The sequence below is a fragment of the Pteropus medius genome, unplaced genomic scaffold (assembly GCF_902729225.1).
Source record: "Pteropus medius unplaced genomic scaffold, Ma_sr-lr_union100, whole genome shotgun sequence".
NCBI classification, from domain to species: domain Eukaryota; kingdom Metazoa; phylum Chordata; class Mammalia; order Chiroptera; family Pteropodidae; genus Pteropus; species Pteropus medius.
Window position 1 is genome coordinate 6,895,403 of NW_024340701.1, and position 252,533 is coordinate 7,147,935.

The following is a 252,533-nucleotide window of genomic DNA, read 5'->3' on the forward strand; positions in this document are numbered from 1 at the left end:
TTTTTCCCACTGCACTTACTAGCTTCTAACGCACTATTTCATTTATTTCCTTATGTTTATTGTCCAATTCCCTGCCCCTCCCCCCAACACACACACTAAAAAGTAAGCTCCATGAAGACAGGGAATTTTATCTGTTCACTGATGTATCCTCAGTCCCTCTGTCCCAAGTGCTCAAGCACTTTTTCCCGGCCTCCAGGCTCTGTCTGGCAGAGCATTCCACCTCAGCGAGCCCAGCAAGTCCTCATGGAACCCAACCCGCCCCTCCGCACCACACACAAGGTCGTCGGTGTCCCCAGAGAGCCGCCCCGACGTGACCCCTGCCCGTGACGCCTTCCAGAGTCCCTCAGAGGTCGCTCACGTGCGCCGTCTGACCCTCGCCTTTCTTTATGAGCCCCAAAGTGTCCCCAGGCCGCGCCGGCGGCGCTCACCGTCCGGGTCCTTCTCACGGTAGCATTGATAGTTGCACTCCACCTCCATGTTCTCCAGAAACGACTTCACCTGCTCCTCGTCCTGGAAGTCCACCACGCCCGCCATGACTCTTGGTCGCCTAGGAGAGATTATCCGGTCCCTCCTACCCAGGCCGCGCCGCTCTCCCGCCCCACGGTCATGTGAGCCAGGGCGGGGCGGGGCCTGGGCGGGGCCTGGGCGGGGCGTGCCTCTGAGGTTTGCGCTTACCCGCTCATTCCCCAAGGCCAGGAGCTGCGAACCCGGGCTTCCCCTCGTTAGCAGTCAAATCTCTTCCTTTGGTCAGCCCATTCCTAAAACTGCAGCACTTTATCTGTGCCAGCTTTGTGTCCTTAAATGATTCTCTGCCTGCAGTCTTTCATCCCTTCATCCGTCCATTCATTCATTAGTTCTGTAATCCCTAAGCCCCCACTGTGTGCCTCACCAAGTGCTTGGTGTTAGTAATTCAACAACTAGGAGGTATGGTACCTGCCTTTAAAGAGCTCGCAGTTCAGTAGGAAGACATTTATGCATGCATTCAGCAAGCATTTTGAGTACCTACTATGTGCCAGATGGAGCTGGATAAACCAATAATACTCCTAAGTCTGTACAAGTACAATGAGAAGTCTGACTCATCTTCATATTCCTCCCAGAACCACCCGTCCGCCTCCAACATTAATGACCTAAGGAATAGATGACTGTGGGAGATGATGACTAGAACGCAGCAGCTGTAGAAGTTGTAGTAATAATTCTGTTATAATAGCTGTTTAAAACGGATTGAACTTTGTTCCAGATTCTAAGAGTGTTATAAAGATTCTCATTTAATTCTCACTATGACACTCATTGTGATACTATGGGGTAGGTATTATTATATTTCTATTCTGCAGATAAGGTAACTGAGGTACACAGAGGTTAAGTAATTTGTCCAAGGTCACACAGGAAGTGAGAGAGTTGTACAGTAAATATTTTTTTTAATAAAAGAATGAATGAAGTGCAAGAGGAATGTGTCAAGGAGATGAGGGAGAGGAAAGGAACTTCACCTGTTTTTCTTTTTATTCTGCTCGGAATCATCAGTTCTATAATGATTAGACTGAACATTCTTCAAAGACAGTCAGTTCCTATTCATCTTTGAGTCCCAGCCAGCCCTAGTCTAGAGCCCTCAGTGGAGTTCAATCCATGGTTTCCCATCACTTATAGCAGTGCTTCCCAAATAACTCTGCTATTAACCTATCCCCAATGGCATTGGAGAGTGGACTACTTGCAAACACTTCCTCGTTGGGAAGCAGATTACTTCAACTGGGAAATGTCTTTGAAATCCTAGTTTTATTTTTTTAAATTCATATAATTTTACATTCCATTCCATCATACATCTTTCATAGGAAAACATAAGAGCCTTTGAGGAAAATTGAAATTCCAGACGATATGCCACATTTACCTATGGGCTCTCATAACCTTGGATGGGCTCTGATTACCTTGGGCAATCCCTCGGTACATATGTCCCAGGTAGGGAAGCCCTGACCTTAGATTTTGAGCCCACCCTCCTTAGCCTGGCCTTCCCAAGGCCTTGTATAATCTGATTCTAGCCTTATCTCCTGTTTCTGTTCCCCCATACCCCACTCAAACTTCTGTTTTCTGAATAGGTCCCAGGTTTGTGTCTGCATTTACTATTGCTCTTGATGCCTGAACCGCTCTTCTCTGCCCAAATCGGAGATCATCTCCTCTGTAAAGTCTTCTCAGGTATAACAATCACACACCCCAAAAGCAGATTTAGATGCTCCCACTTCAGTATCCCACACCACTTGGTTTATTCTGGGGTCAAATGTAGTTAAAAAGCACTGGCTTTGGAGAGCAGACAGATCTTAATCAGAATCCACATGTCATGTTTAATAAATTGTGATCTTGAATCAATTATATTTGTGAGCCTGATTCCTCTTCTGTAATGCAGCTTGTATGGCTGTCAGTAGGACTAGAAGTTCATGTATGCAATGTGCTTAGCAGAGTACCTGGCTCAGTCATTCCTGTTCCAGAAATGTTTCTTGTTATGCCCATGATGGCATAAAATCTGTGTCCCCCACCAGGCTATGAGCTCTATGTCCCTTGTGCTGGTCACAGAACCAAGAATAGAGCAAATCTTGGTGAGAGTGACATAGATAACTAAGGTCAAGGAGAGGCCACAAATAATACTTTTCCCTTAATCATATTTGCTGATTCACTGTATGCAAAATGAGAACACCTGAGCAGTAGAGGACGATAGAAAGTTGGGGAAAAAATGAAAGAGAGGCTGGGCCAAGTTATGAAGTCACATATTTTAAAAGGAAATTTAAGGTCATTCAAAAATTAGCCAGTCTATGGCCATGTTACCCTGAACGAGCCCGATCCCATCTGATCTCGGAAGCTAAGCAGGGTTGGGCCTGGTTAGTACTTGGATGGGAGACCACCTAGGAAAACCAGGCACTGTAGGCGTAAAAAAATTAAAAAATAAGGAATTGTAAACTGACAAGGTCTTTGCAATCTGTGAGGTCAACCAAAGGTTGCCTCGCCTAAAAAAAATAAAAATAAAAAGTCAGCCAGCTTCTTTTTCAGTCCTGTCCTTACCTTTGTAGGTTTAGTCTACTTATTCTTATAGATGTTTGCATTTACTTTTTCAACTTATTTGTTTTAATTATTCAAATAATACATGAATATGTGCTTATTGTAAATAAATCTCATATTTTTCAATCAATAACTCTTTTCAATATGCATAATGCAGCTTATAGACACTGTTCATACTGTTGCAGAGAAAATGAAGGTGAGAGAAATTAAGTTATTTACCCTAAAACACACAGTGAGAGGATCAGGAGAATTCAGGTCTCTTAGAATCCCAGAGTTCACAACAATCATCTCAGGCCCTGAAGGGAAGAGTTCAAGAGCATTATAGCACTCATCTCCTGACTCCAGACTTAGATTCAACTAATATTAATTGATTACTAATTATGAGTTAAGTACTTTAGATACAACGTTACTTTTAATTCATTTAACAAGCATTCCCTGGATGCTTAATAATGACAAGGACTGAAAGGATGCAAAATTGAAAAGTGCGAGGTTTCAGTAAGAGCATGCTTTTTTAGAAGAGGAAAATCACTGGTAAATAAACATGATGAGATGCTTCTCTTAGTGATAAAAGGAAGGCAAATTAAAAACAGTGTGATGTCATTTTTCATCTCTTAGATTAATATCCTTTGTTTGTGAGGGTGCTGAGAAACCAGCATTCCCATATGCTGTTGGTGAGACTATAGCCTGATGCTTCCTCTTTGGTGAGTAATTTGATAATATTCATTACCATTTAAAATGTGTTTATATATTTATGGGGTGGGTGGTGGTGGGAGAAAACATTTGCAAACTATCCCACAATGGACTTGTATCCAGAACATATAAAGAACTCCTACAACTCAACAGTAAGGAGACCGTGTTTAATAAATGGGCAAATATTTGAGTAGATGTTTCACCAAAGAAGTCATATGGATAGGCAACAAGCACACAAAAAGACACTCAACATTTGAAAATGCAAATAAATTTTCACAATGAGATACCACTACACAACTACTACAATGGCTGTAATCAAGACAAACAATACCAAGTGTTGATGAGGATTTAAAAAAACTGGAACATTTATACATTTCTGTTTGGAACCCAAAATGCTGCAGCCACTTTGTACTTTTGCTTTGAATTTCATTTTATTTTGGTAAGAACAGTTAACATGATATCTACCCTGTTAAAAGATTTTTGAGTGAACAATATATTATTGTTGACTATAGGTACAAGGTACAGTGTTATGCAGCAGATTTCTAAAGTTTATTTGTCTTGCCTACCTGAAACTTATGCTCTTGATTAGTAACTCCCCATTTTCCTTCCCTCAGCCCCTGGCAACCACCATTCCACTCTTCAGCCTATGAATTTGACTATTTTACATATTTCATAGAAGTGGAATTAAGCACTATTTGTCTATGACTGGTTCATTTCTCTTAGCATAATGTCCTCAAGGTTTATCCATGTTGTAGCATACCGCAGAATTTTCTTCTTTTTAAGGCTAAATAATATTTTATTGCACGTATATACCACACTTTCTTTATCTATTCACCTGTCAATGGACATTTAGGTTGTTTCTACATCTTGATTACTGTGAATAGTGCTGCAATGAACGTGGGGAAGCTAATAAATTTTCAAGATGCTAATTTTAATTATTTTGGATAAATACCCAAAAATGGGATTGCTGGGTCATATGGTAATTCTATTTTTAAATTTTTGAAGAATCACCATACTTTTTCTATAGTGGCTGCACCATTTTGCATTCCCTTCAACAGTGTGCAAGGATTCCAATCTTTCCATAGCCTCAACAACACTTGTTGTCTTTTGATTTTTTAATAATAACCAGCCTGATAGATGTGAGGTGTTATCTCATTGTGGTCTGATTTGTATTTTCCTAATGATCGAGCATCTTTTCAAATACTCATTGGCCATTTGTATATCTTCTTTGGAGAAATGTCCACTCAAGTCCCTAGCTCATTTAAAAATCAGGTTATTAATTTTTTGGTATTGAATTGTAGGAGTTCCTCACATATCCCAGAGATTAACCCCTTATCAGGTATCTGGTTTGCAAACACTCCCATCCAATCTATAGGTTATCTTTTCATTCTGTTGTTTCTTTTGCAGTGCAGATGCTTTTCAGTTTGATGTAGCCTTTCTGTTTATTTTTGTTTGTGTTGGTGTCATTAAAATGTGCTTATGTTTTTTACCAAAAATTCAACTTCCAATAATGTATCCTACAGAAATTCTTACACAAATATTTGCTGCAGTTTTTGTTGCTGCTTCTGCTGCTGTTATAATAGAAACAACAAATATTCAAGAATAGGGGATTTGAATACAATGTAGACATTAAAAAGTGAAATAGGTCTAGTCATGTCAACACTGAAAGGTGTTCAAATTCATTGTTAAGCGAAAAAAAAAGTTGTATAGTATAACTTTGTTTAAAAAGTAACCTTTTGTATAGTTACAGAAAAAAATATATTGAACCGTTAATAGTAAACTATATGCTGGGACTAGTGTACAGGGCACTTCCAGGGCCTCTAGCCATCTTTATTTTTATAATAATCATTTGTTATTTTCATAAGCAGACAAAATAATAAAAGAAGTTTTTAAAGACAAGATGTCTTCCCTAGACTTGTTCATTGCCTTATGGGTCCTTACAGAATACATATTAATATCTCCATTTTGAAAACAAGATTCAGAGATGTAAAGTGATTTCTTCAAGGTCACACAGCCCGCCAAGCCTCCCCAAAGGTTTTGCATCCACAAGCTGACAGGATCCGCCCAGTGCGGAAAGACGAGACCAATCACGTTTCCTGTGAGCTCACTTTGAAGGCCTGGGATTGGTGTTCGTGCCTAAACTGAGCGCTCGGTCCTCAGCAGCAGGGGCGGCAGCGGAAGGAGGAGGCTCGGTATTTAGGATTTCCCGGGATTGCCGCGGGGTAGCCTCTGCAGGTTCCCTGGGGAACTTCAACATTAAGTGGATTAGTCGTGGAGGAGCCCTGCCCTTCTTGATGTGGCCAATCCCCTAAGCAGGTACCTGCATAGCCTCTAGCCCTCCCTTCTTGCACCACTCCCACCGAAAACAGAGAAAGTCCACGACAGATGCCAGCCCTGCTCAGACTACTCTTTTGGCAGCCTGAATGCACATCGCGTAGTCCCTGCATCACCTGCATGGCCTCGAGCCAGCTCAACGCAATCGGAAACAGGATTCAATGCAACCTCTACTTCCCTGCCTGTCTTTGAGGCTCCTGGGCTGTGCGTCAAGCGGGAGAACTCCTGCTTTATAGAGAAAAGGCCCAAGGTCCAGAGAGAAGAAGAGGCTTGGCCCAAGGCACACGGAAAGTTAATGACAGAACCACGGATCCCACAGACTCTTCTTTTAGAGCAGCAAGTTGGATGGCAACATTTCCAACTTTATCTTCACCTCCATCTGACAAACGTCCTCCCTCCTTCATGCTTCTAGTTTTTTCTGTGTCCCTTGCTCATATGTCATCATCCAAGGCAGCAAGGTTTACCAAGCATAATAAGGACTTTGGAATCATAGTAACCTTGGAATTTCACACTTGCTGTGGGACCTTGGACAAATTCAGTTACTTTTCTGGCTTTATTTTCCTTATCTGCCATGGGATATTAATCTCTATGTACCTGATAAGAATAAATGAGAACTTGGGAGGCCATTTGATATAGAGCAGTGGTTTTCAGAGTATGGTCCCTGGGAAAGCGGCATCAAAATCACCTGGGAATTTGTTAGAAATGAATATTCTCTGGGCCCACCCTAGTTCTACCCATCGAAACTCTGGTGTACAGCAATCTGTGTTTAAACAAACTTTCCAGGTGATTCTGACACATGCTAAAGTTTGAGAACCATTGGAATACTATGGTCAAAACCATTGGGTTTGGAATCAGACAATTCTGGGTTCTTCTAAAAATGTCTTAGTTCTGCCTTATACTATTTAGGAAGCCTCGAGCAGAGCATTTTACCTACCTGCTCCTTAGTTTACTCATCTGTGAAATGGGAGTAATAGTCATAGCAACATAACATAACAGAGTTGTTCATTCAACAGTTTTTAGGGGCTTATTATGTGACAATCACTATTCTAGGTTCTAGAGATATATCAGTGAACAAAATACAAAAATCTTTGCCATCAATTAGTAGTCATTCTAAGGAGATTTTTGAAGATTAATTAAGACAATTATGATAATAAAGTATAAAACTTTGTACAACATTGGCACACATTAAGCACCCAGCAAATGGCAGCTATTATTAATGATGGGAAAAGGGCTTGTAAACATTGAAATGCCATATTAGATTAAGCTGTGAGCTCTCTGAGAATTGTTTGACTTACACTTGTGTCATTAGAATCTAATATAGAGCCTGGTACAGATTAGGGCTCAGTAAATATTTGATAAATGTATGTACAAAAGTCAGAGGTTAATACTGATATCTCTCTTGTCTGAATGGGTTTCCTTTATAATTTATCTTTAGAGCTAGCATCTCAACAATAAGCCACAGTCTCCAATAAGCCTTCCTCTTCTCCCTACATATATATATATATTTCACTCTTTCCAGTTATTGAAAGGTAACTTTATCCACATTTGTGTGTTGTGACGAGTCTGAAACGTAGTTGGTGTATGATAGAGCTGTGTTGTGTGAGCGAATAGATACCTGAAGCAGCACAGAACTATGCTGGAAATAGTACTGGAATAGGGATCAGGAATCTTCAATTCTAATTCCTGTTCTGCTACTTCTATATTTTTTGGCCTTGGCTAAGTCTATTTTCTTTTCAGAGCCTCAGTCGTCTCAGCTGTAAAGTGAGATTCACAATCCCCAGCCTGCCATGTTGCTGGAAGGAGACAGACCAACATTAATACCTAAATTCTAAGGATGCTTCACACAACCACTAATGTGTTGCCTGTGTTATCTTCTTATCTTACCTTTCAGGAAGAATTGCAGGAAGCAGTAAAAGGGGATCATGTAGATATATATTTTCGTAAACCTTCAAACACTACAACTTATAGTGTTTACAGGTTGGAAATGACTAAATCTTTGCTACTAAAAGAGTGATCTGCAGCATCGGCATCATTTGATATCTTGGTTGAAATGCAGACTCCTAGGCCCTACTCAGACCTACTAAACCAGAATCTATATTTAAACAAGATCCCCAGGGAATTCGGATGCACGATAAAGTTTGAGACACACTGCTTTAAATCAGACTCATAGGACACATGCACTAAAAGATTTTGAAGATCAGCTTCCTCATTTTACAGATGAGTACACTGGGGCTCAGCAATGAAAGTGGCTTGTTTCATTAAAAAGCAGATATAACCATGTCACTCCTATGTTGGAAAACAATGCCCACATCCTTAGCTCAGCATTCAAGGCCTTCTCATCTGGCCTTTGCTTGCCACTCCACTTGATACTTCCCCACCTATATGAGACAAGCCAATCACTCTGACCCTCTCCTTTCCTTTGAACTCCTTAGGCTATTTTCTCTGTGTGGGCTGTCCTTCCCATTTCTCTCTAGCCTCAGTTCAGACTATGACACCCTTGATACCAGCTTAGACGTGACACCCACAGTCTTTGTTTAGGACACCTTCCTTTTACTGTTTGACAGTGGGCTGTGGTTAGCCAGCTGTGGTCTCCTCCACCTCCCGAAGCACTGAGATCACTACCTGTTTTTATACCTCTTTTACTAGACTGTGAGCTCCTTAATGGGAGAAATCATGTCTGGGGTCCTCACACAGAGTCAGGCACTTTGTAAGAGTTCAATTTATCCCATGTGACTAATGACTTTTAACGTGTCTTCCAGGTCTAACTTTTTGCATGTTGAGACTTTGAGCTCCTACGGAGCAGGGACTTAATATTCTCTTCCTTCTCCACCTTACTCATGACGCTTCCTGGGCCTGAGCACAGTAGGCACTCATTCACCATCCAGGCTGACTAGTTCAGCTGTTGCAATATAGTCATTACCGTATGTGCCTGCCAACCTGGTTTACTGCAGCATGCTCAGAGAAGTCCAACTGACCCAACAGGTTACAACAACAAGGATAAGGAAGGGAATCAGGTTTCTGGATAAATGATCTCGAGTCTGGGCAGAGATTCAGTGCCTTCTAAAAAAGCTCACGAGATTTCAAGCTGTGACCCCAAAAGTCTATTCCTGGGGCCTCCTGTCCCTGCATAAGAACTGATACAAATAGGTGCTCAGTACACAGTGAATAAGTGAACAGGTAAACTAATCTGGACTTCTAAATGTAACTATTTTTTTCTGACTATCAGAAAAAAAGCAGTGGTGCAGGAAGAAAGTTGTAACCAAATGTCACATAGTGTTAAAGATGAAGTATAAACTCCTTACCTTTACCCGGAAGCCCTGCTGTAATCTGCCCCAGCCTGCCTTTCCAATTTTTCCTCTTCCCTTACCCCTACATATCCCTTTTGCCTCATCCTAAACTGCTTTCACGAAACATATCATCTGCTGTCATGCTCCAGTGCCTTCATACGTTTGGTTCCCTATACCTAGAATACTCTTTCCTCGCCTCCTAATTTAGGTAATTCTTATATGTCTTTCAAAGGCCACATCAAATAGAATCTTTTCTAGGAAGCCTGCTCTGACCCCTCCACTGGGCTGGATGCCTCTTCTGTGCTCTGGTAGATACCATGCTTCTTTTATAAAAGTGCTGATCTTTCTGCCAATCTTTTCTCCCCATTAGACTTGAGCACCTTGAGGGCAGGGACTGCATCATATTCATTTCTGGGTCCTCAGTGTCCAGCATTTGGCATGACAAAAGGAAGAGGCACATGGTCCAATGGAAAGAATGTAGAGTAAAAGAGTTATTATTAGTCAGGGAATTTGCCATCTGTAGAATTCCAGGTTTAAGAAGGGCTTTGCAAAGCCTCATTTAATATTTGTTAAAAAAATAAATTATTTACATGCATATGACCTTTTAGGAAAGGGCTAGGACAGTGAATAGTAGATGACCAGCAAGGATGCCTGGGGAAGTAGAATTTACACACACACACACACACATACACACACACACACACACACACACACACTCTGTCCATGGCAGATGCATCATTTGTAGTACCTAGACAGATGATCCTCTACAGAAGGGTACCCTGGAGACAATTCTCCAATAGTCTGATTGGGATAACTGTTCCGAACTACCTGTCACTTCTTCCTTTCTCCCACTCCACCCTGACAGAAAGTGCCAGAAGGGTTCAAGATCTCAAGTATGAGATCTGGATCAGTTACCAGGCCTAGGAGTCAAGTTAATTTTATAACCTGCAGAAAGTCACTCCTCTCTCTAAACTTCGGTTTACAGTTTCTGTAAAATAGGATTAAAAATATCTAGCTTTCAAGATTGGCAGGAGGATTTTATAACAATAGTTGTACTTATATAACCCTTATATCCCACCACATCCTGTTCTAAGAACTTTAAATATATAAGAACTTAATTAATCCTCATTAAAACTCTATGAGGTAAAAATAATTTTTATATCAATTTAATACATAAAGAAACAGACACAGGCATGTCATATAACTTTTCAAAGATCATACAGCTACTAAGTATGGAGCTGGGAGCGAAACCCAAACAGATTGGCTTGCTCGAGAGTCTATGCTCTTGACAGGTATCATAGTCTGTATTGCTTCTTCAATAATATAATTCTGTGAGAGTGAAGGTGTCTAGTCCATAGTAGTGCATAACAAATATTGACAATAATAAAGGTAACTAGAGACTGTAGTTGATGAGATGGCCCCAAATGAATCAATATTAATACATTATTAATATTACTCCTTTTTAAAATGTCTTATTTTCAATCATTACATACTTCTATGATTAGAAGAAGGTTTTCTGTATGAGTAGTCTGGCCTATTTTAAGATGCCCTGAAGGTAAGCTAGCTTTGCCTTCTCCTGAGGAACTGGAACAAGTTCTTAGCCCTTCAGCCAGAGGGCATCTGAGGGACATGAAGCTTCCATGATATTAATTCCTCCAGTCAGGCCATATTCTGGGCCCAGAAGACAGAGCTAATTTGAATCCAGTCAATGCTCTCAAGGATCTCACAGCCTAGTTGGGGAAATAAGTAAAAGACACAGCTCCAATATAGTACTGTTGTGGAGGGAAGTTCAGAAGGGACATCTAACTTAATTATGGAGGGATTAATCAGGAAAGGACTTTCAGAAGAGGAGACACATGAGTCTGGTATCAAAGGGCAATTGGAAGACATGTTTTAAAAAAACAAGAAGGGTTTCTTGGCATAGGGAATGCTATGAGTAAATGTACAGTGAATTCAAATAGCACTGTATATTCTAAGAACTATCAGTGGTTCAGTATGGCCGGAACAGAGCTAGGACATATGGAATGGAAGTGTTGTTGCCTAAGACATAGACAGAGGCTAGGTGGGGAAGTGCCACCTAGTGGGGAAGTGTCAAATTAAAGGGTTTGGTCTTATCCTGTAGGAGATGTAGAGCCATTGAAAAGTTCCAAATAGGGGTGTAATATGGATTAGAAAGATAATTTTGGTAGCAAAAAGAGGTCGAATTATAGACTTAAAACTGGAGACAGCTTTTAAGCACATGAAAAGATGTCCAACATCATTGGTCACTAGGGAAATGCAAATTAAAATGGCAATGAGGTACCATTTCACACCCACTGGAATGCCTATAATAAAAAAGATGGACAATAACAAGTGTTGATGAGGATGTAAAGACATTGGAACCCTCAAACATTGCTGATCGGAATGTGACATGGTGCAGCTGCTTTGGAGAATGGTTTGGCAGTTCATCAAAAAGTTAAATATAGAGTTATCATATTACCCAGCAATTCTACTCCTAGGTATTTACCCAAGAGAAATGAAGATATGCTTTCACATAAAACCTCTTACATCATATTCATAATAGCCCCAGAATGGAAACAACCCAAATGTCCATCAGCTGATGAATGGATAAACAAAATATGGTACATTCATACTATGGAATATTATTTAGCCATAAAAAGGAATGAAGTCCTGATACATACTACATGAATGAAGTCCAGACACAAAAGACCACATATCATATGATACCATTTATAAAAAATGCTAAAAAAAAAATGCTCAGAGTAGCCGAATACATAGATATAGAATATAGATTAGTGGTTGCCAGGGACTGGGATAGGAAGGAATGAGGAATAACTGCTATTGGGTACAGGTCTCTGGAATTAATGGTGATGGCTGCACAATTTTTTGAATTTATTAAAAACCACTGAATTATACACTTTAAAAGGGTAGGTCTTATAGCATGTGAATTATATTAAAAAAAAAGACTCGTGGCAGAGTGACCAGTGGGTCTACTGAAACGATCTAAGCATCAGGCTTCACACAAGGGGACTCACACCTCTGGAGGTTCATGAAGACTTTCCAGGAGTAATACAAGCATGAATAGCCTCTACATCCTTAACTTTTTTGTGTACACTCTTTCCTAAAGTTAATCTGCTTGGTAATGTGCCTTTTATTTCTCCTCTTTCACAGTAGCATCTCTCTAATCTTCAAAGGAAAGATATACCTCTCACCTATTCTGAATATTAATATGAGAGTATTGCCCTGGGGGTAAAAATATCTGGAGCACCATGAAAGGGAGAGTTTGAACATGCAGAGTTTAAGGCAGGTCCCAGGATAGCAAAGCAAGAACATAAAAAGTAGATGTCAAATTAAAAATGTGTGAGGAGGACCATATTTTCTCAAAATTCTTCTGGAGTGTACCAGAGGATAAAGCCTAGAATTAACTTTATCTTAGAATCATCTGGGGTTCTTAAAATGAAAAACTCCAGTTCTTGTGGTACATCCAGACAATGAAATGTTATTCAGCACCAAAAAGAAATGAGCTGTCAAGACATGAAGAGACATAGAAGAAACTTAAATGCTTATCACCTCTACTAAGTAAAAGAAGTCTATCTGAAAAGGCTATGTACTGTACAATTCCAACTATATAACATTCTAGAAAAGGCAAAACTATGGAGCCAGTAAGATCAGCAATTTCCAGGGGCTTGAGAGGAGGGAGAGATGAATATGGGAAACAGTTTTTAGGGCAGTGAAACTACTCTGCACGATACTATAATGGTGCATACACATCATTATACATTTGTCCAAACCCATAGAATGAATAACACTAGTGTGAACTCTGTGGACTTTAGGTGATTATGATGTGTCAATTTAGGTCCATCGATGTAACAAATGCACCACTTTGGTACCTCTAGTGTGGGATTTTAATAATGGAGGAGTCTACACACAATGGAGGAGTCTATGCACGTACGTGTGGAGGCAGGAGATATTTTGGAAATCTCTGTACTTTCTTCTAATTTTAAAACTTTCCTTAAAAAAAAAAAAAGTTTTAAAAAAGGAAAACTCCTGTTCTGGAGCCCCAGCCCAATCTGGTTAAATTAGATTATTTGGGTAGTGGACTAAAACTGTGTAGTTTTGAAAACTTCCTAGATGATTCTAATATAAAGTCAAGATTGAGAACCACTGATCTTGAGGAGGAATACTGCAACTTAAACACAGGCACTGATGATAGGAGTATCAAGGAGGAGGGAAAACATTTGAGGAATCACCCATAGATTCTTGGTCTGGGAAGGGCTTTGCAAGCCTCAATATCTGTTGAAAAATAAGTTAATACCTTACATATGACCTCCTAGGAGGTAAAATTAGTAGAATTGGGGTGATTTCTTAATTATAAGGGGTGAATGAGAGGAAGGTATCAAGGATGACCCCTAGGGGTTCATCTGTGGGCATCTGTGCTCCTGAGATAGGGAGCACAAGAAGGGTGAAAAGTTTTGGGGAAAGACAGGGAGTTAATTTTTGAACCTGTTGCTATGAGGTACCAGTGGGACATCCAGGTAGAATCTGCATTTAGCAATGGATGTGGAGATCAGAAGCTTGGGAGAAAGATTTGGAAGAAAAATTTTGGACTCATCAGAATGTGGGGCTGGCCTCTCCCTGAAGCCATCGGAGAATTTGTCATCATTCAAGGAAAGCACAGAGAATACAAAGATAGAAAGACTGTGATGCACATGCAGGATGTTTTCAGACTTCAGACATGAATGAATTTCAAGTTCGACAAGATGGGGACGTGGGAATGGATGGCTGAAGTGGAACAGAGAGTCATTAGAACTAGGAGGTCAAGAAGCAGAGAGGCCAGAGAACCAGACTGTGGTGAATATTGAAGTCACTCGAGTTGTAGAATTGCAATAGCCCGGTGGCTCTCAGACCTTAGTATGGATCAGAATTAGCTGGAAAGTTGTTAAAGCTTTCTGGGTCCTACACTCAGAGTTTCTGATTCAGCTGGTCTTGGTGGCCCAAGAATTTGCACTTCTAACAACTTTCCAAGTGATGCTGATACTGGGGACCACACTTTGACAATTGCTGCAACAGAGTGAAGACTGGATCAGGTGCCAAGGTCTTCTATGAATGCGTTTAATGGATGAGAGCAACAAAGAGGGAGAGATACCAGTCGTAAAAAGGTGAGTGAATATGTGGCCCTGATACTTGGACACTTCACCTCATGGTTAGTTTTTTGTCCACTTTGGGCACATACTCTTCCTTGTCTTCTATACTAGAAGTTTGGGCAGCCTTTATCTCCCTTCCTTGATTTAAAGTTGTTTTTGTTTGTTCATTTGCATATCAAAGATGCATTTTTATTTTTATTTGAAAACAACTTAAATTTTTAGACAAATGATTTTAGTATATATATTTGAGTTTTAAAGTTTTAAGCATCTTAGGACTTTGATTCCTTGTTCTGTGCAATATACTTCACCTTGATGTTTGAATCAGAAATAGTTAAAGGAACCTTTATGCTAAACCAGCAACTTCAGGGGGAAAAAGAAGGCTGAACTACCAAACTGCTTTCTACACCCAGAGGTTTCACTGTGTGTTGGGGAATGAAGAAAGGAGAAAGAAAAGAAAACACTAGAGAGGCCATTAAAAGATTAGATGAATAATAGCAGGCAGATTTCTCAAACTCACACTCTTTCTCACAAACTTATTTTGTGCCTTTATGCAACTCTGTAATACACATTTTACAAGATTTTGGAGATAACCTTATCTATGTACATTAAAAGTCAGGAAAATACAGGAAAAATTTGTAACATATTAAAAAGCAGAGCATGATAACACATAATCTTACTGGAGCCCTCTGCCTCAGCCTGATTATGTAAGAAGGTTCATTTTACATCACTGTACTTATAGGTCCAAGGAGTTTGTTTCCTTTCTATACGAACTCTCTGTTCGTTGTTCCTTTTTAATTAAGGTAAGACAAGAAGATACTTAATTGATTTTTAATCCACATTTCTCTTCTCTGAAGTCATAATTTCTGATTCAACAGTCAGGAGCTTTCCCCAGCTCCCTCATGAGGTCTTGGAGCCATAATATGAACAGTATTTCCCAAGCACACTCTGATTTCTCAGAGTTCTTGTGGCTCATGTTAAATATTAGCTACTCTTTTGTCTACCTAGAGGCATAGGTACTTAGAGAAATCAAGACTCTGACTAGATAAATACAGAGCCAGAATGTTAGAACTGGTAGAGACCTTGGAGGTCACTCTTTTTGATGATTCATTCCCTCAGGACATTTTACAGATGATCAAAGGAATGATTTGACCAAGGCCTGAGCATCTCAGGGACCAAGTGGCCTTAATTAAAGGTATCAAATCCCACCTCCCCCGTGTCAGAGCCAGGGGCTAGAATCAATCCTCTGACTCCCAGTACAGTGCTACTCAGTTTCATCTTAGACAGTACACTTGTGCCTCAGCAGCAGTCCAGAGAGGTGTAGAACCCTTCTGTTTGTCTGCTCAAATTGTCCTTGTTTGCCTTCTGGCATTTGACAGAAGACGCTAGGAAGGAAATACAGAGTAGGAGAGTGGCTCTCCTAGTGTCTTCCTGGACCAACATTATCAGCTTCTTTCTGAGAACGTGCTAGTAATCCAAAACTTTGAGCCTCAACCTTGACCTAATGGATCAGAAACTCTGGGAAAGGGACTTGGCAAAACTGATTTAGCAAGCGCGCAAGCTGATTCTGATAGACACTAAAGTTGATGATGGATAGTAGTAAAAAATTCTACATTAGAAAGATCTATTCACTCAATCCTTCCTATCCTAGAGGAAAATTTCAGTCCTCTCCAAGGCTGTGAGGTAGTGGAATGAGCTCTAGGGTCAGATTTAGCTCTTCCATGACTGACTTGTGAGGTTTCCTGTCTGAGCCTGTGTTTTTTCATCTATCAAATGGGATAATAACTCCTTTACCAACCCTAGGGGATTGTTGTGAGGATTAAATATGAAGCTGGCTGATAAACGGCTTTCTAAAAAACTGTCTGCTGTGACTTTGTGATGAATTGTTATAGTTAGTATCTGGACTGTCCTTAAAAAATCCCTTTGATACTGCCTAGCTCTAGCCAACCAACCAGGGTGAACTTCTCTAATAGATGATGCTTATTGGAAAATTTTACCCCGAGTCTTGGGTTCCAATGAGTGGTTGGGATGGAACTCAGTAACTCATGCTCAGGAGTAGTCAGCTGAAATTTCATCATACTCAGTAGGATCGTTTTCCCCCTTATTAAATTGCTAAGGAGGAGCTTGTTTATTTTTAACTGGGAGTCTTTTTCATTATCCGACAAAAGACAGTGGACTTTTAGAATGGTGCCCTCCCTTAAAGATTCAGGGCACTGAATATTAAAAATAGAAAATCTTGCCTCAGAAATAAGTGAGTTGTATTGAAATTCATACTCCTATGCCTTTGCCTTTTCTCATTTAACTTTCTTGAATCATTGACTTTTAAAATTAGAAGGAATCTACAACAAAAATAATAAATAAAATAAAATAAAATTAGAAGGAATCTGAACAATCTTCAAAACCATTTTTTTTAAATGCCAGTTTATTTTTTCATACTATATGTACATAATTTTTTTAATTTAATTTTTTTATTTTTCCCCTCCCCCCTCCCCCCGTCTTCTGGTAACCACTAGTCCATAGTCCATGTCCATGAGTCTCTGTTTGTTTGTCCTGTTCATTTGTTGCTTTTAGGTTTTTATCCCACATATGTGATTTCATGTGATTTTCTGTCCGGCTTATTTCGCTTAGTATGATTATTTCAAGGTCCATCCATGTTGTCACAAATGGCAGTATTTCATCTCTTCTTATGACTGAGTAATGTACCATTGTATTTATGTACCACAGCTTCTTTAGCCAATCATCTATCTTAGGACACTTCAGTTGCTTCCATGTCCTGGCCACTGTGAATAATGCTGCTGTGAACATCGGTGTGCAAATATCTTTTCGGATATGCGTTTTCAAGTCTTTGGGGTAAATACCCAGTAGAGGGATTGCTGGATCATATGGTAGACCAATTCTTAGTTTTTTGAGGAACCTCTATACCGCTTTTCACGGTGGCTGTACCAATTTGCAGTCCCACCAGCAGTGTATGATGGTTCCTATTTCTCCGCATCCTCTCCAACATTTGTTATTACTTGTCCTGTTGATTATAGCCATTCTAATAGGTGTGAGATGGTATTTCATTGTGGTTTTGATTTGCATTTCCTTAATAGCTAGTGATGTTGAGCATCTTTTCATATATTTGTTGGCCATTTGTATGTCCTCTAGGGAGAAGTGTTTGTTCAGGTCCTCTGCCCATTTTTTGATTGGATTGTTTGTTTTTTGTTGTTGTTATTGAGTCGTATGAGTTCCTTGTATATTTTGGATATTAGGCCTTTATTGGAGGTGTTGCTTGCAAATATATTTTCCCATTCAGATGGTTGTCTCTTTAACTTGTTAACAGTTTCTTTTGCTGAGCAAAAGCTTTTTAGTTTGATGTGGTCCCATTTATTTATTTTTGCTCTTACTTCCCTTGCTTTTGAGGCCAAATTCATAAAATCCTCTCTAAGCCCAAGGTTCTTAAGTTTAGTTCCTATGTTTTCTTCTATGCATTTTATTGTTTCAGGTCTTATATTCAGGTCTTTAATCCATTTTGAGTTAATTTTGGTGTGTGGTAATAGACAACAGTCTAGTTTCATTCTCTTGCAGGTGGCTTTCCAGTTTTCCCAGCACCACTAATTGAATATTTTTGGCAGTTTTGTCGAAAATTATTTGTCCATATAAATATGGGTTTACTTCTGGACTCTCGATTCTATTCGACATGTCCGTGTGTCTATTTTTCTGCCAGTATCATACCATTTTGATTACTGTCGCTTTGTAGTATAATCTGAAGTTGGGCAGAGTGATACCTCTAGCCTCGTCCTTTTTATTCAGGATGGCTTTGGCAATTTGGGGTCTTTTGTGCTTCCATACAAATCCGATGATTTTTTGTTCTATTTTTTTAAAAAACGATGATGGGATTTTGATGAGGATTGCATTAAATCTGTATAATGCTTTAATTTAGGTAATATGGTCATTTTAACTATGTCGATTCTTCCAATCCAAGAACACAGAATATCTTTCCATTTCTTTGTGTCTTCGATTTCTTTTAATAGAGTCTTACAGTTTTCATTATATAGGTCTTTCACATGTTTCGTTAGATTTATTCTTAGGTATTTTATTATTATTTTTTTGTTGCAATTGCAAAAGGAATTACTTTTTCCACTTCTTTTTCTGACACTTTGTTATTAGAGTATAGGAACGCTATGGATTTTTGAACATTGATTTTGTATCCAGAGACTTTACTGTATTTGCTTATTGTTATAGTAGTGTTCTTATGGAGTCTTTAGGGCTCTCTATATAGAGAATCATGTCATCCACAAATAGTGACAGTTTGACTTCTTCATTTCCTATTTGGATGCCTTTTATATCTTTCTCTTGCCTGATTGCACCCGCTAGGACCTCTAATGTTATATTGAATAACGGTGGCATCAAATCCATTTTTAACTTATAGAACTCCTGTCTGTTGTATCCCCAACATTTTGTCAATAGACCCCTTTTCATACAGCTCTGGTGACCAGGAGTTTACTGCCTCATAAGTAACCCATTGCATGCGAGATAGTTCTTGCTCTTAGAATGCTCTTCCCTTTGTTGAACTGAAATCTACCTTTCCACCCTCTCTTTGCCTCTAACTTTACTTTCTAGAGCAAAACAGAATTGATATTCTCTTTATAATAATAATTGAAGTTATCATTCAAGATTATTAAGGAATCTTCCAATTTCTGTATAAACAATTGAGTTTCTGGAGAAATAAATTATTATAATCCTTGAATACCAAAGGCCATAAGCCTCAACAGCAGGAATTTTTAAAGGAGACAAGTGTTCTGAGATGGCAGAGCACTGAATTGACCATTAATTTCAGTTTATATAGGTAAGAGATAAGGATGGTGTATAATTGTATAACATTTATCATTGAATTTAAGTTAAAGCTATTCTGTCTCTGACTCTTTCCTCATAAAGTTGAGTTTCTATGTTTAACAAAAAGAGCAGAACTTCTCAATAATATCTAAAGGTTTAATTTTGTAGTTCCAAAGAATCTCAATTTGTAATCTTGAGATTATGTGTTGTTATAGGAAACTACATTTGTTAGAATATTTACTGTAGAAAACGATATTTGTTCACTTAAAGTTCAAAGTTCTGTTTGCCAAAGGAGATTGATTATATTCACTAAATTTATGATGAGTAACTACCCATCTAGTTCTAATTAATTCAACAAGAATAAAAGACTACAGAATCTTTTAAAATTAGGAACATCGATAAAGGCATTCTTTATTGTAAAAAAATTGTTTTCTTGTAAAATAAATAAGTGACTCTAAGTGACTACCTTTTAAATTTCTATTTATTTACTTTTAGAATAAGTAATACATTTTCATGATTAAAAAATCAAAAGATACAAGAAAATTATGCTATGAAAAGTCTCCCTTCTACCTATCTCCTGCAATCCAGTTGTCCTCTCTAGCAGTAATCAGACAACTGATTATATTAGTTTCTGTTAAATTTTTCCAGGGATATTTTCTGCAATATAAGCAATTATAAATATATATATTGCTACCACTATTTCTTGCAGAACCAATAGTATGCAATACACATTGTTGAGGACCTTGCTTTTTCACTTAATAGATCTTGAAATTATCAGTATACAAAGAACTGTCTCATTCTTTTTTATGGTTGCAGAGTATACGCAGAAATACACTGTTATTTGACCTGTTTATTAATAAATGTTTCCAATCTTTTGCTACTACAAACAAAGATTAAATTTTTAGTGGTGGAATTTCTAAGTCAAAGGGAATGTCCATTTAAAATTTTGTTAAATACCACCACCAAATTGTCCTCCATAGAAGTTTTCCAATTTACATTCCCACAAACAAAATAGGAGAGTACCTGTTAAACTTCCCCTCACCACACTATGTCTTATTAGTCTTATAGATCTTTGTCAATGTGATGCATGAAAAATAATACTTCAAAGAAATTCTAATTTGCATTTCTCTTTTTATGGGTAGGAGTGAGCATTTAAGAACCATTTCTATTTCTTTTTGTGTGAACTATTAGTTCATGTCTTTTGTACGTATTTCTGCTTGGATTTTGTCCTTATTGATTTTAGCTCTGAAGGTAAATATAAAAATTACCCATCTTCCTATGATATGAAATGAAAGCATATATTTATAGTTGTTTATCATCTTACTCTTCTTAAGGTGATTTTTGCCCTACAGATTTTTTTTTTATGTGTAGTTGAATTTATCAGTCTTTTATAGCATCTAGGTTTTGTTGTGTACCCTGTACCTTAAAATACTCTCCAAACTTTGACATTATATAAACTTCTCCCATGATTCTTCAACTATTTTTTTTTTAATTTAAATCTTTGATGTATTTGAAATGTATCTTGGTGAATAGTGTGAAGTGCAGAGCCAAGTTAAATTTTTCTAGACGGCTATCCAGTTATTCTATCACCAAATATAATTCCTTTTTCTTTTTTTTTTTTACTGATGTGAAATTAAATTCCTAAGTACATTTGGATGTATTTTTGGACTTTCTATTCTGTCTCATTGATTACAGATCAACTGTGGCTCCATTCTTTCTTGATGACAAAACCCTGATTTTTTATTTTATGGTGATTTTTCTCCAGTTCCTCAGGGAAGGTGATTCCCAGATCAGACAGAGAGTAAATCATGGTTGGTCTAAGCTACTATTGGTGGTCTTATTCTCTTTGCTATCTATTTGTTTATTCTTGGCCAATAGGACTTGAAGAAAAGTTTATTGGGTGGCTGCTAGGAATAAATCTATTATACATACAAAGAAAGATGTTTAGCTGTCAGTGAACATATAAATCTGAAATTCAGAAGAGAGGTCTAGAATAGAGATATAATTTGGGAGATTATCACTACATAGATCATACTTAAAGTAATGTGATGAGATAAGACTATCAAGGAGTGAGCATAAATGGAAAACGTTAAAAGGTCAAAGTATTGATTGGAGCACTGCAGTATTCAGAGGTCAGAGAAATGTGGAGAAGCCAAGAACGGCCAGTAAGATAGAACTAGGGGAGGGGAGTGTCATGGTAGTCAAGGAGGAGAAAATAATCAGCTGTATTTAGCGCTCTTGATTGGTCAAGTAACACTGAGAATTGAATGTTGTTAATAAATGGACATCACTGGTAACCTTGATAAGAGCATTGCAGCAGTGTGGTGAAGGTGAAAGATTAACTGAACAGGGTGTCATAGAAACTGGGGAAAAGGATGTCAAGACATTGTGTATAGCACAGTTCACCTTTGTGAGACATTTTGCTGTAAAGGAGAGCAGAGAAATGGAGTAGTAGCTGGAGGGTCAAAACTGGGTCAAAAGAGAAGTATTTTTTTATTTTTGAGGTGGAACAAATAAATTCATATTGGTATGTCAACGGGAAAGAAAGACAGAAAAATGACTATGTAGAACAGAGGAAGAATTGCTGGATAGATATCTTTGAGAAAGTGGAACAGTATGGGACCTAGCACGGTGCTACTCAAAGTGTGATCTGTGAACTAGTGATGGTCTAGGAACAACTTGTCACCAGTTTGTGTCAGAAATTGAGAGTAAATATATATTTTATAATAATTTGACCAAAAAATTTATGTCTGTTAGGTCTAATAATAAAAACATCTGACCTAAAGTAGTCAAATTCATAGAGACAGAAAGTAGATGGTGGTTGTCCGGGGCTGCAGGGAGGAGGCAATAAGGAGTTATTGTTTAATGGGCACAGAGTTTCAGTTTTGCAAGATGAAGAGAGTTCTGGAGTTCATGGTGGTGATGTACCACAGTAATGCCATTGAACTGTACATTTAAAAATGGTTACAATGGTAAAAAAATCTGGGATTACATTTTTATGTCTGTTTTTAAATTTAATTTTCTAGTAGTTAATTTTTATCATATTTTACAAAAATGTAGCTTTGTGACTAATTGTGAATAAAAAACCAAACCACAGATATTTTGAGAAAAACTGAGGAAGATTTGACCTCTGCCAAAAGAAAAATCATTAGTAGTAAGGAAAGGAAGGCAGAGGATAGGAGCAGAGTTACAGGCAGAACAGACTTAGGTAGTTGGTAGTTGGAAGTCATGGTGGCTGGTAGGAAATTATAGATATTCTCTTTTTCTGCCTCATTTTCTCAATGAATTGATAGTAAAATCATTAGTGAATTGAGGATAAGGGAGGAAAGTTTGAAGAGAGAGATGTTAAATAGTTATTTACTAGGGTGAGAGAGTGTTTAAAACTGGAGAGATATAGTATAGCCAAGCTTTAGGGGCCTATTTGAGGATAATGCTATCAAATTTAAAAGGAGACCAGTCAGTATGGTTTTGGGTTTTTCTCCATTCTCCCCCGACCCCGTTTTGCTGCAGGTTCAGGATTAGAGTTTTGTCAGTTGAATACAAGGAAAGGAAAGTCAAACTGGAGCAATGAAGATTAAATACCTGGGAACGATTTTCATGATGGACCATAGAATCTAAGCTGTTTAAGGAAGGAAGTGAAGACATGGCGTAGTGTGAAGAATAGTGAAAAAGAGGTAGCAGGATCAGTGGATTTTGAGTCTTGGTGGAGTTGAAGAATTTTTGGAGCTGGGTTTTAGAAGAGAGCTAGAAAGGAAGGAGTTTGTGGTGGGAGAGTTGAAAGATTAAAATTGGGATTATGGAGGGGTTACAATTTTTGATTAATGAGATCTAAGGTATGAGCACGGAAATGAGAGGCTGAGGAAAGGGTTATCCCTGGAGGAGAGGAACCTGAAAGGACAGAGCATTGGAAGAATTATCTAAGAGAACTGAAATTATCAAGAATTATGACAATAGTAATGAATGACAGTGAACTAGAGCACAGAGGTCTATAGGTGACTGGAACGAGTGAGTGTTCTAGTCTACCGTTATGATGTAATATACAAAGCTCTTATTTTTTAAAAGGATAGGATTTGAGGGGTTATGACTCTTAAGAATCCAGGAGGGAGAGAAGGTCCGGCGAGGGGGTTGAGACTCCATCGCTGAGTCTGCGCAGTGAGAGTGGAGGCGGGGCCAAGCTCAGGCTCGAGGGCGGGGGCGGGGTCTCACGGGGGGGTCGGAGTTAGCGCTGTGAGCCCCGCTGCGGCTGCGGCTGCTGCACTTCAGCTTCTGAGAGAAGGAGGCCGAGGCCTGGGCCAAGCCCGGAGCCGCCGCTCGCCGGAGCCTCCTGGAGCCCCCGCGCCGGCTCAACCTGGGGGCGGGCTCAGGCCCAGCCCGCCGCCGAGCCCAGGACAGAGGCTGCATGCCCGAGGACCAGGCCGGCACAGCCATGGTGAGGGAGCAAGGCCTGCTTGAACCGCAGCCGCCCGCCCTCCTGGCCCCCGCAGCCTCCCCCTCCCTAGCTCTGGTGCCCCCTCAGTGCCCTGCCTTTACCTCACCCCCTTGTTATCGCCCCCTAGGTGGCCCGCTCCTCCCTCCCAATGATCCTCGGCCACCTGCTGGGACGACGCTACCCCTCATCTCTCTCCTTCCCGGTGACACCCTTTTTTTAATCACCACCAGTGACAGCCTCTTTCGCGTTCCCCTTTGCCGCCCTCTCCTCGTCCTTTAACCCGACCTTTTTTTCTCCTACCATTTTGCATTTTTCTCTTATTTGGGATCTCCTTCCCTCTTTCCCTATTTTTCGTTCCTGCTCTTTGCTCTGGCTTTTTACCCCTTTTCACCATTTTATCTCCACTGCGTCCTCCTTTCCCTATCATTTCTCCCCTTCGTCCTTTGCCGCCCACATTTCCCTTATCGGCCATCTCCGCCCTCGACGTCCTTCCCCTGCTCCCTGCCGTCTCTGCTCTCCCAGCTGCCCCCATTTCCTTCTACGGGCTTCATGGGTCTAAGCAGGAACAATTTGAGGGCGATTGTTTCCTAGGAGCTGTAGGGAGGGCAGACGAGGATTCGTTGGCTTTCTTCTTCCTTTTCTTTTTGTGGAGAGGAAGGGGGGAGATTGGAGGTATTGGAGAGAGCCTCGAAGCGTTATTACCTAGTGTCATTGTAAATCTGACTGATAGTGTGTTTTAGAGTGATGGAGTGAGGCCGGCATGCATACTGTGACTTTATAAGATATTTAGTCTTTTGACAGAAATAATTAAAAATGTTTTGGAATGTATTTTGAGCATCTTTGAAATGTAGAAGTACAGTTTTGGAAATTTAAAAATATTCATTTACAGGCTTGACTATTATTACTCAGAACGAATGGTTTGTTTTTGTTGAGAGGCAGAGACCAGGGCTTCTGAAGACTGAATCAGCTTGGCAGTCTGATTGTGACAGTTCACTTCAGTACCTTATAATACTTTCATTTGTTTTGCCCTCTCTTTCTTGAGTTGGAAGACGCTTATATTTGCAAGTTGTCTCTTTCCTGTTTCAAAATAGGTTGAGGCTTCAGTTGGTTTTTCATTGAGTTGGGTCACACATAGTTTGCAGTATATTTAATGAACACATTTCTCCATCATATACAGCAGTTTAAATTTTGGTCTCTGAGAGAAAGAAGACATTCTAATCAAATCTAAGTCCTGGTAATCAATCATGTTGTCCTGTCCTGGAGGTTAGTTAATTTTTATTTTTCCCCCCATCTGTTTTTTCGGAAAGTTGTTTATAACAAAATACTTTAATCTTTGAACTTTCCCTAAGTCTCTGACTCTGCAGTTTGGAGTTGCCATTCTCCTGTGTCTGCCTCCCCAACAACACTTCACATTTGCAGTCCATCACATTATCATTGTATATTAACCTGTTTCTCCTCCTGAGATGTGACTTCTAGGCAGCAACTATGCCGTACTCATGCCTGTTATTCCTAGTGCCTAGGCCGACTAGGTAATTGAATGATTCACTTTATGGTCTCATTTTCCTATCTGACAAGTATAATCTTAAACTGAAATTTGAGGCAACTAGTGAACTACTTAGAAAGACTGAGTTTGAGAATCTTATTTTTGGTGCAAAAGGGAAATTTAGTAAGATATGATGATTTTCTCTTTAGAATAAAGGGCTGTCCTAGGTAAGACATCAAATGGCTATATTTTTGGAAGTGTTGGCCCTCCCATTGAAAATGAATGTATGAGTACGGAGGGAGATGTTATGAACCCCTTTTTGGGTATTTAGGATTCAAAAGTATCATTTGAGCTGGGCCTGAGAGATGAACAAGATTTATGTAGATCATTTTGGGAAAGGGAATAATGCTTTGTTGTGAATGTGAGTAGAAAGTAATTGTATTGTAGGTAGTAGGATTACCTTTATATATCATGGTGGGAGGGATGCAGGAATGAGCATGTGTAGCAGGAAATGAGACTGGAAAGATGTATTAGGCATGATTATGGTTTAGACTTTGCCTCTAACTAACTTGATTTTTCCTTGTTAAATCACACATACATACGGTAGTTAGAGTATATGTGAGAGAAGTGAAGAGGAGTCAAAATATTAGCTTATTATGCGCTGAGAATTATCTGTAGAGGTTAATTTTTAAAAATTTCCTTATGCAATTGTGTAGTAGGCACTCAGTAAATAGAGTTGAACATTATTGTAAAGCTTTTTGTATTTTATATTTTCCAATTTTTCTGTTATTTAGTGTTTTGAATGTAGTCATGTGCCACTCAATGATGGGGACATATTCTGAAAAGTGCATCATGAGGTGATTTTGTTGTTGTTCGAACATCACAGAGTACACTTACACAAACTTAGTGGTATAGCCTAATACATGCCTAGGCAATATAGTATACAACTGTTGTATATGTGGTCATTGACTGAAATGTTGTTATGCAGTGTAAGACTAAGTGGCCTATAATCCCTCCAGGTAGGCTAAGATGCCTACCTGGAGGGATTATAGGCCACCACTTCCAGAGTTTGATTTATTAGGTCTGGAGTAGGGCCTGAGACTTTGTATTTCTATCAAGTAACCCATGTTGTGCTGATGCTTCCCGTGTGTGAACAACAATTGGAGAACCACTGGTCTGAGATATAGTCCATACTTTTTATTCATCTAACAATTTTTTTTGAGTGCCATTGACTGTGTTGGCATTGGGATATTACAAATAATAAAACAGATGTGGTCCCTGCGTTTTTATATCTTATGTATATAAAGACATCAAACAAAAAAGAGTAATTTTAAATGTGAAAAGTACTAAGAAAGGAAAAGTTGTAGGCTCATGGTATGGGATAGTCAGGGATGGCTTCCTAGAGGATCTTACTTTCAAGAAGAAAACTGAAGGATTAAATTATAGGAGTTATGTTGTGGAAAACCAAATAGAAGGAATAGCACATGTGAGTGACTGGCGGTGGTACTCTGTTGTGCCTGTTTACCTGTGCATATCCTGGATATTCAGCTCAAGGAAACTTCATCTGCCCTGCCTACGCCTTAAAAAACCCTAGTCACACAACCTCTGTTATATAATCCTCTTTCGTAAAATATATATATCAATTGTAATTTTATATTTCTTGCTGTGATTCTTTGGTTAATATCTGCCTTCAGTCTCAGACTGTAAAAATCATTTGACCAGCTGCTAAAGGCCATGTGATATTCTGGGCACTGGGGTTAGTTACAGTTATTTATTGAATGTGACTGTATAGGCCCTGTTTTAAGTGATTTACATATTTTATCTCATTTAATCTTCATAGCAACCCAGTAAGATAAGTACTAGCTCTATGAAGGTAGATACCATGTTTATTTGGCTCATCATTGACTCTTTAACACCTACATAGTACCTGGTGCATAAGTACTCAGTTAATATTTGTTGAATGAATGAATGACTTTGAGGATGATCAGAAAGTCAGGGAGGCTTGGTTGAGAAGGGGACATTTGAGCTGGGGGTTTTAACAAGTGGGGTTTTATTGGGTAAGAGTTTGGGAAGGAAAGCCATTTTTGGCTAAGGGACCAGCTTCAGCATAGAAGCTGAGACAGAAGTAGCCATGATGTATTCTGGGAAATGTATGACTCTAGCATTGAGGGTGCAGTAAGAGATGAGACTAGGTGAGCCTAAGGTCATATCATGGAAGACCCTGAATCATAGGCTCAGGAGTTTTGGCCTCACTGAAAAGACCCTTGGTACCTTGAAAGGTGTGTGTGTGTGTGTGTGTGTGTGTGTGTGTGTGTGTGTGTGTGTGTGTGTGTGTGTGTGTGTGAAGGAATGTCATAATTAAGAGATTTGGAGGATGGTCACTTTAAATCAATATGAAACATAGTTTGGAGTGGGAAGAGCTGTTATTCTAGTCAGGGTGAAAAGTATGTGAACTTTTCTCCTTAACCTTGATGTGGTGGTGATGTAAATTGGAGGAGGGAGAACAGAGAGAAAAGAAATATGAAGATACGGCACACCACTTTTTGGCTAAGTGAATTATCCATAGAGATATTACTGCGGAGTTGTAGAATAAGCACAGAATCAATAAACAGCTTTGCAGTTTTGCTCACTGCCTTTAGAGATTTGTGAGACTATTAAAACAAAGTAAATTTACTATACTAGAATCCTTTATAAACAGTAGGTCTCCCAAAAGTATCAGGTCATGTAGAGAGAGTCAGTACTTTCCAACCTCATTTAATTTTTAAAAAGATTTTTGTTTGGTATGAGAAAAGAGTGATTTTAAGTAAATATATATTTTATTTTTAAATTATATATATAATTTATTTAATAATACATTGAACAAAATACATTAAAACAAATTTCAGCCTTTTTCTATTTAACAAATGACACATTAACATGAGATAAATCTTTATTTGTCATTTGTTAAAATGAATATATCTTACAATGTAGATTGAAATTAATTATGTTTATGGCATCAAAATAGATAATAACCGACTTTTTAATCTTAAATTTAGAATTCTTGCACTTTTGTACTTAAAAATCCACAGGTTTTTAAAATTGTTCTGTTTCTAAATGACAAAATGGAATGGCTCCAGGCTGCTACTTGGAAGCTTGTTTCCACTAATAAAACACTGGAAGTATGAATAGTTATTTTTGATAAAGAAAAATACAAGTTGGATATAACACCACATTTCTTTTTTTTTTTTTTTAATGCTTAAAGAATACTGATACCTTGATGTAGTACCATTTAAGAATCCTGATCAGATAAATGCATTCATTTACTTTAATTTCATCATCAGTGTAACTTCGTTTTCTTTAACCATAGTTCAGTATAAGAATAAAAGTAATTTTAAACTGTGATGTTCCATGTTCGGACGAAGTTATAACAATGGAGTGACTATAATATCAAGAGCCAGTCTCCTAATTTCCACTAATTCACATATATGCAGTAGATAAAATTTTGGATACTCTCAACCTATTCTGTTTTTAAAGGAGAAAAATTTAATTATTCTATTATATGGTCAAAATATACAAATTGAAATAGACATCAATATTGAATTTAATAACTTGAACCATTCGTGAATTACGAAATACTGGCTAGACCACTATTTTTTTTCATAGGTTGTAAAGCTAGCCCTTAAAAACACAATTAACCAATAAGTGGCAGAAATAGTCATTATTTAGAACGGACTAAAAAACATTTTTAATGCTAGAAGTAATTAAAATAGAAAAAAATAACGTTACAACAAAACTCTTGCATTATGAGACATTTATTTAGAGGAGCATGATCTCAAACAATAGCTTTCATTTAGTGAGCACACTATGTATCAGATAATGTACTAATCTTCACAGTTCCTATGTATTAAAGTCAGGTTGATGATGTTTTCTCGTTGTACAAATAAGAAAACTGAGGCTTTGAGAAATCAAGTAACTTTCCTAAGGTCGTATAGCTAATAAGTGACAGAGCAGATTTTAAACATGGGTTTGTCTGACCTCTGTTTCAAACATTTTCCCTGGACTCTTTTGAGGTTGTAGGAATCTAAACTGAATTCTGGTACTTAAAATATTTGTATTATTGTTTACATTATAAAAGTAATTTATATTTATTGAAAGAAAATTGGTCAAGGGTGTTTTTATGTTCTTGATCCATATTTCTAAATTGCCTTCTATAAAAAGCACTTGAAGCAGAATATCAGATGTCGATGGTATTCTGTCTTTAGCATTTAGATACCTTTTTAATGTTGAAAGCTTGATATGACAGGAATATACTTTCAGAATATATTAATTGGGGGGGAAGAAAAAGGCTGGCAGGAATTCAGTGTTTTAGAATGATACTGCTCTTAATTTTAACAGCATCTATTTTGCTGTTATTTCAAGATATTGTGTGTATTTCAAGATATCGTGTGTATTTCAAGATATCGTATACAGAGCATACTTGGTGCGCAGGTGGATTTGTGGGCCTTTTATGATATTTACGGAGCCTATAGTTTAAGCTCCACTAATTTACACTATCTTTATATGGCTGCTGCAGCCACACAGGTTGTGCTGCACAACTCAAGTGGCAGTCATGCACATGGACAGCGATGAGATTACAAAGATCTGTATCTTGTATACTTGACAGTGTCTGGCACATAGTAGAGACTCAGCAAATAATTGTTGATTGAAAGCGTTTTGCAAAGTATACTAGGACCCTTATGATCGAATCATTTAATCTAATGATCTAATTATTTTATGAGGAAAAATCCTTTGCATTTTATCCTCTGTAATACTGAGCGCACATTATGCTGTTTTTCCTGCCTCTAAGTTTTGCTTACATTGTTTCTTTTGCCTAGGATGCTGTCCCCCTTCTTGACTTCTTGACTATTTAACCTTCAAGTGTTTCCTCAAACTTTACTTCCTTTCTGAAGCCTTCAGTTACCTCTAGGCAGCTTTAGGTTACTTTTTTCCATATGCCTTTCCTGTACTTTGTATATTACCTTGGTTATGAATATGCCTTGATTGCTGCAATTATCTGTGGTGGTGGTATTGTTTGTTAATGAGGCTGGCGATCTCTCTAGATGGTGAGCTCTCTGATGGCAAGGACAGAACTGTGTTTTATCAGCTTCATGTCTTAAGCACTTAACATGATGCTGAGACATAGAAGATAAATACTTGTTCAGGGAAAGAATGTGTGTATTTGTAGAGAATAGAATATGGTGATGTTAACTGAGATGTGAGTTACAAAAGAGGGCCAAAAAAGGTGAACACTCTGTCCATGTCCTCTGAGGGAAAAAAAGATGTTTGTTTGATAGATAAGAAATGTTGGATCAGATCGTTTCTCTTGCTGGACTAAACGGTACTTTTGACCTAGGATACATGTTTTTGTCCAGAAGGGGTCAGCTTAAAGAGGTGAGAAGGAAGCCAAGTGATTTCAAGATAAATTGCAAAGCAATATCCCTTTGTATAGATACTTGCAAATTACTTGTTCATAATTTGTGGAGATGTCTTTCCAGAAAATGTAATATTTAAACACAGATAGTAAAGAATCAGTTACAGGTAAATCTAGAGGGGGTGGTTAATCATTTAAACATTTTGTTAGCTCTGTAAAAAGATCTTCTGTTTTTTTTTCCTATCTACAGTTATCTTTTGTATAGACATTTTTTCTTAGCTCTCCAGCATCTTAATTCTTGTTCAATGTCGCATTCTTCTTTCCTCAAGGCATTTTTAAAACATTTTAATGTTCTTGGTTATGTAATATCAGTTTCTTTTTATGAGCCTTGTAACCTTTGGCAAATCATTTCACCTGTATATGCCTATAAAATGAAAAGATTGTATTAAATCCTCTGTGATTCCTTCCACCTCTTAGAAAACGTAGTAAAATTCTAGCAAGTTAAAAGTAAGTTTTATAGTCAAGTAGGTATGTTCTATTAACTTTAGTATTCTGGGATGATGGCAAGCTGCTTTTATAACTTTAAATTTTGTATAAACGTGAGCTCTTACCTCCGTGAATATATTACACAACTTTTCACACCAGAAAGTATTCATTCAGTTATGTTAATATTTTCATAGTACTTTAGTATTTTAAAGGCATTCTCATACACATCCCATTTATTCCTTACAACCATCTTGTGTAGTAGTCAAGATAGAAGTTTAGCATCAATTTTATAGATAAGAAAACTGAGAAGTTAATTTATTTTCTTAAGGTCACACAGCTAGTAAATAGCAGATCCGGGACTGACTGCAGGCCCAGTGTTCTTTCCATTATTAACCCAGCTTCTCTGTTTACCATATTATATTTCAAAACTCATGCTGGTAGTTAAGAGGAAAATAATGCTAAAGTATCTCTGAGTTAGTGATTCCTGTGATCTGCTCATTAGGTCAGTGATTAGTGACTCGAATTTTTGTTCTGTTTCTTGGAACGGCTTTGTTACATGAGCTAAAATGGAAGGGAAGGGGATTTACTTACCTTTCCAGGCCTCCATCTCTTATAGATAGAACTCTAGCTTCTTGTCATTTAGCACATAGCCATTTGACACACTGGCCAGCCCTTGAAGTGATACATGCTAGAAGCTTCTCTTACCTTCATTATTTCACATCTAGGGATCTCTGAAAGTAATTGGCGGTTTTTAAGAAAGAAAAACAACTCCCCACACAGTCCATGCCAAATAGTTCAATATATCTGGACCCTTGAGCACAATTCATGTATGCATTTGGTACTACCTTCTTGACCTTCCTCATTTGTAAAATGATTGCGTTTGCGGAAGGAGAAGGTAAAGGGATCAGATCATATCAAAAGGTTTTTATATTAGGTGTTTATTCCTGGAAGTCTGACTTGATTAAATCAGTAGTAGAAAATAGGAGGAGAATAAAAAAGCCTGTAAATGAAGGAGAGATTTCCTATGGAGTACTACAAAAATGAGGAGTCAAAGATTGTTTAATATCTGAAGTTTCTTATATCATTGAAGTCAAAACGGCAACATTTGTCTGCCTTTCAATCCCATTCTTTAATTTTAGGGCTGGACTCAGGAGTTGTATTTCTCTCTGGACATATAGTCTTTTTCTAGGGGCAAGTTAAGTATTTTAAATATACCTAACAATAAATTTGTGCTTGACCGTTCATTTTTCATTCAATAAACATTTAGCGTCCACTGTGTAGTAGGCATTATTTTAGGTTCTGTGAATCCAGCAGTGAACAAAACATATTGTGTGTTTCATGGAGTTTATATTCTATAATAATGGCTAACATGTTTTGAGTAATTGGTATATGCCAGTCACTGTTGTAAATGTCTTGCACTTAGAATTCATTTAATTCTGACAATAATCCTACGATACTGTTTTTGTCTGCATTTCACAGATCATGAAACTGAGGTCCAGGGATATTAAGTACTTTGCCTAAAGTTACATAGTTTTGTAAGTAGTAGTGCTGGCATTCTAATCCAGGTAGTCTGACTCTCAACCTCATGCTTTTCACCATAGTATTGCATAGTCCTTCAGAAATGTATTTCTAATCATAAAATTGTCAAGTTTGTAATCTTTATAGTTACCTGGTTTCTGGCCCAATCTTTAGAAAAAAATCATTCAGGGATACAAAAAATAGAGAACTATCAGAGCCATTATCTTTCATTGGAGGATTTGTCAGTCTTAGGAACATTTCAGATAGCAGATGAGATTTTGAACTTGATTCATAGGAGTTGGAACTGAGACAGCTACATAAAACCAGGACCTTAAAATGCCTGCATCCTTTGTGAAAAGGTAGATTAAAGAATATCTGCCCGATTGTGTAGCGAGACAAAGAGTCTTGTTTGTCTTTATACAGATGGACTCCGGATGGCAAAAGTCTTGAGGATTTACAGTTGTGAATCTGCTGTCCCATACGTCTGAAACTTAAATTTGTATTAGTTGCGCAAGATCATAGCTAGTAAGTGGGAGGGGAATATTTACTGAGTAATTACTCTGTCAGGCATTGTGCTGGGGGCTTCGCACACACATTCTCACTTCATCTTAACAATAACATCATGAGGTAAGTACTAATATTATCCCTATTCTACAAAGGACAGAACTGAGGGTCAGAAAAGCTAGGTATTTTGCAGTGTTAACACCACTAGAATTCAAATCCATATCTAATATTCTTCCTACTAACCACAAAGTCTCTGGAAAAGAGAGACCTCATTATTCAGTGATTCTAGAGTCCTCAAGGTCTGTCTTGAGGAATTATGGCAATTTAAAATTTTTTTATATTAGATGTAATAGTGTAATAGTGTAATAGTGTCATGAGGAGAAATAAAATGAGTTTTGAGGCAAGTAACCGTCTTGTAATTTACTAATTGACTGAACAAATAATTTATTGCTTGCATTTTATAGGGTTTCAGTTCCCAGATACAAGAGATGCCTGATCTGAGAGGATCTTTTCATTTTTTGTCATATCAGCAGCAATGGAATCCCCAGTCCCTTCTAACAGTAGACTACAATTGTGATATGTAGTCAATTCCTAGTGTCCCCCACCCCTCCACTTGATAGAAATGGATGGGCCACATCTCAGAATGTTGAAATGCTTCTTTGGCATAACCCCGGCAATACAGTAACACAATCAAGCTTTTCAATAATAAAACAATAGATAACCAACAAAATAGGTAACTACGTCATGGGAAAAGAACTGAGAATGCCTCTAGCTGGGTGTTGCATAAATGACTAAACACTTGAAGGAAGGAAAGTATAAGAAAGCAAAAAAAAATTATAAGATTTATTAAAAGAAGGCCATGAGAAAGTTTAGACAAGGTTAATGAGTATCGATATGAGGTTCTTCAAAGACAGACCCTCTGGCCTTTAGAATGTGAGTAACGAGGTCTCTCTTTTGGTTACTTATAAGGAAAAATACATTTTATGTATGATGCTGGTAATAATATAGTAAACAAAGTATATTCATATCTTTTATTTCATTTGCTACAATAACTTTATGAAGTGAAAGGAAAAATATATAAATTTCATTTTACAGATAAGGAAGCTGAGGCACAAAAAATGAAATGACTTTTTCGGAGGCATCATGGTTAGTAAATGGAGGAATCCTGGACCTAGATTTTAATGAATGATAGATAAGTAATCCTGTTTGTGGGGGAGGTAAGGAACTGGGTTCTGAAGAAATAAAAAGGCAACTGAAAAGATATATTGCTATAACGGTATGTGTAGTGGGGAGGATTGACCTCTCTGCTGGACATTTTCTTGCTATTAGAAATCAGTACCTGCCACAAAAAAATAATAAAGTGAAAAAGCTGTTTGAGGAGCTATTCTCCTTTTTCTTTTTTGCTCTTTCTTCATTGCTTCATGCCCCTAAGTGTGCTCTGTGTTCTTATAAAAAACAGTGGTTCAAAGTCAGGGAGTCTGCTTATAGGTAGTTCATTTATTCACTTATTCAATAGATACTGAGCATTTGCTGTGTGCTAAAGTAAGGAATACAGAAGTGGATAAGGCTTGGGTCTTAACCCTAGTGGTTTTCAATGTGTGGGACACAGAACTTGATATAATAATAGCCATAATTTGCTTACCATTTTTATGGAGGAGTGGACATATGTACTGGTTCTTCTGTATGAATAGGAATTTGATAGATGGACAGGTATGGAAGAGCATTCTAAGGAGTGGGAACAGCATATATAAAAGGGAGGCATAGCTACCATTGTTAACATTCCTTCTCTGAACTTCAGTTTCCTCAACAAAAATAACCTCTGTTGTCCTTACTTTACAGAGTCATGATTGTTTTGAAAAGGCTTTATACATTAAAGTGCTAGACAGATGTTTAATGAGAAAGATTCTCCTTATTATTACTTTTCTTTATTTTCAACATTTGGGAGGCTTCTGTGTCTCCCCTAGGTGGTGTCGTGTCAACACCTCTCCTGTCCTTCTTTTAGTCTAGTCATTCTTTTCTTGTTTTTGTTGTTGTTCCTTCAAGGAAGGCTCTGTTCTGTCATATTTAAAGGCAGGAGCTTTAATAGCTTTAATAGCAGCAGAAATTCTTTAATTGCTATGTATTTTAAGTTGTGACCTATGCAGTCTAGTTTCAGAGCAGTGTTATAATCCATGGAACATAATCCTGCAGCCAAAAGTCATTTAGAAATAACTAAGTTTTTATTTGCAAATTTTAGAACATTGTGAAATAGAATAGAGTTCATAAATCTTCTCAAAATTCCCTTATTATTTTCTACCTACTTCCCTTATTATACATCATAGCTGCTCCCCTGCCTTTCTCCTGAAAACCCTCTCAGTCCATTATTATCAGATGATAAAACCTCTGGAGAATGTAAGACTGCATAGGGAAAGGATGTAAGAGTACTGGTGAGAATGGCGAATTTAGTAAAAATAAAAGTATGTATGTGTATGTGTCTGTATAGATATATGTATATACATGTTTTCATTCAAAATTAAAATAATTTATTGAGTGTAATAAAGTGTCTGTTCTTACTAGTTTGAATACATATATTATTAAAATATGACAATCAGTGATAAAATTAATACTGTTTTTTGGTTATCTTATAATATTTGAAAAGCAGAAACATGAACACAGCTTTTTATTTTCATTTCCAAAAATTTTTATTTTTGTCTTTTTTCTATTTTTAATAATTTGGTATATTCAGAAGACCAAATGAAACATTTATGTAAGCCATGGAATGTAATAAATAAATATCTAAAGTTCCAGTATCCAACTTAAGAAATAGAACATGACCACTGCCATTTTTTAAAATTTTAAATCTTACCTTTAATCATTTTTATAGATTTGCCACAACATATTGTTTAATTTAGAGGTAACTTTCTAACCTTCTGAAATAACTTTTCAGGCAATATCATTTCCTGTGCCTATATAAAGTTTAATTAAAATCCTGTTGTGTGTATATATATATATATAGTTTTTCTTTAGCTTAGATTAATATTTTATTCTTAGCATTTTACCATGTCATTAGAAGTTATTCAGAAACATATATATTGCTGTGTAATATTTTATAGAGTTGATATAATAATAACCATAATTTGCTTATCATTTTCCATTATTTTAAACTTTTGTATTGTGGAGTTTTTTGGGTTTCTTTGGTCAGAAAAACTGATTATTTGTGTAAATATCTTTGTTAATATCTCTTGATTATTTCCTTTATTTCTCTTTTTTTTGTAAATTCCTGGGTGAAGAAGTACTGAATCAAGAGTATGGGTGTTTTTAAGATTATCATTAAATCTTTCATGTCCAGAAAAATTGTTCCAGTTTACACTAGACCTGCAGTATTTGAGAGTACCAATTTGGGCAAACTTTATTCTAATATTTCACAATGTCAGAATTATATCCTATTCTAGAAAACAACATGTTAATAAAAAAATAAATAAAGGGCTATGTTGTTCTTTCAGACTGGAGTTTTCGTTTTTTCTATTTGCCATAGGATATTTTCAGTCATTCTGCCTGCTGTACTTTGTGATAGTTAATTAATTACAGGGTTTAGTTATCTAGAGTTTATCTAGCTGTTACCACTAGAGAGTGACACTTAAATATAATCTGCTCTATAATCTATAATCTGCTCAGTTCTTTCACTAAAGCATTACTTCCTCTTCTGTACTTGCCTAAGCAAACTCTCCATGACCATGACAAATTCATTCGAAGAAATAATCCCTTATTAGTTTTGTCAGTGAAATTATGGGAGTATCAATCACTATTTTGTTTTTTATTTTTATTTTCTACCTTTTTTTTTTTTACAATTTCCAACTTATGAAATGTTGCAAAAATAATACAAAAAATTCTCATTTAGAATTCAACTTATTTCCCCCAATGTAAGCATTTTATCCTGTGTGCTTTGTTGTACTCACTCTTTCTACACACACACACACACACACACACTACACTCTTTTTTACCCTGGTTAACTACTACTATAAATCTCAGAGTTATTTTTTTATCTCAACTTCCCCTTCCTCTGCCCTTTCCCCTCCTTTACCTGGAAAGGCTATATGGATTAAGAAAAAGGGTGTGGTATTTGGAATTAAATATCTTGGTTCAAGGCCCATTTATGCCACATTCTAATTAGATGAATTTGAGTACGTTCTTTCTGAGCTCCAGTGTCCTCATATGCAAAATTGTGTCTATTGTACCAGGTCCACAAGACTGTTGTGAGGGCCAAGGTAATGTATGTCAAATATATGCCAGATGAATGTTGGTCAGTCCTTCAAAAAACACTTGCCTGTCTAGCAGAGTGCCAGGCATTGTGCTAGGTACCGGGGATTAAGAAAAAAATTAGCATCTATTTCCTATTTGCTCACTTACTGCATTTTGTCAATTCTTTCTTCAAATTATTTTTCACTTTTGATTTTTTTTCCCATTTTCATTGCCTCTACCCTAATCTATAACATCATCACCTCCTGTCTGAGCCACTGTAGCAACCAGCTGGTGTCCAAGATGTTTTCTGGCATTTATATTAATGCCAAACTAATCATTGTTCTGAGAAATGGTATGGTATAGTAGAAAAGGTATGAACTTCATAATCAGCAGATCTGGGTTTGTATCTTGGCTCCGCTTTTTACAAATATTGTGACACTGAGCAAAGTCCTTTTACTATTTTCCTAATTTGAACTCATTTTTTTTTTTCTTTTAGCAGATAAATATCAGGGACTGTGCTAGAAGTTAAGGATATAAAGAAGGGATTAATAAGTTCCTTGAACTTGAAAAGTGTCATAGTCTAGTGGGGTTATAAATTACAATGGTGTAACATGGAGTTGTAAAAGGAAACTGGCTTAGGAGTCTTATAAAGGGCAGCTTGTGTATTGGTAAAAACAGATTTTACTCTAGAGTCAGATTGCCTGGGGGTCTAATCCTGAGTCTACCATTTGTTAGCTTTATCATGCGCAAATTATTTAGCTCCTCAAAGCTTCAGTGTCCCCATCTTTGTAGAATACTCATAAAATTTAACTTACAGAATTCTTATGAGAAATAAAAAATTATATATGTAAAGCACTTAGCATAGTTTATAGCATGTAGAACATAGCATATATCGACAAACAGTATGAGCTCAATAACTGTGATTATGATATTATTATAGTATAGTGGTTAAGAACTTAAAAATGTAGACTTCGGCCTCATCCTTGAGTTGGAGTTCTAGTTTAGCAACATGCTGGCCACGTGAGTATGGGGAAGATGTTTAACTTAAACCTCAGTTTCCTTGTCTTTAAAATACATATTGTAACAGGTGCTTGACTCATAGGATATAGAAATCGAAAGAGCTCATGTATCTAAAGAGCTGTGAACCAAGACCTGAGTCAGTGTTTCATGAGAGATAGGTGTTGTAAGTTTTATTCTTGCTCTGCCATCTGCTGGCTGTTTTGTCATTGATATGTAAATTAATCTTTCTGAGCCTCAGTTTACCTACTTTGTTCTAAACAAAGTTGTTTGGAAGATTGCAAGTCAGTTAACCCTTGAACAACGTGGGGTTTAGGGGTGCTGACCCCCACTGTGCAGCCAAAAGTTTGGGTATGACTTTTGTCTCCCCAAAATCTTAACTACTAACAGCTGATTGTTGCCTGTTAGCCTTACTGATAAACAGTAGATTAACACATATTTTGTATGTTATATATATTATATACTGTATTCTTACAATAAAGTAAGCTAGACAAAAGAAAATGTTAAAATCATAAAAATCATAAAGAGTAAATACATTTACAGTATTTATTGGGGGAAAAAATCTGTATAAATGGACTCCCACAATTCAAACTCGTTTTGTTCAAGGGTCAATTGCACATATAAAGTTCATGGATTAGTACCTGGCACCACACTGCTGTCATGCAGTACATAATAGCTATTGTTAATGGTGCAATTTAATTTTTTAGGTGCTGAGAGTAAAATTATTTCAGCTTTGGAAATTAGGAAAGTCATCACAGAATTAGTGAGGTTTGACTGAATTTTGAAGAATGTGTGCGATTTTGCCACAGAGAAGGACTAATTGAGAAAAAAGGCTCAGAGGTTCAGTGAAAATGCCTGTTACAGTGCTTAGGAAGGTAGGTTGCATTAAGGAACACTCAGTTTAATATATCTGGTAGTAGTATGTTTGGAGGGAAAAGGTGGGAAATGAGACTAGAAAGGAAGGTTGGAGCCAGTTAGTAAAACATTTTGAATAACCTTGCTAAAGTTGTTGACGCTAATTCAAATTTCTTGGTAATTGTGTTTTATCTTAAAATTCATGCAGTATTTGCCTTCTACATAACATATGTATTTCACTACAAAAATATTTTAAGTTATTTACTAGTTATATAGCTTAATTCTCTCTGTTTCAGCCTCCCATACTCTCATCCCCTTAAATAATCTTTGAGTATGCTTGATGCTCTAAGATGTGCCAAATTCATTCTGTAGCTTTAGTCCCTGAGCACACCTCTGCTGGGAATCCCTTGCATATGTTTCCAGCATGAGAACTGTGGTTATAGATGATATGGAACTTTTAAAATTTTTTTAGAAAGAGAGTGATAGAATAAGAGCTGTGCAATAAGAAAGATCTGGGTTGTGCCAGATTGAGTAGAAGTTTTGTTTCAATTTATTAAAAAGAACTTTCTTGATTATTCTTTATAGAAATTGTTAGCCTTTGAACTGTGTGGATTACTTTATGATCCAAATGAAGTCAAACCTGACAGCCTCTGTCTTCTGCTTTTTTAGTAGGAGCTTTGTTTTTACTCTACCTGGCATATCCCTAATTGGTAAAGAGAAGAATCTCTGAGTAGGAATTTCCAAGAGATGAATTATTTAGACACCAAATTCCAGCTTCTGCTTTACCCTTTTTTGTTTGTTTGTTTGTTTGTCTTTCTGTGATGCTGCTGTTTTTTTAAAAATGAAATAGGAAACATTGATCTCTCAATACTTTCTGTGTTAGCTTAAATTACTGGAATTTGGGGAATCACAGGTGGCAGTATAGGTTTTAGAATAGATCTCAGATAACCTGAGTATAGTTCTAGTTCTGTCACTTGCTTGATATGTAACTTCTCTTCTTCATCTTTAAAGGGAGATCATTATCTTTGTTCAAATCACAAACCCACTTTGAGTATCAGGTGAGATAATATATTGGAAATTGGTATATAAAGTCGGAAAGGTAACATGTGGTGGTGGATAAGGACGTAGGCTCTGGAGCCACATTTTCTAAGTTCTCCGGTTCCTGTTCTATGTCATTTAATCCTCTAAACAACTTTGTAAGGTAGGTATTACTATTATCTTTACTACAAGATGAGAAAACTGAGGAACAGAAAGGTTAGGTAACTTGTATACTGTCACACAGTTAGCAAGTGAAAGTTGTGATTTGCACTCTAGCTCTAAAGCCCAGGTTATTAACTATTAGGTAGATGAACAGCTGCCTAGAAAAGCCTTACTAATAGGAATTACCAGAAATAATAGAGAGTTTCTTTGAAAAGGAAAAGTTTGTGGGGTCCAAAAGCCTGCTTTTGTTCCTTGCTGAATGTGTTTTACCATTAGGAAAAATTTTTTAGAATGATTAATTAAATATTCTAAATGTTCAAATATTACCGCCTAGGTTTGTTCTGCTAAAATGACTTCTAAAAATTATATGTTCAGAAGGTTACATATCTCTCCTCTGACAGTTACCCAACTTTCATTTTTCTCTTCTGCAAAATAAATAGGTTAATTTGAGATGAAAGGACAGCTTGTTTTATCTGAGCGATGAATTTTAAACATTGAAGAATGAAGAGTAGATAAAGCAAAAAATAATTGATTGTTTCAACTCAGGAAATAAGAGGCAGACTTCTATGAGGCAGAAGTTGAATTTGATTAATTGTTTCCTCTGAACTTTTTCTACTGTGTTTCAGCTACATCTAGCTGTAGAGGAGACTGGGATATGTGGTCTTTATTATAGGTGTTTATATGCTCAGGTAAATATAAAAAGTTTTATTAATACGGAAGAAGAGAAAAAAAATATTAGAGTTGGCAGCTAGCTAACGGTCTCTGCCACATTGGGCCAACCATTTAACTTTTATGAAGTTTGTTTCCTCATCTATAAAATAATGTATTTGTTACTTACCTTACTCAGTCATTAACAATATTAAATGTGTCTATGTGAAAGCATTTCGTAAACTGTAAAATTGCATGTACATATTTTAATGACTTTATTGATTATAGAAATAACATGCTATATAGAAAGTTTGATTTATTCAGAGAAGAAAACTAATAGCGCATCACCCAAAATTAACTGCTATTAACTACTACATTTTGATGCATTTATTTCCGTCTTATATTTAGTTTTACAAACTATTTTTAATCACAGCCTTATTGAGATATAATTCATATACCATAAAATTTACCCACATAAAGTGTGCTTATTAATTCATTAGTTTTTAACATAGTCATAGAGTTATGCAATTATAACCACAGTTAGTTACAGAACGTTTTCATCACTTACCAAAAAAAAGCTCTGTAACCATTAGCACTGACTTCCCATTTTCCTCCAACCCTCTCTCCCCTCAGCCGTAGGCATCCACCAATCTACTTTCTGTCTCTATAGGTTTGCCTATTCTGGATAATTCATATAGATGAAATCATACAATATGTTGTCTTTTGTGACTGGTTTCTTTCACTTAGCTTAATGTTTTCAAGGTCTATCCATGTTGTATGATGTATCAAACTTTTCTTTTTTTGATGAATAACACTCCATTGTATAGATATACTATATTTTGTTTATTCACTCACCAGGTGGTAGACATTTGGGTTGTTTCTACTTTTTAGCTATTATGAATAATGCTTCTGTAAGCATTCATATACACGATTTTGTGTGACATGTTTCATTTCTCTTAGGCATATATCTAGGAGTGGAATTACTAGGTTATATGGTAATCACTGGAATGTTTCCCAAAGTGACTGCACCATTTTACATTCCCATCAGCAATGTATGAAAGTTCCAGTTTCTCCATATCTTCACTAATACTTATTAAATGACTTTTTGATTATAGCCATGCTAGTGGATATGAAATGTTATTTCCTTGTGATTTTGATTTGCATTTCTCTGATGATTAATGATGTTGAGCATCTTCCATCAGATTATTGGTCATTTGTATTTCTTTTTTTTTTGAGAAATGTCCTTTCAGACCTTTGTCTATTTTTAATTGTCTTTTATTATTGAGTTGTAATAGTTCTTTATGTATTCTAGATAAAAATCCCTTATTAGATATATGATTTGCAGATATTTTCTCTCATTCTTTGTGTATCCTTTTCACTTTCTGATGATGACCTTTGAAGCACAAAGTTTTTTATTTTTGTGAAGTTCCAATTTATCTTTCTTTTGCTTTGGTTGTGCTTTTGGTGAAATATCTCTAAGAAACCATTTACTAATCCAAAGTCAGGAAGATTTATATCTATGTTTTTTTCTAAGAACTTAATAGTTTTAACCTTCATTTAGGTCTTTGATCGATTTTGAATTAATTTTTGTATATGGTGTGCATTCTTTTGCATGTACATGTCCAGTTGTCCCACCAACGTTTGTTGAAAAGCTTGTTCTTTTGTGCATTGAATTGTCCTGGCATCATTATTAAAAATTAGTTGACAACAGATATGCGAGTTTATTTCTGGACTCCGAATTCTATGTCATTGAACTGTATGTCCATCTGTTCATCCTTATGCCAGCACCACACTGTTACTCTAGCTTTGTAGTAAGGTTTTCAATTGAAAGTTGACTCTTCCAACTTTGTTCTTTTCTTTAATTGTTTCAACTATTCCAGGTCCCTTGTATTTCCATATGAATTTTAGGATTGTTAATTTCTGAAAAAAGGTAGCTGGGATTTTAATAGGAATTGAATCTATAGATCAATTTAATAATATTAAATCTTCTGATCCATGAAAATGGATGTCTTTCTATTTATTTAGGTCTTCTTTAGTGTTTTAATTTTACAGTTCTTTTGTTAAATTCATTCCTAAATATTTTACTCTTTTTGAAGCTATTGTAAATGGGATTGTTTCCTTGATTTCATTTTCAGATTATTCATTATAAGTATATTGAGATATAATAGATATTTTTATATTGATCTTGTATCCTACAACCTTGCTGAACTTTTTGTTTTGTTTTGATAAGTTTTTTTTGTGTTGTGAATTCCTGAGGATTTTCTTCATATAAGAGTATGTATATCACCTGCAAATAGAGATAGTTTTTCCTTTTTCTTTCCACTCCGTATGCTTTTTATTTCCTTTTCTTGCCTACTTGTAGGACCTTCACTACAATGTTAAATAGAAGTGGTGAGAGCAGACATCTTTGTCGTATTCCTGCTTTTAGGGTGAAAATATTTAGACTTTCAACATTAAGTATGAAACTAATTGGGCTTTTCATTGATAACCTTTATTAGGTAGTGGAAGTTCTATAAATATTTTTTATACTTTACCTTATATTATGAGTATTTTTCTATGAGGTTAATATATCTTCGAACTATAATTTTTAGTGGCTGCATATTATTCAGCCATTAAAATGTCACATGTAGTATATGATTGAGAGTTGTGCTTCTGAGTCAGTTTTTAATTTGAAGCCATACTTTGTTACTCACTACGTGTGGAATGCTGAGAAAAGTGTTATACTTTTGAGCTGGTTTTCGGTTATGCAAAAGTGAAGGTAATGCTTGACTACTTTGTGAAATTGGGGTAAGGAATAATGAAATAATGGATAATTCATGTAAAACACTAAACACGGTCATATTGAAAGTACCTAATGGAGAGTAGCTACTATAATTATAATAGTATTATTGTCATTGGGGACATTTAGAGTATTTATTTCTATAATTAAAACTGTTACACTTAAATTTTTGTGCTTATTTGATTATTTATTCCTCAGACTAGAATAACTAGGTCAACCTTTATCTTTTTTGAGGATGCTAACACCTATAGAAAATTCTTTTACCCTAATAAATTTATCATATATTTGAACTATAGGTTGGGATGAGGATTTTGTGGGAAATCGAGTTGGAAAGTAAATTAGGGCTAGATTTTGGAAGTATTCAGGTAGTAGTCTGACAATCTAAGAATTTTGTCTTTTGTTTTCAGGCCCATGGGATGCCATAGAAGGTTTGAGCAGGGGAGGGGTCATGGGTAATAATTTAGGAAAATTGTTCTGCTGTGCCTCTCTCATCTTCTTTGACCATCCTTGACTTATTAGGGCACCCTGCTATGTGATTGATTATATCCTACCCAATTTGTCCTCTATTATAGTATTTAAAAGACCTTATATAAGTATTTTTGTAAATGTTTCTCTTCTCCTACTTCTTGAGAACATAGATCACATTTTGTATTGCCTAACATAGTATCTAGCATAGTAAACACTGAGTAAAAATACTTGTTGAATACAAGATTGTTTTTTTCTCTACTTTTCTGGAAACTAACTTTTGTGTTCTCTTTATGTTTCTTCCTGGGCTCCAAGGAGGAGGCATCTCCCTATTCCTTACTTGATATCTGCTTGAATTTCCTGACTACACACCTTGAAAAGTTCTGTTCAGCAAGACAAGATGGAACATTGTGTCTGCAAGAACCTGGAGTATTCCCACAGGAGGTGGCTGATCGACTGCTTCAGACTATGGCTTTTCATGGTAAAGATAATATAAACAGAGGAAACAAAAATTTGTGCTATTAATTAGTATTGGATTTTGAGGTGCCATTTAATTATTTTCTTTGAAATAACGGAATAGGCCAGATGAGTCTGATTCTAAGAAAATGAATTCATTTATTTTGCCTATCCCGCCACTTTTGTGTAATTTGGAATAAGCATTTTTCTTTTCTACTTTGAGCAATTTACTTTTTTTCTTTCTTCTGTTAGTTTTGAGAAGCTGTTCTCATGTTAAAAATAACTTCTCCAACTTCCAAAATATCCATTTAGAAGTCTCCTGGTATAAAATACCTTACATCTTTATTTAACATTAGGAGAATCAATGAATACTATTATAGAAAAACTAATTTCTGCTTTTGACCTTTGGAAGTGAAATTATAGCTAATTTAGTACTTCTGTTTTCAAAAACAAGTTCGAAAAATAAATTGGGAAAGTCTCATCTGTGAAATTCTCATTATGTATATTGAGGATTTTTCTTCTGTTTAACTTTTAAGTTGAAAGAGATGTAATATCTTTATATATTTAGGGTTTATAAACTCTTACAAGTAGGAAATATAATTTGTCTATATAATTCTACTATAAAGTAGAATGAAAATGTGGCAGTAATACTATTATATGCCTGGCATTTTATATATAGATTTCCTTCAACTTTTCTCAAAAACTATAAGGAAGCTATTTTTATCCCATTTGTATGCAGATAAGGAGGCTGTGGTTCAGAGAAGTAACTTGTTAAGGGTCACACTGCTAGTAAATGGTGGAATCCTGGTTCAAATGCAAGTCTGAGTCCAAATCTATGCTCTTTCACTGTGCCATACAACCTTCCTACATCTACATTTGTTTGGGACTTTTTCACTCCATGAAATTTTGAATTTTTTGAGTATTACAGGACGTATCTCTCTCTATTTCTCTCTCTTTTTTTGTATCTTTAACATTTGGTAGTGTTTGACTTATAGTAATTGTTTTATAACTGTTCAATGGATGGAACCCCACTATGAAATTTACTCCCCTGAAACAAAGTTCAGGTAGTTTAAAAGACTATTTCTAGAATAGCACTGCCCAATAGAAATATAACATGAGCCATAAAAGTGAACCACATATGTAATTTTAAATTTAAAAAGTAAAAAGAAACAGGTAAAACTAATTTTAATAATTTTATTCAACCCAATATATCCAAAATACTACTTCAACATCTTATTCCAAAGATGGGCTGGGAAATATAGTCAATATAAAAAATTGTTAATGAGAAGATATTTTATGTCTTTTTGTATTGCATCTTCGAAATCTGATGAGTGTTTTACACTTATAGCATACCTTAATTTGGACTATCTGCATTTCAAGTGCTTGATAGCTGTGTGTGGCTAGTGTCTACTGTATTGGAAAGCATAGCTGTAGAATAATGGAATTCTTAAGATAGAATCAGTCATTTTTGTCTATTGTGACAGGTTTTGTAAAGGTTTTTCTTGATTTTAGCACTTTAATGATAATTAAGTTTTCAAAATCCACTGGAGAGCAGTGCTTCCTTTAAAAAACAACTTCAGTACTAATTTAAGAATGATTGGCTGGTTGCCTGAGCTATATTTTTAGTATGAGTCTTCTGAGGTGCCACTTAGAATTCTTCCCTTGACTCCAGGCCATTTATGTGTCTGGTCCCAACTGTTCACTCACCCTATACTTTTCTTAGGCTACTTTTTATTGACATGGCTGTTACTTCTTTCATGGTAAGTGTTGTATAGTTGATATGTGATATTGTTGGGATAGATGTGGCTCCAAAACATCATCTACTCTGGCACTATTAATTAGTAGTCAGGTAGATCTCTAAGGGACTTCAAGAGGTTACTTTGTTCACTCTATTTGAATTTATCTGACAAGGAAGGACTATAACTTCTAGATCCTTTTAATAAGATTTCAGATCTTATTAGCTAGTGGTTTAATAAAGAACTACAGACATATGTGTGCTAAATATATTTGTGTGTAGATATGTTTGCGTGTATAATAATGTTATAGCAAATTTAAAGGATGGGTTAAAAATGCATTGGAAACATATTAATCCCCAGATCTAGTAGCTTAACACAAAGTTATCACCTCACTCATGGTGCATAAATGCTGCAAGTCCATGGAGGTTTCTGCTCCATGGTCACCCTAGGATCCAGGATGATAGAAGCGCCATTCTTATAAAACTATATTATCTAGAACTTGAAGGCTCCTCATTTGTCATAGAAGGAAAAGATAGCATTGAAAATCATGGACTGACTCTCAGGTGCTTCAGCCTACAGCCTATTGGCCAAAACCAGAGACGCGACCCCATCTAATTCCAAAGGTGGGCTGGGAAATATTGTTTTCCATGTGGCCAAGGAGATGAGGAGAACCAAATGTTAGTATCAGTAATGTCTCCTACAGTCCTGATTCTGCCACTTGCTAGCTCTGTGATCTTGGAAAACCACTTTTCTGAGCCCCAGTTTACCCATCTATAAATTGTAGATAGTATTTTTACCTAAGTCAGTTTTATATATATTAAATGAAATACTGTTACATGGGAGTGCTTTGGAAATGTAAAGTATGCTGATAATTTTAGCTATTCTTTAACCATTTTTTGAAGTTAAAGTGCTGCTGCGTTTTTTTTCCAGGTCTACTGAATGATGGAACTGTGGGTATTTTTAGGGGCAACCAGATGCGCTTAAAAAGAGCTTGCATTCGCAAAGCCAAGATCTCTGCTGTTGCTTTCCGGAAAGCCTTCTGCCACCACAAGTTAGTGGAACTTGATGCTACCGGTGTGAATGCTGACATCACGATTACAGACATCATCAGTGGTCTTGGTAGTAACAAATGGATCCAGCAAAATCTCCAGTGCTTAGTGCTAAACTCATTAACTCTGTCTCTTGAAGATCCTTATGAGCGGTGTTTCAGCCGGCTTTCTGGCCTTCGAGCATTAAGCATCACCAATGTTCTCTTTTACAATGAAGACCTGGCTGAAGTTGCCTCATTGCCAAGATTAGAGAGCCTGGATATTTCTAACACCTCAATCACAGACATCACAGCTCTGCTGGCCTGCAAAGACCGACTCAAGTCTTTAACCATGCACCACTTGAAATGTTTAAAAATGACAACTACCCAGATACTGGATGTTGTTCGAGAACTAAAACATCTGAATCATCTTGATATTTCAGATGATAAACAGTTTACATCAGACATAGCTCTTCGCTTACTAGAACAAAAGGACATCCTACCCAACCTTGTCTCCCTGGATGTTTCTGGGAGAAAGCACGTGACAGATAAAGCTGTTGAAGCCTTTATACAGCAACGGCCCAGCATGCAGTTTGTAGGTTTGCTGGCCACTGATGCTGGTTACTCTGAATTCCTCACAGGCGAAGGACATTTGAAGGTTAGATGTTAAAAATGTATTATTTTGTCAGGCTGACCAATCTCTTAGTTACATAAGACTCCATTAAGATAAATGACTACTCTATGGAATATGTTCGTGAAACAGGGCATTGTATAGTGGACAGACCTTGCTTTAGAGACAGAATCCTAATTAAAATCCTAGCTTACTTGCTTTATGACACAGAGCAAGCTATGATGTAACTTTTTTGAGTTTCTGTTTCTTTATTTATGAAATAGATATCATTCCTACCTTGCAGAGTTCTTCCAAAGATTAATAATTGTATCTGTAAAGTGCAAGTCACATAGTAGGCCCTGGATAAATGATAGTTCTTATGATGATATGTTTAGATATTTTGAACCATTTTTTTCATGGATCACTTCAAAGAAACTAGGGATACTCTTTATTAATTGCATATCTAATGGGAAATCAAGGTCTCCAAGGAGAACTCTACTGTAGAAATGCTATAATTTTGCTTTTCTTAGGTTTCTTATGCCTAATGGTTTAAATTCAGTTTAGCAGATATCTATTTGGCTTGTTATAGCTTGGGATTCAAATATGAAAAAGATACAGAATCTACCTCCCAGGACCTTAGTCTGATAGAAGTAGTGGTGATATGATCATAAAAAAACCCATAAAGCCAAGGATCAATATATTTGCTATAAGAGAGTAGGAGAAATTTCTTCTAGTTGGAGAATTTAGGGCTTGATGGAGAAGAAGATATCTGTGTTAGACTTTAAACGATACAATTATGGCAAGTTTAAGGAAAAGTAATACATTTTAACATACACCGTATCCTCTAGATGCTTTATATCGATAGGTGTTAACCCCATTTAATAGATGAGAAACGTAGACTCACAGAAATTATTGATTTACTATTAGTTAGAACCAACATTTGAATCTATATCTATCTAGTTCTAGAGCCCCACCCCCCACCTCTCATCCCCTACCTATACCACTTAAGCAGAAGCATTCTTTGATCCTACCTGGAACAGAGTTAGGGGTGGCCTAGAAGTGCATATTGTGGCCAAAATGGCAAGGTATCTTTTTTGAGCAACTGTCACTGATCTCAAAAAAGGAGAAGGAAAGATTAGTTATAAACATCTTATAAACATTTCAGTTCTTAGGTTATTTTTAAATTTAGACTTTAGAAAATAGAATATAGAAACAATTTTGAGTTACCCTTTTATTAATTCATTCGATAACTATTTTATCAAGTGCCTCTGTTCCAGCTATTGTGTTGGACGTAGCGATTTGATGGTGAGGCCAAACAGATATGATTTGTCCTCATGGAGCTTGTAGTTTAGTAAGGTGTCAGACAATCAAATATGTTGTGTGTGGGAGCACACACATTTCAAATATATATATTTAGTTCATATACATGTATATTTATATGTTATATATACACGCACGGATGTATAACCTATAAACTGTATAGTTACAAGATATACAGAGAGACTTGACTTAGTTTAAGCCTTCTCTGAGAAATTGACAAATGAGTGGAGATCTTAAGAGTGAGTATCTTGGTAGAGAACATTTTGGACGGAGAGAATAATAGATGCAAAATATGTGTGGTAGGAAAGATCGTGGTACATCCAAGGAACTAAAGAATCGCTGCTGTAACTAGAGCTTAACAGTAGAAAGTCACAGAGCTGTGAGACGAGGTGGAGAAAGTAGGTGCCAGGGCTATACGTGGCAAGATCACATAAGCTAGATGCAGGGCAACAGGAAGTGTGAGGAACTTCACTTGTTATGGAACAAGCTAGATTTCTAGCACAGGGCTTGTTGATGAAGGAAGCACAATAATGTAAATTACTATTTTAATGTCACTTAACTGCTTAACAGATGGGTCAGACAGTAAAGAATTGTAAAATTAAAGGGGAAGAAATCCCTGTGTGCTGGGAGTTGAGGACAGATTTCTCAGAAGAGGTGAGCTTGACCTGCATCCTGAAGGATGAAAGGAATATATCCCTGATACATTAACCTACATTAACCTAAATAACCTCAAGGTAAAGATCCTATAATAGTTGTGACCCCAGAGCAGTATGATTTTTACTAATTCTTTTTACGACCAATAGACCTTAGAGTGAATTAGCCTGTTTTAAAATCGAGGCTAGTAGGACATTTGTATTCCATGCCCCTGAAACAAGCTTGATTTCACAAATGCAGCTGTTATTACGTCGAAATCTTGGCCCTAGGAAATACTTCATTTGCTATCATTATCTAATTTCTACCTCTATAAATTTGAAACAGTGATTCTCAACCTTGACCACAATTAAAATTACCTGGAGTGTAATTATGTGAGATGATGGATATGTTAACTAACCTTACTGTTGTAATCATCTCATAGTATATACGTGTATCAAATCATCATTTTGTATACCTTAAACTTACATAATTTTATATGTCAATTATTGTTGATAAAGCTGGAAAAAAATTCAATTAAAAAAATCACCTGGGGAACTTGAATAATTAAATTAGAATCACAGGGAGGTGGGACCCAGGCTTCAGGATTTTTTTTTAAAGCTCCTTAGGTGATTGCAATATGCAGCCAAAGTTGAGAATCATTGTTTTAAACTATTTTTTTTTTAAATAGAGATCATCAGAGCTTTGCCCTTTATTCAGCTATATACAAAAATTGATGTTCCATTTAAATTTTTTGTTTGACTACTGATTTAAAAGTTGAAAAATAATACTTCATGTTAAAAGAAGAGAGCTGAGATCTCCCTGTCTCCCTTTTTAGAATTGTCTAATTTAGCAGTTGATGAAAAACCTGTCTGAAATTATTGTCTTAGTGTTGTGATGCCTCAAATTAGTTTAGATTGGATTTTTGGCTTTACATTCCTCAGTTTTTTGGGCCACATTAAAGAATGCAAGATATAGAGGCAATGTGACTTCTCGGTATTCTTTAGAAGGTATTACTTATATGGTACTCTGAGTGGGTGGTTATAAGAACAGTTTAGGTTTTTTTTTGTAGTTACATATATATAATATTTATTTTGATCTCTTGACTCTGTGCAGTATTATTGTCCTCAGCGAGAGGGAATGGCTTTCCTTAGGGTCACAACCAGATGACATTAGAGCCTGCCCCTGTACCCTTAGACTATTTCATTCCAAAGCATGTGTCCTTCCTACTACATATCTTTACTTCTATTTGAGTAGCTTAGTTCTTTACTTTCCTCTCAGTTTCTGGTCCCAACACAGAGGGTTTTCCTACCATAGAATTGCCAACTCTGTCATCACTATTTCATCACAGTTATTCAATAACTGCTTATATACGTGAATACATAGTCAAGACTAATGCGTATGTATGTTATACATGAATAATTTAAAAAGCATTTTGAAAAGAAACTAACATTGTTATATCTACAATCTTACAAATGCTTAATATATGCCTTTGTGTCACTTGGCACATATCTGTACTATAGTCTAATTGATGTAGCATAGCATATCAATGGTTGAAATGTCAGCCATGATGCAGCCCTTCATTTCCTCAAAGCTGCACATTCCTACTTGAATATTATATGTTCATATAAAACCTAGTTACTGAGCAATATATTTTTGAAGTATTTATTTTTGTGCCACCCTATATAATGCTACTGCCAAAAGATTTAGTCTAACAACTTAATGAGAGGATTATAGCTCTCTGAATGATAAGGGCTTTTTAAAAAACATGTTTTTAACCTTTTCGTAAGATCAGACAGATACAAAGACCACAAATAACAAATGTATAGCTTAATGAATAAAGCTATACCATCACTCAGGTTAACAAAAAGAACTTTGTCAGCGAGCCTGAAGCTCTTCTGTGTGTCCCATCCTGATCCTTTCTCATAAAAGTAACCTGTATCCTGATTTTAATTATAATCACGTCCTTGCTTTTCTTTATAGTTTTATGACCCAACTGTTTATCTCTAGGAACTTAATCTTGCCCATTTTTCAAAATTGTCTTTTGAGTATTTTTTAATTTACAGGTTCCCCCTCTATCTCTTTCTTTTCCTTATGATTTTTCTATTAAACAATCCAGCCTTTTTGACTTTATAGTTTTCCTCAATCTGGTTTTTCTTGATTTTATGTACTTTTGGTACGTATTTCTCTGTTTTTGTATTTTCTGTAAATCGTTAGCTGGATTTGGAGGTTTAATCAGACTCATGTTTGATACCTTTGGCAGGACCCTTAGGCGTTGTGCTCTTTCATTAAGGAAGTACATAATGTCCGGTCGATTTTTTTCTGTGGTATTAGCAGTTGTTGGAACTTAACACCTAATTGTATTAATTCATTGGGGATCATGGTGCTATTCTAATAATTGCTTTTTCACTTATTAGTTTGATTCCTTTAATAAAGAACCACTTCTTGTTCTATATACTTGGTTATTCAATGGTACATGAAACAGTTTAAGTGTGTTAATCTGTATAAATGGGAAATTCCCAGATGGACTTAATTTTGAACAGAACCTCTTGATGCTGAATGGGAATTTGATAAATCTGGGAAAATTAATATATTTATTTGATGAATATGTACTGAATGCTTATTGTGAGGCACACATAATGCTAGCTATTGAGATACAGTGATGAATGGGTCAGTCTAGTGAAAGGATTATGATAATGGCTAAAATATATCTTTTTAACACATGTACACCTCCATAGGATGACTGTTCTGGATAGATGGAAAGTAATCATTCACATTTGTTTTAAGCCTTACATAGCTATTCTGGATGCTATCTATACAATTGATGTTTGGATAGAGGAAGTTAGAGGGTTGAAGAGAATCCTAAAAGTGAATTTTCTGGCTATGTTCAAAGGTATCTGGAGAAGCCAATGAAACTCAGATTGCAGAAGCATTGAAGCGGTACAGTGAACGGGCATTCTTTGTCCGGGAAGCTCTATTTCACCTTTTTAGCCTGACTCATGTGATGGAAAAAACAAAGCCAGAAATTTTAAAGGTAAGAATTAAGAAACTGAATATGAAAAATTTGAATTTATGTGCCTGGACAGATGATGGTTTTGTGAAGAAAATTTGTGAAAATTTGCATTTAGTCTTCGATTTTTTTTTTGTAATAGGATTAATGATGTGTGATTTCAGTTATTAGCTGTAAATGAAAATGAGAGAAGGTAGGTTGCTTAATATTATTGAAGTTTTATAGTAGTCTCATTAAGCAATATAAATGCCTTCCAGGTCGTATTTAACTACCCAAAACCAGTGACCAGTGTGATATATTTTTTTTACCAGTTGTAGTAAAAAATAGAAGTATGTGATTGGAAGGACACTGCATTGTACATTAGCTCTGTGTTGCTTCCATAAGGCACTTTTCCATGCCATTTATGAACTTCCTGTGCTTTCATAACCAAATAATTCATGTTATTCCCCAATTAAGATATTTTAACCAAGACAGCTTTTGAATGGCAAGAAAGGAAGATTCTTAATTTTGTTTATTGCTTGGGGTAGTTTGTCAGACTTGTCCACCACAAGTCTAGAATGTTGCATATTTTAAAAAGCATATTTGTAAAAAAAAATTAAATTAAAAAGTAAAAATAAAAAGCATATTTGTGAACCCTACCCCAAGAAATTTAGATTCAATAGGCCTAAATGAGATAAAAGAATCTACATTTTAATAATCCCTCATGATAATCTTTATGCACATTCAATTTGGAAACCAGTGAGTGTAGGACTGTATTATCTTTGGTACCTCACTCATATAGTGGACACAACAATCCCAAGAGATAAGTTTTATTTTCTAATTCACAGATTGTGTAACTGAGGGTCTGTGAGGTAAAGTAATAATTAGTGGCAGAGCCAGAGATGCCTTAACCTCCAGGTACCTTAAATTTTGAGAATGGGGTGCTTGGATAGGAACCAGTAACATTTCAGTAACTAGTAACATTTCAGTCCCAAACTTGTCACTCTCTCCATGCATACCAGAGGATATTGGCACTTGATATATGCGTTATCTTTTTTTTTTGGTATTGGTTACCATGAACCTGAGTAAAAAGAACTAGACCTCTAGTCCCCATCTGAACTATTTATTCATTTATTCAGAGAATGATGCATAGAGAATGAAAAGAATATAGGCAGTCACTTTAAGGAGTTTTGCTGCAAAGGGGAGCAAAGAAAAAAGTTGGTAGTTGCTTGAGGAAGTGGATTTGTTTGTTTTTTTAACATGAGAAACAAAATAGTTGTTCATGTGCTGATATGAAAGATTCAATACAGAATTTAAAAAATGATGTAAGAGTGAGACGGGAGAAGAGCTGAAGTAGTATCCTTGAGTAGACAAGAAAGGAAAGATCTAGCCCATAAGTGGAGGGATTATCTTTAGACAGGACCCCCCCCCCTAAAAAAAGTCATTTATGGTAACAGGCAGAAAGGCAGCACATGTATGTATGTATGCTGGTAAGAGGGTATTTATATTAGTAAGAATTTGATGTTCTTTCTGATTGCTTCAGTTTTTTCTCAGTATAGTTGGAAACAAGGTCTTCAGCTAATAATGAGGCATGGGGAGGATTTGTTGGGGATTTGAGGAGAAAGGAAAAGGTGAGAAATAATTATCTAGGCCAGAGGGAAGTAAATGGATTTTATTGTACTCTGACTTTAGCAGTATTTCAAGAAACTGAATGTTGGGATTTGAAAGTGAAGTTTGCCACTGGTTTACTCTATTCAAGCTGGTAGGAATTTATTTAGTGCTTAGCATATAACAGGCACTGTACTAGGTCTTGGAAATACAAAGATGAGTTACCTGAATAGAAAAGACTCATTAGCCTTACAGAAAAATCTCTGGATGTGAATGAACAGCTTGATACCTATCTCAACCAAGTGTGCAGGAACTAAGTATTAGAGAGTAACTGTTATGTCCTGGGCTCTTTGCACATGAGAATAAAAAAGTTACTTAAAACATCTTAGAAATTATTATAGATTAACAAAATAATGTTGCTATGTGAAGAAGGTTTATATTTATAAGGTAGATTAAGAGAACTATTTTTCCCCCCAGCTTGTGGTTACTGGGATGAGAAACCACCCTATGAATTTACCAGTGCAACTTGCTGCAAGTGCCTGTGTGTTTAACTTAACCAAGCAGGATCTTGCTGCAGGAATGCCTGTCCGACTCCTGGCTGATGTGACCCATTTGCTGCTCAAAGCCATGGAACATTTTCCTAATCACCAACAGGTAAGCGTGTGGGAATCTCCATTCAAATATCCTTTTAGTGTCTCCCACTCATCTCCTACGTCCATAGTTCAATTTAGTAGACCAAGGCTAGAAATTCAGATGCTTTTGGAGCTGACTATAAAGTAATAAATTTGTGATATAACTGAGTGTAGGACAACACAGAAGTAGGAAACTAAACCATGCATATTTCCTGCCTAAAAAGTATGTAAATCCAAATGTTGAGAGAAATAGTGTAAGCCATATAAAACTCATCTTCAACCTACATCTTGAGTCTGTGATAATTTCAGCAACAGGCATAGAGCATCTGTTCTGGGCCAGGCACTATCAAGCCTGGGATACAGAAATGAATAAGACATGGATATTCTATTTCTAGGAGTAGACCACATAACCTATCCTATCCTCCATGTAAAAACTAAAAATACTGCTTGAATGATATTTTTAACTCTTAAAATTTAGCAGTGAGTTGACAAGTTAGTAAATACTCAGAGTTCCAAAACCAGCTAAAAATGGCAACCCAGATTGGTGAGTGGATCATTAAACCCATCTTCCCTCATTGGGGGCCACTGCCAAACTAGATGAACTTTAGGCTTTGTTTTTCATAGCCTCTGGAAGCTAGGTGGACAGAAGACAAAGTAGGACCCACCCAAAGTCTACCAGAACAGAGGGTGGTTAGCTGGAATTATCCAATTTATTATCCTATTTCCTATTTAATGGAAAAGACAAATAAAATTATGTGCAAGTAAACTTATCTAAATCCCATGGAAATCAGTCTTTCACTAGTAGGTGGGCAGAATAAAGGTTATAAGAAAAAAAGTGGTATTTCATCAGTCATCTTCCTTTTTTTATAGAGGCAACCCTGGATGCAAAATAACAAAGCAATATTTTATTTAGGATTTTTTTCTCTCTTTGTTTTTTAGTTACAGAAGAATTGCCTCCTTTCACTTTGTAGTGACCGGATCCTTCAAGATGTTCCATTTAACAGGCAAGTAATTGTCCTAGAACTTAAAATGAGACAAAAGAGAATTTTAGAAATCTGCCTTGAGTCATTTCTTATCAGTATATTTCTTTTGTACAATTAATAAAGTAGATGAGATTGTCTGTTGCCTTATAGAATGTTAAATTTACTTTCTCTAATTTAGTGCTTTGACATTCATGATAGCAGATTGGTCCCAAAGTTAGTAAGTGGTGGAGGTGATATTTGAATCCAGCTTGACTCCAAAGTTATGATGTTCTTAATGACTTGACTGCATTGCCTCACATGACAAAATAATTTATTATCATCATTAACATTAGGTAGAACTAGAATTCAAACCCCAATATCCAAAGAACATCAGAATCTGTGCTTTTAACTACCAGACTGTATCACGTCATAATTGTGGGCAAGTTCGAAGACTGATGAGCAGTTCACTTTGCAGTAAGCATAGCGTAGGCAGGAAAAAAGAAGATTTGAATAAATGGGCCAGTTGCTAAATACTGTGAGTACAGGAGTGATGTCATACCTAAGTCCTCAGACAGATTTATTTATTACCAATGTATAGGCACAAATTGAAGGGAAAGCAGTGGAGGGAAGGCACATTAGAAATCTGGAAGAATTCTGGTTTATCTAAAGAAAACAGCACTAATTTAAAAAGATATATGCCCCCCTATGTTCATTGTAGTGTTACTAGTAATAGCCCAAATATGGACGCAACCTAAATATTCATCAATAGACGAATTGATAAAGGAGATGTGGTGTGTGTATATGTGTGTAATGTACATATACACACAATGGAATATTATTCAGTAATAAAAAAGAATGAAATCTTGCGATTCGTGACATCGATGGACCTAGAATGTATTTTGCTAAGTGAAATAAGTCAGAGACAAATTACCATATAATCTCACTTATATGTGGAACCTAAAAAAGCCAAAATAATGAATAAACAAAACAAAATAGAAACAGATCCATAGATATAGACAACAAGCTGATGGTTACCAATGGGAAGGGGTGTAGGGTGGGAATTAAGAAACAATTTATTTTTAATGTTGGCGGACTGATTCTATCAAGGCCTACCTAACTTTTCGCGTTTGCAGCTTACCTTTCCCCATAGCTGATGTCCCACCGGCTTACTTAATCCTCAAGGCTCAGCCCTATGACGTTCCCTATCACCAATCCTGACTGTAGTAAAGCTATTTAAGGAGTCCTAGATAGCTCAATGCCTTCTGACAAGGGAGTACAACACAATCTATAAAGTAGTTTGCCCCCAAAAAATCAAAAATAAATCTGATTAAATTTCTAAATCAAAGTATCAATTTATAGGAAATACAGATGGTAGAAGAACACGTTGGACAAAGAATCCAATTTCTTCATCAAATAAATTGCAAGCGGGTGGGAAGGGGAGGAAAGGGATATAAACAAAACCTGTAGATTAAAAGGCACTTAAAAGACATATCAATCTACCTCAATGATCTGTGGGCAAAAAAAAAAAAAAAAAAGAATTTCAGTAATGGGCTTGATCAGAGATGGCCTTGAATAGAAGAGAAGTAACTAAATTTGAAGGAAGTTGGAGAGGAGTCATTTACATCAATATAATCATTCAGCCAACATGTATTAAACACTATGTGTATAAAGCACTGTATTGGGTTCTTGGCATAAAGACTAAATAAGGATACAGTCCATTCCCTAAAGGAACTCACATGCCAATGGAAGATTCTGGTGAGTCTAAAGATAACCACAGCTCTCTGAGAGAGTTACACACAATTGCCAAGGAGTAATGAGAGGGCAATAACAAACTTGTCAAGGAAAGTTTCTCATAGGAAGTGATATTTGAGCTGAGTCTTGAAAGATGAAATTATGGGTAAGATAATAAGATAATCAGATATATTTCTTGGTGTCGTCCTTGACTTTTTTCCTTGTCTCACACCCCACATTCAATCCTTAGGCAATTCCAGCTCTAATCTTCAAAATATATATGAAATTTGACCATTTGTCTTCACTTTAATTTCTACCACTTAGATTAGACTAAAAATGATCTCTCCTGAATTATTGTGGTTGCTTCTGAACTGCTCTCCTTCTGTCCTTGACCTCCTGAAGTTTATTCTAAATACAGCTGATAGAATAAAACTATTAAAAATATAAGTCAGTTCATGTCATATCTCTGCTCAGAATCCTTCCATGGCTTTCCACCTGATACAGAGTAAGAGCCAATTCTTTACTAAGACTCTATGATCTCACTCTCCTGTTACCTCTGACCTCATTTCTTAGTACTGCTCTTTCCTTTGTTCTCTGCTCTGGCCTCACTGATCTCCATGCTATTTCTCAAAACCTTCAGGAACACTCTCACTTCAGGGTCCTTGTGTTTCCTGTTCTCTCTGCCTGGAATGCTCTTTCCTTAGATACCCACATGGCTAACACTTTACTTTGTCAGAAGTTTCAGTTAGGCCTTCCCTAGCTACCTTACATAAAATTCCAACATTTCATATCTTCCCTTTCATTGCTTTATTTTTTTCTCTTTAGCATATGTCAGTACCTAATCATGCCAGATATTTAACTTATTTATCTGATTTATTGTATGTTTTCCCTACTAGAGTATAAGCCCTATGAGAGTAGAGATATTTTTATTGTGCTCACTATCTCTAGCACCAAGAACTATATCTGGCACACAGCAGAGGCTTATAAATGTTTTTAAACAAATGAGTTCCTGTTGTGCTAGGTACTGTGAGGAACCTAGAAAATACTTAAATTATTATTACAGTTTAGAAATCACTACAGAATAGAAATATAGAATAGAAATACGTTTTAATTCTAGAAGATGAATGCCAAATAGTTTTGATTCTTGTTCTTTACAAAGTATTATCATAGTTAATAGTGAGATACTGTCTCTAGAACACTAAACATAACTGTTATTCTCTGTCAATTAAGAGGAACGTTCCCTTTCCTTCTTACCTACCTAAATTATAGCATCACTTCTCACCTGGGTCTCTGAAACTGTGCCTGGGCCTCCAGGATTAATTCATGGAACGCTTTGTGTGTCCTCAGGTTTGAAGCAGCCAAACTTGTCATGCAGTGGCTCTGCAACCATGAGGATCAAAACATGCAAAGGATGGCAGTTGCTATTATTTCCATCCTGGCTGCCAAGGTACCTGAACGCTTTGTTTCCTGTTACAGTTATTGTTTTCCCCAAAATCTGTGTGCCATAATGTTAGTAAGCCTCTCTGCCAGCCTGCTTATTCAATCTGTATTCAATAGTGCAGATTTCTAGGTTGATCAGAGATTTTAGTCTGACCTTTGGAGTCTGTTACAGTGAATGATGTTAAACTTACACTGCGTTCTTGGATATTTACTTTGTCTACTTGCTTGCAGCTTTCTACAGAACAGACTGCACAGCTTGGTGCTGAGCTCTTCATTGTCAGGGTAAGTCTGTTATCTCCTCTATACAGATCACTAGACGATATTCAGTTTCATTGTGTATCTTCTGATGTTTTATATTACAAAAAATTATTTTTGTTACTTCCAAGTGAGTGTATTTATTTCTTTTCATAGAGGCAGCTTTACTCCTTAACAGAGATGGAAAGAGCCCTGAACTCGGAGTCAGATGACCTAGGATCTAACTTGTAAACTCACTTCATGAATTTAAACAAACCACATATACTATTGGGGCCTACATAGGCCTTACCATCCTATCTAGTTGTAAAATTCTGTGATTTTGTTAAATTTATGAAGAAAATATAAAGACTCTATTATAGGCATAAGATTGTGCTAGATGCTTTGGGAAAGAAGAAAATTTAAGTAGTTGATATGTGCTTTTGCTTACTTACACTCAGTTGGAGAAATAATATAGTGAACAATGGAGAGTTAAAAAAGCTTAAAAGAGAGTAAATATGAATAGTGTCTTAGGGAAGACTGAAGGCAAAAAGTCCACTTAGGGGCTTCCTGTTACAATCCTGACATGAGGTGTTTAAATAATATTAGCAGATGGAAAAGTCAAGTGAGAGACTCCCTTTTACTATGACTTACAAATTATGTATATAATGAGAATGTAAGTCATTCGTTTGATAAATATGTCTGCAATATTCATCAGGTACTTACCACATTTCTAGATGTTAGGGAGTCACACTGAATTATATCTATAATTCCTACCCTTAAGAAATTCACAATATAGCAGAGAAAATAGCTACATAGAGATAGTTGTAAAATAATCTAATAAGTATAATAGTAGAGATATGAATGAAAAAGTAATGTAAAGAGAAGAGAAGGCTGTGGTGGTATAATGGAAAGAGTAGGAACTCTTAAATTGACATATCTGAGTGTATTCCTAATTCTGTAACTAGCAGTGTAATTTGAGGCAAGTCACATAAATTTTCTTAAAGGTTACAAAAAATACTTTATGTGGTTGTTATGAAGACTAAATGAAAAGGAAAAAAATTAATTGAAGGAATATATGCTAAGTGCCTAGCATAAAATATAATATGTATTAGATGAGTAGAGGAGGCAGGTTTTATTTATTTTTACTATTTTCAGTGATGACATTTTAGTTATAAATATGGCTTTTTATTGCTGTATGTGTATTTCAGTAATTTTGGCTGGAGATATATTCAAAGATTTTAAGGAAATACTTCACTCATATATTTTGGAGGAAAGTTAGACTTAAGTTAAGCAGGAATTATTAGTAGTAGTGGTAATGATGATGCTAGCTTGCTATTTTTTTTGAGGGATGGGCTCTTAATTATCATCTGCAATTTACAGATGAAAAAACAAACAAATTAAATAGACGGCAGAGATTATATTTAAGCTCAGGCAGCCAGATTCTAGCGCCAGATTCTTAGCCACTATGCTTTTAAGTTAACTTTTGTTGTTTCTTAAAACTTTTTTCCTCAGTTGTATGTAACTTTAAGTAATAGCGTTCATTATTGTTTACTTGTATCTGTTTTAGCAAAGCTTCCTTTTACCCCCAGAAGTATAATCTAAAAATGGAAATATGGATACCTTATGTAGAGCTTAAAACATTTATCTTTCAAACTTTAAATTTCTTAGATTAAAGCTATGACAGAAATAATTTACAAGTTCAAAGCGATTTCCTTATTTAATTAAATCAAATCCAATATAGACTTTAATTCTCTTACTATTGTTATTTTGTTTGGCCTTTCTTTTTTTCTTAAGGAAAAGTTGGAGTTAGGTCTTCCAGTTCTTACTTTCTCTTACTAAGTTGACTATGATCAAATTACTTAATATTTCTAAGGCTCAATTTCCTCTATTGAAAAATGGAAATAGCAATACTACAATTTGGGATATAATTTGCCAATACTTAATGTTTGTTTCATTTCTCACTTTTCCCCTTCCACTCTTTTAATCCCAGGATCTGAAATGAGTATATGTTGTGACCAATTGGGTAAAATAGTTGGTCCTAAGCTTTAATCATTTTGCTTTTTATTTTATTTATCAGTGATTAGATTATAAGTATGATCAGAATAATGTAGAAGTATTTATGAAGGTCCTATACTTTTTCGTTGTTGAAGGAAAAGTCTTATTTGAGAGGCTGTTGTACTTATAAAGTCTTTATAGGAAATGTTTTAAGCCATGAAAGTAATCTTCATGGACTTGTGGTTATTACCACTAATTGTAATAATTCAATAATGAGAAATTAATTCCATTTTCCTTCTTTCAGCAACTTCTTCAGATAGTGAAGCAGAAAACCAATCAAAATTCAGTGGACACTACTTTGAAGTTTACTTTGAGTGCACTTTGGAACCTCACAGATGAATCTCCAACCACTTGCAGACACTTTATTGAAAACCAAGGGTTAGAACTCTTCATGAGGGTTCTAGAGGTTAGAATGGGAATTTACTTGTAATTTTGACATTTATTGATTGATTGACTTAAGCATTTATTTATTTATTTATTTACTATATTTGGTTCTTTAGGAAGTTATACTTTTCTGTTTTTTTTTTTTTTTTACAGTCCTTCCCAACTGAATCATCCATTCAACAGAAAGTTCTAGGACTTTTGGTAAGATATAAGCATTTCCTGCTAAATTTAAAGCTATAATTATTTTCTGACTGAAGTAACACATTGAAGTTGCTACTCTATTTGTAAACACTTAATGACATTAGAAAATATCTACAATATAATTAAGTTAAAAAAGTAAGGTACAAAATTACATATACATATTAAGATTTTCAGCACATTAAAATGTAAATTACATACTTTATATTTTTTGGTATAGTACAAAGCTTCACTGTGATCATGTTTTACTTTTATAATCAGAGAAAAAAAGATTTCATTAAAAAATGTCACTACCTACAAGTGTTCTTAGATGCTGTGTTTGTTAATTAATAATTACTATAAAAGACTGCTTAACAAATCAGATATTCTGCAGATATATTGGATAGAGGTTAAAGCGAGCTCTCTAAGATTTTTGAGACAAAGATGAAGGATCAGATATTTTATGGACCAAAGATGAAGGATCAGATGTTTTAATCACTGCAATAGGCAAAATGCCCACATGGTAAAAGCCATTTTAGAGCAGACTTCTGTTCTTGAGGAATTAGATGATAGGAGGCATAGGTTAGTGAGTTTAAAAAAATGTAGATTTGTGTCTGTTTTCCATATGGAAGACTGAGATACTGAGCAATGAGAGATGGATTTTTGGGAAAGCGGAGGGCTGGCATTTAAGGAAGGCTTATCAATTATAACTTTAGATATAAAAAGTAGAAAATGTAAAACCACCTAAATGCCCAGTAATAGGGAAGTATTAAATAAATTACATTGGATTATTAGATATAGAAGTTGTCTCAAGTCACTACAAGAGGAAAAGGGGATCTCATAGGGCCTTAAAAATGCTTTTTAAAATTTTCTCAAAAAGAACATGTGTACTGTAACTAGTGAAATAGTACAAAAATATATTTTAAAAGTTTAAGACTTTATCCCCATCCTTCCATCATTTTCATTTCCATGAGGCAATTAATATAACCTGATGTGCTTCCTTACATCTTTCTTCATTACTTTGTGATTAAATTTTTCAATAATATATGTTTAGATATTAGTTATAATTTAATTTTTTGTGATCAGAGGACCAACTTTGTTTGATTTGATTTTTTTTTTAAATTTATTGAGGCTTGTATATGGCCCAGAACATGTCTGTCCTGGTAAATGTTCTACGTGCACTTGAGAAAAATGGGTATTCTGCTGTTATATATATGTGTTCTATAAAGGTCACTCAGATCTATTTGGTTGATTTTATTCAGCTGTACCATTTCCTTTCTGATTTTCTGCCTACTTGTTCTAGCAGTTATTGACAGGGGTTTCAAAATCTTCAACTATAATTGTAGATTTGTCTCTTCTTACATTTCTATCAACTTTTGCTTATGTATTTTGAAGCTCGGTTATTAGGTTCATACACATCGTTATGCTCTCTTGATTAATTGACCCCTTTGTCATGTGAAATGACCTTCATCCCTAGTAATATTCTTTACTTTGAAATTTCCTTTGTCTCATATTAATATAGCCATTTCAGCTTTCTTTTGACTAATGTTAACATGGTTTATCTTCTTCCATCTTTTTACTTTTAACCTATATTTGTCTTTATATTTAAAGTGTGTTTCTTTATACTTTGCATCCTACTTTTTTCTCTAGTCTGAGAATCTCTGCTTTTTATTTGGACCATTTACATTTAATGTGATAATTGATATGGTTAGATTTGGTTCATAACCTTGGTATTTGTTTTCTGTTTGTCCCATCTGTTCTTTGTTTTTTATTCTTTCTCTGTCTTCTTTTGGTTTGAGTATTTTTTATGATTTCATTTGATCTCCTTTCTTTATTCTGGTTTATTAGCTATTACTCTTTGCTCTGTTACATTAATGATTGCTTTTGGGTTTATAGTATACATAGACTATGTGTAAGTTATATTATAGTAAACTTAATAAATAGTAGACTTCCATTTCTGTTGTTCTTTCCTTTATGCTATTGTCATGCATTTTATTTTTACATATGTTATAAAACAGGGGTCCCAACCCCTGAGCCGCGGACCAGTATTGGTCTGTGGCCTCTTAGTAACCGGGCCGCACAGCAGGAGGTGAGTGGCGGGTGAGTGAGCAAAGTTTTATCTGTATTTGCAGCCGCTCCCCAGCGCTAGCATCAGCACCTCAGCTCAACTTCAGATCATCAGGCATTAGATTTTCATAGGAGCACTGGTCCCTGGTGCCAGAAAGGTTGGGGACCACTGTTATAAAACACACAAACATTGTTATGTCAACTATCTTTTCGTTTAAGCAATTTTTAAGACTTGTTTATCCAAATAGTTACTATTTCTGATGCTTTTCTTTTAATTATTCTTAAAATATTCTTTCCTTTATAGATTCACGTTTCCATTTGTATCATTTTTCTCTGCCTAAAAGACATGCTTTAATATTTCCTATAGTGTCGGACTGCTGCTGCTGAATTCTCCTACTTTTCTATGTCTGCAAACATCTTTATTTAACCTTTGTCTTTAAAAGAAGTTTTGCCAGGTATAGAATGCTAGGTTGACAGTACATTAAAGATGTTGATTAGCTTTTTTCTGACTTGCATCTTTCCAATGAGAAATTTGATGTCATTGTTATCTTTATTCCTCTGTACATGATTTTTTCCTCTGGCTACTTTTAAGATTTAAGATTAACCACATTTGCATAATTTAATTATAATATGTCTTGATGTGATTTACTTCATGTTTCCTGTATTTGAGATTCATTGAGCTTCTTGGATCTGTAGGTTTATAATGTTCATCAAGTTGGAAAAGGTTTTGGCCATTATTTCTTCAAAAAAATTTTTTTGCACTCTCCTCCTTCCCCGAACCCATTGGAATCTTTTGGAGACTACAGTTTCTCATGTATTAAGCTGCTTGAAATTATCCCACAGCTCATTGGTGCTCTTTTAATTTTCTTTGTTTTTTTTTCTATGTTTCAATTTGGATAGTTCCCATTGCTATGCTTTCTATCTAATTCAGTAATCGATCCTTTCGCAATGTCTCATCTGCTGTTAATCCCATCCAGTGCATCTTTCATCTTAGACGTTGTCATTTTATTTTCTAGAAGTTCGATTTGGGTCTTTTCTTTTTTTTTATATCTTCCATGTTTCTACTTAACTTTTTGAACATATATTTGTAATAACTGTTTTACTGTTCTCTGCTAGTTTTAACATCTGTGTCAATTTTAAGTGATTGATTATTCTCCTTATTTTGAGTTGTGTTTCCTGCCACTTTGTATGTCTGGTAGTTTTTGATTGAATGCCAGACATGAATTTTACATTTTTAGGTGCTAGATATTTTTTTTCCTATAAAATGTTCTTGAACTTTGTTCTTGGATATAACTAACTTACTTTTAAATAGTTTGATCGTTTTGGATCTTGCTTTTATAATTTACTAAGAGAGTTTAGAATAGTGCTCACACTAGGGCTAATTATTCTGTACTACTGAGACAAGATCTTCCCGAGTACTCTACCCAATGCCCATGAATTAAGAGTTTTTCCAGACTGGATGGTGAGAGTAAGCAGTATTCCTGGCCCTGTGTGAGTGCTAGGAACTTTTCTCTAATTTTTTTGATGGTTCTTTTTCTGCTCTCAAATAAGTTTCCTCACAGTCGTGCTCTGATCAACACTCTGCTGAACAGAGTGGTACTTTCTGCAGCTTTCTGGATCCGCTTTATGTGCAGTTCTCTTCTCTCTAATATTCTGTCCTATGAATTGTCTTGGTGTCCCAGGACTCTCAGCTCTATCTCTTCCACTATAGAAATCCACTGGGCTCTGCTTCAGTTCTATATCCCTGTGCCACAGCCTGGAAACTCCCTCAAGGCAGTTATCTCACCTCGTTTGTTTTCCATCTCTAAAGGTCACTGTCCGAACATACAATAAATATAAGAAAGCATAAAAAAATAAATAAAAGTCACTGTCCTTTATTACCTAATGTCTAGTATCTTGAAAACTTTTTGTTTTGTGTCTTTTTAATTGTTTCAGACAGGGAGTGAACAGTCTATTAACAATGAAATGGTTCCTAAGAAATGGAATCAATGTGATAGAAAGAGAATTATGATTTCATAGTAGATCAAATGAAGTTTTAAAAATGAGGATTCATTGAAATAAACTCATGACGTGGTCAGTTAATCTATGACAAAGGAGGCAAGAATATACAGTTTATTCAATAAATGATGTTGGGAAAACTTGACAAATACATCCAAATAAATGAAACGAGGCCACCTTCTTACACCACATATAAGAATAAACTCAAAATGGATTAAAGACTTAAATGTAAGATCCAAAACCATAAAACTCCTAGAAGAAAATATAAGCAATAAAACTCCTCAGGCAAGAGAAACAAAAGAAAAAATAAACAAATGGGACTATATCAAACTAAAAAAGTTTTGCACAGCAAATGAAACCATCGACAAAATGAAAAAACACCCTACTAATTGGGATAAGATATTTGCCAATGATATATCTGATAAGGAATTAATATCTAAAATTTATAAAGAACTCATACAACTTAACACCAAAAAAAAAAAAAAAAATCCAATGAAAAATGGGCAGAAGACCTGAATAGATATTTCACAAAAGAAGGCATACAGATGGCCAATAGACAAATGACAGGATGCCTAAAATCACTAATCATCAGAGAAATGCAGTTTAAAACCACAATGAGATATCACCTCATACCTGTCAGAATAGCTATTGTCAACAAATCAACAAGTGTTGGCGAGGATGTGGAAAAAGCAAACCCTCGTGCATTGTTGATGGGACTGCAAATTGGTACAACCACTGTGAAATAGAATATAGAAGTTCCTCAAAAAATTAAAAATAGAACTATTTTATGACCCAGCAATTCCACTTCTGGGTATTTATCCGAAGAAATCCAAAACACTAATTCGAAAAGATAAATGCACCCCTGTGTTCATGGAAGCATTATTTACAATAGCCAAGATATGGAAGCAACCTAAATTCCTATGAATAGACAATTAAATGAAGAAGAAGAGTAATATTACTTGGCTATAAAAAAAAAAATAAAATCTGACTATTTGTGACAACATGGATGGATATGTAGAATATTATTTTAAGTGAAATAAGTCAAAGACAAATATTGTATGATCTCATTATATGTGGACTCTAAAGAACAAAACAAATGAACATACAAAGTAGAGCTGACTCATAGATACAAAGAACAAACTGATAGTTATTGGATGGGAGGAGAGTTGGGATGTTGGTTGAAAAAGGTAAAGGGATTAAGAAGTACAAATTGGTAGTTACAAAGCAGTCATGGGGATGTAAAGTACAGCATAGGGAATATAGTCAATAGTATTGTAATAATTATGTATGATGCCAGGTGGGTGCTAGACTGATCATGGGGATGATCAGTCCCCATGATCAGTTATATAAATGTCTAGTCACTGTGCTGTACACTGGAAACTAATATAAAATAATATTGAATGTATAATTGAAGAAAAAGATTAATTAAAAATTTTTTTAATTAAAAAGAATGAGGATTCATCTTTAGAGTAATGAGATAAATTGGATCATAGATCCTTTGGGAGAACATCAATTATATAAATTGGAAACCCCTCAATTGTTTCTCATGTGAACAGAATTCTTCCTTATGTACTGCCAAGGGAAGCCACCACACCTCAAGTCAAGTTGAAACACCTACGTTCTGTAGGCCAACAGGCAAACTTTGGCAATCAGTAGAGATTTAAGGCTATGACATTTTTAAGACACACAGTCACTATATTGCTCAACAAATGGATTCTTTATGTCTTTATCTTACTTGGGCTCTTCACATTATTCAGAACTGCTAATCTTTTCATCTTTTTGATACATTCACCCCTCTGCTTTCTAGATACCAAATTTTCCTGGTTTTCCTCCTACTTCTCTTGCTGTTATTGCTCAGCTTGGAGTTTCTCCAGACCACACAACTAATATAATTTGAATCATAAGGGCAGGTGCCTAGTTATAAATTACAAGGAAAGACTTCTCCTTTTAGGCCAGAGGCCATATTACAATAGGTTTATTTCTCATGTATCTATGTCAGTCCACTCTTTTATTGAGGTGTAACGCTTTGAAAGTCCTTATCTTTATGTGAAGTCTTAGTTCCAATTTTTAGCCCTTACCTTGTGCCCTAGCATGGCTATTAAAACCCAGTTCTCTGTCCCTACATGTTAGTGATGGCCTGTTACTGCTCCAGTTTGGTTCCGTTTGCTTTTTATCCCAGCAAATAATGTTACAAATTTAAAGATTTTTAGCTATTTTTCACCCAGCATTTCTAGATATTATATATCAGGAAATTTTTAGGTTATGTATTTTACCATTTTGCCTGAAAAGGAACTTACTATTATTTATTTATGATTGTTTAGGAAAGAGAAAAAAATCACCCATAATCTCACTGCTAACGTAGCAAGTCTTCACTTGTTGTCTATATGCAGATACATGTTTAAATCATTGCAATCTCTATTGTTTCTTAGAATACGAAGGGTCATTTACTACACATATTACTTTAATTTTTATATCTTCTCTTTCTTTCCAGAACAATATAGCTGAAGTACAAGAATTGCATTCTGAATTAATGTGGAAGGATTTTATAGACCACATCAGTAGCCTCCTACACAGTGTTGAAGTGGAAGTCAGTTACTTTGCAGCAGGAATTATTGCCCATTTAATATCTAGAGGTGAACAAGCTTGGACTTTGAGCCGTAGCCAGAGGAATTCTCTTCTGGATGATCTGGTAGGGTCATTTGGTGTTTTCTAGAAGCATAGAAACAACATTGATGTGGTTAAACTGTCAGAGCCTAATGCAGTAATGCAATGCTAAATAAGTATTTTAATCCTTTCTTGTGTGTCTTGTGTCTTGCAGCATTCAGCTATTTTGAAATGGCCAACTCCAGAGTGTGAGATGGTAGCATACAGGTAATTAACAAGATAATTAATATTAAGTCAGTAACCTATCCATTTGGCTTGTCTAGAGGTCATTCCTACTGGATGTATAATTTTTTCCTCAGGCATCTATCTTCCTTACTGGCTTTGAGTAAGACATGGTACCTGAACACAAGAACCTTACAGCCTAGTAAGGGGAGCCAAATGCGATCAGCTATAACTCACTATTATGATAATTTTGTGCATAGAATACTATGAAATTAAAGATGAAGTTACTTAAATCTGCACTGGAAAATGTGAAAAAGCTTCCAGAGGAAAGTGAAGCTGAGTTTTGAGAGATAATTAAGTAGGGGCAGAAGATTTTAGGAATAGGAAACAGTATATTAATGCAAGGAGGTCTAAAGCAGGATGACACTTTGAAAGAACTAGAAGCAGCACCAGATTAGTTTGGGAAACAATTTGTAATAATTTATTAAAGTGCATAGTGGATGCCTAACTCTTTTTATAATCATTAAGGTGACTTGATAGTTAAGTTACTAATTAACTGAGGTATTCCAGATTGCTGCATAAATAATATTATTACAAATTATTTTTGTTGTATACTTCATAAATGTTGATGCTGCCAACAGTTTTGAGTTCCCCAATTTATATTCTACCCATTTTTATGCAAAAGACCAATAGAAATAGAAAGGCTAATTCTAGACCTCCTTCATGGTGTTCTATCAGTTAGTTACCAACTAACTTCTCCTTTTCTAAGTTTTCCAACCAAGGTATGCTATTCTTCAAATATTTATCTTCAATACCAAAAAAGTACTTTTGGAAAAAATATTTTTCTGTGTTAGTACCTTATCTGGTCACCTTCCATCTTCTTTGCCAAGACTTGTCAGAATATGATCCTTACTCAAATGGCTAAGACAAAGGAAAGGTATACTATAGCTCATTTATATTAGTTTAAGAATAGTTGAATGAAATTTCTAGAATGAAAAGCTCAGGAATTATTGCTTTAGAAAATGACACTAAGATAGGATGTAACTTATTTTCTTTTGAACTTTTAGGTCCTTTAATCCATTTTTCCCATTACTTGGCTGTTTCACAACACCAGGAGTCCAGCTATGGGCTGTTTGGGCCATGCAACATGTCTGCAGTAAGAATCGTATGTACCAAAAAGAAACTATGTTTTTCTTTTCCAAGAGAAATTTTCCTTACATAGGAAAGCCATTTCTGAATCGTGTATTGAATTGATTTTTAAGGACACTGACTTAAAAAAAAATACAATGTAAGAGAATCTTAGGTTATAAACTAAATTTATGCTTTCGGAATGAGCTTGGTGAAAGTAGATACTGAATGACAATGTTGAAGGAGATTTACACTGTTCTAATCTTACGGGATCTAAAGATGAGCCTACAGTGAGTTCTTTTGTTCAGCAGGTCTTAAGGAGATCTGATGTTTATGGTACCTACTTTCTTGCTTCCCTGGCTTATTTCGTGTATGTTAAATGGAATTTATGTCTCAATTTCCATGTAAAAGTTGTAATGAAAGCTGCTGATAGCTTTTAATAATTACATAATGGGTAAGAGCACACAAGAGTCTACTGGACCAAATCATGTTCTATTTACTATATATGCCATCTTGAACAAATTATTAAGCCTGGGGCCTCAGTTTCCACATTGATTAGATGGGAATAGTACTACCTTTTTCACATGTTATAATGAGCATTTTTCTATATTTTAGAAAGTTTTTGACAACATGATTTGTGATAATTACATAATCTTTATTATATGGTATATTAGTTCCTAGAGTTACTGTAACAAAGTACCACAGATGGGTGGTTTAAAACAACAGGACCATTTTGCCTCTTAGTTGTGGAGGTTAGAAGTCTAAAATTAAGGTATCAGTAGGGCCATGCTTTTTCTGATGACTCTAGGGAAGAATTCTTCCTTGCCTCTTCTAGTTCTGGTGTTCGGTGACAATTCCTTGACATTCCTTGGCTTGCAGATGCATCACTCTAGTCAGATGGCCATCTTCTCCCTATGTATCTTCACATCATCTTCTGTGTGTGTCTGTTTCTGTGTCTAAATCTCTACTTTTCATAAGAACACCAGACACATTGGATTAGGGCTTACCCTGATGACCTTATCTTAACTAATTACATCAGCAACAACCCTATTTCCAAATAAAGTCACGTTCTGAAGTATTTGGGGTTAGAACTTTAACCAATCTTTTTTGAGAGACACAATTCAACCCAAAGCATATGGCTATATGCTCATTAAATGAACTTATCAGTAATATATGTAGCCACATTCCTCTTGATAAACAGTTAAGTAGTCTACCTTTAATTTTAAAATTATACCCAAATGCTTATTTTTACACCATTATTTTGCACCATTACTTATAACAGCAAATAATTCTAAATAAACTAGAGATCGAGCAATATAGAATGTTAAATAATGTTAAAATATCCAGGTAGTGAAATATTTACATATCATTAAGAAGATATGATAGAAATTTATATAAGCAGAAATTTATACTCTGGGCCATGAGTAACTGGTACCAGACTAGCCCTTAGCCATAACGAGTAAAAAGCTGGGGGAGAAACTTGAAATTTTTTTCTAGACATTAGACAAAAGGTACCAAAGATTCTAATCCCCGATAGGAGGGAAAAAAAATAAAATGAGCTCTACAGTTTCCCTGGCTTTCTTCCTAGAGTCATTTACTAGACCCTGGCATAGGGTAAAGGAACCAAGTACAGCACAGCAATTTTATTGTACTGAGGAGACAGAAATCAGAGTTTGGCGAGACTGAGGTTTCTGGAATTTGTGGAGCAGAGTAATGCAGAGGTGCCAGCTATATCTAGAAAGAACTCTGGAAATCTCCATAAGAGTTTCTTGAGCCTTTGGCTGATTACTAAGTTGTGGATACCTAGAATGAGACTCCTTAAGTCCTGAGAAAGAACAAATACCAAGTAGCTGCTAACTGAACAACACTTGGAGCTCACACAGGGTGGAAAATATTCAGTTCCAAACAGCGGAACAAACTTAATACCCAGGGCATTCAATATAGACACCAGAAGAGATTAAACTAGCCCTAAAATAAAGCTCTCTAGGGAAACCTTAACAAAGTTTAAAAATAAGTCTTGAAATGGTCAAGCTGCTCTGCAAATAAATTATCTGTCTACCAGAGAAAAACTAAGCAATCTTTAAAAAAAGACAACAAAATCTAGACACTCAACATGTTTAGTATCTGATAAAATTGCTAGATGAAGGAAGAAGCAGGAAAATGTGACCCATAACCAGAAGAAAAATCAGACAATTGAAACAGACCCAGAAGTGATGGTGATGATGGAATTATCAGAAAAGAAGTTTAAAACATATTTTTATAGATATGGTCTAAGATTTAAAAAAAAAAAAAAAACAACTATTAAGAGGAGAAAAAAATAAAACAAAAAATAAGTAAAATAGAAGTACTAAAGCGAAAAGTTTAAATATTTCACATAAAAAATATCTGGATGAGTTTAAGAGTAGATAACACAGAGGGAGAAAAAATGTGTAGGTGATAGAGACTTTGTTCATTCCTCTTGCAATTGAATTAGAATTGGGACAGAAACAGGGTGCAAACAGAAAAGAAAGTCACCTGGGATCTAGATGAACAAGCCCTACAACTAGTCAGAGATAAGAAATCACCATGCAATGGGAGGAGGTAGGACGGGGTGAAGACATGAGGCTGCCCGGTCCTAAGCAGCTGAGTGGGATAGAGGCTGCAGCAGTGACAACTGGCAGCTGCAGATGCCTCTAAAAGGGCTGTGTCTGCGAGTGGACTTTTGCAGTGATGGAACTGCTCACTCTGAGCACCAGCGCCGGGTCAGCTGCTCAGGGTGGTGCCAGGGGCTTACAGGGGAACACTGAGTTGTTGGAGTGAGGGCTGGAGGCAAGAATCTCTCCCAGACAGAAGTGCAGCAATATCCATTGTTGCTCTTTTGAGCCCTACCTGCTCCCAGTGCGCTCCTGCAGCACTGCCATAGCTGAGAGGTGATCAAACTGCATTACAGAGGTTGCTCCGCCCAGAGGATTCCCTGAAACTTCGCCTCCCCTGACTCATGGCCCCACCCAAGCCACATCCAGGTGTGCCCTCCATGAATCAGGTGCTCCTTGCTGAGCAGCACCAAGACTCACACTGGCGGCAGCTAGCCTTGGTTTCTGGTGTGGTTTCTTGAGGCAACTATAAGGCAGCATCTGTGGATTGCTTGCTCAGTCTTAACAGGTGGCCCTGGAGGGGCACAGTTTGGGGCTAAACTTGGCCTGCAGTTGGACCCCTCTCAGGACTGTGCCACCAGACACCTGCTACACAAAGCCATGCTAATAAGACCAGGGGACTTAGGAGTTTTGCTTAGTACATAGAAACAGACAGAAAGGCAGCCAAAATGGGAAGACAAAGAAGCAGAAACCACATGAGAGAACAGAGATCCAGGAATAATGGAGTCAAGCAATCTAACAGATGCAGAGTTCAAAACACTGGTTATAAAGATGCTCAATGAACTTTTGGTTAAATCCAGTGAGAACTTCAACAGAGATAAAAGACATCAAAATGGAAATGGAAATTATAGGGAACCAGTCAGAAATGAAGAACACATTATCTGAGATGAAGAGGATATTAGATGGAATAAAGAGTGGATAAGGAAGAGAATTGAACCACTGATATAGAGGATGGGGAAGCCAAGGACACTCAATGAAAATGGCAAGAAAAAAGAAGCCAAGACTATAATAACTTAAGGAACTTATGGGACACTATTAAATATGAAAATATCCATGTCATAGGGGTACTTGAAGGAAAACAAGACTTTGAAGAACTATTTGAAGAAATAATGATGGAAAACTTCTCTTACCTGGTGAAGGAAGCTCAGTCCCGAGAAAGAGGAACCCAAAGAGGCCAACACCAAGACATGTCATAATTAAAATGGCAAAGATTAAATACAAAGAATCTTAAAAGCAGCAAGAGAAAAGCAGTTACCTACAAGGGAGCACCGATAAGGCTGGCAGCTGATTTCTCTAAAGAAACTATGCAGGACATAAGGGCTTGGCACAAAATATTAGACATGATGAAAACCCAGGATCTACAACCAAGAATACTTTATCCAGCAAAGCTATCATTTAGAGTTGAAGGACAGATAAAGAGCTTCCCAGACAAAAATAAGCTAAAGGGATTTATCAACAGTAGGCCAGTATTACAAGAAATGTTGGAGAGACTTCTTTAAGAAGAAAGAACATGTATCAAAAACATGAATAAAGAATGGTAATATCTACATTTCTATCAACAAGTACCTCAAATGGAAAAGAATTAAGTACTCTAACCAAGAGATAGAGTAGCTGAATGAATAAGAAAACAAGTCCTCTACATATGCTGCCTACAAAGAGACTCACTTCAGATTAAAAGACACACACATACTAAAAGGAGGGAGATGGAAAAAGAAACTGCTTTGATGGACTTAGAGGGTATTGTGCTGAATAAAATAGGTCAGATAGAGAAAGACAAATACTGCATGATTACACGTACATGTGGAATCTAAAGAACAAAATAATAACAAAAGCAGTCATAAACTCATAGATACAGAGTACATTTTGAGGGTTACTAGATAGTATGGGGGTTGAGGGGAAGACAAAAAAAGGCAAAGGGATTAAGAGGTACAAATAGATAGTTGCAGAATAGATGTGGAGATGTAGAGTATAGCATGGGGAAGATGGTTAATAGTGTTATAAATATGTAGGGGGAAGAAGGGTACTAGATTTAGTGGGGTGATCACTTCATGAGTTATGTGGATCTCTGATCACTAGGGTGTACAAATGAAACTGGTATATTATTGTATGCCAACTAAAAAACCTCATTGAATTGTACAATGTAAATATGAGCAACTAATTGTCTATTATAATTCAATAAAGCTGGGAAAAGAAAGAAAAAAAAGAGTAGATAACACAGAAGAAAAGCACTGTGAAATTGAATATATAGCAAAAGAAACTATCCAAACTGAAGCTTAGAAAGAAAGAAAGCTAGAGTGGGGGGAAAAGAGAAAGAGTGCCAGAATTACCCTGATAGCAATATGAGTCAAAGACATTATAAGAAAGTTACTGAACATAGATGAGGAAATTCTTAACAATTTTTTAACAAATGGAACCCAACAGTACATAAAAAGGACAATTCTTAACAATTTTTTAACAAATGGAACCCAACAGTACATAAAAAGGACAAGAGAGGTTATTCCAAGAAAGCAAGGTTGGTTTAAATATTTGAAAATCAGTGTGATTCATTGTATTACCAGACCAGGAAAGAAAGGTAATCTGACCATCTCAACAGATGCAGGAAAAGCATTTGACAAAATTTAACATACAGCCCTGATAAAGGGCATCTAAGGAAATCTTACAACTAACATCAAAATTGACAGTGAAAAATTAAATATGAATGTTTCTCCTGCTCCCAAAATCAAGAACAAGGCAAGGATGTTGAATCTCACTACTATTGAACATAGGAGATTCTATCCAGTATGATCAGGAAAGAAACAAAACGCATCAGATAGGAAAGAATAAAGTAAAACTTTTTGTTCACAGATGATATGATTATCTGTATAGAAGAATCCCATGAAATCTGCAAAAGGCAACTAGTCTAATTAGTGAGTTTAGCAAGGTTCCAGGATACAAGATCAGTATCCAAATCAGATGTATATGTGTATACTAGCAACCACCAATATAAATGGGAAAATGACATTTACAAGTACGTCAAAAACTATGAAATAGGGGTATATCTAACAAAGATGTGCAAGACCTGTACACCGAAAGAAAACAAAGCATTGCTGAGAGACATTAATTAAGACCTTCATTGTCACAGGTGGTAAGAATGGCATAGTGTAAAAACTCTCCAGTTTCTCATGACAACATGAGATTCTTTAGTGACAGACCTGCTAATCTGTGACACCAGACAGGCACTACTGGAATGGGACTTTTTCAGCACCAAGAAGACAGCAAGGTTGAAATGACAAAGGCCATTATGGACCAGGACCCCTCATGACAAACTCCTTTGAAAGCTGGCACAGTCAGACAAAGGGCTTATTAGAGCTACAGCCTATTTGGCTGTCCACCAGATTCATGCAGTACATGCATCCTCTGGTTGGCGGAGACTAGAGAGAATATTCTCAATGGTCATAAAGCCACAAGCTCTCGAGACATAGAACAAGACAACAGAGACAAAAGGAAACAATGACCATCTCTGGGAAGAAAGTGATCAGTAGAAAACAAGAATACTTATAACAAATTTTTACCAAAGTCATTATACCCAAAGAACTAGTTCACAGAAATTTTCTTCTGCCAATCTAAATTTAGAAAAAGAAAAGGACTGTCACCATTCTAGATTCCATCAAATCCTGCAGGCAGAGATCTAGACCAATGTGGTAAGAATTCTTACCTTAAGCAGTCTTTTGTCAGAGGTCTCACGATCTCTCAGTTGAAGCAGCCCCAGAATGAGTAGTGCCCAGCCAGTGAAGGTCTCTTTGTGATTGCCAGAAGTGTTGGGGAACAAAACTTTTCCTTCAACTTTCTAGGTTCTTTAACTGATCTAATGATCGGATTGATATAATACAGATTAACAAGAGAAAAATTAAATTTTATATATACAGGAACACCATAAAAGTATGCGACCCAAGAGCAAGTTGAGCATGAGGCTTATATGCCATCTTGAGCTAAGGAACGGGAAAGTGGCCTGGGGCTTCAAAGGGAGGAGGGTATTTCAAAGGATAATAAGAGTAGATGTTTGCCCTGCCATACAGATAGGTCATTCAGATAAAAAGTTATTTCTAATAATAGCTCTCTTTCTGATCCAGACCCTCTATCTAAATTCCTTTTGGTAATTGAGAGGTAAAAAATCTTTCTTGAGTCTACTGGATCTTGATTGCCTTCAGCTCAAAATAACCCACATGCCAAAGGGGTACATGGAGTGGCCCGCTTGGCTATTCTCCAGTATCATCCCTGTTTCCAGCATTTGTACTCATAGACTTGGTTCTATGACCACTGCATCAGGAAGGGGAATTTTAAAAAGTTGAAGTGATATGGGAAGAAGAAGAGAACAAAAGATATAGTTATTATATCAGTATCCTCCCTTGACAAGAATTACACACTCATACCAGCATCCTTTCCCAGTCCCTTTTCCCCAGATCCACCAGAAAAACAATATTTAGCAGGGACATTCTTTTAGCCCCACTCATATTGTGTGTGAGCATATACTCATGAAAGCATGTAAGCTATCCCTTTTGGCCTATCTCTCCACTCCCCATTTTAGACAACCAGTGTTTTTCCTTTTTAAAAAAAAATTTTTTTAATTAGTTTCAAGTATATAGTACATTAATTAGACATCTACATAATTCGTAAAATGGTTCCCCCTCCGCAATTGCTCCCTCCCTTCCCTGATTCTCCACCTAGCCAACATATCCATTCTAATTGCATTCCCTATGCCATGCTCCCCACCCCCATGTCCATCCATCAGCTACTAATTTGTACTTCTTTAGCCCTTCACTCCATTCTCCCAGCCCCCTCAATTCCCCTCCCCTCTGTCCACCAAATTGTCCACTATATTTGTGAGTCTGTTTTGATTAGTTTGTTCTTTTTATTCACAACTTTGATTTGGTTGCCAGAGGGATGAACAGAGCCTCTATCATCTACATCATTTTGGTTCTTCTCTCCAGATAACCACTGCTTTAATTGCCATTTCCAATTCTCTGTCAAACTGTTAACTCTGAGAAGGATATCTCTCTGCCTGTTGCTGGACATTGCAAGGGGGATAAAGTTTTCCTTGACTCTGGCAATTTGTGCCTCAGAGGGTATAAGAGGAATATTTCTAGATTCAGTCTATTTCTGTATTGCTGCAAATACCCCCATATCCTACTCATTTCATGGATCCAGGTGGTTCACCTCAAGTGAGTACACAGGTCTGAAAATTAAACTAACTAAGACAGCTTTATAGGAGAAAAGCTTACAAATTTCATTGAATTTTTTTATGTTCATGGGAACATTGTGAAGACAAGAGAATGAAGACCCGAAGAAGTGACGCTTTTATACTTTTTAGATAAAGAAACAATAAATTTTTGACAAATTGATAAGACAAAGGTGTTTAAGTTGGGGGTGGTAAATGGTGAAGAACACAAGAAAAAATTGCTGACTTGGACTTGATCAAACTTAAGGACTTCTGCTGTTTGAAAGACACTCTAAAGAGAATGAACAATTCACAGAGTGGGTCAAAATATTTGCAAATCACATGTCTGATAAAGCTCTTGTATTGAAAATATATAAAGAACTCTGAAAGTTTAATAATAAGAAAACAAGTAAAAAAAATGGACAAAAGAGTTGAACAGATCTTTCATAGATGGTAAATAAGCACATGAAAAGATGTTCAATATTATTAGAATAGACATGTAGATCAGTGCATTAGAGTTGGCAGTCCAGAAATAAATCCACACATCTATGGTCAATTGGTTTTTGGCAGAGTGCCAAGACAATTCAGTAGAGGAAAGAATATGTTTTTCAGCAAATGGTGCTGGGAATACCGAGTAGGCACATATAGAAGAAGGAACTTGAGCCCTTACCTCATACCATATATAAAAATTAACTCACAATTGGCTATAGGCCTAAATGTAAAAGCTACATTTCTATATACATAAGCACATAAAACTTTTAGATAAACGCATAGGTATAAATCTTTATGATCTTGGCTTAAGCAATGGTTTCTCAGGACAACAAAAGTATAAGTGACAAAAGAAAAACTAGTTTACTTGTATTTAATTTAAAATTTTTAAATTTTTGTGTTTCAAAGGACACCATCAAAGAAGTGAAAAAACTCACAAAATGGTTGAAAATATTTGAAAATTATCTGATGCAAGACTTGTTTTCAGAATATGTAAAGAGCTCTTACAATTCAATAATAAAAGGAAAAATAACCCTGTTTAAAATGGACAAAGGAAAGGTGCAGGGAGGTAGATAAAGGTAAAGGGGGTCAAATATATGGTAACAGAAGGAAATTTAACTTTGGGTGGTGCACACACAATGCAATATACATAAGACATTATCGAATTATACACTTGAAACCTATGTAATTTTATTAATAAATGTCACCCCAGTACAATTAATAAAAAATTGGAACTCATATAGATTCCTTAAAAAATAAAACAATAAAATGGACAAAGGATCTGAATAGACATTCCCCAAAGGAAATATACAAATGGCCGATAAACACATGAAGAGAAACTCAACATCATCAGTCATTAGAGAAATATAAATTAAAACCACAATAAGATACCACTTAACACCTACTAGAAAGGCCGCCTATAGTCAAAAAGATGGACCATATCAAGTGTCGGTGAGGATGCAAAACAATTTCACATTCATTGCCAATGGGATGGAAAAATTATATAACCACCTTAGAAAACAATTTGGTGATTTCTTACAGCATTTGCTCAAAATTCTTCGTATCTCCTCAAGATCAATAAAATGAAAAGTCCACCAAAAACCTTACACAAGAATGATTATAGCATTTTTATTCAATATAAAGAAATACTGGGGGAAAAACCAATTCAACAAATGTCCATCAGTACAGTAAAATTAAAAATATGCGGCATATTCAATACAATGGAATACTTCCCTGCTTAAAACAAGAAACAAAAAACTACATATGCATAACAACATGGATGCATCTCAAAAACATCATGCTGAACAGAAGTACACACAAAAGAATACATACTGTATGCTTTCATTTACATGAAGTTCTAGACCAGACAAAAGTAGTCTTTTTCATAGAAATTAGAACAGTAGTTGAATGGGATGAGGAATGCAGGGGAGACTGACTGCAAAGAGGAACAGTGAAACTTTTTTAGTTGAAAATTTTCTATATCCTGGTTGTGGTGGTGGTTACACAAGTATATATATTTGGCAAAACTCATCAAAAAATAGATGGAATTTGATTTTATTTTATTATGTGTAAATTATACTTTGATAAATATGACTAAAGTTAAAAAATCTTTAAAGGTCATGTGTACAAAAAATAAACATTTTTAAAAAGAAAAGGCCAAAAATATGTAGAAATAAAGAAAATTACATGTACAGTATGAGTTCCATTAAATTTTTTTTAAAAATAGGAAATGCATAAAAGTTTAACAGCACTTATCTTACTTATGATTTGGGGCTAAATAAATTTTCTTTTCCAGACAGTGTCTTAAGGTTATGATTAAAAAGAAAATATATATATAAATAGTATGCATATTATTTATGTGTGGGGCCTTACAGTGTAGACATAACATCATTACAGAGATATTTATCAAGCTGTAGCATGTTAGTGGTCAATAACAAAACACCTAAAATTTAAGTGAAAAAATAACTTTTTGTGGAATAATTTTTTAATGCCTTTTAAAATTTTTTAATTTTATTATTAGTTTCAAGTATATAGTACATGTTTAGACATTTATATAGTTTATAAAATGATCCCCTTAATTGTTCTTTCTCTCCTCCCACTCTGCACCCAGCCATTACAATAATGCTAACTCCATTTCCTATGCATCCTCATCCCTGTGACCATCTATCAACTACTGATTTGTACTTCTTTAACCCTTCACTCCTTTCTCCTACCCCCCAATTCACCTTCCCTCTGGCTATCACCAGATTGTCCTCTATATTGTGGACAATCTGATGGTGAGTCTGTTTTTGATTAGTTTGTTCTTTTTGTTTCTTAGATTTATGGAATAATTATTAAGTATTTTAAGAAATGCTCTTTCTCTTGTTTTATTTCAGCCTCAAGGTATTGCAGCATGCTGATTGAGGAAGGAGGGTTGCAGCATTTATACAACATCAAAGAACATGAACAGACTGATCCCTATGTCCAACAGATTGCTGTGGCCATTCTGGACAGCTTAGAAAAACACATTGTACGCCACGGGAGACCACCTCCCTGTAAAAAGCAGTCCCAGTCCAGACTAAATTGATAGCCATAGGTAATTGGATAATAGAATCACAGGAATCCTTTTTTGTGATAGGTTAATTTTGAATATTTTACCTTCTGTGACGTTTTGGGGTTTCAATGACAAGAGTCATAGATTAGTTTGAGATTGACAACATATAGTACTGCCCATGTGAACAGTCTCTAATTTGTCTTGTGATTTTTAACTTATGAGGCAAGAAGGATCTCTTCCTTCATCATTGTCTTTTAGGAAATTTTCCACATCTTTCAGTGTTTAAACTTACCTATGCTTGAAATTCTACAGTTTTATGATAAAGTTTGCACGAACCCTTAGGCCAGACTTTTCTGATCCTAAAGACCCTTCCAGTCAGTTTGCAGCTTCAGATAAGCTGTTAACTTGATTTCTGGCACTGCTTCAGTTGTAAATTTTATACTGCTTCTGTATAAAATGCCTTCATTCTCTGTCTGTGTACCTTTTATATGATGTCCTTCTTAATGTAAAAGAATGGAAATCTGAATCTTCTCCTTGCAAAAGCTACTCACTGGCTGAAGCCTGGGTGGCTGGCAGAAAAATATATTAAAAAGAAAAGCTATTAAGGGAGAATAGGATTTAGAAACTGGTAAAAGGTCTGCTCTTATGGTATAGTTTTTAAATTGGGGCAGCTATCCTTCTGGAGCCCACCGCTCCTGAGGCAGTGAGCAGTAATTTGTTTTTCATGTTTATTCCTGGAAGCATGAGCTGCTGCTTCCAATATAGACTGCTGGTTATTCTCTAGAAATATTTCCCCAAGCATCACAGTGTAAAATAATACAGCATTCTGTGTTAAAGATTAACTGTCTAAATCTGTATATGTCACATTGTTGTGAAAATGTGAATTTTTAAAATGTCTCTTGTTAAAATCAACCATTCTTTTCCCTCTATTTCAAAGTCATTTTGTTCAGTGGAATAGAGATTACACATGGTGTTACCTGCTCAGTTAAAATACAATTAACAACAGTAAATTTTGCCATTAGAAGTTAAATTTTCTTTTGTTTAAAAATACATGTATCTTAAGGTTTTCATGTTAGAGAAAGATGTCCATATTTTATTGCCAAAAATGAAAAAGAATTAGACTATTGTTAAATGTAGTGATTCTAGTTGCAGTGCATAAAAGGAAATATTTGGGGGATTACTTTTTAGACAAGTGTCTTTCATTTAAGATACTATTACAGTATAATAAAAAATCAGTTATCATTATATCAGTAATGAAAGTTGGGAAGCAGCAAGTCAGCAAGAAACTTAATTCCCATTTAAAATTTTAGTTTTTGAATAAGGTTATTCACAATTTCAGATTACTGCATTATTTTCATAGATGGCCAAAATGTTTCAATAGAGATTTTAAATGGTATGTTTAAATTACAGTGATTATTCAGAAGCATTTTATTTAGAAAGGAGCTGGTTTACTAGTATGCCGATAACATTTTTGACATATACATTTCATACCACTATACAGTAATCATACTTGAATTGTTTGGTTTTCCTCCACAGGATGAAAACTTAAAAAAAAATAGATATTTAGAACCATTAAAAACCAATTAAATTGTGGGTTAATTCTCACTTTATTGTTTAATAAATTTTTATAAGTACAGGATAAATTTTCACAGATTAAATCTATCTCAGAGGAAATGAAAATTTTTTTTTAAATTTTTCCCTTTTTTTCTGAATTTTAATGTGTAGGCAAAACGTGAAAAATAGGATAGCCTACAGTAACTTGAAAGTTGCTACTAGCTATATTGACCATTTCCAGGTCTCTTAGCTTGTATAATTAAGGGAAAGCCTATTTGAGAAGTTTGGCTTCAAGTTTCTTTTATATTCTGTTCAACACAAAAGTGCGTGTTCCTTATAGGCTAATCCTAGATTTTTGTCTTTACAAATTGTTTTCAGAAATGGCTAAAAATGTATAGAAAACAATAAATCTTTTCATCAGTCAGAATAACTTGTTGATAGATTAAGACTCAAAAATATTTAAATTTTCTACTTTGAACACTGGTTGGCCAGATACCTCCGAGTCTTAAAAGCAAAATAAATTAATCACGTCCCAAATATATAAAAATTGTAGTGCCTTAATGGTTAGGACGGTTCTTAAAATTGTGTATCTAATTAAGGCACAGGATTGTTTCTAAGGTCTTGAATCTGGCTAAAACATATTTAGCCAGATGTATATATTGAAATTATAAGGCGTAACTGGCCTGTTTCTACAGTTAGAATCTTTTAGGCCTCCACTTTGCATTTGTATAATAGAATGTAACAGTACTTGGTGCCTTCAAAGGTTACCTCTTCAGTGGCTTAGAGGTATTGTTTTAAGCACAATTTAGACAGGTCGAACCACTCACTGCTCAAATCATAGGTGCGCCCAGATATTGTAAAATATCACTGTAACAATCAACAGCAAGGTTTAAATCTACTAAAGGAAATGGAATTAGACTTTTTAGAGTATAATGATGCCTGTTGGTATCATTGAGTAAAACAGGAACAACCTGAAATTAAAGCAAAAATAATTAAGCCATCTCATCCTTTCCATCAAGTAAGTTTGGCTGTGGTCTTTGGACTCTAAAAAATCATTTTTTTTTTTTTTTGCAGCTGAAACAAATCAAGTAGTAATAAGGGTTTCGTTTACCCTCTAGCCAAGGACTCAGTGGCTACTGATCTTACTTGAGGATTTTTAAAATCATATCTGACCCACAAATCCAGAAATTGACCTTAAATATTGCTGCTCCTCATTTCTGGACAGAAATACTGTTTAGTGGCACCTGTCAACTAAAGTGAATTACCCAAAGTGGAAGTGAGTCACCATAAGGGTGCTATGGGAATTTAATTTTATGATCTCTTTTGAGTGCAAACATCCAAAGAATCAGGGATTCAAGCTTAAAAAACATCAGTCCTATGTATCCAGTTTAGGAAGTTGCTTTTACTACTAATGGGATCTTTTGAGTTAGCCCTTTTTCTCTACAGTCACTTTCATTTGGCTATATTTTAATTATGCCATGAGTCAAGATAGCATTGGGCCATCTTCTAGCACTTTGGAGCACATTTTAATGAAAACGTTTTATGTGCTAAATTAGGGTAGATTAGATTAATGAACCATGGTTTGGGCTTTATGTTTCAAAATGCATGACACCCCTCCCCAAGTTTGAAAAGAGGTCTTGAGTAGCAAGGAGAACAAACTTAAACTGGTTTGTATATGTTGAAACCCAGCCCTCTACTGCCCTCTAATGATATGTTTACATTCTTTGGTTATTGTGCAACATTTATCTTGGGATAAACAGTATTATTAAACTGAAGGTGTAAGTTAAAGGCACTATCAGACTGTCAGCTGATGTGGGCAGTTTTATCTGTATGTTACTTATTTGGGGACTTTATGGATAGAGCCTCAGAGTAGTGTTCTAAGACGGCTTACAGAGAGGTTTGCAAACTTACGGTTTCCCTCTCAGTCCATTGTAGCAGTTTCAAATGATTGTGTGAATATGTTGAATGTTTAATCTTTATCATTTGCTTTGTATTGACACATTTTTAATTTTTAGCATTAACTCATAAACTGTTTGTTTTAGTAATAATGCAAATCCAGCCTTTATTCAGTGATGACAGTAGCAGTATGATAGGAAAATTTGTTGAATGTGATTTAAATGAGTAATTGCTTTATATTTTTTAGTATTTCATAGACTTTGCATGACATGGTACACTCCTAATTATACATTCTTTGGTTTCCAAATCTTAACCTAACATTCTGTGTTAACTGATTGGTAGCTTAAGAAAGAGCTTTCTCTGCCCGTTTCTTCCCTCCCCCCAATTTTTTTGGGTAAATTATGGAAAATCAGTGTTGTTTCTCATTTCTTTAGATAAAGCAGAGTTCTTTTGGACAGCACAACCTAACTTCGTAGCTAGACAGAATGACTATTAAGAATATTTAGAAAATTTATCCAAATTTATCAAAATTATTTTATGGGAAATTATAAATCTAGTTCATTAATAGTATCTGCTCAATTTTGGACTTACTTTTGGGGAAACTTCAAATTGGATTCTTTAACCTTATTTTAATCAATAGAAGCAAGAAGCCTTGCTTAGTTAATGGAAGCTGAGACACTTTCATAAAAGCAGGAAATTCTTAAGAACATTTTTTTCCCTTTAAAAATGGGAGGATGTTATATCAAGATTTTTACTCTCAGATAATCTGCAGGAATAAAATTTAAAAATCTCTACTTTTGTAGAATTCCCACTGTCAAATTCTCATTGACTTGTGAGTGTGAGAAAAGCTATCTTTTGTTTAAATTCTGATGGATGCATTTAACTCCTTTCAAAGGATATGAAAAATTCATTGGAAATTATAATGTGTATACATTTCAAAGGCTCTCAGTTATCTGAACTGAAGGCATTGTTCTCACTTCAGCCAGATGAATGGCAGTGTTCTGTACATGAATCATGCTATCTTTTAAATCAGGACATCACTTAGGTATTAATATTGTATGTACAGATTTTTGTTTTGGGAATTTTTTTTGCCTAAATAAATGTTATAAATTTTATGTAAAGTGTGTCTTGTCTACTTTGATTCTAGACATTTGCTTTAAAATTTAATACTAATACAAGATTCAGATTAGTTATCCTCTTGTAACAATTGTTTTCTGAAAAAGGCCAATGGTTTTTTTACTGCAAAAGTTTTCGAGTACTGGAACTCCATTTACTCATTTCATTAAATACCTGTGTTAGGTTATATTTAAGTGTTGAACTTATATCATTTACAAATTCTTCAGAGAACTTATAGTTTTGTGAAGAAGAAGAAATATTAAATCAACAGATAAATAAGTATTATTGAAGATTATATTACGACCAGTTCACAGTGTTTGTTATAGGGGCACAGAGACCACACCTAATCTAAATTGTGTACCCATTAGACAGTCCAAGAAGACTTCCTAGAGAATATCATATCTGGGTTGACATTTATTCACACAACTATTGAGATAATTAATATAGTGTATATTGTTTAAGTGCATTTAGTTGGGGAGATTATCGAAAAACTATAATATAAGGACCTTATGGCCCAGAAGAATCCTTAGTGATTTTAGTTTAAGAAACCTCATTTTATAGTTGAAGAAACTAAGCCTTAGGTAAAATGAGCTTGCCCAAGTCACACAGACTACAATTCTTATTCCCCAAATTCCAATCCAATGGGTCTCTTTGCCACCCCTCCCCTCTCCCCGCCGCACCCGCCCCGCCACACACACTATATTGTTGCATAATTACATGAGATTTCTCAGATTTAGGCAGTGCAGTTGGCCCTCTGCATCTGAGGTTCTGCATCAGAGGATTCAACCAACTGGGTGGAAAATATTCAGAAAAAAAGTTCATTATCGCTGACTATATAGTTAGGCCTGTGATGGTTTTGTCTGTACTGAATATATACACTTATTTCGCTTGTCATTCCCTAAACAATACAGTATGACAACTATTTACATAGCATTTACATTGTATTAGGTATAAGTAATTTAGAGATGACTTAAAGTATAGGAGAGGATGTACATAGGTTATATGCAAATACTATGCCATTTTTTTTTAAAGGACTTGAGCATTCATGGATTTTGGTGTCTGTAGGGGTGGATGAGGGTCCTGGAACCAATCCCCACAGATATCTAGGGACAACTGTATGTGATTAAGCATCAAATGAATCGTACAGAAAAGAATGCACCAAAAGAATGCACCAAACAGTCAGAAATTAACTGTTCTTTGAGGATGGTATTATTGGGCGGAATTAGTGTTTAGATGCTATAGCATTGTTAATAAATGGCCACTACAAATACTACTGCTTCACCAATAACATAAACATGAGATTTGATGTATTAGAGTGACAGGGTTTTTAAAAGTTTTATAATTTTTATTATAATTATTAGCTTTTCTTAATTTTTATTGTCTGTCCAATAATTCAATAGTAACATGATATTACTATGGGCCATACATACTGAGGAAGACAAATACCTTTGGCTAATATTTACACATGTTGAGCTGTGTTGTGTATAGCACACACTTCAAAAATTAAAAATTAAAAGCCTTCCTCCATTATTCCCCTTTCCCAACTTCTCCCACCCTTTCTGGTGTTTTTATTATGTAGATTTTATTATGTAGAGTCGCTCTTGGGTCATTTCTTCCTTTCCTTATTACCTTTCCGTCTCCTATTCCCCATTCTTATTCTGCATCATAAGAGTCCAATGAACTGGTCTCACTAACTGCGGTAACTCCTCAAACTGAGAGGGAGATGGCAATGGCAGAAACCATGAACACTCATATTAGTCATTTTCGTCTCTCATAATTTAAGATTCTAATGCAGTCTCAGAATTCAGCCTTTACACAGTCTCCAGCCCATGAAAGAGTCAGTCATAGGGTGGGAGTACCCAAACTGAGCTCTCAGCTTCCAGAAGTCAGCCTCTGGAGCAGTTCTGGGGAAATGTCACCAGTGGCCAAAAGTTGCAGATGAATAACGTATTTCCATGCATTGAATAAGGCAGCTGTTTAAATTGTCTTGCAATGACTTAATCAAGGGCCATCTCTAATGAATATCTCTCCTAGACTGGGATGTGAATACAAGAGCTAAGAACAACAAAAAAAATCTTAGCTGTCCTGTCACTTTATATAAATAAACATAAAAGGAAACGTTTTCACAGAGAACAATTTGATGATTTTCATCTGGGATGGGAGAGGGGGGTGGGGGGTTGGAGGAATGAGTGAAAAAGATGAAGAGATTAAGAAGCACAAATGCCCAGTTATAAAGTCACAAGAATGCAAGTACAGCATAGGGAATATAGTTATTATATTGTAATAACTATGTACGGTGTCAGATGGGTACTAGATTTATTGGGGTATCACTTTGTTAGTTATATAAATGTATACTCACTGTGTTGTAAACCTGAAACTAATATAATATTGTCAACTGTAATAGAAAAAAATCTTTAGAGGAACCACTTTCAATCACATACTTAGAATGTGATTGTCATATTTGAACATGAAGACTGAGTTACCAAACACATTTTCTACCTAATTCTTTGTCTCATCAATTCAAAACTGCAAATACAATGAATAATGAACCAAGTATTGTGTTCAATCTAACCATCCAACATCTTGTAAAGGAAGAAATTATCTCCTATTTTACAGATAAGGGGAAGCCTCATGAGGTCAAATGACTTGCCTCAAATCACAGTAAGTAGAACTTGTAGATTAAATCTAGATGCTATTTAACACCAGCGTCCCCACTATTTGTAGAACTCTTGCTGCTTTGAACAATTCTCAGTAGGGATGTCTTTGAATGTGGAAACAATTATAATCAAAAGTCCTCTGAAACTGGTTCATGAAATAAATCACATTATTGTTTGTGGATACCAGCAATGGATTTAAAGACTCTTTGCCTTTAAAGACCTATGGGAACAGAGCAAGTATTTGGGGTTGCTAAAAACCAAAATTCAATGGAGTAAATTTATGAAGTAATTTGTGAATTGGGCAGCATCCTACCTAGCACTTCAAAGCGAGCTCCAAAGAGGTTGCACAAAATGGAGTTTTTTGGTATTTATTTATTTATTTATTTAGGCTAGGCAACCCTTGGTTGACCTCACAGATTGCAAGGACCTTGTCAGCTTACAATCTCTTATTTATTTATTTTTTAAGCCTACAGCACCTGGTCTTCCTAGGTGGTCTCCCAACCAAGTACTAACCAGGCCTGACCCTGCTTAGCTTCCTAGATCAGACAGGTTTAGGCTTGTTCAGGGTGGCATGGCTGTAGACCAAAAGGAAGTTTTTATAGGAAGAAGGGTGAGGTAAGAGAGCTATTGAAAAAAAAAAAAGATTGTATTTAGACCAGGACATCTTTTGGGGAGAGAGAATGGAAAGGATTTTTATTATGCAGATTGCCTCTTTCTATTGGGAGTGAGGGGCAGGAAATGGAGAGGGCCTGTGTGACAGATTACCTCAGTAGTGCTGACCAGAAAATTCTAGACTGGTTGATTAAGATTATGTTTCTGTGAGAGGTTGAAACAGCTATTAGGTTAGGTATTAAATCCAAGTTTGGTATCCTGGGCTTTTGCACAAATGATCATGTGCCTATGGTTTTCTCTTCAACAGGGTCAATCAGCACTATGGGCCAAGTATGATTGCACGGGATCTGCAATTTCAAATACCACTACTTGTTTAGTAGATTCCAATGGTTGACTTGGAGTTTCAATGTAGCCAGAAAGTATATCAAGGCAAGCACTATACCAAGCCTTATTTACATATATTTTCTCAGCTAAGCTTTGCAACAACCTTGAAAAAAAGATAATTATTCCACTTTATGGATAAGGAAATTGTGAGTTATTAAATAACATTGCCATGGTCACAAGCTATTAGGTGTCAAGGTCACGCAGAAGACTCTGATCTGTCAGCCTCTGAAATCTATGCTGTTAACCACTGTGCTATAAAGGGGAAAAATTCAATTTAACCATAAAGGCCATTCCCGTGCACCTTTTTGGCCTGTCTCAAAGTACTGAGCCCATTGACAGCTTTCCAAGTTAACAATTTTTAAACCTCATTGGCTCTACAATAAAACATGATTTTATATATTTGGAGAGAAAATTTCACCCCTAAAATATGAGGCTAAAGAGATTAACAACCCACTAAACTGGTAAAGAGATTATTTCTATGTGAAAACATCAGAGCTACAGAAGTTACAGAAAGAAATCTTATCTGACATCCTTTATCTGATTAGAACAGATCTTTATGAGAGTCAACTGCCACAAACCCCACCTACTTCCAAGGAGGTCTCCAGTCAGAGTGGTGCTGACCTTGGGCACAAGGACATTCCAAAATAATAGTATAAACAACACTCATCAGAACCTTCCATCCTTTGAAGCTCTAAACCATCCCCCCTGCCTTATTAAACCAATATATAAACCTTTACCCCTAGCTGTTCTGGGAGCTATTCTCTCTATAATTTGCACCTAAATTGGTAGAGGAGTTTTTCCTCCCAATAGGACTCATAGTAAGTTCATTTTAAAAAAATTATTAACACCAATATATAGGAAGACATCACGTGAGAATAAAGGACAGTCCTTTAAATGGATGAATTTAGTTTTATATCTATTACTTGTCCCTATTTTGCTCATTTCTGCCTTCTTGTAATAAGGACAGCAAGAGTCTATGGATCCTATATCTGAAACTAATATAAAATAAGTCAACTCTAACTGAAAAAAAAAATCTATGTATCAGCTTAGGGAACCATTTCTCTAGATAATTTGGTTCCCCAGGAGCAGTTTCTTTTTCTTCAAGCTCACTACTTCAGTGTGTTACTTTTACTCATAATCTTCCAGGGAGACCTCACCCCCAGGCTGACTCTTTTCAGTTTAGGGCTGCTAACACTTCATACTCCTCTGAGGTTCCTGTTCCTTTTTTTATTTCCTAGGCAGACCCTTTCCACAATAAAGGTTTTACTGCTGATCACTACAATGGGAGAAATAATTCAGAGCTAACATATAACTAAGCCACAAATCTTAATAGCCAGTCTTTGTGTTTTTTCATGTCCAGAAAGAAAGACTTGCTGAAAGTCGCAGGGCATTACATGACCTTTTCCCTTAGAAAGCATCCTATCTACTTGAGAAGACAAAAATAACGCATCAGGTGTTAGACAATCTCTTCGTTTTTGAAATTCTGCTGGTTTGGTATTATATATCTCATTTTCTAGAAGAGGAGATTGAAGCTCATAGGTTGAATAACTGCCTGAAGGAGAGGTGGAGATGAAATTTGAATTCAGGCTTTTTTGACATCAAAACTCATGATCATTCCCTTAAATTTCATGGCAACAAAGCTTAAAATGTTTTACAAAGTTCTTAAAGTACTCTGACCATGATTTAAAGAGATCTTGACAATGGTTTTCCAATTTCATTTCAGAAGTTAAATTTCTTTAAACTTCTCAATTTATCTGTATCTGCACTAACCTTACCCAACCTGTTCTTTAGAATTGGCCGGAAGAGGCGGGGATATGTCTGTGAAGGCTTTCTAGAGGAAGTGAGATCTAAGTGAGATCTGAAGGATTCATAGCAATTTATTAGCAGGAGGCGGAGTGGACAACAATGAATGTGCAAAAGTACCTTTCTAGAACTGAAACAATTTCAGTACATAATGGCCAAAGAAAAGGTTATAATGAGAATGTTGATGATTTAAACTAGAGAGGTAACCAGGAGTCAGATCATGAAGGCCCATTTAAAACCATCCTAAAAGGTTTATATTTCCTTTTGAGGACAATGGGGGACCATGGAATTGTTTTAAACTGGGGAGAAAGGTGATCAGATTTGTGTTTTAAGTAGAGTACTCACTAAATAAGTAAAAGATTGGAAGGGATAAGTCTTGTAACAGATCAATTAAGAGCATGAACTAATTGACTAAAGAAACGGTTTGTTAAATTGAAGTGAAAAACTGAAGAATAAGTGGGTGATAGGTATAGAGGATATTAGGGAAGGAAGGGGTAGAGGAACAGGTTATCTCAAAACTTGCCTTTCCCTAAATGGATGCAACCTTGTCTCTAATTTTGGAGAGAAAATTCTGAAGGGCTTGGGTCTGGGTAACCGTGGTAGAAGAAGTAAGACATAGTCTCTAGATATATTTTGAAGATCCAACGTGATTTTCCAACAGATAGGATATGGGATGTAAGAATAAAAGAGGAGTTAAAAATGATCCCAATGTTTTTGTCATAAGCAACAGAAAGGAAAGAGTTGCCATATACCGAAACGGGAAAGACTGGCAGGAGGAGCAGGCTGAGGGGAGGATGTTGGGAATTTATTTTTGGATATCTTAAGGCTGTTCAGATAACTAGATGAATATGTTGAATAGACAGCTAGATATATGAATTTGAAGTTTAAAAATCAGGCTAGACATGGAAAACAGGCTAGACATGTAAAATCTATATACATGAGCATATAGATTGCTTTTAAAGTTATGAAACTAGATAAAATCACCACAAGTAATAGAGAATGGATAGAAAAGATGTATACAAGTACTGAGTCCTGGGGTACACAAAAATTTAGAAATTCTGGTGATGAGGAATCGAGGGGATGAGAAGGTACCGCCAGTGAGGTAAGAGGAGAAGAGGACGAAAGAAAAGGGATAGGGGAAAGGGGTTGGGGGGAATGTATCCTGGAAACTGAATGAAGAAAGTTATTTTCGAGAAGTAATCACCTGGGTCAAATGCTGCTGAACAGTCAAATAGATGAGGAATGAAAAATGACCACTGAATTTAGCAACTTAGAACTTGACAAGAATGGGTTAGTGGAGTGCCACAGGTGAAAGAAAATAATAGGAGAAAAATTGGAGACAGCAAGTACAGACCACATTTTGGAGAAGTTCTGTTGTAAAAGGTAGAAGAGATATGAGGGCAATACCTGAAAGAGAAATTAGGTCAAAAGAAGTATTTTTTTCTTTTTTAATTATGGGAAAATTATCACCTTGTTTATATGCTGGTGGCAAAGATCCAAGAAACGGAAAAGATGATAATTCTGGAGAAAAAGAGGATGTTGCTGGATGATGTCTTTGAATAAGGAGGACAGGATGAGATTTAGTGCTCAAGTCTAGGGCTGATCTTAGGTAATAGTATAAATCGTTCATAGTAATAGAGAATGCAAAGACAGAGGACCTGTACTGGTGGGTAGATGTGATAGTGGCTGTTTGGGATGTTCTTTTTGGATTGCTTTCTTTTTTCAGTAAAAGAAGATGGTGAGGAGAGGAAGTGCTGGAAGAAGTTTGAAGATAGAGAAGTTATGAAATAGTCCTCTTTTTTAAAAAAGAATATCGATTTGGATTTGGAGTTAGAAAAATAGATTTTGACTGCCAGGTTCTCCACTCATCATGTGGGTAAAATTTAATTTGTCTGTTCGAACTCTCAGGTATTCAGTTTATTTGTGGGTAAAGTGGAGACTGCCCAGGATTTTTTTTTTTTTGTATGAGGCTTAAATAAAAAGATAAATGTGAAAGAAAAGCATTTTGCAAAGTTATTTGTACTTAAAAATAATTTTAACATTTGAATCTACTTTTCAAGGACTTCCTTTGCGTCAAGCATTGTCATGTTTTACATACATTATTTTATTTAATCCTTATGTTAACCCCTGAGGTAAGGTATTCTCATCCCATTACCTTTCCCCCCCTGCGCCCCCCGCGCCTTTTTATTGTTGGAAAGTTGAGCGTCGGAGATATTAAGAATCTTGCCGAAGGTTTACAAATTAGTAGAAGGCTGAGCGGTCATTCCAATCCCGGATTCAAATGCAAGGCTCATACTCTTAACTATCCTTTTCCAAGACATATTTTCTCTTAAATTAGCTAAAGTGTACTAATTTACTGCTTTCTTGGAGCAAGTTATAAATGTCCTGGTACTTTTTAGGGCACAGAAAAGCTGAGTAGCTCATTTTGTGTATTTATGAGGGCAGAAGTGGTTTTGACATTCGATTCATCCGATGTCAGTAGTAGGAGTTGAAACAGATGTGCTGTTGCCGGATTTTTGGAAGAGTCCTTAAAAAATATATTTTAAATACATATTTTATTTCCAAACTCCATAATCTGGCCCGCCGTTCATGCCTCTGAGGGGCGACGGCATCGTGCTATCAATCCCTGAGGGGTGAGTTTGTGGGCGGTTGGTCTCAGAGGGATGAGTAGGAGTTAGGCTAGTCTTTGGGCAGGCATAAGGTTGGTCTCTGAGGCGCTGCGGCGACGAAAGCAGGACGGCTGGGCCGGAATGGAGGGGGAGGGCAGTCGATGGGGGTGGGGGTGGGGAGGGCTCCTTCTGGAGGCGGGGTCTGCCGCGGGACGGCCTCTGAAGGCGGGGGTCGGGAGGTGAGGCTGCGGCGGGCGCGTGCGCGTCGCTACGCCGGGCGTTTCAAAAGTCTTGAGGCCGGGACGGAGAGCGGCGCGAGGGCTGCGTGCGCTGTCCACGGACGCGGCGCTGCTCGGCTGCCTCCCGGTGCGGGTCAACTCCACCTCTCGCGGGATCCGTCCCAGCTCGACGCCCCTTTCCTCACGCCCCGCCGGCGGGGGTCGCCATGGTTCACTTCTTGCACCCGTGCCTCTCGCCCCGCACCATCGTCCCTCCCGACGTTCAGAAGGATGCCTTGGGCTGCTTCGTGGTGCAGGTGAGCCCTGGAGTGGGGGCGGCGACGCAACCCCGGCCAGACACCGCGTGCCCGGCGAGCGCGGCGAGCCGTCGGGGGTCATGCGGAAGCACTTGTTGGTTCGTTCGGCTGACGCGTGAGTAAAGCCTCAAGAGATGGAGCTCTTGCCAAGTTCCCGTCGTCGCCGGGGAATTGCAAACTGGAGGGGAGTTTTCTGCCTAGGGTGTCCAAGCCTCAGGGCCGAGCGCTATAACCTTGTGCAGCTGAGTGGAGGCGCCTGGAGAGTGAGTCCCGCCCCTGCCGCGTGACCTTGGGCGTGTCCTCTCCATAGGTCTCGGATTCACCTGTGCGTGCCGAGGGCCTGCCGTCTGTTTTACAGAGTGGTCTTAAGTTTAGACATAAGTGGTGGGCATAAGACTAGGCCTGCCTTGTAGTAGACGATAGTGCTTATTGTAATGAACCCAAATGTCCCAAACCTCGACGGTTCTTCCGCGTATGTTCTGGACGCTGTACTACTCCCCAGAGGCTGTGACTCTTCGGCCACTACTACCCGAAGCTCTGGGCCGGGAGACCGTAAACGGAAGACCCTTAGCCCGCTGGGGGAACTGAAACCCCAAAAACTGAAATTCCTTCGATTTCACGCGTTTTTCTTTCTTTTTTTCTTTTTCTTTTTCTTTTTTTTTTTAAACATAGAATGTTTATTAAACTAAACAGCGAAATGCAAACCAAAAGAGTATTTGGCGTCTGTGGGTTAAGTAGTATCGCATTTCTAAAGAAAATCCGGTAATGTTATTTTTTTTTTTTCGGTAGGCATTTATAGTCTCCATTTTACTGGTGTGTAGGTAAGTTGAGAACCCTGATAGTTAGATTTACTTATGAACTTGACATCGATGTTATGATGTCAGAGGCCACATTCTACAACAAACACCCCAAGGGACCACCCTCTTAGAACTCAAAATCTAGTGAAGACTTAATCCCAAATTAGTACAGAGGGAAGGAAATAATTCTGATTGAGGCTGTACTTAACATACTAACGCCTTGTTGAAGGGCTTTTGTGCCTTTCAAAGATCTAGCCTGTACTTTTTATATTTATTTAATTTTTTTAAAATTATTTTTTTATGGTGACATTGCTTAACGAAATCCAATAAGTTTTAACTGTACACTTTAACAGTAAGGCATATATATATTTACACTGTGTGTTCACCTCCCATAGTTAGATTTCTTTCTGTCACCACATACTCCCTTTACCCCGTCTATCCTCCCCCTCACCCCACTCTTTTTAGTACTGTTTTGGACTCACTTTTAAAAGCTGCTATATAATTTGTAAATTAGTAGCTATTCGGGACACGAGTTTTTAAGTAGGTAGTATTTCAAACACATTTTTTTGTTGTTGCCATGTTTTTCCTTATGATATGTACTTCTCCATTTATTTATGTCTTTAATTTTATTTAGCAGTTTTGTAGTTTCTGATGTAAAGGTCTTTTAAATATTTTGTTAAATCTATTCCTGTTTTTGATACTATTGTATTTTTAAAAACTTAATAAAACCCTTTTGGTATATCGATCATGTATCCTACAACCTTGCTAAAGTCATTTATTTTCTCTAGTCGAGTTTTTTTTAATTTTCTTAAGATTTTCTTACAATAGTGTTGTCTGCAGATAAAGACAGCTTTAACTTATTGTCTTTGGCTTGTGCTTTTTATATCCTTTTTTTAAATTGCATTATCTAGGACCTTTGTTTAATGGTAAAGTGGTGAGTGGTGAGGGTAGACATCTTTGTATTGTTCTAGATCTTTCACCTTTAAGTATGATACTTGTTTTAGGTTTTTCCATAGATGCCTTTTATCAAATTAAATTTTCTTCTGTTCCTGATTTGCTGAGAGTAGAGGTTTTTTTTAAAATCATGAATGTGTTGAACTTCGTCAAATGCTTTTTCAGCATTTATTAAGATCATGTTTTTGTTCTTCTGTTAATGTGGTGGATTGTATTGATTGTGAATTTAACTACGTTTTGGGAATAAATCCCACTTGAGCATGATGTATTATTTTTATATATTGCAGGATTTTATTTGCTAATATTTTGTAAAGTAGTTTTATGTTCCTGTTTATGAGGGAATTGCTCTTTAGAAATATTTTGTCTGGTGTTAATATCAGGATAATGCTAGTCTCAAAAATTGAATTGAGAATTGTTTCCTATTAAATTTTTTTGAGTCTGTGGAGGATTGATATTGTTTCTTTCTTAGATTTTTAATAGAACTCAACCAGTGGTGCCACTGAGAATTTATTTTGGGGAAGGTTTTTAATTACATGTATTTTTTGAGGGAAGAATTTAATCATATAGAACTATTCATATATTTTATATTTATGAGTCAATACAGCAAGCCATAACATTCCTAAATGTGTATGCATTTACAGATTGTCGGTCTTTGTAGTTTGTTATTCAAGGAATTTGCCCATTTCACTTGAGTTATCAAATTTTTTGGCCAAATTGTTCATACGATTCCTTTATTATCCTTTAAATGTTTATAGGATCTCTTTTTTGTTCCTAGTTTTGGTCATTTGTGTTTTCTCTTTTTTTTCCTTCTCTTGGTCTTATACCTAGAGATTTAGTAGTAGTAATCTTTTTGAAGAACCTTTGATTTATATCCATTGTACATCTGTTTTTGTTATTTCTGTTCATATCTTTATAATTTACTTTTTTATGTTTACTTTGGCCTTTAACTTTTTTTATCTTTTAAGGTGGAAACAGGTCATTAATTTTATATATTTTTTGAATATAAACATTTAGAACTGTACATTCTCTCTAACATTGCTTTGGTTAACATCCATAAATTTTTATATATTGTTCGAAATATTTTCTGCGTTCCATTATTTTTTTGACCCATGGGATATTTATAAGTGTATTGCTTAGTTCCCTAATAGTTGGGAATATTCTACATATCTTTTTGTTTAATTGACTTCTAGTATTGTCAGAACATACTCTGATGTCAGTCCATTTTTATTTATTGAGATTGGTTTTATGGCTCAAATATGGTATATCTTGGTGCATGTTTATGTATATGTACTTCAATATGTATAATGCAGTTGAGTATAGTATTCTATGAATGTCAGATCAAGTTAGTTGATAATGTTAATCTATATTCTTACTCATTTTCCATCTACTTGTTTTTTTCAGTTACTGAAGACAAGTATTAATTTCCAACTGAAATTGTAGATTTTTCTTTTTATTTAGATTTTACTTCATGAATTTTGATCCATTTTGAGTTTATTTTTATATGTGGTATAAGAAAGTGTTCCAGATTCATTTTCTTTTGTGTATCTCTTCAGTTTTTATTGAAGAGATTGTCATTTCTCCATTGTATATTTTTGTCTCTGCTCCATGAATTTCGAAGCTGTTAGTAAGTGCAAATACATTTAGGAATTACATCTTCTTGATAAATTGACCCTTTCATCATTACGAAACATCTATCTTGATTTCTGGTAATCTTGCCTTGACATCTTCTTTTTCTGACATTACTATGGTCACTCAAGTTTCTTTATGAGTAAGGCTTAACAACATTACTGTGCTGTTATGTATAAAGCACATTTCTTGTAAAAGCAGTCTTAACTTTTTTTTTTTTTATCCAGCCTGACAAGTTGTGCCTTTTAGAGAAAATGTAATTATCAAAATTGTTGAGTGTAAGTCTGTTGTGTTGCTATTTGTGTTCTATTTTTCCTGTTGTGTTTCTTCCTTTCCTGACTTCTTTTGAGTTGGCTATTTTTAAAGTTCCATTTTTTATCTTACTAGTTTTGCTTCTCTCCTTTTCTTTCCTTTTCTCTTTAATGGTCACTCAAAGATAGCAGTTTTTAAATTGTAATATCAGGACCTCTGGGGTTCCTAAAAACTCCTTCTCTTCTTTTAAGCCACATGTTAGTGAAATTTGCAAGAATGTAAAAGCAGTGTTGCTGTTGTCACTAAACTTTTAAATATTGTTGAAAATATAGCTGTTTATTTCTATTTTAAAATTTAGCTGTTTTTTAAAAAAGTCACCTTGCGATTAGATTTTTAACTTTATTCTAAATGAATTAAAATATATTTTAAAGATTTCTTAGTTTTTACTTATAATGCAGTAAATGTTTAGATATAACCCAGTTTTTAATAATCCCCAAGATTATAAAGGAATCCTAAGACCAATTTGAGAGCCATGGCTCTACTTTCTAATATACAGATTTACCAGTCTACTTTTAAATCTGTTACTTCATCTTACAACAGTATTCCTTTATTTTCTCCCCTTACCCTCTCCTTTGTGCTATTGAAATAATACATTTTATTTCTCCATGTTATAAATTGTACAGTATACTGTTTTTATTTTTGCCTTGGTCAGTTAGTCAATTTAAAGAAATTCAGAAAATTTAAAAAATGTTTTGTATTTATCCATGTGTTCTTGTTTTTCGTACTCATCCTTTTTCTCTAGATCCCAAATACCTAGCTTGTATCATATTTCTTCAGCTTAAAGAACATTTAACCTTTCTTATAGTGTAGGTATGCTGGTGAAAAGTTTACTCTTCTGTTTGCCTGGAAATATCTTTATTTTACCTTTATTTTTGAAAGATTTTCATTGCATTTAGTTTTTCCTTCTGTTGCACTTCAAAAATGTTATTTTATTTTCTTTTGGCTAGCATTGATTCTGATGAAAATTTGGTTTTCATGCCTTATTTTTTTTAAAATTGTGTCCACTCAAATACCTTCCCCTCTATCTTAATATTTTTCTCTTTATCATTGGTTTTTAGCCATTTGCCATGTTGTATTGTCTTTTTATTTCACTTTGGGTTTTCTTCTGGGATCTGTATCTAATTTGAACATTGTTGGACTTTTTTTTTTTTAAAAGAAAGCCATCAAATTTGTTTTATTCTTTGTATCCAGTAAATTAATTGTGTAATTAAGTAAATATTAAACTGCAAAACAATTTCATAAATACCAAGTATAGGAAATTATCCTTGTTGACCATTATTTCTTAAAATATTTTTTCTTTACCGATACCACTTAAATTCTTCCGGAGTTTCAATTACCCATGTATATTAAACTGCTTAAGATTGTTCCTTAGGGTTCTATACTTCATTTTTCCCCCAGCCTTTTTGTTTGAGTTTAGTTTCTGTTGTATTACCTACCTTCAACTTCACTAATGTCTAATTTTGTAATTTCTAATCTGTTGATAATGTCATTTCATGTGTTATTTATTTTAAATAATATATTTTTTCAACTTTAGAAGTTCCCTTTGGTCTATGGCCATGCTACCCTAAACAAGCCCTATCCTGTCTGATCTTGGAAGCTAAGCAGGGTTGGGCCTGGTTAGTACTTGAATGGGAGACCACCTAGGAAGACCAGGTGCTGTAGGCGTAAAAAATAAAAAAATAAGGGTTTGTAAACTGACAAAGTCGTTGCAATTTGTGGGGTCAACCAAGGGTTGCCTTGCCTTAAAATAAATAAATAAATTAAATAGAAGTTCCCTTTGGGTCTTTTTCAGATCTTTCATTTCTCTGTTGAGATTCCATATTTATTCCTTTATATGGCATGTGGAGTAAACTTATTATTGGAGAATTTTGATTATGAAGAGGATGTGGGAGTCAACAGAGGGTTTCTTGTTTTTAAGGCTAATAATAAAGCATAAATTGTATATTCAAACTTCTCAAATGGATTATTTTTAAGATGTATGCATGAATGAAGAAATAACAGGAAGGGCAAAGGCAAAAAGGATGGATTTCAGCTAGCATATGTGGAAATTTTGTTCTTTGCAAGGAGGTACACATTTTCCATATAAGAGAATAAGTAAAAGATGCATGCAGTTTCCAGCTATGTTTGATGGTGAGATGGCTTCATTTTTCACAGTGAACTGAGTCATATTCTGATAGCAGCTTAAAATGGGTTTGAAGAACAAGTAGAAGTCATGAAATAATTCTTGCCCGACGGTGGGAGAGTGCCCTTTCTAAAGAAACTTTGTAGGATTTCCAGCTTTTGAGGGCTCATTTGAAGTTAAAGATTATGAATTTGTGCTGACATGCTATGTTGTGTGAACCTTCCTTCTCTTCATAAATGATTAGCTGCTGGCTGTTGCTACAGGAAAGGTGGATAGTGAAATCCTTCCAGGAATGGCATTTTGTCTGGAGAGTGTAAAGGAGGAGGGAACAAGGAGTTGAGGGTATCTGCAAACCAGTAATTAAACTTTGGACCATGGATGGAATTTAATCAGTTGAAAGTGGTGTGGAGATCAATGAATTATTGCACATTGAAGCCTTTGATGGCAATCTGTTTGGTTTATCACTGTCTCTTTGTGTCTTAATATGGTGCCATGCCTTTGAAATATTTGTTGAATGAACAAATCTCCCTTACAGTCTCACCTCTGTTCTTACTCTTTTACAGCACCCTCAGTGTAGTAACCTTCTTTTTACGTTGTGAATACTTTTGAGGGTAAGCACAGGCAGGCCTTCTTATCCTCTGGCACATAGTAATTACTGAATTAGTATTTGTTGAATGAATGACCATGTGTTCTTTGCTTGAATAGTCTATTATATTGTATTGGAATTGTTAAATTTCTTGGTTGTATTCCCCATTGAGCTGTTAGCTCCAAAAGGATTAGAACTATGTTTTACTCATCTTTTGAGTGCCTGGCACAGAACAGGTGATAAGTGAAGGATTGAGGGAACTTAATATTTTTCAAGATACAATGGAAGTTACAATAGATGAAGTCTTCTCTTCAGTTAAAGTTAGAATAAAGTGGTTTCATTATATAGTTATATGTAAATCATTATTAGAGTAAGTATACTCTATCTTCAGATATCTTCATCAAGTAGTTTGATGTAAAGCATGACCACTTTTATGTTGAATTTTTGTACATGTTTTCTAACAAAATTTGTTTGGGGGTTTGTTTGCTAGGAGGAGGCATCTCCCTACTCTTTGGTCAACATATGCCTGAACGTCCTGATTGCTAACCTGGAGAACTTGTGTTCTGAAAGATCTGATGGAACATTGTGCCTTCCGGAGCATTGGCGTTTCCCTCAGGAATTAGCTGATCGATTCCTTGGGGTGATGACTTGGCAAGGTAATGACTTGGCAAGGTAATGATAAGGTTCCTTTGTCGTGTACTCTTAAAGCACTCTTTTGAATTCGAAAAGCACTTTCACATGCAGTTCCTATTTTATTCCTCACAACAACCCAGTGAGAACTAGAGAAATTATTCTCCTTTCATTTATGTGGAAGCTAAATCTGAGTCATTCTGGGATCCGTTGGTAGAAATTGTCTTGCTTCTAATTCTAGTTTTGCATTGCTGTTGGCTTAGCAGAGTAGCGGAGAACTAAGTCAAGTTACCACTCATCTATCTGTTCTCTAGCTACTGAAATGCCAGAGAGCAGATGGTTGCTATAGTCTTACCTCCCATTCTTTTGATTATAAATATGAGCCTTTAAATAATTTTTCTTTACCTCCCATTATAATAGGTTTTTCAAAGGGCTGTATTTACTGTGCTGTGGTACAGTTTTTTCTTAATGAAGACTTTTTTAAGTAACAAATTATTGAGCTATAATTCACATATCATATAATTCATCCATTTAAAGTTTACAACTCAATGACTTTTTTTAGCGTATTCACAGATTTGTGGAGCCATTATCAATTTTAGAACATTTTCATCACCTTAAAAAGAAACTCTTTACCAACCCCTCAACCCTGAGCAGCCACCTTCTACCCGCATGGATTTGCCTGTTTTGAACATTTAATATAAATGGAATCATGCAGTATGTGGCTTTTTTTTTTTTTGGTTTGGCTTCTTTCACTCAACATATTGATGTTGTAGCATCAATCACTACGTCATTTTTATGGCTGCATAATACAGGCATACTTTGGAGATAATGCGGGTTTGGCTCTAGACTGCCACAATGAAGTGAATATCACAATTAAGTGAGTCACACAAAATTTTCTGTTTTCCTCTGTATATAAAAGTTATGTTTATACTAGACTGTAGTATGTTAAGTGTGCAGTAACATCTAAAAAACAATGCATACAATTAATTAAAAAATACTTTTTTGCTAAAAAATGCCATCATCTGAGCATTCAGCAAGTCATAACCTTTTTGCCAGTAAAGATTTTTCTTTGATGTTCATGGCTGCTGATTGATGAGGTTGGTGGTTTGCTGAAGTTTGGGTGGCTGTGGCAATTTCTTAAAATAAGACAGCAATGAAGTTTGCCACATTATTGACTCTTTTTCTCATGAATGATTTCTCTGTAGCGTGTGATGCCATTTGATAGCATTTACCCACAGTAGAACTTCTTTCAAAATTGAAGTAAGTTCTCTCAAACCCTATAACTGCTCTATCAATTAAATTTATACAATATTCTAAATCCTTTGTTGTCATTTCAACAGTGTTCATAGCATATTCACCAGGAGCAGATTCCATTTCAAGAAACTACTTTATATCTGTTAAAACATTATCATGAGATTGCAGCAATTCAGTTACATCTTTAGGGTCCACTTCTGATTCTAGATCTCTTGCTCTTTCCACCACATCTGCAAGTTACTTTCTCCACTGAAGTTTTGAACCCCCGCAAAGTCATCCAGTAGGGTCAGAATAAAGTTTTCAGACTCTTATTAATGTTGATATTTTGATCTCTTCTCATGAATAATGAATATTCTTAATGGCATCTAGAATGGTGAATCCTTTCCAGAAAGTTTTTAGTTTCCTTTGCTCAGATTTGTCAAAAGAATCACTATGGCAGCTATAGCCTTACAGAATTTTTTTTTTTTAAATAATAAAACTTAAATGTTGAAATTATTCCTTGTCCCATGGGTTGCAAAATAGATATTGTGTTAGCAAGCATGAAAACAACATTAATCTTATTGTATATCTCTATCAGAGCTCTTGGGTGATCAGGTGCATTGTCAATGAGTAGTAATATTTTGAAAGGAATTTTATTTTCTGAGCAGCAGGTCTCAACGGTCTGCTTAAACTACTTGTAAACAATGTTGTAAAAAGATGTGCTGCTGTTCCATTTATAGAGCACAGGCAGAGTTAAATTTAGCATAAAATTAAGGGTCCTAGGATTTTAGGAATGGTAAATGAGCATTGGCTTCAACTTAAAAGTTACCAGCTGCATTAGCTCCCAACAAGAGAGTCAGCCTGGCCTGTGACGGTTTGAAGCCAGACATTATCTTCTCTCTAGCTCTGAAAGTTCTAGATCAGTGGTCCTCGACTTTTTTGGCACCAAGGACCAGTGCTCCTATGAGAATCTAATGCCTGATTATCTGAGGTGGAGCTTAGGTGGTGATGCTGGTGTTGGGGAGTGGCTGCAAATACAGATAGATGAAGCTTCGCTTGCTGGCTGCTTGACTCCTGCTGTGTAACCCTGTTCCTAACAGGCCATGGACTTGTTTGTACCTGTCCAAGGCCTTGGGGTTAGGGACCCCACCCCTGTCCTAGATGACATCTTCTAATGTAAGACTGTTTAGTCTACATGGAAAATCTGTTTAGTGTAGCCACCTTCATTAATTATCGTAGCTAAATCTTTTGGATAACTTGCTGCAGCTTCTACATCAGCACTTGCTACTTCATCTTGCACTTTATATTTTGGAGACTGCTTCTTAAACCTCATGAGCCAACTTCTGCTAACTTACTTTTCTTCAACTTCCTCATTTCTTTCAGCCTTTATAGAGTTGAAGTGAGGCGGGGCCTTGCTTTGGATTAGGCTTTAGCTTAAGGGCATATTGTGGCTGGTTTGAATCTTCTATCTAGACCACTAAAACTTTATTCATATCAGCAGTAAGGCTGTTTCTTTTTTATGATTCATATGTTCACTAGAGGAGCACTTTTCCTTCAAGAGCTTTGTCTTTGCATTTACAATTTGGCTGTTTGGTAAAAGAGGCCTAGATTTCAGCCTGTCTTGGCTTTTGGCCTATCTTGGCTTTCAACATGCTTTCCTTACTAAGCTTAATCATTTCTAGTTTCTGATTTAAAGTGAGAGACATATGACTCTTGAACACCATTCTAGTGTTATCCATTCTAGTGTTATCAATTGGACTAATTACAATATTCTTGTGTCTCAGAATGGGGAGTCCTGAGGAGAGGGAAAGAGAAGGAGCAGCAGCTGGTCACAGGGTAGTCACAACACACACAACATTGATTAATTTTGCTGACTTATATGGGCACGGTTAATCGCTCCCCCAAACAGTAATGATAGTAACATTAAGGATTACTGATCAGATAACAAATATAATAATAAAAAGTTAGAAATATTGAGAGAATTCCCAAAATGTAATACAGAGACATAAAATGAGCAAATGGTGTTTGAAAAATGGCTCTGATATGACTTGCTCAACTCAGAGTTGCCACAAACCTTCAATTTGTAAAAAAAACAACAAACAAACAAAAATCTGTGAGAGTACAGTGAAACAAGGTATGCCTGTATACTATTGTATGGATATACTGCATTTTATTTGTTCATCACCTGATGGACATTTGAAGTGTTTTTACATTTTGGCTATTATGAATGTGCTGCTATAAACATTTGTGTACACATTTCTGCACGGACATATTTTCCCTTTTCTTGGGTATTTACCCAGGAACATAATGGCCGAGTCAAGTGGCAACTCCACGTTTAATTTTTTGAGGAACTTTCAAATCGTTTTCCAAAGTTGCTGTACTGTTTTTACATTCCAACCAGAAATATATGAGCGTTCCAATTTCTCCGCATCCTCACCAGAACTTACTGATTTTTTGATTATAGCCATCTTGGTGGATATGAAGTGATATCTATTGTGGTTTTGATTTGTATTTCCCTAGTGACTAATGATATTGAACATCTCTTCATGTACTTTTTAGCTGTTGGTATTTCTTCTTTGGGGAAGTGTCTATTCAGATCCTTTGCTCATTTCTTAATTAGATTGTCTTTTATTATTTAGTTGTAAGAGTTCTTTATATATTTCAGATACAAGTCCCTTATCAGTTACATGGTTCGCAATTATTTTCTTCCGTTCTGTGGATTGTCATTTCACTTTGTTGATAGTGTCCTTTGACTTACAAAAGTTGTTTTGATCTTTGATCACAAAAGTCCAATTGATCTTGCTTTTGTTGCTTATATTTTTGGTATCATATCTAAGAATCATTGCCAAATCTAAAGTCCTAAAGATTTACACCTGTATTTTCTTCTAAGAGTTGTTGTTTTCACTCTTACAATTAGGTCTTTGGTCCATTTTGAGTTAATTTTTGCAGATCAGGTGTGAAGGGTGAGGGTCCAGCTTCATTTTTTTGCATGTGGTTATACAGTTGTCTGTCTCAACACTATTTATTGAAAAGACTATGCTTTCTCCATTGCATGGTCTTGGCACCCTTGTTGAAAATCAGTTCACCATAGATGCATGGGTTTATTTCTGTACTCTCAGTTCTGTTGCATTGATGAACATGTTTATCCTTACGTCAGTACCCACTATCTTTTTTTAAAATTTATTTATTTTAATTAGTTTCAAGTATACAGTACATTGGTTAGACATCTATATAGTTCATAAAACAATCCCCCAATTGCTCCCTCCCTCCCTTGACCCTCCACCTAGCCAACGTATTAATGCTAACTGCATTCCCTATGCTGTGCTCCCCATCCCTATGGTGTGCTCCCCATCCCTGAGACCGTCTATTAGCTACAGATTTGTACTTCTTGAACCTTTCACCCCATTCTCCCAGCCCCCCAACACTCCCTCCCTCTGTTCATCACCAAATTGTCCACTATATTTGTGAGTCTGTTTTTGATTCGTTTGTTCTTTTTTATTCCTTAGATTCTGCATATAAATGAAATCATATAGTGTTTATCTTTCTCAGTCTGAATTGAATACCTTCTAGGTCCATCAGTATCTTTTTTCCATCGTCTTCCTTTTAGTCCGTGTGTGTCTATTAATCTAAAGTGAGTCTTTTGTATTTTTTCTTCTTAAAGAAGTCCCTCCAACGTTTCCTATAATTCTGGCTTGGTGATGATAAATTTGTTAAGCTTATTTTTGTCTGGGAAGCTTTTTATCTGTCCTTCAACTCTAAATGATAGCTTTGCTGGATAAATAATTCTCGGTTGTAGATCCTGGGTCTTCATCCTGTCGAATGTTTTTTGCCAAGCTCTTCTGTCCTGAATAATTTCTTTTGAGAAATCAGCTGCCAGTCTTATAGATGTTTCCTTATAAGTAATTATCTGTTTTTCTCTTGCTGCTTTTAATATTCTTTCTTTGTATTTAACCTTTGGCATTTTAATTATGATGTGTCTTGGTGTGGGCCTCTTTGGATTCCTGATTTTTAGAATTCTCTGAACTTCCTGGGATTTTATGTCGATTTCCTTCACCAGGTTAGGGAAGTTTTCCATCATTATTTCTTCAAACAGCTGTTCAGCATCTTGATTTTCTTCAGTTATGCCAATCAGAGGAATATTTGGACCCTTAATAGTGTCCCATATGCTCCTTAAATTATTTTCATAGTCTTGGCATCTTATCTCTTGCCATTCTGATTGCATGTCCTTGGCTTTCCCGTCCTCTAGGTAGGGCACTTGATCCATTTCTTTATTCACTTTGTTTATTCCTTTGTTTATTCCATTTAATATACTTCTCAGATAATGTGTTCTTCATTTCTGACTGGTTTCCTTTTATATTTTCCATTTTTATGTTTTTTATTTCTTTGTTGAAATTCTCACTGAATTTATCTACACTTCCCAAAAGTTCATTGAGCGTCTTTATAACCAGTGTTTTGAACTTTGCATCTGTTAGATTACTTGACTCCATTATATCTGGATCTCTGTTGTCTTCTCTCATATGGTTTCTGTTTCTTAGTCTTCCCATTTTGGCTGCCTTTCCATGTCTGTGTCTATGTACTAAGCAAAGCTTCTAAGTCTCCCGGTCCTATTAGTGTGGATTTGTGAAGTAGGTGTCCAGTGGCACAGTCCTGAGAGGGGTTCAGCTGCAGGCCAAATTTAGCCCAAGCCTGTACCCCTCTGGGCCCACCTGTTAAGATTCAGCAAGCAATCCACAGATGCTGTGTTTATAGTTGCCTCAAAAGGCCACACTAGAAACCGAGGCCAGCTCCTTCCAGTATGTGTCTAGGTGCTGCTCAGCTGACTTGCTGAGGACACAGCTGGATGTGGCTTGGGTAGGGCTGTGAGTTGGGGAAGGCGGAGTTTCAGGGACTCCTGGACCGAGCGACCTCTGTCATCCAGTTTGATGACATCATGGCTATGGTGGTGCTGTGTCTGCCCCACTGATATGGGGAGGGCTCAACAGGAAACAGTGGATACTGCCGGCACTTCTGTCCAGAGTGAGGAGACTCGGCCCTCACTCCAGCGTCTCCCTGTAAGTCTGTGTTGCCCCCGCCACCGCCACCCCTCACCCCCCCCCCCGCCCCTGCTTGCAGCCCAGTCCGCCCTCGTGAGCAGGTCCATCACCGCGAAAATCTGTTTGCGGATGAGGCCCCTTTAAGAGGCTTCTGACGCAGCTGCAGCCTCTATCCCACTCAACCGTTTGAGACCAGGCAGCCCTGCGTCCTCGCTCGGTCCTACCTTCTGCCGTTGCAGGGTGATTTCTTGGATTTCTCCGTATTTGTATGGCTTTTTCATCAAAATCTTAGGCGATTTTTCCTTGCTGCTTTTTCTTGTTTCCGTCACAACTTTGATTTGGTCTCCAGAGGGATGAACAAAGCCTCTGTCATCTGTGCCATTTTTTTTTCAGTACTCAGTACCCCACTCTCTGGTAAGTTTTGAAACTGGAAAGTGTGAGTCTTTCAGCTTTGCTTTTTTTTAGGATTGTTTTGGCTATTCTGGGTCCCTTATTTTCATATATGAATTTTAGAATCAGCTTGTCAGTTTCTTCAAAGAATCCCCCTGAGATATGAATAGGGATCACATCAAACATGTGTATCAATTTGTGGAGTATTGCCATCTTAACAGTGTTAAGTCCATGAACATGATGTCTTTCTATTTATTTAGATCATCTTTCATGAGTATGGAATGTTTTTCTGTTTAAAATATTTAATTTCTTTCAACAATGTTTTATAGTTTATAAGTTTTACAAATCTTTGGTTAAATTTATTTCTAAGTTTACTCTTTTGATGGTATCGTACATGGAATTACCTTCTTAATTTCATTTTTGGATTGTTCATTTTTAAGGTACAGAAATATACAGTAGATTTTTTTATGTTGATCATATCCTGGAAGCTTGCCGAACTCATTTATTAGTGGATTCCTTAGAATTTTATATATGCAAGATTATGTCACTTGCAAATGGAGATACTTTTACTTCTGTCTTCCAGTTTAGATGTCTTTTATATAATTTTCTTGAATAATTTTCCTGACTAGAACCTCCAATACAGTGTTGAAGCATTGAACATTGAAGCGGATATCATTGTCTTTTTCTGATCTTATGGGGACAGCATCTAGTCTTTCACCATTAAGTATGATACTAACTTTAGGTTTTTCGTAGCTGCCCATAACAGGCTGAGGAGCTTCTCTTCTATTTTTATTTATTGAATGTTTCATCAGGGAAAGAGTGTTAGCTTTTTCTTTATCTGTTGAAAATCAAGGCTTTAGTTTCCTGGGATAACTTCCACTAAATCATGGTGTGTAATTCTTTTTGTATGTTGCTATGTTTTGTTTGCTGGTATTTTGATGAAGATTTTTGCATCCATAGTTTTGAGGGATATTGGTCTGTAATATTCTGTACTTGTGTCTTTATCTGAGTTTGGTATCAAAGTAATACTGGCCTCAATGGGTTGGGAAGTGTTCCCTTTTCTATTTTTGGGAGAGTTTGTGAAGAATTGACACATGTTCTTTAAATATGTGGTAGAATTCACCAGTGAAATCCTCTTGGCCTCTTTGTATGGGTAGTTTTTGATGACGAATTTAATCTATGTATTTATTATAGATGTATTCATACTGTCTATTTCTTTTTGAATAGTTTTGGTAGTTTGTGTTACTCTGAAAACTTGTCCATACAGTTGTTCACATTCCTTTATAATCCATTTTTTTTTTTTTTTTTTGCAAGGTCGGTAGTTCTGTCTCTAATTCATTTCTCATTCTAGTAATTGGAGTTCTCTTTTCTTTTTTTCCCCTTAATCAAGCTAAAGGTTTATCATTTTTATAGACCTTTTCAAAGAATCAGCTTTTGGTTTTATTGATTTTTTAAATAATTTTTTCTATCCCCCATTTCACTAATTTCTACTGTAATCTTTATTTAATTTCCTTCTTCCTGCTCACTCTATGTTTAGTTTGTTTTTTTCCTGTGTCTTAAGGTAAAGTTTAAGTTATTGATCTAAGATTGTCTTTTTCAAATATACAGAATTAGAGCTATAAATTTCCCTCAAGCACTGCTTTAGCTGCATTTCATTAGTTTTTGTATGTCTTTATTTTTCTTTCATCTCAAATTATTTTTTAATTTCTCTTTCAATTTCTTTTTTGACTCATTGGATTTTTAAGTAGCATATTGTTTAATTTCCACATGCTTGCAATTTCCCCAAATTTCTTTGTTATTGATTTTTTTTTTTTAGGCGAGGCAACTCTTGGTTGACCTCACAGATTGCAAGGATCTCGTCAGCTTACAATCTCTTATTTTTTAATTTTTATGCCTACAGCATCTGATCTTCCTAGATGGTCTCCCATCTAAGTACTAACCAGGTCCGACCCTACTTAGCTTCCGAGAACAGATGGGATCGGTCTTGTTCAGGGTGGCATGGCTGTAGACTTGATTTTTAATTTTATATTATCGTAGTTGGAGAACATAGTCTTTTACAATGTATTGAGATTTGTTTTGTGGCCTGATACATGGCCTATCCTGGAAAATGTTCCACGTACAGGAGGTCATTGAGAAAAATGTATATTCTCGTTACTGGGTGAGTTGTTTTATAGATTTCTGTTAGTTCCAGTTGGTTTATAATGTTCTGATCATCTATTTCCTTGTTGATCTTCTGCCTACTTATGTATTGAGAAAGTTTTGATCTTTTTTGTTATTTATGTTAAAGTAGGATATACCTGTACTCCTAACAGGAAAGAGGAAAAAAAGAGGGTGGTGATATCTTATGAAGGTACAGGTTGGGATAGGGATAGCATAGACCTGTTACACTCAGAAAGGAAAAAGCCAGTGAAGAGGGAAACATTAAAAATATCAGAGCTGTAAGTTGATTGTGCAAGGTCGTGGAGGTGACTTAAGGATTGGAATCATAAGCCCAGGTGAATAGGGATTGCCTCAGAAGGAAGAAATGACAGATAACTAAAAGAAGAAAGTAGTGAGGGTGGGAGAAGAGCTGTGTTTGGCATTAGTGGAGAGGAAAATCATTCTGAAGGACTCTTGGTTATTTGCTGGCTGAGGGGAAATGATAAAGGGAACAAAATAAAAATTTATTTTTCCAGTTGAGGTTGGAGATAACCAATTTATAAAGTGAGTGTTTATTGACTTAAGAGTTTATTTGTGATGGAGACAAAATAGATTTGGCGTTCAAGAATCCATAAGATAACCTCACAAGGGTGAAGCTCCTAGAAATTTGGTGATTGAGGCTGACTATTGGGAACTTTGTTTTGTGGTTTAATTGAGAGTTAATTAAGAACAAAAACCCCAAGAAACCATCAGTTTTTCCTAGTTGAGATGAGCAATATATTAGTCATGTTATTTAAATTTATATGAAGTAATAGCCTATTCATCTCTCCCTCCCCTTCCTGCAATCTTTTTAATGACCCATAGTTTTGCATATTTGGAATCGTACAGAATGTAGCCTTTTCGGATTGGCTTCTTTCACCCAGTAATATGCATTTGAGGTTTTCATGTCTTTTATAGATTGTTAACTCATTTCTTTTAGTGATGAATAAAACAGTCTATTTTCTGGATATATCACGGTTTCTTCATTCATCTGCTGAAGGACATCTTGGTTATTTCCAGGCTTTGGCAATTATGAATAAAGCTACTAGAAACATCTATGTGTAGGTTTTTGTGTGGACATACATTTTCAGCTCTTTTGGCTAAATAACAAGGAATGCAATTTCTAGATCATATGGTAAGAATATGTTTAGTTTTATAAAAAAACTGCCAAACTGTCTTCCAAAACGCCCGTGCCATTTTGCATTCCCACAGCAATGTACGAGAGAGCTCCTTTTGCTCTGCACCCTTCTCAACTTTTGGTGCTATCAGTGTTCTGGATTTTGTCTATTTCTAGCAGGTGTGTAGTGATATCTTGTTTTCTTAACTTGCATTTCCCTAATGACATATGATGTGGAGCATCTTTGCATATGCTTATTTGCTATCTGCATATCTTCTTTGGTGAGGTGTTCATTAAGGTCTTTGGCCCATTTTTTAATCTGGGTGGTTTATTATTATTATTATGGAGTTATAAGAATTCTTTGTATATTTTGGATAAGTCCTGTATCAGATAGGTCTTTTGCAGTTATTTTCTCCCAGGCTGGCTTGTCTTCTAATTCTCTTCATATTGTCTTTTACAGAGCAGAAGTCTTTAATTTTAATAAAGTCCAGCTTGTTGATTATTTCTTTCATGGATTGTGCCTTTGGTGTTGTGTCTAAAAAGATATTACTCTACCCAAGGTCATCTAGGTTTCATCCTGTGTTATCTTCTAGAAGTTTTATAGCTTTGCATTTTACATTTAGTTATATAATCTATTTTGAGTTAATTTTTGCGAAGGGTATAAGGTCTGCTTTTAGATTCTTTTTTTTGCATGTGGATGTCCAGTTATTTCAGCACCATTTGTTAAAGAAACCATCTTTGCTCCATTGAATTGCCTTTGCTCCTTTGTCAAAGATCAGTTGACTATATTTATGTGGGTATATTTCTGGACTCCCTGTTCTGTTCCATTGACCTATTTGTCTTATTCTTTCACCAGTACCACACTGTCTTTATTACTGTAGCTTTGTATTAAATCTCTAAGTAGGGTAATGTCATCCCTCCAACTGTGTTCTTTTAACATCGTGTTGGCTATTCTAGGTCTTTTGCCTCTTTGTATAAACTTTAGAATCATTATCTCAGTGTCCACAAAATAACTTGCTGGTATTTTTATTGAGATTGTCTATCTATAGATCAAGTTGGGAAAAACTGATATATTGACAATATCAAGTCTTCCTACTAGTGAACATGGAATATCTATTTATTCCTTGTTTCATTTATTAAAGTGTTATAGTTTTTCTCATAGATCTTGTACATATTTTTTCATTATTTTTGGGTGCTAATATAAATGGCATTTTCATACTTCGCCTTTTATCATTGGTATATAGGTATGCGATTAACTTTTATTTAGTAACCTTTTATCCTGCAACCTTGCTATAATCACTTATTAGTTCCAAGACTTTTTTTTTAGATTCTTTCATATTTTCTATATAGATGATTATATTATCTGTGAGCAAAGACAGCTTTATGTCTTCCTTCCTAATCTGTGTATCTTATTTTCCTTTCTTGTCTATTGCACTGGCAAAGATTTTCAATACAATGTTTAAAAAAAGTGGTAGAAGGGACATCCTTGGTCTTAGTGGGAAACCCTTTATTTCTCACTATTAAGTATCATGTTAGCTGTAGATATTTTGTGGATAGTCTTTATCAAGTTGAAGAAATTCCTCTCTTCTTATAGTTTACTAGGAGTCTTTATCATGAACAGATGTTGCATTTTGCAATGTGCTTTTTTTCCATCTATTAATATATTTTTCAGTCTTATGATGGATTAATTCATTTTTAAAAAATATTTTATAAATTATTTAAATTAGTTTCAAGTATACAGTACATTGGTTAGACATCTATAATGTTCATAAAACGATTCCCCCAATTGCTCCCTCCCTCCCTGGCCCTCCACTTAGCCATCATATTAATGCTAACTGCATTCCTTCTGCCATGCTCCCCATGCCCAACTATCAACTACTAATTTGTACTTCTTTAACCCTTTACTCCATTCTCCCAGCCTCCCAATTCTCCTCCGCTCTGTCCGTCATCAAATTGTCCACTATATTTGTGAGTCTGTTTTTAATTAGTTTGTTCTTTTTGTTCCATAGATACTGCATATAAATGAAATCATATGGTATTTATCTTTCTCTGTCTGACTTATTTCACTCAGCATAATAACCTCTAGGTCCATCTACGTCATTGCAAATGGTAAGATTTCATTTTTTTAATGGCTGAGTAATATTCCATTGTATATATGAACCATAATTTCTTTATCCAATCTCTGTTGATAGGCATTTAGGTTGTTGCATCCATATCTTGGTTTTTTTAAATTGTGCTGCCGTGAATATTGGAGTGCACAGATCTTTACGAATTATTGTTCTGATTTTCTTTGGATAAATACCCATAAGTGCAATTGCTGGGTCAAAAGGTATATTCATTTTTAATTTTTTTGAGAAACCTCCATACTGTTTTCCATAGTGGCTGTACCAATTTGCAGTCTCACCAACAATGTATGAGGGTTCCCTTTTCTACACATCTTTGCCAACACTTGCTGTTTTTTGATTTATTGATGATAGCCATTTTGACAGGTGTGAGGTGATATCTCCTTGCAGTTTTAATTTGCATTTCTCTGATGATTAGCAGCCTTGAGCATCTTTGCATATGTCTTTTAGCCATCTGTATTTCCTCTTTGGTGAAGTATCTATTCAGGTCTTCTGCCCACTTTTTAATTGGATTGTTTGTTTTTTTTGTTGAGTTGTATAAGTTCTTTATAAATTTTGGATATTAACCCCTTATCAGATGTATCCTTAGCAATATCTTCTCCCAAACAGTCGGTTGTCTTTGTGTTTTGTTGATGGTTTCTTTTGGTGTACAAAAACTTTTTAGTTTGATGTAGTCCCATTTGTTTATTTTTTCTTTTATTTCCCTTGCCTGAGGAGATATATGTGAAAAGAAATTCCTGTTAGTAATATCAGAGAGTTTACTGCCTATGTTTTCTTCTAAAAGTTTTATGGTTTCAGGTCTTACATTTAAGTCTGTAATCCATTTTGAGTCTATTCTTGTATACAGTGTAAGAAGATGGTCCAGCTTCTTTTTTTTGCATTATCTGTCCAATTTTCCCAACACCATTTTTTGAAGAGACTGTCTTTACCCCATTGTATATTCTTACCTCTTTTGTCATATATTAAGTGTATAGGTGTGGATTTATTTCTGGGCTCTCTAGTCTGTTCCATTGATCAATGTATCTGTTTTTATGCCAGTACCATGCTCTTTTGATTACTGTAGCCTTGTATAGTTTGATATCAGGTAGTGTGATAACTCCGGCTTTGTTCTTCTTTCTCAAGATTGCCATGGCTATTCGGGATTTCTTATGACTCCATATAAATTTTAGGATTATTCATTCTAGCTCTCTGAAAAATGCCATTGGTATTTTGATAGGGATTGCATCGAATCTATAGATTGCTTTGGGTAGTATGGCTATTTTAACAATGTTGATTATTCCTACCCACGAACAGAGTATATGCTTCCCTTTATTTGTATCTTCTTCAATTTCTTTTTTCAATGACTTATAATTTTCTGAAAACAGGTCTTCTACCTTCTTGGTTAATTCTCAGGTATTTTATAGTTTTTGACGCAATTGTAAATGGGATAGTTTTCTTAATTTCTCTTTCTGAAAGTTCATCATTAGTGTATAAAAAGTGCCACTGACTTCTGAATATTTATTTTGTAACCTGCTACTTTACTGAATTCATTGATCAGTTCTAACAGTTTTTTGGTGGAATCTTTAGGGTTCTCTCTATATAGTATCATGTTATCGGCAAATAACGAGAGTTTTACTTATTCTTTCCCAATTCGTATGCCTTTTATTTCTCTTTCTTGTTATATTGCTGTGGCTTAGATTTCCAATACAGTGTTGAAGAGGAATGGTGGTCTTGATCTTAAGGGAAATGCTTTTAGCCTTTTCCCTTTGAGTATGATGTTAGTTAGCTGTAGGTTTGTCATATATGACCTTTATTATGTTGAGGTATGTTCCCTCTATCCCTACTTTGCTGAGAGTTTTTATCATAAATGGATGCTAGATTTTGTCGAACGCTTTTTCTCCATCTGTTGATACGATCATATGGTTTTTATCTTTTGATTTGTTAATGTGGTGTATCACATTAATTGATTTGCAGATATTGAATCAACCTTGTATCCCAGGAATAAATCCCACTTGATCATGGTGTATGATATTTTTAATGTATTGCTGAATTCGGTTTGCTAATATTTTGTTGAGGATTTTTGCATCAATGTTCATAAGAAATATCGGTCTATAGTTTTCTTTTTTTGTAATGTCTTTGCCTGGTTTTAGAATCAAGATAATGGTGGCCTCATAAAAGGAGTTAGGGAGCCTTTCCTCTTCTTGAATTTTTGGAATAGTTTGAGAAGAATAGGTGATAATTCTTCTTTGAATGTTTGGTAAAATTCGCTATGAAGCCATCTGGTCCTAGACTTTTGGTTTTTGGGAGGATTTTGATTACTGATTCTATTTCATTAGTGGTAATTGGTCGGTTCAGATTTTCTGTTTCTTCTTGACTTAGTTTTGGGAGATTGTATGTGTCTAGGTATGTGTCCATTTCTTCCAGATTGTCTAATTTGTTGTCATATAATTGCTCATAGTATTTTCTTATGATCCATTGTATTTCTGTGGAGTCTGTGGTTATTTCTCCTCTTTCATTTCTGATTTAATTTATTTGAGTCTTCTCTCTTTTTTCCTTGATGAGTCTGGCTAAGGGTCTGTCAATTTTGTTTATCCTTTCAAAGAACCAGCTCTTGGTTTCATTAATCTTTTGTATTATTTTTTAGACTCTTCATTTATTTCTGCTCTAATCTTTATTCGTTCCTTCTATTCACTTTAGGCTTTGTTTGCTGTTCTTTTTCTAGTTCTTTTAATTGTAAGGTTAGATTGTTTATTTGAGCATTTTCTTGTTTCTTGAAGTAGGCCTGTATTGCTATGAATTTCCCTCTTAGGACTGCTTTTGCCATGTCCTATAAATTTTGAGTCATGTTTTCATTTTCATTTGTCTCTAGGTATCTTTTGATTTCTTCCTCGATCTCAGTAATAACTCATTCATTGTTTAGTAGCATGTTATGTAGCCTCTATGTATTTGTGTATTTTCCAGTTTTTTTCATGTAGTTGATTTCTAGTTTCATACCATTGTGATCAGAGAAGATGGTTGATAAGATTTCAGTCTTCTTAAATTTATTGAGACTTGTTTTGTGTCCTAACATGTGGTCTGTCCTGGAAAATGTTCCATGTGCACTTGAGAAGAATATATATTTTGCTGCTTTGGGGTAAAATGCTCTGAAAATAACTATTAAGTCCATCTGTTCTAATGTATCTTGTAGGTCCATCGTTTCCTTGTTGATTCGTTGCCTGGAAGATTGGTGTCAATGGAGTGTTACAGTCTCCTACTATGAGTGTATTACTATTGATCTCTCCTTTTATGTCAATCAATAATTGCTTTATGTATGTAGGTGCTCCCATGTTGGGTGCATATATGTTTACTAGAGTTTGATTTATTGATCCCTTTATTATGTAATGCCCTTTTTTTATCTCTCATTATAGTCTTTGTTTTCAATTCTGTTTTATCTAAGTATTTTTTTTTTCTATTTCTGTTTACGTGAAATATCTTTTTCCATCCCTTTACTTTCAGTCTGTGAGTGTCATTTGATCTGAAGTGGGTCTCTTGTAGACAGCATATGCATGGGTCTTGTTTTCTTATCCATTTGATTACCCTATGTCTTTTGATTGGAGCATTTAATCTGTGTACATTTAAAGTGATTACTGATAGGTACATTGTTACTGTCATTTTATTATTCATATTTGTTATTTCTATTTTCTTTTTTACTCTTTCTTTTTTTACAGAAGACCTTTTAACATTTCTTGTAATGCTGGCTTATTGGTGATGAATTCCTTAAGCTTTTTCTGTCTGGGAAGCTCTTTATCTCACCTTCCATTTAATCGAAAGCCTTGCTGGGTAGAGTATCCGTGGTTGTAGATTCTTGTTTTTCATAACTTTGAATATTTCTCGTCATTCCCTTCTGGCCTGCAAAGTTTCCATTGAAAAGTCAGCATACATTCTTATTATGGGGGTGCCCTTGTAAGTAACCAGCTTCCTTTCTCTTGATGCTTTTAAGATCCTCTTTGTCTTTAACCTTTGGCATTTTAATTATGATGTGTCTTGGTTCAGGTCTGTTTGAATTCCTCTTGTTTGGAACTCTGTGCTTCCTAAACTTGTATGTCTAATTCTTTTGCCAGGTTAGGGAAGTTTTCTGTCATTATTTCTTCAAATAGAATCTCAGTCCCTTGCTCTCTCTCTTCTTCTTCAGGTACTCCTATGATTCAGATATTTTTACACTTCATGTTGTCCCAGAGGTCTCTCAGACTTCCCTTATTTTTTTAAATTCTTTTCTCTTTTTGTTATTCTGATTGGATGTATTCAGCTACCTTGTCTTCCAATTCGCTGATTCAGTCTTCTGCTTCATCAAATCTACTGTTGAATCCTTCTAATGTATTCTTCATTTCCGTTATTGTAGTCCTCATTTCTGTCTGGTTCTTTTTTATGGGTTCTATGTCCTTTTTTATGTTCTCATTGTGTTCATCAATTCTCCCCATAAGTTCGATGAGCATCCTTATAACTATTATTTTGAACTCTGACTCTGGTAGGTTGCTTACTTCCATTTCATTTAGCTTATTTTCTGGAGTTTTCTCTTATTTCATTTGTGGCATGCTTCTTTGTTTTCTCATTTTATTAGCCTCTCTGTTCTTTTCTATGTGTCAGGAATATTTGTTGTGTCTCTCAGTCTTGGCCAGATGGCCTAATGTGGAAGATGTCCTGTGTGTCTAGTAGCGCACTCTCCCTGATCCCTTGTGCCAGGAGCTCTGGAGGTGACCTTTGTGTGGGTTATGTGTGATATTCTGCTGTCGCTAAGCCTTTATTGTTGTTAGTAGATCAGTGGGTGAGATTAACAGTTCAGGCAGACTAATTGTGGGAATCGGCTACACCCTCAGGATAAGAGTTGTCGTGTGGGGGCTGACCCCACTGAGTGCCCTAGAGGCTTGTATATTTGTTGCAACCACCCTTTGTGTGTATCACTACTGGAACTAGTTAGTCAGGGGTTGCTCCGTTGTGGTCTGGTGCCAGCCCCCAGATGTGTTGGTTTTGTGGCCCCTTGGGAGGGGCTCCCCTGTATACCAAGGTCAGCTGCTGCTTTTGATTGCTCAGGGCTATCCGGTGAGAACTACAAAGTGATCTGCTGATGGTTGTTGCTTATGCTGGATCTATAGGTAAATGGAAGAGACAACGCTGTAGGCAGCTCTTGGTTATCCCCTGTCCCTGGCTTATGGCAGTTTAGCAGAGGGACCAGTGCTCCTCAAGGCCTGATACTGCCTATCAGTTACCTGTCTCTGAAACTGGATGAGCCTCTGGGTGATATGTGTGTTGAGTGGCGCAGGGACCCGGGGAGTCTCCTGGGTCTAGTGAGTAAATTTCCCCCTGAGACTGCAGTGTCAGTTTACATGCCCACGCTGTCTCTGTGGCTCGCTGTACAAATTTCCATTCGTAGCAAGGTCAGCTGCTGCCCACTCTGGGCCTAAATGCGCTACCCCAGAGCAGGGGCAGCTGCCTATCAATGTGCAGCGGGCACTTTGTGTACTGGATGGGACAGGAGTCCAAGGAATTAAGGGCCATCAGGCCAGTACAGACCCCTGCAATCCCCTTAAGAGATATTGCAGCTCGTACAGGCAGCAGTGGTTTGTCCACAACTGTTTTCTTCGAAGTGTGTTCGTTCACTGCGCTAGCCAAAGTCTGTTGCCTGTGCTAACTGCTCAACCCCAGAGCCAAGCAAGAGGTTGCTTGTCAATGGGCTGCAGGCCCTTTTGTGACTTGGGAGAAGTGGGATCTCAAGTCTACAAGGTCCGTTCGGCCAATACAGCCTCAGTTTTGCTGCAACTTCTGCGCCTGGGCATTCCCGCTATAGACCCAGATCACAGTGAGACCAGCTGCCATCAGAGGTGTTCCCACAGACCCCTGTGCTCCCTGGACACAATATTGCAACTCTTACAGGCAGCAAAGTTCTGCCTGCCATTGAGTTCCGTGCAGTGACCACCCTGTGCCAGCCAAAGTTTATTGCCTGTGTGGATTAAGAGATCAGGGGAGAGTAAGGGCAGGGCTGTGTCAGTTCAATGACAATGGGCCTCCTGGGGCAATTTGTGGGTAGGGTGGAGAGGAGTCTGAGAGAGACAGTGGCAATCAGATCAATACAGATTCAGTCTTGTTGCAAAGTTGGTAACTGTTGTGAGTTCCCACAGAAGACCCAGATCACAGCAAGAGCAGCTGCTGTCTGAGACTGGCTCACAGGTCCCCAATATCTGCCCAAATTCGTGTTGGCAACAGCGATCTGCCTAACCCTACCGCTGAAATGCAGCTCATAGCACTGTTCACCCGCTGGGAATGGAAATGTAGTTTACAGGGCTGGCCGCTTTTTCTGGGATTGAAAAGTCCACTCACAATGATGGCTGCCCTGCTGTGGATACTTGGCCCTGAATCACTCAGAGCTGAGCTTGGCAGCCATCCAACAACACTTGCCCAGGGCAGTCTGCAGGTTAGGCAGGGCAAGCTGGTCTGAGCTGATCTCCTCAGACAAGTGCTTCCTAATGGCTCCGTGGTAGGGGTCTGCACAGTCAAGCTGGTGTGGTCTGTAGGTTACCCTGTAGGGGGGCTGGACTAAGGCACAATGGTGCCTTTCCAGCCCTCCTTCTGACGCCAGGTAATGGAGACCTTTTCAGAATGAATCCCGCACCAGCTTCTGACCCCGTGCCGGTGTCCTGGGTAAATGTCCGCAGGTCAGAAAGCCTTTGCATGGGTCCTTCAAAGGGACATCTAGGGGTTCCCTTCAGATGGCCAGACTCCCCTCTAATTTCTACAGTCAGAGTTATTGGAATCTCTTCTTCCCTGGGCCGGACCCTGTGCTGGAGAGCCCCCAAATGAGACCAGGAACCCCCTCTCCTTCAGGAGAGCCTCTGCAGCCTCACTCTCTCTCCCGGTGATCCTCCATCACCCACAGGTGCAGGTCCAGCCTGATTCGCAACTTTGCCCCTCCTACCGGCTTCGATGTGGCTCCTTTATATTATCAGATTCAGGTGATTCTCCACGTTGATTATTTTATAATTTGGTTGTAATTTCAATGCAGTCCTAGGAGGAGGCGAACCCCGCCATCTTCCCTCGACCCCCCAATTCATTTTTGAATGTTGAAACAGCCTTGCATACCTGGAATAAATCCTATGTGGTTGTGATGTGTAATTCTTTTTATATATTGTTGGATTCAATTCGCTAATATTTTATTGGGGATTTTTGTATCTGTGTTCATGAGAGATATTGGTCTAAAGTTTTCTTTTGTAGTATCTGTGTGGTTTTGGTGTTAGGGTAATGCTGTATGCAAAGAATGAGTTAGTATTCCCTCTGCTTCTATCCCCTGAAAGAAATTGTAGAAAGTTGGTATAAGTTCTTCCTTAAAAGTTTGATAGAATTCACCAGTGAACCCATCTGGGCCTGGTGCTTTCTGTTTTGGAAGGTTATTAATTATTTATTCTATTTCTTTAATAGATATAAGCCTATTGAGAGTATTTTTTGTGTGAGCGTTGGCCTATTTTCTTTGAGTCATTTCAAATAATCTGCTGTTCTGTGCCTCCATGTCTTTAGGTGTTCTTCCACCCTTCACCTATCTCGTGGCAAGCTAATATTTAGTCTTCACAACTTTCCCCAAACTTAACTCTATTTCACTAATTCAATACCTGTTATGAGTCACTACTGCATATAATATACTACTGTAATAATTTAACTTACGTGCATTCTTCGACTGAATTCCTTGTGGTCCCAGGGTTCTAATTTCCTGTGTGCCCATTACTTATCACAGGATCTCATACATAGAAGATGCTTAGTAAATCTCTTCTAAATGAAATCTGGTGCAACCCATTATTTTACAGATGAGGAAAATGAGTCCCTGAGAGGTAAGTGACTTGTCAAAGGCTAGCCACTGATTTGGTTAAAAGTAATCATTAATCATGTTATTTGCATGCTATGTATCGTGTACTTACCTATTTTATTTTGTTGTTTTTTTCTGTGAACATGATTACTATGGATAAAATTGGGCTCTGAAGTCCAGCTGGCTTTGATTCCTGATTCTGCAATACATTTTGTTTTTGGACAAGTTACTTAACCTCTTTAAGATTCAGTTTCCTCAGCTGTAAGATGGTAATAATAATTTCTTTATAGCATTGTTCCAAAAAGTAGATATATCTGAGTAAAGAGTTTAGAACAGTGTTTGGCACAGAGTAAGCCTTAAATGTAGTCGCTGTTATTATTGGCATCTGTTGTAGTTCATTGGCTGCTGTGCCTCCTGGAAAAAGCATAAGATTAATTGTTATTACAAGCTGGTTCTGTTTTGTTTTGTTTTGTTTTGTTTTTTCAATTAATTAATTTTTATTTTTTTATAGGCAAGCTGACTGATAGAACAGCGAGCATTTTCCGAGGCAACCAAATGAAGCTGAAACTGGTCAATATTCAAAAAGCTAAAATCTCTACAGCTACATTCATAAAGGCTATCTGCCATCACAGACTCATTGAACTGGATGCTACTGCAGTGCACTCTGACCTCCCAATCTCAGACATCATAAGTGGACTCTGCAGCAATAGCTGGATTCAGCAGAACCTCCGGTGTCTCCTGTTAGACTCAACAAGCATCCCTAGAGATTCAAGACTACTGTTTTTTGGTCAGCTCACTGGTCTTCGCATTTTAAGTGTTTTCAATGTTTGTTTTCATACTGAAGACTTGGCTAATGTTTCTCAGTTACCAAAACTGGAAAGCCTAGATATCTCCAATACTCTGGTCACTGACATCTCTGCACTCCTTACTTGTAAGGATCGACTCAAATCTCTTACAATGCACTATCTGAAATGCCTGACTATGACCAAGCCACAAATTCTTGCAGTTATTAGAGAACTTAAATGTCTGCTTCACCTTGATATTTCTGATCACAGGCAATTCAGATCAGATCTAGCTTTTCATTTGCTACAGCAGAAGGATATTCTGCCCAACGTTGTGTCACTGGATATTTCAGGGGGCATTTGTGTCACCGATGGAGCTGTAGAGCTATTTATACGGCAGCGGCCTGCGATGCAATTTGTGGGACTCTTGGCTACGGATGCTGGTTATTCTGACTTCTTTACTACAAAGCAAGGCTTGAGGGTTTGTTCTTATCTGAAATAAGTTTGTTTCATTTGTTCAGAACATTATTAAGCTTTTGTTGTATATTAAAATCTAGGTAATAGGGTTACAGAGATAGATAAAAAGTACTTAAGGAGCTTAGCAATTAATAATTATTGTGTAGCTACAATGTGGTGAGTTGTAGAAATATAACCTTAAACAAGATACAGCCCTGGCCTCTATGTCTCCTAGTCTAACTTCATGATGGTAGTGCAGTCATTTATACGTCAGCTCCTATGTGTCAGACATCATGCTGTGCAAGTTGTTTTCTACTTTAATCTTCCCATTTTACAGTTGAGGAAATGGAAGCTCAGGGAGGTTGAGCTACTTATCTACAATCATAGAACTATTAAATAGTGTAGCTGGGACTTCTATGCAAATCTTTGTTATTCTAAAACTTTTGTGTTCTTCACCCCTATTAATAGCTAAATATAATTAATAAGGCAGGTGATCAACATGGCCAATACCATTTTTGGTGAAGGTATAACAAAGAACAACTTTTTTTTTTTTTTGGCTATCATTTATTTTTATGTTTTAAAAATTTTAATTAGTTTCAGGTATATAGTACATTGGTTAGACATCTATATAGTTAGTAAAATGATCCCCCCAGTTGCTCCCTCCCTCCCCTGACCCTTCACCTAGCCAATGTATTAATACTAATTGCATTCCTTATGCGGTGCTTCCTATCCCTGTGACCATCCATCAGCTACTAATTTGTACTTCTTTAACCTTTCACCTTATTCTCCCAGCCCCCCAAACCCCTCTGTCCATCACCAAATTGTCCACTATATTTCTGAGTCTGTTTTTTGATTAATTTGTTCTTTTTATTCCTTAAATTCCATATATAAGTGAAATCGTACAGTGTTTATCATTCTCTGTCTGACTTAAATGCCTTCTAGGTTCATCGCAGCAATATCTTTTTCCATTCCCTTCCTTTTCATATGTAGGGGTCTTGTTTTCTTATCCTTTCAGCCATTCTATCTTTTGGTTGGAGCACTTAATTCTTTTCCATTTAAGGTACTTAGGAATGTAGTTGTTACCATTCTTTATTCCTGTTTTTGATACATGTTTTTTCTTAAAGAAGTCCCTCCAGCATTTCCTGTAATTCTGGCTTGGTGGTGATAAATTCCTTTAGCTTATTTTTGTCTAGGAAGCTCTTTATCTGTCCTTCAACTCTAAATGATAGCTTTGCTGTATAAAGTATTCTTGGTTGTAGATCCTGGGTCTTTGTTGTGTCGAATATATTTTGCCAAGTCCTTCTGTCCTGCATAGTCTCTCTTGAGAAATTAGCTGCCAGTCATATGGGTGTTCCCTTATATGTAATTATTTGTTTTTCTTCTGCAGCTTCTAATATTCTTTCTTTGTATTTAAACTTTAGCATTTTAATTATGATGTGTCTTGGTGTGGGCCTCTTTGGATCTCTGATTTTTGGAATCCCGTGAGCTTCCTGGGGATTTATGTCCATTTCCTTCACCAGATTAGGGAAGTTTTCTATCATTATTTCTTCAAACAGCTGTTCAGCATCTTGATTCTCTTCACTTACGTTGATCAGAGGAATATTTGGAGCCTTAATAGTATCCCGTATCCTCCTTAAATCATCTTCATTGTCTTGGCATCTTTTTTTTGCCATTCTGTTTGAGTGCCCTGATTGGCTTTTCTGTCCTCTAGATAGGGCATTTGATCCTCTTCTTTATTCACTTTGTTTATTCCTTTGTTTATTCCATTTAATATACTTCTCATCTCAGATAATTTGTTCTTCATTTCAGACTGGTTCCCTCTTATAATCTCCATCTCCATTTTTATCTCTTTGTTGGAGTTCTGCTACATTTCCCAAAAGTTTATCGAGCATCTTTATAACCAGTGTTTTGAATTCTGCATCTGTTAGATTACTTGACTCCATTATATCTGGATCTCTGTTCTGTTTTGTCATATGGTTTCTGCTTCTTTGTATTCCCATTTTGGCTGCCTTTCTGTGTCTATATACTAAGCAAAGCTCCTAAGTCTCCCAGTCTTAGTAGTGTGGATTTGTGAAGTTGGTATCCAGTGGCACAGTCCTGAGAGGGGTTCAGCTGCAGGCCAAACTTAGCCCAAGCCTCTACCCCTCCGGGGCCACCTGTCAAGATTCAGCAAGCAATCCACAGATGCTATGCTTATAGTTGCTTCAAAAGGCCACACCAGAAACTGAGGCCAGCTGGCTCCAGTGTGAGTCTAGGTACTGCTCAGTAAGGAGCACCTGACTCGCTGAGGATACACCTGGATGTGGCTTGGATGGTGCAAGAGTTGTAGGCAGGGTTTCAGGGAATCCTCTGGGCGGAGCCACCTGTTATCCAGTTTGATGACATCACAGCTATGATGGCACTGTTTCTGGCGCACTGGTAGCACGGGGAGGACTCAACAGGGAACAGTGGACATTGCTGGCACTTCTGTACCCTTGGCCCTCACTCCGACCCTGTCTTACGAGAAGTCCCTGATGCCCCCTGTGCGTAGCCAAATGGGCACTGGTGCTCAGAATGAGCAGGTCCATCACTGTGAAAATCTGCTTGCGGATATGGCCCCTTTAAGAGGCTTTTGCTGCTGCCGCTGCCACAGCCTCCATCCCACTCAACTGCTGGAGACCTGGCAGCCCCGTGTTCTCTCCCCGTCCTACCATTTGCCATTGCAGGGTGATTTCTTGGATTTCTTCGTGGTTGTATGGCTTATTCATCTAGATCCCAGGCGATTGCTGCTGCTGCTTGTTTCCATCACATCTTTGATTTGGTCGCCAGAGGGATGAACAGAGCCTCTATCATCTACACCATTTTTTTTTTCTCTCAACAAAAAGCAATTTTGAAAGAGCTTTAAGAAAAACAGTTTTGAATATTGTTTATAGTGCCTCAAGGTGCTATTTTTAAGGCAACATATATTTAAATATTATGTTCTGCAATATTCCTTTTTTAAAACAATGGTTCTCTTCCTTGATTGCACATTTTAATCACTTTGGGAGCTTTAGAATATACTGATGCCTGTGTCCTGTCCCTCTGTGATTCTGATTTAATCGGTTTAGGATTTGGTTCGAGCATCAAGATTTTAAAAACTCCCAGGTAATTCTAATGTGCAGCTAAGGTTCAGAACCACTGTTTAAAAAGAACCCTTTCTTTATCATTACACCTTAATTCTTCCTAGGCTGAACAAGTAAAGCGATCTGCAGTCACTTTCATATTTTATTCTTTTGATTTGAAAACAGCAGTTGTTGTATTTTAAAGTTTTAAAAAATTTCCTGGCCTCTATAATGAAGGTGGAAGCCATCAGTTACATCATTAGGCTTGAAATAGAGATATAATTTGAACTTTCAGATTAAATATGTATAGTAGAGAATTGTTATCAGATTGTACACCAAGTCCTGTTTAAGATAAATAGCTTTTAATGTCACAGTGATCAAAAGACCATAATGATTAAAAAAAAAGATTTTAGCATATAAACTCTTGGTATATACAATAATATAAGATGTGCTGAAATACTCTATAGATCACTAATTTTAAACATTTTGCTACATTTGTTTTATCCTATCTTCTTGCTATACGTACACACATTTTTTCAGAACCTTTTGAGGGTAGGTTGCATATCATGCCTCTCTAACCCCTGAATACTTAAGTTTGTATTTCCTAAGAGCAAGGATATTATCCTTAATGACCACAGTGCAGTTATTAAATTTTAGGAACTTTAACATTGATGCAATACTTTTATATAATATGTATGTATTTCCCCTGTCGATTATACAAACAATGCCCTTTATAAAATACTTTTCCTTTTAGTCCAGGATTATTTTTGTATTCAGTTGTCATTTCTTTATAATTTGGAAGAATTTCTTAGTACTTTCTATTTTTGTGACATTGATATTTTTGAAGAATACAGACCAGCTTTGTTTCATTGGCATTTTTGAAGAATGGTCCTCATTTTGACTTTGTCTGATGTTTCCTCATAAGTACATTCTGGTCCTTCATCTCTGGCTGAAATATCGTATAAGAGATGTCATATCTTCTCAAGAGTGTCACATCCTGAAGCACACAGTGCCCCTTATTAGTCATATTACTTTTCATCACATGTCAAAGTATTGTCCAGTTACTATATAAGATATCCAGGTATAGATAAAATATTCTCTATATAGTATCGTTTCTGCACTATATATTTTTCCTCTTGGGACTAATAAGTGATATATAGGATTACCTTTTTACTTTATTGATACTGTCTTTTGATGCATAGAATTTTAAAATTTTTCTTGAAGTTTGCGTTGTATATATTTTTTTTCTTTTGTTGACTGTGACTTTGGTGTCACATCCAATAAATCATTGCTAAATCCAGTGTCATAAAGCTTTTTGCCTATGTTTTCTCGTTAGAGGTTTATAGTTACAGGTCTTACATTTAGGTCTTTGATCTATTTTGAGTTAGTTTTTTGTATATGGTGTTCAGTAATAAGGGTCCACAACTTCATTCTTTTGCATGTGAATATCCAGTTTTCTCAGCACAATTTCTTGAAAAGACTGTTATTTTCCCACTGAATGGTCTTGGCACCCTTGTCAAATATCAGTTGACCATATATGTGAGGGATTATTTTTGAGCTTTCTATCGTTTTCCTTATTCTGTATGTCTGTCTGTATGCCAGTATCACGCTGTTTTGATTACTGTAGCTTTGTAGTAACTTTGGAAATCAGGAAGTATGAGTCCACCAGTTTTGTTCTTTTTCAAGATTATTTTGTCTATTTGGTGTCCTTTGCAGTTCCATATAAATTTAGGATGGGTTTTTCTATTTGCAAAAAACATCATTGGGAGTTTGGTAGAGATTACACTGAATATGTAGATTATTTGGGGTAGTATTGACATCTTAATTCTTTCAATCTGCGGATTTGTGTTCCCAGTTAATTTATGTCTTTCATTTCTTTCAGCAGTGATTTGTCTTTTTATTGTACAAATCTTTTACCTCCTTGGTTAATTTTGAAGTATTTTATTGTAAGTGGAATCATTTTTGTAAATTCCTTTTCAGATTGTTCATTGTTATTGTAGAAAATGCAACTGATTTTTGCATGTTAATTTAATTTTACTTCTTCCTTTGCAATCAAGATGCCTTTTATTTCTTTTTCTTGCCTAATTGTTCTGGCTAGAACTTCCAGTTCTTTATTCAGTCATGAAAGTGGACATCCTTGTGGTGTTCCTGATCTTAGAAGTAAAGCTTTCAGTCTTTCACTATTGAGTATGATGTTTACTGTAGGTTTTTTATACATAGCTTTTATTAAGTTGAGATAGTTTTCTTCTGTTTCCAGTTTGTTGAGTGTGTTTGCCATGAAAGGGTGTTGAATTTTATCAAATGCTTTTTCTGCCTTAATTGAAGACCATGTGAGTTTTTTCCCCTTTCATTCTGTTAATGTGTGTTACATCTATTGATTTTCATGTGTTAAACCATCTTTGCATTCCAGGATTAAATTCCACTTGGTCATAGTGTATAATAATCCTTTTAATATACTGCTGAATTTTGTTTGCATTTTGTTGAGGATTTTTTTAATTAAAAAATTTTATTTTTCAATTACAGTTAACATTAAGTATTTCATATTAGTTTCAGGTGTATTGTTGATGATTTTTGCATTACTTCACAAGGGATATTTAATCTGTATTTTCTTGTGTCTTTTTCTAGCTTTGGAATCAGTGTAAAACTGGCTTCATAGAATGAGTTAGAAAGTGTTCCTTTAACTTTTGTTAAACTTTGAGAAGGATTGGTATTCTTTCTTAAATGTTTGGTAGAATTTACTTGTGAAGCCATCAGAGTTAGGGCTTTTCTTTGTCAGATTTTTGATTACTGATTCAGTCTCCTTACTAGTTATAGGTCTATTTAAATTTTCTATTTCTTCATAATTCGATCTTGTTATGTCTTGTGTTTCTAGAAAATTTTCCATTTCATCTGGGTTATTCAATTTGTTGGGCTATGATTATTCCTAATACTCTCATAATTCCTTCCCCCCCTTTAGAATTGGTAGTAATGTTTCCATTTTCACTTCAGATTTCATATTTTAAATCTTCCCCCCCCAATCTAGCTAAAGATTTGTCAGTTTTGTTGATCTATTCAAAGAATTAACTTTTGATTTCATTAATTTTCTCTAATTTTTGTATTCTCTATTCCATTGATCTCTGGTCTAATTATTATTTCCTTCATTTTGCTAGCTTTGGATTTAGTTTTTTTTTTGTTATTTAAATTGTAAAGATATGTTATTAATTTGAAATCTTTCTTGTTTTTTAATGTAAACATTTATAGCTATAAATTTCCCCATTATCACTGCTTTCCATGGGTCTCATAAGTTTTGGTATATTGTTTTTGTTTTCATTTGTTTCTAAATATTTTCTAATATCACTGTTTCTTCTTCGATTCTTTGGTTATTTAAGAGTATGTTTAGTTTCCATAAATTTTTGAATTTTCTAGTTCTCTTGTTTCTAACTTCATCCCACTGTGGTCAAAGAAGATACTTTATATGATATATGTATATTTTTTAATGTATTGAGACTGAGATATGGCCTATTGTGGAAATTTTTCCATGTGTGCTTGAAAGAATGTGTATGCTGCTACTGTTAGGTAGAGTGTTGTTAATATATTTATTAGGTCTAGTTGCTTCATTGTGTTGTTTGTATATGTCCTGTTTCTGTCTGGTTGTTCTATCCATTATTGAGAGTGGGTTATTGAAGTCTCCATTATTGTAGAAATGTCTGTTTCTCCCTTCAGTTCTATCAGTTTTTGCATCATATGTTTTGATGACCTGTCATTAGTTACATAGATGTTTATATTTATATGTCTTACTGTACTGAATCTTTTATTAATATATAATGTCTAGCTTTTCTCTCTTGTAACCATTTTTAGGTTTAAAATCTGTTTTGTCTGATATTAGGATAGTCACTCTTGCTCTCTTTCGGTATATTTGCATGGAATATCCTTTTCTATCCTTTCACTTTCTATCTAGTTGTGTCTTTAGATCTGAAGTGAGTCTCTTGTAGACAGCATATAGTTGAATCATGTGTTTTTATTCAGTCTTTTTCTTTTGATTGTATAATTTAATCCATTTACATTTAAAGTAACTACTGGATGTCTCATTTAAAGTAACTAAAGGATGTCTGTCATTTTATTCTAGTTTCTATGTGCTTTGTAGTTTTCTTTGTCCCTCATTTCCTGTCTTACTCTTTTTTTTGTCATCGTTGTTGTTCAGCTGACTTTTTTTGTAGTGAAGTGTTTAAATCCTTTTCTCCTTTTGTGTATATAATTCTATAGCTATTTTCTTTGTGGTTACCATGGGGATTGCATTTAACATTTTAATTTATACCAGCTTAACTTGAATAACAAACAAAAACTCTGCTCCTTTATATCTCCATTTTCACCCCTTTGATTTGATGATGTTCCAAAATTACATCATTATATATTGTCTCCCCAAAGCATAAAGTATTTTTTAAGTTAAATTATGTAAAAAACAAAATTTAGAGTTACAAATATAAGTTATTACACCAACTTTTAGAGTAATATTGTTTTTTAAATGTTAGTTTCTTAAGTCATGTAGAAAACAAAAATTGTAATTACAAACCATTTAAAAACTATCACTAGCTCTTGCAATTGTCCATGTATTTACTTTTTTTTCTTCACATGTCTTCTTGTTACTGTCTAGTGTTTCTTCATTTTATCTTGAAGGACTTTCTTGAGCACTTCTTGCAGGGCAAGTCTAGTTGTAATGCACTTCCTTGGTTTTTGTTTATCTAGGAATGTCTTGATTTCTTCATCACTTTTAAAGGACAGTTATGCTGGATATTAGTTTCTTGGTTTACAGATTCTTATTTTGACACTTCGAATATATCAGCTCACTCTCTTCTGGTCTTCAAAGTTTTTTATGAGAAATCTACAGATCTCTTGTACAAGAGGATCGCTTATACATGATGATTTGTCTCTTGTTGCTTCCAAGATTCTCTCTTTGTCTTTGGCCTTTGAAAGTTTGATGACATTGTGGCTCGTTGTGGGTCTTCTTGAGTTCATCTTTCTTGGAGTTTCTTGAGCTTTTTTTTATGTTAAATTATTTTTATCGTCAAATTTAGTAAGTTTTCAGTGGTTTTTTTCTTCAGATAGTGTCTCTGCCCTTTTCTTCTTTTAGGACTCCTACATGTGTATTTTGGTCTACTTAATGGTATCCCACAAATTCCTTAGGCTCTAATTACTTTTTTCTAGTCTTTGCTTTCTGCAACTCCATCTCTGTAATTTTCATGGTCCTCCCTTTAAGTTTGTCGATTCTTTCTTCTGCTTGCTCAAAACTGCCTTTGAATCCCTTTAGTGAATTTTTTTTTGCACTTAGTATACTTTTCAGCTGCAGTACTTTTGATTTGATTTTAATGTTTTCTATTTCTGTAGGTTTTTCTCTTTTGTTTATATCATTTATTTGACTTTACATATTCCTTTAGTTCATTGAACATCTTTTAAAACAGTTGTTTTGAAGTCTTTGTTTAGCAGGTCTTTTACAGGGAGAATTTCAGTTGATTTTTTTTTCTTTTGAATGGGCCATACTTGCCTCTTTCTTTTTATGCCGTGTGTGTGTGTGTGTGTGTGTGTGTGTGTGTGTTTGCTGTTGAAAATGGACATTTGAAACTAATAATATGATGATTCCGGAAATCAGATTCTCTCCCTTCCCCCTGGGTTTCCTGTTTTGTTATTGTTTTGTTTGTTTGTTTGTTTTTGTTTTTTGTTTTATCTGTGCTGAGGATAAACCTGAGGTATAAACTTTTTAAGGTATTTTCTTTTTCCTGGGAATGTGCAGTTTAGAATTTTCTTTGGCAGTTTTTTGAACATCTCATCTTTAATGTCTGGATTGCCAAGTGTGAAAAAGAGAAAATTGAAGACTGGGGCAGGGGGAAGAAAGGACACAGGCCCTTTAAATCATCTAGAAGTCACTTTAGCTGGAGGGAGAGGGGCTTTGAACAATTAGGATGGTGCAACAACAGTGGCTGCCTACTTCTTTGCCTGCACCTTTTATCAGAAGCAGAAATTGGTGATCAGAGTATAGATCCCTGATGTTTGGAAGGCAGGGTCCTTTTTCCTACACTGGCTCCCACAAGCTACATGCAAGCTGCTCTAGAAGCATGTGCTAGTGGCTGGCCTGTGTGTGGGGTGGATAGCTGCTACTGTGTTAAGAGCTGAAATTGATGGAAATGAACCACAATTTACTGTCCAGTCCTTCCCCTGGAAGTTGCAGGCCTTTAAAAAACTCCAGAATTCCAGCCTAGTTACATAAGGCGGATTGCCCCAATGCACTAGGTGGGAAGACAGATCTATAATTAAATACATTAAAATGCTCATCATAGGTCCCTTTGCCAAAGTTTCTCCATTTGTCTCTTGGTTCTATGAAATTTACCCTCTAGTATATTTTTTAGTAAGGGAATTTGTGTCCATATTCTCTAAGTTCTTATTATTTAGTCTTTTAAAGCTTTGATATTTGAAAGTTAGCTTGGATGGCTATAAACTCTTGTTTGGTTCACCCATTTCATTCCTTGTTTCTTGAAAATACTCCACTTTTGCTTTGTAGCTGTTAAGTCCAATGACAATCTTATTCTGTTATTTATTTGACCCTTTTATGTGGAGGCCCTGATGATTTTTTAAAATTTAATTTATATACTGTGTCTCAGATTTGATGTGGGCCGGTTTTCCCAGGTACTCAGTGTGGGCCTTCAGTGTATTGATCTAGGTCTTTCTTTTCCCCCCTGGAAAGTTTTCCTTGGTAGTAGTTTTAAGTGTTAGTTCAGTTGTCCCCCAGGAACTTCAAGTGTATGTATATGGGATCCTCTTTGTCTTTTATCCATGTCAACACTCAATCTTCTATCCTTTTTACTTAGTTCTTATAATCTCTCGTTTGTTTTCTTGCATTTCTTCCCCTTAGTAAATTTTAATCAAATCTGTCCTTCCTTGGGTATGTAATTTTTTATATTCAGTATGATTTTGTCTTTTTCTTTCTTGAATTTAATCAACCCTTTCTTTTTATTGAAGGTGTGTTTTCATATCCCAGAATTCTTATTGAGAATTTTTAATTCAGTTTAAAGTGTTATGTAACAGTTTTCTTCTGATTTGTTGGTTCATAGGAAGAATTTTTCTCAGCTGAAATGTGTAGATTTACTTTTAAAAACTGCTTTATAGGAGTTTTATTTGGATTTGGTTTGAATCTTCTTATTTATTGATGTTTTTAATGGATAGGATTCCTAATTCAAAAGCATTCTCCTGTTAATTTAGTGATATGAGGTTTCTTCAATGGATAATGATGTTACTAGTCATGGTGGAATGGAGTAGGGTTGTTTTTCTTTCCATTTTCCAGGATCCTGAATTTTTCCTCTTTTATGTCTTTTCTTCACTACCCAGGGATGCTGAAAACAGGGTCATATCTAGTTTTGATTATATTTCTTGTTGACTTTTTTGGTTTGGATCAGGAGGGTACCATTATCCTTCAGACCTGAAGTCTATATATAGACTTTTTTTTTGAAATTTATTACTTCAATGGTAGCAAGGAAAAATTAATATTAAATAAAAAATAGGTAAAAATGATACTACTACTGAAAAAAGTCAACAGTTTTTTCATTTTAGTTATTTTATGTGGCCTTTTCCCTGTCTTTTATTGTCTAATTTATCCTATACTTAGGAGACATGCATTCATGGTTACTGGTTGTTTAAAAATTTACATGCTGTCCGTTATTCTGTTGAGGTCTTAACTGTAATATAGTTTCAGGGAGATGGTATTTGAATCTGGCTCTGCCACTTAATTGATTTATTATATTTAGCAGCATACTTTGCCTCTCTGGACCCATCTGAAAAATGAGATTAAGGAGAACTTTTACCTGTTAGAAATATTATTGAATGGGAGCAACATTGTAAAGCACATGGGACATTTAACTGAATACCTATTATTGTTTCAAGCACTTGAGGTCCCTAAAATCCTGTGCTTCAAGATGAAAGATGAAACCTATTGGTAACAGTTTTGTTTTTCAGATTGCTGGAGGAGCCAATATGAGTCAGATTTCAGAAGCATTGAGCCAATACAGGAATAGGTCATGTTTTGTGAAGGAAGCCCTCTACAGACTCTTCACAGAGACGTTTTCAATGCAAGTAACCATGCCTGCTATTTTAAAGGTAACTACATTTCAGAAAAGTAGTTTTTATTATTACTTCTTACTTTGTTCAATTAAAGTTGTTCACTAGACATACTGACTGAATACAATAACTTACAGGCCTTATTCTATAGTGAGTCAAAGTGCCCTCACAGAGAAAGGAAGTGTTAGGCTTAACTGCCAGATCATCTCTCATTTGATGATAAATCAGTTTGAATCATCCAGTGTTTTGAATTTGGTCTGAGAAAGGGATAATAGGACCATTATACTGTTTTTCCTAAAACAGGAGTTAATTGTTTATAAACATGACTTCATTGTGCCCTAATTGTTGTTTCTTATTTATTCGTTCATTTGTTCTTTAAATCTAACATCTGGTTTTCTGAAAGAAAACAATAACAGCATCCCCAATACTACAGAACAAAATAACAATGATTGAAGGTGGCCAGATCTCCCATTTAAAGTATTTTGTGAATGAAGTAAAATTACCAGTATTGATAAGACCAAACTTTGCTTTTGGTTTATAGAAACTTGAATTTATTTTAAATGTCATTGGAAGTATTAAGTGGTCTGGGAAAGAAAACTGAAATTATTTAAAATTAAATGTAACAGGAAAATGAAGAGTTTTAAAGTCACCTTGTCTTTTTTATTTGTAATTCTTTGCAGTTCTTTTAAAATATGGCTATTTCTATACTGTGGGAGATTAGCTTTATTCATAACTTAAAAGCAATACTGTGTAAAGGGAAAACTGAACCTTTGTTTCCCATCTCTAGTGAGGAGATTGAATTAGGTATTCTAAAAGTCCTTTTCATATCTAAGATTCTGTGATTTTTTGAAATTCATGTTTCTTTTGGTTTCTACATGTACATGTTGCAGATGATGACAATCCCGTGATATTGTGAGAGTAGTTTAGCAATCCCATGAAATTGTGAGAGTAGTTTAGCAATATGGAAAAAAGTCATTTTCCATAGTAGGTGTAAGTATCCCACCTACTATGTCTCCAGGCTCCATGAGTTCATGCAGCTATCAAAGTTGACGGGCTCTGGTCTCTTAAAATCATGGCTCATGCAAGTATCAGCAGACTTATCCCTGACATGGGTAGGAGTGATTATCCCTAATTGATAGACAAAAAATATCACATTGTTCCTGAATGTTAGAGCAGGTGTGATCTAAGTAACACCTTCATTTTATATTTGTGTTCTAGGTCTTCTAGTCTGTCTTCTAATTACTTTTATATATGTTTTACTCCTTTTCAAATACTTTCAGAATTCTTTTTAATTCAGATTTCTTCCTTCTCCATTTGTGAGTTCATCTCATCCTTTTGTCCACTTTGTGTTTTTCCCTATCACATCTCCCTTCCCTGGGAATCTCCATTCTATCCTACCTCCGTCTGCTTCTGTCTATATCCTGTCTGAGGCCTTTGCCTAAATGTTCTCTTGCAATGAAGCCTCTTGATTCCAGCCCAGAAATAATTGCTTTCTCCATAACTACCTTAGGCAGCACTTTATTTATACCTCTCTTAGGGTGCTTTTTTTTGTTTCATGTTTTGACATCATTCACAGTGTTATTTATATACCTTATTTTTTCTACAAGGCTTTATGCTAAGGAATAGGGTATAAGTGATTCATGTTTGTGTTCCCTGTAGTGCTTATCGCAATGCCTTATATGAAGTGATGCTCAATTAATGATTATTAAATCACAGATGAGGAAATAGTGGTCCAGAGAAGGGAAGTGACTTGCCTAAAGTCACACAGCTAGTTAATGGCTGCGTTTGGATTAAAAGATATTGCTGATGTCCTAAAAAATAAATGTGATGTCCTAAAAAAAAAAAAAAAAAAAGCTGTGGATAGGGAAAATCTATTACTTTCTCTCCCAATGAGCAGATATTTTTGCCAGCTGTCACAAACACAAAACAATATAAAGAATGCTAATGTTGTCATAAGCCACTAAAACAAGTTTATCTTCAGCTTGTGGCTGTGGGAATGAGGAATCATCCGTTGGATTTGCCAGTGCAGTTCACAGCCAGTGCTTGTGCCCTCAACTTAACACGCCAGGGCTTGGCGAGGGGGATGCCTGTTCGTCTGTTGTCAGAGGTCACCTGTCTACTTTTCAAGGCTCTGAAAAATTTCCCCCATTATCAGCAGGTAACTTAAATCGAATACTTAACTTAGCTTCTTCACGAAAAATATATGAAAAATATGTATTATTTAGTTCTGATTTTTCCATCTTATCTGAGTGAATTGAAAGGAATGCATGTTTGTTACAGAAAAAATAAGAAATATGGGTAAATAATATGGTTTAAATTTTTAAAATTTCTCAGAAAACAGTTACCCAGAAACATCTGTTAATACTTTGGTATGTCCTTATAGGTTTAACATCACATGTGAAAGTTAAATTAAATTAAATCATAGATCTAACTATAAAAGTTAAAACCATCAAACTTCTAGAAGAAAACATGGAAAATATTTGTGACCTTGGAGTAGGCAAAGTTTTCTTAGGATACAAAAAGTATACATCAAAAAAGAATAGTAAATTAGATGCATCAGAATTAAAAGCTCATACACACCAAAAAACATTAAAAAATGAAAAGGTGCTTACAAGCCATGGGCTGGAAAAAATGTTCATTTTGTACATATGATATAGGTCTTTTATCCAGAATATAAAGAACTCAATTCATTAACACAAATAAACCAATTTTTAAAAAAAGCAGAAGATTTGAACAGATATTTCACCAGAGAAGATATGCAGATGACAAATCAGCACCTGAAAAGATGCTCAGTATCTTCAGTCATCAGAGAAATGCAAATTAAAACCACAGCAAGTTACCACTACACAACCCCTGGATTGATTGAAATTAAAAGATAATACCAAGTGTTGGAAAGGGTGTGGAAAAACTGAGATTCTCATATATTGTTGTTAAGAATGTAACAACTACCAGTTTAACAGTCTCATAGTTTCTTTAAAATTTAGACATATACCTTCATGCCACCCAGTCATTCTACTCTGACAGGAATGAAATATACTTATATCTATATAAAGATTTATACACAACTGTTCATAATCTTTATTCATAATCTCCAAAAACTGAAAACTTCCCAAATGTCCAACAACAGGTGAATAGATAAACAAATTATAATATAGTCATATAAGGAAATACTATTTGGCAATACAAAGGAATGAAGTACTGAATGAAGTATATGGATGAATCTCAAAAACCTTATGTGCTGAACAAAAAAGCCAGACACAGAAGAGTAGATACTATATGATTCCATTTATGTGAAAATTTAGAACAGGCTAGTGTGTAATGACAATGTTATTTTCTGAGGCTGGAGTTTGCAAGGTCAGGATTTATTGGAAGAGGCACGGTGGAACTCTTTGGGGTGATGGGTGATAGTGGTTACACAGCTATATAAATTTGTTTAATTGAAGTGTATACTTAAAATGGGAATTGATTTTTAAAAATAAGGTGGTCTTTCCTCATTAAAAAAAAAAAATTTATTTCTACTTTCTCTTAAAAGTTGGAAGATCCTTTTCAATCCAGTCTTAATTCCTGCATAATAATCATGAGTTGGAGCTGAGTAACAACTGCCGTTTAAAGAGAGCATGAATTCTCCAGTTTGCCGTAATTCCTACCACTCCTCTGTTGTTTCACATTCAACCCTCTTCACTTGTTTATGTTACTGCCTAGTTCCTGTTGGCACTTGAGGTTTCTGACCCCGCATCATACACTATACTTTTGTCACACTGGGTTACGCATGGCTTTTCACAGAGATGTTGTATTTTTCTATAACTATAGCTTTCCCAGGAGACCTTCTGTCTTTTTTTCCCTATCTGTAAAGTCCCATTTCAAATCCTACCAATCTTAGGTAGAAAGTAGAAACTCTATCATAAGCTAGTTATGAAATCTGATAAGGACCTTTATCATTTAGTAGATGGGCCTGGCTTCAGGTAATTGATTTGGATTGACATACAGACAGGCCACTCTCCACACAGGTCCTTTTGGGTTTCAGGAAGAAGAGACCCCCTGCCCCCCTACCATCTTTTCCCAAAAACAGGGGAGGATTGTTTTTTTAGGCAAAGGTGAATATGAGTTTATTGGTAAGATTAAATGAAGAACTTGGAGAGGGCCAGGTGCTCAGTGAGCTCTCACTTAGAACTCATTTGAAGCACCTTCCACATGCTTAGAACCTTTATTTGGAATGGAGTATATACATTTGCTAAAAAATTTTTTTCATTATTTCTTAAAGTTACAGAAGAATTGTCTTCTCTCCTTAACCAATTCCAGGATTCTTGTGGATGTTCCATTTGACAGGCAAGTATAAAACTTGGTCATTTGACTTTGGGTTATTGACCAGTGTTACTCTGAGCATTGTTAACTTTTGGGTTATTAGTTTAGCAAGGGTGTTATTAAGGCTGGGATAGGTTTTTGGGGAGAATGTTCTTTTGAGCCTCTTCTGCAGAGGTGGTTATAACTACCCTACCTGCAAGTGTTGACTCCCAAAATGTGATTCCAGTTAAAGATAGTGAGTGGTAAGAACATGCCCCCCAGAAAGTCAAACATATTTTGATTCAAGTTCTCACTCTTTCATTATGTTTGTGCATAAGTTTCTTCCTTTGTAAAATAGTGACTTCTTATTAAGATTAGATATGGCGATGTTTGTAAAGTACTTATCACAGTGCCTAGCTTAAGAAGTACAGGCCCTTCTAAATATTAGTCGTTCTTTTTGTTGTTATTTTATTGATAATAATTTTTTAAAAATTCTCATCCTGGATTCCAGAGGTATTCCTCTTGAAGACTTTGTAATCTCCCAGATTAATGAGTTCAAAAACATTTGTAAAAGTTGCTGCCAACAGCAGGAAAATTAAGTACAAACCCACATGAACAAAGCGTGTGATTTGTGGGTGCTGGGTTTTAGGCTAAGCCATTCTCAAATTTAATTGAAATATGTACTTAAAATGGGAGTTGACTTTTAAAAATACAATAGGAAAAGTGGTCCTCCTCATTTTAAAACCTACCTCTATTTCTACCTTCTCTTGAAGAGTTGGAAGTTCTTTCTCCACTCAGTCTTCATTCCCATATGGCAATCATCAGTTGGAGCTGAGTAACAACTGCCCCTATAAAAGGGCATGAATTCTCTCTAGCTAATTGATTTGTTTGCTGTGGCATTTTAACACTATCTACATAAATTCAGATTATAGGTTACTGCCTCACAGGCAATAATTTGTAATTTGAATTACAAATTAGTAATTACATAGTAGAAACTAAATGCTAAAAAATAAGTCTTTCTTAAATCTTCCCATCTTTCTTTGAATCCTGTGCGTTTTGCTCACATTTGCATACTCTCCTCTTCCTCTGGATCTCTTCTTTTTGCCAAATGCTCTTGATTTTCATATCCGAGGCTTTAGAAGTTCAAAACTACCTTTGTTACAGGATTCGTTGAGGGAGGCTAAGTGATTTCTTCTCTCCTCATATACAGTTTTACAAACTTTATTGTGAGAAAAATACTACTTTTCAGGTTTGATGCTGCCAAATTTGTTATGAGATGGCTCTGTAAGCATGAAAACCCCAAGATGCAAACAATGGCAGTGAGCATCACCTCTATTCTAGCCTTGCAGGTATGTGATTGCTAAAGGCAAGGTCTCTCTAGTCTTGATGGAGCTTTGATGGAAATCTAATATTTCACTTTCAACTTTTTGTTTGCCCATAGCTCTCACCTGAGCAAACTGCACAACTTAAAGAAGAGCTCTTCATGGCAGTTAAGGTAGGTTGATTGTCACTTATATAACTTTTTTCCCCCAATAAAAGTAATTTATAAACACAATTTTAAAAATTAAATAATTCTAAAAGGCCTATAAAATTAAAAATCGGTAAGACCTGCTCCTCAGAAGAAATTACCATCTACTAAATAAAATATTTTTTGGAATTTCTTGATTTATCAGTTTTAGATGTTACCTAGTGATTCTCTTGCTATGGTAAATAAAAACTTAGCTCTCATACATATATCTCTGCAAATTACCTCCTTCCCTCATCCCCAGCAAACATCACAATTTTAATAAATTGATAATGAGGGTTTACATTATGATTATGCTAACATTACTTACTAAAAAATGTACATCATTGTTTTATTTTGTACCTCTCTTATTTTATGATGAGGCTTGAGCCTTTTTTTTTTTAAATTGTGTTTCCCGAGACTTGTCTATTCATGGCTTTTGTATGTTTTTCTTTTGGGTTGCTGCTTTTTTTTCTGATACGTAAGATTGCTTTATATATTAGGAATATAAACCTTTGACTCTCGGATGAGATGCATGTATTTTTCTCCAGTTGACTCTTTGTTTTTACTTTATTTATGACATGTTTTGCCATGTAATAACTTTTTTTTACTTTTAATGTGGTTGAATTTTTTTTTAATGCCTCTGTGATTGATAGAACACTTTGATTATTTTTAAAAAATAACTAATTTTTTTTTAATCTATGGTTTTTTCTTTTATTATGTAAATATTTGATTTACTTGGATTTTTTTTGAGATGTAGAGGTCTGTTTTTCTTCTCAATGTCTTCCCAGTTGTCTCTGATAATTTATTGAATAATACATCTTTTTTCCACTGTTATGCAGTGCCATCTTTATAATATATTAAATTCTCATGTATATTGGCATCTATTTCTGGACTTTACCCTCTTTTGTTAATTTGTATGTCTATTTACATGTTGGTGTCACATTTTTTATTTTCTAGCTTTATAAATCCTGATAGTTAAGATCTTTCCTTGGGTTTTTTTTCAGTTATTTTTACCTGTTTTATATGTGAATACTAGAATTGGTTTGTCTAGTTCTAAAAAAGCCCTGTTTTGGGGGGGATTGTGTCAAATTTATAGATCGACTTAGAAGAATTGACATCTCTGTGATACTGATTCTTCCTGAGAGCAGTGTATGTTATTCCATTTATTCAATCTTTCATGTCTCCCTGAAATATGTGGATGTTTTTTTCATATTGATAGTGTACACTTATTTATTCTTAAGGCTTTTACCTTTTGCATTGTCGTTATAAGTAGTATCTTGTGAGTATTTGGTATCTAGCCAGTAGGTTTGGGGGATAAAAATCAACAGTGATTTTGGATGTGTTGATTTCTGAGATGTTTGAGATGTCAAATAGGCAGTTTGATATATGGAGCGCAGCTCAGAGATGTGGACAGGGCTAGAGAAATAATTTGAGTCATCAGATCTGAAATGGGATGAAATCAACCTAGAAATTGTGGAGTGTGTATAGGGAAAAGAAAAGGGTTGAAATAGTAAGAGAAAAAGAAAAGGAAGAGAAGGAGAAGCCAGAAAAGGATATAAAAAAAGAGCATCTAAAACAAGTCAGAAAACCAGGAGAGAGTGGTGTCTTAGAATCCAAGCGAATTACTTCAAGAAAAATTGGGCAGACATATCTGGTGCTATTGAGTGGATGAGCGAGATAAGGACAGAGAGTTGACCGTTGAATTTGACAAGATGAAACTCATTAGTCATCTTAGTGAAGTAGTGGGACAAAATCTTACTGGAGCACAATGTGAGCAAATGGTGGGTGACAACTTTTGATACCTTTCAATGAGAAAACAGAAAAATCGAGATCCTATGTGGGGCCGGTAGGTTTGTTTTTCCATGATGGGTTACATTAAGATGTATTTTATGCTCATGAGAATAATTTTGAAAAGAGAAAAAATTGATGGCATAGACAAGACAGAGGGAAATAATTTTGGTGCCAAATCTTTGTGTGTGTACAGGAATTATATAGAGAGCAGAAGTAAAGATGTTGGCTTTAGATTGGAGCAGAAAGGAAGGCAGAGTACATTGATGCATGTACAAGTAGGTTGGTAGATTTTAAGAAGAATAGCTATAGTTCTCAGTGAAAAATTAGATAAAGTGGTCAAATGAGAGGAGTAAAAAGATGGCAGTTAAAGTTGAGAGAAAATTATGAATTAGTCTTTAGAGCAAATTCATTGAGAAATGTAGTAGGATTGCCAGGTACAGTTGAATACCCTTTTGAAGTTTTTCTTTGGTAGGTGAAAGGAGACTCAAGTCTTTTTCAATATTCAGCTGTTTGGCAGTGGGGCATGAAGTAGGGTTTAACTAAGGAGTTTTGCCAAGATACTGATACAGAGAACAAGTACTAAAAGTAAATGAAGGGAAGAATAGCACTGTAGTTGTTGGAGACACAGTTTTAGAAAGTACCAAAAGTTCAGGCTTTAGATGAAAACAAACCAGGTTTTCAGCCACTAGCCGTAAGACCTTAGATAATTTACTTATCTCCTCTGTGCCTCACCTTCTTCATCTGAAAAACCTGCATCATCTGAATAATGGATGTTTGCATAGGAGTAATATTTCAGTTATTTTGAGTATTATTAAGATAAAAATATGTAAAGCATCTAACCATGGGCGTGGCCACAGTTGTTTTGAGGGTAAGCCTCACTTCCCCTTCTCCCCCTCTGGCCTTGCTGCCATTCACTCTGTTGGCCATCTAGATGATGGCTGCCAGTGGTATGTGCTATCTTTTTATTCTCTTGGCTCTCACAGCTTTATTTTTGTGATGAACTCTCTTGATACATTCTCTCCTGGTTAGGTAAAATATTTGAGATGATCTCATTCCTTCTGAAAACAGACATTCTGATTTGTTGAGTGTCGTTATACTTTGTCTTCTTATTAGCTGGTTATGTGAAAAGGGCTGTCTATTTCCTCTCACATGACAGTCTGATATGCTTGAAAGAAAGCGTAAATACTAGGCTTAACTTGTCTAGAAATATTCTGATCTGAAATGGTATGCTGGAATCTGTAAAGAGAGCCAGTGATTTCTTCAAACTGTTAGGGCATATGGTTATAATATTAGTGTTACTCTCTAGCCATACTGACCTACTCAGCGGCCTAGTACAGCAAACTTTTTCTTTGTCTGGCATATTCTTTTCCCCACCACCACCTTATCCACTTTCCGTATGTCCCCATTCCTTGCTTGGCTGGATTATCCTCTGTCTTCTGTCCAGTTTATATATTATTTTTGTGTGGATGCTTCCCTCTTCCACCTTTTCTAAAGTAAATTCTTAGGCTTTTATGTGTTTCCTTCAGAGCATTTACTAAAACTTAAAAAATATTTTATTTAGCTGAGAAAAACCATCTAAATTTTGATCTCTCTTACCCGAATAAGTGCCTGACTTCCAGAAGGTACTGACTAGATAGTCTCAATAAATGAATAATGGAATAGCTGATATGCTCTTGACTATGTGATTTATTAACAAGCAGCAAGAATTAGATTAAGTGTTCATTAAACTTTAATTTTTTCCCCATTTAATCTTTATAAAAATCCTAGGAGGTAAGTGTAACTCATTTTATAGGGAGAAGTGGATCACAAAGCTTTTAAGTGGTAGAACTTGGGTTTAGAACCCAGGTTTTATTTATTTTTTATTTATGTTTTTAAAACTTTTCTTAACTATTGCTTTCCTTATCCTGGAATTGAGTTAGTCATTATAGCCTCTAACTCCCTGTCTGTTTGCTTTTTAGGAACTTCTAGCAATAGTAAAACAAAAGACTACCGAGAATTTAGATGATGTCACCCTCTTGTTTACTTTGAAAGCACTTTGGAATCTTACAGATGAGTCTCCAGCTGCCTGCAAGCACTTTATTGAAAATCAAGGATTGGCAATCTTCATCCAAGTCTTGGAGGTGGGAAGACGGGATTAATTTTACATGTCAAGTTCTTTTCTTCATGATAAAGTAACCTGTGCTTTCTTTTGACAGACTTTTTCAGAGTCAGCAATACAAAGCAAAGTACTTGGCCTTTTGGTAAGGTGAATTGTTTTGAGTTAATTATAATTACTTTAAAAAAATAGGAAAGTAACACTTATGTAGTACCTACTATGTATGCTAGGCACTTTTGTAAGCAATTGACATGTATTGACTCATTTAATCTTCACATCATCCCTATAAAATAAATACCATTATATATCAGTCATCTATTGCTGTGAACAGACTACAGCTTAAAACATCTGCCTTTTGATTTACTTATGAATCTGTGGGTCAGCAGTTTGAACTCAGCTCAGTTGTACAGTTATTCTGGTCTCTTGTGGAATTACTCCTATAGCTATAGTCATCTGGTGGCTCAGTGAGGGCTAGGTGCTGTAATATAAGATGGCCTAACACATCTTACAGTTGGAGTAGGTTATTAGCTGGGCCTTGTGTCTCCCTAGATTTCATCATTTGGCAGTTTCAGGAGCAATAAAAGGCAAGGCCCACTGCACAAGCACTTCCTAAACCTCTGTTTATGTCACATTTTCTAATGTTTCATTGGCCAAAGCAAGTTACATGCTTTGGGATGTTTTCCAACAACCACTTCTTCAACTGACACCATCTGGGTGTCCTGCAGTTCAGTTCAATTCAGTTCTGACACTAACAACCTGGAATTAATGTCAGATTCCACAAGTTAAAAGGCTCAGTCCACAAGACTACCTTCACTTTAGATGCCAGTCGTAAGTCCTTAGGCCACCTGCACTTCTGACTGACTATAAGTTGGGAGTTTCACAACCCCCTTAGGTAGATAATTTGTTAGAATGGCTCAGAATTCAGTAAGGCATTTTACTTGCTATTATCAATATATTATAAAGGATATAACTAAGAAACTGTCAAATGGAAGAGAAGAATAGGGCAAGGAAGGAGGAGTGCACATTGAGCTTCCATGCCGTCTTTGGGCACATCACTCTCTCAGAACCTTGATGTGTTCACCAACCCAGAAGTTCTCCAAACCCCATCATTTAAGAGTTTTTTTATGGAAGTTTCATCACATATTTATTAACTCATTATTAACTCAGTCTTCAGCCCAGAGTTTGCGGGTGGGGCTGAAAGTTCTGGGCTTCAAATTAATGTTTGATCTTTCTGGCATCCAGCCCCCATTTTGAAGATGCTCTTATCATTCCTATCACTTGGGAAATTCGAAGAGATTTAAGAGCTGTGTCAGGAACTGGGGACAAGGACCAAATAGATATTTCTTATTATGCCCATGATTAAGCCCAGATTAGAGGAGGTGGCTCTCCCTTGATAGGAGGAGCAGCAAAGTCACATTGCTAAGGGGCGTATAGACAGGGATAGGAAAAATTGTGTTCTATACTCTACCACACATTGTTATCTACATTTTATAGAACTAGAATCTGAGCCACAAGAGTGCCATTTACCCTGTGTTACCTAGAGAGTATGAGGAAGAATCAGAATTCAAACTCACGCAGTCTGGCTCTAGACCCTCTGATATTAACCTCTTTAATATACTTCCTCTTTAACAAGGCAATCCATTTTTTAGAAATTTCTTTGTTTATCATACTTTCTTAGGATGTTCATTATCGAGAAATTTTTTTGTTTCCTAAAGGTAAAGGTGAAGATTTGCAAAAAGCAATAAAGATGTACTCTGCAGTTTGTTGTGCCAGTGCTGTAGGGACACAGATACATGAAATATATCAAGCTGATGGTGCTTATAGCATTATGTTGGGGAGAGGATGTATGACATGTTTATAAATAGCCCTCTAAGATTGACTGTGGTAAGTGCTAGAAAAGAGGCACAAAGTCCAGTGGAAACCTTTGAATTCTAGATCACAAACTCTTTGAAAGCAGGAACTCTTGTCTTTTCTTTTGTGTCTCTAGCACATACAGGACTTGGAACAGAGTAGATGCGAAAGGTTTCACAGAGAGGAAGACATGATTAATATTGGAAATCTGGAAGATAGAGAAAAGTAGAAGGGACAAAGAAAGCAGTAGGGAACAAAGGTCATTTTTGGCTAGGGAAAATGAAAAATATAATCATGTGAGAGACACTGTAATACAGACTAGTGGGAATTTTGGGAGAAGATAGGAAGAAGAAAAGCAATGGGAAATCAGTCCAGAAAGGTGGATTGAATCCTCTTCTGTACAGTACTAGGTATCCTACTACTAGCTGACCTAAGAGATCTTTTACTCCTTATCTTTCTGAGAGCCTCTCAAAATACTACCTTCTGAGGTTGTCTCTTTTCCTTCCTTTTTCTAAGGGACGAATACCCATAATCTCCTATAGCTCCTATCTTCTCAACGTTTTGTTCCATAGACTCTTGGAAAGAAAAAACTAATATAAAAGTAGCCTCTGCCAAGTTTACAAGAGAAATCTTGTGGTTCAACCAAGGTGTCTCTCTCAGTTACATTAAGGATGTTATCTAGCATCTTGACTCTTGTTTGGAGCTACCATCTGTGACACTTGCTGTTGAAATTATGCTAATGACAAGAAGGGTAGAACTGTAGAACTGGTCTTGGGAAAAACTGGAGGAGGGTGGTATCTCAAAACAGAATAATTTTCTGCGTAGTGCCATATGGTATTTTCAACATACTAGTCTGTTGCCTCTACTTTTCTGAAAGCTGCTTCAGAAGGATTGGTAACTGCTATGTTCACTTAAACTTGTTTCACCTCTAAACCTTACTCTATGTAAATCCATCTTTCTAGCAGACACTCTAGAGAGATTCTTCCTCACTGGCTTTGAAGAAGCAAGCAGGCATGAAGTAAATGGTTGGAGAAGGTAGAAGCCTACATGACAAGGAACTATGGGCAGCTTCTAGGAGCTAAGGTGGCCTCCAGCAAGAAACTGAAACTCTTAGTCCTATAGCCACAAGGAAATGAATTCTGCCAGCAGCCTAAGTGAATTTGGAAATCAACTCCCCCACCTCAGTGGACCCTCCGTATGAGAGTTCAGCCCAGCTGGCACTTTGACTGTAACCTTGTAAGACCCCAGATTAGAGGACTTAGCTAAGCCATGCCTAGGCTCTTGACCCACAGAAACCGTGAGAAAAATGTGTGTTGTTTTAAGCTGGGGAGTTTGTGGTAATTTGTTTACACAGCATAGAAAATTAATATAATATATAATATAAAGAAAAATGCTACCCACCCTTCATTGTTGCTGTTAAACTTCAAGCTAATATAATACTTAATGGCCCCCAGGAACATTAAGTATTTGAGTCAGGCCTGGATTTACATTCTAGTTAACCAGGTATTAGCAAGGTGAACCCGACAAGTTAGTTTTGATGAGTGTCAGATTTCTTTGTATGACTATTTTAAAGATGAAGTGAGATAGGTAGATAAAAAGAAGTTTTATATATCTAGTACAGTGCCTGGCACTTAGTAAGTGCTTACTCAGTTTTTTTTTTTTTTTTTTTTTATCTTTTTATTACTGATCATCATCATCATCAAGGGATGGGATTGTGATGTTAGGCTAAATTAAGAGAGAGGCAGATGGGACTGAGTGTTCTGAATATATCAGAGCTAAGCACTAGGAGAGACAGTGTAAACAGTTCCTGATTCTCCCCTCCTTCCCTGTCCCTGATATTCTCTGCTCCATCTGACCTGTAGAACAACATAGCCGAAGTCAGAGAACTCTCTTCCAAGCTGGTGACCGAAGATGTGGTGAAGCATATCAGAATTTTGCTCCATAGCAAAGAAATGGAAGTCAGCTATTTTGCTGCAGGCATCATAGCCCACCTGACATCTGACAAACAGCCTTGGATATCCTGTGACCTTCAGAGGAGTGTTCTTCTCCAGGACCTGGTACAAAATCCTGAGTGATTTCTTTTTGCAGAAAACTTATTTTTCTAGATTACAAGAGTTTTAGAAATATATGTTCATTGTAGAAAATGGGAAACAAAAATATAAAGTATTATAAATTACCCATATCCCCCAAAGCTAACTTCTGTTAACCTCTATTTTGTCGCATTTCTTCTGGTATTTTTCTTTTATTAAAAAGTTATACATGCAGGCAAGTGTGTATGGCTTATTCCAATTCTCTTTCCCACTTTCAGCTCTTTTTAATGCTATTTCTTTTTGTATTCACCTCCTTGTCTCTGAATAATATATGTAGCTCCTTCTTGACTATGCAGTTTTAGGCATGATCTATTAATTTTCCCACTCCGGAAATTGAAGGTTGTTTTTCTCACTCTCCCTATACACACCCTTCCTTATACCCTAAGTATAAATCTCCTTTTGGTACATTTAAACATATTCTATTTACTTTAGCTTCTCAGAGACTTATTTCCCAGAGCCTTCTGTCTTTCTTTCATCTGGTCTGCTTTTTTTGTATATCTGCTGTACTGTTATCAGTATTAAAGGATATTCCTTTAATATAGTCCTGGGGATTTTTTTACTTGTATTGGTTTTTCTGTTTCCTGGATTGCATGCCTTCCTGTTTTTTGATGTACTCCCTCATTTTGCTAGATCATATCCTCCAGTAGCTTCCTAAAAGAGATGCATGAAAGAGAAAATTTGAAACCATATCCATTTGAAAAGATCTTCACATTTTAGTTGATCAAATGGCTGAATATAGAATTTTAGTTTTGAAATATTTTCCCTTCAGAATTTTTAAGTCATTGCTTTGTTGTCTTTTGTGTCTCAGTATCACTGTTTGGAAGTCCCATGCCATTTTTCTTTGGAAGTTTTAAGATCTTTCTTTGGTCTCAGTGTTTGGAAATAACAGTGATGTGTCTTGATATGGATATATTTTCATCTGTTATGTTTGGCTACTTATAACTCTGGAAGCTTGTTTCCTTCAGTTCTGGGAAATTTCTCCCTCCCTCTCTATCCCCTTCCTTATCTGGGGATGTCGGCCCTACAGAGTCATCTTTTTTATTTTTATTTTTTTTAATTTTCGTTTTCTTTTTCTTTTTTTTTTTAGTTTTCAATTAGTTGACATTCAGTATTTAATTTATATTAGTTTCAGGTGAACAACATAGTGGTTAGACATTTATGTAATTTACGAAGTGATTCCCCTAATTCCTCTAGTACCTACCTGGCTATACATAGTTATTACAATATTATTTATTGTATTCCCCATGCTATACTTCACATCCTCGTGACTATTTTGTAACTGCTAATTCAAACTCTTCTTATCTATTTCCCTATTTGTCTTTTTAAAAAATCTTTTTCAACTTCCACTCTTTCTATTGGATTTTGCATTTCTGCTACTATAATTTCAGTTTCCAAGAACTGTATTGTTCTCTTGAGTGCTTCTTTTTTATACAATATTTTATTCTTGTTTCATGGTTGCTATATCTCTTTATTATCTCTTTAAAAGTATTAATGATAGTTTGGGTTTTTTTTTTTAGTATATGTGCTGCCGAAACGAGCATAGTTTGGGGTTTTAAGTTTTTCTCTACTTCCAAGGTTTCTGGTTTCTGGCAAGTTGCTTTTTTTTCCCCTCTATTTTTGTTCCTTTATGTTACAGATTTTCTTAAAGTATAAGGGGACCCTTAGCTGTCCATTTATATCTAAGAACGGGACTGTTTTGAAGCTTTGTGTAGATGGGTGGAACTTGTTAACTATGGGCTTCACTATAGAGTGATCTGAATTAGTTGTTCCTCAAGGTCAGTGTCATTAGATCTTTTGTCTTGCCCTGATTAGGATTTACCCAAAGAAGAATATTCTGTTTTCCTGATTGAAAGCTATAAGCTTGGCTGCCCACAGTCTGAAAGCCCACTAGAGGATGATGGGGGCAAGGGAGTCTCAGTATTTAGTATTAAGGTTTTCATTTTGGCCTTCTGTTTTTAGGATGGTACTCCCACCCTCAACTGCTCATGGTGTTGCCCAGTATAGAGGTTTTTGTTATGGATGGGAGAGGAGATCTAGAAGTCTTGTTTTCTTTGGTACTTTCAACCAGTCCTTTTATTTTTAACCCTACGTCTAATCTCACTTCCTGAAGTTCCTGGTACACCAAATTTTTAAGTCTCTTGAGGGTTCTGTTCACTGTTCAAATTGTTCTTTTAACCTTCCCCTGTGTTAGATCTATTGAAGCAGTTATCCTTTTCCTTTTGCTTTGTTCTCTGTGTGTTTGCCTTCTTTTATTTTGAACCATTTGTACTTTTCTGATTATGGGATTTAGGGAAGGAGTGGATGCATGCTCTGTCCTCCATCTTTAAATAGAATCCCCTTTTATTGCATTGTTTTCCACATGACTTTGTTCACATCCTACATTTATAATGGTTATCTAATTGATATTTTGGCAGGTAGGTATACCTAAATTTGGATAATCATTCCCATATTTTGAAATTTTCTGTTGTTTCATATATATTTAATTATAAGTGACATGAAACAGTCATTATGACATTTTAAAAACGATGGAATACAATACTAGAATTTTGGTTTCTCTTTTTGTATAGTATGCAACCATCCAGAATTGGCCAAATTCATGTTGTAAGATGACAGCATTGGTGACGTACAGGTAATTTCATGATGGTGTAGAACTTTTCTTAAAGCCTGTCCTCTGTCTAATCACTGTGTGGTACAGTGATAAAATATTAGAGTCAAATATCAAATAGCCTTATGTTTAAATCTTATTTCTTTGTGATATTGAGACATCACTTTTAGAAAATCTCTGAAATTTAGTTTTCCTTATCTGTAAAATGAAGTGACAGTTTACAGGATTAAGGATGAAATGAGATAATGAATGTGTAGCGTGTATAACACAGAATGCAGTTTCTTAGATGCTAGCTTTCATTATATGCTCAATAATATATCTATTTCAGGAATTGACCCTATGGGGAAAATGTTGAAAATTATTATTGTATCCCTGATGTTAGCCTGAGTTCTGAATGAACATATTTTTTGTACCTTTTTAGATCCTTCAAGGCATTTTTCCCACTCCTTGGCAACTTCTCTCAACCACAGGTTCAGCTCTGGGCACTATGGGCTATGTATCATGTATGCAGTAAAAACCGTATGTATTCAAAACATAATAGTTTTCCAGCTGTCTCCTTTTCCTTGAATTATCTGTTGGTATCCTTTGTTCATTTTTTGTCTACTGTATGTTGATCTTTTTCTTTAATTTCAGGGAACTTTCAAATCTTTTTTCCTACTTTGTCTTGATTTTGTTCATTGTGTTTACAAGTTAGTCTTATTTTATCACCTTACTTTCTGAAATTGATGACAATTCTCAGCTGTTGTTTTTAACTTTTTAATTGAAATATAATGGACAATTAGTTGCTTTATTTACAGTGTACAATTCAATGAGTTTTTTTCAATTGGTATACAATAATATATTAGTTTCAGTTGTACAACATAATGATTAGAGATTTATATAATTCACAAAGTGATCACTCCAATAAATCTAGCACCTCTGTATCTTACATATTTATTATAATATTATCGACTATATTTCTTATGCTATACTTTATATTTGATGACTATTTTGTAAATATTCATTTGTACTTCTTAATCCCTTTGCCCTTTTCCACCGACCCCCCCAACCCTCTCTCCCCTCTAGTAACCCTCAAAATATTCTCTGTATCTATAAGTTTGTTGCCATTGTTGTTATTGTTGTTGTTGCTTTTTGTTCTTTAGATTCCACATGTATGTGAAATCATGCAGCATTTGTCTTTCTCTGTCTGACTTACTCCATTCAGCATGATACACTCTAGGTCCATTATGCAGTATCTGTTCCCATCCCCTTGCTTTTAGTCTGTGTCTTTTAATCTGAAGTGAGTCTTTTGTAGACAGCATATGTAAGAGTCTTGTTTTCTTTTCCATTCAGCCACCCTCTCTATTGATTGGAGCACTTAATTCTTTTTCATTTGAAGTACTCGTTAATAGATATGTAGTTATTGCCATTCTTTATTCATATTTTTGCTACATATCTTTTCTTCTTAAAGAAGTCTCTCCAACATTTCCTGTAATGCCAGCTTGGTGGTGATGAACTTCTTCAGCTTTTTCTTGTCTAGGAAGCTCTTTATCTGTGTCCTTTGACTCTAAATGATAGCTTCACTGTGTAAAGTAATCTTTGTTGTAGATCTTGGCTTTTCATCACATTGACTATTTTGTGCCAAGCCCATCTGTCCTGCAGTTTCTTTTGAGAAATCAGCCGCCAGCCTTATGGATGCTCCCTTGTAGGTAACTGTTCTTCTCTTGCTGCTTTTAAGATTCCCTCTTTGTCTTTAACCTTTGGGATTTTAATTATGGTATGTATCAGTGTGGGCTTCTTTCAGTTCATCTTTTTTGGGACTCTCTGAGCTTCCTGAGGTTATATGTCTATTTCCTTCATCAGATGAGGGAAGTTTTCCATCATTATTTCTTCAAATAGGTTTTCAACTTTTTGCTCTTCTTCTGGTATCCATAAATGTGAATGTTACATTTGATGTTATCCCATAGGCTCCATATATTATCTCCATTATTTTGGATTCTTTTTCTTGTTTCTGTTTTGATTTCATGTCCTGTGCTACTACCCCATCCTCTCATGTCCTCTGCTACCCCATCCTCTATATCAGTGATTCGATCCTCTACTTCCTTCACTCTGTTGATTCCCTCTGATATATATTTTATCTCAGATAGTTTATTCTTCATTTCTAACTGGTTCTCTTTTACAATTTCCATCTCCATTTTTGTTTTTTATCTCTTTGTTAAAGTTCTCACTGAGTTCATCTATTCTTCCCCTAAGTTCATTGAGCACCATTATAACCAATGTTTTGAACTCTGCATCTGGTAGATTGCTTGACTCCATTTTTCCTGGAGCACTGTTCTATTTTTTCATGTAGGATATGCTTCATTGTCTCCCCATTTTGATTGTCTTTCTGTTTCTGTTTCTGTGTACTAAGCAAAACTCCTAAGTCTCCTGGTCTTATTAGCATAGCTTTGTGTAGTAGGTATACAGGGGCACAGTCCTGAGAGGGGTCCAACTACAGGCCAAGTTTAGCCCCAAACTGTACCCCCCCCTGGGGCCACCTGGTAAGATTCAGCAAGCAATCCCCAGATGGCTGATATACTCGTGCTGTGCTTTATAGTTGCCTCAAGAGGCCACACCAGAAACTGAGGACAGGTGACACCAGTGTAGGGCTTAGAGCTGCTCAGCAGGGAGCAGGGGGCACAGGGCACACCGAGGTCCCCCTCCTACCATTGCAGGGTACTTGCTTATTTCTCTCCTTAGTTTTAGTGCCTATGTTCATCCAGACCCCAGGTGACTCACTCTTTGCTGTTTGCTCTGTGTTTCTCACATTTCTGGTATGGTTTTAAGAGGAGATATACAAAGCTTCTCTGTTTTATGTTGTCTTGCCCTCTCTCAGCTATTTCTTTTTTTTTAATAATACCCTTATTCTCTCTCTATTCTTTTCTAGTGGAACATTTATCAGAAGTATCTTGTACCTACACAAGATACATTCTGTCCTACACATCTTGTAACCTTACTTTATTTATTTATTATTAATTTCTAATTTTTAAATTGAAGTGTAGTTGACATACAATATTATATTAGTTTCAGGTATACAACATGGTAATTAGTCATGCTTCAGTATCAGTGTCATTATTTTAAATATTTTTTCTAAATTTGTTTTTCAATTATAGTTGACATTTAAATATCTTACAAAATGAACTACGCATTAAGTTTAGTAACCATCTGTCACCATACAAAGTTATTACAATATTATCGACTAATTCCCTATGTTGCATACTACATCCCTGTGACTTATTTATTTTATAATTGGAAGTTTGACCTTCTTAATCTCCTTCACCTGTTTATCCCATCTCCTCACCATCCACTCCTGGCAACCATCAGTTTGTTCTCTGTATCTATAAGTCTGTTTTGTTTGGTTTTGCTTTTTAGAATCCACAAATAGGTAAAATCAGATGGTATTTGTCTTTCTCTCTGTGACTTCACTTAATGTAATAACCCTCTAAGTCCATCACGTTGTTGCAAATGGCAAGATTTCATTCTTATGGTCAAGTAACATTCCTACCTCCCCCGTCTCTCCCTCTTTTTTCTCCCTCCTCTCCCTCTCTCTATATAATATACACCACATCTTTATCCATTCATCTATCGATGGACATTTACATTGCTTCCATTTCTTGGCTTTTGTAAATAATGCTGCCATGAACACAGGGGTGCACATATATCTTTTGTTTTTTAAAAATGTTTTATTTCTTTAATTTTTAAAATTTATTTTTTTAATTAAAGTTGACATACTATATTAGTTTCAAGTGTGCAACATAGTGATTAGACACTTATATCTTGCAGAGTGATCACCTTGATAAGTCTAGTATGCATCTGGCACTATACATAGTTATTACAGTATTTTTGACTACATTCTCTATTCTGTATTTTACATCCCTGTGACTGTTTTTATAAGTCACAGTTTGTACTTAATTCCTTTTACCTTTTTCACTCATCTCCCTCAGTCCCTCTCCCATCTAGTGACCATCAATTTGTTCTCTGTATCTATGAGTTTGTTTCTGTTTTGTTTGTGTATTTTGTTTTTTAGATTCCACATATGGTATTTGTCTTTGTCTGACCTATGTCACTTAGCATAATACTCTCTAGATCTATCCATGTTATCTCAAATGGCAAGATTTCATTCTTTTCTATGGGTAATATTTCTATTGTATATATGTACCACATCTTTATCCATTCACCTATTGATAGACACCTAGATTGCTTCTGTATCTTGGCTAATGTAAACAATGCTGTAGTGAACATAGGGGTGTATATATCTTTTCGAATTGTTGTTTTTGATTTCTTTGGATAAATACCCAGAAATAAAATTGCTGGGTTGTATGGTAGTTCTATTTTTTAATTTTTGTGGGAACCACCATACTGTTTTCCACTGTTGCTGCATCAATTTACAGTCCCACCAACAGTGCATAAGGGTTCTTTCCCTTTTCTCCATATCCTTGCCAACACTTGACATTGTTGTCTTTTTGATAATAGCGGTTCTGACAGGTGTGAGGTGATATGTTCATTGTGGTTTCGATTTGCATTTCCTGGATGAATAGTGACATTGAGCACCTTTTCATGTGTCTGTTAGCCATCTGTATGTTGTCTTTGGAAACATGTCTCTCCAGGTTCTCTACTGTTGTAAGAGATGCCTGTGGTACAGAATGTTCCTGGCGGGGTGTCTGGTGCTTGGAGCAACAAGAACAAAAGAAGAAGATGTGGACTTACACACAAGGACACATTGCAGGGAGGGTGCACACGCCTGACCGATTCCGAGACTTCTTGCTCTAGGGACTAGAAAGAGATACATAAGAGGATAAGAAAAAGATGCTTGAGAGGAAATAGCTGAGAACACGGAGGTGGCTTTGAGGCTGAATCTCGGAGTTGGCTGTAGCTTGTATCTACTAACCTGGTAGTAACTATTACTAAATTACAAAGCTACATTGTTGTCAAACTTAATAAAAGGCCATGGAGATAGGGGTTGGGTGGCTAGTATTGTGCGTCCTCCTCTCCTTTATCCATGTAAGTTAGACATTTCCAGACTCCGACTCTTCTTCCAAACCGTCTCTGCAACACTCTGCCCATATTTAAATCAGATTGTTTTTTTGCTATTGAATTGTATGAGTGCATTATATATTTTGGATATTAACCCCTTATCAGTTATATCACTTGCAAATATATTCTCCCATTCTGTAGATTGCTTTTTTCTGTTATGTCGATGGATGGTTTCCTTTGCTATGTAAAAGCTTTGTAGTTTGATGTAGTCCAATTTGTTTATTTTTGCTTTTGTTTTCCTTGCCTAAGGAGACAGATCTAAAAAAAATTGTTGAAACCAATGTCAGTGAGTTTACTGCCTGTGTTTTTATCTAGTAGTTTTATAGTTTCAGGTCTTACATTTCAGTCTTTAATCCATTTTGAGTTAATTTTTGTATATGGTACAAAAAAGTGATCCAGTTTCATTCTTTTGCATGTAGCTGTTTAGTTTTCCCAGAGCCATTTTTTGTTGAGACTGTCTTTTCCCCAATGTATGTTCTTGCCTCCTTTGTCATAGGTTAATTGACCACATAAGCATGGGTTTACTTCTGGACTCTCTATTCTGTTCCATTGATCAATGTGTATGTTTTTGTGCCAGTACCATACTATTTTGATTACTATGGCTTTGCAGTATAATTTGAAATCAGGAAGTGTGATATCTTCACCTTTTTTCTTCTTTCTCAAGATTGCTTTGGCTATTTGGATTCTTTTGTAGTTTCATACAAATTTTAAGATTATTCGTTCTAGTTCTGTGAAAAATGCCACACGTATTTTTATGAGGGTTACATCGAATTTGTAAGTTGTCTTGGGTAGTATGGACATTTTAACAGTATTAATTCTTTCAAGTCATGAGTATGATACATCTTTATAATTATTTATGTCTTCTTCAACTTAGTTTTTCAATGTCTTAATAGTTTTCAGAGTATAAGTCTTTCACTTCCTTAGTTAAATTTATTCCTAGGTATTATATTCTTTTTGATGCAGTTGTAAAATGGATTTTTAAAAAATTCTTTTTCTGACTATTTGTTATTAGTGTATAGAAATGCAACAGATTTATGTATATTAATTTTGTATCCTGAAACTTTACTGAATTCATTTATTCAGTTTTTATTTAGTTTTTTATTCAGTTTTTATTTAGTTATTAATTTTGTATCCTGAAACTTTACTGAATTCATTCAGTTTTTATTTAGTTTTTTGGTGGATTCTTTAGGGTTTTATATATATAGAATCACGTCATCTGCAAATAGTTTTACTTCTTCCTATCCAATCTGGATAACCTTATTTTCTTTTGTTTGATTGCTGTGACTAGGACTTCCAGTACTATGTTGAATAAAAGTGCTAAGAGTGGCCTCCTCGTTCCTGATCTTAGAGGAAAGATTTTAGCTTTCTACCATTGAATATGTTAGCTATGGGTTTGTTGTATATGCCCTTTATTATGTTGAGGTATGTCCCTCTATGCCCACTTTGTTGAGAGTTTTTATCATAAATGGATGTTGAATTTTGTTAAATGCTTTTTCTATATCTATTGAGATGATCATGTGGTTTTATACTTTGTTAATGTGGTGTATTACATTGATTTGCAGATGTTGAACCATCCTTACCTCCCTGGAATAAATCCCACTTGATCATGGTGTATGATCCTTTTAATGTGTTGTTGAATATGGTTTACTGATATTTTGTTGAGGTTTTTTGCATCTATGTTCATCAGGGATATCAGCCTGTTTCTCTCTCTCTCTCTCTCTTTTTTTTTTTTTTTGGTGGTGTCTGGTTTTGCTATCAGGGTAATGCTGATCTCTTTAAATGAATTTGGCAGCATACTATCCTCTTCAGTTTTTTGGAATAATTGTAGAAAGGATAGGTATTAACTTCTCTTTAAATGTTTGGTAGAATTCACCTGTCAAGCCATCTGGTGCTGGACTTTTGCTTGTTGGGAATTTTTTTGATTACTGATTCAATTTAGTTACTGGTTATCAGTCTGATTCATATTTTCCATTTCTTCTTGATTCAGTCTTGGAAGATTGTATGTTTTTAGAAATTTATCTGTTCTTCTGGATTGTCCAGTTGATGGCGTATAATTGTTCGTAGTAATCTCTTATGATCCTTTGAGTTTCTGTGATATTGTCATTTCTCTTATTTCTGATTTTATTTGGGCCTTCTTTATTCTCGATGATTCTGGCTAAAGGTTTATCAGTTTTGTTTATCTTTTCAAAGAACTAGCTTCTGTTTCATTGATCTTTTTTTTTCTTAGTCTCTATTTAATTGATTTTTATTCTGATATTTATTCTTTCCTTCTACTAATTTTGGGTGGTTTATTGATTGATTGATTTTAGTTCATTTAGGTATAAAGTTAGACTATTGAGTATTTTTTGTTTCTTGAGGTAGGTCTGTATCATTATAAACTTGCCTCTTTGAACTTCTTTTGCTACATTGCATAGATTTTGGAATGTTGTGTTTCCATTTTCATTTTTCTCAATGTATTTTTCGATTTCCTCTTTGATTTCTTCGTTGAGCCATTGGTTTTTAGTAGCAAGTTTGTGTTTTCTAGTTTTCTTCTTGTAATTGATTTTTAGCTACATACCATGTGGTCAGAAAAAAATGCTTGATACAATTTTAGTCTTTTTAAATGTATTGAGACTTTTATGGCCTACCATGTGATCTGTCCTGAGCATGTTTCATGTGCTCTTGAAAAGAATGTGTATTCTGTTTTTGGACAAAATGGTCTGCATATATCTATTAAGTCAATTTAATCTAAGATATCATTTAAGGCCAAGTTTCCTTATTGATTTCCTGTATGAATGATCTAGTCATTGATGTAAGTAGGGTGTTAAAGTCCCTACTATTATTGTATTACTGTCTGTTTCACCCTTGAGGTCTGTCAGTATTTCTTGATGTATTTAGATGCTCCTATGTTAGGTGCATAGATATTTATAAGTGTTATATCCTCTTGTTGGATTGATCCCTTTATCATTATATATAATGCTCTTCTTTGTCTCTTGTTAGAATCTTTGTTTTAAAGTCTACTTTGTCTAATACATATATTACTACCCCAACTTTCTTTTTGTTTCCATTTGCATGCAATATCTTTTTCTATCCCTTCATTTTCAGTCTGTGTGTCATTAGACCTGAAGAAGTCTCTTGTTGGCAGCACATTTATGGTTTTTGTTTTTTAATCCATTCAGCACCCTGTGTCTTTCAATTGGATCGTTTAGTCTGTTTACATTTAAAGTAATTATTGATGGATATGTGCTTATTGTTATTTTGTTAATTGTTTTCTGGTGTTTTTTTGTAGTTCTTTGTTGTTTTCTTCTTGCACTCTTTCCTTGTGATTTGATGAATTTCTTTAATGTTATGTTTGGATTCTTTTCTCTTTTTTTTAATCTACCATAGGTTTTTAGTTTGTGCGTTTTTTTTTTTTTAATCTATTATAGGTTTCTAGCTTATGGTTACATAAGATAGATAGATAGATAGATAGATAGATAGATAGATAGATAGATAGGTAGATGTCTAACAACCTGTGTATACAGCACTGTATTAGTCTGCTTTAAGTTGCTGGTTGCGTAAGTTCAAATGCGTTCTAAAAGCAGTACATTTTTACTCCCCCTACCACCAAATTTTAAATTTTTTGCTGTCATATATTACATTTTTTAAAATTGTGTATTCCTTTTCTTATTTCTAGTTATGGCCTTTTCTTTTTCATTAAAGACGTCACTTTAGCATTTCTTGTTAGGTCGATTTGGTGGTGATGAGTTAGCAGTGGCTTTTGCTTATCGAGGGACTCTTTATCTCTCCTTTAATTCTGAATGATACCCTTGCCACATAGAGTATTCCTGGTTGTAGGTTTTCTCTTTCAGCTTTTTCCAATATATCATCCACTCCTTTCTGACCAGCAAAGTTTCTACTGAATAATCAGCTTTTAGTCTTAAGGGGATTCCCTTGTAAGTAATAGTTACTTTTCTTTTACTACTTTTAAGACTCTCTTTGTCTTTAATTTTTGACATTTTATTTATTATTGATGTGGACTTTTGGGTTCATCTTGTTTGGGATGCTCTGTGCCTTTTGGACCCAGATGTCTTTTTCTTCCAAAAGTTAGGGAAGTTTTCAGATATTATTTCTTTAAAAAAGTTTTCTGCCCCTTTCTTCTTTTTCTGGGGCCCCTGTAATGTGAATATTAATATGCTTGGTGTTGTACCAGAGGTCTATTAAACTGCTTGTTTTTAAAAAATTCTTTTTGTTTTTCAGCTTGGTTAATTTCTACTGCTCTGCCTTCCAGATCACTGATCCAGTCTTCTCTATCATCTAATCTGTTGTTGATTCCCTCTAGTGTATTTTTTTTTTTCATTGCAGTTACTCAGTTCTTTAGCTCTCATTGGTACCTTCTTATATTTTCTATCTCCGTTTTGAGAGTTATCACTGTGTTCATCCATTCTTCTCCTGAGTTCAGTGAAAACTTTTATGGTTGTTACTTTGAAATCTTTATTGAGTAGATTGCTTATTTTTGTTTCGTTTAGTTCTTTTTCTGAGATTTTTGTCTTGGTCTCTTATTTGGAACATATTCCTTTATTTCCTTGTTTTGCCTAAATCTGTGTTTGTTTCTATGGTCACTTACATCTCCTGGTTGTGAAGAAGTGGCCTTATATTGGAGATGTCCTGTAGGGTTCAGCAGTGCAGTTTTTCCTGGCTTCCAGAGGCAGATGTCCCAGGGCTGTCCCCTGTGTGGGCTGCCTGTGGTCTTCTGTTGTGGCAGCTGCAAGTATGCTGGTATGTGGGGCTGGCCCCTGATGTAGCTGGCTGTGAGGTCTAGCTGTGACTGCTGCAGGCACACTGATTGCACAGGTTGTAATCTTTTTCTTCCCCCATCTTTAATTCCCCTACCCTTCCATCCCTTACCTATGGATGTTGCCGTTTCCCCTTAAGAACTGGATCTCTGAAGGCGGGACGTCTCCTCGCACACACTTGCACTTGGGGCCTAGCACACCAAGGGTGTGGTCTGTGGCTCCACCTGGGGCACGAACCCAGGACCTTCTGCATGTAAAGCAGACTTGCTAACCACTGCACTGTGGAGCCACCCCCTGTAATCTTTTTTTAAAAAATAGTTTACATGTCTCTTTGTGTGTGTGTGCCCATGTGCAACATTTTTTGATAATTGCCTTAGTCGTGTTTTTGGGTCATTATTTCTGTCCAATTGGCACATGGATTGATTAAGAGAATCCTTTTTAGACTGAATCGTGGTCATGCATTTTCAACATAATTTTTATTTACTTCTGTCAAGTGCCCTAGAGCTTTCCTTGGAATAGGGTTAATTTTTATATTAATTTCTCAGCTCAGTGGTTTCTAGAAAATTTAGGTAGTATAAATTCAGACCTCATAACCACTTGGGACTAAGGTTATGAATTCTTAGGAGAGACTTCTCCATATTCCTATATATACCCACCTAGAACCCAGATCAAGTTAAAGATGTTTCATTGTCTTATCCCTTCTCTTGTCTAGCTCTCTGAGGGACTAGCTTTACGCACTGATTTTGCTTCTAACTTCCTAAATTAGAATCTGAATTCTTAGATGACTGAAATTGACAGTCCCTTTCTGCCCCAGGATAGCTGCAGGTTAGGTTATATGACTTAAGTGTTTTCTTCTCTTTGTGTCTGGCTACTGGACTTCTCCTTTACTTTGTATGTTCAACTATGTATTTAAAATTTTTTCAATTACATATTATCCAGCATCTTGTGTTTTCAGCTTATCTAGCTGACCATATTGCCTGAACCTGAAATGTGTGATTTTTGTAATAAAAGAAGTTCTTATCCTTTTAGCTAGGTTTAGAGTTATTTGAAGCATAGACTTGTTTGGAAGTAAACTAAAATCATGTGTTATCTCACATATAAGACAAGCATTATCTGTGTTTTGACCTATTCGTTTCTTTTGAATTGATTCATGTTAGGTTATTTCCTATGTCAAACAGCTTAAAAATCTTTGTACCCTTTCTTCAAAAAAGTGAATGCAGTGACTTGAGAATATTTAAAATACCAATTTGTCCATCAAGTTTTTTGCTTGATTTTCTTTCAGCCAGCAAATACTGCAAAATGTTAGTTGAAGAAGAAGGATTGCAGCTTTTGCGCAACATCCAGGAGCACAGTGAGGCAGACCCCCAAGCACAGCAGATTGCAGCTTCCATTGTAGACGATTTCAGGATGCATTTCATGAATTATCAGAGACTTCCTTTGTGTTGAATGCCCTTCTTAACCTAAAGGTCTTCAGAGGTACTCTCTGTTCCTCAGTGGTCAGTCTTCTACCATGTCAGCAGTTAAATGTTGAACCCCCTTGTTGTTGGAGTTTGCGAGTTGGCCATCCTTTATTGATTTTCTGTAACTTAGAAAAAGTTTGCATTTGTATGATAGCCATGATCCCAAATCAAGTTGGAGTCATTCTGAGAACACTGTCCTTCAGCGGTTTTGAAAAATCAAGCTCTGGACTCTGTGGGAAGACCTGTGAGCTTGATATTGGAACAGCTAGGCCAGTTACTTTTCTCTAGCCCTGGCCAATTCCTTAACTCCGGGAGTTTGTCAGAGGAAGGGGAAAAAGGAAGACCTGCATGGAGACCTTGGTATTTGTTAAATTTCATGTTGGAAAGAACTCTCCTGAGTTGTTTTTCCTGGTTATGTGCAGCCACTGGAAAGAAGTACATGAAAATGTTCTGGGAAATATGTGCTTGTAAGATAGAACCTCTGTTGTTTGAAAGATAGAACCTCTGTTGGAGGGGAGGAAAAAGAAAAAAAAAAAAGCTTAAAAAATAGATACCAAAGTACTTTCCATTTGTGGGGTGGAAGAAAGAGAAATATATTTTTTATAATTTTTGATATTCTTCTATTGGCCTTTTTCTTACAACTTTACGTATTAGACTGAATGGCATAACATTCTATGTATGTGTGTGCACTGGAGGGGCATGATGGGACTTAGAGACTAGAATGTTTAGGTGAAAGATTGTATAGGAATTGTAAATCTCAATCCCTCAAATTTTTAATTTGACTGGGACTGTAACCAAAATGGAGAGGAAGAGGAGAGCCACGAAACTTTTGTCAAAGATTTCAAGAGGTGCTTTTCTGAGAACCAGCCTCAACCACAATATAAACTATCAGAAGCTTTTGTTTGTGTCTTCTGCAAACCTTCTCTGTAGAATAGAGTATGAACTCTTTTCTTGCCTTATTATTGACAACTAACAAACATGTTTTGCTATTCATCTGTTAAGTTTTTCAAAGAACAAAAATAAATTCCTTTTATATTAGTAGCGTATTTTAAGACTAGAATTTTGTTCTACTAGCTGTCCAGACTCTTAACTGGAGTGCTATATACCATCTTTTGGAATCAAATAAGACTTATTCTAAACCATGTTCCAGACTACTGCTCACCAGTATCTCACTGGTTAAGGGGAATTTATGACATATTTCCTTCTACAGTCCCGAAACTATACCACATTTTCTCTCATTCACTCTTCTGCATGATTTCAAAGGGTGTCTTAGTTTCCCAACCTGGGTTCTAGTAGTTTGGAACATTCTATTACCAGATACTAACTTTTGTAAATTTGAAGATGTGGTGGAAATTAGTAGTGTCTTTTGAGGTCCAGTTCTACACTAGGCATCCCTCCAAGTTTTGTCCCATTCACAGCAGTCCTCTGGGGGTAGCTAAGTTTTATTCTCATTTAACAGATGAGAAAAAGGAAGTTCAGTAAGGTTATTACTTTCCTGAGTAGTTAACAGCTCATGTGGTTGGGGCTGATTCTAAGGCTTGTGCTCTTCACTGTTACTCTTCCTTCTAGGAAGTGAGCACAGCCTTGGGTCAGGTTGTACTTATTAGCAAATTAATGTTACTGGTATTCATACCCATGGTTTAGTGGCTCTAAGCCAGGCCTAGGCTCAGGAAGCTTAGGCAGAACTCAGATCAGTTAAAAAATGATCACAAGACCACAGTGTAAGATGCAGCTTTCTCGTCCCCTGCCTTGGTACAGGAGAAGGGCTACTTAGACTAGTGTGCATAGCAACACACCCCTCCCCCCCCCACTTTTATTTCTAAGTGTATCATACTTTTGTTCACCTTTGCTCATACTGTTCCCCTCAACCTTCCTCTTTGCCTCAAATGCCTGTTAATCCTTAAGGCTTCAACTCGTGTTACCTGCCCATATCTTAACCCTCTATTCTCTCCATCAGAGTTCATCACTCCCTTCTCAATACTCCTGAAGTCTATTTAATGCAGCCACCAGAGACTTGCCTTGCCACCCTCACAAGAACACTGTATATTAATAATAACAACTCATATTTATTGAACATGGGGCATTTTATTTAAAATCTTCGCAACAGTTTCATTTTGCAGATGAGGAAGTTGAGGCACACAGTGAATAACTGGCAGAGAGCTAGACCTGTAGTCTGATTCCTGGCTTCTACTCAGCCTCTACCAGGACTTCTTTATGATCTCTATTATACAGAGTTAGAAACTCTTACAACCTCTTGCCACTTCTGGTGAGCACGTGATAACTGAGGGACAGAGGTTATCTGCCTGAGAGCCAACAATACAAAGGCCCAGAAGGGTCTAATTCTTAGTTTATCATTCTAGTAAAGAGAGACAGGTATTCTCTAAAACGAACCTGACCCCAGTGATTGTCTACCCAGGGTGAGGAATAATGAAGATAGCAGTAGGTGGCATGGTCAGCACCCTAGTACTGGGCATTGTACTTATCATCTTATATCCATCATTGTCCTTGTGAGGAAACTGAAGCCCAGAGAGATGAAATGATGAGAGCAGTCATGCTGCCAATTTTCCTTCTGGATCCTGCACTTTAAAGTGTGCATCTCCCATGTTTAAGGTTAAATGGGAATCACTTGCCCACAAATCTGGGGGGCCGCTTCTCCTTGAAGGCTGCCATGCCCTCTAGCCGGTCCCGGGTAGGGATATTCTGAAACAACAACAGAATATTAGTTTTCAGGGAGCAGGGCCAGAGGCCAGTAAAGGCTTGCAGATGCTTGTCTAGCCCATGACAAGGCGAGAGTCCAAGCTTTTCCATTGTCTGTGGACTCTGGTATTGATCCCGGCAAAGGTATGGGCCTCAGGGGCTCCTTAGTCTCCTGGGGAAGGCAGGCCGCCTCCCTAGAATCTGTGGCCTGTTACTTGCCTCCACTTACACACTGTTTACGTGCCTCGAGAGAACTCCTTTGAATCCTGGTGTGTGCTCCCTCACACCAGGCCTTGCAAGTCCCAGGACCTCCTGCTTAAGAGTATTTTGGCTATTTGTTAACTTGGAGATTAGTATTTTTGACTTCGTCAGGAGTTGAGGCTAAAGAGGTCAGCCCCAGGTTTACCACTCCACCATCGAACACACACAGCCTACAGGCTATTACCAAGTTCTTATATCCCAACTCTAGCGTGTCCTCTGCAGTGGCCACAGGTAAAGAGACAGCAGAAGCCATTTTCTCTGTCAAGTAACTGTGCTCTGTGATCCTTTGGGCAGTAGGTGAGGCAGTAGGTGGGGCAGGATGCACCACTATTAAAGGTGGAGGATTCAGTCCCAGAGAGAAACAGTGTGGTTCCCCTGGGGTCACCCAGGCTAATTGCGAAGAGGCAGTGGCATAAAGTATGACTCTTTGAGTTGGGAAGAACCTACTAAATTGGTCATGTATTATACAAAGCTTCTGACTTTGGCCTGGCTTCTGCTTACAAGTATTCATAGACTGACCAGCAGCAGCTACGTACCTGAGCATAGCATATCCCTTCAATGGCCATCCCTGATGCAATGTCCACCTGCGAGAAAGAAGTAGTACCTAGATCAGCCTGACCTTGTCCACTTCCATCTGTACTGGGAGCCAGCCCACCCTACTGCTTATACTATTCCCTTCAGCAAAGACTTTTCATGGATTACTCCAGCAAAGAATTACTTAGGCTTACTTTATATCAGTCATGATCAGAGATGAATATGATAAGGAATTTTCTACTTGGAGAGGGAACACCATAACAGTGATAAAACAGTGCTGGGACAAATGGGGGTGTAAGAACAATGGGGAGGAATGCACACAACCTGTAGAGCTGAGGAGGGTATGCATATGAGCTGTGCTTGCACAGCCAATGTTCTCCTCAGGCTACTTCACCACACCTGTTACCCCCATCAGTGAATTTTGCAGGCTTTCCATTGCCCTCAGGAAAAAGGCCCGGGCCTTTCTGACCTGGCCCTTGGCAACTTCCCAGCCTCTACAAGCACTGTTCTAAGAGAAGTACCTTGTATATGTGTTTAAACTTACTTTTCACAACAAGGGTTATTATCCCTACTATCCAGCTGAAAAATCTGAGGCATAGGAAGATGAAGTAATTTGTCTAAGGCCACAACACTATGTGAAAAAGTAGTTATTTGAACCCCGGAAAAGTCCAGCATCAGAACTTGTGCCCCCAACCTCCATGCTGTGTTGTCTCACCCCTTTACTCTCATTCAGTCAAGATGCTTATTTATGCACCTCTGCTTTTGCTTGTACTTTTTATTTTTTTCCAGAATTATCCTTCCCAAGGCAAACTCTAGCAAACATTCTTTGACCCAGCATTATCCAATGGGACAGCACAGCCGTAACCTCTCCAGGGTGTCCACTTGGTATCCCTAACCTTTTATGAGTGATTTGGGTCTTTATCTACGTCCCTTGCCACCTTAGGGGTAATGACTTATCTCTTTGTCCCAGTTCCCAGCTCAGTTCTAGATTCAGTGTGTGATGAATGAATCTATGAGTAAGTTGATGTCTAGGGATGGGATTGGTTGCACCCAAGGCCACACCCTAAGTTCTGTCTTTGAGGCCACATTACTGACCACCAACACAAACCTAAGAACATGGACTGGGAGCCACACAAACCTAGCTTCTTTTTACTTGCTCTGTGACCCTGGATAAGTCATTTATCCTTTCAGAACCACATTTTCCTCCTCCAAAGGAAAGAGATGAGGATAAAATGTATTGTGAATGTCACTTGGCCAACCTTTCCATTTTGTAGATGGGTAAACTAGGACACAGGTTACACTCTGTTATAAAAGTCCAGTTTCTGAGTTCTTTATAGTAATGTTGTCAGTTTGTGTGAGCTGTGAAAGTACTCGCTGCCTCTCAGCCACTAAGAACCCAAGCCCAGACCAGAACCTTCTCACCTCCATTCCTCGGTCAATGGCTACTTTGCTCAGCCGCACAGCAGTGGGGGCCTAGGGAAAAGAAAAGGCTTGGTTGAGGAGGGGATCAGTGCTGATAGGAGAGTTGAAATAAAGACATATAGTTCCATGGTGGTGGAAGAGGCATGGACAGGAAGGCAGAATTCAAGCTGTTCTTCTGTTATGGTTCATTAGTGTTAGCACCTTCTAGTTCTCAGCTGATATTCCTTTTTTGTAATAAAGGAAACCTGACTTATCCCTGATCCTGACCATCTGGGGTTCTTGTTATTTAATCCATTTCTATAACGTACTATAATTTACAAAGTGCTTTCCCACCCCCAGGCTTGTCTAATAGTGCTACCCACCCTTCTAGGATAGTGCCATCTTTAATTGAGACACAGGGAGGTGAAGCACTTGACCATGTTTGTCCAGTGACTCGGTGGTGAAGCTTGGATTTGATTCCCACTGCTGCTCCCTTCCTCTGTCTTCTCATCTCAGTAAGTGCAATCCTTTACTGCAAGCAGGTTTCACCCCAGCAGAGTAAAAATGTCAAGATTAGGAAGTTGGGCTTTGGAGTCTGACAGGTCTGGTTTGAAATCCCAAGAGGGCATTTTGCATAGCCACTTGGAAGCAAAGAGCATCAAAGTGCCATCTTTGCTTCACTGGTCTTGCTTCCAATTAATTTGTGCCACAACAGGCCTGGTACTTTATCCTTAGCCCCACTTCTAGGCAAGGAATGCATTTATTTCCTATAGTATTCATATTATAGTATTTGAAGTTTTTATAAGACTTTATCAGAAAACTAATGATTTTAAAAGTCTGTTAGCATAGAAGTCGTAAATGAAAAAGCTAGTTACATAAAAATGAAGACCTTCAAATGGGGAAAAGAACCACAAATAAAAGGCAGAACTAAAAAACTGGGAAAATATATTTGTGATACTATGACATGAATTTCTTTGATTTATAAAAAGCTGGTATAATTTTTTTTTAAAACATTCACAAGGGTATGAAAAAGTTCACAGAAAAAGAAATATAAATTCAGGAGTTTCTCAGCTTAAGTCTTAAAAAATGCAAATCAAAGCAATGAGATGCCCCTTTTACCTCAGACTAGGTAAATAGGAAAATGTTGGTAATGCCTACTATTGCTGAGATTAGGAAACAGGCATTTGCATAACTATTAATAGAGTAAATTGGTACAAAACTTTGGGGTGGCAGTTTGGCAAGAACTGGCAAATGTTAGATGCACATGCTCTTTAATGTTGCAACTCCATGTTGGAGTTTGCCCTACAGAGGTACTTCTAGAAATAGACTAAGATACGCATAGTTATTTAACTCCAGCTACTTTGCAGTAGCAAAAAGACGTAAACAACATAAATGTTCATCATTAGAGTACTGGTTAAATAATGAGTCAGACACATCCAGACCACGAATGAAGAAGTGCAGTTTAAAAGAATGAGGTTGACAAGTATATGCTGGTTTGGGAAACTCACAAGATGTTAGGTGCAGGGAAGAAGGTTCTTACTAGTATGTATGTTATTATTCCATCTGTGTAAAAGGTGCTGGTATGACATTCCTTTAGGGATTATTATCTAGGAAATGTATAGCGAATTGTTGGTTCAGAGGGAAGTGCGTCAGCTTCAAGGTTAAGTCTATTGACTGACATTTTTTAAATTAAGAATTGGCATATTCAGTAATAATTGAAATTTCTTCTTATAGCGTTTTATAAAACTCTTCATTTTCTACCAGTAGCATATATATCACTGTGTATATTCTTTTTATTGAAGGAAAAAGACTGTCCCAAAGGTAATAAAGAGTAAAATGAAGTAAAAAAAAAAAAAAGAGGAGAATGGAGAACTTCACTTTTCATATTATGCTTTTCCATACTGTTTGAATTCTTTACTATGCATATTTTAACTTCATAGATTAGCTACTAATGGTGTGTTCCTTGTCCCTTAAACCATCCTTAAAAGGAATTTAGTTATTTAAATATATATGAGTATATATTTATAACTTTTATTCTTATATATGCAATGCAAATTTCTGGAAGAGTATGTATACTGTTAACAGTGGTCATCTCTGAGGAGAGGGCTTGGGGAATTGAGAGCTGTTTGGGTGACCAACTGGTTTGCCTGTGACTGAAGGTTTATCAGGACATAGGACTTCTATTTTTAACTGAGTCAGCCCCAGGTAAACAGGGTCACCTGGGATACCCTATTTTTCATTTTGACCTATACCCTTATTCTTCTGTCCTATTTGATTTGCTTGTCATGAATATGTATTATTATTTAGGTAACTAATAAACTGATTTCTCACCAAAGAAAATTTAAAACTATGTAGATATAGTTTTAACATACTGTATGTGTATGTTAACATACATATTTATGTTTCTGACTGTATAGACATGAGAATTATTAGACATCTGATAATTTCACTTTACTTGGAAATGACAACAGTGGGTCACAGTGTGGCCACAGTGTGTTCAAGTAGGAAACATAGCCAAATCCATATTCAAAGCGTAATCTATATTTACTGTTTAGGGGGAAAATCTGAATGTTAAACTGTAGGCCTTGCATTTATTAAAAATCTTTTTTTGGCCCTAATCTCTGGAACCATCTGACTCTCTAGTCTTGGTAGATTGTGCACTAGAGAGCAGCCATCTACCACACCATCCCTGGCACTCACCTCATCTGGGAATCTCATCCTAGGCACCTAGTAACTCGGTTGGAAGTTGAAGATTTTTCAGGTTGCATCAGATGTCCTGAACATTGTGATTAGTGATTGTAGTACTAGTTTAATGCTGGTGTTCTGGTATGCAAAGCTACTTTTAAGTACTGAAACACTAGTACTTATTTTAGTAGAATACCATTATTTCAGTGTATTCAGAAATCTGAAATCAGAATCATCTTGAGATCAAGCTGAAAGACCTGGTTATTCAGTCTATGCAGAAAGATACAAGCTCTACCATCTACAAATCTTGCTAGATAGGCCTCCTTTGTGGAGGTGCAATCGGCCACTACCTTGAGTCATTCAGAGTTTTGCATTAGTTCAGAGACTTTTTGACCAAGTATAATAGGAACTGATAACATTAAAATTGTTCTTGTAACAACATCAAACTCTCTATTTATATATGATGAAACAAACAAAAGAAATGAAGACAATATAAATGCTTATTCTTTTTAACCAAACTCACTATCAATTTTTAAAAGTTAATTTAAAACTCTGCCCTTAAAGAAGACCTCGAAGAGTTATAAAAAGAGGTGGGATTATTTAAATAGGAGACACATTTTTTCCCCCAAATAAAATATTTTCATAGTTAATTCATATACTTTTATCTGTTAAAATGATGTATGGTTAACAATTTATAGACTTACATTTTTTTGTTTTGTAACATGTTTGTAAATTTTTCTATTCGAAATGCATTAAATGGTTTCACAGTTTTAGAAATTTTGTAAATATATTCTGTACTCCTTAGGATAAAAATACATTTTCGCTTCATATTCTCTATTATGCAAACTAAATGTCAAAATATCAATATTGTCTTTCTGGTATTGCAGTCATTTTTTGTGACCTTGATGAGCAAGTCACTTAACCTTTCTGGATCTGTTAAATGAAAAATACAATGAGGATAATAAACTCAACTGTATTGTTCTAATAACTGAGACTATTGAAATACCTAAGATTGTGTCTGATGGATGGAAGGGAGATGTTCCATATGGGCAAGTCAATATATATTATAAATTAGTAAAAACAAGGCTCAATTTCAGCTGCTTTCATATCTTTATGGAATCTTGGGACCTCCCTCTGGGTCCTGTTCATGAGCAGCCAACAGAACCTCTCTGGTCCTTGGAGACCCCATCAGCCAGATCCTGGATCCTGCTAACGGCTTTGGGCCTAGCAGCTGATAGGATTACACTGAAGCAGGGCCTAAATTCATTCACTGGGCCTCTAAACGTTTTGTGAGATTATTCTCAGAGGATTTTTAAAAATCAACGGGTCTTAACATACCAGTACTACATGATGCATTTTAAGAATTTTCCACCATGTAGTATGGTCAGAAAGATGGGCTCTTAGTTCTTCATTTGCTTTAGAATCTTGCTTTTTCATTTTCTGGGACATGATGAATGTCCAGTTTAGTAGCCACTAGCCACATGTGGCTATTAGCATTTGAAATGTGAGAAGTGTACCCGAGAAACTAAATTTTTTATTTAAGTAACTCCATGTGCAGCCTTAGTGGACAGCACAGATATAGAACATTCCCATTGTCTCAGAAAGTTCTGTTGGACAGTGCTGTTCTGAGGATTTTCAAGCCCATTTGATTCCAGTCCCTCGATTCAATTTTTATTTTAACTTAAAATTTGATTTAATTTTGTTTACTAGATGGCTGAATGGATGCAGAACCCCCGAAGAGGGTTAATATTAATAAGTCCTGGGTAAATGGATCATGTGCGGCCCCATGGAACACCCCGGCTTCCCCTCATGTGTTTTCCATGGAAACCCTCCTCTGCTAGGCTGCTACCACACCTGGGGCAGGATCTCCTGGGCTAGTTCTCGTGCCCGGTGATAGGCGGCATTGCCCTCCTCATTCTGGGCCACAGCGTGGTTGACCAGCCTCAGGGCCTGTGCCTGCTCCCCACTCAGTCTTCGGCCCGTGAAGATGAGCTCCTTCGCCAGAGCCACGCCTAGGCATCGAGGCAGCCTTTGAGTCCCTCCTGCCAGGATGGATTGGGAGTGGTAAATCAGCATGGAAGTGGGAGCCCAGAGAAGGCCCAGGCTGGGAGTCAGCCAGGACTTCTCAGAAACAGATTCTGAGTTAGGATGGAAAAGCAGATTCCCAGAACAAAAAGCAGAAGAGGAAAGCAGGGAAAAGTACCCTGGACAGGGTGGACTTGAGCAAGTAGAGGAGAAGGATTGGTGCTGTGGATGAGGTTACCTGCTCCCGGGAGGAGCCCTCTGGTGGTTTCGATTAGCCCCATGACTGCCGAAGAAGCTGCTTAAACAGAACAGAGTGAAATCCCCACCCTCTCCTCCAGTGCCAGTCCTTTGGGAGAAGACACCCACTTCTGGGCTCTGCTAACACCTCCAGCCAACCACTTCATGGTCTGGCCATAGCCAGAACTCTAGACTCTGCCTTTGGAAAATCCCTGACCTGGAGATCAGGAAGCCCAGGCCCTCATCCTACCACCCCCACTGGTGGAGGTGTGCATCACCAGGAATGTCTCCTATCCTTCTTGTGCCCTCTTCAGAGAGCTGCTAAGGATCAGATGAGGTAATGGTGTTTGGAACAAGGAGGGGGTCCAGGAAGGTGCCCAATTCCTATTTGTGATTTAATGGGTTCTGTCTCACACACCCTTTGCTCTGGCTTGGCCTAGAGTGTCAGTGACTCCTGCTCCTACCACAGTTGTTCCAGCTTTTTGTCAGCCTTAAATTTCCGTGTTCCAGTCTGCATCCTCCTCCAGCTTCCTCTGAGAAGGCCTTCTTGAGTGTCCCACCCCACAGCCTTCTCCCTTGAATTTCCTCAGCACAGGCCGTCTAAACCAAGTAGTGTTCACAGGAGGGGATGGCTATCACTCCTGCCTATTAGTTTTACATTCGCTCTCGCCTGTTGCCAAAACCCTGCAATTTTGTTGCCTCGAACATGAGGAAGTGATTAGCAGAGTTGGGGCTATGTCCTGGTATTTTGATGCCTTCTGTTTGATATACATTGTATAAATATAAGCTACCTCAATGCTTGGAGTTACACATTTTTAGAATGTTCTTTCTGGGGTGGCAGGAGAAAGGAGAAGAGAGTAGCAGCATGATGGCACTCAGACCTTTTCTAACTGCCTCCAAGAAGGGTAGGCCTAACCGCCGAGTTAGTAAGGTTAAAATGGGATCTATTCTTCCTTCCCTCCACTCTTCAAAGCTCAATTGCTCTAAACAAGTTATGCAAACCTTGGTTCAGTCATCATGTGTGCTAGTGTCAAACTGCCCCCAGGGCTCAACTTATTTTGAAACATGATGAAGCTGGCTTGGACAGAAATTAAACAACTAATTTTTGTCATCCTCGGCCTTCCCTCTCTGTACTCTTTGCTATCCTGTCAGCAGTCGCTCTGAGGTTGGCGGAAGCATTCCTGAGATGAGGGAAGCGGGTGCTGAGAAGTGATGGATTCTATAGCAGTCAGGGGCTGAGCCAGGAGGTGAACCAACTTCCACCTGAACTTTTGTGTCCCCCCACCTTGCCTTTAGTTCTGCTGTTGGTTGGAAAGCCAAGAGCAGTGGCCAACTTTGCATAATCCTCAGACTTACCCTTCCCTCCCCTTTTACTTACCCTTCCCTCCACTCCCTATCCCAACTCTCCCCTTGCCCAATACCTGCTACTCGGAGGTCACAGGCCAGCGCAAGTTCCAGGCCTCCACCCAAGGCAAACCCATCCACAGCTGCAATGGTGGGTACTGGGAAGGCTGCTGTGGAGGTGAAGAATGGCTCAGCTTGAGAAGCCCTCGCAGGACCAGGACAGGGGCTCAAGATTGGGGAGGGGCTAGCTGGTTGGGACAGAAGGCCTTAGTGGTCCCAGGTTTGGGAGCCTCACCTGGTACCTCAGCCAAATTATTTTAGAAGTCAGCTTTCCCATTTGGGAAAGTTGTGGGATCAGCTGGGGAACCAGAGTGGAAGAGGTAAGCTGGATGATCCCTGCTCAGGGCCCTCTCTCCTGCTGGCCACCCTGGGACTGGCTACTTTGCTCCCTTACCTTGTTCTGTGTACCAATCCCTGTGCTGGGTGCTGGGAACACAGAATTGAATCAGACTTGAGAGACAGAGCCGTAAACAAGCCATGATAACCCAGGGTGACCATCGCTCTAATAAAGGAAGCTTGCAGGATGAGTCAGGGAAGGCTTCCCAGAGTGGGACTGGTGGTGTTAAAGGATGAGTAAAAATTTCAGGTTGCTAAGGAGGGATATTCAGACAAAAGGAACAGCAACTGTCAAAGCCTGAAAGCCTGGCTGGTAAAACATGACTCCTATGGAATAGCCAGGCTTGAACCTTGAGGGAAGGGAGTTTGGGGAAGGGGTTGGGAGTGGTGAAGGGACAACTAGCAGGGCACAAAGGCTGAGGGGCCAGAGGTCTCTGAGAGAAACGCCCTCTGAACCCTAGGAGAGTCCAAACAGAAACTTTGCTCTTTAGAGCATGGTGGATGGGGCTGGGATCAGCAGGGCTCCTGAATGCCCTCCTCTGCCCCATTCCAGGACCCTTACCAATCTCATCCATCAGGCCTCGGAGCCGCTGAACAAAGACCCCCACCTCCACCTCATTCATCTGCTCCCGCTCCTTCAGGTCTGCGCCTGCAAATGATGAGGGGTTGGTGACAGCCTTTGGGAAATAACCCATTACTGAATCCTAGGCTGTTATGAAAGTATCCAGCAAGGGAGACTTGACGAGAAGCAGCCAGAAAGGAAGGAGAAACACCAGGAAAGCATGGTCAAGGAAGCCAGGAAGGAAAACGGAGAGGGGGACAAAAAGGGGTGCAACAACAATGGAAAGAAAATTGGACGTAAACAAAATTAAAAACTTTCATGCATCAAAAGACACTATTAAGGAGTGAATCAGCCAACCCACAGAATGGAAGAAAATATTGTCAAGTCACATCTGATAAGGGATTGATATCTAGGATATATAAAGGCCTACAGCTCCACAAAAAAACCCACAAAGGACAAAAACTTGAATAGACATTTCTCCACAGAAGATATACAAATAGCCAATAAGCACATGAAAAGATGCTTAACATCATTAGTTATTAGGGAAAGGCAAATCAAAACCACAATGAGATAACATTTCACAACCATTAGATGGCTAAACAACAACAAAGAATAGAAAACAAGTGTTGGTGTGGATGTGGAGAACCCTGGTGCATTGCTGGTGGGATGATAAAATGATGCAGCTGCTATGGAAGACATTTTGGTGGTTCCTCAAAAAGTTAAATGTAGAATTGCTATGATCTAGTAATTCCACTCCTAAGGATATACCCAAAAGAATCGAAAGCAAGGACTCAAACAGATACTTGCACACCAATGTTCATATCAGCATTATTCACAACGTCAAAAGGTGTAAACAATGCAATGTCCATCAACAGATAGATGGATTAACGAAATGTGTATATATACAAAGAAATACTATTCAGCTATAAAAAGGAATGACGTTCTGATTCATGTTGCAACATGGATGAAGCTTGAAGACATTATGCTAAGTTTATAAGCAGATGCAAAATGACAAATATGTGATTCCACTTATATGAGTACCTAGAATAGGCAAATTCATAGGAATAGAAAATAGACGAGATGTTATTTGGGCTGGGGGCGGAGGGAATGGGGAAAGATTGCTTAATGGGCACAGAGTTCATGATGGAAAATTTCTGCAACAGTGGTGTTGTATAACCTTGTGAATGTACTTAATGTCACTGAACTTTAAACTTAAAATAGTTAAAATGTAAATTTTGTGTGCTGTATATATTTAGTACAACTTTTAAAATAGGTAAAATAAAAATTTATTGATTTTCCTCAGTTTTATTGAGAAATATCGATATATTGCTGAATAGTTATTTTTTAAAGTGGGGGAGGGGGATCATTGGGGTCCAAGGAGGCTGAGAGTTCAAGTTAGGTAAGAACTGAGAAGCAAACACAGAATACATTGGCGTGGAGATGGACGAGGACCTTGTGAGAGTAGTGACTATGGCAGGGCCACCAAAGGCCAGATGGCAGGGGGCTGAGGTGGGAGTAGGGGGTGAATACAGTCTTAACTTTGAGTTCTAGGCTATATGAAGTCAAGAGCCGGAGAGCCCTTGGAAATCTGATTAGTTCCAGCTCCTCAATGACAGATGGGGAAATGGAGGCCCAGAGAAGGGCAGAGACTAGCCCAGGATTTCAGAGCAAGTCAGGGGCAGACCCAGACCTCTGTCCTACTTGCCCCTGCTTATCTGGGATAGCGAGGAGTGGTGCTAACAGGGCATGAAGTGACCTTGATAGAGGAGGTCAGATAGACATGGAGATGAAGGAAGAGGCCAGCGTAGGGCGGGGACCTCAGCCAGAGCTAAACCACATTCCCTTGAAAAATCCTGAAAATCATGCTGCTCCCATCCTCCACAGCCACTTCCTGCTTCCCCAGTGACCCCCATTACCCTCTCCCCAACCATCCAGAGTAGGTTTTTAGCTCAGCTTTTATTAACTTGCTTCTTGTGGATCTAGGATGTGGTATTTCTGTCTTTGAAATGGAAGTTCATGGTGCTTGCCCTGTTTTAAAGACCAAGTGAGTACAGAGATATTAGAGAGCTTTGGTGACAGGAACTGGACAAAGGGGCACAGAGTACCATCTTGGCCACTGACCTTGTGAAAGTCTGGACTCATTTCCTCAATGATGGTTCAGAACACAGTATGGCGTAGCCAAAAGAATAAGGATTTAGGGGTCAGAGAGGCCAAGTTCAAATTGAGTTCTGTTCTGCCTCTTACTAGCTCTATGAGCCTAGGCAAGGAATTTTACCTCTGAGTCTTAGAGTTCACATCTGTAAAATGGGAATAATAAGCTCAATGCTAGAGCTGACCTGCCCACTGCAGGCTGGTGAGAGTCCTGCTGAGCCCTGGGGTTGGGTCAGGGGAGGAAACCCACCTGCACAGAACACACCCTTCACTCCACTTCTGAAGAGCAGGACACGTACTTGCCGGTCCTCCCGCAGCTGGGCCACAGCTTCCAGCAGCTGCAGAGAAGACCATGTCAGATAAGCTCCCTGTCCAGCCCAGCCCCAGCCCCAGCCCCAGCCGCCGCCCCGCCCCTGGGGTCTGCCCTTTCTCACCTCACTGACCAAGACTTTTCCCAGCGCATTGCGGGCATGCGGTCTGTTCATGATAATCTCAGTGATTCCTGCAGGGGACCGGGCAGCCTTGGGTGAGCCAGCTGGCCTGCTCACTCCTGGACTGGGGCTTGGGCAGCCTCTACCCTTGAGGAACCAGTGTGGCTTGGGAAAGTCATACATGCCCAGGCCTTGGTTTTTCTGACTAGAAAATAGAATAACTCTTGCCTTTTCTGCCTCTACAGAAGTGGAAGGGCTCGTGAACTATGGAACAACATGGAGAGAGGGACATAAATGGCCACTGCAGTGATTTCTGCCTGCTTCTGCCATTGTTAAACACACATGCACACACACCCCAGTTTCTTGGCTCCCTCCATGTTATTCTTCCCTTCACAGCTAGAGTTTAATGAGTTATAATAAGCGAACACATTTGACAACGGCCACCCAGAAACTCCCTCATGTGCTCTGACTCGGTCATATCCCCTTCCTCATCGTCAAAAGTAACAAATCTCCTGACTCAGAGTTATCACTCCCATGCATTTCTTTACAATTTTATCACTCAAATGTGTATAGGTAGACATTACAGTTTAGACTTGCTAAAATTTAAAAATTTGATATGTCTTTTAAAAGCTTCTGCAGTCTGGATTTTGCTAATCGCATATCTATGGGGCAAGTTCAGCAGATTCCTCTGTCGCCTGAACTTAGCAACTAAACTCAGAGTCTTGATCACACTTATTTATAAATGTTTTGTCCCCTTTGGCAAGAGAATAACGCTTGCCCTACCTGTGTGATGTTCTTTCTCCAGCAATAGGCATGCTTCTTAAAGGGGTTTTTAGTAATCATTTAATCACTTTCTTGCCTTCCATTCATATAAGCCTTCTCCAATCTAGCTGCTACCCTTATGAGGAGAAACAGTTCTCACCAAATTGACCAATGTAACCATATCACTAACCAAGAGATATGTTTCTCTCCTGATCCCAGCCTCAGCAGCAGTCAACTCTGTTGACCATACACATGCTCCTTCTTCAACATTCTCTGCCTTGGCTTTAAAAACAAATAGACGTAGTGTTTTTTGTTTGTTTGTTTTTTAACAACAGTTCTAAGTTCACAGCAAAATTGAGCGGAAAGTACAGAGTTCCCATATATCCCCTGCCTCCCAAACTCCCCCATTGTCAATATCCTGCACCAGAGTGGCACATTTGTCACAGTAGTTTAACCTATACTGATAAGTCATTATAGCTCAAAGTCCATAATTTACCTTAGGTTGACTCTTAGTGTTGTACATTCGATGGGTTTTGATAAATGTACAAATAACACATATCTGCCTTGTGGCCTCACATTCTCCTTCTTCCTCTCAGATGATGCCTCTGCACTTACTCTCTAGGTTTTCTTCTACCCAATTTTTAAAACTGTTAACTCATTTACTCAAAACATATCTGAAATAAGTCCTGGGGATATAATGTACAGCATGGTGACTGTGGTTAATATCTTATTGTATATTTGAAAGTTGCTAAAAGATCTTAAAATGTTCTCATCACAAGGAAAAAAATGTGCAGCTACGGGTAGTGATGGATCTTAACTAGGCATATTGTGGTGATTATTTCACAGCGTAATAAATGTGGAATCAATTTCTCGTATACCTGAAACTGATATGGTATATGTCAATTATACCTCGATAAAAAAACCAACTCTTACAAAAGGTAACTCCACAAAAGAAGATATACAGATGGCCAGTAAGCACATGAAGAGATGTTTAATTTTATTGGTATCAAATAAGAGTTTTAAAAAAAGCATAATGAGATGACTACACACCCAGCATAATGGCTAAAACCTAAAAATAAAAAATAAAAACCAAGTGTTGGTGATGAAAAAAAATCCTACATATCTATTGAACAACTATAATACATAATATATTGTGGGAGTCATAAGTTATATAACAGTTCCTGCCCTCAAGGCACTTACAGCCTAACACAAGTAAATTAAAATACAAGGTCATGAATAAGGTAAGTACATAAACTACTATACGATTACAGATGGCAGCTCACAGATGGAAGCAAAGTGAGAATGAGTAAAAAATTTTCATTTAGGAGTGAGGTGTGGTGGGGGAAAATACAGGTAAGGGACTACTCAATTTTTTAATGTCAAAGCTCCTGAAAGCTTAATCCAGGATCTTTTTTCAGTCAACTTTTGTACAATTATGTATTTAATATACGCTGGCCTCTGTACTAGACACTGTGATTCCAGAGAGCGGAGCAGACCCCTCCCTGTCTTCTCAGAACCTTCAGTCCCGCAGAGAAGACAGTCATTCAACAAATAATTACTATTTGTGATGAGAACATGGAAAAAAAGGACAAGGAGGTAGGAGGTACAGAGTGGGCTAAGGGGGACCCCAGTGCAGAAGGTCAGCGATGATTTCCTGAAGGAGGAAGAGATTTTTAAGCTGAGAGCTGAGAGATGAATAGGAGTCAGCCAAGTAAAAGTGTGTGTGGATGGGTGGGGGGAGAAGCCCATTCTAGGCAGAGGCCCTGAGTGAGGTAGAGCAGGGACGGTAGGGGAGGTTCTACAAAATCTGTAGAACCGGGCCTCAGGATTATTCAACTGGGCCTGAGAATTAGACTGACAAACAGATTAACAGGAGAAAAGTATACAAATTTATTAAGTTTTATATGACATGAGAGCCCTTATAAGGAAACAAAAACCCCCAGAAATTATGGAACTTACTACATGCTTTTATTGTAGGTCAAACAAAGAGGCAATTTTGGAAAAGTAATCTATGTGGGGAGGCTAAAGGAAAGTAAGAATTATTTTAAGAAGGTATGTTTGTATATAATTGTACAGAATTCTCTTGGCTTTGACTCCCTGTCAAAGAATTTTCTCCTGGTACAGAGAGATCAGTTTTCTCAGGGGAGTTTTTATTTCCTGTTTTCAGGAAGAAAAAGAGAAATTAGAATGCCCTTCTCGCATTTCACGTGCCTTTAGCTCAAAGTAATCTTTATGCCAAAGTGGCATGTTTTGGGGTGGCATATTCTGACACCTTTCAGTGTTTTCCAGGACTGGAGAAGTTCAGAGCAAAGGGAAAGCAGTATAAGGCAAGGCAGGAGAGTCCAGAGGCCCTGGGCTTGCTCATCTGCCCCTTCTCATCTGCGGCTCCAATGTGCTTGCCTCCCATATCTCCAGGGCTGCCCAGCATACCTGGCCAGCCCAGAGCTCTCTGAGCTCTGAGCCTGAATATCCAACTGCCCTCTTGACGTCATGACTGACATGTCCAAAAATGATCAGTCTTTCTCCTGCTCCCTTGCTGAGTGAATGATGTGACTGTCAACTCAGAAGTCTGTTGTGTTGCCTCCCTCTCCCTCATCCAAGAAATTTACCCTGTCTCTGATGCCCGCCAATTAAGCCTCTTAAATAGATCTCAGCTCTTTCAGCTCATATCCCTCCTTGCAGCCACTAACGTGGTACAGGCTCTTTCCTCTGTTACGTAGATCACCTCAGTCTTGCTCCTCCTCCCCATTCCACATGCATTCCTTCATTGAGTCAGAGTCATCTTTCTAACCCAAATCTGACCATGTCCCTCCCCTCTCCTTTTCATCAAAATAAAGTCCAATCTTTAATAATACAGGGGCCCCCACAATCTAACCCTTGCACCCCACTCTGGCCTCAACTCATTCTCACAATCCTGGCCAGGTGTGGGGAAAAGACACCAGCTCTGGGTAGAGGCTGTTTTTCTTTCTCTAAGATGTCAGGGATGGATGGACTACAGAGTGTTTACCAATCCTTTGGCGTTCAAAGGACCCTTATTTTTTTTTCTCTTGGGGTCCTCAGCTTTGTCTGTGGAACAAGCAACATTCATTAAGATGGCATTCTTAGTGTAAGTTGATCTGAGACATAGAGAAAGGCCAAAAAAAGTTTCAGGGTTCTCAAGGGACAGAGTTTCCAGCCAGGAGTTAGAGAACTGGTCCAGGACAAAGTTCCAGTGGACTAGGTGGGCTTCTTTAGCCTCTCCAGAAATCTTTAAAGAGCTCTTTGAGCCCAGCAGGTCTGGAAGTCCCACAGAGGAACTATGATGTCCCCAACGTCCTCTCCAGCTCTGGTGCTTCAGAGGAGAAAATGTTGCAACTTTGGGGAAGAGAAACTGGCGGATACAGAGAAACCAGAAGAGTTGAGGGAAACAGTCTAGGTCCAAGGTCATTGTGGCAGACAGACCCTAGAGTGGCTTCCATGTTCATATCCTAAATAATCCCCCTTCCACTGAGTGTGGGTAGGTCTCGTGAATTGCTTCTAACTAACAGAATACAGCTTCTATTAGTTACTTCCTAGACTGAATTACATGGCAAAGGTGATGAGATGTTACTTCCATGGTTAGGTTACAGTGTAGATAAGACTATTTTGCTAGGGGCACTAGAGAAATTAGTGGGCCTATGGAGAGGGTCATGGGGCAAGGAACTGTGGGCAGCCTCTAGGAGCTGAGAGTGACCCCCTGGCCAACAGCAAGAAAACAAGACTTCGGTCCTACAAACACAGAAGGTGAATTCTGTCAACAAGGTGAGGCGCTTGAAAGCAGATCTCTCCCCAGTCAAGTCTATGATGAAACCCAGCCCTGGCCAACTCCTGGACTACATCCTGGTAAGATCCTGAGGCAGAGAACCCAGCTAGGTTGTGCCTGGACAGAAACTAGGAGATAATAAATGTGTGCTATTTTAAGCAGCAAAGCTCGTGGCAATTTATTCTGTGGCAAGAGAAAACTAATACAATCACAAAGTCCTGGGATTGATAGAAACGCTCCTTTTCACTCTCCTGTTCTGTTCTTCCTTTCTCTCTGACTGACACTCCACCTTTCATCTTTATCTCCTCTTTCCATCTTTATCTCCCTCAGAATACTAGCTGCCAAATCTTAAGGTGCTTGTCTTAAGCCACAGTGTGCTGGCTGGAAAATTACTGTTTGGCTATCGCCCATGGGAACATAACTCTCTAACAATAAGCTTTCAGCTTCTGTACCCTCCGCCGCTTGCACAACTGACCTGTGGGTTGACAGTTAGTAAAAAGAAAAAAAAAAATAGACTTATATGTTCAAACAGGATGAAGAATGGGGTTTAGGGCTTAAAAACCCTGTACCTCTACATTTTGGGGCTGCTTAATTTGGGGTCTGCGTACCCCTGGCAGACCCAGCTGGCTGAATAAAGAGTGTGTTTCCTATAACTCACTGATTTCTAGTGGTCCGTGTGTCTATCGGGGGCTGGCGGCTACCACATTTGGAGGCCCCAGCGAGATCTCAGAGAGTGGCCCTGAGATCTAAGACCAGACCGGCCTCCGAAGCGGTTGCTGTCCCTGTTACGGACTCAAAGGGGTGGCCAACCTGAGACGTTCCAGGGCCCTTGAATGCCGTGATGGGGTCAATGCAATCGTCAAGGACGCAACCTTTAGGACACACTCTTCGTTCCTAGTCCCGACGAGAATCTCTGAGGCCTCGACGTCTGGATAAAAAGGTACCTTTCTGTTTCTGTTGACCGGTCATTGGGGTTCCGTGGAGAGACTAGACGCAGTCATATCTCCTGGACCGTGGCCAGGCTGCGAGACGGCGCCGCCTGTGTCCTATTGTCGGGTTCTGTTTATTGTCTTTCGTCTTGTCTGGGTTGTAGGTGGCAGACCTCTCCGGGTCCACCTACACCCCAGTAATTGTTCTCGTCTGAGTGTCTATCTTGTGTTTTCTGCGCAAGCAATGGGGGGAGGCCTCGAGTTCACAGAAGACACCCTTGGGGTGTCTCCTGAGACATTTCAAAGAAGGGTTTGTAGAGGGAGCTAACTATGGCATAAAGTTTTCTCTGGGCAGACTGAGAACATTGTGTAAAGTTCAGTGGCTGTCTTTTGATGTAAACTAGTCTCCGGAGGGTTCTTCTGACAGGAGTTTAGTGAGGAATGTTTGGAAGATTGTCATGGGAGACCCGGGACATCCCGATCAGTTTCCCTACATCAATCAATGGTTAAACCTTGTTCAGAACCCCCCTCCTTGGCTCCACTGGTGTGCCCTTTCTCTAGGGGCATGAGTCTTAGTTGTGGGCACCCCGAAACATACGGCAACCGAATCTCCAAGACGGCCCAGTCCCTCAGTCCTCCAATCTCCACCGGAGGACAGAGACCTTCCCCCACCCTATAATCCAGGACAACAGAGGCCAAATAGCACCGCCTCACCTCCTCAGACGTGGGCAGGTAACCCCTATGGGCCTCCTGCTCCCGCTCCGGGTGGGACACCAGCCGATACCACCACCCTGGCCAACCTCCCCTTGCGAGAAGCACCACCCCAGGGGCATCACACAGGCCTTTTACGGTTTATGTGCCTTTCTTGACTAGTGACCTGTACAACTGGAAGGCACAGAATCCGCCTTTCTCTGAGAAACCCAAGCATTAATGAGACTCTTAGAAAGTGTCTTTCAGACTCACTGCTCCACCTGGGACGATTGCCAACAGCTTTTAATTACCCCTTTCACCTCGGAAGAACGCGGACGTATTCGGACTGAAACACAGAAGATAGCTGCGGGAGGGAGGGAAGTTGAGGAAGCAGGAGAACAGATTGAGGAGGAATTTCCCTCCACCCACCCAGACTGGGGACATAATTCTCAGGCAGGGAGAACAGCATTAGATCGGTACCACCAGATTCTAATTGGGGGAATTAAGATGGCTGCTCATCAGCCAACTAACCTTTCTAAGGTAACTGAAGTTATACAGAGACCTCAGGAGTCCTCTGGAGCGTTTCTTGAATGAGCCGTACTGGGTATACACCCCCATTGATCCTGAGGCCCCTGAGAACCAGCAAGCAATTAATATAGCCTTTGCTACTCAGGCAGCCCCTGATATCTGGTATAAATTGCAAAAATTAGAAGGTTTTGCAGGGATGAACCTGTCCCAACTTGCTGAGATAGCCCAAAAAGTGTTCAATAACAGGGAGGCACCGGATGACCCCAAACATATGGCTAAAATCCAAAGCTACTGTCATCAACCCAGCCAATCTGTTGCCAGACCCAGACCCCAAGACCCCCGTTCATGACTGCAGATTTCACTGACACTGTGTGTTCCTCACGGCCAGACCTCAAAGACTCCCCTCTGCCTGAGGCCGATGAAGTTCTGTTCACGGACAGGAGCAGCTTCATGCAGGAAGGAAGGAGGTATGCTGGGGCATCGGTCGTAACTCTAACTGGCACCATCTGGTCACAAGCTCTTCTCCATAGGACTTCTGCTCAAAAGGCAGAACTCGTGGCCCTCATTGAGGCACTAAGATGGGGAAAGGATAAGGCAGTCACAATATACACTGACAGCCGATATGCCTTTGCCACTGCGCATGTACACGGAGCCATCTACAAGAGGGCTTCTGACTTCAGCGAGGAAGACTTCAAGAACACAAGGGGGAGATCTTAGCCTTATTTGAAGCCATATAGATGCCTAAGGCTCTTGCTATTGTTCTTTGTAAAGGGCATCAAAAAGGGAATAGTCCTGAGGCTGAGGGAAACCGACAAGCCAATGCAGAGACAAGAACAGCGGCCACACGGCCAGTGGGGCCCCCACCACATCTACTGACTATTGTCCCTTACCCAGAACTGCCTCCATCTCCGACCTATATGGCAGAAGAGAACATATATTTTCAAGATAAGGGAGCCACTAGGAACCAACAAGGTGTTAGACAACCCCAGATGGAAAAATTGGGCTCTCACGGCCCTTGGAAGGACTCTCCTCCACCAATTACACCAGACCACACACCTAGGGTGAACTAAGATGCTCCAAGCTTTAGACCCCTACTTTCACTTGTTAGAAAGGAGAAGAACTGCAGAGGAGATTGCCTCACGATGCCTGGCTTGTGCCCAAGTTAATCCAAAGAAGGGGAAGTAGAAGAATCTAGGCATAGAGAAAGAGGAACTTATCCGGGGGACCACTGGGAAGTAGAATTCACTGAGGTAACCCCAACTGTTGGGGGCTACAAATATTTACTTGTTTTTATAGACACCTTTTCAGAATGGGTAGAGGCCTTCCCTACCAGGAAAGAGACTGCCTTAGTAGTTACTAAGAAACTACGACAAGAAATTCTCCCTCGATTTGGTCTCCCCAGAACTTTAGGGTCAGATGACGGGCCAGCCATCATAGCAAAAGTATCACAACAATTGGCTAGCTACCTAAATTTGCAATGGAAACTCCACTGCACCTACTGGCCCCAAAGTTCGGGCCAAGTAGAGCAAATGAATCAGACCCTAAAAGAGACATTAGTCAAGTTAGGATTAGAAACTGGTGGGACCTGGGTAGAACTTCTCCGAGCCAGGTGTACTCCATATATTAATGGATTCACCCCATTTGATATTTTCTTTGGAAAACCCCCACCTTTAGTACCTAGAATAGAAGATGAGAAAAAGGCAGAACTAAGTAACCTTGTCTTAAGTCTACAGAAGTGTACAGAAGTCAAAGTGTACAGAAGGAGATTTAGTCCCGGGTTCGTGCTGCCCACTCAGGCCCGGGGGACGGACTTCCCCATCAGTTTCAGCCTGGGGACTCTGTGTGGATCCGGAAGTTCACTTCCAAGGGACTAGAACCCAAATGGAAAGAACTCTTCACTGTCTACCTGACGACGCCCACTGCAGTTAAAGTAGACGGCATCCCATCATGGATTCATCACTCCCACGTGAAGGCAACACAAGAGTGGACAGCTCAGGAAGACAGGCCCTTAAGACTAAGACTCAAGCATACATAAGTCTAACTTTCTGTTTCTTCCTTTTTCCTCTTTAGCCCAGGCATTTGACCAGCCACAACCAAAACCAGAAAGAGCATTAATAACTTTGCTAACGATAATACACAAGGTCTTAAATAAGACCACCCCAGACATGGGACAAGATTGCTGGTTGTGCCTAAACCCAAAACCCCCTTACTATGTTGGGGTAAGAACTCCCCTAAACTTACTGAGCTCAGAAGGCTAGAACTTCAAGATGATTCACTAGCAGAAGTAGTCCTCCAAAATAGAAGAGGTTTAGATTTATTATTCTTAGAACAAGACAGATTATGTATGGCTCTAGGTGAAATCTGTTGCTTCTATGTCAATAACTCTGGAATAATTAGAGAAAGCTTACTACTAGTACAGAGAAATTTAGATGCCAGGGAAAAACAAAGACTAGAATCAGATAACCGGTTTCATAGGATGTTCTAACAACCCTCCTATCTGCTATAGCTGAACCTTTAATCTTCCTCCTCCTCTTATTAACTTTTGGCCTATGTTTCCTCAATTTCTTGTTTAGATGTATAAGGAAAAGAATTAATTCCACATAAAGAATCAAGGATTTGATTTTCCCCTAAGGCCAGTGGGGAATGTGCTGGCTGGAAAATTACTGTTTGGCTATTGCCCATGGGAACATAATGCTCTAACAATAAGCTTTCTGCTTCTGTACCACCTCCCCACTTCCCCCGCACCGCCCCCCCATCCCGCCGCTTGCACAACCGATCTGTGGGTTGACAGTTAGTAAAAAGAAGAAAAATAGACTTGTGTGTTCAAACAGGATGAAGAATGGGGTTTAGGGCTTAAAAAACCCTGTACCTCTACATTTTGGGGCTGCTTAATTTGGGGTCTGCGTACCCCTGGCAGACCCAGCTGGCTGAATAAAGAGTGTGTTTCCTATAACTCACTGATTTCTGGTGGTCCTTGTGTCTATTGGGGGCTACAACAACAGCTAGTCACACACCAGCTCCATGGCTTTGGGCAAATTACTTTACCCTTCTAACCTTTAATTTCCTCATTTGTAAATAGAAATGATAAAAAGGTTGTTATGAGGATTAATGATATAATGCACATAAATGTTTAGTCAGAGTTTGTGGGTACAATGAGCAGGGAAAAGACACAGATGCTGGGGAATGTCTAGGGCCCAAAACAAGGTATAAAGTCTGAACTGAGAGCCCTGAGGAGCCAGGCAGATGGTCTTTGGCTTTCATTCATTCATCTGACAACATTTCATTTGCACTACCACATGCCAGGCCCTGGAGAAATAGAGAAAACTCAGCCATGATCCCTGCCTTCTTCGTCAAGCCCCAATTCTGGGAATATTGCCTGGGATTTTTTGCCCCAGCAGTGCTAATGGGTCTGCATTGTGCCCTCTTGGCTCTTACCAAACCCACCATGCCACTGGCTGATGATTTTCTTAGCTGACCTTGGGTCACTTCTGTCTGGATGGCCTGAATCACAGGCTAGGTGATTTGGTGGGAGTCAACAGAAACCACTGGAAGGTAGTCTAGAGACTAATTGGTTTAACAACTCCTTACAATATAGAAGGGGAAACAGAATCAGAAAAGATATGCCTGCTTTGACGGCTAGACCCAGCTATCAATCCCTACTGTCAAAGAGCTAACAATCTATGAGGGACACAAGTCCAGATATGTGGAAAGTAATGGGACAATGAGGGGTGGTATTTCCAGAAGTATTTATGTAGGCAGAGAGAAAAGGAAAGGAGCCAAGTCAGGGCATAGCTAAAACAAAACACAGAGGTGGAACAGCTGACAATGAACCCGTGAGTAGAAGAGAGAAGATGGAAAGATTACGTTGTGGTGGAGATCCATGAACTCCCTGCTAAGGAGTTAGAATACAGCCATAAAGAGTGAAGAGTGGTTAACGAGCCAATCCCATTTTCAAAGACAACAGGTAAAATGTGGCAATGCTTTGGTGCCGTCAGACCAAGAGGAAGGCAGAACCTGTGGCTTCTAACGGGAACATCAAATGACCCCAAACCACTGCTGGGTTGGGGGAGGGAGTGTTTCTCCTGTGTGGGGGTCTCCTCATGCTTCCTCCACTGCTTCTCCTTGGTTTCCTTATCTCCTTCCCTCAAGGACCTTCTCCCACCTTCTAAATGCCCTCTGGCAGGGGCAGAGGCTTAATCTGCTGATCCTTGTTATTTCTGGACAGAACGCCCTAATATGTTTTTTTTCTTTATTGATCTATAAGTCTGTGTTTTGAACAGAAAAGGCAGTGGTGACCTAATAGTTGAGAAAACAGGTTTTTAAATCAGACCTGGTTCAAATTGCTTAACCTCTCTATGCCTCAGTTTCTTAATCTGTAGAGTGAGGCATATAATTATAGCTATCTCAAGGCAAACGCTGTTGCCAGTTTAGCTGTGAACTAAGCATGAGGGTAAGGGGTATTCTCTAATCTCACATGGCCAGAGACATTCTCACCAAGTGATGTAGAAGGTCGCTGGCAGCCCCTACATGTCCATCAAACGGGAGATTAGAATGCCACGGCAGGGAGCAAGGAACTATATTTATATGGCAAAGCAACTCTTTGAGAAACTTAGTATCAAACAGAGTTGAGTGGGGGTAGGAGGAAATAAGAGATGTAGAGTACAATGCCATCTGTGTAAACTGAAACTCTGACACAAACAATTCTACATAGAATAAGGTAAGAGGGGATGGGATTGAGAAAAGTAAAGACAACAGTCTAGCCTTGACGTGATGTGAGGCATGTGAGTAAAAACAAAAAAAAAAGGGACTCCCCGCCCTCCCCCCCCAAAAAAAAACCAGCGCGGGGTCAAAGGTGCTTTCGGCCAGGGACCAGCTAGAACTTTCCCCTCAGAGTCAGCGGGACACAAAAGTCTGCCAGCAGGGGGCGGGGCAGACCGGTGGAGGAAGAGAGGCAAAAACCCTCTATGCTCCTTACCCCTCTTCACTGCGGCCTCGCACGAAGAGCGGGATTGGCTCCGCTGTCTCAGACGACCTTGTTATCTTGCCAGGATCCTTGGCCCAGGAGGGAGATCAGGCCTTTTAAAGCTCGGAGGTAGTGTGTTTGTGTGTGTGGGTGGATGGGTGGGGTGCTGGTGCCTAGTCCTACCCTGAGAGACTCCTCTCCTCTTCCTCACAACCCAGGCCACCGAATGGGGGGCTGAGAGGACCGATATTGACATAGAGTCCCACCCCAATTAGGGTCGAGGCGGCCAGTATGGTGGTCACCCACTCTCGATCCTTAGGAGACTTGGGAAGCCTAGATTGGGATACAAGTGATTGGGGACCAAATCCTCAAACGCAGTGAGCGACCTGCCCTCCTCCTATTGGTCTGAGTCTTTCCATGTGCAGCGGTCGCGCTGGCCATGGCTTCGGCCCTGGCCTTAGTGCCAGGCGCTGGGTTCCGCGCTCCTCTGCCGGGTCCCGGTCCACCCCTCCGCCTCCTGGGTGCTCACTGGGACAGCGCACTCACCTTGGTCCCGGCCCGCCAGGGCGTGCACTTGGATCTCGGGGACCCCAGTCGCCCCGACCGAGGAGCAGCCGCGGGCCTGAAGGGGCCTCCAGGGCCGTGTTAGGCGCAGGATGCTGGTGAGGGCACGCTGCATTGGGGCGCAGGCTGTCTCTCGGGGCGCAGGCTGTCTCTCGGCTTCTGCACCACTTCCTCTTCCACTGAAAGCTCGCAGCTCGACCAAAAGGCTTTTGCAAATTGCTCCCCCTATGGGCCGAAAGGCCCTCGCTGCTCTCGGGGCCTTTTGGATACCAGAGGTCTCGGTAAGGGATAGCTCAGCTCTTTTGTTGACTGTGTGACGTGGAGCAAGGCTATCGACCTCTCTAAGCGTCAGTTTAATCTGTAAAGTGGGGGTAATAATAGTGATTACTGGCAAAGATAAAGCCAGACGCTAAAGTATTGAGGACAGATTTAAATTGGTAATATGCTGTTGCAAAAGGGAAATTTCCAGCGTGAACTGAACTCAACTGGGCCCGGGGCCGGAGTTCATAAACCGGTTCAAGACCGAGTTCACCCCAGCCATCGAAAAAAGAATTTTAACATGGTACCAATCATTTAGGTTTAGGTTCTCTACGATGAGGGGTGTGGCCTGGAGGAGGGTCTGAGAAAGAGAAGGGATTGGCCAGAAACAGGACTGGGAAAAATTTTTGGTGCATTGGAATTATTCTGTATCCTGTTAATGGTAGTCGTTTAGAAGAGTCAGTGCACGTGTTGAAACTCATGGGATTGTACACCAACCGATAAAGGGTAGAGGGAGGATTTCACTATATGTATATCTAAAATAAAGGAAAAAACCAAAGTTCAGTCATTAGCTCTGCTACCTTTTTCACCCCTCTGAAACTTATTCTCACATGTTGTTTTGTTGGGGTTAAACAAGGTGAAAGAAACAAAGGCTTTAGCATTTAAATTGTGTGTGTGTGTGTGTGTGTGTGTGTGTGTGTGTGTGTGTGTGTGTGTATTAGATGCTTTTTATTCGCTGATTCTGATTTGTGAACTTGTCTGCTCACAAAAATTGATTTGTAACCCCCAAGTCCATACTTGAAGAGCTTTTGAAGTGGCAAAAATTTTGTGTGGTGCCTGGTTCCTGTTCCCAGCTGAGGCTAAGCAAGACTATGGTATACCTTCCCCTTTCAGCTCCCATGCTGTAAACAAATGTCCTTCTCATGATCTATTTAGTGCCACATTTTTTGCAATTTCGTCCTTCTTGTTGGTGATTTTGCTGTTTAAAAATGCTCTCCAAGCCTGAAGTGCTATCTAGTATACCTAAGTGCAAGAAGTGTAATGTGCCTTATGAAGAAAACAATGTATGTTAGATAAACTTAGTGCAGACATTAGTTATAGTGCTACTGGCCTTGAGTCCAATGTTAATGAATCAACTATAAATATATATAGACATGATACACACACATATATTTCAACAAGAAAAAAGGGCAGCTTACTGAATGAGAGAAGATATTTGCAAATGCTGTATATAATATGGGGTTAAAATAAAAAATATATAAAGAACTCATAAAACTCAACATCAAAAACCAAAGAATTAAATTTTAAAAAATGGAACTGAATAGATATTTCTCAAAAGACAACATACAGATGGCCAACAGACACATGAAAAGATGCTCAACATCACTAATCATTAGGGAAATTCAAATCAAAACCACAGTGAAGAGTGATGTCAGAAACATGGTGGAGTGAGAGATGTCCCCAGATATCTCCCCTTAAAACAACAATAAGGTGAACTCAACAAAAACACACAAAATGCACATCAGCACATCTGAGCGTGGGATCTGCGCATAAGAACTACCACAGGTCAGAAACCCAGGAATTAGGCGGTAGACTAGGAGAAACAAAGAAGCTGCCTCTCATAGCCAGAGCTTCCTATAGGACGAGGGGAAAGAGGAAAAGGTTCAGCGAGTTCCCTGAACAGCCCTACCTGTGGACGGCCAGCCAGGGGCAGTGCCCAGGCATCATGGCTGAAAGCAGAAGTAGAGACAGCAGAATAGCAGGGATGGCAGAGAACAATAGTTATTACCAGCTGCAGTTGTAAAACACCAGGCTGAGCCACAGCCCCCATCCCCTAACCTAGAGGGCTCCTCCCCCAATATCCTCCAAGACTGAACACCACAGAGCCCAGGGAAATCTGAGCAAATGCTACCAAACCCATTGCTAACATTGATAGGGACTGAGACTGAGGGTAGTGAAAGTGATTGAATATCTATAAGGAAAAAAAAGGCATTATTAAGACATATAAAGCAGAGATCCAAGAGGCTTAGAACCCACCTTCTGGAAACCAAAAGAAAAACACCTTCTTTACAACAGACTAGGGACCATTGTATCATAAATCTGTTTTTCTGGGGAGGAAAAAAAAAAAACAGAATACACTCCCATTAATGCCCAGGTGGAGAATTAGTCCATTAAACACCATGAACAACCAAGGTGACAAGGCATCTCAGAAAGAAAGAAAAATCTCCAGAAAATAAGCTAACAGACATAGAAATATGCAACTTAAATGACAGATAATTCAGGATGGTACTTCTGAAAAAACTCAATGAGATGCAAAACAATTCATATCAACAATTTCAAGAATTGAAAAAACAACTAGATGAGCAGAATGAGTTCTTTAGAAGGACCAAATAGAAATTCTGGAGATGAAGAACAAACTGGAAGAGATGAAAAATGAAATAACAAGCTTGGGAAATAGAGTCGACCAAGTAGAGGAAAAGAGCAGTGATATCAAAGACAGAAATCTAGAAATAAATCAGAAGGAAGAAGAGAGAAACCGAAGAATGAAAAATAATGAAAGAGAAATACAAGAACTAGCTGATACCATCAGGAGAGGAAACATAAGTATAATGGGCATTATCAATGGTGAGGAAAAGGAGCAGGGATTAGAAAGCATTTTCAGACAAATAGTGGATGAGAATTTCCCAAATCTAAGGAATGAGCTGGAGCTTGGAATTCAAGAAGTCAACAGAACAACCAATTATCTCAACTCAAAAAGGCCTTCTCCAAGATACATTGTATTAAAATTATCAAAAATCAATGACAAAGACAGAATTCTCAGGGCAGCCAGGGAAAAGAAGATGCTAACCTATAAAGGAAAACCCATTAGATTACCATCAGACTTCTCAGCTCAAACCTTACAAGCCAGAAAGGAATGGAATCAAATATTTAAACTATTAAGTGAAAGGAACTACCAGCCTAGAATAATGTATCCAGCAAAGCTCTCCTTTAGATATGAAGGAGAAATAAAGATCTTTCCAGACATACAAAAATTGAGGGAATTCTCCACTACAAGGCCTGCATTACAGGAAATACTGAAAGGGGTCAGCTCACCTAAAACAAAATGACAAAAAAAACCCCACATAATTAGGAGTAAAGTGACTATCAGGCAAATAGAAGCAGAAGAGTGTAACCCTTACTAAGAACAGGGCATTATAAGCTTAAACAATGAGAAGAGATTTGCTATAGCAAGATAGTAATGAATGTTCAGCATACATAGGGACAAATTGAGATAACAATGACTGAAAAGGGAAGATTCAAAGATCCAAATTTGAAAAGGGGACTAGAGATAAGGCACGTGCAGAAGAAAATGAACGACTGTATATATATAACTATCTTTACATTCGTAATGGTAACCACACACCAAAAATTCAGAACTGAAGTATATAACATAAAACAAAAAGAACCAGAGGGAAAAAAACCACAAAACCCAACCAAAATTAAAAAACAAAAAACAAAAAAATAAAAATCCAGACACACAAGGACAAGGAAGCAATGGAAACACCGAGCTGCCAGAAAGCAAAAGATAAATGGCTATAAGAAGACCAAATATTTCAATAATCATCCTAAATGTAAATGGACTGAACTCATCAATAAAAAGACATAGAGTTGCAGACTGGATCAAAAAACAAAACCCAACCATATGCTGCCTCCAGGAGACACATCTCAGCTCCAAAGGCTAGAAAATGATATTTCAAGGAAATGGCATTCAGAGAAAAGCGGGAGTAACAGTACTAATATCAAAAGAAACAGACTTCAAAATAAAAAAGGTAAAGATACTGAGGGACACTTCATAATGATAAAAGGAATCATGCACCAAGAAGGCATAACACTTATTAATATCTATGCTCCCAATCAGGGAGCCCTGAAATATGTAAAGCAATTACTTACAGAACTAAAGAGAGAAACAGACCAAACACTATCATAGTAGAGGACCTAAATATTCCACTGTTGGATATGGACAGATCATCCAAACAGAAAATCAGTAAGGAAATAACATCCTTAAATGACACATTAGACCAACTGGACATAACTGACATTTACAGAGCCTTTCATCCCAAAACAGCTGCTTATACATTCTTCTCTAGTGCACATGGAACACTCTCAAGGATTGACCACATATTGGAACACAGAGATAGCCTCAACAAATATAAGAGGGCTGAAATCATACCAACCATATTCTCTGATCATAATGCTTTGAAGCTAGAGAGCAACAGTAAAAAGAAATCAGGAAGAACCACAAATACATGGAGATTAAACAACATGCTACTGAAGAATCGCTGGGTCAGAGAGAGAAATAAAAAGAGAGATCAAGAGATACATAGAAACGAATGACGATAGCACAACATATCAAAAGTTTTGGGACACGGCAAAAGCGGTCATAAGAGGAAAATTCATATCATTACAAGGAAATGCAAATCAAAACCACAATGAGATACCATCTCACACCTGTTAGAATAGCTATAATCAACAGGACAAGTAATAACAAATGTTGGAGAGGATGCGGAGAAAAAGGAACTCTCATACACTGCTGGTGGGACTGCAATTTGGAACAGCCACTTTGGAAAGTGGTATGGAGGTTCCTCAGAAAACTAAGAATTGATCTACACTATGATCCAGCAATCCCCCTTCTGGGTATTTACCCCAAAGACTTGAAAACTCATATCCAATAAGATATTTGCACACCGATGTTCATAGCAGCATTCTTCATGGTGGCCAGGACATGGAAGAAACCAAAGTGTCCTACGATAGATGATTGGATAGATGATTGGCTAGATGATTGTACATATATACAATAGAATATTACTCAGCCATTAGAAGAAATGAAATACTGCCATTTGCAACAACATGGATGGACTTTGAGATAATCATGCTAAGTGAAATAAAGCAGATAGAAAAAGTTGAAAATCACATGATATCACTTACATGTGAGATATAAACCTAAAAGCAACAAATGAACAGGACAAACCAACAGAGACTCATGGACATGGACAATAGACTAGTGGTTTTTCTACCTTTCAGAGGGGAGGGGAAGGGGAGGGGGGAGTGTAGATGGGGTAAAAGGGGTCAAATATGTGGTGACAGAAAGAAATCTAACTATGGGAGGTGTACGCAATATAAATATATATATGCCTTACTCTTAAAATGTACAGCTGAAACTTATTGGATTTCATTAACCAATGTCACCATAAAAAAAACAAACCCGACAAGGAGATATCACCTCACATTTGTCAGAATGGCTATTATTAAAAAGACAACAAACAACAAGTGTTGGTGAGCATGTGGAGAAAAGGGAATTCTTGTGCATTGTTGGTGGGATTGTAAATTGGTACAGCCAGTATGGAAAACAATATGGAAGTTCCTCAAAAAATTAAAAATAGACCTACCATACAATCTAGCAATTTCACTTCTTGATATTTACCCAAAGAAAACTAAAATAATAATTCAGAGATACATGTACCCCTATGTTCACTGTAGTATTGTTTACAAATAGCCAAGATATGGAAACAATGAAGGTGTCCTTCAATAGATAAATGGATCAATAAGATGTGACACACACACAAAATGAACTATTACTCAGCCATAAAAGGAATAAAATCTTGCGGTTTGTGACAACGTGAATGGATTTAGAGGGTATTATGCTAAGTGAAATAAGTCAGGCAGAGAAAGACAAACACCATGTGACTTCACTTATATGTGGAATCTAAAAACACCAGTGAACAAACAAAACAAACAAACTCATATATATGGAGCACAAACTGATAGTTACCAGAGAGGAGGTAGTTAGGGGTTGGGTGGAAAAGGTAAGGGCATTAAGAAGTACAAACTTCCATTGTAAAGTAAGTCACAGGGATATAAAGTATAGCATATGGAACAGAGTCAATAATATCGTAATAACTGTATATGATGACAGATAGTTACTAGATTTATTGTAGTGATCACTTTGTAAGGTACATAAATGTTGAATCACTATGTTGTACACCTGAAACTAATATAATATTATATGTTAATTATAATTAAAAATAAATTTACAAGGACATTTTGGAAAGGATGCATGAGGCTCTAGGGCATGGGGAATTAAAAAAAAAGAATATATATTAAATAAGTGTCTTTAAACAAAAAAACACATAAAGCAAAGAAGGTTATATATTGATCGGTTGACAAAAATGTTGTGATGAGAGGCTTGTAGGATCCTAACCTTGTGTTTCCCCTAGGAGCAATGGTTCAGTAATCACTAATTTGGTGTTCACAGAGGCTTTTAGAGCATAACTACCTCAAGAAATGAGAATCGACTGTGTATGTGTATATAAAACTTCTAAGGCCCCTATGAGCCGTAAGGTCTGTGGTAAGAACCCCTCAGAGATCTTCATGGCATAAAGCATCCTCAGGCAGCCAAGTGGTTTCTGCTATGTGAACACCTGGTCTTAAATTCTAGCAATGCTAGGAATAATTACAGATTTCCCAGAGGGAGCGACCTTTCAGCTTTTGGATGCTAAACGTGCTGCCTCTGTAGGGACTGAGTCCCCGGTGTCTGGCGGAAGGGACATGTTCAAATTGAGGCTAACAAGCACAAGGATATATCAAGAGATATATCCCCAGGAGGAAGACTGAACAAAATGGACCTACAGTTAACAGCTGATGTTCATTATATCAAAAAACCTTACAGAAATTGTACATTTACACCCACCACGCCACCCCACATAAAAATCAGCATAGGTTGAGGGGGCAACCAAAATGGCGTAGATGATAGAGGCTCTGTTCATCACTCTGGTGACCAAATCAAAGTTGTGACAGAAACAAGGAGCAGCAGCAAGGAAAAAATCTCCTGGGATCTAGATGAACAAGCCATACAGCTAGGGAGAAATCCAAGAAATCACCCTGCAATGGCAGAAGGTAGGACAGGGCAAGGACACAGGTCTGCCCTGTTTCAAGAGGCTTAGTGAGATGGAGGCTGCGGCAGCGGCAGCGGCTGACGCCTATTAAAGGCGAGACATGCTCTGTACAGAAATATTGGCAGTATCCATTGATCCCTGCTGAGCCCTCCCCATACCAGTGAGGTATACACAGCACTGCCATAGCTGTGATGTCATCAAACTGGATAACAGAGGTCACTCCATCTAGAGGATTCCCTGAAACCCTGCCTCCCCCAGTTCGCCCACCCCCCCACAAGCCACATCCAGGTATATCCTCAGTGAGTCAGGTGCTCCTTGCTGAGCAGCGCCTAGACTCACACTGGAGACAGCTGGCCTCAGTTTCTGGTGTGGCCTTTTGAGGCAACTGTAAGCACAGCATCTGTGGATTGCTTGCTGAATCTTAATGGGTGGCCCTGGAGGGGTAGAGGCTTGGGCTAAATTTGGCCTGTAGCTGAACCCCTCTCAGGACTATGCCACTGGACACCTACTTCACAAATCCATACTAATAAGACTGAGAGACTTAGGAGCTTTGCTTAGTTCATAGAAACAGACACAGAAAGGCAGCCAAAATGGGAAGACAAAGAAGCAGAAACCATATGACAAAACAGAACAGAGATCCAGATATAATGGAGTCAAGTAATCTAACAGATGCAGAGTTCAAAACACTGGTTATAAAGATGCTCAATGAACTTTTGGTTAAATCCAGTGAGAACTTCAACAAAGAGATAAAAAACATCAAAATGGAAATTATAAAAGGGAACCACACTGAAACGAAGAACACATTATCTGAGATGAGAAGTATATTAAATGGAATAAACAAAATGAATAAAGAAAAGGATCAAATGCCCTATCTAGAGGATGGGAAGGCCAAAGACACTCAATCAGAATGGCAAGAGATAAGATGCCAAGGCTATAAAAATAATTTAAGGAGTATGTGAGACACTATTAAGGGTCCAAATATCTGTCTGATAGTCATAACTGAAGAAAATCAAGATGTTGAACAGCTGTTTGAAGAAATAATGATGTAAAACTTCCCTAACCTGGTGAAGGAAATGGACATAGAACTCCAGGAAGCTCAGAGAATCCCAAAAACTAGGGATCCAAAGAGGCCCACACCAAGACACATCATAATTAAAATGCCAAAGTTTAAATACGAAGAAAGAATATTAAAAGCAGCAAGAGAAAAACAGATAGTTACCTACAAAGGAACACTCATAAGACTGGCAACTGACTTCTCAAAAGAAACTATGCAGGATAGAAGGGCCTGGCAAAAAATATTCAACAGGATGAAGACCCAGGATCTGCAACCAAGAATACTTTATCCAGCAAAGCTATCATTTAGAGTTGAAAGACATATAAAGAGCTTCCCAGACAAAAATGAGCTAAAGAAATTTATCACCACCAAGTCAGTATTACAGGAAATGTTGGAGGGACTTCTTTAAGAAGAAAAAACATGTATCAAAAATAGGAATAAAGAATGGTAGCAACTACCTTCCTATCAATAAGTACCTTAAATGGAAAAGAATTAAGTTCTCCAACCAAAAGATAGAGTGGCTGAAGGGATAAGAAAACATGACCTCTGCATATGAAAAGGAAGAGGATGGAAGAAGATATTGCTTTGATGGACCTAGAATATATTTATGTCAGACAGAAAAAAGATAAACACTATATGATTTCACTTGTATGCGGAATCTAAAGAATAAAAAGAATGAACTGATCAAAACCAGACTCACAAATATAGTGGACAATTTGGTGATGGACAGAGGGGAGGGGATTTTGGGGAGGTGGGAGAATGGGATGAAGAGTTAAAGAAGTACAAATTAGTAGCTGATGGATAGTCATGGAGATGGGGAGCACGGCATAGAGAATGCAATTAGCATGAATATGTTGGCTAGGTGGAGGGTTAGAGGAGGGAGAGAGCGAATGAGGGGATTGTTTTACATACTGCGTAGATGTCTAACCAATGTATTGTATACTTGAAACTAATTAAAATAAATAAATTTAAAAAATTAGCATAGGTCAAAACATTCATATTCCAGACCCCACTCCATTGAATCAGAGCCTCTGGGAGTAGAGCTCAGACATCAATGTTTAGAAAAGTTCTTCCAGGTTATTCTGAGAAGACCCCACTGGGCAAGTAAAGATTTAGTAAAATCTCTAGCCGAGGTTTTCCTGCCTATCCCTAGCACCTGGCACAAGGCAGGGCATTGAAGAGGCTTTTATTAAGTACAGAACTGTTTCTTGAAACTCTAATTGGCTGATAAAAACAGTAATGTGATTGGTAAATATGGTATGGTTACCGGCTCAATAGAACAAAAATCCCAGGTTTATTATGTAACAAATGCTGAGAGTTCACTGGATATTGGTTTCAAAATAGGAGTCCATAGACAGATGGAGAGAGTATAATAAGATAATAAAAGTTGCTGTTAATGCTGAAAAGACTGGGAAAGAACATTTCCCTTTTCAATGTGGAGAACTAGGTAATCCAAAAATTCTCCTGCCATGAAACCTGGAAATTCTGGATAAAATATAACAAATGTAATTGCATGCAGAATGGAGTAGAGAAGTTTTTTTCTTTTAATTTTATACGTATCTGCACCATTTGAATGTTTTGACCTTGTGTATATATTATTTTTATTTTTTACTGTATCATGTCTTTATTTTTTGTCATTGTTTTGTTTTCATTTTACTTTTTTTTGAGTAGGCAATATTCAACATTGAATCAAGATTCAAAAAGTACAAAAAGTCAGACTGTAAAAATTCTCCTTGCCACCCTTATTCCCAGCTTCCCTGTTTCTTTCTCCTATTTTCCAGAAATATTTTATGAAATATCAACCAAAGAAATAAATGCACACTTAGGTAGTGCTATCTTCCTTCATAACACAAAATTTAGCTTTCTTTACACGCTATTCTGCATCTTGATTTTTTTAGTATAACAATAGATTGTGAAGATGATGTATGCATAAATAGCTTTCTGTTTTCTTCATAGCTGCATAGTATTCAATTTATGGATGTACCACAATTTATTTAACCAATCTCTTATTGATGGATATTGACTATTTTGTCTTTTGCTATTATAAGTAATGCCGCAATGAATAACCTTGTACATGTGTCATTTCACATCTGTTATTTTAAAAACCAGGCACCAGATTTCCTCTTAGGAAAAGAACTTCCTTTGTTTGATGTATTAGTTTACCAGTGCTCTCAGAACAAAGTACCACATACTGGATTGCTTAAACAACAGAAATTTATTTTTTGTAGTTCTGGAGGTTAGATCAAGGTATTGACAGGGTTAGTTTTGTTCAAGGCCTTTCTCTTTGGCTTGTAGATGGCCATCTTCTTCTTTTGTCTTCATGTGGTTTATCCTCAGTATCCATATGTGTCCAATTTTCTCATACGGACATCAGTCACATTGGATTTGGGCCCACTCTAATAACTTCATTTTAACTTAATTACCTCTTTAGTGACCCTATCTCCAAATACAGTTACATTCTGAGGGGTAACTTCAACTCATGAATTTTAGGGGGACACAATTTAGTCTAAAACAGTTACCAATAACCTCTTTAATGCTAAGACTCTGGAGAGTGACTCCTCTGAGCACGCTGGCATAAATAAACCTCCTTTGATTCTTAGTTCGGTGAGTGCCTCTTGGTTCTTCTGGGTACACGGGCCAAAAATCCACAACAGTTGGAGGTCAGGATTATTAGTGGCTTTGGGATCTTCAACAAGTGGAAGATAGGGGAAGGGAAAGTGTTCACTGAACACTTTGAAGATCAGTCTAGAATGATCTATTCAGGGCCACCGATGACCTATACAAAAGCAGTCTGGGTGGACACTGGGGGCAGACTAAGGATTCACATTCACAAACATTTTTGCATTCCAATTATTGAGCATAAAATTGAGATGAGTTGAGGTGCATATGTGAAGTGAGGCAGTTATGTCCATGAACAGACAAAGCCAGAATGAAATGAAATTATATTTTTAAAATGAGATAATATCCAGCGTATCATAGGAAAAGCTACGTAACACTCCCCGCCCCCAAGGGTGCGCGCGCCGCCACCAGCGTCACTGTCGCCCCACCTCCCTCCGCTGGAGCGTGCCCCGCCTTCTCATAGCCTCCGGGTTGGGCGAGCTTGGATTCGTTTGCTACGTCAGTCCTGCAGAATCCACCCGTGTTGCGCTGGTGTCCGCTGTGTCCACTTCTACCCTCCCCCCACCACATCTGAGCCATGACTCTTACCGCTGTACAGCCAAGGACCCGGCGACGAGTGTTCGTCGTGGGAGTTGGGATGACCAAGGTAAACACAGCGACCTAACCCGCAAGGCGGGCGCTCCTTGCTGAGCTCTGTGCGGGTGAGACCAGGGGAGCCCCAAGGTTACTGCGTGAGGGGTTGAGGGAAGCGGTCATCCTTCCAGCCTTGAGGGCGCCAGGGACTTCCCACGGCCCAGCTCCTGCTTCTGGACCCTTGGGGCATCAGAGTGAAGACTTTGGTGGGTTGTGATGTAGGGTGTTTCAGAGGGAACGTAGTGTCTTGGGGTTATTTGGGGGCCATTTCTTTCCTTTTCTTCCTTCCTTTTCCTCCTTGAGTCATAGTTTGAGAAGGACGCCCCAAGATAACCCGAAGTCCACACCTCCTTTTTTAATGAGTGGATCTTCAAACCAGGCAACTGGCCTCACACCCAAAAGAGAATCAGGTTGTGAATGTCGCCAGCTTTGCTCTCTTAGGAATACGGTAGTGCCCCCTTGTCCGTGGTTGCAGTTACCCTTGGTCAACCCAGTTTGAAAACGTTAAATGGGAAACTCCACAAATAAACAATTAATAAGTCTTGAATTGCATGTAATTCTGAGTAGCAAGACGAAATTTCACCATCCCACTCTATTTAGCCTGGGATGTGAATCATTCTTTTATCCATCCTATCCATGCTGTATGCACTACCCACTACTAGTCACTTAACCATCTGGGTTATGATAGAGAAGGGGAAGAGGGAGACCACATTTGCATAACTTTTATTCCAGTATATTGTTATAATTATTCTATTTTACTCCTAGTTATTGTTACTATGCCTAATTTATAATTAAACTTTATCATAAGTATGCATGTAGAGGAAAAAAAAACAGTATATATAGGGTTAAGGTCTATCTGCAGTTTCAGAGATCCACTGTGGGTCTTGGAATATATCCTCCATGGATAAGGGTATGCAGCATTGTACTGTTGGATCTCTACTCAGGGACATTTCGAAGTGTGGATGAGGAAGAGAAACATTAGTGATGTGACTCAGTGTCTTGGCATTAGTGGCAAGTTTTCTGTATCCTCCAATCTCGTTTTTGTTTCTCAAGTGGTACTCTGCTTGCTACTTTAGGAGGCCAGAGGCCTTTTTAACTATAGTATCAATGCAGTCAGGTCCTTTGTTGGCTGTTGAATGTCTGATTATATTGTCTATATAGGAAAGCACAGAGAAAGAGCTTTCTAACTCTTGGGGAAGTAGGAGATGTATCTCTTTACTCAAGTTGGAAGGTGGTGGTGTGGGAAGTATTAGTTACAGTCCTGAAGGAAGAAATTGGGGGTATGAGAGCAGCTTATCAACGCTTATTAGGCCATTGTACTTCCCTCTGAGTTTTATCTTTTGGAACTTTGGTCAGGTTTTGATGAAGAGGAAGTTTACTAGATAGTAGTTTAAGCTCTATTGGTAGATCTCAACTGGTTGGATTCCTGTGTTATGGTTCTTAGTTTGAGTAGCTGAATTATCCAGACAACTCCAAATTCTCTTAATGAGATTCTATCATTAGTGTAGGAAATGAGTTAAAATTCCTGTTGTGGATGTCAACAGGTTTTAACACAAATGACAACTGCCACCTGGCTGACAACAGGCCAAGTACCTTTGCTAATGCTACCTACCTCCTGATATGCCCTCTTTTGATTGATTTAAATCCCACCTGTTTTTAAGAACTGTTTGGGTTGCCATATGACACTATCCTAGACTAGGCGACTTAAACAACAAATATTTCTCACAGTTTGGAGGCTGGTGGGATCAAAGTGTGGGCAGATTTGGTGTCTGGTGAGGTCCTGCTTCCTGGTTCATAGACAGTTGTCCTCTTGCTGTGTCCATGCATGGAAGAAGCAGCAAGGGAGCTCTCTGGGGTCTCTTTTTATAAGGGCAGAAATCCCATTCATGAGGGCTTCATCCTTATAACCCTCCCAAAGGTCCTACCTCCAAATACTATCACATTGGGGATTAGATTTCAATATGTGAATTTTGGGAGGACACAGACATTCAGTCTATAACAGAGTCCAAGTCCTGTATTTTCTTAAGACTTCCTCAGATTGCTCTAAGTTACACTGGTCATTTTTTTTTTGAAATTCTGGTGCCCTTGTAGTCAGGACCATATAATTAAGTACTTAATTTTTCTAATACTTTTATGTGTGGTAATCCCATGACTCATAAAGAAAAACATTTTACATCACAACCCTGTACACACACACACATACACACAACTGAAACAAAATTTGCTAAAGCAACACTTATCTTTATTACATGTGAACTCTTGATATTTCTTATTCTATTTTATTTTTAAAAATGCTGGTCGCAACCCTTAAAATTGATTTTATCACTCTCTGCAAACCTACAGTTTGAAAAATATTACATTATCTCATATAATCCTCACCAGGTAATGGATTATTATCCCCATTTTAGTGTCCATCTCTCAGGCTCAGTGGACTAAGTAACTTATATGTCTTGATATAATTTTGGAGAGGATTACTTAAAATCTCATGTTCCTTCCTTGCTATCTCTACCACGCATTACTGTTATAGTTAATTCATCCTTTAAGCATATATTCAATAAACATACTATTATATGCTAGGAATACAAAGGTGAAAAAAGCAAAGTTCCTATTTTTAAGGATTGTATACTATGGAGGAGAAAAGGATAAACGAGTAACTTAAGTACAATGTATTGGGACATTGGGTTAAACATGGCAGATTCATAATATGAGTTTATTGGTGCTTTCCAGCTCCCACTAAAATGACAGTAAGGAAATAAAGCATGTATTAACCTGCAAGGGCAAAATGAATAGGAGAGGAAACAATAGCAGAGAGAAGTCAGAAAAATACTGGATGATTAAGAGCTGATGGAGAAGTAGTCACTAACTCAGAACAGAGGACCCCACAACCTAAGTTCCTAAGGGGTGGGTGTTATACTGGCTGAGTGTCTCTGCAGAACTCCAGAAAGCTCAGGACTTGCATGTAGTAGGTGGCAAGTAAAGTGGGGATGAGAGGAGAAAAGGAAAAGACTCCTATAGAGTAATTAGATCCCAAGATCCCTTTTACCACCCTTCCTTATCAGGGTGTTGGAGGCTTGTTCTCTGGAGAAATTAAACAGATGAGTCTCTAAAATCATCTGGGCCATTAGACATAGCGGAAGGCAGAAGTGAGGCCCAAGTTGAAAGGAGGGAGTTAAATTCTGCATATTAAAAATGGTACTTCCCAGTCCTGTTCCCAGGACTCTGGCAAGCAGATGTATACCAGCTTCCTGGCAGAGGTATGGAAAATTATTTCAAATGGCTTCAGAGAAAAGCCAGATTGCCATTCCATTCAAAGTGCAAGATTTTAATGGATTTTAATATACTAGAGTATGAAAAACTCATTGATATGGTTTTAAATTCTACATTACAACTAACCTGTAAGAAACTCACTTGTCAAGTTTTAGTGTAGTATTAAAAGGGAATATCCACAATTAACTTAAAAGGCTATTAAAATACTCTTCCTTTTTCCAAGTACATATCTGTGGGGTTGGATTTACTTCACAGATTTCAGCCAAAGCACTGAAATGCCAAAGATTGAGGAATCAGGTATGAGAATTCAGCTGCTCCTATTAAACCAGACATTAAAGAGAAGTACAGAAATGTAAAACAATACCGCTCATTACTTTGTTTTGGAAAATATAATATTTTTATAAAAATTATGTTAACATAGTAAGTTTATTTTTTGATATAAATGAAAGACATTTTTGAATTTCCTCAGTTTTAAGTGCTAAAATAGTAAATAATGGTAAATATAATCCTCATATTCAAAAATTCTTTAACATCTTCAATGATCTTTAAGAAAGTAAAAGGGTCCTGAGTCCAGGAAGTCTGAGAATTGCTTAAATTAGTCATCGAGCACCAACAGGTGCCAACACCGCAAAGGAAGAAACATGCTTTCTGGTGAAAGAATATGCCACCACCTATAGTTCTGTCAAGGGGGTAGAATGAGAGTTTGCAAACTTCTGGATCCAGCTGCCAATTTACAGGAAATACAGGGAACAGAGGAACTTGTTGAACTTGTTTTGCTTCAGTTCAATAGCTGCCTTTTGGCACTGTGCATTGAAGTGTGGCATTTAAGTCAAGTGTCTATACAGTGTTTCAAATTAGGTTTTTAGATCCATTCTGGAGCCGCAAGGTCAGTTTAGAAAGTTGCGTCTATCATTAAAAATTTTTTGAAAAATAGAAAATATTGCACCAGAATAGCAAAGATAAGTATTTCATGATATTTTTACTTTAATTATATATGAAGATACAGTTGGCCCTTCATATCTATCAAAAATATTCCCCAAAACTGTTATGTTTTTGCTGACATGTACTATTGTAAATAGGTCTATAATGGTTGTGGTGGATGTGTCTGCTGAACATGTATAGACTTTTTTTCTTTTCATTCCCTAAACAATACAGCATGACAGCTATTTATATAGCATTTGTGTCATATTAGGTATTATAAGTAATCTAGAGATGTAAATTTAAAGTATAGGGGAGGATGTACATAGGTTATATGCAAATACTACACCATTTTATGTAAGGGACTTGAGCATCTGGGAATTTCTGTATATGGGGCAGGGGTGTCCTGGAACCAATCCCCTGAGGATATGACTGTATTTGTCTGCTGGATTGTGTTGTAACATGTATCTTACTGTGGCTTCAGTCAGAAATTTTTGAAAGCCTTCTTTCTTTAGCACAAACACTGATGAGCAAACCAGTCCACCTTATCTAATCGGTCACCAAGTTTGGTAGATTTTGCTTTATGTTTCTTAAGGCTCTCTACTTCTTTCCATCCTCTTTGTTCCTGCTCTCACTTGGACTAATCACGCCATTTGGTTTCACTGCCTCTAGCTTTGCTCCCTTTATTCCTATTGCCACATTGACCTAAAATTCAAGGCTTCTCATCTCAGTCCCTCTCTTTCTTAAAACAGGGCTTTATTTTTCAAAGCAGTTTTCAGTTCACAGCAAAATTGAACAAAAAGTACAGAGTTCCCACACATGCACAACCTCGCCCACTGTCAGTAATCTGCACCAGAGTGGTACCTTTGTTACAACTGATGAACCTGCATTGACATATCATTGTCATTCAAAGTCCATAGTTTATATCAGGGTTCATTTTTAGCATTGTATATAGTCTATGGATTCGGACAAATGAATAATGACTTGCGTGTATTATAGTGTCATACAGCCCTAAAGTTCCTCTGTGCTCTGCCTGGTTATCCCTCCTTCACCTTAACCTCTGCCAGCCCCTGATCTTTTTACCGTCTCCATAGTTTTGTCTTTTCCAGAATGTCATATAGTTGGAATCATACAGTAGGTAGCCTTTTCAGATTGGCTTCTTACTTAGTACTATACATTTAAAGTTTCCCATGTCTTTTTGTGCCTTGATAGCTCATATCTTTTTAGCACTGAATGATATTCCATTGTTTGAATGTGCCACAGTTTATATATTCACCTACTAAAGACCTCTTGGTTGCTTCCAAGTTTTGGCAATAATAAGGCTACTATAAATATTCATATGCAGGTTTTTGTGTGGACCTAAGTTTCCAGTCAAGTGGGCAAATATCAAGGAGCACAATTGCTAGATTGTATCATAGGAGAATGTTTAGTTTTGTAAGAAACTGCTAATTTATCTTCCAAAGTGGCTGTGTCATTTTGCATTCCCCCCAGTGATGAATGAGAATGCCTGTTGCTCCACATCCTTGTCATCATTTTGTGGTGTTACTGTTTTGATTTTGGCCATTCTAATAGATGAGTAGTAGTATCTCATTGTTTTATCCAATCTCTTTTTATAAAAAATTTATTGTCTTCAGGATAAAGCCCACACATTATAGGAGGGCCTATAAGGTCCCTTGTGAGTTGGCTCTAGAGCCAGACTGAAGTTTCAGCTCTGCTAGTTATTAGCTGTGTGTCCTTGGGCTAGTTACTTCATCTTTCTATGCCCTAGTTTTCTTATTGTAACATGTTGATAATAATAGTATCTACATCTTAGCGTTGCTGTGAGGATCTAATGAGTTAATACATGTGAAGTGCTTACCACAATATATAACACAGTGAATTCCCAGTAAGTGTTAGTAGTTATCATTTGGTCCTAAGTTAATTTTCTGTCCCTAATACTTGTCACATCCCATCTTGTGCTTCAACCTCTGCAGTATAAAAATTGCTCGCAGTACCTGGGTTGAGCTATATTCTCACTTCTAGGTCTTTGCTCTAGAATTTCCTTTTCCCTCACTTGGCTAACTCCTACTCTTCCTTAAAGACTTAACTTAAATATCAGTTCCTCTGGGAAGCCTTTCTAGTCCTTCCTCTGAGGCTGGGTAGTTGTCTCTCCCTAATCATTCTGTACTGATGACACTGTAGTATAATTTCCTATTTTCCATTAGACTGGAAGCTCCCTGAGGGTAAGGACTATATAATAAATCCAGGAACATGATAAATGCTCAGTATGTTTTCATTTAAACAAATAGATGAATGAATTTCTGCAATGCTCTGTTGTGAGGAAATCTAACTAAACTTGTTTCTATTTATTATCTCCTTCTATATTTCTAGTTCACGAAACCTGGAGCTGAGAATTCACGAGACTACCCTGACTTGGCAAAAGAAGCTGGTAATATAGAACATTTATGTATTTTTTTACTTTTTATTTTTAAATTAAGTTTATAGGGGTAACATTGGTTAATACAATCATATAATTTTCAGGAGTACATTATCATTCGACATCTGTATATTGTATTGTGTGTTCACCACCCAAAGTCCAGTTTCCTTCAGCTACCATATATTTCATCCCCTTTACCTGCTTCACCCTCCTCCTACCCTCCTATATTTGACTCCCTTTACCCCATCTACCTCCCCTTTTCCCCCCACCCCACTAGTACCCACTACTCTATAGTCCTCTAGTAACCACTAGTCTATAGTCCATGTCCATGAGTCTCTGTTCATCCTGCTCATTTGTTGCTTTTAGGTTTATATTCCACATATAAGTGACATGTGATTTTCAACCTTTTCTGTCTGCCTTATTTCGCTTAGCATGATTATCTCGAGGTCCATCCATGTTGTCACAAATGGCAGTATTTCATCTCTTCTTATGATTGAGTAATATTCCATTGTATGTGTGTGCCACAGCTTCTTTAGCCAACCATCTATCGTAGGGTGCTTCGGTTGTTTCCATGTCTACTGTGAGTAATGCTGCTATGAACATTGGTGTGCAAATATCTTTTTGGATATGAGTTTTCAAGTCTTTGTGCTAAATACCTAGTCAACGGATTGCTGGAGAACATTTAGATCTTTGAATGTTGTAGTTTATTGTGTGGTCTGTCTTGCTTGTGGAGCAGTCTTGCAACCATGAAAGGAAGCCTGATCAAGAAAGGAGAAGAACCTATCCAGGCAATTGCCTAGCGGCTCACTAGAAAGGAGAAAGGGAAAAGAGCTTGGGCATTCTTAGCTACATGGCCTATGATTTGATGTGTTATTCAGCTGTTTTTTGGGACAGCAAAGGGCTCTGGGAAAGAAAGGTAGGGTCATTAAAAGGTATAACCTGATTCTAGAAGTTATGACAAAATTAGCGTCTTCCTTTCCTAGAAAAGGGGTAATCACATCCAAATTGTATTAAATACTATTATAGTACTTTTCCTCTCTTCACTGAGCCAACATAGAGAATTCTTTTTCTATCACTAGGCTAAATGAGATGATGCAATTTGTTATTGTTTATTCTAGTGAGTGTTGAGTAAAGGACCTGGGTGAATACTAGTGAGCAGAAACCCAAAGAAGAAGGGTCCACAGGTGCGTGTGTCCTTGCTCTCTAGGCATTGTTCAGAGACACATGCTTCGGCCAGGCTACAGCTGGCTGAACTATGGATCTGAGTTCCACTGTTATCATTTAAAAAGAGGGGACAAGCACGATAGCTTCTTTGCATGGTATAAAAAGTTTTAGACTTGGGGCCAAGCAGTTTACATTTAGGTGTCAGTTGTTTAAAGGAGTGTTGGGAAATACCAGCTTCTCAGCACATGGAGACCTTGGGAGCTCTTTGGTCCCATAAAATTGTTAGGTAGAGTCCTCCTCCTAGGAAGCCTCCCTGCCCCGCTCCTGTTCCTTGCTAGCTTGTTGCCAGGCAGCCCAAAAACCATCACTGTGGTTATTCACTAGACACTCCACCTTGTTTCCACCAGTACCTAGTACCTAGTGCCTGTGTATTTGGATTTTGTTTCAACTCTATTATTTATTAACTCAGTATTTAGATAGTACTATACATGGAATCAGATCATCTCTGCTCCCCAAAAGGAAGGTTCATAGGGTTTCATTAATCGATATTGATTCTCTGGGTAGACACTTTTCATTTAATGTTTATCTTTTGTGTTGTTAAACATTCTCTTGACTGATGGCTCCAAACAGCTTCTGCCTTCCATTGAAGTGGGAGAGGTTTTAAATAGTTCTTTCTATATATTTTTGTTCCGTTTCTTTTATTTAGTTAAAATTTTGAATATAATATTTTGATAATAAAACGATAATGTTGAGGCCCAGTTACGAAGTTTGAAACTAACTGTGGGGATTGACTAGTAACAAGAAATTCAGCGTGATTGACTCTGCTTACTGCTTAAAATTCTCTTCTTTTGCAAGCATAATTAGGAAAATAAACATTTAATAAAGAAAATTTTATATAGAATAAACTCTTAAAACTTAGCTTCGCTCTGAAAAATACCCGTTGGTTCTAAGTATGTAGGAAAATGAGAAGTGCGAAAGACTCCACTCACATATCTGACGTGGTCTTAAGTGAGATGTGTGCACCCTCAGACTGCGATAGTCACATTTAGTTGAATGTATATTCAAGCACAACTTGGGGGAAAAAACTCCTAGGATTCTATAAATGATTTCACTTTCTGTCTCTCTGGACTTATTTGTAGACCGTGGACGAGGCAAGGGGATTGGTTTCTTGGAACAGTAATCCAGAAGTCTTACCCTGTAACTCTCCAGACTGGTTTTGGGAAGGGGTTCTGCTACTATTTTCTTTCCCATCATTTTCTAAATTCATAGAATGGAGGGGAGCACAACCAGCAGAATTTTGTCCTGCCAGTTCCATTATTCTGCTCTTTATACATCCCTCCATCCTCCTTTACCTCCTTTACCTCAGAGAAAGGTTAGGAATCCCTTTGCACCTAAGTACAAATAACACTGATTTGAGTGGTCTAGCAGTACCGTGTAACCCTTTGAAACTGTTTCAGATGGTTAACTTTTGTGCTTCCTTTGTCTTCTCATTTCTTTAAAACATTTTTATTTAACAATTATTTGAATCTGAAAGTGTATGCAAGAAACCGGATGTTAGGAGAAAATGTTCAGATATTAGTGAGTGCATCTTGGGCACTGGGAAGGATTTACAGTAGGGTGGTATACAGATTTCAAAGCTCTTACCATCTAGTAAGGAAAATGAGAACAAGTTTACACAGATGGTGAGTAGACCATGCTAGGAACAACATATTGGCAATTAGAGGAAGTACAGAGCACAGGCTAAACCTTACACCTTTTTTGTAACTCATTTTTCCCACTGATTATAAGAGCAGTGCATATGTTTTATTGGAACACAGAATTATATAACAATGAAAACAAAATTTTGTGACCTGTGCTTATCATTAATAACATCTTGGTGTATTCTATTTTAGCATTTTTACCTGTGGCTATGTGGGATCATGTTCTATAAGTAATTTTGTATCTTGAATATTTAAACTTACTTAATCATGAACCTTTTTCTTTTTGCTTAAAATTGTTTGAAAAAACTAAATTTTTTCATATTTCATTATATATCTATGCTATAATTTTTGTTGGACGTTTAGGTTCACAACTTTTTGATATTTTAGAAGAATTATGGTTAACATCTTGCTAAATAAATATTTGTTCTCATCTCTACTTCTGAAGAGGACAGTTTGGAAGTCGACTCATTGGAACAATGAGTATGACATTTTAAAGGCCCTTGGCAAATTATTTTTCAGACTGTTTACATTATTAGAGTCTCACTAGCAGTATATGAGAATGCTCTTCTTAACATACTCTCACCAGCATTGTCACAAATAAAATATTTTTGCTCATATGCTAAGCAGAAAAAGATAACTGCTCTGACAAACCAGTTCCATGATTAATTATATATCTTCTTACTTAAAAAAAATTCAAAGTAATATATTCATATGTTTTTTTTTTTTAAAGCACAGATTGCCTTATAATTTTCAGGCTTCTTCCCCAGGGGGCATTTTCTTTTAACTATTTTGGCTTTAGTTCTTCTGGTGGTTATCTTCATATCTCTAAATGTTCATTCTTCTACGCTTATTCCAGGTTTTGGTTTACCAATTTCAGATATCTATTTGCTTCTCACTGTGGTGGATGAAGATTTAGCTCATACCTTCTCTCCAGCCTCTACTCTCTTCTTCCCAGTTTATTTTTATAATTTTTCTCAGTTCCTCCATTGGTCATTTCTGCAACTTTGGATAGCATTCATAAAGGTCCATTTCTTGTTCCATCATCTCTTGATCTGTGTGTTCTAAGATGACCACAAAAGTGCTCCCACCCTCCTGCCCCCTTTCCCACCCAATATTGACATTCTGTCTAGTTTTGCCCAGTAGATGTACATTGGAGCCATGGAGATGGATAAGACAAGAACCTTGCCATTAAGGAGCTTTAAGATTCTTGGGGTTCAATATATTTATAGTTAGGTATATAGTTAGGACAGAAAATGCTGAGTATCAAAAAGGGGATATGAAAAAGTGGTATAGTAGCTTAGAGGAAGAAATGATTACTTCTGAAAGGAGAGACTTGAGATGGTTTGAGGAAATATTTGTCATTTGAATTGAACATAAACTGTATGAAGGTAGATTTACTCTGGGAAAACTCTAAACAATTTTTACTCATCTAAAATGAATACTTAAAGCACAAGTTAATAAGATCCCCCCCCCTTTTTTTTATAGGTGAGAAGGCTTTAGCTGATGCACAGATCCCTTATTCGAAAGTGGAACAGGCATGTGTTGGCTATGTTTATGGTACGTGGTAAACTATTCTAAAAATTATTCACCTAAATCTAGCAGCAGCTACATAAACAATGCAGCAATGCAGGGACATTTGTGAATTTCAACTTTCAAAACTCAGAATTCAGAGTTTTACCCATCATTCCTAGATTTCCCTATGTGTCAGCCTAGTTTAACATGTATTTTTTGCCATTATTGTGTCGTCAAAACAGGAGATAAATTTAACAAATATTTTTTTACCTTAAAAAAAATTACTCATAGTTCTGCCATATAAAAGTAATTAATTACTGTTCAGAAGATAAATTTTTGTTTCTTGTCCTAAAATTTGCATTTATTTTTTGTATTTAATAAAATTTTTTCATGAAACTTTTTTCTGATTAAAAATGGTATATAATGATTGGAAAAAGAAAAAAAGGAAACAGAAAAGGACAAGTAAAAATAAGTCACCTTTCATTCCATTATCTAGAAATTTTTACCATTAACTTTTGGTATATATCCTTCAGTGAGTATAGTATGCATGCATGTGAATATACCTACACACAGTTTTCTCTTAAAGAAAATAAGGTCCTCGCATACATACTTTTTGGTAACCTGCTTTTGTAATTTTACTATATTTAGTATTTCCCATGTCATTAAGTCTTTTATACCATTAACATTTTGCAGTTAAATTTATTTTTCTGGATTAAGTATTTTCTCTAGGTTAAATATTATCATGGTAGCAAAGTACAAAAGGTGAATGGTTATGTAATGGAAAGTCTCACTGTTATTCCTGTCTCCCTGTCTCATGGTTCCCTTCCCTTAGACAACTAATTTCACTAATTTCTACTGTATCTTTCCAGAGGTAATTTATGTATATACAAACAAGTAGGTGTGAGTATGTAAGTTCCCCTTTCCACTTTTCATTCATTACACATGTGGGAGCATAATACATACACTTTTTTTTTGGCTTAGTAGTTCTTGGTAACTTTTCCAAATTGTATCATAAAGAGCTTCCTTGTTCTTTTTTTTTTATAATAGCATAATGTTCCATAGAATAAATATAATTTATTTAATCTGCTTTCTTTTAATGGACATTTTGTTGCGGTGACGGTTTGGAAGAAGAGTCGAGTCTGGAAATGTTTAACTTGCATGGATAAGGGAGAGGAGGATTGGCAATGGTAGCATCCCCCACCCCTGTCTCCGTGGCTTTTTATTAAGTTTCCCTACAATGCTGGCTTTGTAATTTATTAATAGTTACTCTCAGGTTAGTAAATACAAGCTACAGCCAACTCCCAGATTCAGCCTCAAAGCCACCACCGTGTTCTCAGCTATTTCTTTTCAAGTATCTTTTTCTTATCCTCTAAAGTATCCTTTTCTAGTCCCTAGAACAAGAAGTCTGGAATCAGGTGGGGCCTGTGTGCCCTTCCTGCAATGTGTCCTTGTGTGCAGGTCCACATCTACTTCTGATGTCCTTGTTGCTCCAAGCACCATACATTCTGCTAGGAACATTCTGTACCGCAGGCATCTCTTACAACAACATTTAGAATGTCCTCAGTCTTTTCATAGCATTTTTAATGATTTCATGATATTCTAGTCTTGAGGATTTACTGAAGTTTATTTAGTACTAATAATATCCTGTTGGTGGACATTTAAAATTATTTCTAATTTCTAGTTATTTTGAAAGTCTCTAGTATTACTGTAGATGAATCTTTGTGCATCTCTGTGATTATTTCCTTGAGATTTCAAGATATCAAGAGAATCCATGAGGGGAAATTTACTAGTTCAAAGAGATGCAGTATAGTTATTGAAAAGTAGGTCCTGAACCTTGCTTTTTTTCCTGAAAATTCCTGGAGAGTCTGTACCTTCAGGTATTCCCATCGTAGTGCTCCAGTGTATCTGTTTTGATGGCCATGTTACTTATGAAAGGGAGTCAGATGTGTATTCATCTTGGATCACTATTTTTCTCAAATGCTCTGGCACTCAGGATCTTTTAAATGTTTTGAAGTTGTGGAACCTTTATATGAAGAAAAAATCATGGCATTTTCATTAGTTGGTACAGTTTTAAAGATTTATATCTAATAATGTAAATGAAATAACTGCTTCCTTTATCATGTAGCCCTAGCCATATTGAATTGTTTGCTATTACTTGGTTATTTCTCTACTTTCCTACCTCTGTATTGTGTAAAGAAAGTGTACATATATTCTGTGTTTTGAGAATTTTTTTATATTCGCAGAGGAAGTGAGGCTTAATGCTAAAACTGTTTCTGAGTAAGATGTTAATAGTGTATTTATTGTTCTGTCCATGTTGTATGCTAGGCAAAAGCATAATACTGAAAAACCATAATGTAGTATTATGTTGTATTGTGTATTGCAGCTCCATAATTCTCATGCTGCATATATTAAAATTTTAATTTCTTTTCCTATACAGGTGACTCCACCTGTGGGCAGAGAGCCATCTACCACAGTTTGGGACTGACCGGGATTCCTATAATCAACGTTAACAATAACTGTTCTACTGGTTCTACTGCTTTGTTTGTGGCCCAGCAGCTGATTCAGGGTGATGCGTAGTGCTTATTAGTCTAGTGTACTTAAATAGTGGGGTTAGTGCCCCTCATCTTCATTTATCCACACAATCATCAGAGGGATGGCTTTACAATGTATTTCTTTAAAAAAAAATAACTTTATTGAGACGTGTTTTATATACCATAAAATTCACCCCTTTAAAGTGTACAAGTCAGCGTTTTTTAGTATATTCACAGATTTATGTAACCATCGCAACTGTTTAATTTTGGAAATTTTTCATCATACCAAAAGGAAGCCCTGTACCCATTAGCAGTCACTCCCCATTTCCCCCTTCCCCCAGCTCCTGGTAACCACTAATCTACTTTCTAGGTCTATGAATTTACCTATTCTGAACATTATATAAACAAATCATATAGTATATTGCCTTTTGTGGCTTTCACTTAGCATTATGTTTTCATAGTTCATCCATGTCGTGGCATATTATCAGTACTTCATTACTTTTTATGGCTAAATAAGGTTCCATTGTATGGATATACCACATTTGTTTATCCCTGTATCAGTTAATGGACATTGGGTTTTTTTTTTTATTGTTTAGCTGTTATGAATAATGTTACTAGAAACGTGTAATTTTTTTGTGGCTATGTACTTTCAGTTCTCTTGAGTATATATCATATTTTATATTTTCAAATAGTCTGGGGTCTTTTATCTTTTAATTAGACCCTCTATTCAGTTCCACTGCTCAGTGTTTTAATTGTTGGAGCTTAATGAAATCTTACTATTTCACAGTGCTAGTGTCCTCTGCCCCTGCCAGCTTGTTATTTTTCTTTCTATTTTTAAAGAAAAAATTTGTAACTTCTGTTTTGTTTTGCTGTTCAGTTGAACTTTAATGACATTTTTTAGGTACCGCCTCCCTCCAGAAATAATTCTGTCGAGATTTTGATCAGGATCCTTTTTATTTTTTATTTTATCTTTTAATTAATTAATTATTTATTTTTAAATTTTGTTTTATTAGTTTCAAGTCTATAGTACATTGGTTAGACATTTATATAGTTTATAAAACGATCCTCCTAATTGCTTTTTCTCTTCTCTGGCTTTCCACCTAGTCATTACATTAATGCTAACTGCATTCCCTATGCCGTGCTCCCCATCCTCATGACCATCTATCAACTACTAATTTGTACTTCTTTAACCCTTCACCCCATTCTCGCAGCCCCTCAACCCCCCTCCCCTCTGACTGCTCCCAGATTGTCTTCTATATTTGTGAGTCTGTTTTTGATTAGTTTGTTCTGTTTGTTCCTTGGATTCCACATATAAGTGAAAACATATGGTATTTATCTTTCTCTGACTTATTTCACTCAGCATAATAACCTCTAGGTCCATCCATGGATCAGGATCCTTTTTAAATTAAATTAGTTTATTTAATGTTTTAAAATGAAGAATTATTTATATATGTCCTTCACTGAAATATATTTTCCACATTAATTAAATGTTTTATTAATATCGAGGATCAAAGAATTAAATACTTGATTTTTCCTCTTATTTAGAAGCATATAGAAATTTTCTCTAATTTTTCACTAACTAAAAAATTTATAGGATTATACTTTTGTTTTTCCATTTTATATAAATTGGTATGCTTAATCAATTAATTAATTAATTTTTTAAGTTAATTAATTTGTTTTTATGGTGACACCGGTCAACAAATCCAATAAGTTTCAGCTGTACATTTTAACAGTAAGGCATATATATATTTACACCATGTGTTTACCTCCCATAGTTAGGTTTCTTTCTGTCACCACATATTTGACCCCTTTAACCCCATCTACCTCCCCTCTCCCCCCTCACTCCTCCCCTCTGGTAACCACTAATCTGTTGTCCATGTCCATGAGTCTCTGTTTGTTTGTCTTGTTCATTTGTTGCTTTTAGGTTTATATCTCACCTATAAATGATACCATGTGATTTTCAACTTTTTGTGTCTGGCTTATTTCGCTTTGCAAAATTGATATGCTTATTTAAATTGAACTATTAATGGTATTTTGTTGAGTGTCTGGAAATTTAATATTCACGATAATTACATTTTCTTTCAAGGTGTGGCAGATTGTGTCTTGGCTCTTGGGTTTGAGGTGATGATGAAGGGATCTCTTGCAGTGCAGGTGAGTCTCATTTACTATTATTTTGGGGTTGTTATGACACTGTGAGAAAACTTTGCCCATCAGACTTCCATAAATAACACCTGTTAATAAGCAACATAAAACATAATTTGACACAGTTATTAAATGAGCTGTTATAACCCAAAAGCTGAAAGGTGAGATCGTTTATGTATGCATGGATTCTTGAGGTCGGGTTATTGAATTTGAGATTGACTTATCTATTTAATTTGAAAGTCATTTATTCATTCATTCAAACATTAATTCCATCTAACAACTTGAAAAGAATAACTTATGGGAATTTTTTTTCTGGTAATGGCAAACCAAGTTATTTGAACCAGTTCTCCTGCTGATGACAACCAGAACATTTGAATAGAATATAAAGCAAATATCCTAAAAGCATCAAAGAGCTAACAATAGAGAAGAATTGCAGGTGAATTCCAGAAAATTAAGATCAGCATTTGAAGGTGCTTTTGCCTTGAAGGGCTTTGCTGATCAGGAAAATGTTAGCTTTAATTTTGATTGCCCCCTATAATGAAGAGGAAAGTAGTCAAATCTCACATCCTCCCAAGATGAGAAGTTTAATATCCACTCCCTATATTAAACTGGGTTGCTGTTTAATAAATGGTGTTCTCTTCGGATAAGGGTGAACCCAAAGTAAAACTTCTGCCCTCACTTACATCCTATTTCCCCAACTTTCATGTGATTATGAGGAGAATTGCCTTGGTACTGAGAACAAGGGAGAAAAAAAGAGAAGGGAAAACAAACAAACAAACTAGAAGAACTTTTCACTGAGAATTAATAAACAACAGGCTATCCATCATGTGAGATTGCTGCCAAAATTCTCTTTACCTGTGTGGTCAAAGAAACCTCAAACGATGAATTGAGTCTAAATTGGTACCAGAATGGTAGGAACCTAGGCACTTAACAGAAGCAAATGCAAATTTTCTTTTGGAGGAAAGCATCTTTCCTCTAGGCTTTGAGAACTCTTCAGATTTTGCAAGGACATGCAGTCAAAGAAAATGAAGCATTAAAGAGACAAGGTATCATAATTGAGAACCAGGAGAAAGAGGCACAGTAAAAAGTGATTTTTGAAGACTTTAGAAACTGGATTTATTGGACATAGATTTAAACATGCTTACTATGTTTAAAGAAATTAAAAGACAAGCTTGGAAATATCTTACGGGTATAGGAAACTGCAAAAAGAGGTATTACAGGCCTGAATAAAAAAAACACTGATAGAATTTATAGAAAAGAAAAATAAAATAATTAAAAATTTGAAAGATAGGTTTGATAGCAGATATCAGACATGACTAAAAAGAGAATTAACAAAACTGGACTAGATTAAAAGTAATTATTTAGAGTATACTACAGAGAGAAAAAAGATGGAAAATTGGCAAGAAGTTAAGATATATGGAGGATAGTGTCCTAAGGTATAATAAATGTTTAATTGGAAATACTGGAGAAAAAATGGTGAAGGAAAATAGGGCCTAGATATTTTGTTTATCTTTTGCAAAAAAACAGCTCCTAGTTTCATTAATCTTTTCTATTTTTTTCAATCTTTATTTCATTTATTTCCATTCTGATCTTTGCTAATTCCTTCCTTCTACTAACTTTAAGCTTTGTTCTTAATTTTCTAGTTCCTTGAGGTATAAAGTTAGGTTGTTTATTTGAGATCATTCTTATTTCTTAATGTAGGCACTTACTGCTGTGAACTTCCCTCTTACAACTGCTTTTGCTGTATTCCATTAGTTTTGGTAATGTTATGTTTCCATTTTCATTTGTCTTAAGATATTTTTTGATTTTTCTTTTAATTTTTCTGACACAGTTGTTTAGTAGCATATTAATCTCCACATACAGTGTTTGTAAATTTTCCAGTTTTCTTTTATAATTGATTTCTAGTTTTATACCATTGTGGTTGGAAAAGTTGCTTGATAAGATTTCAGTCTTCTTAAATATATTGACTTGTTTTGTGGCCTAATACATAGTCTTTTCTAGAGAACGTTTCCTGTGCACTTGAGAAGAATGTATATTCTGTTGTTTTTGGATGGAATGTTCTGTGTATGTCTCTTAAGGTCATCTGATTTAACATGTTGTTTAAGACCGATGTTTGATTGCTTTTTATTTTCTGTCTGAATGACCTATCCATTAATGAAAGTGGGATATTAAAGTCCTCTACTATTGTATTGCTGTCTATTTCTCTCTTGTCCGTTAATTTTTGCTCTATATATTTAGGTGCTCCTGTGTTGGGTGCATAATATTTACAAGTGTTATATCCTCTTGTTGGAGTGACCCCTCTATCATTATATAATGACCTTCTTTGTCTTTTATTACAGTCTTTGTTTTAAAGTCTATTTGTCTGATATAACTATAGTTACCCCAGCTTTCTTTTGGTTTCCATTTACATGGAATATTTTTTTCCATCTCTTTACTTTCAGTTGGTGTGTGTCCTTATGTCTGAAGTGAATCTTTTATAGGCAGCATTTGGATGAGTATTGTTTTTTTGTCCATATAGCCACTTTGTATCTTTTGATTGAAGAATTTAGTCTATTTACATTTAAAGTAATTATTGATAGGTATGTACTTATTACCATTTTGTTAATTGTTTTCTGGCTGTTTTTGTAGGGCACAGACATAATTGAAGAGATAATGGCTACTAATTTTCTTTCCTTTTCTTTTCTTTTCTTTTTTTAATGTCTACAGCATTTGGTATTCCTAGGTGGTCTTCCATCCAAGTACTAACCAGGCCCGATCCTGCTTAGCTTCCGAGATCAGACGAGATCAGGCATGTTCAGGGTGGCATGGCGTAGACTGACTACTAATTTTCTTAAACTGGCAAAGGACATTAATCTACAGGTTGAAAAATCCCAGTGAATCTAAAGTAGGATAAATAAGAAGAAACCAATACATAGACTTGTCACAGTGAAACTGCAAAACAAAGCAGAACAAAAACAATACAAAAATAGAATAGTGAGGTGAATATTAGTATTTTCTTTGTATAAAGAATAGTACTAGAACAGAAGGTTATAGATATTTGTTTTATATATCTATTTTGAGTTTCATGTCAGCTTTAGAATAATTTTGCATTCTGTTTGTAAAACAATTTAAAATTTTAAAGCAATTTGAAGTAACTTTTAAGTAATTTTTTGACAATGTAAAGACTAAGGGTTTTTGAATTTGATTATCAACATGATTTTAAAGAGTTGTGTTTCAATTTAACCCTATTCATCTTTAAAATATTTCTTGTTTTAGTAATAATCATTTGATCATGGTTCCTACTTTTTACTTTCATTCTTCCAGGTGACAGATAGGTAATTTCTAATATATATTATTCCTCCTTCCCACCCTTACCCCCCCCTTGGGGGAGTGCTTCTTAAATTATATATTTGATTTCTGTTTAAATGAATATCTAGGAATTGATCTCTCTGGTAAATTCAGATTTTTTCTATAGCAGGCACTAAATATAAAATATAATCATTGCTAGAAAATGAGTTGAAGATAACTTTTAGCTTATTTATCTAAGATTATACTATATCTAACTCCTGAGATCAATTTGATTCAATTTTATCAGTTCAAACATTAAAGAACATTTTCCCCAAATTAAGTTAAATACATGCAATAATATCTCTTAGTAATCGTAAGAGTGTCTGGCATATAATAGGTATTCAAATAAACAAGAGCTATTTTCTTTTTCTCTTAGAGAACATTTCAAGAAAGTGGTAGAAATTAGGTTAGGTGTTAAAGATAATTAAGAGATAATAATTATATAAAGTTATCATATAATGAATAAAGATAATTAAAATAAGAATAATTATAGGGAAAATGAGATTTTTCTAGGTATGGGAGAAAACATCATGAACCAAGTAACAGATGTAACAGATGTTGGAGTGAAAAAATTAGTGGACATTAGTCCTGTCCAAAATGTATGTGGTGTCATTTGGTCCACACCAAAAGGTTCTTAAAATTTAGTCCTCTTCAGAATGTCCAATTTGGTCAACAGCGTTGTACTCAACATTCTTGTACATATATCTTTACTTATTCAAGCTATTATTTCTGTTGGATAGATACCTAGAGCAGATGAAGAATTTAGACAATATTTTAGCTAGAGGTGTCCCTGAAGATACTTTATAGATAAAGTGAATCCATGAAACCCCGAGTGAATTATCCATTGACCCAGTAAGTAGTTAGTGATATAACCAAAACTAGATCTTTTAATCCAAATACAAACTTTTTGCTATACTTGAAGAACCTATTATTTTCTCCCTTCTCTTTCATGAGTTTCTTCTCTCCCTGTTTTTTTATGCTTTGTCTTTTCTTCCTTTTTATCTCTCTCTGACATGACTTCTTTTGGGGGGCATTATTCACCCTCCCCTACTCCTATCTGCATCTGCATTTCTCTTTTTTTTTTATTGTTCTTTTTCTTCTCTTCTTTCCTTATTCATTTCTTAACTTCTACAATTTGTAACTGAATTTTTTAAATAAGATTTTAGATTTCTGATTCTAAATTTAAAAATCAGGCGATTGAACAATCTACTTGAATATTACAAAATAACTTGCTGTTTCTGGTTATGGCCCCTAGATGGGTCTCTATAGCAGAGTCCTTAACTTCCCACTTGCTTTGCTGTTAAGCTTTGGTTCTGATTAGTCTTGTGTATTTATTTCCCTTTAGATCATATGTCTTTTCCTTTTTTATGGGTATGCTGCAAACAAAAGTAATAAATCTTTCTTATATAAAGAAGAAATTATTGCTTTGAATTAAGAAGAATACTTGTTCCACTGGGAATGCTCTTCACAACAAACAAATATATATGGGAGAGGCCTAGACACACATGGCTATTAAGCTCTTAAAATGTGGTTAGTAAAATTTAGGAACTGAATTTTAAATTTTATTTATTTTAATTAAAGTTAAACTAATGCTCAGTTCAGTTACTAGAAAACTTTTAAGTATATTTGTAATAATTTGGGGATGTGAATCTACTTTTACAACTGCAAATTTATAAAATATACATATAGATAAAATATTTCTGATGAAAATTAGCATCCAAGTTGAAATGTGTTGTGAGCGTAATGTACACATTGGATTTTGAAAATTTAGTATGAAAAAGAATGCAAAATGTCTCAAGTTTTTATATTTCTTTATGTTGAAATCATAATATTTTGGATATATTGGGTTAAATATTTTCAAATTCTACCTGTTTTTTAATGTGGCTTCTTGAAAATCTATAATTATGTATATGGTTTGCACATTATTTTTTTCTGTACAGACCTGAATGTACCCAAGAAAGGGACTTAAGAGGTGCTGTTCTTATGAGGTGACATGGATCTATGGTTCCTGATGTTGGCAATTCCAACCAGTTGCTTTTACACACCTTAAAATTCATGCATTTAGAGTATAAAGTTCAGTGGGTTTTAGTATATTCACTGAGTTGTGCAACTATGACTACAATCTAATTTGAGACTTTTCAACATCTTAAAAAGATACTCTAAACATATTAGTATTCTTTCACTTTTCCTGCCTACCCCCTAATCTACTTTCTAACTTATGGATTGTCTATTTTGGATATTTCACATAAATGTTATCATACCATATGTGGTCTTTTGTGTCTGGCTTCTTTTACTTAAAAAGTTTTCAAGGTTCTTTTATGTTATAGCATATATCACTACAACGTTCTTTTTTATTGCCAAAAAATATCCCATTGTATGATTATATCATGTTTTGTTTATGCATTCATCAGTTGATGGACCCTTAAGTTGCTTCTGCTTCTTTTGTGAGTAATACTGCCATGAACATTTGTGTACAAGATTTGTGTGGAGATATGTATTCAGTTTTCTTGGGTATATACCTAGGAGCGGAATTGATGGGTCAAATGATAACTCTTTGTTTAACATTTGAACTGCCATACTTTTCCAAATGGCCACACCATTTTACAGTCCTGCCAACAATATATGAGTATTTTAGACTGCTTGAGTTATCATAACAAAATACCATAGACCGTGTGGCTTGAACACCAGAAATTTATTTCTCATGGTTCTGGAGGCTGGGAAGTCCAAGCTATTTGATTCCTGGTAAGGGTTATCTTTGTAACTTACAGATGGCTTGCATCAACCTGTGGCCTTTTCTTTGGTGAGCACATTTTAGGAGTGGGGAGGTAAAGAGGAAGGGATAAATCTCACCTGGTCATGGTGTGTAATCCTTTTTATACGTCGTTGCATTCAATTTGCTAGTAGTTTGTTGATAATTTTTTTCATCATCATAAGAATGAAGCTCCAGCTCTGGGGCAGCAGCTCAGAAAGCCGGAAAGTGCCAGATACATATGGGGAAGAACTGAATTGTCCGGCTTCAGGGCAAGGGCTGGAGGGGCAGCTTTCTCCCAGAGGTGATGGCAGAAGCCATTGTTTCTTTGTTACGTACTCCCCACACCTAGTGTGCAGACACAAGTATGCACCATATCTGAGTCTCCATCAACCTAGCTAACACTATTTGTCCAGTCCTGGTTGTTCCCTGAGGCCTTGCCTAACTTGTGGGCTCACCCAGGCCTCTTCCAGTGGCTTTTTCATACAAATAGCCTGTCCTGGCTCATGTTGCAGACTTTCCTAAAGTCTTCCAAAGTTTTACAAACCTCTAACAAGCAGCATCTGGCCTCAGCATGCCCTGTACCTCTTGCTAAGCAGCCCCAAGTCCTACACTTGCAGCAGCTGGCCATGGTTCACAGCTTAGCCTCTCCCCGGCACCTTCAAGCCAAGCACAAATGGCAGCCATCTGCAAATCACTTTGTAGCTCATATTAAATATATTTTTAAAGTAAGAAAAAAGCCTTATATATTCTCCACATAGTTATCAGTTTTAGTGCTCTTTATTCTTTTATATTGATTAATATTTCTCTCTAGGATCATTTTTCTTCTGCTTTCACTTAGTGCTGGTCTGCTGGTGATGAATTCTCTCAACTTTTGTATATTTTAATAAGTTTTTCTTTACTTTATCTTTGGAAAGATATATTTGGTGGGTACAGAATTTTAGTTTACTATTAATTAAAAATTTTTTTTGGTACTTTAAGAATATTTGTTCACTGTCTTTTGGTTCCATGTTGATTCAATATATTTTTTTCTTTGGTTGTTTTAAAATTTTCTCTTTATCATTGTTTTTTTGCAGTTTTGGTATACCTTGGCATAGTTTATCATGCTTTTTTTTTTTTTTCTGTGGTAGGAGTTTGTTGAAATTCTTGGATAGGTGAATTATAGTTTTCATCAGATTTGGAAAAATGTCAGCCATTATGTCTTAGAGTTTTTTTGTTTTTGTTTTTCCCCCTGAGTTCTCTCTCCCTCCATCTTTTCTTTTCCTGGGACTCCAAGTGTACATTTACCAAACTTCTTAATTGTTGTTCCACAATTCATTGGTGCTTTCTTTATTTTTTTAGTTTTTTTTTCTCTTTATGTTTTATTTTGCTATACCTCCAAGTTTATTAACCTATGCTGCATTACCTAATCTGCTGTCAGTTCCACTTATGTACTTTTCATTTCAAACATTGTATTTTATATATCTAAAAGTTTCATGTTGTTCTTTTTTTTATATTTTCCATATTTTCCTATGTCATGCCCGCGCTTTCTAATATCCTCTTGAACAAATGGAGTATATTTATAGTAACTATCTTAATGTTCTTACCTACTAATGTTATCATTTGCATAATTTCTAGATCTCTTTCTATTGATCGATTGATTAATTCACTCTTTATATGTTGTATTTTTCAGTCACATTTCATGCCTTGTAATTAGTGATTGAATGCTGGACGTTTTACTTCTTTATTTTTTCAGAAATGGATTGATCTTTTTGAGATTTGCTTTTAAGGCATGTTAGGTAGAATCAGAATAGCCTTTATTTTAAGGCTAAACTGGCTTTGCTACTCAGGCAGTATTTTCAGGATTCTGCTGATGCCTCATGTTTTAGGAGACCTTCTCATTGTGGTTTTTAGGAATAAGAACTATTTCCAACCCTGTGGAAGCATTGGGAATTGTTCTGTCTATTTCTTTCTAGGGATTCTTTTTCTCTGATCTCAGTAGTTTTCTTTTACTCTTGCTTTGATCAGACTTACTGGAGACTCAAGTGGAACCCTCTTCGGATCTTCAGAGAGAGACATCTCTCCTCTCTTCTCTCCTCTTCCCTCCTCCTCTTCCCTCCTCTTTCCTCTCCCCTTTCCTACCTTCCCTTCCCCTTTCCCTCTAGTACTCTTCTCTATGAATTATAGATACCTTGGTCTCTCTGAACTCTGAATTCTGTTTCTTCAACTTAGGGAGACTGGTGGACTCTGTGTTACTCCTCCCTACTCTTTCCAGGTAGTAATCTAGGGACAATCATAATGCTTACTTTATTTATTTCCCTTCTCTCAGAGATCTACTAAGCTTTATGTTGTCCATTATCAGAAAACAATATATATTTTGTTCAGATTTTAAGTTGTTTAAGATAGAAGGGTAAATCTGGTTTCTGTAATCCATCATAGCTAGAAGCAGAAGTAGCATATCATTGCTTTCAATATCATTCCTTTTTAACTTACATTTTAACATTTCTATATGTTTTTTATGTTTTAAAAAATTTCTTTTGACAGAATAAATTCCCACCTATGACCATCCAAACACATAATTATATATACTTATTTTTAAGATTTCTGTGTTTAGATATTTCACAAGACCCATTTATCAGCTCATTTGTCTTTATTCTTTGGATTGCCAAGCTGTTTATCATATCTAACTAAATAATTAACTAAATAATTAAAGGAAGTATGCTTCCTTTAAGCATACTTTTTTCTTAATTAAAGAAAATGGCTGAACAGTATTCCCTCTGGAACCCCTTTGTGGACCAAAAAAAAAAAAAAACTTCATTTATTCATTCAACAATTATGGAATGTTTATTATGTGGCAGGAATGTTTATTATATGTTGGGCATTGGGTATACACACTAAAGTATATGAAAGAATTCCTTCCCTTCAGGAATCCATAGTGTAGTAGGTAAACTGACAAGAAACAGCTTTTCCTTTGTAGAACATTTGCAGTGGGAACTGTGTTCTTCTGTTCTGGAACTGTGGAATCAGAGGTGGTTATACTCTCTGAGAATCACTTTATCCTAATCCTAATTCACCTTTTCCCAAACACCCAAGCATGCTCCTGCCTTTGGATCTTTGTTCTTACTGTTCCCTTTGCCTAGGATGCTCCTCTCCTAAGGTTATCCAAATGACTTACTCTTTCACATTTCTGCTAAAGTATTATTTTATCGATGAGACCTCGACTATTGTCTATAAAATAGCACTCATCACCTTCAGTTTTTATTTGAATTTGTATTCAGAATGTTTTTTTCCCTATTGGGGTAAAATTGGTATACAAGATTATATATATTTCAGGTGTACAACATTATATTTTGATATTTGTATACACTACGGGAAGTCTAGTTACCATCCATCAGCATACAGTTGATCCCCTTCACCCCTTTTGCCCTCCCCCAATCCCCTTTCCTTAACCACCAGTCTGTTTTCTTCGTCTATTTATAGCTTGTTTTTATATTCATTTTGTTCATTTGTTTTGTTTTTTAGATTTCACATGTAGGTGAAATCAGGTATTTGTCTTTTCCATTTGACTTATTTCACTTGGCATGATACCTTCAAGGTTCATCCATGTTGTTGCAAATCACAAGATTCCCTTCTTTTTTATAGCTGAATTTTATATGTGTGTGTATATGTACACACACACACACACACACACACACACACACACACACACACACGCATCTTCTTTATTCATTCCTCAGTGAGCACTAAGGTTGTTTTCATATCTTGGCTATTGTAAACAATGTTTTAATTAACAAAGGGGTTCATATATCTTTTCAAATTAGTGTTTTCATATTCTTCAGATAAATACCCAGAAGTAGAATAGCTGGATCATATGGTAGTTCTGTTTTTAATTTTTTGAGGAATCTTCATACAGTTTTCCATAGTGGCAGCCCTAGTTTACATTCCCATCAGCAGTGTGTAAGGATTCCCTTGTCTCCACATTCTCTCCAACACTTACTATTTCTTAGCCATTCTAACAGATATGAAGTGATGTCTCACTGTGGTTTTGATTTGCGTTTCCCTGATAATTAGTGAACATCTTTTCATGAGCCTATTGTCTATCTGTATGTCTTTTTTGGAAAAATACCTGTTCAGATCTTCTGCCCATTTTTTATTTTATTTTTACTTTATTTTTTTTATTTTTTACGCCTACAGCATCTGGTTTTCCTGGGTGGTCTCCCATCCAAGTACTAACCAGGCCCGACCTTGCTTAGTTTCTGAGATCAGATGGGATTGGGCTTGTTCAGGGTAGCATGGCCATAGACTCTCTGCCCATTTTTTAATCTGATTGCTTTTATGTTGTCAAGTTGTGTAAGTTCTTTATGTATTTTGGATTTTGAGCCCTTATTGGATATATCAGTAGGTTGCTTTTTTGTTTTGTCGATGGTTTCCTCCACTGTGCGGAAGCTTTTTAGTTTGATGTAGTCCCATTTATTTATTTTTGCTTTTGTTTCCTTGACTTTGGAGTCACATCCAAAAAAAAAACATTTCTAGGATTGATGTGAAGGAACTTATTGCCTGTGTTTTCTTCTAGGAATTTTATGGTTTCAAGTTTTACATTAAAGTGATTAATCCATTTTGAGTTAATTTTTTTGGTGTAAGATAGTGGTCTAGTTTTGTTCTTTTGCATGTACCTGTCCAGTTTTTCCAGCGCCATTAGTGAAGATTGTGCTTTCCCCATTGTAGTTCTTGGTTCTTTTGTTATAAATTAGTTGTTCATAGATGTGCAGGTTTATTTCTGGGCTCTCAATTCTGTTCCATTGATATATGTGTCTATTTTTATGCCATTACCATACTGTTTTGATTACTATAGCTTTGTAGTATAGTTTGACCAGGGACCACGATACCTCCAGCCTTATTCTTCTTTCTCAAGATTGTTTTGGCTATTCAAGGTCTTTTGTGGTTTCATACAAAGTTTAGAATTATTTGTTATAGTGTGAAAAACATCATTGTGATTTTAAACAGATTGCATTGAATCTGTAGATTGCTTTGTGTAGTATGGACATTTTAACCATATTGATCCTTCCAGTCCATGAACATGGAATGTCTTTCCATTTATTTGTGACTTCTTCAGTTTCTTTCAGTAGCGTCTTATAGTTTTCTGTATTCCTTGACTAAACGTATTCCTAGGCATTTTATTCCTTTTGTTGCAATTGTCATTGGGATTATTTTCTTAATTTCTCTTTCTAATATTTTGTTATTTGTGTATAGAAATGCCACAGTTTTTTTTGTATATTGATTTTTATATCTTGCAACTTTACTTAATTCCTTTATTAGTTCACTTTTGTGTATGTTTGTGTGTATGTGGAGTCTTTAGGTTTTTCTATGTATACTATCGTGTCATTTTCAGATAATGACAGTTTTACCTCTTTCCAATATGGATAATTTTTATTTCTTTTGCTTGTTTGATTGCTGTGGCTAGAACTTGCAATACTGTGTTCAATAAAAGTGGCGGAGTGGGCCTTCTTGTCTTGTTTCTGATCTTCGAGGAAAGCCTTCAGCTTTTTACCATTGAGTATATTAGCTGTGGATTTGTCATATATGGCCTTTATTATGTTGAGATATGGCCCCTCTCTACTCACTTTGTTGAGAGTTTTTTTTTTTATCATAAATAGACATTAAATTTTGTCAAATGCTTTTTTGCGTACATAGGGATGATCATATTTTATTCTTCATTTTGTTAATGTGGTATATCGCATTGATTGATTTGTGGATGTTAAAAGATATTTGCTTCCCTGTGATAAATCCCACTTGAACATGGTGTATGATCCTTTTAATATATTGTCAAATTCGGTTTGCTAATATTTTGTTGAGGATTTTTGCATCTGTGTTCATCAGGGATATCGGCCTGTACTCTTCTTCTGTTTTGGTATCAGGGTAATACCGGCCTTGTACAATGAGTTTGGAAGCATCTTCTGTTCTTCAGTTTTTTGGAAGAGTTTGAGAAGGATAGGTATTAAATCTTTGAATGTTTGGTAGAATTCACCTGTGAAGCCATCTGGTTCTGGACTTTTGTTTGCTGAAAGGTTTTTAAAAATTTTTTTATTATCACTGATTCAATCTCTTTACTAGTAATTGCTCTATTCATCTTTACTATTTCTTCATGGTTTAGTCTTGGAAGATTGTATGTTTCTATTAATTTATCCATTTCTTCTAGGTTAATGTATAAGTTGTTCATAGTAGCATCTTAAGATCTTTGTCTTGTTCCTGATCTTAGAAGAAAGCTATTAGCCTTTTACCATTGAGTGTATTAGCTGTGGATTTGTCATTTATGGCCTTTATTATATAACTTTTCATTTCTGATTTTATTTATTTGATCTCTCAGTGAGTCTCGGATTTATTATTTATAGCATTATAATTTACATTTTTATTTAATTTTGTCCTTGTCACTCCAACCTCTTCTCTCTCTCAAATGTAAATGCCAGATGAGCAGGGACTTTATCCTTTTTATTTACCTTCAGTAGTTTTTGGTACACACAAGATTTTTGATAAATATTTCTTGAAAGAATTTTACCTCTTTGGTCATTTGATTATTTTCCTTGCTACGTTTTGTGCAAAACATTTCTGACTGATTTTATTCACATGGTTTATTTTTGGTGTACATTGCGCTTAGAATAAGCAAATGTGTAAGTTACATTGTAATACTTGAAAGAGACACTATCATATCAAGTGCTTATTAAATTTTGTTCTTTCCTTTCTCTTAGTTCTTACATAGGACCAATCCAATGGATAAACATATCGAAGTCCTGAGCAGTAAATCTGAGTTGTTTCCCCAAGCAATTGTTCCTCAGTTATTTGGGACTGCCGGAAGAGAGCACATGGAAAAATATGGTATGTTAAAAAAAACCTTAAGGCTTATTGGTCGTTATATGTGTGATGAGAAACAATAGATATTTATTAAGGAGCTGTGGAGGATGCCAGGATATATTAGATATAAAATGGTTTTTGCATTAAGTTGAAGAAATAGTCTGTGTAGAATTTAGTTGTAGAGAAAGTATTTATATACAGGACATCATATGGGAAGTACTAGAATGCTCCAAAACCAGAGATTGAAATAGAAAAAATAAATCATGTCTTCTTTAATCATGGACTATAAATTGAGATGCATTAGTTCTGATTATGCTAATGAGACTTAAAGCTTTCTTTTGGTAATAGGTTTAGTCAAATTTTATTCTTAGTACAAATTTTATTTATTTTATTTTATTTTAATTTACTTTACGTTTTATTTTATTATTTATTTATAAAATATTTTTATTTTTTATTTATTTTCTTTTTTTAATTGCCAATTTATTTATTTATTTTTTACAAATTTTATTCTCAGTAATAGGTTTATATAGTCAGATTTTATTCTTAGTACATCATCATCTCTCATTCCATACTGTTTTATGAGATTTAAATTTCATAGTTGATTTTTACTTTATAGGTAAACATGCTAGTTTTTTGAGTAATAGTCAGTGACTGGCCCGCCTTAGTCAGTTAAAGCATGGGATAGTGCAGATAGAATTTTCATTTTTATTGTATGACCCTGAACCAGTGTCTATTGTGTACTATGAGATAAGAAAGAAAATTTCTGTGCTCGAAAGTTCAGCCTTTTTATTCTATATAAGAAAAATATCCCAAGTTTGATAGCCAAAATCAAGTAATTAGAAAGGAAAAAATCTCTAAGGAAAGGGATCATACAGAGGAACACTGCTGGACTTTGCCCATGGACATTTTCTTTCTTGTAGCTATTTCTTACCGTTTTTAACTCAGTCCATTCCAGTCTGGCTTCCCTCCTTTCTCAGGGCTATCATTGATCACCATATTGCCATATCTAGTAAATACTTTTCAATCTTAATTTAATAGACCTCAGCAGCATTAATCCCTTTTGTTCACTTTCTTCTTGAAGCATTCTCTTCTCTTGGCCTCTGTGATATCTCATTCTCCTGGGTTTTTTTTTTTTTTTTTAACCTCTTTGGATATTTCTTGTTCACTTCTTTTTCAATTAAATAATTCATTTAAAACATGACTGAGCTCTCATTATATTTCACGCACTGTCCTAGGCACTGAAATATAGCAGTATATTGCTGTGTTTAATAAACCACTCCAAAACTCAGTGATTTTAAACAAGAAATTATTTATTTACTACTATGGTTTACAAGTTTGTAGATTGACTAGGAATTAGCTGATCTAAGCTGAGCTCAGCTCTTCTTGTGTGGGTTAATCATGACTGTAGATTGGTTTATGGCTCTGTTCTAGTCTTATGTGACTGGGTAATATATCTCTCATCCTCCTCTTAAGACCAGAATACCAGCCCTGGCATATCCTTTTCATGGTGAAAGCAGAAGCACAAGAGAGTAATCTCCGCCTTTTGAAACTTAACTTGTTAACCAAAGCAAGTCACATGGCAAATTTGGAATCAAGGGATAGGGAAATATACTCCACTTCTTTTGTGGTAAGAAACTGCAGAGTTAGACAGCAAAGGACATTCAGGAAGAAAAAAGAATTAGAGACATTAATGCATTCATTCACAAGCAATAAATAAGCAGATGAAATGTATGGTTTTGCTTAAATTTCTAGTGGGGAGAGATGATATATAACACATAAAAACTAAGATAATTTCAGATAATTATTAGTCCTGTAAAGAAAAGAAAACAAGGTAATATACTTGTGGGAAGTGGGAGGCAAACTTAGTATAGGCAGTTGATGGCCTCTATACTTGTAAATCTAGTTGGTATCTTGGCAACTCTGCTTGTATATTTAACAGGCTTCTCAAATGTAACATGTTCAAATGCAAACTCTTAATTCTATTCTGTCACCTTAAAGTTGCTCCTCCTCTAGTTTTCCTCAAGTGGCACATCTATTCAGATTTTCAAAGCAGAACCATGAGTTATCTTTGACACTTCTCCCTCCCTTTTTCCCAACACCAACCCTCACTGTGTAGTATCAGTTCTATCTCCAAATTATGTTTCTTTCTTCCAAATCGTTTCATTACCACAGCTCTTACCCTAGACCAGAATTTTTCAAACTGTGAGTTGTAACCTGCTAGGAAAGTGAAGATTCAGGTCAGTGGGTTGAATCTAGCATTCTTTTTTTAATCTAAAATTTCTGTTGTTGTTATGTATTATAACTCAACATGGAAGAGTACATAAAACATAAACATGTAACTTAGTGAATTCTGACAAAGCTCATCACTGTGACCTAAACCACCTCCTAAGTCAAAAATAGAATGTCGATGCACAAGAATGCTCTTTGTAGATTATTTTTATCTTAACTTCACTGGCCTCCTGTGAATCTTTTTGGGTCACTCCGATTGACAAAAAGCTACACTTGCAAATCTTTTTGAGGTAAGAAGCTCTACTCCACCTTCGGTTTCTGCTGAAATGGCTGAGGGGAAACAGCATTCTTAAGCTTCTTAGCAGCCCTTCGTTTCAGAAGGATTTGTGAGGCACAGCCTTTTTGTCTTTGAGGGTTTTTTTCTATCTGAACTGCACTCTGAGGCATCAGCTTTACTCTTTGTGAGATCTTAACAAAAGATTTGTCACATCCTTGGCTCCATTTTTTGGACCCAGTTTTCCTGGCAGTGCCCTGATTTGGTCTTTGCTCAAAGGCCATTTCTTAATTTTAGCATCTTTTACCACTTAAGCAGCTGAGAATTCAAAACCATCAAGCCCTGAATTCTTTTTGCTTTACAGTCCTGTCCTCAATATCACTATATAGAATTTTTCTATAAGCAACAAGGAGAAACCATGTGGCTACTTCAGTATTTTGCTTTCTAATTTCCAAATCGTTGCAGGTAATAGTGTTACTAAAATTTCTACTATTGTAAGTAACAAGGATCTCCTTCCCTCCAGTTCTCATTAAGGTTTGACCTTATTGCAAACCCTCACCTGCAGCAGCCTCAAAGGACCTTGAGGTTTCTACTGATAATTTCTTCAAGGCATTTTAGGCTTTCTCTTGGAGTTTCTTTAAAACCCACCTTCTGGCTCAAAAGTCATTCACACATTTTATGTGTTTGTTCAGTGTAACTCCACTTCCAGTATATTAGTCTTCTTGGGCTGCCATAACAAAACACTGTAGACTCGGTGGTGCAGACAACTGAAATTTATTGTTCATAGTTCTGGAGGCTGGGAAGGTGTAAGATAGGTTTTATTCTAGGCCTCATCTCTTGGCTTGTATGCAGCTGCCATCTCACTGCGTACTCCTATGACCTCTTCTTTTGTGTGGGTGGTGAGAGTGGGGTGGAAGGAGAGAGAAAGACAGAAACACAGAGAGACAGAGACAGAGTCAGATACATCTTTTTCTTCCTCTTTGTTTGAGGACTTCACTCTTATGACCTCATCTACCCTAATTACTGCCCCCAGACCTCATCTTCAATTACTGTCACCCCGGGTATTAAGGCTTCAACATATGAATTTTGGGGGGTACACAATTCAGTCCATAGCATTCAGGTACCAATACATGTATTGATTATCTATTACTGTGTAATAAAGAGACTCTATTTTAAAACATCATTTCTTGTTTTCATTCCTATTTTCTAGTCTCTCTGTGTGAAAGCTCACTGGCCTCCTTTCATTGTGTTCAGTAAGCTATTCCCTGTCTCATATTCAGTCTCGTATTCAGTCTCATATTTCCTTTGGCTACAGTGCTCTTTACTCTGTTCTTTCAAGATCAGCTACATCTTATTTTTCAGGTTTAAAAAACAATCTTATATCTCTAGTACTTTACCAAAATATCTCCATTTGTATGTCTAATAGGCATCAAATTTAACTGGTCTAAAACTGAAGTCTTAATTCTTTCCTTGAACTTCCCCATTTCCTGTCTGTTCTTCCTTATTTCATAAATAACTCCTTTTTTCTAGGACCTTTGGTCAAAAACCTTGGAGCCATTCTTAATTCTCCTCATACTTGACATTCAGTATATCAGCAAACATGTTTAACCATTTCTCAGAACATCCATTTTTCATCATTTCCACCACTTCTAGTATATGCAAGCCACCATAATTTCTCACCTGGATTATAGGAGTCTCCTAACTAATTTTTCTGTTTCTGCTTGCATACCTCTATAGTCAATTCTTTGTTTTACAGTCAGAGTAGTGCTTTTAAAGTCTAAGCCAGATCATTTCACTCCTCTGATCAAAACTCTCTATTGTGTTTTCATCACACTTAAATTGAAACCTATAGATCTTCTTATGGCCTACGAGCTTCTAAATGATCTGATCCCCTACCCTCATTAGCTTTCTGACCTTATCTGTCATTTTTTTTCTTTCACCATTCTGCTCCAGCCGTACTATTTTTTCTGTTCCTCAAACACAGTGAGCACATTCCTACTTCAGGCAGAGCCTTAGCCTTGCCATTTCTACTTCTGGAATGTTCTACCCTAAGATACCATCAGTGCTAGCACCCTTCTATTTTTGCTTAAATGTTACCTTCTGTTTTTTTCATCACTCTCCTTCCCAGAATTTTTTCTCCTGTCTCCTGCTTTATCATTTTATATGGCACTTAACAAAAATCTGGCATATATATTTTTTCTTATTTGTTGTCTGTCTCCTCCAGCCAGAATTGAAATTCTGCACAAGGGCACAGATTTTGTTTGTTTTATTCCTTGATCATTGACTGTTACCCAGAACAGTGCCTGGTATTCTGTAAATAATTAATTAATCTCCAAAGAAAGATTATTGACCATTCAAACTGAACTAGATCCCTCCTGTTATCCTCTTTCATAGATAGCCCCCTCTTGCTTTTCTTCATAACACTTAGTACTATTTATAGTCATATATTTATTGCATATGGTTTAACTTGTTTAACATTTGTCTTCCTTATTCATCTATAAACTCTGTGAAAGCTACATTAGCAGCCTAGCACAGTGCTTGGCAGGTAACCTAGCTGGAAGAAAGTCCTTTTCCCCTTTCTCTTCTACAATCTTAGCATATTTAAATACTCAGTAAACATTTGTTGAATGACTAAGTGAATTTCCAAAACCTATGTCATCTCATTCAGTTCTCACAACAATCCATTATGGGAGGTGTTATTATTTCATTAAGATGCTAGCTTCAGGTGGGAAGTGAACACACAGTGTAAATACATATATGCCTTACCGTTAAAGTGTGCAGATGAAACTTATTGGATTTCGTTAACCAATGTCACCATAAAAAAATTAATTAATTAATTAAAAAAAAAAGATCTGGCTTCAAGATCTCATATGTGTGTTTGTGCATGTTTATTTACTTTATCGTGTGGGGAAAATATCCATTAATTTTGATTTTCTTGAGCTTTTTTATTACTTTCAAGAATGGGTATTGCATTTTCTCAAGGGCATTTCCAGCATCTGTGGAGTTATTTGCACTATATGCTCCACTTAGGTCTATTAATAGAATATTTTATTAATGGATTTTTGATATTGAACCAACTTTGCATATCTGGCATAAATCTCACTTGATCATGATATATTGATTTTTTAATGTAGGGTTAGATTGTCCTTATTATTTAGTACTTTCAAATCAATATTGATAAGTAATATTGGTTTGTAATTTTCTTTTTTAGTTATGTCTTTATCAAGTTTATGTGTTTCATAAAAAGAAATAAGAAGGCTTTCTTCACTTTTAATGCACTTTTAAATTTATGGAGCGTTGGGACTACTTGATCTTTGTAGGTTTGGTAGAATTCCCTGTGAAACCATCTGGGCCTGTTTCTTTTGGGGGGCAAGGTAGTAGTTGCTTGGTAATCATCTATTTCTCTACGTTTAAGCATTCTATCTCCATTAGGGTCAATTTTGGCCGTCTATATTTATCTAGGAAATTATCTATCTCGTTTAGATTTTTAAATCTATTTGTATATATATCTGAAAAGTAGTCTTTTACAACTTAGAAATTTGTTTCTGTTTAGTAGTATTTGCCTCTTGTTATTTCTTATTTTTGGTTCTTTTATGCTTTCTCCCTTTTTTCTTTATTAAATTAGGTAGTAGTTTCTTTATTTCACTAACATTTTCAAATAAACAGGATTTTGATTGATTAATTATTTCTATTCTTTACCCATTAATTTCTGCTTTTATTTTTCTTGTGCTTTCTTTTGATTTACTTTGTAGTTGTTTTTCTAGCTTTTTGAGTTGGGAATTTATTTTTTTAAAATATTTAAGTATTTAAAATAATTTTTAAATTTATCGATAGAATTCACAAACCGTGAAATTCATCCTTTTAGTGATTTTTAAATATATTTTCAGAGTTGTGCAACCATCATCACTATCTAATTTCAGAACATTTTCACCACCTCAGAAAGGAAACATCAAACCCATTAGAAATCCTCTCTATTAGCCTCTTCTCTCAGGCACCTGGCAACCACTAATCTAGTTTCTGCTTTTATGAGTTTGTCTATTTGTGACTGCCTTCTTTCACTTAGCATAATGTTTTCACAGTTCATTCATGTAGTAGTGTGTATCAGGACTGCATTCTTTTTTTAATTGATGAATATTTTATTTTATCATTCTTTTATTCTTGATAACTATTTAGTGTTGTGTATTGTTTTGATTACCGCTTTAAATATATCATATTGTTTCTAATATGTAGTATTTTCAATATCGTTATTTTTCCAGAAGTTTTGTAATTTCCATTTGTATTTCCTTTTTTAACTTGAGTTGTTTCATGGAAATATTATTTAAATTTCTAGGTCAACTTAATTTTTCATTTTATTAATAATTTCTAGTTATACTGAATTGTGATTTGAAAGTAGTTTTTAGATTCAGGATTCCTAGGTCTATGGTGTCCTCTTATGTCTGTGTAGTAAATTCCCGTTTCTGTAATAGATTTTTTGAAAGATGGATTATGTGACTTCTGATTTTTTTGTGTGTGTGTTACAGGACCTTAAAATTTTTCTCCTTTTGATTTTTTTTTTTCACCATTCAATTGCCAAAGGGTGACTTTCTCTTTCTTTTTGCCTTTTTTTTTTCCTCCCAGAAGCATTGCCTTTCAAAGATCACCAGCCCAAATGTCCTGTACTTTTCAAACCCTTCCCTATAGTCAAGCTTTGATCTACAGGAATATTTTTTTCAATATTTTCACAATTGGTGGGGAGTCTTTCTCTTTCTCTTTCTCGTCTAGTTTTAGAGCAATTGCAGGCCTGCCATTAGTTCCCTCTTTTTCTTGCCTGCAGCTTTTCTTCAGATTGACCTTTTTTCCTCCAAAGGCTTGCTGTGGGAGCGTGAGCAATTGCTAGTTAGAGTTTGGTAATTGTTTCCCTATTCTTTTTTTTTTTTTCCACTTACAAATAATTTGGAATTTTGGATTTTCTCTTTTCTAGCTATGCTGAGGGTATGGTTCTGTGCAGTGTTATTCGTTCTTGTGGAGAGAGACAGGTTTAGGCAGCCTCCATTGTTCTCTACTACCTGGAAATCCTGTGTCCAGTGTGTTTCTACGTTTATATCTTTTCTCAACTTTTACATTACTCAGAATAGTTGAATGGTTTCTCATCTAAAATTTGGACTATAAATGTGCAGTATTTTAGTTGAACTGTTATTCTTCATTCAACAGATTTTTTTAATGAATTATAGAATTTTATAGAATTTTAAGTTGTCATTTGAAATTGTTTGTGGATGTGCACTAGAAATGAGTACATAAGAATATTTATAGTTGCTTACATTGCTTTGTAGAATCAGCAGATTTTTGTCACTTCAAAGTTTGATTCAAGGAGATTGAAATCTTTTTTATACCAGCATATCTTTTTAAATAGCCAAAAATCTGAATTGGCAGGTCAGAATCAGTAGTCAACAAGGTCTTCATCAGTGCCAGGTGTAATAAATATATGGTAAGTGACTGGCAGTATATTTTTCAAAGGATTGTTATCTTCTGTAGATTAATTGGATCCCATGGTAAGAAAAAAAGAAGAAAAGACATCAACACTTATTGAATATCTCATGTCAGGCTCTATGCCAAGTGCTTTCATATAATTTTGCTTCTTGATTTCCTAGCAATCTATGCATGAATTGCTTATAAATCTTCTAATAAATGACAATAAAGCATTTGTACTGTGTACTGTGACAAGGAACTTGGCATCAACAGAGGTTACTCATTCCATTTTTTGGGGGTGATTCTAGTTGTTACAGTGCTCTTTTTTCATGTTAAAGTCAAATCTCTATCCTTATAATTTATACCCATAGTCTTGTTTCTGTCTTCTAAGATTGACAGAATAAGAGTCTTTCACCTTATAGCCCTTCAGATATCTGAAGCCAGCCTGACCTTGCACTTAATTTCTCTTCTCCTCTTTAACTATTTCTCATTAGACTTGTTTCATGACCCGTTGTCTGCAATCTGATTGCTGTACTGTGATCGCACTTGAGCTTTCCTGGTAGTCACATTACACTGTTAACTCACTGAGCTTGTGTGGAACAGAACTGCAGAACCTTTCTCATAGTTGCTGCTCCTTTTTCCAGGTTGCCTTGGGTGGTCCTAGAATAGAACTGGGCATTAAATTAGTTATGTTCTTATTCATCCTATCGATAAATTTTGTTGAAGACTACTTGGATCCAACATTATAGTATTCCCTCCCAGCTTCAGGTTTGGTGAGAGTGCCTTTGATTTCCTAAAGTAGAGCATGGCTGAGGTTAGAAGTTAGTTATCACTAGAGACTTTTCTCTAGGTTAATGCATTAATCAATGCTATTGTTTCCTAATGTATGTTCTGTGGGACATTAAGCTCATAAGATGCTCCATAATGGGATATGCTTCATACTTTAACCTCCTATTGGATAGTCATAATACATATGCAATAGTAAAGGCTCTGAATAACTTGCCATAAAGAAATCTGTTCAATTTTGTTTAACCCAGTATATCAACTTACATGACAGAAGAATCCTTATACCTTTTAGTAACACCGCCCCCCGCAAAAAACAACAAAACCCACATTATAGTATTTCCTTTTCTTGTTCCAAAAGATGTCATGAAAAATTTAGTTGTCTTGTTGATATCCAGTTACCATGTTTCATTTTATCTTCCAGTCGATCTGATCAATTAAAGATATTAATATGATGTAGCTTGTTCTTAGTGAACCCATATTGGCTGCCTCCTGATCACCATTCTTACTGGTAGGAAATCACCAGTGTGGATGTAATGGAGGAAGAAGGCAAGAGAACTAATATGTTAAATTAAGCTATATTCAGAGACTGCAATATGCAATTAGCCCTACAGCCAGACCAGGAGGAAACCTGCAGAACAAAGGAAGATTTCTGCAGGGATTGTGAACAAACCATTTCTCACATCGTGAAGGTAAAACAGGAAAACAAAGTCTTTAACTGGCACCCTACACAAAATAAAATCCTTAATTCCCTATGGCTAAAATCATGGGAACCCTATGGATCGAAGGTAATTGCTAGCAGGCCTTTCACGCTACATGCTCTTATCCTTTCTCACTCTATGCACATATCAAAGGAAAATGAGTAAACAAAGTCTTTAAATTCACACAGAAACTAAAGAATAATACATAAACTGAATTCCCAGAACACTCGAGGTCCCTCTCAGTCTCTTTACTCTGTTTTTCTTACTGTCTCCATCTCAATTGTCTCTGACGCTCTGAGTCTCCCTTAGGCTCTCTCACTCTCTGCCTCTGAAAGGAGACCAGGCTTTGTCTGTGGAGTGTTACTCCTTCTCCAATAAACTTTCCTTTTGACTCTGATTTTGGTGGGCATTTGAATTCTTTCTTGTGCTCAGCCAAGAACCCTTTTCTCTCTCAGTGCAGGGCTTGAGTTCCCCACTACTTGGGGAATTTGCCTTGTCTTGCATCAGATGGAATCCATCTTATTCCCTTTTTAAAATTAGAAGTGAGATAAGATTGGGTCAATTATATTTATGTCTTCTCTGCTCTTAATAAATAATAGTTATGTCACTTCTCCTTGGCAGAGAAGATAGAGATAAAACGGAAATGGTGCCTTTTTTTACTGTATTGTGACATTTTTAATATAACATTAGCTCCAGTCAGTGGACTTTCCAGTCCTTGGTCTTTCTAGCTTTAAAGGATAATTCAAAGCCATTTTATTCTCTTTTATCTTCTTGAAAACAATGAAAATGGGTTGTGTGTGTGTGTGTGTTTTGTTTTGTTTTGTTTTGTTTTTACAAATTTACTTAATTAATGTGATTGCTTTTGTTTTCCTGAGACTATTCTGTAAACTTTCTGTTAAGGAATTTGAAAAGCATCTGTATTCTTGTTAGGAACGATCAAAAGAGCTATCAAAAGGAAAGAGAAGAGCAGGCCCTGGAGGGTTGTGTGAATTGTAAAATTCACTTATTCCTGGGGCATTGGGATATTTTGGCAGACTTCCTAAGTAATTGCTGGCAGTGTTCTTTCTTGCCTTATTTTCTAGTTTTTGAAATTGGACCCAAGTTATACTAGGTAGAATAGGCCAGTCTGAACTCTTTTCATATTGTGTGCCTATTGGTTGATTTAATTCATTAAATATACCCAAGTTTAATGACAAAGAAATACTTGTTGAGGGAATTAATGTTGACGTCTTTAATCTGTGCAAAGGAAAATATGGGACACTGAGTACCATTTGTTCATAAATAGCAGAAAACCATTAACTCACTAATAGATATTTACTTTCTCTGTAGGAACAAAAGTTGAACACTTTGCAAAAATTGGATTGAAAAATCATAAACATTCGGTTAATAACCCGTAAGTATTTCAGATATATGAAATTGCGAAAATTTGGATTATCTTGCTGTATAACATGTAACTTTACTACTTGAAAAGCTAATGCAAGACCTCAAAGATATGAACCAGAATGTTTTGTTTATTTTTTTCTTATAAAAGGCTTGTGCCCAAGTAAACTTTTGACTTCTTTTTAGTTTTAGTTTTTGGTCTGTTGATATTTAGAAAACCATTTAAACTTAATGAGTCTTTTAAGAAAGAATGTGAATGGCAGATATTAAAAGATGTAATTGGTCAAAGATTGCAACTCCAGTGAATAAAATTTATTGTAATACTTTTAATTGGAAATAACTAGTCACCACTTTAAGCTATTCTTTAAAACTTTTCTTAATTCATTTGATCAACTAAAAGGTTTGTAGAATGCATATTAGTAGCTATTTTAATTTATATTAAATATTTGTATTACTTTAGTAATGCATTTCGATTACGTTAGTGTCATTAACTCTTACTCTGTTAGAATAATATGGTTATTTATATCCTAAAAAATATTCTGAAGTAATATTTTAGTACCTAGCATAGTACCTGGCTCATAGCATGTACTTAATAGTTGCTAAATAAAATTGGTTCACTGGGACTTGAATTAGTGCCATATTACTAGAATCTGTACAAAAGCAATACCACCAGGTACTAAAAGAATAATAGCTAGCCTTACTAAATGCCAACTCTGTCACTGTGCTAGGTACTTTTATGTACATATTCATTTAATCCTCTGAAGGACCCTATAAGGTAGATATTTTTATTCTCATTTGATAAGGAAAATGGTGCTTACAGAAATTAGGCAGTACACTCAGGATTATTCTCAGTAGTGGCAAACTAATGTTTGTATTTTTCCTCCTCTTAGATTATAAACTCCTTGAATGGAAGAACTATCTGTTATCTTTAATGCTTAGCACAGAGGTTAGAATATAATAGGTGCTCAGTAAATTGTTTCTGAATTATTAAACAAATTTTTCCATATTTAATAAACATAAAACCATGACAAGGAACATTTTCTACCACAAGTGGATCACTACCACAGATTCCTTAGTACTCCATGCTCCTGCTAGTTCTCCTCATTCTCCTAATTTTAAATTGACGTTTGAATTTAGGCATACTTAATTAACAAATATCTAATTCCATGCCCTAGACCTAAGGGTATTTTATGAAAGATCTAAGGGTATTGTGAAAGCTTTAGTGAATTTTCATTTCTTATATGATAAAATTTAAATTTTTTCGTATGACATAATAAGCCTGTTATAATTTAGCCCCATTCTCCTTTCTTGGTCTTGTTTCTTACCGCTTTCCTGGATATTCCTAATCTCTAGTCTCATCAGATTACTTGGTTTTTCCCAAATATACTGTATAGGACTTGTTTCTTTGTTTTTACTTATGCTGTTAGCTCTCCCTGGAATAGTCTTCTGCCATTCTAAGTGAACATCTCCTTACGCATCAAGTCCCAACACAAATATTGCTTCTCTTAACACCTTCTTAAAGATTCCTGGGCATAATTATTTTTTTTTTCATGAGTTTCATTGTACTCTCTATACCTCTATTATAACACATCACACTGTTTCATACTTAATTATTTATGAGCCTTTCTCCTCTGATAATGATGATCCTTGAACAGAGATTATGTTTCATCTTTGTATCTTCAGTATCTAGCAGGGTATTGGAACATAGTATATACTCAATGAAACTTTGCTGCTACTGAATAGTAGAGTTAGGACGAGCAGTCTTAAGGCAATAAGAGCTGATTTCCTTGTCCTTAGAACTTGGAGAACCACTAAAAATCCTTGGGATTTCCTGAAACCAGTAGGGAATTGTGCCAGCTTACTGAGGAATTGACGGCAGTGTAGTTTCCTGGCTTTGAGGCTCCAAAGAACAACTCTTGACTTTCCCCAGAAAATCAAAGCTTCCAAGTCTTTCTCTTCATCTAACTTGGTGTCTAACAAGACCCTTATTTATCACTTATTACAGCATTCTTCTAAAAGGAATTTCATTCACTCAACAAGTATGTATTCAGTAGCCTACTGTGTGCAGGACATTGCTTTAGCTGCTAGTGATGCAGCAATGAACAAGACAGATAAGTTTCTTGCTTGCATGGATCTTCCACTATATATTATAAGTTCTCAATCACGTTGAATTGGCAGATGTTATTTCTGGATGTCAGTTTTATCATTTAAAACTCTGAAACAGGCAAGAATATCCTTCTAGATTTGAATCAGAAATTTCAGGTGCTAACTTCTTGCACTAGTTTTTGTTAGGGTAGTGAAGAAAGAGAATTCTGTGTTTGCTGACCTGTCATTAGAGATACCTTGTTACTTGTTTATAAGAAGATTGAATTAAGAAACTATTCTTAAGTGCTTCCTCGTAAATTATAAGAATAATTAAAGGCTGGGAGAATCTGTGATAAGTAGTATAGGATTAGAGATAACACATACCACCTGTGTCTGTAACTTTCTCCTTCATGTCTTCTTCATTTGGATGTCCCGTAGGTACCCCAGAGTCAGTATGTTCTTACAGAATTTATCATTTCTCCTCAATCCTGTTTTCCCTTCAGCAGTCTTCATCTTGATGATTGATGTAACATATACCTAATTATTCAAGACAGAAACCTAGAAGCCAGCCTCAACTCTGCCTTCTTCCTCAGTGTCCCATGTGAGTTGCTGATGACTTGGAGATGAACAGAATCCTAGTGATTCCGTCTCCATGCTATCTTTTGAATTTATCCCTCCTCCCATCTTTCACTTCCAGTTCTGTAATTTAGGTCATTATTATTTCTTGCCATAATTATTGCTCCAATTTCTTAGTTGGTTTACTTGCTTTTGGTAATACCTTTTTACCATCCCATACCACAGTTTTTTTCCTTTGATACAAATCTGATCATGTCCCTTCCCAGCTTAATATCCTTTAGTTCCTCATTGCTTTCAGTAAAAAATGTAAACACCATATACTGTCCTTTCATGATCTAACCCACATTCATTTCTCCTGCCTCATCTTCTACCCCTAGCTGCCACCTTATTAGCATAACAAAGACACTTTTGTCACTCAGGAAATTCCAGGGATTTTAGAAGCTCTGTGACTGGAACCCAGGACAAAGACCAGACAGTTTTTTTTATTATACAGCATATGATATTTTGAAGTTACAATTTTTTAAAAGTTCAGTTTAAATAACTTACTGATTAAAGGTTGAAATTGTTTATAAAAGTGTATCTTTTGGTTGTGAAAAGAATGCTTACATATTATTCTTTCTTTAACTTCTGTACAGAACATCTTCAACAAAAATTGTAATTGGTACCTCACATTCTTTAACTACTTGTTTTGCATTTAGGTATTCCCAGTTCCAAGAGGAATACAGTTTAGATGAAGTGATGACATCTAAAAAAATTTTTGATTTTCTGACTCTCTTACAATGTTGGTAAGAAAAACACATTTTAATATTTAATAGAAGTAACTGCTCCCCTCACCCACCCCCAGCCATTGGGTAAACCTTAGGCTTTGTATCTGGGTATATCTTTACTGTATCTATATTTGCTTCTGTAAAACTCCTACCAGTGTGGTCCTCACTCAGGGGTGAGTACCCTCACTTCCTTCTCCCACCTAGAGACAGACTGTCTCTTCCCTTGGAAAATTATGTATTTTACTTCTGTCTCTCATGACTTCTACCTACTTTAATTGTATTTATTCATTTAAATGTGATTTAGGAGTCCAGCAGAGTCTAAAGATTTTTCCCTCCAGCATTTTGTTTTTTTTAATTGTATACTTCTACTGCAGGAAACTTTACTGTATCATAGTACCTAAGAGTAAACATAACACAAGAAGAAAACCATAGCCCTAATAGTGATAATAGTTACAATTTGAAAATTGCTTGACAATATCTATCTCCTAGAACACTGAGTTAGTTAGTACTGCGTAGTTCCTTCCTGTGCCTAGTTAATACCTGGCTGTGCCTTGGAGATACTGGCCGGAATCAAGTAAACAAGTGGGGTCAGCTTTTATGTGTTGTATTTATCTGCCCATTTATAAAGTCCAGCTGAACTCACAGAAGGCTTCTTGTGCTTGCCAGTTTCCTTCACAGCTTGCTCTAAGGAAAAGAAGTATTTTGAGATCTCAAGAGCCTAACCAAACCATGGACTTTCTGGAATCCCCTATTCCATCCTTTCCCCATTTTCAAAAGTATTCCAAGACTGAATTATTTGGGAGGTAGCAGAGTTGGAGCTAGTTAGGCCTATAGTAGAGTCTTTATTGTGCTAAGCTGGGAATAACCTTGTGTACTTCTTAGAAGTCACCAGGTTTGCAGTCAGCATCTGCAGAAGCAAATTCAGGATTCTTTGTAGTAAAAACTTTTTGGGAGCGACTCTTAGAGATCAAGCAGTGACTGACATCATTTAAGTTCTTGATAGAGGTTCAGTCCTCAGGTGGGAAGCATGTGTAAGTTTTAACTGTAGATATCACAAAGAAAACCATCCAGTGACCAGCGAGCATACTCAGCCTTTCTTCTCAGAAAGAACTTCTAGTCTGAAATCTTAGGATTGAGGTGGACTGGGTGTAAATAATTATTTTTACTTCCTTTTAGTCCCACTTCAGATGGTGCTGCAGCAGCAGTTTTAGCTAGTGAAGAATTTGTAAAGAAGCATAACCTTCAGTCCAAAGCTGTTGAAATTTTGGCACAAGAGATGGCGACTGATTTGCCAAGCTCATTTGAAGGAAAAAGCATTATTAAATTGGTATGTCTGAGATTCTGTTTTGTTAATTAATCAAGGGATTTCTGTTTTAAAAACTTCAAAGTGACAACATGTTGTTATTGGCTCTGGATGTAATTTACTTGAAAAAATGGTCTAGAAAATTTAATATTATAACCCATTCTTAAGAATGTGTTAGGGGAAAATAATTGATGAAAATCTATGCTTCCCATGATAGAGCCATATATCATTATATGATAATTTTTAACTAACTTAGATGTGCTATTTGTATTTATTCTGAGTTGGCGAGATATGCCCAGAACTCCAATCTTACAGAGGTAAAGGAAAAATAAAGATGTTTTCAGAGAACTTTCTTGATGCTTCAAAATCCTGATTGAAGATTGAGTACAAAATAGAGGAAGTAAAAACGATGAGAATTCAGACTTAGAGTTAGTTGAATATTTGAAGATATATACATACACACACACACACACACACACATATTCAATATATGCATGTATACATATACATATATAAATAATTCTTTGGTAAACTATAGTTTACAAAATGATTTTACAGTAATGCTTTGAATTTGAAATTGTCCCTATAACTTGCCCAAGATCACAAAGCTAGGGTGCTAGGATATGGTAGAGATGGAACTTATGCTCAGATTTTCTGCTTATAAACAGTACAGTTTCCGTTATGCCACAATTTTATTCTTTGTAGAGAAGTTCAGGTTGCATGACCAAAGAGTTTGTTAAGAGCATGGATTTTGGAACAATGTTTGAATCTCATATGATCTTCTAAAAGAAAATTGTTTATTTTCATGTAAATTTCCCCTGTTATTTTTTTTTTAGTGTATCTGAATCATAATGATCTGTTGATAAATCTCTTCAGTCTGTTTATCATAACTATACATCGTGGTTTGATAGAATTTTTGTAACTTAGCCTAAGAAATGGCCTGAAGAAGTTAAGTCCTTTTTATATATCTTATTTAAAATTCTGTCCTTTATAGTACAGAATTTAATATGTACAGTCTCCTTCCTGGATATCCTTTTATTTGGACTTTGGGTATCATATAGAATCAACTGATACTTTAATATGTGTGATCGGTTCTCAGCTGTTAAAGTTATACATATTAATTTCTTATAATCTTTATATAAAAGTCCCAGTTTTGATGCCCTTTATTTATATATAGTTTTGGTTTTAGGTTGGCTTCGATGTAAGTAAAGAAGCTGCCAGAAAGTGCTATGAAAAATCTGGCCTGACACCAGATGATGTTGATGTAATAGAACTTCACGATTGTTTTTCTGTCAATGAACTCCTTACTTATGAAGCACTGGGACTCTGTCCAGAAGGTAATATCTTTCAAGAGATGCATGTTAACTTAATACATTTCTCTGAGAAAATTTCATCATCACCATTGAACAAAAGAATTTGTTAATTGCCTTTTCCTCCATGTTGACTCTGCCACATTATGCAAAGTGAATGTAAGCTATCTTGATACTGGACTTTTTAGACTATATAGTCTTGGACAATAGTAACACTGAGTGTACAAAAAATTTGTGTTGTATAAATCAGGGGTACTTATAATGTACTGCTAAGTGGAGGGGAAAAGGATAGAAAATTACATTTGAAATTCCAACTATTTCAAATTGTGTTTGAATAAAGACTTGCAGAAGGGAAAATGGAAAAACTAGTTGGTGGGATCTGGAGGATTTTTTCCTTTTTCATTTATAAAGTGGTTGTACCATTTTCCATTAGTACCAGCAGTGTATGAAAGTTTTAGTTGCTTCACATCCTCACTAACACTTGCTAGGATCAGTTTTTAAAATTTTAGCTATTCAAAAGAGTATATAGTTGTGTCTTATTTTAGTTTTAATTTGCATATCTCTAATGACTAATGATGTTGAGCATCTTTTCATGTGCATATTGGTCATTCATATATCTTTTGTGAAGTGGCTGTTCAGATCTTTTGCCCTTTGATTATTAGGTTGTCTTTTTTTATTGTAAGAATGAATGTATATATATACATATACTTTTTTCCTGGATACAAGTCATTTGTCTTATACATGTATACTGTGAACATTTTCTCCCAGGCTGTAGCTTGCCTTTTTGTTTTATTTATTTTTTGCATTTTTTTATTATTTATTATTATTTATGCCTGCAGTACCTGGTCTTCCTAAGTGGTCTCCCATCCAAGTACTAACCAAGCCTGACCCTGCTTAGCTTCAGAGATCAGACATTAGGCTTGTTCAGGGTGGCATGGCCATAGACCATGGATCATGGCTCCACTGGGGCACGAACCCAGGACCTTCTGCATGCAGAGCAGATGTGCTAACTGCTACACTATGGAACTACGTCCACCTTTTTGTTTTATTAATAGTTTCTCTTGAAGAACACAATTTAAAAATTTTGATGAAATACAAATTATCATTTATGGTTCATGCTTTTTGTATTCTAAGAAACTTTTTCCTATTCCAGCGTCATAAAGATTTTCTTCTGTTTTTAATCTAGGAGTCCTATAGATTTAGATTTTATGTTTAAAGTGTTTAATCCATCTTAAGTAAATTTGTGTATGGTGTAAGATAAAGGTCGATATTAATCTTTTTTTATTTCATAAACATTTCCAGCACTATTTGCTGAAAAGACTTCTTTCCCCATTGAATTGCACTGGCACCTTTGGCAAAAATCAATTGCCCGTGTGTGTGTGTGTGTGTGTGTGTGTGTGTGTGTGTATTGTTCCATTTTTGGACTTTCTGTTCTGTTCCATTGATCTACATGTCTCAACTTTTCACCAATACCAAATTATTTTAGCTACTGTACTTATACTATTACTATATTGTACTGTATAGTAAGTCTTAAAATAAAATAGGATAAGTTCTCCAACTTTGTTCTTTTTAAAAATTATTTTAGTTATTTTAGATTTTTTGCATCTCGATATACATAATAGAATTAGTTTGTCTATATCTACACACATACACACACCTGCTGGAATTTTCATTGACATTTCATTGAAACTGTAGACCCATTTAGAGATAATTATCTCAATAATGTTGAATCTCCCAATCCATTAAATGGCATGCATTTCCATTTATTTAACTTTCCTTTTTTTAGATGTAATATTCTATACACTGAAGAAAATGAAAACACTAATTCAGAAAGATATTATATACACCCTCATGTTTATTATAGCATTATTTACAATAGCTAAAATATGGAAACAGTCTAAATGTTCATCAACAGATAAATGGATAATGAAAATGTGGTATATTTCTATATCATGAAATATTATTCAACCATAAAAAGGAATGAAATCTTACCATTTTTGACTATATGGATGGAACTTGAGGGCATTTTGCTAAGTGAAATAAGTCAAAGAAAGACAAATGCCGTATGGTCTCACTTATATGAGATCTCACTTAAATGGAATAAAAAAAAAACAAACCCAAGCTCATACATATACGGAACAGATTGGTGGTTGCCAGAGATGGGGGTGGGTGGGTGAAATGGGTAAAAAGAGTCAAAATGTACAAACTTGCAGTTATAAAATAAATAATGGGAATGTAATGTACAACATGGTGACTATAGTTAATAATACTATATCATATGTTTGAAAGTTGCTAAGAGTGTAGAGCTTAAAAATTCTCATCCTAAGAAAAATAAATTTTGAAACTATATATGGGGATGAATGTTAACTAGACTTATTGTGGTACTATGTCACAATATCTACAAATATGGAAGGAATCATTATGTTATACACCAGAAACTAATATAATGTTATATGTTAATTATATCTCATAGGCTTGAGGATTATGTAAATATATGTAAAATAATTAGAACAAAGCCTGACACAGAGTCAGTGCTTAAAAGCTATTCATTGCCTCTGATTGTACCACAGCCCCCATTATCATTATTTGGAGATTTCAGCTCTCGTTACTTTTCAGAAATATAATCTGAAAGAACATTTTATACAATGCATGCATTTTTACTTATTTCTTAACCACCTAGAAGAATGACTAGGGAATTGATATGAACGTTGGAAGCTGCCAACCATGTAATGTAATGTTTTTCCTCCTAAGCTTACATTTATGGCTCAAAAAGATTCTCAGCCACTTCCCTTAGTTTCATAAAGTGCTCTTTTTTTATCCTTCTCCTTTTCTTTTTCCTGTTTATTAAGAATATTTATATAGCATATAAGAGTACAGTTGAAAATGTAGGGAAATGAATACATTTTGGCAAAATTATAAATTTTTAAAGCCAATTCAGTTATTTTAGTGTAGTATTGTATCCATTTCAGTTTTTTTCTTTTGGTTCTCTGAATCTCTTATTATATTTGTAGCAATTTTGGAAGCTAGAGAGCTCTTGATATTTAATAGGTGCTTCGTTTCATGTAGGAAATGTTCTGAAAAATTATTACTCAATATTTATTACCTACTTTTAGATGTGCTTATATAAATTTGATGTTAGTTTGAGCTGTAAAAAATGTTTGCTGCAAGGAATTCTTGGCTATATGGAAGTTAAAAAATATATCATTTATTCTAACATTATTTTTAACATTTGTGAATTTTTTTTTTCCTTCTGTAGGACAAGGTGGAAAACTGGTTGATAGAGGAGATAATACTTATGGAGGAAAGTGGGTCATTAATCCCAGTGGTGGATTAATTTCAAAGGGACACCCGCTGGGAGCTACAGGTAATACAGCACACAGATGTCATACTTTTTTTTTTTTGTTATTTTGGCATAAGGGGCAGAAAAAATATTTGAAGAAATGACTGCTAATCCTCAGCAAGTGATCCTCAGTAAGGCTTAACAGCTGAATTCTCTTCAGAAACCATTGAGGCAGTGTGATGAAAAAAACTGCCAGCCAAGAATTCTGTATTCAGTGAAACTATCCTTTAAAAATGAAGGAGAAATTAAGGCATTCCCAGATAAACAAAAACTGAGAGACTTTATCACTAGTAGACCTCCCCTACAAGAGAGTCATTCATACTGAAATCAAAGAGCACTAGACAGTGAAATAAAGAGCACATGAAGAAATAAAAAGCACTGGTAAGTGTAACTACATTGGTAGATATAAAAGACAATCTATGTGCATCCTATATCATTTAAAGTGTAACTGCATCGGTGGCTATAAAAGACAATATATGTGTGCCCTATATCATTTAAAATACAACTGCATAAAGCAGTAATTTGAGTTGATAAGCATACAATGCATGAAGATATAATTTATATGACAGTGACAACACAAACAGCTATATAGGAGCAAATTGTGTACTGTTGAAATTAAGTCAATATTAATCTGAATTAGATTGTATAAATTAAAATGTTAATTCCTGGAGCAACCACTAAGAAAATAACTAAAAAATATATATTAAAAGAAATGGCAAAGTAGTAAAATGGTACACTAGAAAATACCTATTTAACACAAGAGAAAGAATGGAGAAATAAAAGGGAAAAAAGACAAGTTCAAGAGAATGAGAAGACAAGCCACAGACTGGGAAAAAAATATTTGCAAAAAACACATCTGATAAAGGACAAGTATCTAAAATATACAAAGAACTCTTGAAAGTAAGCAATAAGAAAACGAACAACCTGATTAAAAGGTGGGTAAAGGACCCAAACAGACACTTCATCAAAGAAGATATGTAGATAGAAAATAAGCATATAGAAAAATCCTCAACATCATATGTCATAAGGAAATTGCAAATTAAAACAACAGTGTGATACCACTATACCTATCAGAATGTCCAAATACCAATTGCTGACTACACAAGATGCTGGCAATTTCTTACAAAACTAAGCATCCTCCTGTCATATGATTCAGCAATTGTGCTCCTTGGCATTTACCCAAACAAGTTGAAAATTTATGTCCACATAAAACATGCACATGGATATTTATAGCAACTTTATTCACAATCGCCAAAACTTGGAGGCAACCAAAATATCCTTCAGTAGGTGAATGGATAAACTGTGATACATCACAACAATGGAATATTATTCAACACTAAAAAAATAGCTATCAGGTGATGAAAAGATATGGAGGGGTTAACTAGACTTACTGTGGTGATCACTTAGCAATATATACAAATATTGAATCACTATGTTGTATACCTGAAACTAATATGTCAATTATACCTTAAGTTAAAAAAAAAAAAGACATGGAGGAACTTAAATGCATATTACTTACTGAAAATAGCCAGTCTGAAGGCTGCATACTATATAATTTCAACTATATGACATTCTGGATTAGGGAAAACTGGAGACAGTAAAGAGATCAGGGGTTAGGGGAGAGGGAAGGATGAATAGGCAGAAGATTTTTAGGACAATGAAACTGTTCTGTATGATTCTATAATGTTGACTACGTGTTATTATACGTTTCTCAAAACTCATAGAATATACAATACCAAGAATAAACCCTAATGTTAACTATGGATTTGGGATGGTAATGATGTGTCAGTATAGGTTCATAGATTATAATAAATGTCCCAATCTGGGATGGGATGTTGATAGTGGTGGAAGCTCTGCATGTGTGGAGCAGGGAGCAGGGACTATGTAAGAAATATCTGTACTTTCTACTGTGACCCTCACACTGCTCTCAAAAATTAAGTACTTTTTGAAAAATATTAATCTCTATTAACATACATTTATGTTAGATGATAGATAATGGAAGAGAAGATGAAAATAAAATCCTCCTTTCTACAATTTATAGGTGGTTATAGTTGGTATTTATAATTCCTTCTTCTACTACTTGTACCATATTTCCTTTGCTCTTAGCAAGCACCTTATTCATAGTTTCTTATCTGGGTATGACCCAAACCTTCCTTTCTGAATATTCCGTGCCATGAGCAGTACAGCTTCTTTGAAATGTTTTAGTAAAAGTTTTGCTAACTTTCACTATAAGACATGGGAGTACTCAGAGGCACCCCACAGTATTTTTTGGGTTACAGACTAATCCTTTTGATCCTCATTATGTAACCCAACATTCCATGATAACCAGGATCCATCACCCAAGTCAGTTAATTCCTTCCTTTGCCTGTTCTGTATAATGAGAAGCCCAAAGCGACCAGGTGGTAGTCTCTGCTTCCAGTTCATTGGAACCATTGTTGTTTCTAAGACTTCTAAATCAGCAGAGCCCAAAGTTTTGGGAATGGCAGGAAAAATTTTGCTAGCAGTTCTGTAGGGATAATAGTGAGAAAAGCCACTACTTTGCTCATCCTTTGATTACCAGGATACTTGTGTATCCTGGCTGTGGAGAAACAGCATCATTGATTCAGAGCATGTTCCTATTTTGGAGGCTATTACCTGGGCCCTGCAAAGTGTTGCTGGCACCATTGTAGTCTTCAGAAGGCCTTTACATCATTCTATCTGACCAACTGCTTCAGGGTGCTAGACTACATGGTAAGCCCAGTGAGTGCTGTAAGCAGGAGTTCATTCCTGCATTTTATTCATCGAGGCTGTTAAATGAGCTGCTTAATCAGAGGAAATACTGTGTGGGATATCATATTGGCAGATCCAACACAAAGATCAAGGATAAAACCCTAGGAGATATAAAAATTGAAGGTGTAGGTGGAGAAGAGAGACCTTTAAGAATAATGAGAAGAAACGGTCAGTTACCCAAGAGAGAAGAGTGTTTAAAAAATAAGAAGTCAGGACAGAAGAGTTCAATAAAGAGTGAGAAGTATCTTTTGTATTTGACTATTATCAAGTCATTGGCAATCTTGGAGCAATTCTAGCACAATGTTTTGCATGGAAGCACATGGGAATTCCAGAAGAATTAGAAGCGAGAAATAGTAACTATAGTTGTTACTTTTAGGAGTAGTGGCTGTGAAAGGAAAGGAATATATAGGGTATGTACCTCATTTGCAGATTTGTGTTCTGTATGAATGAAGTCTTGAGTTTGAACTTATCCTCTTCACCCTTTTAATTCTATAGCTTTGTTGATCCTGGTTTTTCTAATTTGTAAAATAGGAATAAAATATACTTAATAGGGTTGTTTTGTGGATTAAATGAGGAAATATGTATATGTAAAGTATATAGCAGAGTTCCCAAAACAAAGTAGGAACAAAGTAATTACTAGCATTCTCCCCGCATCATTTTTACAAAAGGAAGCCATACTGTTTCTTGCTAGTAAGTATCGCAGTATGAAAAATAATTTATTACCATTTTAGGAAAAGAACATTCTTTTAATTTGTAGAGAAAATAACAGTTCCTTCTCATATGACAATTGCAAATCATCAATATTCCTATGTAAACATTGTGCCCAGTGCTACACAGACATTATTTTAAGACTATTGTTCTGCTTTTGGTAAATAGACTAAACTGTTTCCTTGATCTGTCAAAAGAATTAGGTCATATTTCAATGTTGATTTTGTTGCTAATGGGACATAGAGCAGTCAGGGTGATAATAAATATTTCTGTGATATGGTCATTGAAGCCCCAAAGAGTTACAGTCTGCATTTGAGAACAGTGATTTAAATTTTCCTTTCAGCAGATTCCTCAGTCTCACATAGGAAACTTCTGTTTTGTCAGGGGATGAATGTGACATTTCACTTAGTTGTTTTTATTGACATATAATTTTTTTTTCTCCTGAACATATTTTTATTATAATCGGCTTGTTTGCCATTCTGAGAGATTTTTCTCCCACTACCTACTGAAATATGCAGAAATCATGCTTTGTACTAACAATATGATTTTTCATATCCATATTCTTTTTTAAAATTGCAGTATAATTTTCATTAATGCACAGTTCTCACAAACACACAATTGTTTCTAGTAGCATTATTCATAATAGCCAAAAGGCGGGAAAATGCAGATGTCTGTCATCAGCCAATGAACGGATAAACAAAATATGGTATATTCATGTAATGGAATATTCCTTGGCCATAAAAGAAATGAAGTACTGACGTATGCTA

General features: G+C 36.6%; 5 protein-coding genes, 1 non-coding gene and 5 pseudogenes across 9 annotated transcripts in view; 5 read left to right on the plus strand and 6 right to left on the minus strand.

The window, feature by feature from the left end:
* Nucleotides 1-619, minus strand: part of COA7 (cytochrome c oxidase assembly factor 7) — a 10,982-nt gene extending 10,363 nt beyond the window's left edge. The window contains 1 exon segment of the mRNA XM_039886326.1: nt 429-619. Within this exon segment, the coding sequence (XP_039742260.1) occupies nt 429-534 (106 nt within the window). The 5' untranslated portion in view covers nt 535-619.
* A 2,169-nt stretch (nt 620-2,788) lies between these two features.
* Nucleotides 2,789-2,907, plus strand: LOC120581329 (5S ribosomal RNA). The gene has a single exon (XR_005647247.1). It is a non-coding gene; the product is annotated as a 5S ribosomal RNA (ribosomal RNA).
* Nucleotides 2,908-23,509: 20,602 nt separating this feature from the next.
* Nucleotides 23,510-85,719, plus strand: ZYG11B (zyg-11 family member B, cell cycle regulator). The gene is made up of 14 exons (XM_039886383.1): nt 23,510-23,732; nt 44,611-44,776; nt 47,418-48,172; nt 52,968-53,108; nt 55,149-55,325; nt 56,243-56,307; nt 59,344-59,443; nt 59,668-59,718; nt 61,970-62,131; nt 62,263-62,310; nt 68,843-69,040; nt 69,170-69,222; nt 70,245-70,342; nt 80,997-85,719. The coding sequence occupies exons 1-14, from the start codon at nt 23,703-23,705 to the stop codon at nt 81,185-81,187; spliced, it is 2,235 nt and encodes a 744-aa protein (XP_039742317.1). The 5' UTR covers nt 23,510-23,702; the 3' UTR covers nt 81,188-85,719.
* Nucleotides 85,720-88,841: 3,122 nt separating this feature from the next.
* Nucleotides 88,842-88,960, minus strand: LOC120623104 (uncharacterized; annotated as a pseudogene).
* A 5,003-nt stretch (nt 88,961-93,963) lies between these two features.
* Nucleotides 93,964-161,112, plus strand: ZYG11A (zyg-11 family member A, cell cycle regulator). The gene is given in 14 exon segments (XM_039882873.1): nt 93,964-94,320; nt 101,208-101,373; nt 121,737-122,488; nt 133,521-133,661; nt 135,604-135,780; nt 137,884-137,948; nt 139,153-139,252; nt 139,345-139,398; nt 143,160-143,321; nt 143,397-143,441; nt 147,010-147,204; nt 149,805-149,866; nt 150,264-150,361; nt 160,931-161,112. Coding segments are annotated over 14 exon segments (2,289 nt in total). The 5' UTR covers nt 93,964-94,230.
* On the plus strand, nt 99,556-99,674 carry LOC120622993 (uncharacterized; annotated as a pseudogene).
* On the minus strand, nt 109,895-110,013 carry LOC120623076 (uncharacterized; annotated as a pseudogene).
* Nucleotides 161,113-163,173: 2,061 nt separating the features above from the next.
* On the minus strand, nt 163,174-188,302 carry ECHDC2 (enoyl-CoA hydratase domain containing 2). Of its 4 annotated transcripts, none has more exons than XM_039886396.1 (10): nt 188,032-188,298; nt 175,836-175,903; nt 175,652-175,739; nt 173,251-173,337; nt 172,370-172,462; nt 170,950-171,009; nt 170,541-170,728; nt 166,023-166,073; nt 164,603-164,650; nt 163,174-163,808 (listed from the first exon to the last, which is right to left on the minus strand). In XM_039886396.1, exons 1-10 carry the CDS (start codon nt 188,162-188,164, stop codon nt 163,731-163,733), a joined length of 894 nt encoding a protein of 297 aa, XP_039742330.1. In that variant the 5' UTR covers nt 188,165-188,298; the 3' UTR covers nt 163,174-163,730. The 4 variants fall into 4 exon arrangements, with proteins under 4 accessions (XP_039742330.1, XP_039742337.1, XP_039742345.1 ...); XM_039886403.1 differs by having other exon boundaries at nt 170,950-171,006; nt 188,032-188,290; XM_039886411.1 differs by lacking the exon at nt 170,950-171,009 and having other exon boundaries at nt 188,032-188,302.
* Nucleotides 188,303-199,351: 11,049 nt separating this feature from the next.
* LOC120618727 (non-specific lipid-transfer protein-like) overlaps nt 199,352-252,533 on the plus strand; it is a 53,864-nt gene continuing 682 nt past the window's right edge. The window contains exons 1-11 of the mRNA XM_039882874.1: nt 199,352-199,558; nt 206,101-206,158; nt 210,496-210,567; nt 212,960-213,088; nt 215,140-215,204; nt 227,994-228,120; nt 238,858-238,921; nt 242,268-242,354; nt 243,513-243,663; nt 244,829-244,976; nt 248,206-248,331. Of these exons, the coding sequence (XP_039738808.1) occupies nt 199,490-199,558; nt 206,101-206,158; nt 210,496-210,567; nt 212,960-213,088; nt 215,140-215,204; nt 227,994-228,120; nt 238,858-238,921; nt 242,268-242,354; nt 243,513-243,663; nt 244,829-244,976; nt 248,206-248,331 (1,096 nt within the window). The 5' untranslated portion in view covers nt 199,352-199,489. The remainder of the gene's footprint in view (nt 199,559-206,100; nt 206,159-210,495; nt 210,568-212,959; nt 213,089-215,139; nt 215,205-227,993; nt 228,121-238,857; nt 238,922-242,267; nt 242,355-243,512; nt 243,664-244,828; nt 244,977-248,205; nt 248,332-252,533) is intronic.
* LOC120581199 (uncharacterized) lies at nt 217,893-218,010 on the minus strand (annotated as a pseudogene).
* On the minus strand, nt 225,436-225,554 carry LOC120581026 (uncharacterized; annotated as a pseudogene).

Excerpts from the sequence above, each read along its gene's own strand:
- ZYG11B (XM_039886383.1), top strand. The coding sequence starts at position 23,703 with ATGCCCGAGGACCAGGCCGGCACAGCCATG. Across the intron at positions 56,308-59,343 it reads CAAGATGTTCCATTTAACAG|GTTTGAAGCAGCCAAACTTG; the intron begins GCAAGTAATTGT and ends GTGTGTCCTCAG. Across the intron at positions 70,343-80,996 it reads ACATGTCTGCAGTAAGAATC|CCTCAAGGTATTGCAGCATG; the intron begins GTATGTACCAAA and ends GTTTTATTTCAG.
- ECHDC2 (XM_039886396.1), bottom strand. The coding sequence starts at position 188,164 with ATGCAGCGTGCCCTCACCAGCATCCTGCGCCTAACACGGCCCTGGAGG. Across the intron at positions 175,740-175,835 it reads GAAAAGTCTTGGTCAGTGAG|CTGCTGGAAGCTGTGGCCCA; the intron begins GTGAGAAAGGGC and ends TCTTCTCTGCAG. Across the intron at positions 166,074-170,540 it reads CCCAGGAGATCCTGCCCCAG|GCCCCCACTGCTGTGCGGCT; the intron begins GTGTGGTAGCAG and ends TCTTTTCCCTAG.